Source organism: Cryptomeria japonica, chromosome 4, assembly GCF_030272615.1.
Source record: "Cryptomeria japonica chromosome 4, Sugi_1.0, whole genome shotgun sequence".
NCBI classification, from domain to species: Eukaryota; Viridiplantae; Streptophyta; class Pinopsida; order Cupressales; family Cupressaceae; genus Cryptomeria; species Cryptomeria japonica.
The window spans coordinates 617,636,697-617,925,054 of record NC_081408.1 but is presented as its reverse complement, the minus strand read 5'-3'; positions in this window follow the sequence as shown (position 1 = coordinate 617,925,054).

Here is a 288,358-nt window from a genome sequence, read left to right as displayed (position 1 = left end):
GCATTCCTCCAAAATGAAACTATCAGAAGAAATACATAGGCTGGATGCATAGGAGGGTAATTCTGGCAAAATTTTGCCAGCATAACCCCTATGATTTAAATTTGAAAACAAAACATTTTATCATAAACAAAATCAAAACCCAACCAGAAATTGGAAACATAGCCTATTCTATTTATTCTTTTCCAAATACACAAAAAACTACAGAGAGAGGAAGAACATTTGAGCTAATATTCTATTTATTCTTTTACAAAATCACCAGAAAACTACATAGAGAGGAAGAATATTTGAGCTAATATTAAAACAAAAATAAACACGCAAAAGCTATCCAACCTTGGAAGCTTTCCTGGAAGATCTTGAGGAAGAGCTCATCCAACCAGCTATCCACGCCAATCCTTCCTTCCAAATCCTTATTTCTCCCACATGCATCCAAGAAAAAAATTAAAATTTTCTTCCCACAGACTGTCGCCTCCTTCCGGTGAACTCCAGGAATTAAAAATTAGAAGAATATGTGCAACCTAAACTTTTTTTAGGTTTTCCCACCCAAAAATATTTTCCAAAATAAAATATTTAATAATAACAACATTTATTTTTCAAATTAGAAAAAAAAAAAATGCTTTTCTCTCCCTCATGTAATTTCTAATTTTTTTCTAATTAACACAACTTAACATTTTCTTTATTTCAAAATTATATGAGGGTAAAATATTTTATTATTATTTTTAATTAAAATAAAATCCCAATTATTTTATTTTTTTCTTAAAACTATATCCAACATTTTAATCTCACTTTTCTAATTAAGTTGGTTTTTTTAATTAATTAAAATCAACCTTTCTATTTTTAAAAGGCAAAGAGATTTAATTATATTTCAAATTAATTTAAATATTTCCTTTCCAAAAACATAACTAAATAAATTAATCAATTAAAATTAACCATTTAATTAAACTAGCTACAAATTTAAATTGAGCAATTCTAAATAATGACTAATCACATAAAGGGAACCTATTTAATTTAGTCCCTTAATTTTTAATGCAAAAGCACAACTTAATCAAATAAAATACAAAGGATTAATTTCTCAATTTAACCACACACACACAAAACCCGCAATCCAAGAAAGCCAAACAAACAGACGACCTGCATACCCAGCCAAAGGAATACTGACTGACGACTGACGACTGAGGACACTCACTTGAGCATGACTAGGGTCACATGAGGGTCTCCCGACCACCTAATCCAATTTTGTAAGGGTTAATGAGAAGCACTCAAACCTGTGAATCAAAGTGAAGATGAACCTCGCACCCATGCAGTATTGTACCTACAATCTCCTGCAACCCTGAATCATATTTGCATCTTTATATATATATATATATATATATATATATATATATAATAAAAGTGTTAGCCTGAGATAAATAACACAATTCAGGAGAAATAATAAACTTACATATGAATTGATGTGACAACCACATTAACAGGTATGCATATTAATTAAAACACCTGACTATAACTTGATTACATTATAACTAACCAAGATTAAAATCTGATTAGGTTAGGGGTACTACAAATTAAATTATTAATTAAATTCCTAGGGAAGTCCTATAATGCATAATGCAATGATACACATTAAGTGAGTCTCAACTAAGTGTAGAATTGGAGAACCTAATTAAGGGTGTATAATTTATGAAGCTACAATGTTGTAGGCAGATGTAATGGTTATAATCATTTGATGATTACAATTGCGTTATAGTGCTTGATGACTATATGTGTTTGGCTTTTTCTATGTATATTCTAAATTTGTGTTTTGGATCCATTTCCATCTGCCACCAAAATTATGCATGACCCTTTGATGGTTCTTCTCCATGCCTCATACTTTTTTTATAGACATAGATACCCTACACCTAGTTTGTATCCTATAGTAGGGTCATAGCAGTGGGACTCCATTCCATTAGCATGGTGCCCAAAATTATCTAGGATCACAAAAGAGGGATGTGACACTTAAATATAGATTTGATCGTTTTCATTCAGTTTTTTGGATTTTAATTTGGTTTGAAATATTAAGGGAGAGGATTTGAAAATTATTCTATCTAATAATTCTTTAATCACTAGCCATAGTCTAAAAATAAAGCATTTAGTTCTTTATTTCTTTATAATTGGTTGTTTTCATTTTACTCCCATAATCTTTGGTTAAATTTTCTTATGGTATCATCTTTCCTTTTAATTATTTATTTTATCTTACTCAAGCTTTTTAGTGAAACCTCTAGACATTGAAGGATGTTCAAATTATTCTTTTCCTAATTAGACCATTCTTTGTTCTATCTTGATTTTGTATTCATATTGTTTTGAACTTTTAAATTATATGTAAATTATATATTTATTGGTGGGAATATTGTGTGTTGCATCCTTCTTGTTGAAAATTTAGAGCAAAAAAAAATTCACTTAATCATTGAAACCCAAAAGTGTGGTATAATGGAGACTAATGGTTAAAATCTAAAAGGGGACAAAATCATATAATTAATATATCACATCTCTACATAGAATATGAATAGTTAGAGTTATTTCATATATAACTTGAAAAGGCTAGGATTGAGTAGATAAGGGTGGTCAGATTCACAATTTATCAATACTTAATAGATGTTCATGATGATAGAATGACCAATATAAATAAATATACATATATACATATTTTTAAGTCGTCATTTCATATGATTCATATATAGAAATTCTTACATAATCTCCTTTTGAGAATAAAGGTAAATTTCAAAATTTATATCATATGTATTTATCATGAATGCTCCAAGAACAAATCACAAAGAAAAATATTGAGAAATGAGATCCTCTTCATACCATGTAATTATTTTCCTTCATCATAAGAAATTACAAAGTAATGTATTTTTGCATCCTCCATAGTTACAAAATGATAGAGGGTTTCATCCTTATCCATGAAGAAAACTAACAAAATTAAAACAAGTATAGAGGTTTTCATCCATATCCATGAAGAAACTAACAAAATTAAATTTGGAAAATATTGAATTATCATATTTGACAAGGGTCATTTCTCTACACAAGATGGATAAAGGAAAAAAAAAGAATATTTCGACAACACATATGAAACCTTATCCAAAAAATACATATGGAAATGATAAAGAGAGGTAGCACACTAATTCCATATATCTCAAGAATATTTTCTAATTTTTTTATATTTTATTAAGATGAATTTCACTTACTTGAGGTTACAAAACACATAATTAGGATAAATGTGAATTAATAAATGAGGAACTAATCATTTTTTGATCTTTGTCTCTCTCTCCATGTTATGTGTTGGCATGTGTGTACATTAATATGCATATATACATTCATATGTCATGCATATATGTATCTATATGTTCATACATGTAATAAGTGTGTGTATCATATCTATACCGACACGTGTGTATAGGTATGATACACACACATATATGGATACATATATTTTTGTGTTTATATATATGTACATGCATGCATGCATATGTATAGTTACACACACACATTTGTGTATGTATATGTGTATATATATGTGTGTATGTGTATGTATGTGTGTGTGTGTGTGTGTGTGTGTGTGTGTGTGTGTGTGTGTACGTATGCATATGCATATACATATACATATACTTATATATGTATATGTATATGTATATGTACATGTATATGTATATTTATGTATGTATGTATGTATGTATGTATACACATATATACATAGATATAAATACTATATATATACATGTATATATTCACACACACACACACACACATGCACATGCACATGTACATTTTTGTATGTATGTATTCATATAATTACAATAAAAAAATATTACATGTAGATGAGGTTTAATTTTTTCACTTTAATCCTATTAAATAAAATTAACGAATAATTATATACTTGGTGAAATAGAATTTAAAAACACTTCACCCCACACCTCAATATTTGTTGTGTTTGTTCACAAATGCATTTTGTAAAATACTTGGATTAACTAATCCTTGGTATATAAAACCTAGAAACATATGTCTACATTTTTATATGTTTATAACATATACATACTATCTATAAGGGTGATTTGAATCATTACACTAGTTACAAGTAACTTTATTTTTAAGATTAAAAGTTATCACTTAAACATAAATTTTATTCTTAATTAATCATACTCACTCATATTACATGTGTATATGTATGCATGATCTTCTATATAACATTTATGATTATTTGTATTCACGATCCTATTTAAAAATAACATTAAAAATGTCATTATACGTGCTCTATTATGTGTATCTTAATGACCTTATAATATCACATAATATTAATTATATATTCTATGAGATTTTGCCAAGATCAAGGGCACAATGAAAAGCATAAAAGAGAGACAAAAGAATGACAAGAACAAACTGTATTCTCATGAATATGCAAATGATCAACTGGATTAACCAATACCATGAATATGGGCCTTCTTATATAGGCAAGGCCATATGGATATACAAGCACACAATCATGACATGTGGCTCAATGAGAAACAAGGGTAGGTGAGAAATACTAGGGGTAGGTAGGAGAAATAATACAATATTCCACAAGAGGTGGATGACCCACCGAATGTGGAGTGTAATAGCAAAATAAGACCATAAAAGGTGGAATTTCTCCTACAAGCTATATCCCTACATGCACACTTCCCTAAGTGTCTCAAATCCAAACTACGAAGAGATGCATTATCCTAAGGTAACTTAAGTAAAGTGTAATAATATCCATAATGAATATTTAATTACACCAACACCCCCCCTTAAGTGCAACTTAGGGGAATGAAGACTCAAGTCAACAATGCAAGATGGGTCCCGACTACTAGGCCATGATAGGTATCCATGTACAATATGCAAATGCAAGCAAAACTATGCAATGCAATCTCTCACATATGGAGAAAGAGAGAAAACCCAGTGGGAAAAAACTCCCCCCCAAAAGAGAGATGAATGTACAAAATAACTCTCAAAGAAGAAGGACAAAACCTCAAAGAGGAAAAAGTCCACCCCATAAGAGAGGAAGGAGAAGTCAGCTGACCCCCCCTAATGAGACATCCTGCACCCCCAAGAGAGATCACAATGACTGGAAATTACTCTTGGTGAAAGGTTTGGTGAATATGTCTGCAACCTACTCCACTGTAGGACAATATTGCAAATCAATGATCTACTCCTAAATCATCTCTTGGATGTAGTGCATATGGATCTTGATGTGTTTGGTCCATTGGTGCTGGACCAGGTTCTTCAAGATTGCAATAGCACTCTGATTGTCGCAATGTAGAACTATCAGTCATGGAGTGGTGAATCCAAACTCTGTGAGAATCTGTTGAAGCCAAATGGTCTCAGTTGCTGCGTTAACAACTCCTTGATACTCAGCCTCAGTCGAAGAGAGAGAAATAGCATGTTGCTTCTTGCTCTGAAAATAAATGGGGCCTGAACCAAGGTGAAAATTGTAACTTGAAGTAGACTTACGATCATCAAGATCGCTAGCCCAATCGGAGTTTGTGTAACCAACCAAGCGAAGTCCTATGACTGCTACATAGTGAATCCCATAGTGATGTGTACCCTGGATGTAATGAAGGAGGCGTTTGGTGGATTTCCAATGAAGCTCATGTGGTTCCTACATGAAGTGAGAAACCATGCCAACCGCAAATGAAATATCAGGGCGTGTATGAGTCAAGTAGATGAGACTACCCACAAGCTGACGATATAATGTGGCATCAACTAGTGGAGAAGAACACTGAGCCTAGAGCTTGACTCCTATAAGAAAGGGAGTCGGTGCAGGCTTACAATCAGCCATATGAAAGCATGCAAGTAGATCAAGAGCATACTTAGGTTGCGATAGTGTAATCCTGGAAGGTGACTATGAAATCTCTATCCCAAGAAAGTAGTGCAAAAGACCCAAGCCAGTCATAGCAAATCTGTCATGCAAAGCAGATTTGACCCTGCTAATGATGGATGTAGTGCTCCTTGTAATGATCAAATCATCAACATAGAGCACAAGTATCAAGTATGAGTCATCATGTCACAAAATGTAGACATTCGGATCAGAATGACACCTGGTGAACCCTGCTGAGAGAAGAAAGGAATCCATCTTGGCGTACCAAGCCCTGGGGGTCTGCTTAAGGCCATAGAGAGATTTCCTTAGTCTACAAACCAAGGAAGTATCCTGGATGAAACCCTATGGCTGCTCCATATAAATCTCCTCATCAAGGTCACCATGAAGAAAAGCACTCTTCACATCCATCTGATGTACAACCCAACCATGAGCTGCAGCAATAGCAAGTGTCAAGCGAATGGAGTTCATCTTTGCTATGGTCACAAAGGTCTCAATATAGTCAACACTTGGAATCTGAGAGAAACCTTTCGCAACAAGCCGAGCCTTATACTTATCCACACTACCATCCACTACAAACTTGGTTTGATAGATCCACTTACATCAAACCATCTTTCTCCCCTTAGGGAGATGGACTAAATCCCATGTGTTGTTCCTCATCAAGGAACTATACTCTTCCTCCATAGCTTGGTCCCACTCAGGAACCCTTGATGCTTCCTGAAATGTCTATGGCTCAGAAACGGTAGAAATGGATGCATGTGGAAGATCCTAATGCTATGATTGAGTCCCCCGTGTATCTGAAGGATCCCCAACAAGGGAACCCACAAACTCAAGTGTCTGTCGAGCCCAACGAGGTCTAGGTGGAGGTGTAGAACGAGGCTCCTCAACTGCAAGTGGACCCTGTGGAGGTGTAACCCTGCCAATCAAAGTTGAAGGAGTGTCATCATCTGAATCACTAGCATCACTATCCACAATGGAGGAAGGTGGAGATGGTATAGAGGCTAAGCTAGGAGAGCTATCCTCAAAAGAAACACTCCTCTCAATAAACACCTCATGTGTCTTAGGATCCATCAATCTATATGCCTTAACACCCTCAAGATATCCAACAAAAATGAAAGGCCGACTTTGAGGTTCCAAAGCATTGCATTTCTGCTAAGGTATGCGAGCCCATGCTGGACACCCAAAGACTCTAAAATGCCTCACAATCAATTTCCTACTAGCCCAAGCTTCAAAAGGAGTAATATCTTACAAACCTTTGTGAGGAACCTGATTCTGGATGTGTGTGGCACAACTGATAGCCTTTGCCCAAAAGGTGGGATCAAGAGAACATGCATGTATCATACATCTAGCCATTTCTTTGAGAGTTCTATTCTTGCATTCTGCAACTTCGTTCTACTGTGGAGTGTATGCAACAGAATGTTGAAGATCAATCCCCTCAAATGTACAAAAATCCTCAAGTCTTTTGTTCACGTATTCCCTTCCATTATCGGTACAAAGAATCTTGACCACTTTCCCGGATTGCTTCTCCACATGAGTCTCGAAGTCCTGAAATCTGTCAAATACTTCACTCTTATCAATGAGAAAGTAGACCCAAGTGAAGCGGGAGTAGTCATCAATGAAGGTAAGGACATAGCGGGCCTTACTAAATGAAGGTGCTAGAAATGGACCTGCTATATTATTGTGAACAAGTTGAAGAACTTCCAAATCTCTCCAATCTTTCCCCTTATCAAAATTCTCCTCGGGATGCTTGCCCATGGAACAACCTAAACATACACCCTCTGAAAACCTGATTCGAGGTAGAACTATGACCATGTCTTTAGTACTGAGCTATTGAAGATAGCGGTAGTTGAGGTGACCAAACCACTCATGCCATATCTTACTTTCTAAATTTGAATGAGTAAGCAAGGCCCTAGAAGGAGAACTTGGTACAAAGTGGCAGAATGAATAAAGCCTTGATTTGTCATTGACTTGTCCCACTGCTACGAAGGCATCATCATCAAGTTCCTTTACCACAACTGAATTAGGTGTAAACTCAACCTTTTTCCCATTCTCATAGTGAGTGATTTGGTAGATAGAGAGAAGGTTGGTAGACAAGCTAGGAACATAAAGAACATTCTCAAATGTTCCATCATCCATGTCAACTGATCCTTTCCCTTCAACCTCAACTTGTGAATCATCACCTATGTAAATGTGAGGTACCTTAGATTGCTCCAATGAAGAAAACTGCTCCTTTGTAGAACCCACATGATACGAGGCACCCAAGTCAAGTATCCACTACTGTGAAGCACCTGGTGTAGCCACAAATGCTTTCCCTTTTCCCTTAGACTATGAGGAAGAGGAAGGAGATGAATCCTTCTTTGTGTAGGCAGATGGCAAGTTGACGTTGTTTTTCTTAAGAAGATTTGTCAACTCATCAACTTGCTTGGTGTGGCATCCATGCTCATCATGACCATACTTCATACAATATGCACAAGTTGGTTTATCCTTCTTAGGTGGAGTCCCCTTCTTGGAAGAGGATGAAAAATCGCCTTGTGATGGAGAGGATGATTTCCCTTTTTCCTATTGTGGCTTTGACTTAGATTGCTTCTTCTTCTTCTTGGAATCTTTGTCTTGACTCCCTTGACTCCCTTGATTAGCCACCAAAGCCTTTGACTTTGAAGACTTGAGAAGCCCCATGTTCAACAACTTAGATTGTTCCAATATTAACATTTCTATGAAAGCATCAAATGAAGGCATGATGTAGGAACTCCCCACTGTCAAACAATGAATTTGGAAGCTAGACACAAACGCTGCATATTCTGGTGCAAGCTTGTCCAACAAGTTGAATATCAACTGAGCATCCTTTTTGTCAATTCCACAATCCTTAAGCTTTTCTCTTAGCTTATTTGCTTTGGTGACATAATCTTGGATTGTATCAAAACTCTTGGGATCCAAGTTGGTGAGCTCATTGTGAATCTTTTAACCTCTAATTTCATCAACTTGACCATACAATTTCTAAAACATATCCCAATCCTCTTTGATTGTTGTACACTTCTCAATGTGAAAAATAAGGTCATCTGATACATACTTACGGAAAGTTCCAAGAGCCATGCAATTCTTAGTGAGCCATTCTAACTAAGCATTAGGATCATCCTTAGGATCAGGTGGTGCTTCTATAGTTCCATCTATGTAATGCATGAGACTTTTTTCCATTAATTTGCTCCATACTTTAATTTTTCATGATGCATAATTATGTGGAGTTAAAGGTGGAAATTTATGAGGACTCATTGCAACAAAAATGAAAGAGCACAAGGAAAGAGAGGCACAATCACACAACACACCCCCAAAATTCACTCAATCAAAGAACCCCCCCCCAAAAAAGATGATTTGACACTTTATACTTAGTGCGTGTACAATGGGCCACTTGCAAAAAATGGCAAAGAGGATTTCTGATTTCAAATTTACAACTATCTCAATAAGGCCAAAAGAGACTCAAACTAATAATGCAAGAGATCTAAACTAAGATCCAATCAATTTACAAGTACCAAACAGGCCAAATAACACCAATATCTGAAAGTACAATTTCCACTCAAAATCTCTGAAATCTGATAATAGATTATGAAAGTAGATGAAAAAATATGCACTTTCAAAAAAAATGACACCTAAAAAGGAGGTCGTATGAGCTCAAACGAAGCCTTTGAAGTTGCAAAATTGAAGATTGGATAGGTACAACAGAGAGAATCCGAAATTAGAGAAAAACATGTGCACCAAAATCAGAAAATAACCATACCATTGCGCATGAAACATTAGCCCAAATAAAAAAAAATTGCACCCAAAAAGGAGCAAAATTGAGAAAGTTATGGGCCTCCAAAGTTGACCCAAAAATCTAAACTGCTCAACGGAGAGGGGTCTAATTTTTTTTCAAAAAATGCTGACTAGGCGCTGACAGGGCAGAAGGTATGGACCAGCAAAAAATTTATTTATTTATTTTTTTCAAAACTAGAAAAAAAATTTCAGATTTCGTTTTTTGAGATCCAAAAATTTTGTACCATACCGCCCGAATTGGGCAAAAAATTCCTCCAACACCCAAAATTCAATTTTTGCCAAAATAGGTCGAGTTTATACTCGATTTTTATAGAAATGGCCTCTCGAATGCAATGGTGAGGTCGAAAATGCTCTAAGATGCCTCCAAAAAGTGTTGTTCTTCAGATCCGAAAATAGAAGCCTTCCAAGATGTCTCCAAAAACCAATCAATGAAGCCCCAATGGCTCTAATACCAATAATGAAAAGCATAAAAGAGAGACAAAAGAATGACAAGAACAAACTGTATTCTCATCAATATGCAAATGATCAACTGGATTAACCAATACAATGAAATGGGCCTGCTTATATAGGCAAGGCCATATGGATATACGAGCACACAATCATGACATGTGGCTCAATGAGAAACAAGGGTAGGTGGATGAACCACTGAATGTGGAGTGTAACAACAAAATAAGACCATTAAAGGTGGAATTTCTCCTACAAATATATCCCTATGTTCACACTTCCCTAAGTGTCTCAAATCCAAACTATGAAGAGATGCATTATCCTAAGTTAACTTAAGTGAAGTGTAATAATATCCATAATGAATATTTATTTACACCAACATATTCTTATATAACTATGAATCTTTGAAAAATTATATATATAGATTACCGTTTCATGACTTTATGTAACAACAATTATTTTTTTATTTTTATTTTTGATCAGTAAAAGGCCGAAGCCAGAGAGATTTTATTAATTAAAAAAGATAATTACAACTCCATTCAGTGTGGGCACCAATAGAAAAGAATGGAGGGAAGAAAAAATCTGGTCTAGCCCAGATCCATTAATGGATCAGAAAATTAATGCTATAGAAAGCTAATAATAAAGAACAAGATACATGAATCCTTGGATAATTCACATCTAGGTAAATCTATTTGAAAGAATACTTAAAGATTGTCCATAATTTCCTTTGCGTTGTGATTCGGCCCTTCCCTGATAATGATGTCCTCGATAATGATGATCAAACACCACTCTAACCTGAATTCTTATCTTGCCAGATTTGGATCAAACCATTCCACTATTCTACATAAGAACCTTATCGAACCTTATAGCCAAGATTGACATTAGAATGTTTACAATTAATACATTTAATAAAAATTGGCAACAACTTGAAACATTACTTCTTATTTGATTATTAATGTCAACATCCCTTAGATGGTATCGAACCCTTAATCTTGTCGAGACAATACCTGCAAGAAACTCTCATCCCTGCCATACAGCAGAATACTACAAAAAATGTTAGCCGATAAATAAACCCCCATCTATAATGCCCTACCTATACCAAAACAACTGCTAAAGGACAATAGCTTTAGAATTGAAATAACTAACTTCACATCCAATATACTGACTACACTTTTAACATAATCTATCACCAGGAGGATAAAAAATCACCTCACTCCTAGTAGAGATCCTGATGGATATGAAAATCAGAGACAAAACCCTTTAAGAAGACTGGTCAGACAATTATTTCTAGACAACCCACCAATTTAAAATACTAAAAGGAATAAACAGAGAGAATCCTTCCAACCTTTTCAGATCTAATTTAGAAAAGTGAGACTAGGAGCGGTCCTCCTTCTTATTTTGGAAAACCTTCCTTTCATAAGATAAAAAACATCTTTGCTTATTAAATCTTTCCAATAGTGATGTGAATACAAGAAGATGACCATATATATATATATATATATATAGCTTGACCGAGAACAAGATAATGAGATGGGTTTGGTGGGAGCCTACTTCACAAGCTGATAAATTGGAGGAGGGCTAGCCCCCTACAATAATCTACCTCCAAGTTATTCTAGCGTATTTTATATATATATATATATATATATATATATATATATATATATATATATATATATATATATATATATATATATATATATATATATATATATATATATATATATATATATATATATATATATATATATATATATATATATATATATATTTACACACACACGCACACACACACACACACACACACACACACACATATATAGATATAAGAATAAAATAAAGAGAATAAAAGCAGAGAGCAGAGCTTCATTGTATCTAGCCAAGAGCTAAAAGAGTTTCATGATGAGCATACTCTTTCATCAAAAGGCTCTAAAAAACACCTCACTCCTTACAGAGATACCTAATTTAAAATGCTAAAGAGAGATTTTGTAAACATTCCCTTTAGAAGAAATAACATCTATGCTTAAGAATAAAATATTTCTAATAGAAGTTCATATGTAGGAAGATAGCTATATATATAGATATATATATACATATATATATATATATGTTTATAAATATATATATCTATATATATGTATATTTATATACATACTGCTAGAGCCAATTTAACCATAAATTAAGAGAGCAGAATAAATGTGAGCATACAATTACGAGAGCAGTAAATATGTATATATATATATGTATATATATGTTTATATGTGTGTGTGTGTGTGTGTGTGTGTGTGTGTGTGTGTGTGTGTGTGTGTGTGTGTGTTTGTATATATATACATAGGACATTAAGAGAGTAGTGCTTTATCAAAAAAACTTCATGAGGTTGAGATGATAAACATAATCAGCTAAACCCATAAGCAGAAATCAGTGAGCTAAAGAGAGAAAATCATAACTAAGGCTAGAGCATATATTGATTAAGCATCCATAAGTGTTTAAAATATAAGTCTGAAATAGGATGAAAGTTAGAAAAAACTCTTGAGAGTCAAAAAGGTGACAAGAGGGAAAACCCACGACAAACACTCAACTTTCAATCCATCATATCCTTGCCCACTGCTCTGATAGACAAAAAGGAACCAGAAATGAAAGACCCCCCCCCCTGTAGTAGAAGCCTCATCCTTTCCTTCCCTGCCCTTGAGGGTCCATGGTTCCTGAGCTCTCTGGCTTGACTGAAGAGGGGGAGGTAGGAGAGGGAGGAATTGACATCTCGTCCGAGATCACTGTAATGTTCTCCACTTTGAGATACAATCCCTCCCCAAGGTTTTCATAACAACTCTGATAACCAGGGGTTTTAGGTGAACCAGAATGCCCTTCAATCTCTCCTCTTTGATTTCCCCTACAAAGGCCATCTGTCATTTGAGCCCTAGAAGTCTTAGCGGGGTATCCATCTGAGCTAAATGGAAAATAAGCTGGGACCTCAACCATATGAACTAAATAAAGCAAGAGCTTTAATGCTTCATGAAAAATAGCTCATCTTATCATAGATGAATTCAAAATATAGGTAGATGATTGGTATTGGATGCAAATGGAGTGATCTCAAAGATCTAAGTAATAATTACCGCCGCCTTAAAGCATACAAGCAAAGTATAATTATGCCTTCAATCTTAGGAGTGTCACATCATCATTACTAGAGTATCGTCACATTGGTACTAATTGAGGGGGAGTTGCTGACAAAGGATATCCAAAAAGGAAAGAAACTCCCACTAAAATAGGGCTAAAGCTTAAGATAAATAGTCTATAATGTGACTAAATGGCTAGAAAAGAAGAAAATGTGGACTCTAAAGGGACTCATAATATTTTATTCCTTTTAGTATACAATGTCTATGTAAATATTAATACCTATATATCCATGCATATATATTTCAGTTGTAATGATATATATGAATGCATGTCTATGTACATATGCATATTCCTATATACAATTGCATACTACTAGTCATAAAATCTTATAAGGCACGAGGCAATAATCGGAGAAAGGGTTCCATAATTAATTTATAGACTGACCATCTGCTCCTGCATTAGCCAGTGCATCCACTCTAGAGTTACCTTCTTGATAGATATGGTTGAAAGACAATTTTTGTAAAACTTTTAGGAGACAAAGAGCTCTGGCCAAGAGAGCATTAAGCTTCCAATCAGAAAGGGAGCCTTTTCTAAGGCCATTGATGATTATGGCCGAGTCTCCTTCAATAGCCAATTTGCGGATGCCTTTGTTTTGGCATAGAAGAAGACCTTCAATGAGGGCTAAAATTTCAGCCCCCTATTGTTAGATGCAAGCCCTATGGGTTTAGCTGCCCTAGCCAATTCCTTGCCTTCTTCGTCATGCAAACAACACCCAATCCCTGTAGTTCCCAGATTACCACAAGATACTCCCTCAAAGTTTAACTTAAACAACCCCCTTTTAGGGGCTATCCACTTACAAGAATTCCTCAATTTTTTATTTTTGGAACTACCAATACCAACAAAGGGAGGGATCTTCAAGCCAAACCATCTCCCTCTTGTCTTTGCATCCCAATAGGTCATCTCAAAGAGAGTGTTGGGGAATTTAGAGATTTTTCTATTTAAAATCTCTACTATTGAATCTTCTATTTTGATTACTAAGAGGGACTAATTCATCTTCTTGTCCTTAAAGAGCCTCCTATTGCTTTCCTTCCAAAGCTCCCAGATAGCCAACAAAGGAGCTAAGATCCATAGGCCTCCATAAAGGTAGTTCTTAGAAAGGATTGGCCAAGTTTGAAACATTCCTAAGATGGAGTGAGGTAAGGCAGAGGACCATCCTAATTTATTGCACAACCATAGCCAGCATTTGGATGCATAGTTGCAATTTAGAAGGATGTGATCCATATCTTTATCTACCCCTTCACACAAAGGGCATCTCCTTGGACTATCGTAGCCCATCTTTATAAACTTATCTATTGTGAGAATCTTGCCCTAGAGGGCCAGCCAAGAGAAGACCCTAGCCTTGGGCAGACACATCTTGTCCCAACACAAGGCTATAGGGATTGTGGTGGTCGAAGAAAGGTGTTTCTTAAGGAGAGAATTATAACCATATTTGGAGGAGTATTCCCCTGATTTTGAACCATCCCAGATCAAAGAATCATGCCCTAAATTGAAAGTGACCATCCTTTTCTCTAGAATATCCTGGAGCAAATTTTTTTCCTTAGTCAGGATATTAACCTAATCGAGGGATCTCCAAGACCAACCCTTAGCTAAGTCACCCTCAAAGGGAGAACTACAGTTGCTAACATACCTACCCCAAGTTGATATAATCAATTCTTTGGAAGACTCCAAATTGGCCTGATTTGAAGGACTGGAAAACCCCCCGAAGAGTTTGACCAAAAGAGAGCTTTATCACCCTTACCCAGATTCCAAGTCAGTTTGTCCAAGATGATATTCCTACAATCCATCATAAAGTTCCAAATATGAGAACCTCTCGGCGGAGAGGGATCTCTAAAGAGGCTCAAATGGTTTATACCTTGAAGATACTTGTGCAAGAGGATTTGGGCCCATTTTAGATGAGGAGATTTAAACATTTTCCATACTAACTTAGCTCCTAATGCCCTGCTTTAAACTTTAATATCCTTAAGCCCCAAACCCCCTGCATACTTAGGCCTACAAATCTTGTCCCAGGTCAGTAGGGAGATACATTTCTTAGCTTCCATCCCTTGCCAAAAGAAGGATCTAAGATGTCTATTTAACGCTTCTTTAATAGAATGAGGTATGCTAAAACATGATAACTGATAGATTGGAATGGCTACTAGAACTGATTTAACCAATGTTGCTCTGCTCGTAGAGGATAGCCATCTGCCTTTCCAGCTTGCTATCCTACTTTTGATCTTATCTACTAATCTAGGCAATAAATTAGAAGATCCTGAACCCTTATCCAAGGGTAGTCCAAGATATTTACAAGGGAGGCTTCCTAGATTAAAATTCAGTATACCACATATGCTAGTTTGAATGCTAGCTTGAGTATTAAAAAAGAAGACAAAAAACTAGTTTGAATGCTAGCTTGAGTATTAAAAAAGAAGACAAAAAACTTAGTCGAATTGATTTCCTGACATAAGGCTTTATAGTAAGAATCCAAGATAAGCTTGAAGGCCTGGGTCTCACTAAGATTTCTACATCCATAGAGCATAGTATCATGAACAAATTGTTGATGCATTATAAGATCTAGGTTGCTAGTAATTATAATCCTTGACAACAGACTAGCCTCCCTATCTCTGGAGACTGATCTACCTAATGCTTCAACCATAATAATAAAGAGAAAAGGGGAGAGGGTATCACCCTAACTCAAACCCCTAGAAGAGCTGAAAAAACCCTCCGGGGTACCATTGACCAAAATAGAGAATTTAGACATAGATATACATTCAAAACTCAAATTGATCCATGAAGTTGGAAAGCCAAAGGATTCTAAGCATCTACATAGAAATATCCAGTTCACTTTATCATAAGCTTTTCTGATATCTAATTTTAGGAGCATACTAGGGTTCCCATTTTTCTAGACCGAGTGGATAGCTTCCTGAGCTATAATGACCCCATCATGAATGGATCACCTAGGGACAAAGCTCGTCTGCTCCTCACTGATCAATAAGGGGAGGAGTTTCTGAAGCCTATTAGCTAAAGTTTTGGTGAAAATTTTATAAATAGTATTGCAAAGGGCTATAGGTCGGAATTAATCAAAACACTCTAGTTTATCATTTTTAGGGATAAGGGCCAGAAAGGTGTTGTTGATTTCTTTGAGGATATTGCCTGAGTTTCTCATCCCTTCTAGAGTTGTCCTAACTTCCTCACTGAGAAAGGGCCAACATACTTGGAAGAAGCTAGTAGGAAAGCCATCCAGCCCAGGGGATTTATCTGGGTTCATCTACTTAAGAGCAGCTTCGACTTCTGCCAACGAAAATTTGGCATTAAGAACATCAGAATGTTCTTTGTTCAAAAGCCTAGGGATACTCTTGATAAACATGTCTTGGTTTGAGTTGTGAGGGCTCTGGTTTGAAGTTAGGATAAGGGAAAAGAAATCAACAACTTCTTTCACAATGGTAATAGGATTATCCACCTCAGATCCATTACTAACCTTAATTCTCAAGATATGGTTTCTTACTCTTCTCAGCCTTACACCATTGTGAAAAATTTTGGTATTCTTATCACCCACCTCCAACCAGGACTCTCTAGATTTTTGTTTCCAGAAGACTTATTCTTTGGCAAGAATAGATTCATGGTTCGCCATAAGTTTCTTCTCTTTGAGAAACAAAGACTCATCCATCCCAAATCTAATCACTTTCTCATTAACTTCAGCCAGCTCAACTTCCACCTGAGCTTTGTTATCGAAGATATTGCCTAAGTGCTTCCTATTCCATTGAATGAGATTTTGTTTGATAATATTAAGTTTGTTAACAACCTTAAAATTCCCAGACCCAGAGATCATGGCCCCATTCCACCATTCTTTTAGGAGCTCTAAGATATGATCATCTTTAAGCCATATATTTTCAAACTTAAAAGGACATCTCTTAGGGCTAAATTCCCCTTGAAAATCTAGCAAAATGGGGAAGTGGTCCGATCCTGAAAAAGGTAAAATTGAGGCTTCTAGGGTGAAGGGGAAGTTGATGAGACTTCCCAAAACAAAGAACCTGTCCAGTTTCTCTGCAATGTTGCTTAATCCTAGCCTACAGTTATTCCAAGTGAAGGCATCCTTGACCATATTGATCTCTAACATACCACTCCTATGGATCCAATCAACGAAATCTAGAGAGGCCTTAACATTAATACCTAAGCCTCCCTGCTTCTCATGATGATGCAAAATTGCATTAAAATCCCCTCCTATAAAACATACCTGACTGAGGAAGTTCTTGAAATTCTCAATTTTCTCCCATACTCTTTTTTTGTCATCATTAAGGATCAGCCCATACACATTTACAATAATAATGTCTAAATTATTCTTGAGACAAGTTACTCTCCCACTTGTCCAGTTAAGATTAGATGCCAGGGGAGAAAACAAGATGCTTCGAGGATCCCAGATAATATCTAGACCTTCGAAGGCCCCAATGCCTAGGGTTCTTGAAATTTTCCTAAAGCCTAAATGATTGCCAAAGGAAGCTAAGTCTACATCTCCCACATTAGTCTCTTGAAGCATGACTAATTCAATGTTAAAAGAGGATAGACAACATTTGACTAACCTCTGCTTGTTAGGGGCATTTAAGCCCCTAACATTCCATGAAATGTTCTTCATGAGCCCTTGGGAAGGACCTTCCCCTTCCCAGCATAAAACATGTCTGTGAGTTTAACTTGACCTTCCATAGAGCCATCATTGGCTCAAAGCTCTGATAGGGATTTCCTACCCCTCTTTTTGAAGATCTTAGCATAGTCCGGGGTATATTTATCTATTGCCCATAGCTCGATGCCTAAAGTTTCATTTTCCTTATTATTCAGATCTACAAGAAGTTCTTCTATATCCGAGACTACCAAGGGAGGGGAGGAGGCTATAATTTCTTTACCTAACAATTTTTTTTGAAGATCCAGCTCATCCTTATCAATTATTTCATCTAGCATTTTATCCATGATATCCTCAGTGACTAAATCATAGAGATAGTTAATAATACAATTGACTTCATCCTCTTTGCAAGCAAGATCCTTATCTTGCACTGACTGGACTACCCACTCCATATTAGTAGAGAAAGCCTTCCTAAAGGGAGAGCCTATGGGGTTGATGCGATCCTCCACTCTTATGGCCTGATTAGAGAGAGGAGGGAGATCATCCAATTCCCCATCCTTCTACTCCTTCGATGCAGGTTGAGGATTTTCCTTCAAGATACAGGGAGTCCTCAATTCGGTAGATGCTCCTGGAGAGTCCATCAGGGGCTCTACCCGAATGCTAGGGGAGGAAGGGGTCGCCCGATCTTCCTATCCCTTGTTAATGATAAATTCACCTTCTTCAAATCCTCAACATCCTTAGGTTCCTTATTATGCCTAGATATCAAAGGGCTTTCTTCCACCACAAACCCTCCCTTTTCTAGATTGAAACTAATATCGACCCCAGGGAGCCTGTTGGATCTCAGTTAAGAAGGCAGGACTGGGGTTGATGCAGGGTCTAGGTTGAGAATCCCTTTAAAGAATTCTGGATAGATAAGGAAGGAAGCTGCCCCTGATTTAATCTTAATAGGTTTTAAGGTTTTAATACTAATGTCCATATTAATTATTATCACACAATTCACATACTTCCTATATTTATCATTGATTTCTACAAATTTTCTTATGTGATTACCAATTTTCCTAATAATTTCTATATCCATTAATTCGACTAGGAGGTTAGGTATCAATATCGGTCTATTTATCTTTAGAGATTGCATATTATTAGGGTTAAGATCTGGAGTCCAATCTAAAAAATAAAAATAAAAACCTCTGAAAGTAGGGGATTTACCTATTAAGAATTCCTCCTTGTATTTTGAATTACCACAATCTATATACAAAAAACCCTCAGATAGGATAGCAATACTTACTATCCAATTGAAAGTCGATAAGAACCAATCTGCAAGAGCCTCCGATAAAATTTTGAGTCCATGCCATCTCGCAAAAACTCCAAAGGCCTTGCAAGATTATTGAATCTGCTTAACCAGATTCTCATTAATCTCTAAAACATTAGCCATATCTAAGTTAGGAACCCTAATTGAACCCAATACTATCTTTGAGGGTTTAGGAGGCAACACCACAACCTTGTCCTTAAAAGTAGCTCTAAGTGTGGATTGAGACTCTATCTGCCTCCTAGGGCTTTTAATTATATTTCTTTTGTTATTTTCTAAAGAACGGCCAACCCGGGGATCTAGTTTTAAATAACCTTCCTCAAGATTTCACAACTAATTGAACCTATTGGAAGAAGTCATCTTGGAAAAACCTTGGCCAGGTTCCTTGCCGTTCACAGTCCTTGGAAGGTTAGACATGGCTGCCCTGCAAGCCTTCCTTGGTTTCACCACATGCCATTCCATCATATCCTAAGATAGTGGAGCCCTAATCCCCGGGATGCCAAGATTGAGTGCATATTTCATCCTATCAAAAAACCACTAGTGGTGGAGAAGGTCAGGTGATTTCCTTAGAGGAAATGGAAAAATCGCTTGATGCCTGCCCTGCTGTTTTCACGAGTTTTCGCACATTTTCGCTGATTAATTATCTTCACATATGTAACAACAATTATTACTATTAAACTATTCCATATTTATTTATGCAAAATTTATCAATGAATTCTCTTAGACGATACCAAACAAATGATTCCCAAAGATATTATTATATCCACATTTTTTATTACAATTTAACAACATCACAAAAATATATTTAATCATCATTATTCTCATTAAAAGTTCATTATGATTCTCCAAAATATACTTACACCAACTTTTCTCATTATAAACATAAATACACATCAAAAGTATATGTTTAATCATAGATTGATAGAATTCAACTAATCAAAATCTCATTATAGTTCTTGTCTTCTAAACCTAATAATCAACTTGAACACCAGAAACTAAGTTGAAAACAATTTCATTAACCGTACTGAAAATTTAAATGCATCTACCCACAATAGTTTTCATTGTGAATAGTTGTCAATGAAGCATTCTCACCGTACTGAAAAATTTGAATCCATCCACTCACAATAGTTTTCAATGTGAATATATTTGTCTTAGTTTACGCGTACAAATCCCACATGATACACGGTGATATTGTGTCACGGTGACACTTTTAGTAATTTCAATCATATACTACTGAAGAGGGTGTGTACTTGTGTTCTTCCTAGTTGGTCCCCCACTTCTTGGCTTAATTGCAAATGGAATTGCAGATTTAACTCCAAGTTTTGGAACAAGTTGAGTGCCCAAGTCTAAAAATCTATAGCTTATTTTAATACTTAAGTGTTGGCCTAGAAAATATTACATTGCAAACTACCTATTGGGGATAGGTTGAAATGTATTATGGTTCAACCAACTAATTGCTCAATTTGTCGGGTCCTGAAAATATGAGACACATTTTTGGGATTGTCCCTATGCTAGAAAACAGTGGTTTGTCGTGTCAAGAAATTTCTTTCTATAATTAGTCATGACTTGAGTTGGAAAGAAGCCATTTTGGGTGTTGGATTGCATAACAACTTGATTGTTGATTCTATTAGATATATAATTCTTAAGCATATTTGGCATAATAGATGTAATGCTATGTTTTCTAAGAATTTTTACCATCAGATTGATGTTCCAAGGATTTACTCTAACATATTTCTTTAGGTGGCTTTTCTTTCTTCGCAGCTCTGTGTAGGTTTGGCAAGAAGGACACTAAGTTTTTGGAGCAGGTTCAACATATCAACCAATATATTTTACAGTTTCAACATGAGAATAAGTCTATGCAATGTAATTTTGTTATACAATAGATTTTATAGTTTCAACATGAGCATAAGTCTATGTAATGCTATTTTGTTATACAATACATGTGTTCTCATATAGATGGTTATTCTCTTTGTTTACTATTAGCGATATTGTACCTTTGCTAGTGGTATTATATGTGCTCTTGTTACCAATTTTGTAAGTATTAAATAATTTATTTAATTATTTTCAGAAACCCGTTGGTTGCTTACTCTATGTAATTATTTCAGCTTGGTTCAATATAAAAAAAAGAACTCATTAACCTTGTTCTTTTAATGATTCTTTACAAGTTATCGATTTTAGGTTTTCCTATTATAGATGGGGTTCTTACTTTTAAAACTATTGTTTAAATGGAGTTTCTAAATATTTAGAAGTGGAGTTCTTTCCAAATTCTTTATTTATTTATTTATTTTTAAAATGTTGGGTCTATTTTATTATGTATTAATGTTGAGATATATGCATTTATAATGAATGAGATAATAACAAATCACAAAGAATAATATGGAGAAATGAGGTACTCTCCACTACCTCCCAATATATTTAAAGAGAAAAATCTATGTTATAATTATTTTTCTTGATTATAAGAAAATAAAAAGTAAGATGTTTCCCATCTTCCATAAGTACAAAGGTATAAAGGTTTCATCCTCATCCACCAAAGGAAAACAACAAATTTTAAATTATCATATTTTTCAAAGGTCATTTCTCTATACAAGTTGTAAAGAAAAATTGAAAGAATAATTCAACAACACATATAAAACCAAATCCAAACATAAACGAGGAATTGATAAAGAGGGGTGATACACTAATTTCATATATCTCAAGTATATTGATGAAATTCACTTGAAGGTTACAAACCACACAATTAATATAATGATAAATTAATAAATGATGATCTAATCATTGATCGAATTTAAATCTCTTTGTGTGTGTGTGTGTGTGTGTGTGTGTGTGGGTACATATATGAGTGAATATACATATGCATGCATGCATGTATGTATGTATGCATATGTGCATACACATGTATATTTATATTTATACATATTCATATATGCATACCTATAATTATATGAATATTTATGTATGTATGTATTCATATGATTACACAACATTTTTTATTGCATGTAGATGAAGGGTTCTAATTTGTTCACCTTAATCCTATTAAATAATTAGAGAGAAATTATATACTTGATAAAATGGTATTCTAAAACACTCCATCCCACACCTCAATATTTATTTTTTTTGTTCACAAATATAGTTTGAAAAATAGTTGTATTTTCTTGTCCTTAGGTTACATACACAACTTTTTGCATTCATAAAAGTAGAAAAAAATGGAAGTGCAAATTTAACTCCAAGTTTTGGAACAAGTTGAGTGCCCTAGTCTGAAAATCTATGGCTGAGTTTAATACTCAAGTGTTGGCCTAGAAAATATTACATTGCAAAATACCTATTGGGGAAATGCCCAATTTGTTAGGTCCTGAAAAATATGACACATTTTTGGGGATTGTCCCTATGCTAGAAAACAATGGTTTGCCAGGTCAGGAAATTTCTTGCTATATTTAATCATCAATTGAATTGGAAAGAAGCCATTTTGAGTGTTGGATTGCATAACAACTTGATAGTATTGTTAGTATAATGATAGTTGACTTCAAGTTTTAGTTCTTTTAATGGGCTATCTAGTTATAAATGTGTTGAAAACTAGATTCTATTTTTCAGAGTTGGCCTTGGGCTTGTAGATCCCAAAATTCAAGGAATTTGTCTTGTTGTTAAATGGATTACTAGAGATGCTAATGGAGATGAACCTTGGAAAATCTTAGTTAGTTATTAGGTTACAGAGGCTTCAATCAAAAAGAAGTGTGAAGGTGTAAATTAGTTAGATAAATTAATATTGTCTCCCTTGTTTAAAATCAAGAGTTCATTTTCTTTATGCTCAATATGACAAGCTTGACAAAAATGTTTGCAAGTTTTTGAGTTGGAATGCTTTTTCTTTGAAGCATGGTTTTAGTTTTTCTTCTACTTCAATATGGTGGAATAAACTCATCACATATCATAATCAACCACTTTCTCTAAGATTTGCAAGAGATGCTTTTTATTGATATAGAAAACATGTCCAAAATCTTAAAGATTTATGGGATTGTAATGCTTTTAATTCGGCCCCATGGGAGGTTATCAAAGCATATTATGGGTTGAGCAATAAGTACAAGAAGTTTGTTATTTTTATTCAGTCCCTAGTGCCTATTGAACTATCTATGAAGTTATGCACTCCAAAGAATTTTTTTTTAAAGATTGGAGATGGTTGTCTTTTAGCCATTTCAATCGTATTCCCTTGAAGAGGGTGTATACTTGTATTCTTCCTAGTTGGTCCCCCACTCCTCGGCTTAATTGAAAATAGAGGTACATATTTAACTCCAAGTTTTGTGACAAGTTGAGTGCCCAAGTCTGAAAAATCGATAGCTGATTTTAATACTTTGGTGTTGGCCTAGAAAATTTTACATCACAAACTACCTATTGGGGATAGGTTTAAATGTATTATGGTTCAACCAGCTAATTGTCCATTTTGTCAGGGTCTTGAAATATGAGACACATTTTTTGGGATTGTCCCTACGCTAGAAAATAGTGGTTTGTTGTGTCAAGAAATTTTTTGCTATATTTAATCATGACTTGAATTGGAAAGAATCCATTTTGGGTGTTTGATTGCATGACAACTTGATTGTTGATTCTATCAGATAGATAATTCTTCTAAGTATATTTGGCATAATAGATGTAATGCTATGTTTTGTAGAAATTATCGCCATGGGATTGATGTTCCAATGCTTTACTCTAACATACTTCTATAGGTGTATTTTCCTTCTTCGCAGTCTTGTAAGTTTGGCAAGAAGGACACTAAGTTTTTGGAGCAGCTTCAACATATCAACCAATAGATTTTACAATTTCAGCATGAGCATAAGTCTATGCAATGTAATTTTGTAACACAATAGATTTTATAGTTTTAGCTTGAGCATAAGTCTATGCAATGTAATTTTGTTATACAATACATGCGTTCTCATATAGATGGTTATTCTCTTTGTTGTTACTAGCGATATTGTACCTTTGCTAGTAGTATTATATGTGCTCTTGTTACTAGTTTTGTAATTGATAAATGATTTGTTTTATTATTTTAGCAACCTATTGGTTGCTAACTCTATGTAATTATTTCAGCTTGGTTTAATATAAAAAAAGAAGTCATTAAGCTTGTGCTTTTAAGGATTCTTTACAAGTTACTGATTTTTTCTTGTTATAAATGGGGTTCTTACTTTTAAAACTATTGTTTAAATGGGATTTCCAAATATTTAGAAGTGGGGTTCTTTTCAAATTCTTTTATTTTAAAAATTCGAGTAAGGAATTTATTTTGAAAATGTTGATATTTATTTATTTTTAAAATGTTGGTTCTATTTTATTATGGATGAATGTTGAGATATATGGATTTATAACAAATGACTCAATAACAAATCACAAAGAATAACATGTTGAAATGAGGTCCACTCCATTACCTCCCAATATATTTAAAGAGAAAAAACTACGTTATAATTATTTTTCTTCATTATAAGAAAAAAAAAAGTAAGATGTTTCCCACCTCCATAAGTACAAAGGTATAGAAGGTTTCATCCTCCTCCGCCAAAGGAAAATAACAAATATTAAATTATCATGTTTTTCAAAGGTCATTTCTCTACACAAATAGTAAAGGAAAATTAAAAGAATGTTTCAATAACACATATGAAACCTAATCTAAAAATACATGAGGAGTTGATAAAGAGGGGTAACACACCGATTCCGTATATCTCAAGTATATTATCTAAAAGTTTAATATCTTATCAATGAAAATCACTTGAAGGTTACAAGCTACACAATTAAGATAAATATAAATTAATAAATGATGAACTAATCATTGGATGAATTTAAATTTATTTTCTTGTTTGCTCCCTCTCTCTCTCTCTCGCTATCTATCTTTGTTTCTCTCTTTGTGTGTGTGTGTGTGTGTGGGCATATATATGTGTCAATATACATATACATGCATGTATGTAAGTATGTATGTATGTATGCATTTACACATCCATGCATATGTGCATACACATGCATATTTATTTTTATACATATTCATATATGTATACATATAATTATATGAATATTAATGTATGAATGTATTCATATGATTAAACAACATTTTTCATTACATGTAGATGAAGGGTTATAATTTGTTCACCTTAATCCTATTAAATAATTAGATAAAAAATATATACTTGATGAAATAGTATTTTAAAACACTCCATCCCACATCTCAATATTTATTATTTTTGTTCACAAATCTAGTTTAAAAAATAGTTGGATTTTCTTGTCCTCGGGTTGTCTATACACACAATTTTTTGCATTCACCAAAGTAGAATAAATGTTAATTAATTGAATAATTAACAATTAAATGATGCAGGAGCATCCAACAATATAAGAAATTTCGCACCATCCAAATTTATTTACTTAATTTAGTTAATTTTGGTGAATAATTCTATTTTCAATAAGGGATAAATGCAAACTATAGTAAGTCTCCATATACCTTGGAAAATGTATAAAGGGACATAGGGAATTAAATAATTAAATATTTGTGGCCTTTGTCAAATGGAAATTGTAATTTCCATCAAGGGACACATTTAAGCATTAATTATAAAAAAACTGGATAAATTGTTCATCTTGGTACACCACTTGGGGAAGGGGAAAATGAAGCTTTCTTGGTAAACCACTTGGGGAAGGGCAAAACTAAAGCTTACACATGTATTGGGTGGTTATACAGAGAATGGGAAAGATCACCTCTTTAGATGCCCAATTTGGAAAATTGAAGAGACACCACCTCAAGCTCCTATTTGAGAAACTTCAAGAGGCATCTATTGGATATAGCTAAAATTGAGAAGAGGAAAGAGATTGTAGTAGAGGCAAAAGTTGCAAAGGCTTGAAAATATTAACAATAGAAGAGTAAGGTGAAGAAAGAGTTGCAATAATAGTAGAAGTTGCATGACTTGCATCAAATGAAGATAAAGGAGCATGTCTTTGGGAAGGCATGAAAGAAGAAAAGAAAGAGATTGTAGTTGTGAGTGTTGTTGCATAAAAGATGGATAAATATGAAGACACATTAGAATTTGTGAAATATCATTTGGAGGGGATGAGGATGTTGAAGAGAATGTAACAAAAAAGTATATAGAGATTAATTTTATATATTGAAAGTGAGGATGTTGGAGAGGCGTATGTTGAGGTGGTGAGTGTAGAGGAGATTGTAGAGTGCATTTCGTAGAGGTGGCTATAGGTGTGTTAAAACACATAAAGAAGAGAGAATATTGAGTGGTGATATGAGAAGAAATTATGAGTGTAGCAACCATTATAAGAGGAGATCAAATCATGATGGAGATGATTCAACAATGAGAAAGAAGAGTAGAGAGCATAGTTGTTAGATGATAATAATGCTTATTTTAAATAGGTGTTGAAAGAGGAGAAATAAATAGTTTGAGGTACCTATTGCAATGATGTAGTTCATTGAATATTGTTTAGAACCTGAAAGAATGACTCTACCATCCAACTCCTTTTTGTGAGACCAAGATCACAAAAATTTACTACCTTGTGTGTCTAATGCATGAGCATCTAGGGGTGTAAGATCAATCTTGTATCATTCAAAAAATATATTTATTTAATCTAGTTAGGCTAGTTGAATAATTATATTTTTTAATCTAACACTTAAATCCATAGTATAGTAGGTCTCCATGTACCTCAAAAAGTGTTCAAGGAGACATAGGGAGATAAAATAATTAAATGTTTGTAGCCTATGTCAAACGGAAATTGTATATTCCATGAAGGGATACATTTTAGCATTAATTATAAGGTAAAATGGAGAAATCTTCCATCTTGTAATTCACTTGGGGGGGACGAAAAATTCAAGCTTACACATGTATTGGATGTTAGGAATCGGGAAGGACAACTGAGAGGGGGGTGAATTAGTTGTGAACCAGTTGTCAATAAATTATAATCCAAAGCAAATTAATCCAATAGAAGGCCCTTTCCTTTTAAAATTCCCAATGCTTCTCTTAAATCATTGTTATCCTAGGTGAAATGTGCAATTTTCTCATATTTCTCCTTAACCTTGGCCTGATTGAATAGAGCAATATTCACATTTAACTCTTCTATATCACTAGTAGAAATATCCTTAAGCCTATAAACCATAAATTGACCCATGATTTCATTTGGTTCACTAATCAATTTTGGCCTTTTACCTTCAGGATACAAACACCAAGTTGAAAAAATTTTGTTTTAGGGCCTCAACTTTGAACAAAAATAGAGCTTATCATATCCTTCATCAGAAAGATCATAATAAAATTTCTGGTTACTCCTTAAATTATCAAATACAATGCTAGATGATATATCCATTCCTATAATAATTAAAGAACCAAACTCTTTCAACAATTCTTTTCCTCTTTCTCGTGTCATGTGCTTGAATTCCTCCTTTAGCCCTTCATAAAACTTCATATTATATTCATCTCATTGTTCATTAGAAATTTCTAGTTGCCATCCAACTAGTTATCTTCCCTTCCATTTGTACATAAACAACCTAAACTCCTAGGAGTGTATAAAATCATCATCAGACAAGAAATTTTATGAATCCTTCCTTATTACATCCTCAATCAAATAACTACTTATCTGGATTAGGCCATCATTGTTCTCATTAGGTGGGATGTAAGGCTGGAACCTCACTTCTTGATTCAAATCCATTTCCTCCTGCTGATCACCTCTTTCATCAACCTCCTATGATAGTGCAATATTTAAAGATGGAGTTGGGGACATTCATGTTAATGGGGGTGCTTCCACTTATCCTTCCATGACATAAATTGATGGAGTTGGGGAGGGAGGTGGAGGAATAGAAAAATTGGCCAGAAGGATAGGTGCATCATGGATGATCATTTCCATTCTTTATACTCTATTAAACTCATCTAGAAAGATACCCTGATAGGAAGGGTCCTCTAGTCTCCTACTTTGAGATTTTTTCACTTTGAAATAGCTCAACCTCTTTGCTTTAACCTCCTCATAAGAATTGCAATTCCTCATCAACTCCTCCCTCAGTTCAAATTCATGCTCAACCTTCCCCAATGTTACTACCCTTTTCATAGAAGTATAATACCCCTCTGGGTCAAATTCTCTAGCTTTAAGCCCCACTCAAAAATGAAGAGACTTTTTAAATTCAATAGCTTTCTCAAAACCATAGTTTGAGTTTATCTCAAAGTCACCTATTTCAAGATATGATGGGAGAAAAGACCCCTTTTGACTAGTCATGAAGGGACTCAAGGCTTCAAACATTTTCCATACTATTTCCAGAGAAGCTAATTAGTTTGGTATAATAAATGGAAAATTATGTGGCATTCCACGGAATCCATAAATCCTGATGTATGTGTACTCTACATCCATGTACCAATCAACCCAATTATGATCAATGCTCACTTTGAGTTCATCTTCTTTTCCTTTTGGCCTCAAGAGATTAATGACTTGCTTTGTTAATCAAGGAAACTATATTCCACATGCAATATAAATCCTTCTGACAAAGTGTTGCTCAAATATGACAGCCTATGAGTGTTCATATCTATTATCCCAAATAGAGGTCCACATTTTAATTGGCACCTTAATGCCTTTCTAGACGTGTCTAACATGGAGGGATGGACTCCACACTTTATAGTTTTGTCCTTGGAACAATAACATGCGCATCGACAATGAATACCATTTGAATATTACTTTGGTACCACCCTAGTGAATTCTCACAAGTGAATTATGAATTGCATCTGCAACAAACTGAGGGCAATCATACATCCTATAGTCGGTCTCAATTTGGGCATCACAAGTGAGAAACATTGTCTCTTCAGGCATAAAAGGGTCTCCACTATACCGCAACAAGTTACCCTTATACCTTGATTTGTGCACAAGTAACCATTTTCTTCTGAAAAGACCCTTCGTGGCATCATATTCTGCTTTCAAACCTTCCAAATCAATAGCTATGGTACAATATCTACAATCTTTTAAATCAAATACTTCCAGTATTTTATCTCTATTGATGTCTAACAGTCTCCCATTTACAGCTCCAATGTACTGACCTTCAAGGTTATAATACTTTTCTAGGGCTTTGATCAAGTCCACATTTACAAAAACATTTGAGACAACTAGCCTAGCTAGACCTAATCTCCAAGAGCTACACTCTGAAATTGCAGACTCTGATTTCATAAAGAAAAAATCAAAGATATGATGTCCTCTAACATTGAAATAACTCTATTTACAATCAAATTGCTTGTTAAATAACGTCGAGACACCAACTCCTATCTTAGGTCTTGTGTAGAGGAAAAAGTGAGACTAAGTATGGAAACCCTAATCCCACTCTCATACACACTCATGGAATACGAAAGTCAGTTACTTCTTATGAGAAAGAGAGAGTAGTGGATTAACTCTTAGGTTTTCTATTCCTTTATTGTAAATAAGAGAGAGGAATGATGCAAAATGCAATCTAACCTAGAAAGCAAGTAAGCAAGAAAATCCTAATCTGAGAATGCAAATCGAAGAAAAAATGATACACTGCTGAAAAGTACAGATCAAAAGGAAAAATTAGAGGTGCACCTATGTCTAAAATATGAGCAGAAATGTGTGAGACTAGGGTGCCATGCCACTGTCCTAATTCTGCAATTCTGGAGCTGCAACTGAGAGGAAGGATTCTGAGATCTGTAAGTTGTTGTTCTGCCAAGTCTTGTTGACAGAGGGAAAGACCAAGGCACCATGCCCCTGTCCTTGACAAATTTTTGCACTTCTAAAGTTTTTGGGTGGTGTAGATGCCTATTCTAGACCTGTACTTGCTTCCAAATTCTTGTTTCTGTACCTACAACTTAAAAGGGAAGGTTTAGGGTGGCTATATAGGTTTTTTCCATAGTCAAACCCCCATGTTAGTGATTTCCACCTCCATGAAGAGCCAATAATAGACTAAAAATGTGTGTGCAAGAACCTTGTGTATATGCAAGATCCTAAGAATGAAAGTAAACAACCTAGAGCAACCCTAAAGAGTAAACCCTAATTTCTTATAATTGACAAAGTAAATGCTCTAAATCCATAATGTAAAGTGATCTAAAGCATGAATATCAATCAAATTGAATCTTATGCAAAGATCAACATGAAACTATACCCAACCCCAAGGGAGAGGTACAAGCCAATCATCAATCGATGATCTCTTATTGCTCTTCTACATCTTCAAAAGCCCCCAATTGATTAAATTATTCTTGATGAATGTTTGATGGATGAATGTTGAATGTTGTTGAAGACTCCAAAGATCTACTCTTTCATTGTAAAGAAGGCTCTAATACTCCAAAAACCTACTCTTAGATTCTTAGAAGAAGACCCTTTTCAAATGAAGAAAGAGAGCTCTTAAGTATGAAACCCTAGATCTCAATTTCATGTTTAGGCTGACCTAGGATTTGAATTTCCCACTGATATTTTGGGGTTAAGCATTATCATATCATAGGATTGTGCTCCCAAAAATTTGGGAAAAAAACCATGGACCATGTGCATTCCTACCACGGTCCGACCAACTTTTCACCAAATTTTTAGGGTCATTAGATTTGATGATTTTAGAGTGCATCCCAGAGTTACAACTGATTTTGAGATGTTTTGATATGTGAAATCGAGCCTAAACAGTCAAAATAAGACATAATTAGGGTTTATGATTAAATTATTCATTGGAGAAACAATATGAAAAGGGGCACACTTAGGGTAAAGGGCCCAACTTTGTAATGTGTAAAGTGATGAGACAAGACCTTAGATTTGTATGCGGGAAAAGTGGGCGAATAAAACTTAAATATGTGAAAATATTGTTAAAAACTTGTCCACACACACACACAGGACTTCTTGATGCAAGCTATGGAGTAATGAAGTATTACTTAGCTTATACGTCTACAAGATTTAATTAAATTAATTATTTAAATTCTTAGAGGGGAATGAGAAATGTAAGATGCAAAACACACTAAAGCGGGTGCTAACCTAAGTGTGAAATTGTACCACCCTAGAAAGGGTGTAGAATTTACGACACTACATTTAGCCCCAACTGTAGCATTCATATGAAACTATGTGCATATGCAAGCTAAAGTACATAAAAGTAAACATCATTTGAAAAAGGATATCCATAAGTTGTCGAATGAAGCCCCCAGCAGTATCTGCAGTACACAATTAGGAACTACACCCTACAAAACCATGTGTTAGATGAACAAATCACCTAATGCTTACTAAGGAAGGTGATGAAATTCATGGGTAGCTATATGCCCCCCTATTTCGACTTTCTTATTAGTGAGGTGAAACATGGTATCATGTTTTCCACAACAAATTGATAAAGATCGTGATGATGCAAGTTCACAACAAGGCTTGATTACTCATCCAAGCGTATTATAGAACTAATGCAAAGAAAGAGGGAAAACTCACAATTACAATGCTATTGACGGTGCGAGAATCAAAGCTTACTAGATAAAGATATGATAGATTGAAGAAAAAGTGCAGAAATTGGGGTTTTAACTTAAAAACATAAAGTCAAAAAGTGCATAATACATAAATATGAAAGTGACACCTTCATTTGTCACTTTCTAACTTTTTGTCACTATTCACTGCATAGGAGCCTACATACAAGTCATCATGCCTCGATGCCAACTTGAGTGACCTATGCAGATGGAGATCCTGTGCTAGTCCATACTTGTTGGCCGATCACTCGATTAGGTGAGTTGACTTTCTATTGATTGCATTTGACTTTGTGATGTTTTCATATTTTTTATAAGTGATGATGTCATTTCCTAGTTCGGGCTAGGGCCCACCCTTTGGACACCTAGGGGTCCCAGGGCCCAAGGCATGCTGGTCCTCCTAGGGCACCATGGTCCCCTCTAGGAATCATGGTCCCCTCTGGGCACCATGGTCCCCTCTAAGAATCATGGTCCCCTTTGGGCGCCATGGTCCCCTATGGGCGCCATGGTCCCAGTAGGGCACTGTAGTCCATACAGGGTGCCTTGGTCCCTGTTCAAGGTGACCAATGATGACACTAGATCAGGTGATGAATATTATGAATGATATAATGATTTCTTTGATTAGATGATGATAGATGATTGATCAATTATTGATGATAGATTTATTTGCATTTTGTAGACATTGTCATATATTCATGAGCATACCGCCGATCTCACCTTGTAGAGCCTTCAGGAGCAGATCCCAAGATTGGCAATAGGGGAGAGGTATTTTCTACATGTAGTGGGTTTGTGGGATACTATGATCATGTCAACCATTCGATTCCATTCTGGTATGTTGATGACACTGATGGAGAGATGGGATGCAAATACCTCAACATTGTCACTATCATTGGGGGAGATGACGGTCACCCTAGAGGATGTATAGCACATTCTATGCCTACCTAGTAGAGGAGAGACTGTTAGATATCGACCTGACCATAGAAAGGAGGATTACAAGAGAGAGAAGGTATATGTTTTGGGGAGAGTGATATGCAGCGAGACGACGGGTCGCTTATGATCAGTTGGCTCCTTCACCCTACACACGAGGTTCCCTTGGTGAGAAGACTTATGATTGTGACCCTTGCATTAGTTGTGTGCCCCAATGGATGCAAAACACATATGCATAGAGGAATCATCTACACCATATGAGCCATGGAGAGACACAAGAGAGTATACTCTTGGGGTCAGAGCATGCTTGTGCATCTCTATCATGACCTTGGAGAGTATGTATCCAGATGGAGATGCAGCCTTATGACATGCACACTACTACATGTGTGGATATCTGAGTATATCACATGTACTAGACTTGGTGGATCCCCCATAGAGCTAGTCCCAGAGTAGCCTAGCGTATATGCTTATCCTCTTATTTATGAGTGGCGATTCGGTGATCTCCTGCATTGGAGATTGAGCATGGATAGATTGACAGTGGGCGAGATCATATGGAGACCCTACCTTAGGATGTCCATGTGGGTAGGGCTATGTAGAAAAATGTTTAGCATGCAGAGGAACCATCTACTAGAGGGACGGTGTAGCCACATAGTGTGTGTGAAAAAATGAAAAGAAGTTGGATAGCTGCAGGAACAACACTTCAATTAAGTCATTACATATATGGTTAGTAAATCAATAATCAATAAATAATAAACCATAACAAAGCGAATAATTTCCTTCTAAAAGATGCGAGTATAAGATTGCTCTTAGATTAGTATAAGTAATACCAATGACTAGACTACACTAGGACGAAGGATTTTAATCTATATGAGCATGATATTAAGCTATATGGATGGAAGATGGATGAATAATTCAAGCAATAATGATTCAAGCAATATGGATTCAGGCAATAATGAATAAACTAAATATGCAACAAGATAAACTAAGATGCAATAATCTCAAAAAAAGCAAGCACAATATCTTCAATGACTGCAAAGAAAAATCAACATAATAATAATCTCCAAGGTGTTTCTCAAGTATCTCTAGGGTGGTTTGAATGAGAGTTGAAGGCTGAATTTATAGAAATTCACAAGAGAGATCATCAAAAAGACAATTTAGAATTAATTGAAATAATTGAGAAATCAGGTTCAGTTAACCTTGAGATAGATTCCAATTATAGTTTAACTGAAATGCATTCAAATAAGAAGATCAAGTTGCATTGGAAATAAGAATTAATTAATTCCATGCACTTGTGATAAAAATAGAAGGAAAGAGGGGAGCCTCGGTCTCCCCTCGAGAGCAATGAAAATTATATCTTGGAATGTTAGGGGCTTAAATGCCCCTAACAAGAGGCGCTTAATTAAGTCCCAGATGGACTTAGTTAAGTGTGATATTTTCATGTTGCAAGAGACAAAATTGTCAAAGGAGTCTGCTGATTTGGTTTTTTCTTCTTGGAGAAAGTGGGAATTCCTCTCCTCTCCAGCTTGTGGTGTGTTAGGGGGTTTGGCATTGCTTTGGAATAACTATAACATTGAGGTTAAGCTAGTTGCTTCTACTGTAAACTGGACATTGGCCTTAGTTAAAAGCAAGCTTTCAAAGGTTAATTTTTGGCTTTTTAACATTTATGCTCCTTTTGGTATTCAAAGGAAGACTAAATTATGGGGAGATCTTAAGAGAATTTCCTCCCCTTTAAGGCATGGTCCCATTATAATATTTGAGGGGGATTTTAATGCTATCACTGACTTGGGAGAAAAGAAAGGAGTTATTCTTCCTAATAAAAAAATTATGGAAGACTTTGGGATGTTCATTAAGGACATGGGTCTTTTTGATTGTCAGTTTCAGAATGGGATTTTCACATGGACAAATATGCGAAGAGATTTTTCTCAGATTGTGGAAAGGTTAGACCGGTTTTTGTTATCAGATGTTTGGATTGATTCAGAGTTCAAATTTATTTCCTCTATTCTTCCAGTTTCGAGGTCAGATCATTTTCCAATTTCCCTATCAATTCTGGAAGATAAAGCTCCTTTTAAGTCACCCTTTAAATTTGAACCTATGTGGTTTAGAGATTCTTCCTTTTTGCCTTTGCTCAAAAAATGGTGGAGTTCTACTCTTTATTGCTTTGGATCCCGAATGTTTCAGATTGCTAAGAAGTTAAGATTTTTGAAATTTAATATTAGAGAATGGAATATCTTGCATTTTAAGAACATCTTTCAGGAAAAATAGAGGATTCAAGATATGAGTGAATGTCTTAATTCACATGTGATTCAACATGGTATGGTGCCTCTTGTTTTTGATGAACTAAAATTGCTAAAAGTAGAGCTTGAAGAAGTTTTGTCCAGAGAAGAAATCTATTGGAGACAAAAATCGAGGGAGATCTAGCTTTCAGATGGTGATAGAAATACAAAATAATTTCACTCTTCAACAAAAATTAAGAGAAGTAAAAATAGGATATCTTGTATTGAGTGTCCAAATGGAAGACTTTTAACAGAACAGGAGGATATTGCTTCAGAGGCAGCTGGGTTTTTTAAGTCACTATTGTCTTCGGAGCATGGAGATCTTCATAATAACATTTCTTCTAATATTCTTTCTTTGGTATCTTTGGAAGATAATAAAATGTTGATGTCTCCTTTTTCTTTGGATGAAGTTAAGAATGTTGTTTTTTCAATGAACCTTGATAAGGCTCCAGGACCGGATGGCTTTACTCCTTTATTTTTTCAAAAATGCTGGGATTTTGTGGGAAATGATGTTTTATTGGCCCTTGAGGAAGCTAGAAGGAATAGGTCTATTTTGAAAGAGCTTAATAATACAATGATTGCAATTATTCCTAAAATAGAGTTTACCAAGATATTTTCTGATTTTCACCCTATTGCTTTATGTAATACTTTGTACAAGATTTTTACCAAGGCTATTTCTTTAAGGTTGGCTAAAATTTTACCTAAGATCATTTCTTTAGAACAAGGTGGTTTTGTTCCAAGAAGGGAGATGACAGAGGGAGCTATAGTGGCACATGAGGTTCTGCATTCTATTTCTACTCAGAGAATCCTGGCCATGATCCTCAAATTAGATATGATGAAAGCATATGATAGAGTAGAATGGGGGGCGTTGTGTGTTGTTCTACTTAAATTGGGTTTTCCAAGGCATGGGTCAAATGGATTGGTGCTTGTATTTCTTCTGCAAGGTTCTCGGTTATAATTAATGGCTCCCCTTGTGGTTTTTTCTCCTCTTCTAGGGGTTTGAGGCAGGGGGATCCCCTATCTCCTTTCTTGTTCATTCTTCTAGCTGAAACGTTCAATTGGGCTATAAGAGCCGCTAAGCTGGGAGGGCTTTGGAAGGGAATTAGGATTCAGAATGTTCCACAAAGCATTTCACATTGCTTGTTTGTAGATGATACCTTGTTTTTTGGTTAGACCTCTTTGGGTGAGGCAAGAGTGATAAAGGGGATAATACAGAATTATGCATCCTTTTCTGGTCAGAGAATCAATGTTGATAAGTCAAAGATTTTTTTCCTTCATGCTTCACAATTCGTTCAGGATAGATTGAAGATTTTTTGGGGATTTGCATTTGGAAATCTTCCTTGTTCTTATCTTGGTATACCTTTCTTCATTAAGTAGGATAGAGTTGAGTTTTGGGATAAGATCATTTCAGTTATCTCTAGAAGGATCCTATCCTGGAATCATAGATGGTTGTCTTTGGCTGGTAAGATTGTTCTTATTAAGTTTGTCCTAAATGTTGTTCCTATTTATCTCGTGTCTATTTTGCAGTCTCTGAAAGCGGCTCTTGTTAGTTTGCAAGATACTCTTAGGTCCTTCCTTTGGAGTAATAATAAAGATGGTAAGAAGAAACTCCCTCTAGTAGCATGGGATAAAGTTTGTTTGCCTAAAAACCTTGGGGGCACAAGCATTAGGAGTCTGGAAAGTCAAAATTTAGCCTTAGGTGCTAAGTTGGTTTGGAAATTATATGAGAGACCATTCTCCTTCTGGACACAAACTATGTTTGCTAAATATCTAAATAACGGACCAAGAGAATATGTTTTTCTAGTTTCTAATTTATAGTCTGGTTTAGCTATTTGGAATTTTCTATGTAAATGTAGATCAGTGATTTTGCCTCATCTCTCATGGATTATTCATAATGGTAGAAAAGTCAAGTTTTGGGAGGAAGTTTGGAATGGACATCCCCCTCTGGTGAACTCAAGGGATTGGTCTCCTTTAATTTCCACTCTTTCTTCCCTTTGGGTTGTCTTTGTGGCTGATTATTTTGAAATTGAGTATAATGGGAATCTTCAGGTGGCCAAATGGAAATCAATTGAGTTTTTAGATATTGATCAAAATGTGAAATTGGAATATGAAAAGATGTTGGCAGAGAGAGTAATAATTCTTTCTGATGCTGATATGAGCTTATCTGGACAAGGAATATCTCTGGTAAGTACACAATTAAGGATGGCTATAATTCTCTCTTGGTTGCTAAAGATTTATCTACTTGGCCATGCAAGCTCTTTTGGCATATGGCTTGCCTCCTAAAGGTTGGTTCTTTTGCTTGGTTAGCAGTGTAGGACAGGGTCCTTACAGGAATGAGGTTGGACAGGTTGGGTATTACTGCAGTATTTTCTTGTGTCTTTTGTAATAAAAATTTAGAATCCTCTGCACAGTTGTTTCTTCATTGTGATTTTGCCTATGCTTGCTAGCAGTGGTTGTTTGAAAAGCTTAATCTTTCCTTTGTTATTGGTAAGGATCTCCTTTCCCACTTTAGAGCCTAGCCTCTCCTGTTTGCCTCATCTTTCTATGCATGTCTTTGGATTATTTCTCCATCTATTGTGATTTGGAATATTTGGTTAGAACGTAATAATAGGATTTTCAAACAAACAAGTTCTTCCTTGGTTGAGGTTTTATTGAGGATTGAATCTTCCATCTCTGAAGTTGCTTTGTCTTTTATCTATAAGAATTTGGAAACCCTTACCTCTTTTTCTCATTGGGATGGTAGGGTAACTTGAGTTTGGAGAATGTTATCAATCTTACCTTCTCATGGATATATTTTAAATAAGACTAGTGCTAAAAGTGAGAGAAATTTTTCTTCTTGGAAACCTCCTCTGCAAGGGCACTTTAAATTGAATTTTGATGGTGCTTCTTGTGGGAACCCTAGCCTAGTAGGGGCAGGTATGGTAATTTATGATCATAAGGTAAGATTTATTCAGGCTCATTGTCATGCAATTGGTTTCAAGTCTAACAATTGTGTACAATTCTTTGCTTTGTCCTTTGGTTTGGATATAGCTATATCTTTGGGAATTAAGGACTTGATAATTGAGGGTGATTCTATGGTTATTATTCAAAGTGTCATGAAAAAGAAGTCGAATTGTTGGCAATTACAATATATACTTGATCATATTTTGCAAAAATTAGACTTTTTTTATTCCTTCTTGATTTCCCACTGTTATAGGGAAGTGAATAAGATTGCAGATTTCTTGGCTAATTTAGCCATTGACAGTGATGCTAATATGCGGGAGGTAAGTGTGGATGAGACCCCTTCCTCGGTTTTAGAATTTTTGAAGTAAAGAAGGGCATATTTTTTGTCTTCATCTACCTCCTTATTTGTTGTCGCTTTTCTTTGGGGTGGGTTCTGTTATGCTAGATAACAATGTTTGTTTTGATAGGGTGTTTGATTATGGTTTCATTTCTGCTATGTGGTATCATTCTAACTAGTGGTTGGAGAATTGTGTTTCATAGATAGGGGTGGTTTAGACTAGTGTTTTTTGGCAGCAATGGATATGCATCCTTTAGTGATCATACTTTAATCTTCCTTCTATATGCTTCTATTAGCGGCTTCCTTTATATCTAATGCGACTTATGTAATTGGGATGGGTTTTTCGATGGACTATGCCAATGGGCATTTGGTATTGGGTAGAATAGGCTTGTGTTACTTAAGCAATACTAAAGGATTTTCTTACTGGTTCTTTCCCTTCAGTGCTTTTTGAACCAGACACTGTAAAAAAAAAATTTAAAATTTAATATAGTTCAGTGGTTCTATCCACTTTTATCAAAAAAAAAAAAAAGGTAATTCTTTGATTTAATCAAGAAAAGAGTCTTTTCAATGCAACTGAACTTCTTTTTCTCAAAAGCTGTGAGTTCCAATTTTAGAGAAAGCAATTAATAATTCAATTTAATTGCTTTTCTGATTTCAAGTTCTCAATTTAATTCTTTTATTCTATTTTCAATTTAACTCTTGCTTTGTGATTAATTCCTCTTTTGTAATAAATTAATTCTTTTTTTATGATTAAATGGCAAATTTATTAATTAATTAAATATGCTAGGATATTTAATAAACTAAATAGGATAATTGATCAAAATGATATTCTTGGAATGATTCAATTAATTAAATAAATATCTAATTAATATTGAGTAATTCACTTGCCATGTGACATTTGATGATTGAAGAATTAATTAATATGCTCAAGATTGATTTAATTGCCTTTGGTTAGGACCTTGGTGATGTTGTCAAGATTAGGGGCCCATGGTTTAGGTGACCAATTTTAGGGTATTACATTTTCCCCTCTTTGAATTAATGTGTGACCAGTGTGTTGGTTCAAAGAATAGTTGACGTCTAGGAGATGCTAGTTTTGAACTTGATTGATCATGAACCAAATGAAGAGCAAGGTGTTTAGCTTGATTTGAAGCAATGAAGTTGAACAAAGTTGATTAAAGTGATACCAATCCCAAACTTTATTGAGCTAGGAATGATAGAGAGCAAAGATACCAAACTTGAACTTGATTGATTGAGAAGTGGATCTTACTGATCTAGAACTTGATTGAACTAGACATAGTGAACGAAGATAAAATCGATCTTGAACTTGATGGATCAAGATACAATGAGTGAAGATAAACTGTCCAACTTGATTTGGTGCGATGAAACTGAACACCTTCTTAGATTGAGTGTTTGATTGAAGATACTCTTTAAAACCTTGATTGAGTTTAAACGAATAATCAGCTTGATGAAAAGTGATGAAACTAATTAACATTAAGAGACTGATTCAGATGAAGACAATATCAACTTGATTTGAAGCAATGAAACTGATATGCCCCTAACGATTGATTCAATTCAGATGATTGAGAGATCTCAACTTGATGTGAAGCGATGAAGTTGAGATGCCCCTTAGCAATAATAATTTGATTTTCTTTAGTTGAAAAGATTTTTTGCTCGACTTTGATGAAGATTTGAAAATTTTCTCAACATTGAAGATGTGAGGTCATTAGGTCATGAGTATGCCCCCTCTGGAGCGAAATCGAAAGATAGTGAGGGTACATGATGGTTGGGCAATTGTTTATCGATGATAATTATTTGAGCACAAATTGATTCAGAGGAATTTTTGAAAATTTGGCGTTGAGCGATGAGAAATTGAGTGCAAATTGAAGCGAGAATGAGCATCTGATGAAAAATCGCTAAGTGGTCCAAATTGTGAAATTGACTAGAAAAATGATCTCGTATTTCGATTTTGATCCCAAAAATGGAATCAGAATGGGCAAATTAGCTAAGTGTACAATTTTCATGTCCATTGGAGCAAGTTGAAAAATTAGGGTTTTGGCTATATAAGGAGTAAAAGTGTCATTTTCAAATCATTTTAACCCTCCCAAGTTTAAAAATTCAAAAAGCCTTCTACAAAGAAAATGGTGGTTCCCATCTAGGAGCATCAATTTGAGCACTAGAGATGACATAATCGACCTCAGAACTATGAGACAGTGGTAAGTGATCGATCTTAAGCCTGTTAATCATGTCAATTTTGAATTTTTTTGTTGAATTTTTTAATTTTTGGGCATGTAGAAGTTGGACTTTCTCATTTTGTTGTGCGAGATAGGATCCTGTCTCATACGACAAACTGATTAAGTTTGATTTATCATTTCAGTCCACTAGTTTTGTCGTACTATGCCTACCTTTATGTCATATGAGAACCTTCAAAATAGCCCATTTTGTCGTCCTAGAGCTAATCTCATGTCGTATCAAAGTCTTTTGTCATATTAAGCCTATTCCTAACTCATACAAGTTTCTAATTACTCTATGTTATGTCATTTGAAAAACAGTGAGCATTTTTAAAGATACAAACTTGAAATTTTGATTTTGCAATTGATGTAGTTGGATTTGCGAGATGTTTTGCTTCGCTTATAGACTAATTTGAAATGTTTCCTGATGGTCTGTTGTTTGATTTTTTTGTAGGTTCAATTGCCCCATGTGTTATTCCAATATGTATATACATCAACCATGACATTAGTTCATGAGTTATCTGATATAGATAGGGCACATATTGATTTGTGCAAATTGACTCACCTTTTACAATTGCCTGATATCCATGTGAATCACGGTATGCTCGTGGCATTAGTTGAGAGGTTTCATTTAGAGCATAACACATTCCATTTGCCAGTTGGGGAGATGACGATCACTCCCGAGGATGTATACAAGATTCTTCGTATCCCTTTTGCTGGGGTAAGGTTAATTATGATGCAGCGTATCTTCCTGGGTTACTAGCTGTTAGACAGGTTTTTCAGGGATCTTGATATTCTGACACATTCTATCAGTTGGGATGTGATGATGACTAGGTATAGTGAGGAATTTCCACTGGCTTGCATCTTGGTAGGTTTTATTGACTGCTTTCTGATGCTGGACAGGGAACAACAAGGGTTTTTGTGTGGATGGGGTAGGATGTTGGACAAACTTATTGAGCACCCCCAGAGATTAGGTTGAGGTTTGTGTATTATGGCACACATGTATTGCGAGATGCATGAGATCATCTACTAGGAAGGGAAGAGTATGGCTATAGGACTTTCGATGAGGGCAAGGATCCATAGTAGCCCATTAACTCAGCCCCATCTAGGAAAGATGGATTATTGGAGACGACAGCTGGATGACTCGATAGCCTTGATATGGAGGTCTGGAGCCTTGAAATGATTGGAGAGTTGTACACAGAGACCTCTTCATTACACGGCCTCTCATAGGAAGATCACAGACAGTTATCGAGTTTTTTGTGTTACTCAAGTGATGAGGTAGTATGGTAGACCTTAGGGGATCTCGCAAGAGTTTACTACATATGCGCATTATGCAGATGAGAAGCGACGGGGATGGGGGCCTAGGATATCATACTCCTTAGGCATGCATGAGCTAACTGGATTATAGCGACTCAGATACGGGGGTATTTCCTAGGAGCTATATGGATGATGTTGTAGATATGGGGGTATTGCCCCAGTACAGGGATTGGTTTCAGCAGCATCCATTTCTGAGATTTATAGATCCAACAGAGCAAGCACCTCACATAGAGGAGGTTAAGGATGATGCCCCTATGCAGGGACAGGGATAGAGAGTTGAGGCTCTGAGGCGGGCAGGTGGCGATCCTGGTGCTAGCAGCAATAGGGTACTAGTTGGAGGTAGGTAGTAGAGAGGAGAGGGTGGATCCCTAGGGGCTGTTTGTGTTAGACTGAGTGGAGCTAGGATACCTGAGGGTGGAGGTGAGGAGGAGCGAGTAGCTTCGAGATAGGTTAGGTAGAGACGGGAGGATCAGGGTGGAGCCGAAGGTGGAGATGGAGGCAGAGAGCCTACGAGAGATGAGGGGGCTGATACAGTGCGATCGATAAGAGCACGCCTAGTGAGTTTATAGTCACAACTGACAGTGGCATAGACATAGCTAGCAGAGTGAGACCGACAGTTAGTAGAGCTTAGAACAGAGAGAGATTGTCAAGTCACAGAGATGAGAGCAGAGAGGAGGGTAGAGATAGATGCTTTGCGGTGGGAGGTACTTCATCAGATGAGTCAAGCAGCCTATTACATTGCGGCTTACAGTGTAGCAGTTCCAGTAGCGCAATAGGTTGTACCTTATTCTTAGTATATGGCTCAATTTGAGGGAGCTTGGGCAGCTTGTCAGGATCTGGGCTAGCAGGCTCCACCTCCTCCACCAGGTGATGAGGGAGAGGCTGAGAGCTAGATATTCTTTTTGTAGCTCTAAGATTTTTTGTAGACACACCCATTTTTTGTAGCCCTTACGATTCTTGCTCTGATGGGAGTTTGTACATGTCAGTTGACATTATTTGTACCCCGAGACATTGATGATTATATATATACGCGATCTGATTGGACTTCATAGTACTTGTGTCGATTGATTATGAGATGTCTTCTATATGCTTTATTCTATATGTATGCATTTTATTTTTTTTAGTATGGATGTATGTAAATGCAAATGAATATGAATGTTTGTTTTTGTTTCTTTTCATATGCAAATAAATGATGAAAATGAGTAATGAGTAATGCAAATTTTTATATTTTCTTTTTTCTATGCAATAAGATGAATGCGAATGAGTGACAATGAAATGTATGAATCTATATAAGATGCTTATGTATGAAACTAACATATCAATACACAAGTACTTGATTGGAGAAATGATGAAAAAGAGACGGCTTAGCTAAGAAATGATGATGCATCCAACTCTCATTCAGAAGATAAAGAGATTATTACCATTTCAAAATCACTCTAAACTCACAAAATACAAAATGAGATGCAAAATGAGATGCAAAACGAGATGCAAGATGAGATGCAACCTAAACCTAGTCACTAGATTTAAAATGCTTAAGTTTCATCACTGAGTGTTAACAAACATAGCACACAGATTAGAGTTCCTTTCTTTTCATGTGTAATATTTAATTATCTTGTCCGCAATGACCATTTTTTAGTTCATATCCTTGGACAGATTACGCAAGGACTCGGATTGCATGATAAAGAAATTCCCTCAAAATAGACAAAGAAATGATGGGAACCTCCCTATAGCATACAAATAGTTGGAGTTGAGGTATGTGTGGTGATTTCACCTTGTTGTGAAGGCTCTTATCACAGATACCCAGCTTATTAGATGTTTCTAGATCATCATAATCATTCCTACAAGCAGAAAACAAAGAAAATATTATGCCCCCAATCCTTGCTTCTCTTAGTCAAGATAGACTTCCTTGAGTTACTTAGAGGGATAATAATTAAAAACCGATATCAAAGACAACATACAAAGGAAATTTTTCATGCATAGCTCAAACTGTTTAGTGATTGTTTTACTTGTGTACTCAGTGATAAAACTCTTTGGTAGTTAGGAGATAGGTGACTGACTTAGAGTGGATGACCAGGTTTCACTGACAGAAAGATGACTTGGTTGATATTGCTTAGGACACATAAATTGATTACTTGATTACCCTAAGACTAGGACATTAATCAGTTTCAAGCTGTGGGGGTTCTAAAAGAACAAGGATGTCACAAAAGTGACTGAAATATATGTATAAGTGAAAGCATAGATGCAACACTTCAGTACAAGAGACAAGATGAAATTGGATAAAATCCAGCAGCCATACTCATTGATGTCATTTTTTTTATTTGGTGATCATTTATAGGAATGTCTAGTTTCAAAGAGTAAGTACCCCGTATAAGACCTATTTGTCCGGTTTCGAGTGTACTCTTCTTTGTATAAGACATGTTGATGTTTGATAGAGTTTGATAGATTGGTTAACAACACATGAGATAAGTTTGATTGCAGACTTTGAGAGTTTTTCTATGGTTGATTTGGTTTGAAGGATAGTCTATGCTTTCTTGCTTTGATTTTTGTTTAGTTTTTTTTTTTTTTTTTTGATTTGGTGAGTTTTTTATTTTTAGGATTTTGTTCAAGACATTTTATGATTTTTAGGAGTTTGTTCAGAACATTTTATGATTTTTAGGATTTTTTCTCAGCTATGCCCCCAGTATACAGACCTATATGACATGATGATCTATAGAATGCATATGGAGACAATGATTTTTGATATGACCTATGTTAATGCAATATGCATGATGAAGATGCATTTCCTATTACAACAAGGATAATCATGTTTATTTAGCACTTTGTAATACACCAATTGAATTGGAGGTACAAAACATTTCATAGATAAGCGGTCAATCAATCCTTAAGGTCCCTTGGAACATCCAAATTAACACACTTAGTGACTAGGATTTACAAATGGAGATGCAGAAAACTTCCCCATTGGTTCTTGAAACTTTGATCTTCTTTTGCCCATGTGAGTGCAAATGAGTTAATTATCACTCTTGTGTTCACTAAAGATCCTTAGCATCCTATATGACTAGCTACGTGGATTATTCTAACTTCAAAAGCATCCCAAATAGAGCCTCATTGCTAGCAAGCCTTGAGAGCTCTGACAAGCTTATAAACTGTAATTTCTCGAATATTGCTACATTGACAATAGGTGTCCATAGCCCTAATGGAGTTACTCACATGTTCCCATAGTCAATCTTTTTTTGTCACACTTTGTATGCATGATATTTCAGTTATATATCATTGCTTTTCTTTGCCTTGCGATGAATATTTGGCATAGCACCTTTTCTCTCTCTCTCTTTTTTTTTTTCCTTGACTTGTAAGTAATGAAACCTACTTGGGTGTGACAATTACAATGGTGCTGAAGTAGAATTTTAGATTTTTCACCAGTCATATGATCAACTAGGTGTCTAGAATGAATTAGAGATTTTGTTAATGTGTTTGAGATATAGCAATTGATAGATTCTGGGTTAACAAGTCTCAAATAGTGAAATCACTACCCAACCATAAGTAAAGCGTCATCACAGGGTAATGTTGAAAATGAATGACCTTATGACCTCAAGGACTTCATGTCTGAATATCTAAGAAAGGAGATGACCCTTGTTTGTCTTGAATGCAAACAAATGATAAAATTGGACAATTGCCTTGTTTTATTGATGCTGCTATATGATAATGTAGAAATTGTGCATTTGAAAAAGAAACTATATGTGATGGAGTGCTTTGAATAAAATAATATGCAATGCAGAAAGCAAAACCTGAACTAACCCATCCCTTAGATATGATATTGTTGAATGTGCATGTTGTTCATAGGGTCATGGATTTTTGTGTTGGTAGTTCATTGGTCTAGCATAAAGATGTCTTTCCAAGAAGGACTCGGCTAACTATACATGTCCAGCATCTCCAATGTTGAATTCCTTTTTTTTTTGGATTTTGTGATGAAACTAGGGTAAAGTCTTATGCAAAGGATTGGATAAGGGGTATGGAAGGATGAAAAAGATGTGTTGGATAATGGATCAGATATTGAAAGTTTGGTGCACGAGTGAATGGAAATGTTAGCATGATCATCATTGGCACACATCTTGAGGGATGGTGGATTGATGGAGGAAAAGTGGATCTCAGATTTTGAGATTTGGATAGAGGAACAATTAGGGATTTTGGGACATAAGGTTCCAAAATAGATGAAGGAGGTGATGGAGAAATATATTTGGAAAGTTTGGATGGAGGAACAACAATCTTGGCTATGGATTTGGATTTTTCTTTAGACAGTTGTGCTTCAAGGAGACACTTAGGGATCCACATGGTTTTTGATTTTTCATACTTTTGTAGTTTCTTGGAATGCATTGCTTCTACCAGTGCCTTAGGAACCCATACAGATTTTGATTTTTATTTATTTTTCTCAGTGGGCTTTTGTGTCCTTTTAGATGAAGGTAAGGTCTTCACAAATGTATTCCTTTGTTGATCTTGCACAAGGGATGGAGGAATATAGGGTCTTAAAATGGATGAAAGAGATGAAGGGGAAGGCATGTACCTAGATTTTGGTTTAGTAGGGATACCACCATCTTGAGGAATGTCACTGAGACCATGACCCTTAATAATTTCTTTAACAAGGAGGGATTCTTGCTTGTGAAGGTCTACCCCTTTGCGTTTATAAATATTTTGACTTGTAGGATCATGAGAGGGTTTTGCAGGCATGATAGATCCTTGAGTTGAACGTGGATGATTATGACAAAGAGATGAAGAGATAATTTGATCTTGGCATCCAAGAGGACCATTGGATAGAGTAGGAAGGGTGTTTGACTCTTCATTTTAAATAGGATCTTTTGAAAAGGTCGAAGAGGCATCATGATCTTTCTTAGGAAGTATGTTTTGCTCTTGAGATGGAAGGGGATCATCTTGGAAGAAATGGAAAGGTATAATGGGATCCTCATGGGATTCTATGGAGATAGGATCTTTTTCAACCATTGGATGGGATTGAGGAGTTTTGGTGTCTTGATCTTGATTTATGATAGGACTCATTTATTCATTCTTCAAATTATCCTCCTGGCATGGAACCACTTCTAAGGAAGGAATAGGATTTTGTATAGGCATAGGGGATTCTTGGAAGGTCTCCATATTTTGGCATGATGGGGAAGCATTTTGAGTGGGATTCTCTGGAGTGGGAATGTTTGGAATTGGACTGCATGATGGCATAGGATCTCGGATTTTTAAACCATGTGAGGAACTTATATCAAGATTGAGATTAGCTTGGATTTCCATAGGAGATAAACCTTGAAGGTCAACTTGAAAAGTTTCATCATTAGGTTCATTTTTTGAAGGAGATGGTATGGATTGTTGCTGAGAAGCTTCAGGAGATGAAGGCATCATGGAAGAGATGGAGGCCACATATGGAGCCTTGCTAGACACAGGTTCACAATTTTGATCAGGCTTGGAGGTAGTTCCTTTTCTTTCTTTAGGTGAGTCATTAGGATCTTCAGTTTCAATGACACCATTATCAATGAGATCTTGAATCTTATGTTTTAATTCCATGCATTTTGAAGTCTTATGTTCATTTTGTCTATGATATGCACAATACTTACTCGCAAATTCACATCCCCATGTGGTCTTTTTAGGCAATATGATAAGATTATGCTCAAGAAGCTCTTTCAAAGTCAACTCAATAGATTCCCCCAAAGGTGTAAAGTATCTATCTAGGGGATAGATGTCTTTTTGTCTTGGTGAAGGTGTCTTGTGATTTTGTATGAGATTTGGCTTTTGATTTTCAATTACTTTCTGTTCCATCTTATGTAATTGTTTTAGCATTTCTTGAAGTCTAGTGTTCTTAATATCATGAATTTTCATCTCAAGATGAGTCATTGAATCTTTTCATTGAGATTGAATGTCATATATTTCTCTCTTGAGAACTTGAATTTGTTGAGCCAAGGTAGTCATGGGCTTCTTACTTTTGTTAGAATTTTTAGAAGAGCTTTTGGTTTGAATAGGCATTTAAGATTGATAGGACCGAGAGTTGGATGTGTTGCAGCAGTCAAGATCAAATTCAAAGCTAGTTGTTCAATTAATGTATTGATTGAGAGAAGCAACTAAGATTTAGTCTAGTTTTAGGAAAGATCTATCCTGTGTAAGACATTTATCAAAGTTGATTCGAGAGAAGTGACTAAGATTCAGTCTAGTTTTAGGAACGATCTATCTTGTATAAGACATTATCTAAGTGACTTAAGTTTGATAAGTAGTTGATTGAACTAGATGAAATATGATCAACCAATTCATGCAATGCAAATGATAGAGGTACACTATTTTGATTTGTTTATGCTCAGGATGATGGTAACCAGTTTTATGCTCATTTTATACTATTTTAGGCAAGTTTGACTATTTTGGACTGACAAAATTAGAGATTTGTACGACAGGTTTCGCAGGACTAGATGAAAATTCAGTAGTTTCAAGATGACAACAACAGTGTTTCGTACGAGTTGCTGCCTAGTAGTTTCAGGATGACAACAACAGTAGTTGTGCCAAGGGTTTATTACATTTGGTTCCATGATTATATGCTTTGAGCACTACCTTGTCATACTAGAGGCTTTCTTTGAGTGCTCATTGTATTCTTTTTTAAGCTTTGAATAGTGACTGTGATGTAGCATGGAGTGTTGCTCTTACATTCTACTTATGCCCTTTATGATAATGATCCCTTTTTGCATTGATGATTTTTTTTCTCAAATATTTGGATTCTTCATTGCTCATTTACTTTAGTGACTATAGCTTCTTATTGATGGACTATGTATTGATAGTGATCATACACCATTATTAATGATTGTGATATTGGTGCTGAAGCTTAAGGAGGTTCATTATTTTGTCCATGAATGGCTATTATTAGATCCTTTCTTCAATGTGATCAGGCATCAATGGTCATTGAAAACATTTGTAGTTGTAGCTTTTGATCCTTACATTAGAATTCACATATAAATATGAACCAGGATGATAAATAAGAAGACTTGTATGACTGTTTAATGGACAGAGGCAAAATTCTAAGTTTTCAATGACTGAGTATGACCAGATTTGAGATGGACTGAGTTTTGATTGTTGACTAATGATGAGCAGTTTAGAGCTGGATTAATTTTTTGACAGCTAAGGTATACTAGTTTGTGACACAGACAAACTTTTGACTAGGATAGACTAGTTTTGGATAGAGTTTCAATTGGGATAAACTAGTTTTGGACATGGATAGAGTTTCGACTTAGGATAGACTAGTTTTGGACAGAGTTTTTGACTAGGATAGACTATTTTTGGACACGGACAGAGTTTCAACTTAGGATAGACTAGTGTTGGACATAGTTTTTGACTGGGATAGACTAGTTTTGTACATAGTTTTTGATCACTAGGTTGTTTCTTGTTTTCTCCAGTTTTGGTATTTTAGTTTCAGTTTCAGGGATGAAAACATAGAAAACATGTAATATGAATAATAACTCCAATCACAAAATGCAAACCCTATGGAAATTGGTGAGAGAAGAAAACATTTGCTTGTAGACTCAGGTACACACCCAATAGCTAATCAGAATACGACTGCTGAGTCTCACACAATGGATTCTCAATGTCATATTAGCTGACTCCAAATGCTAATGGGGGAATGAAATGACAAGTATCTTGGGAGAGTTACTATCTCTCTTGCACAAAGATTATCCCCCCTTTCGGAGGTGAACCAGATAGCTTCTAATTTGAATTGGAACTAGTAAGGGGTCCGTTTGGCGTGTCGAGGTATAAACCCAATTAAGAGGTCTCCTAGCCTTGAAAACCAAGGTTTAATATACCCAAAGGTATCGAGGAGAGCTATTCCCAAGCACTCTCATTGACTTGATTTTCATCAAATCATGTTTATTTTATAGTGGGTTGGAGTACTTGGTGTTTAGCCATTCTCGCTTGGGTCATTCCCCTCTCACTGGCTATAATGGCTAAAGAGTTATTAGCTCCTCGGGAGGGCAGGCCCACTAAAGATGTACAAATCTCAAACTTAAAGAAAATGCCTCAAGGATCTGGATTTCTGATTGTCTATATAGGCAAGAGCATACTCTCCTACCTCTCAAAATTTACTTACAACATGAAAAAAAAAATTGTTCTTTAACCAAATAGCAAGTTAGGTGCCTAAAAATGAATTTAAATAATAGACGATGTTTGGTCAATTCTTCTTAGGCAACCTGCAAAGACAACGAATTAGTAGTCATATTTTCTTTATGCGATAAGAATATTCTTCAACAAGCATTCTGCAAAAACTAATTAGGCTGTGAAAACTTCTTAGATAAACAGATAACTAGCCAGGGTCAGCGTCAGTATAATCAATTTGGATAGAAAACTGAAAGAATGAAAATTTCTTTTTAACCAGGAAAATACAAAATTGTACGACAATTCTTACCAAATTGTATGATAAACCATACCAAATCATACTACACCTACAGTTTATCGCTCAGGCATATGGGAAATGTTGTACGACAATTCGCAGAATTCAAAAAAACATAAAAATAAACAATTAGTCTTGGAGGCCGAAAAAAACTAGTCTTCTGCCCCACGGTGGGTGCCAGAAATGTGTGTGAAAAAGTGAAAAGAAGTCTGATAGCTGCAGGCACAACACTTCAATTAATTCATTACATGTATGTTTAGTAAATCAATAATCAATAAATAATAAACCATAACAAAGCGACTAATTGCCTTCTAAAAGATGTGAGTATAAGATTGCTCTCAGATTTGTATAAGCAATACCAGTGACTAGACTACACCAAGACAAAGGATTTAATCTATATGAGCATGATATTAAGCTATATGGATGCAAGATGGATGAATAATTCAAGAAATAATGATTCAAGCAATATGGATTCAGGCAATAATGAATAAACTAAATATGCAACAAGCTAAACTAAGATGCAATAATCTCAAAAAAAGCAAGCACAATATCTTCAATGACTCCAGAGAAAATCAACATAATAATAATCTCCAAGGTGTTTCTCAAGTATCTCTGGGGTGGTTTGAAGGAGAGCTAAAGGTTGAATTTATAAAAATTCACAAGAGAGATCAAGAAAAAGCACAATTTAGAATTAATTAAAATAATTGAGAAATCAAGTTCAGTTAACCTTGAGATAGATTCCAATTATAGTTTAATTGAAATGCATTCAAAGAAGAAGTTCAAGTTGCATTGGAAATAAGAATTAATTAATTCCATGCACTTGTGATAAAAATAGGTAATTCTTTGATTTATTCAAGAGTCTTTTCAATGCAATTGAACTTCTTTTTCTTAAAAGTTGTGAGTTCCAATTTTAGAGAAAGCAATTAATAATTCAATTTAATTACTTTTCTGATTTCAAGTTCTCAATTTAATTCTTTTATTCTATTTTCAATTTAACTCTTGCTTTGTGATTAATTCCTCTTTTGTAATAAATTAATTTCTTTTTTATGATTAAATGGCAAATTTATTAATTAATTAAATATGTCAGGATATTTAATTAATTAAATAGGATAATTGATCAAAATGATATTTTTGGAATGATTCAATTAATTAAATAAATATTTAATTAATATTGAGTAATTCACTTGTCATGTGACATTTGATGATTGAATAATTAATTAATGTGCTCAAGATTGATTTAATTGCCTTTCGTTAGGACCTTGGTGATGTTGTCGAGATTAGGTGACCAATTTTAGGGTATTACACATAGTTGTTCCTTTCTACTTTGACTGAGTTTAACGATAGTTTGGGTTCAAGCAGTGTGTTCCTACTGACGTGCCTATATATATCCAACACTCACAAGTGATGTCAAGGCTAGGAGTCATTCTTAGGCCTACGAGTGATGAGAGCGACATCATAGATTTAGATTGGTCAGATTAGGACATAGCGACAAATTATAGGGATGATTCAGGCGCACACCGAGGATACATCACATGGTGGAGGAGGACATACCCTAGAGCCATTTTCCCAGTAGACTTCGCTAGAGGGAACCCTAGACCATGGAGACAGTTAGACGACAGAGAGGGATCCAATGCTTTCGAGGTGGATTAAGATGATAAGGGTGATGACATAGAGGAGTAGGAGGCAGGTGGAGATAGAGGTGATCTTGATACCAGAGGGGGAGATTAGGATGGAGATAATGATGAGGATGAGGATGAGGACAAGGATGAGGAGGAGGAGGACAAGGAGGGGGAGGAGGACAAGGATGAGGACAAGGATGAGGAGGATGAGGACGAGGACAAGGACAAGTTAGGTACATTTCATCACTCCAGATAGGATACCAGAGCCCTAGAGACAGAGGTGATCTTGATACCAGAGGGGGAGATTAGGATGGAGATAATGATGAGGATGAGGATGAGGACAAGGATGAGGAGGAGGAGGACAAGGAGGGGGAGGAGGACAAGGATGAGGACAAGGATGAGGAGGATGAGGACAAGGACAAGGACAAGTTAGGTACATTTCATCACTCCAGATAGGATACCAGAGCCCTAGAGATAGAGGTGATCTTGATACCAGAGGGGGAGATTAGGATGGAGATAATGATGAGGATGAGGATGAGGACAAGGATGAGGAGGAGGAGGACAAGGATGAGGACAAGGATGAGGAGGATGAGGACGAGGACAAGGACAAGTTAGGTACATTTCATCACTCCAGATAGGATACCAGAGCCCTAGATCCACCAAGTCTCTCATGGCAGGTAGAGAGGGGTCCCATAAGGGGTCCTGATCCTGATCCTCATTGGCCCACACCGACTATACATAGACAGTACGAGTGGGGAGAGCATAACAGGTCCCAGTCTCAAGCAGTCACTATCCATGATCCTTACTGGTGAGAGGGAGATCTAGGTAATGTGCCTTGTTATTGATTAACACATACATCCTACCTATTTCAGATTTGATGATATATAATTTTACTAATGAAAATTTTTTCTCTATCTTGCAGCTAGCATCCAGGAGTGGCGTTCTCTAATTTAGAGTGCAGTGGCAGACCTTATTGTGACTGCACATGTTCTTTGTTCCACACAGATACTGCACAAACCCCAGAGGAGTGCAGGATGACATGAGGACCTTTTCTCCCCTATTTGGATAGAGGTGGAGGTCCTACAAGATAGATTATGACAGACAAAGTGTGACCTAGTGGCAGTGTAGACAGAGGCAGCCACATATCCAGGGATCAAGATAGAGAGATATTGCAGGAGCTCCTCGCGGAGTCACTCACAGTCTGTATCATGATACACCCCCATGGGGCCACGCACACCTCCAGATCAGGAGGGGGCATCTAGTCACCATCCTCCTACTACTAGTCCTAGGGTTAGGATATGATTTTGATGTATTGATGTATAATGATACTCATAATTATGTTATTTATAATGTTTAAATAATGTACACATTGCTTATATTAGAAGTAACATATTGAGTAATGAACATGCATATCTGATTTAATTTCCATGTGATTGATTTCTCAATACTTCATGATTAAATTGATACATGTGTGATTTAATTAAATAACTAAGTATTTAATCAAATGCTACTGTGATGATGTAAAAGAAGAATGTATTAAGCATGAGAACTATATGACTAATGTGATTTAATTAACTCTAATTAAATACATGATATAATTCTACTTAACACATAAGAAATTGTATAACATGCTAGCACATATGAAAATGTAAATCCATTACAATTTACATAAAAATAATCCAAGACAAACAATATAGTAATGAAACATGCTTGTTAAGAATGAAGTAATGTAGACCAAACAATATAACATTATTTAATCTTACATACTGTAATGAAGACATGCTAACATATTGCCCAATTTTGAAGAAAAAGACATAAAGAGAGAACAGAAAGAAGACTAGAAAGAGAGAGAGAGAGAGAGAGAGAGAGAGAGAGAGAGAGAGAGAGAGAGAGAGAGAGAGAGAGAGAGAGAGAGAGAGAGAGAGAGAGAATATAACTAGGCATAGTATCTACAAAGGTGCATAACACTTATGGGTTCCTTGAGAGGTGTACCTTCCACATCTGCTATCCTATAAGTACCTGATCCATAGACCTCCACAACAATGTATGGTCCAAGCCAATTGGGACTAAACTTTCCTTTCTCCTTAGGTAAGGCATTCACATTGCGCTGATTCTCATAAAGGACTAAGTCCCCTACCAAGAAGGAACATTGAATAACCTTATCATTGTAACTTTGTTGCAAAGTTTTATGATACGCTTGAATATGCTCGAGCACATTGATACCTCATTCATTCAGCATCTCAAGTTGTTGAAGTCTTTTCTCTCTATAGGAATCATCATCCACTATAACCCTAAGAGAGACTCTCAAAGAAGGAATTTCTAACTCCAAAGGCATAATGGCATCAACACCATAAACAAGACTATAAGGAGTACAACCCATAGAAAAATGTACACTTCTATGATAGGCCCACAAAGCATAGATTAATTGAGTATGCCAATCCTTACCATGTTTTTTTATAATCTTTCAAAGAATTTGTTCAATTATCCTATTAGAAGACTTAGCTTGATCATTTGATTGAGGATAATAAGGTGTAGAAAATTTATGTTGCATATGATATTTCTTGAGAAACTTCTTCACATCCTTATTTTTGAATGACGTTCCATTATCTGAAAGTAAGGCGGAAGGTATCTCGGATCAAGAAATGATGTTTTTCAAAATAAATTGAAAAATTACTTCAGCGGTAGTGGATCTAAGAGGAATGGATTCCACCCACTTCATAAAGTAATCAGTGGCGGTTATAATGAAAACATGTACTTAAGATGAGGGAGGAGATATTTTACCAACGAGATCCAAACCCCATGTGGAAAATGGCCAAGCTGCTACCTATGATCGAAGCTCTTGGGTGGGGGCATGGATCAAATTGCTATGTTGCTAACACTAATGACATCATTTAACAAACGCAAAGGAATCATTTTGCATGGTTTGCCAATAATATCTCATTTGGAGCAATCTTTGAACTAAAGACCTACCCACAAAATGTCCCCCGCAAGCACCTAAATGCACTTCTTCGAGAGTGATAGGGACCTTAGCCTTATTTAAGTATTGAAGAAGAAGACCATTATAACCCCACCTATAAAGAACATTAGAAAGGATAATGTATCTAGCAGACAATTTGCGAGCCCTAGCCCTAGTATTCTTATTCATAGAATCAGGAAAGGTACCATCACTCAAATATCTTACGACATGCGAGTACCATTCATTAGAATCTATAATGAAACAATATGCCACATCACTAGGGTTATCAACAATAGCTTGGGAAGTAAGGTTTTGAATAGTGAATTGAAGATCCACCATGGGGTCCTCTAGAGACACAAGAGAGGCAACACATGCCATCACATCAGGATGTTGATTATTTGAGGAATGGGCTCCATGGTGTAAGAATCAAATTTTTGTAACAAGGATAAAGATAGATCTTTATATTGTGATAGTTTGTCTTGTTTAGCTTGATAAACTCCTATCACTTGTCTTATGATTAGTTGAGAATTTCCATAAATATGTAGATTCTTCATACTCAATGCCAAGGCTGCTTTAATTCCAACTATAAGAGCTTCATATTCAACAATGTTGTCGGTACATAAGAAATTGAGATGATGTGATAAAGGAATAGGCTTCTTTTTAGGAGAAATTAAGACCACCCCTACCCTCGATCCTATACAACACTTAGAGCTGTTGAAGTACAATTCCTAAGTCTCATCAACCAAAATGGAAAGAATATATTCATCGGGAAAAGACTCTGGATTAGGTAGGGTGAAGGAGCGTCAACTAAATGATGAGTCAATGATTGACCCTTTATTGCCTTTTGTGAGACAAACTTAAGGTCAAAATCGGTCAACATCATAACCCACTTAGCTAAGCGTCCAAAAAGATCAGTTTTGGAGAAAAGATTTTTAAGAGGATCAAATTTAATGATAACATGAATCTCAACATTCAAGAGATAATGCCTCAACTTTTCGGTTGCAAAAACTAAAGAAAGGCATTGTCTTTCTATCGTACAATATTGGACTTCATAATCGAGAAGAGTGTAGCTTATGTAATAAATTAGGCGTTATCTACCATCTTTATCACATTGTGCCAATAAGGTTGCAAGAGCTTGAGGGGAAGTAGTGATGTATAGAAGGAAAAGCCTGGTAGGATCAGTAGGTTGAAGACCAAATAAGTTTTTAGGTTTTCAAATGCTTGATGATAATCTTCATTCCATTGGAAAGTGATATTATTTTTAAGCAATTGTGTGAAATGAAAGGTATGATCTGCAAGCTGAGAGACAAACCTACGAATAGGTTAGATATTTCCTTGCAGACTTTTTAGTTGAGAAACATTCTTAGGAGGTGGAATGTTAACAATAGAATCTATCTTTTACGTATCCACCTCAACACCACGATGTGAAACTATGAATCCTAATAGCTTTCCACTATCTACACCAAAAATGCATTTTTGGGGGTTCAAACTCATGTTATACTTTCAAATTCTCTCAAAGATTTGATAAAGAATCTTAACATGATCTGTACGAAGGACAGATTTGTCTAAGATATCATCAATGTAATCTTCTAGGGTCTTATGCATATAGTCATGAAAAATGAGAGTAATAGAACGCTTATAGGTTGCGTCTATGTTTTTCAATCCAAAAGGCATCACAATCCAACAAAACATACCCCAAGGAGTTGTGAAAGTGGTTTTATATTGATCTTGGGGATTGGTGAAAATTTTATTATATCTTGGGAAACCATCCATAAAGGATAGTAAAGAATGTCATGCTACTGAATCCACAATCATATCAATATTCGGGAGGGGAAAATCATCTCTTAAAGAGGCCTTGTTCAAATCATGAAAATTAGTACACTTCCTAATATTGTTTTCAGCTTTAGCCACCACCACAATGTTTGAAATCCATGGGGAATAATCAATAGGATGAATTAATCTAGCATCCAACAATTTTTCAATCTCAGCTTTAACAAGTAATGCCACTTTAGAGTGAATCTTTCGAATCCTTTGCTTCACAAGTTTGGCATCAGGAATTAGGACAATATTATGAGTGACAATCTTAGGATCTACGCCAGGCATGTTAGAATATATCTAAGAAAAGATCTTAGGAAATTCATGTAACAACTAAGAATATTATTTTTGTTCTTCTTCATCAATACATTTCCCTATCTTGATGATCTTATCTTCAACACAAGGATCCATCTTGATATCAATGGTGCCATTTATTAGGAGATTGCTTTGTTGAAGAGCATCCCTTAATTGAGGAAATTCTTTAACTGTCTCATCATTATTTATTTCCTTCCCAAAGTAAGCATCCACATTTAAACAATAGGGAAAACTATGATTATGGTGATAACGAGGAAGGTTGTCATAAGCTCCCAAGAATTCAGCTAGGGAATCATCGGTAGAAAAAATATACAAAGCAAAGACACAAGAAGGGTCACGGTCAATATATTCTGGATATTTTAATGAAAGAGAAGTAGATATGACATTAACACTAATAAATGGTCTCTTAGAGGCTTTAGTATGCTTGAAAGGATCATAACCAAGCCCAAATATCATATCACAAATATTTTTTTCCAAGGGAGCTTTAATCCCTTGTTCTTGAGCACCACATCCATTTCCATTATATCCACACCTAGCTAGGATGTGAAAACTAGGACCATAAAGGTTAGTCATTTCTGAAGAAGAAGGAGGATTTTTCAAAAGTGAAGGATCAAAATCCTCTAAACTAGAAAATAAGGGAGACAAAATTTGAGAAGCCACCACAAAGTTATTACTCAATGGCCTGGATAGAGTAGATTACTTTTTAGGTTCTTCTTCTTCTTTCTTCTTTTTAACCTTAGGTTCCCAAGGGGGAATTTTGTAATCCACTACAAAAGTAGGATTGAAATCAAGGGATCCCCAATCATATTTTGTAAGAATCTATCCAGGAGAGAAAGTATTCTCAATTGTAGAGTCAGGCAGAGAAGATTCTTACTCAAGAACCTTAGATCCACTTGAGAAAGTATCAGGGATTGATCCAAATATAGGAGATAGGTTTGATGAACTAGTCACACTAATCAGAGTAGAATCTTTAGAGGAATTGTCTAAGATAGTTGGGGAATAATTGATTGAAGAGGATTTATAACTTGATGTTTGTAAACAAGCTTGAAATCTTGTGTCTCCTAACAAGGTATATGTTGTATTGTTGTGAATGAATTTGATTTGCCTATGCAATGTAGAGGGAACAATTTACATGCTATGAATCCAAGGTCTTCCTAGAAACAACTTGCATGTCAACTCTCCATACATAACATGGATAGGAGTAGGTAAAGTAATAGGACCTACCTTAACAGGCAAGGTGTTGATACCTAGTGAAGATTTAGCAACATTCTCAAAGCCACAAATAGTGAGAGAATCAGGCTTAATAAGAGATGTATCAACATTGATCTTATGCAATAATTTAATGCTACAGACATTAATGCCAAAACCATTATTCACTAATGTTTGTCTTATCACACTATCATTTATGATAACCACAATCATTAAGGGATCATATTGTTGTTGAATTTCACTAGAAGGCAGCTCATCTTGTGTAAACACAATTTGAGCCTTAGGTGATGTAATAGAGTGAATCAAGGAAGCCATATTATTAGATGTCACTGTGGGTGGTATATTTAATGTTTTCAAGACATCTTGTAGCATTCCATGATGAGTTGAGGAATTTTGAAGCAAATCCCAAAGTAATATCTTGGCAGGAGTAGCTTTAAGTTGTTCAACAAGATCATATTCCTTACCAAGGGTTTGTGAAATATGAGGTTCTTGAGGAAGAATGAGTTGAGGATCAGGTAGAGGAGTTGGAAAAAATAGAGGAGGGTTAGGTTGCCTATTGTTTCTTGTGTTATAGGTATGGGCAACTACATTATAACTCTCCTTAGTAAGTTGTCTAGCATAGCTATAAGGACTCTTAGTGGGATTCCTTCCTTGAACCATAATGATAGGTTTGTTTGGAATGCTAAAGGAATCATGACCATATCCACTTTGAACCATGAAAAGAGGTTGATTAGGAAGAGGTGAAGTTGGAGAAGGAAAAGAACCTTGAACAACAAAAAGTGGTTTGCTATGTTCATTCACATTGATCATGTTGATTAACTTTTTAGATGCATTATTCTTGTTTGAAAATTTAGGTAAAGACATAAAGTCATCAAGGGCATCATCCAATAAAGCATGAACATAGTGATTGAAAGGCTTATCTTTGAATTAAAAAGGAGACATAACATCATAGAGGGAATCATGGGAATCAACTATGTTGCTAGATCTAGTGGAGGAGTTGATAGGAATATACCCATCAGAGGGATCATTCAACTTATCTTTCTCATCATCACCAAATGGCATAGTAACAAGGTTGATTAAATTTTGATAAACTAGAGGTTTAGAAGGATTAGGGTTCAAAAACTCATCTAGAGTTTCATCTAATTCATCCTTACTAAAATCATAATCAGGAAAATTGCATACATCATCAAAAGCATGAACTTCTTGCAAATAGAAATCTGACATTTTGAAATGTAAATTGCATGAAACTTAAACACACAATGCAAGGAAAATGAATACTAAGTGAATTGCAGTGAATTTGGAAAGTATTAGGAAAGTAAATTGACCCTCTTTTGTAATAGACTAGTTGATTTAAGAAAATTGAGACTAAGTGAAGAAATGACAAAGAAACGATTGGAATTAGCAGTATAATGTTGAGAAGAAGCTTCCCTACAAATCTGAGCAAAAGTTGTAGGGACCATGCATACATTATGCATGGTCCTCCAAAAAATCTGCATGCCAAAAAGGGTTTTTCCGTCTCTGAAAATGAAGTCTAAACCTGCAATTATTGCCATGCACCTACAACCTACACACAAAAAAGAGAGAATTTTTTTTGGGATTGGGGGTTTGCCTTCAAATCAAAACCCATTTTGGAATTAACCAAGTGGTTGTAAAATGATGCAAAATGAAAGGAAATGTCAGGAGTAGAATCCACCTCAAGAAGGGGATGTAATTGAAATGCTGATACCTTTGTAGACGAATTTTGTTCAATGGATATGTGAAATAGGATGTCTTGAATGTTTATAGAAATATCCTCTTTAATGGTTGAATCCTTGTCTTGAATGCAACACCTAGCCTTGAAAGGAGACTTGAAATGCTTAATTCTTGAATGTTTGATGTTTGATGATAATGTCGCCTTGTAATTTTGCCTTATGATACACTTATCTTTGCTTATTTTCACTTATTTTTGCTTGTACTTCATTTTGGTTATGCAAATAGGAGGGGAAGTGCTCCTTATATACTTGCCAATAAGGGGTGTTTAGATAATTTCCCATCTTAGGATAACATAGGAAGAAATTTTCCACTCAATAATTGACAATCCCAATGCAAGGGGGAATGAAAGGGGACCCAAAATAAGGCCAGGATAGGGGCGTCATGCCCTTATGCTGAGATGTCCCTATGCTGCCCTAACTCAGGATAGGTAGCAGGAAAAAGACATTGCAAAATGATGAAAAATTAAAGTTATTGATGTCTTGAGAATGTTTTGAGTCTTTGATAAGGATTAGGGATTTGTCCACTAATGTAAAGACCCAAATGTAGTCAAAAATTGCAAGGGTTGCAATTTTATAATGCTACATTTAGCCCCCACTTTAGTGGGAGTATAAGTGTATACCAATACTATTGGTGAAGTACAAGGAGACAAGATTGAAAGAATTATACCACATCAAGGAGGCAAGATGCACTAAGCCCCCAGTGGACTAAGGATCTTACGACTTAGATTGACAAAGTAAAAGTGAAGATCGGGAGGGAGAACGATGACTGCAAGTAGTAAAGTTCCTCTCACTATGAGTCATGAAAAAAAAGGATACCAAAAATTACAAAGCAAAGCCGAAGTCCACTAAATAACTCCAAGTACCAAGAAAGAAAATATGAGCGAAGTGTATGCCCCCACATTAAAGCAATCATGCATGCCTTATTAGGAGAGATTTCTTTAAGTTAGGATACACCTAAGAGAGAGAAAAAGAGGGCACACATTATCGCAAGGATTTAGCCCCCAATCGAGGAATAAACCCAAGGATAATTAACACAAAACACAAAGAATGAGGTGCCTTCACTTTCCTCGGGGTCAATATGTTGTATGATAACTCATGTATATCATATATATATATGCAGAAAATAGTCCTTATTCCCCAAAGAAATGAACCACCTTGGAAGAAAGGGAATACATGTGTCTTTTGAGTCAACATGAAATAGATCAAAGAGATCTCAATGCTTTGCATCATCCTCAAGTATACATCACTACGGACAATAAATAGAAGAATAGAGATACATATAGAAGAATGGTGACAAAAGAACAAGAAAGGAGAGAGGTAGAGGATCTACGCTACTAATGCAACTAGTCTAGCATGACATCCACCTCTTGATCTTGTTGATCATTATTTTGTGAAGGAGGGAAACATGCCAGAGGAGAGACATCAAGCATAGTAGATGGAGCTATTACAAGATCCAAACAAGGACTATTCTCATGTGCTAAGTCACTTTGTTTGTTTCTAGGAGCTAGGATTAAGGCTTTTGAAAATTCTGCAGATAAATGATTGTCAACATCAACATATTCATATTCACTATTAGAAGCATTAGGAGTTGTATTGTCATGATGAATAACATTTTCACCTATTTCTTCATCAAAAATTATAAAAAGAGGAGCTCTAACATGAATAAAAGTAAAACCATCACATGTTTTCTGCAACTTATGATTTGGAGATTAAGGTTTAAAATATTGCTTAGGAGAAAATGGAATCATGTCAATTGTTGATGTTTTGGGAGATTTAATAGTTTGAGAAACAACTTTATGAGATCTAGCATGATGTTTTCTTTGGTGTTCTCTCACACAATGATTATGTCTAGTCTTAGTGGAAGGCTAAGAAGACTGAGGTATATTTGTTGAAGGAGGAATGTTCTCATCTTTGGCAATTGGATGTTTAGGTTGAGATATTTTAGGGTGGACAAGAGGAGAGGAATGTCTCTTCTCTCTATAAGAGGAAGGAAGTGGAACTACACCATATAAAGGAGGAATGTTTGGTTTAGGAAGGAGACTAGGTCCATTATTAGGAGGAGGTATAGGTCTAACCTTAAGAGGAATATTATTGTTCTTCTTGGGAGAAGGCATACTCTCATCTATAGGAATAGGTCAGGAATCTTCCTTAGGAGGAAGATTAGTTATATTCTTTAGGGGAAGAACTTCATCTTCAAGAGTGATGGGAATATCAAGTGCTAGAGTTCTAGGTTGGCTTAAGGATAAAATAATATATTTCTTCCATTTTTGATAAGATTGAAAGAGAGCATCGCTTCTTGGTGGAAGAGATTTAAATTGTTGAGACCATATACAAGCAAAAATAAGAGAAAACAAGAAAGGATAAGTGGATCATAAGGCAAAATTACAAGGTGACATTATCATCAAACATCAAACATTCAAGCATTGAGCATTTCAAGTCTCCTTTCAAGCCTAGGTGTTGCATTCAAGACAAGGATTCAACCATTGAAGATGATATTTATATAAACATTCAAGACATCCTATTTCACATATCCATTCAAGAAAATTCATCTACAGAGGTATCAACATTTCAATTACATCCCCTTCTTGAGGTGGATTCTACTTTCGACATTTCCTTTCATTTTGCATCATTTTACAACCACTTGGTTCATTCCAAAATGGGGTTTGATTAGAAGGAAAACCCCCAATCCCCAAAAAAATTCTCTCTCTTTGCTATGTGTAGGTTGCAGGTGCATGGCAGTAATTGTAGGTTTAGAATTCATTTTCAGAGATGAAAAAATTCTTCTTGGCGCGCTGATTTTTTGGAGGACCGTGCATAACTTACGCACGGTCCCTGCAACTTTTGCTCAGATTTGTAGGCAAGCTTCATCTTGACATTCTACTACTAATTCTAGGTGCACAACTTCATCCCACATCCCTATCTCAAGATATAATCATTTCTTTGTCATTTTTGCACTTAGTCTCAACTTGTTTAGATCAACTAGTCTATTACAAAAGAGGGTCAATTTATATTCCTAATACTTTCCAAATTCAATGCAATTCACTTAGTATTCAATCTCTTACCATTGGGGATTGGATCTAGTGAATTCAACCCCTCTTTTGAATGTAATGTGTGAAAAATTGAAGGGAATCCTTTGTGAAACTTTCATTCGCCTTTTGAGGGGAGTAAAGCTTTCCACTTGATCTCCCCTCACTATTTTTCACCATATTACAAATATGCTGATGCAGAGTAATGGGTTTTGAGATACTTATCTCTAGTTGATTCAGTATGAGTTTTAGTGTTCCAGAAGGTGATTTGATCGAGTTATGTGATCCAACATGGTGACTAGTTTTTCTGTTTGTTTTGTATTACAAAGTTGTGATTGATAGTTTGAATTGCTTTGGAATTGATTATTTATGTTGTGTGGATTTTGGAGAGTGCTCAAGACATTCATGTATGTCCTCAGTTCATGTGGTTCATGATTTGGAACTTCACAAGCGTATCTTTCAGTTTGTCAATTGGTGTTCTTGAGTCCCAAAGAGAAATGATGATGATTATGGTTATATGAGTCGTTGTGGTTATTGCAGAGGAATTCACATTTCTTGTTGATGTTCTTCAATCATGTTCTATTCATTTTGGTGGTCTGTATTGATCATGGTGTCCGTTATTGAAGATTTAATTGGTCTAGTGGTATACTTTGTGTTATACAAATTTCTGATCGACCTGATGGTTCTTGCATGTTGCGGATGATCTTGGCAAGATATTTGATGGTGTTGCATGTTTGAGGATTTGATTTAGGTCCATGCTATTTCCTTGGTGACATTTTATTGGACCACATATGGATTTATGTATCATGTGATGTAATTGTGTAATTAGGTCTTATGTGTTGAAGACTACCTTGAAATATAGGTTGATGAATTATATAAATACATGTAATATTCATTTGTGACATACATCTACATGTGCAAATATTGTTTTGATCCTTTAGTAGTAGAGGAGTAAAGTGAAGAAGTATGAAAGTGTGTGCAAAATTGTTTAGAGCAGAATTTGAGTATATGTGCTTAACCAAAACTATAATTAGGCATTTGGAGTTGTTATTCTTTCAGTTCATGTAATATGTCTTGTTGCCCGATCTTTGTAAGGAAGTGAGCCTTTCTAGGGTTTATCCATTTATTTCTTTTGAGTAGTGAGCTCTAGGCAATGTGCCTAAATGCATGTGCATTCCCCATTGTAATATTTACACATATTACTGCAGAGTATTATCATATTGTGGGCAGGTTCCCACCATGGTTTTTCCCTTGCCTAGGTTTTCCACATCAAAAATCTATGTGTTCTGTTTGTTGTTGATGTGGTGTTTATTTTTGCTATTGTTGTTCTTGATCAGATTTGAAGTTGAGGTTAATTTGTTTAAGTTTGGTGAAAATTGATTCCCCTCCCCGTCCTCTTAGTTTTCCTACTTTGTTGTTGCCAACATAGACAAATGTAATGAAAGACTAAAGTAAAGTACTTTCATTTTGAGGGAAAGACTAAATATAAAACTTAATGCTTGAGACCACAGTGTTTACCTTGATGAAGTTTTATTTGTCCTCACATAAAATTTTTAGGGTTTCATGTAGGATGTCTTCATTAAACATTGATCATGAATGCCATCTTCAATGCTTGAACTTGACTTCACTTCTGCTTCAATGCTTGATGAATGGTTGATTTCTTGCTCACTTGAATTTACTAGAGATCTTAATTTTGATTCTGATTTGGGACCAGGGAATGGTACATCTTGGTCTTGGAAATAAAGACTCCAAATTGGGGGTACAACTGGAAACTCAATGAAAATGCAGAATAGATGGGTGGTGTGAATGAAATCAGCATTACAATTAGGCCTTGGAAACTGAAATGCCAAAGTGAGGCCTAGGTGAGGACAAAATTATAGGCAAGTACCATTTAGGATGCTACAAAAATTATTTGAATTTAGTTTTTGTAAAATTAAAACTATAATTTAGTTATTGACAAAATACTAAAAAAGAGAGGTTATGTAGAACCTTGATTTTATATAATATTTTTTTATCCTTTAACTTATTTTACATTTATGAATTTTTATTTTTTTAAATATTAAAAAGATATATTCATTGAAATGGAGAAAAAACATTACAAATACTAAAATTTCAAAATATAATTTATTACTTTACATAACTCATGTCAATTATTAGTTTCAAAATCATGTAAACTAATAATTTATTAGTTTATCTTTTTATTTAATTTTAAAATTTGTGTGCACTAAAATATTATTTCAATGGGACATCACATGTCTTACCTAGTTATCTAAACAAGCTAAAAAATATATCACATATTCACATATAATATTTTCTCAAGTGTGTCATATTTTTTAATAAAATTAAGTATTTTTTCTTCACAAGAGAATCAATCTTATATTTTTATATTAAGGACATAATTTGTGTAATAAATAAAAGATTAAAATAATAATTAAATTATTAAATGATTGAGGAATACAAATAATTGAATTTGATGGAAAGATGTGGGAGGATGAAGCAAGAACTGGGGTTTCAAAGGGATGGTAGATTTTGACTAGTATGGAAATACATGGGCCATAGGATTGAAGGTTATCGAAACAATGTTTCGAGGCCGTGTAATAAGGGTTTCTCCCATGGAAGTGAATAAGGATGAAATTGTTGGCCATTTGGTGGAATTGATTATGTGTTGCATTGATGTTTTGTCATTGATGTCAACACTAGTTGTTTGGATGCTTTATTGACACCCTTCTAGTCCCGGTAGGTTTAAGTCGTTTCTAGTTAACTTGGATCTGGCATGATCCAATAGGCTCTGCTATAATCTAGTGATGGAATTGGATTGTTCGTGATACTTATACTCATATTTGATCAGTTGGTTTTGGTCTAGTGATTGGATGCTATCCTTCTTGCTTAGAAGATTGGTTTCTCATTTCACCGAGGGTTTTACCAGCAGAGCTTTTAGTGGAGATCTTTGATGAATTGCATAAGTGGTGTTGGTGCAACTTTTGATGGAGTTTCAGGATGTTGTTGGTGATCATGTTCGAGACTTGGTGGTTGGAGATCCTTGTTGAAGTGTGTGGACCTATACTTGGTCCCGGTTGATCTAGGTTATGGACCGGATTTAATGTAATGTGTGGATAGGACCTATTGATTTATTTTCGAGATGTCTTATGTATTGGTATTATTTGTTTGGTCTAAGACCAACATGGTTTGTAATTATATAATCAGTTTATTGTCTAGTGGCCAACCTGATTGTTTATGGTCAAGGGTTTGTATAAATAGATGTAAGATCTAATTTAAGATCATCATGTTTAATGTAAGAGGTCATGGTCAAGGAATGTAATATGAGAATAATGTAATATCACTCAGGTAGAGGAGTTGGTCGATCATTGGAGATCGAATTGGGCTTATGTAAGAGGATTTATTCCTTCGGTATTGAGCTTAACTGAAACTATACTCGGGCATATGAGATACTATTCTTTGTAGTTCAACACTTCTCTAGATTATAGCCTAGATTTATATGTAGTTAGTGAGGCTCCTTTTGTGATGAGCACTGTGCTCTAGGCTATTGGTCTTCCTGCAAGTGTAGGCCCCATCATTGTAATTCACATACTACAGAAGTATTATCTGACTGTGGGTAGGCTTCTCACCATGGTTTTTCCCTTTACCAGGTTTTCCATGTACAAATCTTGGTGTTGTGTGGATGGATTTTATTTTGTGATTATTGTTTATGCTAAATTGGATTAATTGCTATTTTGGTATTATTGTTTTTGGGTTCCAGTATTAAATTTTTAATTGCTAATGCTTCCTATAATCTGTGACAACTGATTCACCCCACCTCTCAGTTGTCTTCTGGTTATCTAAACTTCCTAACAATTGGTATCAGAGCTTTGTTCCTCTCTGCAGAAAGCTTAACTGCTTGAGGGAGATCCAATGGTGACTAATAGTTCAAGTTCATCCAGTTCTTCTTGAGCTATCTTTTGAAGGGATATTCTAAGGCTTGAAAGAATGAATTACATAGTATAGAAGATTAGGATGAAGACTCATCTATTATATCTTGGCAAGGAAATTGGGGAGATCATGCAGAATGGTGTCACACCCTTTAATCTGGGATTTGGAAATCCTCCTCCAACAAACCTAGACATGGAGCTTGAGAATGATTGTAGAGCAAGAGAATCCCTCTTGTGTGCACTGTCTGATCAGCAAATAATGGGATTAATAGACAAGTCATCTGGAAAGGCTATATGGGATAAGTTGGAGACTCTTAATGAAGGTGACTCTATAGTGAATATTACTAAACTTGATGGTTACCGGGGAAGATATGAAAACCTAAAGATGGAAGAATATGAAAGGATTACTACATTCATGGAAAGGGTAAATGAGATTGTTATGGGAATTGAATGTTGTGGTGGAACTCTGAGCGAAGATGAAATTATTTCTAAAGTCCTAAGAGCCCTACCACTAGATTACAAAATGAAGGCTACTTCTATTAAGGAGTTGAGAACAATGGCTAATACATCTGTCAATGGGGATACTTTAGTTGGGAAACTATCTGCTTTTGAGCTTGAGGAATTTGGACCTTTTGGAGCTGTGAAGACTGAACCTGCTTTTCATGCATCTACATTTGCAACCAGTAAGCAAGACTAGAAAGCTTTATATGCAAAGGAGTTAGAAGATATGAAGAGAGAAGATGATGAGTATGAGCAACTTGAAGCACTATTTGCTAGAAGAGTATCGGAAGGACTAGTAGGAAGTAAGTATGAAGGAAAAACACCTTTTAAATGTTTTGCATGTAATAAGATTGATCATTTTGCATCTAGATATCCTGAAAGGAATTCAAGATTTGAAGAAAGAGTTAAAAGATCATTTAAGCCTAACCTTGGATATCAGAACAAGTATAAATACAAGAAAAATAGAGACAAATCATGCTACATAGCAGATGAAGAAGGCATTACTAATTCAGATGATGAACCGACATAAGACTCTACTAGTGGATCTGGCAATGTGAAGGAATGGGTATTCTTGGCTATCAAGGAAGATGATTCAGCATTGGAAGAGAATGTACCTGAAGAGAAGGCACTTGCTGCTAAAACTAAGGACAAGGATGAATGGTTAATTGATAGTGGTTGTTCACATCATATGATTGGAGATAAAGAGAAGTTTCTATCTTTGCAAGAATTTGATGGTGGACTAGTTATATTTAGAGATGACAAGGCATGTATGATCAAAGGAAAAGGAACTATATCATTGGATGGCAAGAACAATACTGATAATATTTATTATGTTGAAGGTTTGAAGCATAATCTTTTGAGTTGAGGACAATTGGTAGATAAGGGATTTCAATTATAGTTCAAGGATGGAAAATGCAAAATCATTAATATGTATGGCTTGGAGGTTGCAACCGGTACATAGACAAAAGGTAATATATTTCATTTGAACTCTAGTGAGAAGACATGTTTGCTTACACAAATCTATGAGAGTTGGCTATGGCATAAAAGGCTATGTCATGTGAATTATGATTGCATTGTGAAGATTAGTTCAACTAAGGTAGTTATGGATATACCTAAGATTATGAAGCCCTATAATCCAGTATGTAAGGAATGTCAAATGGGTAAACATGTCAGAACCTCTTTTAAGGAGTATACAAGATAAATCAAATGATGTTCTTGATCTTATTCATACTTATTTATGTGGCCCTGGTAGAGTTAAAAAATTTCATGGTGATAGATATTTCATGCTAATCATTGATGAATATTCTAGAATGATGGTTAATTTTTTGAGAGAAAACTATGAAGCATTTGAAAATTTTAAAATCTTTGAGGATAAAGTGGAAACTGAGATAGGATTGAAGATTAAATGTTTGAGATTAGATCATGGTGGAGAATTCACATCTGGCGAGTTTAATAACTTTTGTGAAAAGCATGGTATAAGAAGACAATTTTCTACTCCCCAGACACCTCAACAAAATGGAGTTGTGGAAAGGAAGAACATAACTATCTTGGATGTTGCCAGAACAATGATGATGGAAGCTAATCTACCTCATATCTACTGAAGAGAGGTAGTTAGTACAGCAGTTTATACATTCAACAAAGTACATATCAAAGGAGAAACTGATAAGACACCTTATGAATTATGATTTGGCAATACACCTACAGTTAAGTATTTCAGAATTTTTGGTAGTAAATGTTATATCAGGAGAGATGATACTAATGGGAAATTTGATCCTAGATGTGATGAAGGCATATTTCTTGGTTATTCTAATGAAAGAAAAGAATATAGATGTTATAACAAGATATTGCAGAGAATTATGGAGAGTGCTAATGTCAAAGTAGATGAGATAAACAAAAATCAAATTAGAGTTTATGAGAAGGAATCGATAGTGGAAATGATTATATCTGAACTGGTAGAGCCTTTATCGGAATAGAGAGTTGAACTAGTTACTCTAGAAACATCAAAAAATTCTACAGTAACTGAAGAACAGGGAAGAGGAACATAAAGTCAAAAGACTCCTAGGTATGTGAGATTGAATCATTCTAAAGATCAAATCATTAGGGATAAGAGCAAATGGATTAACAACAAGAATAAGACTAGCAACTAATTAGGTATGTTTAATTTCATAAGTTGAACCGGTATCAATAATTGAGGTATGTAAAGATGAACATTTGTTAAAAGCTATGGAAGAAAAATTAGATCAGATGGAGAAAAATAACACATGGACTTTGGTTCCCCGGCCTAAAAATAAAAATGTTATTGGAACTAAATGGGTTTTTAGGATTAAATTGAATGAGGATGGAAAATTTATAAGGAATAAGGCTTGTTTGGTTTGTAAAGGATATTCTCAAAAGGAAGGAATTGATTATGGAGAAACTTTTGCACCTATAGCTAGGATTGAAATGATAAGATTATTTCTTGCCTATGCTGCTTATAAAACCTACAAGGTTTATCAGATGGATGTTAAATGTGTATTCTTGAATGGGGATCTTGATGAGGAAGTTTATATTGAAAAACCTGATGATTTTTCACTATCAAATGATACAGATATGGTTTGTACGTTAAGGAAAGCTTTATATGGATTGAAACAAGCACCTAGAGCTTGGTATGCAAGGTTGGATAAATATCTTTTGAAGCTTGGTTTTACTAAGGGTGGTGCTGACAGTAATTTATATTATAAAATCACTAATGATGATATACTGATTGTTGAAGTATTTGTTGATGACAGTATTTTTCGAGGTGAGGATAAATTATGCATAGAATTTTCTAAGAAAATGGAGAAAGAATTTGAGATGTCTATGATTGGTGAGATGAAATTTTTCTTAGGTTTGCATATTACTTAACCTAAAAAGGGTATTTTCATCTATCAAACTAAATATGCTAAGTAATTGTTGAAGATATTTGGTATGGGAGATTCTAAACCGGTAAGTACATCTATGGTTACAAGTGAGAAATTGACATGAAAAGATGTCTCTACACCGGTAAATCCTACTTGATACAAATCTATGATTGGAGGTCTTCTTTATTTGACTCAGACTAGGCTTGACATTATGAATATTGTTTGTATTGTTTCAAGATTTTAGAGCGATCCTAGAGAAAATATTGAGATGGCGGTGAAAAGGATTTTTAGATATTTGCAAGGTACATCAGAATATGACTTGTGGTACCCTAAGGATGATAACTTCACTTTATGTGCATATACAAATGTTGATTGAGCTAGAGATGTTGATGACCGAAAAAGTACTTCTGGTGGAGCTTTCTTTCTTGGGAAGAAATTGGTTTTATGGATCAACAAGAAACAATCATGTACTTCTCTATCTATTGTTGAAGCTGAGTATGTTGTTGCTGCTACTAACTGTATACAAGTTTTATGGATGAAGCAAATGTCAAAGGATATAAAGGTGGATTGTGATACACCAGTAGTTATTCACTGTGATAACTCTGCTGCTATTGACATATCAAAGAATTTGGTATTTCATTCTAAGACAAAGCAAATATCTATGAAGTATAACTTTTTGAAGGAGAAGGTGGAAGCAAATGAAGTTAGACTGATTTATATGAATACTAAAGATCAAATTGTAGATATTTTCACTAAACCTTTATTCAAGGAATCATTTGAGTACCTAAGAGATAGATTGGAGGTTTCTGCCCCTCTGGCAGAGACTTGATTGATGTGGTGTTGCATTAGTCGGACATACATTATCTGAGATACTATTCATTCTGGCACTAATGTGGGATGTTACTACTCAGGGGGAGTAGTCATCTTTGAGATTCAAAGACTTATGTTTTGCTTTGATATTTTTGTCACATTTTTTGCATTGATGTCAAAGGGGGGTGATATTGATGTGAAAAAGTAAAAGTCAAAGGGCAAGAGATATTGGTATTCAGAGCTATATGCAGGTGATTGTTGGATGTCTTCCACAGGAGGAGACATGTTTGGCATTTCTTGGTACTTAGATGTTTTTCACATCTAGTGTTGCCATCAATGCCAAAGGGGGAGATTGTTGGCCATTTGGTGGAATTGATTATGTGTTGCATTGATGTTTTATCATTGATGTCAACACTATTGGTATTATGGATGTGTTGCATTAGTTTTTTCATTGATGTCAACATTTTTCTTCTAGAGATATTTGGTTATGTTGAACCGGCACATTATGTTCACAGGCATGTTCAGTGACTTATGCACAGTCACTGGTATACTATTCACCAGCAGGTTATATTGTTCACCAGCACTAAGGATGACTTGTTATCATGTGGAGATCACTTGTTTATGTTAAAGACATGGTTTGGATACTTTTTTTTGGTGTTGTGATTATTGGTCTAATCGGGTTGACATATTTGTTGTTACCAACAAATAGGTCTAGGTTATGGATCGGTATGCATTATCGATTCCAAATCAGCACGACACGTTATGGAGATGATTTAATTGATTGGATATTGTTGTAAATGTATTGAGCCAACATGATGCATTGCATCTTGACTTATTTGTATTGTAATATTCTTAGTTAGCCAACCTACACATTTGGTCCTAGGTTTTGGTATATATGTAAGATATCATTTGTGAGATGACATGAGATGGTATATGGTTATGGTATTATAACATGGTATGTGTGAATATTGAAGATCACATGAGAAGACCATAGAGAAGTTTCATGGAAGGTTTGAAGGTGATTATCAGAGCTTAACTGGTACTGAATCCAGCATTGGAGATGCTAATTTGAAGCAGTACATTATCATTGGATTTAATCATCCAATTGTAGTCAGTGTGACTCCTATTTTGTGATTGAGCAGTGACCTCTAGGAAGTTGGCCTTTCTACATGTGCAGACCCCATTTGTATACACATACTATCTATAGTAGTATCATCTGATTGTGGGTAAGGTTTCCCACTGTAGTTTTTCCCCTTACAGGGTTTCCACGTACAAATCTCTATGTTATGTGTTGTGGATGTTGTTTCTCTTTTTGTTTTATGCATTAAGTTTCACCAGTATTAATATTTACTACTAATCTATCTACCGACTGGTATTAAGTATCAAGTTTGATTAATTTATATTTGGGTTGAAATTAATAGACAACTTATTCAGCCCCCCCTCTCAGTTGCCTCTAGGTCCTAACAATTGGTATCAGAGCTAAGTCCTCTTTTTGCAGAAGTTTAATAGCTTGAGGAGATTCTATGGCAACTAACTTTTTCAGGTCGGACAGTCTGAAACTTGATGGAACTAACTATGGTATATGGAAGATTAGAATGGAGACACATCTGAATTGCATTGGTAGAGACATATGGGATGTTACAAAGAATGGCTATGTTTCTCCTTTACCGAATCAACCTCATCCACCAACATTGGCTAAGGATTAGGAAAATGATTGCAAAGCAAGAGAAGCACTTGAGTGCCTTGTCAAATCAGCAAATCATGGGATTATTAGACCGATCTACTGCTAAAGCTATTTGGGATAAATTGGAGACATTGAATGAAGGAGATACCACTGTCAAAATTGCAAAACTGGAATGCTTCCGGGTCAGGTATGAAAATGTGAAAATGGAAGAAGATGAAATAATTTTTTCTTTTATGGAAAGGGTAAATGAAATTGTTTTGGGAATACAATGTTGTGGAGGATCCTTAAGTGAAGATGAAATTGTTTCTAAAGATTTAAGAGAATTGCCACTGGCATACAAAATGAAAGTAACTACTATTAATGAGTTGAGAACAATGCCTAACACATCAGTATCTAGAGATACCTTGGTTGGAAATCTTTCAGCATTTGAGATTGAGAAATTTGGTCTTGTTGCTACAATTAAAATAGATTTAGCCTTCAAAGAATCATCATCTGACAAATCTGATTGGAAAGCACTTTATGCAAGAGAACTTGAAAATATCAGGAAGGAAAATGAAGAATTGGAAGAACTTGAAGCACTATTTGCAAGGAAAATGCCTAAAGGTCCTATTGGAAGTAAGTATGAAGGTAAAGCACCATTTAAATGTTTTAACTACAATAAAGTTGGTCATATGGCATCTAGATGTCCTGATAGACATGCAAGATTGAGAGAAGAAGCTAAAAGAACATATAAGCCTAACCCTGAATATCAGAGATACAGATTTAAGAAGAATAGAGACAAATCATGTTACTATGCTGATGAAGGAGTTACTAATGATTTTGATGAAGAATCAATAGACAATGAATGGGATTTTGTTGCAATAAAATAAGATCAATCGATGCCTACTATTCCATCGGTAGAGCAGACCCTGGAAGCTAAAATAGAAGAAAAGGATGAATGGATTATAGATTTTGGATGTTCACATCATATGACTGGTGATAAAAGTAAATTCTTATCTTTTCAGGAATACAATGGAGGTCTAGTAAGATTTGGCAATGATAAAGCTTGTTTGATCATAGGAAAAGGCACTATATCTTTTGATGGTAAGAACAATACTCACAACGTTTATTATGTTGAAGGTTTGAAGCATAATCTTTTGAGTGTTGGTCAATTAGTTGAAAAGGGATTTCAATTACAGTTCAAGAATGGTAAATGAAAAATCGTGAATAGAACTGGTTTCAAGATTGCAACTGGTAATCAGACTAGAGGTTATATTTTTCATTTGAACAACAATGAAAAGACATGCTTGATTGCACATATTGATGAAAGTTGGTTATGGCATAAAAGGCTTTGTCATGTGAATTTTGATTGCATTATAAAGATCAGTTCATCTAAGGCGGTAAGGGATTTACCTAATATTGTAAAACCTCATAATCTGGTATGTAAGGAATGTCAAATAGGAAATCAAGTTAGAACAACTTTTAAAAGTATTTCTAAGAAATCCAATAATGTTCTTGATTTAATCCATACTAACTTGTGTGGTCCGACAAGAACAAGAAGTCTACAGGGAGATAGATACTTTATGCTAATCATTGATGACTATTCTAGAATGTGTTGGGTTACTTTTCTTAGGGAGAAATTAGAAGCTTTTGGGAAATTCAAATTATTCAAGGCAATGGTAGAGAATGAAACCGGTAAGAAAATAAAATGTTTAAGATTAGATCAAGGAGGTGAATTTCATCTAAGGATTTTAATACATTCTATGAAGTGAATGGAATAAGAAGACAACTATCAACACCCTGAACATCTCAACAGAATGGAGTTGTAGAAAGGAAGAACATAACTATTTTGGATGCATCTAGAAGCATGGTATTAGAAGTAAATCTACCTCATATGTACTAGAGAGAAGCAGTGAATACAACATTTTACACTTTTAGCAGAGTTCACATCAAGGGTGAAACCGGTAAGACCCCTTATGAACTATGGTTTGGCAATACTCCTACTCTTAAATACTTCAGAATATTTGGAAGCAAATGCTATATTAGGAGAGATGAGTATATTGGTAAATTTTATCCTAGAAGTGATGAAGGAATATTTCTTGGTTATTCATCTAAGAGCAAGGCATATAGATGTTTTAATAAAAGATTGCAGAAAATCATTGAGAGTGCAAATGTGAAGATAGATGAACAATTCAAAGGAAATTCAAGATCTATGGATTCTGAACTGATAGTTGAGATGATCATAATGAACCTATATAGAGTGCACCAGTACAAAATGTGGATCCAGTCACACTGGCATCATCAGAGAATTCCAAAGTGACTGAAGAACAACAACAAGTGAACACACCCAGGTATGTAAGACTAAATCACTCTGAAAGTTAGATAATTGGGAATAAGTATCAAGGTGTTATGACAAGAGGAAGACTGGCAAATGAAGAGGTATGTTTAATTTCTCAAATTGAATCAGCATCTGTTATTGAGGCATGTGAAGATAAACATTGGATGAAAGCTATGGAAGATGAATTAGAACAAATTGAAAAGAACAATACATGGACATTGGTTCCCGGCCTAAAGACAAAAATGTAATTGGAACTAAATGGGTATTCAGAAATAAAATTAATGAAGATGGTAAGGTAATCAAGAATAAAGAAAGATTAGTGTGTAAAGGATATTCACAGAAAGAGGGAATTGATTACAATGAAACCTTTGTACCGGTAGCTAGAATTGAGGCAGTCATATTATTTCTTGCATTTGCAGCTGACAATAACTATAAAGTATATCAAATGGATGTAAAATGTGCATTTTTGAATGGTGATCTTGAAGAGGAAGTTTACATTGAACAACCTGATGGATTTTCATTGACAAATGATAAAGATATGGTTTGCAGATTAAGGAAAGCTTGGTATGCTAGATTGGACAAATATATTTTGAAGCTTGGTTACACTAAAGGTAAGGCTGACAACAACTTGTATTTCAAAGTGACTAATGAAGACATCTTGGTTATTGAAGGTTTTTTTGATGATATCATTTTTGGAGGAGAAGATGGATTGTGTAAAGACTTTGCTAATAAGATGCAGGAAGAATTTGAAATGTCTATGATTGGGGAGATAAAATTCTTTTTAGGATTGCAGATTTCATAGATTGATAAAGGTATATTCATATGTCAAACAAAGTAATTGAAGGAACTATTGAATAAATTTGGTATGGAAAATTCTAAACCGGTAAGTACTCCTATGACTACAATTGATAAATTGACATTAAATGATGATTCATCTCCTGTTAATCTGAAAAGATATAAATCTATGATTGGAGGTTTTCTTTATTTGACACAAACAAGACCTGATACAATGAATGCATTTTGTATTGTTTCAAGATTTCAGAGTAATCCTAGAGAAAATCATGAACCAACCGTGAAAATGACTTTTTGGTATTTACAAGGCACAACAAATCTTGGTTTATGGTATCCTAAAGATGAAAATTTTAATTTATGTGCATACACCAATGCAAATTGGGCAGGAGATGTAGATGACAGAAAGAGAACCACCGGTGGGGCATTCTTTCTTGGTAGAAGATTGATTTCATGGTTGAGCAAGAAATGAAGTTGTACATCATTATCAACAACAGAATCAGAATATATTGCAGTAGCAACTAATTGTACTCAGGTATTATGGATTAAGAAAATGTTGAAGGACATAAAGGTAAAATGCAAAGAACCTATAATCATTTATTGTGATAATTTAGCAACAATTGATAAATCTAAGAATCCAGTATTTCACTCTAAGACTAGACATGTTTCTATCAAATATAATTTTCTGAAAGAGAATGTTGAAGCAAAAGAAGTGAGATTGGTTTATGTGAATACTAAAGAGTAGATTGCAGATATCTTTACTAAGCCTTTGCCTAAGAAAACTTTTGAATATCTCAGAGAGCAACTTAAAGTTATACCCTCACCAGTAGAGACTTAGATAGTTGATGATTGGCATCAAACCGACAGAATTAACTGAGAAATTTTTTTCCAGCTTTGATGAAGGAGAGCTACTTCTCAGGGGGAGTAGTTGGTTATAACAATTGATTATTGTAATTGGTTCTATGAATTGATTGTATGATCTGGTATTTGTATTGCTTTGGCATTTGATGTCAAAGGGGGAGAGATATATATGAAAAAACATTATCCTTTGGGGAGAGATTATTCATTGGGGGAAAGATATATACTCTTTGCATTTATATTTTAATTTCTGGTATTGATCTATTCTGGAGATTGTTGGTTTTTGGTTTTTGGCATTCTATTTTACAATTTAGATGTTTTTCCATCTTGTGTTGCCATCAATGCAAAAGGGGGAGACAGATGGTATTATGGATGTGTTGCATTAGTTTTGTCATTGATGTCAACACTTATCTTCTGGAGATCTTTGGTTATGTTGAACCAGCACATTATGTTCACTGCCATGTTCGGTGACTTATCTACAGTCATCGGTATACTGTTCACCGATAGGTTATATTGTTCACCGACACTAAGGATGACTTGTTATCATCTAGAGATCACTTGTTTATGTCAAAGACATGGTTTGGATACTTTGTTTTGGTGTTGTGATTATTGGTCTAATCAGGTTGACATATTTGTTGTTACCGACAAATTGGTCTAGGTTATGGACCGATATGCATTATCTATTCTAGATCAACACGACATGTTATGGAAATGATTTAATTGATTGGATATTGTTGTAAATGTATTGAGCCGACATGATGCATTGCATCTTGACTTATTTGTATTGTAATATTCTTAGTTAGCCGACCTACACATTTGGTCCTAGGTTTTGGTATATATGTAAGATCTCATTTGTGAGATGACATGAGATAGCATATGGTTATGGTATTGTAACATGGTATGTGTGAATATTGAAGATCACATGAGTAGACCATAGAGAAGGTTCAAGGAAGGTTTGAAGGTGATTATCAGAGCTTAACCAATATTGAATCCAGCATTGGAGATGCTACAACACTACATATCATTGGATTTAATCATCCAATTGTAGTCAGTGTGACTCCTATTTTGTGATTGTGCAGTGAGCTCTAGGTGGTTGGCCTTTCTGCATGTCAAGATCCCATTTGTATACACATACTATCTGCAGTAGTATCATCTAATTGTGGGTAAGGTTTCCCATTGTGGTTTTTTCCTTTACAGGGTTTCCACATACAAATCTTTGTGTTATGTGTTGTGGATGTTGTTTCTCTTTCTGTTCTATTCATTAAGTTTCATTGGTATTAATATTTACTACTAATCTATCTACTGATATTAAGTTTTGTTTGCCGGTATTAAGTATCAAGTTTGATTAAGTTATATTTGGGTTGAAATTAATAGACAACTGATTCACCCCCCCCCCTCTCAGTTGCCTTCAGGTCCTAACAAACACTAGCATTTTGGATGCTTTATCGGCACCCTTCTAGTCCTAGTAGGTTAAGTAGTTTCTATTTAACTTGGATTTGGTATAATCTGGTGATGGAATTGGCTTGTTCATGATACTTATACTCATATTTGGTCAGTTGGTTTTGGTCTAGTGATTGGATGATATCTTGCTTTCTTAGAAGATTGGTTTCTAGTTACATAAGTGGTGTTGGTGCAGCTTCTGATGGAGTTTCAGGATGTTGTTGGTGATCATGTTCGAGACATGGCAGTTGGAGATCATTGTTGAAGCATGTGGACCTATACTTGGTCCTGGTTGATCTAGGTTATGGACCAACGTTAATGTAACGTGTGGATAGGACCTATTGATGTATTTTTGGGATGTCTTATGTATTGGTATTATTCATTTGGTCTAAGGCCCACATGGTTTGTAATTATGTAATCTGTTTATTGTCTAGTGGCTGACCTGATTGTTTATGGTCAAGGGTTTGTATAAATAGATGTAAGGTCTCATTGTAGATTGTCATGTTTAATGTAAGAGGTCATGGTCAAGGAATATAATGTGTGAATAATGTAATATCATTCAGGCAAAGGATTTGGTCGATCATTGGAGATCGAATTGGGTTTATGTAAGAGGATTTAGTCCTCCAGTATTGAGCTTAACTAGAACTGTACTTAGGCATAGGAGATGTTATCCTTTGTAGTCTAGATTTATATGTAGTCAATGAGGCTCCTTTTGGGATGAGCAGTGTGCTCTAGGTTGTTGGCCTTCCTGCAAGTGCAGGCCCCTTCATTGTAATTCACATACTTGCTATAGAAGTTTTATCTAACTACGGGTAGGCTTCCCACTGTGGTTTTTCCCTGTACCAAGTTTTCCACGTACAAATCTCGGTGTTGTGTGGATGGATTTTATTTTGTGATTATTATTTATGCTTAATTGGATTAATTGCTATTCCAGTATTATTGGTTTGGGTTCTGATATTATAGTTTTGAGTGCTAATGCTTCTGGTAATCTGTGACAACTGATTCACCCCCCCCCCCACTCTCAGTTGTCTTCTGATTATCGAAACTGTCTAACAAAAATAAATGGGGATATGGAATGATCCACTCTAGCCCTAGAGTCAATTTTAAAACCATTGAGAAGAAATTTTGGAAGCCCAAATAATTGGAAGTGGAATCGTGGACAAAGAAGGTATGTACGGGTTTTGACTATTCCCGTGTTATTTCTCTATTCATAAACAATAATGAATGGAAAGATTTGGTTCATATGTTTTAAAAAATGGTTTTTTTATGAAATGGAATGGGGATTGGCCTACATTTCCAAGGGTTCGAAGTTGGTATGATGAAAATTATTGGGGAACGGATTGCATTCTAAAAACACTTCTAAATGGTTTTTACCTTGTTATATGCCCTTGTGAAAAGGACGAAGAATGGATTTTGAATAGTGGACCTTTTCTTATGGGGGGGAAATGTTTTTATATATAGGATTAGATCCCAAATTTTGACCCAAAGAAGGTAGAGATTGAAGATGTTCTAGTATGGATTAGGTTGTACAACCTTCCTCATGAATACTAGGATGTTGAAACCCTCAAGATTATTGGAAAAAAGCTAGGAGTGTTTTTAAAGGTGGATGAATCTCTTGACTCAAAAGAATATAGCATTTATGCTTGTATATGCATTTTGTGGCAAACTATTCACCCTCTTCCATGAATAGTAGAACTAAAATCTAGGGAAGGGACTTGGAGATAAGCAATTGAAGTAGAGGACTTGTTGGAAGTATTCCCAATGTGTTAATAAGGAGGGAATACAAGAGGGAAATGCTCAAAGGATCCAAAAGGTAAGGGATTGTCACAAAACACTTTACAAGATTTGTCACTCAATATAAGTGAAGGGGTAAGAGAGGAGAATGATGAAGAGATAGGAACTTCTTTAAAACAAAGAGCTTCACCTAATAAAAATTTAATCCATGAGATAGTTATTAATATTATAGAGCAGGGTGGGATGCAAGAAGATTACAACATGCAGGGGCAAATGTGACTGGCTCGAAAAGAATGTATGCTCGTATATGAATTTTGTGGCAAATTGTTCACCCTCTTCCATAGATAATAGAACTGAAATATGGGGAAGGGACTTGGAGACAAGAAATTGAAGTAGAGGACTTGTTGGAAGTATGCCTAGTGTGTAAAGAATGAGGGCATACAAGAGGGAAATTCTCAAAGGATCCAAAAGGTAAAGGATTGTCACAAAATACTTTACAAGTTTTTCTTCTTAGGATAAATGAAGGGGTAAGAGAGGAGAATGATCAGGAGACAGGGACTTCTTTGAAGTAAAGATCTTCACTTGATAAAAATTTAACCCATGAGATATTTATTAATATTAGAGAGCGGGGTGGGATGTAGGAAGATTACAACATGTAGTTGAAAATGTGATTGTCTCAGAAAGCATGTATGCTCGTATATGCATTTTGTGGCAAATTGTTCACCCTCTTCCATAGACAATAGAACTAAAATATGGGGAAGGGACTTGGAGACAAGAAATTGAAGTAGAGGACTTGTTGGAAGTATGCCCTGTGTGTAAATAATGAGGGCATAGAAGAGGGGAATGCTCAAAGGATCCAAAAGGTAAAGGATTGTCACAAAGCACTTTACAAGATATGTTGCTCAGGATAAGTGAACGGGTAAGAGAGGAGAATGATCAGGAGACAGGAACTTATTTGATACAAAGACCTTCACCTAATAAAAATTTAACCCATGAGATAGTTATTAATATTGGAGAGAAGGGAAGGACATAGGAAGTTTACAACAAGTATGTAGGGGAAAATGTGACTAGCTCAAAAATTCAACATTATAATGAAAATTTTATTGTCAGTATGGATGATATATTGAAAGATGGATCTAAGAAAGACAATCAAAGATTGGAGAAAATGAATTGTGAAATACCCTCCCAAGATGTTGATATAGATTGTCAAGCAAGGAAGAGGGTAGTTGATGGAATAGTGAATGGTTGGAGAAGTCCTTTTAAAAAGACTAACACCAAGGACATATTTTGGAAGCTTGTAATTGTTGAATTGGCAAGAGTTGGGGATGAGCAGTTGAACATAGAGTTTGAAGGTGAGTACTTAGACTTTTTATATGATGGTTTGTTTAAAGACATTCATATTTCCCCCGTTAGAACTCTTGATTTTATGGAAGAATAAATGAAGAATTTGGATACTCCTAGAATGGAAAATTTAGGGCCTCATGATGCTAGGGAGGAGGGAAAGGAGCTAGATGATTTGGATATTCAAGCTAAAGTAGGGATTATAGAGAAGTGGTCTTTAAATCAGATAGATTCTAATTAGGAGAAGGTGAAGATTGGTGAAAAGAAACAAAAAATACCAAACCCTAATTGGGTCTGCCTTGAGATTGCAGGGAGTGCCAAAAGGCAGACAAAATTGAGATTGAAAAAGGCTTTTCCTTTTCTTGGAAGCAATGAAGCTCCTTTCATAGAATAATAGGGGTTGCAATGCCCCTGACAAATGGTGACTGATCAAGAGATGTATTGATCAGTTGCACTCAGATATTCTTCTATTGCAAGAAGCTAAGATAAAAGGTGAATATATTATCTCTTTTCAAACAAGATTTTTCCTTTGGGGGAGTTTTTCAATGGAGGAGAAATGTGCTTCAGGGGATCTAGGTATCCTTTGGAATGAATCTATAGTTAGTGTGCATATGATCAGGCAAGAGAAAAACTGGAAATGGTTGGAGGTCTTTTCAAAAACCTTACATAATTTTTTTAGGTTGTTCAATATTTATGGGCCTAAAAATACAATATGCAAAAGGAATATGGCATCAAATTTCTGGTTTGTTGGAAAATTTGGATGGGGAAGTGTGTGTGTGTTGGAAGGTGATTTTAATGACACTCTAAGTCTAGCAAAGCAAAGAGCTGGTGCAAATTGGGTTGGACAAAGAGACGTCTAGGTTTCTCAAACATTGAGGAAAGATTAGACCATTTTTTCCTGGCTAGTGATTAGGCAGAGCAATCATGGGTTTTTGAGGTTGATATTTTGACACTACATGTGTTTGATCATTATCCAATTAGTCTCATAGTACAGGATAATTTTGCACCATCCCAGTGTCCCTTTAAGTTTAAAATGATGTGAATGAGGGAAGAAGGTTTTAAAGACTTGATAGATAGGTGGTGGAAGACAACTCCAATAAGATCTGGGAATCAGGATTTTATTTTTTCAAGAAGCTTCAATATCTTAAAGAATGCCTTAAAAAAAGGAGCAAAGAATATTTTAAATATATTTTCATGGAAAATATATACTAGAATAGAAGTTGGAGGTCCTCCATAATAGTCATACAAAAGGGAATGTTTGATGTTGATTTAGAAGAGGAGAGAAGTTTAAATCAAGTATACAATGAATTTTTATCTAGAGAGGAAACTTTTTGGAGACATAAATCCTGAGAAACATTGCTGAAAGAAGGGGATAGGAACACAAAATTCTTCCACAAATTAGTGAAAGGAAGAATATCCAATAACAAAATATTCTATATTAAAAATTAGAATGGTTTGTTGGTGATAGATTAGAGAGGTATACAAGAGGAGTCTATAAGGTTTTTTCAGAATCTCTTGACTAACAAGGGGCTCAATGTGGCAAATAAAGCTATTTTTTGGAATGTAATTCCAAAATTATGTTTTGCAAGCCCAAAATGATATGTTGATGAAGGTTGTTACCATGGAGGAAGTGAAAATTTTCCTTTTTGCTTTAGGTGGAGACAAAGCACCTGGTCTAGATGGTTTCCCAGCTGTTTTCTTTTAAAAAAATTGGGATATATTTGTTAATGATTTATGGAAAGTGGTAGAAGAATCTCCAAGTGGTGGTTTTATGTTAAAAGATTCAAATAATACTTTCATTGCCCTCATCCCAAAGAAAAAAGAGGTAGAATATTTTGAAGACTTTAGGCCCATTTCCTTGTGCAATTCAATTTACAAGGTAGTCTCAAAAGTAATAGCAAATAGATTAAAAGTTACCCTTGCTTTAATAATCTCTGAAGAGAAAAGTGGGTTTTCTCCTAATAGGTCAATAATGGAAGGAATTAGTATAGCTCATGAGGCTATTTATTTGGTCAAGATTGTAAGTATGGAAAGGATGATTGTCAAATTAGACATTAAAAAGGCTTATGATAAAGTCATTTGTGATTTTTTGTTCAAAGTTTTGCAGAAATTTGGATACTATCATAGGTGGATCGAATGGGTCAAGGGATGCATTTGTACTATGATTTTTAGTATTGGTAAATGGTAGTCCCCTATGCTTCTTTGAATCCTCTAGAGGGATAATACAAGGGGATCCAGTATCCCCTTTTTTATTTATCATAATGGCAGAAGCTTTAGGGAGGATGATTTCAAAAATAATGGAAGATGTATAGAAAGGTATAAAGGTGGCCTAGGGTCTAAGAGCCATATCTCATTTATAGTTTGTTGATGATACTTTTCTACTTGGAGAAGCCTCATTTAGGGAAGCTTGTACAATGAAAAACATGATTGACATTTATAGTAGATTGTCAAGTCAAATGGTAAATTGGAGGAAGTCTGAGGTTTTTTTCTTCAACACTTTAGTTTTAAAGCAAAGGAAATATCCAAAATTTTAGAAATGAAAATTGGTAGCCTACTTGGGAAATATCTTGGTATCCCTATTTTTTGAGGGTAAAGTCATTCAAATTTATAGAGAAACTTGGTTGATTGTTTCCTGAATTGGATGGATGGATGGAAAAGTAAATGGCTTACATCGACTAAAAGGATATTGATGCAAAATTTTGTGATCCCGACCATTCCTCTATATTCCATGATGTGTATGAAGATTCCTTTTAAAGTCTTAAGAGTTATCGAGAAAAATATGCAGAAGTTATTTTGGAATGGTGCAAAGGAGGAAGACAAAATACTACTTTTATTATGGGCTAAAATTGGTCGATCAAAGTAAGCTAGCAGTGTAGGTTTGAGAAATTGGCTGATTATGAATGAAGCAATAGGAGAAAAACTTGTTTGGATCATTTATAAAAATCTAAATCAATTAGGGCTGAAAATTTTTAAGGTGAAATACTAGGATAGTCAGGAGGATCAATATATTTTTACTATTGGGAATCCCCCAAGAGGATCAACTATATGGAGTTTACTAGTTTCTTGTAGAAGGATCATTACAGAGCATACTTCATGGCAAATTGGAGATGGGAGACAAGCTAATTTTTGGATGGATCTTTGGGATGGTTTGGAGACCTTGGGAGACAATTGAAATCTAGAAGAGGTGAAGCACACTCTTTGTATGTAGTGGGGACTAAAAGTCAAAGATTATATGGAAACAATACTGGTAGATGGGAACTTGGAGTGGGTTTGGAAATTGGTGGAGAATGTTCTAGTGAATGATCACCAGTAAAGATTAATTGAGGATATTTTTAGTAGAAGGAAGGCTTTTTTATTAGATAGAGAGGACAAAGTTGTGTGGTGCAAAGCAAAATATGGTAAATGTTGACTATTTTTGTGTCAACTTAGCTGTAGATCAAGCTTGAGAAATATTTTCCCATAACCTATGTGTTATGTGCACTGTGTTAGTTGCATCATGTTATGTGCATCTGTGTCTAACATTTCATGTTAGTCATCACAGTGGAGGAGTGCCAGGAAGGAGTATTTTCATCTATTTAGGATCTAGGATTTTATTTTTGAGTTGACTGACTTGGGTGGTCAACTCACTTAAAGTTTCAACTGGTTGAAGGGTCTTTAGTCATTTATAGGTTGGTTCCCCCCACTTCCCCTTACCGACCATGAGGGTTTTCTTCCAAGGGTTAAGCCCTGTTAACCTGCAAGTTTTTAAGGACACATGAATAATTATTATGGGCTAGCGAGATAATAGATCCGACTAGGGATCAAGTTTCCCCGCATGCAAAAGATAGAGGCAAAGATGACAATGTGGGGTAAGAAAAGTAAGCGGTTTGATCACCCCACCACCTTGCGACATATTTTGAAGAGGCAAAGTGATCTTGCAGGGAAGAAAACACATACTACATATGGCATTCCTTACTATCCTGTGAGAGGGGTCAAGGCCAAAAAAGGATAGATGTGGGTAAGAAAGAAAAGTGAACAAAGGCTTCCCCACCATCCGGAAAGGGATTCTGAGAAAGCGGTTAGGCCCTGCAGTGTAAGAAAACATAGAGAGAATAGTGTTCCCCCTCATCCCGTGCCCAAGATACAACAATGATATACAAAGTGAGCCCAACTCACCAAGTGGCATGTGTGCAGCCATGTATTTTCACTTAGTGGCCTAATCAGACGACCATATTTAAAGTTTCATTAAGCCTTTTGGAGTGCTACATGGAGAGATCTTGCACATCCATCTTCATGTGAATCTCTCCAATCAATGACCAATTTGCAAACTTATAGGGGCCATTGGCATTTAAAACTTTGTGTAGTGTGGTTGTCAACCCGATGGTTGAGGAACCTTTTCTACCCAGTCGATGCCTGATTTTGAATCAAATTTCGTCCAACCACCGGATTCTTTCAGCATTACTCTAGACATGACTCCTATAGCCAATTTCAGACACCACCCATGCATCTTCAAGGTATTCTGTAGACTTTTGTGCCTGCAGACTATTAGAATAATTGGTGGACAACTGACAGGGGGGTGACTCAATTGTCAATAGATTATATTAATCAAACCACTTTATAACCTTTAACCAGAGCACATAAACATTGAATACCAGAATAGCAAAAATAGATATCGGTAAGCAATAAAACTTAAGAATGAAAAAAAGAATTAACACAATGCAACCATACCACATACCACCATGATTTATACAAGGAAAACCCAGTGAAGGGAAAAACCATGGTCGGAAGCCTACCCACAATCAGATGATACTTCTGTAGAAAGTATGTGATACAATAAGGGACTTGCACATGCAGGAAGGCACACTGCCTAGAGCGTACTGCTCATCACAAAGGAGTCTTACTGAATATAGAGAGGTTATAACCACCTAAATACAATTGGACAATAATCCAGAAGAATGAACTGCCAGAGATAGCATCTACCATGCCTGATTACAGTCCCAGTTAAGCTCAATACCAGAGGCCTTTGACCTCTTAAACCCAATTCGATCACCTATGATCGACCAAGTCTCCTTCGCATATGATATTTCATTCCACAACCATGAACATATATTTCATTCCCATACCCATAATCTACAATGAGATCTTACATCAATTTATACAAGCCCTAAGGCCTAAACCAATTAGGTTGGCCACCTAAAAGATATTACAATAAGATCATTATATACATATATATTACAATGATATGCCATGTCGACTTTAGACCAAAACAACATTAACCAATCCATAAATCATCTCGGTAATGTGTAGAGAACATGTTAACATGATACCGGTCCATAACCTAGATAGGTACCAGACCTAATCTGGGTCCACCATGCCAAAGTGATGTCTCCAACTAGTCGAGCCATGATCAAGGATCACCTTTTGATGCTGAATTCCATCTGTAAACTGTCAAAGTTTCTCAGTAAAAGCTTTGTTGGTAAAACCTTAAACCCTTACCGGTAACACAAGATCTTCAACCGGTAACCAAAATAGCTAGTGTTGACATCAATGCAACACATAATCAATTCCTCCATATTGCTAGCAATCTCCCCCTTTAGCATTGATGGAAACACTAGATGTGAAAAAGAAACATCTAAGTGCCAAGAAGTGCCAAACATTTCTCATAGAAGATATAACAATTAAAAACTAAAAAAATCCCAGCAACTCCCCCTGAGGAGTGCAGTCCAATCTGAAACTGATCTATATCTCTCTCCCATAAACATTATTTTTTACATATAACTCTCCCCCTTTGATATCAATGCTAGAGATATGACATAGATACTAAAATTTTGTGAATCTCAAAGCTTACTACTCCCCCTAAGTAGTAGCACCTCTACATCAACCCAGAGAAAAGGATAAAGATGATGATGCATACCAAACTGATGGTCTGCTCCATCAATTAAGTTTTTACCAGAGGGGTAGATACCCCTAACCTATCTCTCAAATACTCAAATGATTCCTTAGACAAAATTTTAGTGAATATATTTGCAATCTGTTCTTTAGTGTTCACATAAACCAGTTTGAATTCCTTTTCTTCCACCTTGTCCTTCAGAAAGTTATATTTTATTGATATGTGCTTATTCTTAGAGTGAAATATCAGATTCTTAGACATGTTAATAGCTGCATAGTTATCATTATAGATAACTACTAGTTCACTACAATTTACCTTGATATCCTTCAACATTTGCTTCATCCACAAGAATTGAGTGCAATTAGTTGATGCTACAACATATTCATCTTCTGCAGTAGATAAAGAAATGCATGACTATTTTTGGCTAATCCATGAAACCAATTTCTTTCCAAGAAATAAAGCTCCACCAAAAGTGTTTTTCCTAACATCAGTATCTCCTGTCCAATCTGAATCTATATATGCACATAAAGTGAAGTTATCTTTCTTTAGGATTACTTTGATATCTTGAAACAATACTTACTGCATTCATAATATCTGGTCTAGTTTGAGTTAGATATAATAAGCCACCAATCATAGACTTATACCTTGTCGAATTTACTAGTACAGATGTGTCTTTCATAGATAATTTTTCACTTCTCACCATAGGAGTACTTACCGGTTTGGAATTATCCATACCAAACTTCTTCAACAGTTCCCTTAGATACTTACTTTGACAAATAAAGATGCCTTTGTCAGTTTGAGTAATCTGCAAACCTAAGAAAAATCTCATCTCACCAATCATTGACATTTCAAATTCATTCTTCATATTATTAGATAATTTCATGCACAATTTATCTTCACCTCCAAAAATGATATCATTAAAAAATACTTCAATAATCAGAATATCATCATCAATGATCTTATAATATAAATTACTATCAACACTGCCTTTAGTAAAACCAAGCTTCAAAAGATATTTATCCAACCTTGCATACCAAGCTCTAGGAGCTTGTTTCAATCCATATAAATCTTTCCTTAACTTGCAAACCATATCTTTATCATCTGTCAGTGAAAATCCATCAAGTTGCTCAATGTATACCTCTTCCTCAAGTTCACCATTCAAGAATGCACATTTAACATCCATTTGAGAGACCTGATAGTTTTTATAAGCTGCATAGGAAAGATATTTATCCAACCTTGCATACCAAGCTCTAGGAGCTTGTTTCAATCCATATAAATCTTTCCTTAACTTGCAAACCATATCTTTATCATCTATCAATGAAAATCCATCAGTTTTCTCAATGTATACCTCTTCCTCAAGTTCACCATTCAAAAATGCACATTTAACATCCATTTGATAGACCTGATAGTTTTTATAAGCTACATAGGAAAGAAATAGACTAACAGCTTCAATTCTAGCTATAGATACAAATGTCTCACCATAATCAATTCCTTCCATTCCAAAATATCCTTTACAAACCAATTTAGCCTTGTTTCTTACAACTTGACCATCCTCATTTATTTTATTTCTAAAAACCCATTTAGTTCAAATAACATTCTTATTTTTAGGTAGGGGAACTAAAGTCCAAGTCTCATTCTTCTCTTTATGATCTAATTCATCTTCCATAGCCTTTAACCAATATTTATCTTTACAAGCTTCAATAACAGATGCCAGTTCAATTTGAGAAATAAGAAATACCTCTTCATTTGCCAATATTTTTCTTGTCATAACTCCCTTGTTCCTATCTCCAATGATTTGATCTTCAGAATGATTTAACCTTACATACCTTGTTGTCTTTTGAACTTCAGGTTCACTATTTTGATCATCAGTCACAGTTGAATTTTTTGATTGTACCAGTGTAACTTGTGAGACTCTGCGAGAAGCGAGAATGGAGCCAAGATCTGATGTCGGTCGTAGATCACATGCAACTCCTCACGCAACAGATGATCAAAGATCAAAATAGCTTAATGAAGATAATTTTGATATGAGAGAGAAATAGAGACAAAGAAGAGAATTTGGAGAAGACTCTCACCGAGCTATCACTTCACCTACTTGACTAGTGAAGGTGAGAGTATAGTGCTTATTATATAGAAAAATATAAGCATATACATCCAAGGGGTGCATTAACTCCTATTCCCCATAAAAAGTGGGAGGTTTTACCTTCATGGTAAATGCCAAAACATGTGGCATAACCTCCTTACATGAAGACAAAAAAGGAGTTGAGAAAGTTGGCACATAAGGCCAAAAGAGGGTGTGAAACCCAACTACCCCATAACCCACTTAGGAAATGACAAAATAGTGGTTATGAGAGGTGGCACAACAAGCCAAAAGAGGGTGTGTAACTCAACTACCCATGTGAGGTGGAGAGTTACACATGTAGCTGAAGTATTTCACCATGTGTCCTCATATAAACCACTCCTATTAACCTAAGCAAGCTTAAATAATATGTGTAGGAAAAAATAAATATCCCCTAACATAAGGAAAATAAAAAACCTACACTAACACCCCCCCTTAAGCGTAGCTTAGGTGGGTGAAAATATGGGTCCCGACAAATGCAACCATGTTAGGTACCCATGTACATAGATAGCCCCCCCAAAAGAAGAAGCCCCCCCATAAGAGGAATAGCCCCCTCCCTAAATAAGGAGAGAAAGAAAGGAGGACTAAGAAGTCCCTCCTATAGTAGACACCTGTTGTATCCCAAGCAGAGATCACAAATGAAGGAACTTGCTTTCGGTGAAGGGTTTGGTGAAGATGTCTGCAATTTGCTCCATTGTAGAACAATACTTAAGATCAATGATGTCTTCCTGAATGAGCTCTCAAATATAGTGCATATGTATCTCAATGTGTTTCATCCTCTGGTGATGAACTGGATTTCTTGAGATCTATATAGCACTTTGATTATCACAAAAGATGATAGTAGGCTTCCTAACTGGAATACCAAACTCAGTGAGAATATTCTGAAGCCAAATAGCCTCAGTGGTGGCATTAACTGCCCCTCGATACTCAGCCTCTATTGTTGAAAGAGCAATTGCAAACTGCTTCTTACTCGACCAACAAACTGGACCAGAACCAAGTGAGAAGCAATACCCTAAAGTGGATTTGCGATCCTGAGAATCACCCGCCCAATCTGAATCCGTATATCCCACCAAGTCAATATCCATGCTTGCTGCATACTGAATTCCATAATTGTGAGTACCCTGAATGTAGTGGAGAATCTGCTTAGCTGCTTTCCAATGCAACTCATGTGGCTCCTGCATGAATCTAGAGACCATGCCCACCACATATGAAATGTCAGGTCTCGTATGAGTCAAGTAGAGGAGGCTCCCAACAATTTGTCGATATAAAGTGCTATCAACCAAGGGTGAAGAGCACTTAGCCTCAAGTTTGACCCTAGACAAAAAAGGAGTAGGTGCAGGCTTACAGTCGGCCATGTGAAATCTAGAGAGCATATCGAGTGCATACTTGGGTTGTCCAAGAAAGATGCCTGAAGAAGATTGAGTAATCTTAATTCCCAAGAAGTAATGTAGAAGACCCAAGTCTGACATCAGAAATCTATCATGTAGAGCAGTTTTCACTACCTTGATGGTGGATGAATGACTCCCTGTGATCAACAAGTCATCAACATAGAGAATGAGAAATGTGAGAGTATCATCCTGGTGCAAAATGTAGATGTTCGGATCAGAATGGCATCGAGTATAACCAATTGTTAGAAGGAAGGAGTCCATCTTGGCATACCAAGCTCGAGGAGCTTGTTTGAGGCCATAGAGATACTTTCAAAGTCGACACACAAGTGAAGGATCTTGAACAAACCCTTGTGGCTGCTCCATGTAGATTTCCTCTTGAAGGTCACCATGAAGAAATGCACTCTTGACATCCATCTGATGAACTTCCCAATGATGGGTTGCAGCAATAGCAAGGACAAGCTGGATGGAATTCATCTTAGCAACTGGAGCAAAAGTCTCAGAGTAATCAACCCCTGGAACTTGGGAAAAGCCTTTTGCTACCAAGCGAGCCTTATACTTATCGACCAACCCATCTGCTGCAAATTTTGTTCAATAGATCCACTTGCATCAACAAGTTTCCTTCCCTTAGGAAGAGGAACTAAATCCCATTTGTGATTCCTTTCTAAGGAATTAAACTCTTCTTGCAATACAACATCCCATTCGGGAACACCTATAGCTTCTCGAAAAGACTGTGGATCAGAAGCTAAAGCAATGAAGAGATGTGGAGCTTGCTGATATTGTGACCTAGTTCTTCTAGAATCTGATGGATCACCAAGCCAATCTCCTGCTGACTCAAAAGTTTGTCGAGCCCAAAGAGGCACTGAAGCTGGAGAGTCTGGGGGAGAATCATCAACCTCTGAAGGATGACTATGAGAAGAATGTGAATCCTCACCATCACTGTCACCATCTCAAGTGGAGGAAGAAGACTCCTAAACATGATTAGGAGGATTAAGATCCTCAAAAGAACTGTCAACATCATGCAATGTCTCCAATGTGATAGTGGATGGAAAAGTGGTATGAGAAGAAATAGAAGAACTCTCCTCAAAATGAACACTCCTCTCAATGAACAACTCATGTGTAGAGGGATGGAGAAGTCTATACCCTTTGACATCATCTAGATACCCAACAAATATGCAAGGCTTGCTCTACGGATCCATAGCCTTGCATTTCTCTGCTAGAATGTGGGCCCATGCAAGAGAACCAAACACTCTGAAATGCTTAACTGTAGGTTTCTGACCGGTCCAAGCTTGGAAAGGAGTTACCCCATTCACAGCTTTATGAGGAACTCAATTCTGGATGTAACATGCACAATTGATGGCCTCTGCCCAATACTAAGGTGCCAAAGACTTGGAGTGAATCATACAATTTTCCATCTCCTTCAAGGACCTATTCTTCCATTCTGCGACACCATTTTGTTGAGGACTGTATGGAACTGTGTGTTGCATGTTGATACCTTTTGAAGAACAAAATTGTTCAAATTGATTATTAACATATTCACCCACATTATCTGTACGCAGAATCTTGATGAGCTTCCCAGATTGTTTCTCTGCAAAAGCTTTGAAATCTAGAAAATTCTCAAATACCTCAGACTTTTGTTTGAGAAAGTAAACCCATGTAAATCTGGAAAAGTCATCAATAAATGTTAAGATATATCTAGCCCTATTGAAAGATGGTTGTGGAAATGGTCCTGCCAAGTCACTATGTACCAACTCCAATAGCTGTGGAGCTCACTATGCTTTGCCTTTATCATACTTCTCCTCAGGATGCTTACCAAGAATACATCCCTGGAAAACTCCATTAGAAAATCGAATAGAAGGCAACCCTAAAACCATGTCTTATTTACTGAGTTGTTGCAAGTAACGATAGTTCAAGTGGCCAAATCATTGATGCCACAAACAACTAATCTCATCTGCATGAGTGAGTAAAACTGTCGAAGGAGAGTTAGGAACAAAGTGAGAAAACTGATATAATCTGGATTGATGATCTGCTTTTCCCACATCAATAGTAGACCCATTATGCATTTCACTGATTACCACTATATCTGGCATGAACTCAACTCGCTTGCTAGAACCAGTGTGAGTGATCTGATAAACAGATAGGAGATTAGTTGATAAAGATGGAACACAAAGGACATCCTTAAATGTTCGTTCACCCACATCAACAGACCCTCTCCCATGCACTTCAACAAGACTGTCATCACCCATTAGTATGGAAGGCATAGAACATGGCTCTAAAGAGGTGAAATCATCTTTTGAAGAAGCCATGTGGTGTGAAGCACCCGAGTCAATTATCCAAGAATTGGGTTGTGAAGCAACAGCAACTAGGGCCTTACCCTTTCCTTTCCCTTTACTCTTATTTGTATCCTTAGAAGATCCTTTTGATGAACTCTGTTTGACTGAATCAGGCACCTTGATATTATTCTTTTCAAGAAGATTTGAAAGGTGATCAATTTGTTTCTTTAAACACTTATGTTCATCATGACTAGGCCTCTTACAATAAGAACACTTGACCTTCTCCTTCTTAGGTTGTTCACCTCTTGATGAAGAGGTTTGATTATCTTCTTTTGAAGTAGCAGATTTCTGATCTTTTTTCTTCTCTCCTTGGTTCTTTTGTTTCTTATCTTGCTTACTAGACCCTTTTTGTTCTTTTTTGCCTTGATTTACAACTAAGGCATGTGACTTAGAGGGTTTTATTGTACCCATTTGAACCAATTTGTCTTGCTCCCTAGTGAGTTCTACAGCAAATTCATCCAGAGAAGGCATTTTGAATGTGGTACCTAGGGCACATTTTGTAGCATAGAATGTAGAAACAAACACTGAATAGTTAGGACCAAGCTTAGAAAGAATACTTAAGATCAGTTGCTTATCATCTTTCTTAGTTCCACACCGTTCCAACTGCAATCTTACAGACTTAAGTTTAGTGAAGAAGTCTTGTATAATATCAATATTGGTTGGATTCAACCCTATGAGTTCATTCTCTAACTGATGACCTCTTAGCTCATCCTGCTTACAAAAGAGGTTTTCCAAAGTGGTCCACACTGCATTTGGTGTAGTGGTAGATTCAATGTGAAAAAGAAGGTCTGGAGAGACCGACATACATAGAGTACCAAAAGCTTCATCACATTTATTAAACCATTTAATCTTTTCTGCACCATCTTAAGGTTCAGTTTCAAGTCCCATAGTAACACGATGATATCCATGTCTTTTCAGATATATTATCATCTTAGATTTCCATTCAAAGTAATTATATGGTGTTAAAAGTGGAACTATAGATGCATCCATGATAGTAGAAAAGAAGATTGCAAAGAATCAGGAAAAGTGCAAGAAAGAAGGCATAAAAGACACCCCCCCTTTTCACTAGTCTTAGAAATCACCACCCCCCCAAATATTACAAGGTTGGCACTTTATAATTAGTGCATTTATAAGGCTTTTTATCAAATTACAATTCTTTAAGAAACCAATAGAGATTTCAAATACAAATAATTTGAGACAAGATCTGAAACAAATCAGCCTTATAACTGCTTAATTTATCTCAATACCTTTCCAACAACTATTAGTTTTTGAAAAATAGAGTTGTGAGGAGAAAGATATGACCAGTTGAAGAGAAAAAGAAGCAGCTGATACAACCTTTAATATCTGATAGAAAAAGGCAAAAAATTTCAATTAGACCTGCAATAATGGAGAGTGCTCATTTCCAGCTTTCCGTCAAGTATTTGTTTGCAAAAATCTGACACCCGAGGCAAAAGTTGTGCAACTTTTAAGAAATGTTGTTGAATTTCCCTGATAGAAAAAATGGATTAGGCCCTATTCAAGCTTGATTTTTGCAAAATTTATTCATTTTCTGGAAATTCCATCCAAAACCTAGAATTTTTTCGATGCTGAGAAGAAAACCCAGAAATCGTTTTTTGTGACAGTGAACAGAAGTTGAAACACTAAAGCCGAAATGAAAACAGCTCCAGTAAAAAAAAATTACTCTGATTTTTTACTGTGTCCTCCAAACTCTGATTTTGGTGAAGTAAAAGTCACTTTTGACTTTGTCAAGCCTTATGGACACTCTGGAAATTCTTATTAAGCTTCCAATATTACCACAAAGCTGCAATCACCCAGATCTTACAAGGACACATACATGTAAACTAGATTTAACTAGAAGCTATTTTCCTTTAAACTGTTCTGATTCTCCATATCACATGAGAATGCAGGAGAAGAGTATACTTAGTTTTAAGGAAACTATTAGCTATATAAAAGTCTCAAATCCCTCAAATAAATTAAGAAAAACAATGAGCTATACTAGACAATAAGCTCTGATACCATGTGAGATTCTGCGAGAAGCGAGAACCAAGCCAAGATCTGATGTCGGTCGTAGATCACATGCAACTCCTCATGCAACAGATGATCAAAGATCAAAATAGTTGAATGAAGATAATTTTGATATGAGAGAGAAATAGAGACAAATAAGAGAATTTGGAGAAGACTCTCACCAAGCTATCACTTCACCTGCTTGACTAGTGAAGGTGAGAGTATAGTGCTTATTATATAGAAAAATATAAGCATTTACATCCAAGGGGTGCATTAAATCCTATTCCCCATAAAAAGTGGGAGGTTTTACCTTCTTGGTAAATGCCAAAACATGTGGCATAACCCCCTTACATGAAGACAAAAAATGAGTCGAGAAAGTTGGCACATAAGGCCAAAAGAGGGTGTGAAACCCAACTACCCCATAACCCACTTAGGAAATGACAAAATAGTGGTTATGAGAGGTGGCACAACAAGCCAAAAGAGGGTGTGTAACTCAACTACCCATGTGAGGTGGAGAGTTACACATGTAGCTGAAGTATTTCACCACGTGTCCTCATATAAACCACTCCTATTAACCTAAGAAAGCTTAAATAATATATGTGTAGGGAAAAATAAATATCCCCTAACATAAGGAAAATAAAAAACCTACACTAACATAACTATCTCAATGGCTTGGATTAGTTGAGGCATTGTTAGTTCAGTTATGATCATTTCCACTGTCAGTTCCCTATCATATGATATAGATTGATTTATGTATTTCTCATCCACTTTCACATTTGCGCTCTCCACAATTTTCTGCAATCTTTTGTTATAACATATATATTCTTTGAATTGAATTGAGTATCCAAGAAATATCCCTTCATCACATCTAGGATCAAACTTTCCAATTGAATCATCCCTTTTGATATAACATTTACTTCCAAAAATTCTGAAATATTTAACAGTAGGTGTATGTCCAAACTATAATTCATAAGGGGTCTTACCAGTTTCACCTTTGATGTGAACTCTGTTGAATGTGTAGGTTGTTGTACTCACTGCTTCTCTACAATAGATGTGAGGCAATTTGGCTTCCATCATCATGGTTCTTGCTGCATCAAAAATGGTTCTATTCTTCCTTTCCACTACTCCATTTTGTTGAGGAGTCTGGGGTGTAGATATTTGTCTCCTAATTCCATTTGTCTCATAATAACCATTGAATTCATGAGAAGTGAACTCACTGCCTTGATCTGATCTTAGACATTTGATTTTCAATCTAGTTTCTATTTCCACCTTTGCTTTATAGATCTTGAATTTCTCAAAGGCTTCAGATTTCTCTCTTAGAAAAGTCACCCACATAATTCTAGAATAATCATCAATTATCAGCATGAAATACCTATCACCTTGAAAACTTCTAGTCCTTGTTGGACCACATAAGTCAATATGAATTAAATCAAGCACTTCATTAGATTTATCATATATGCTCTTAAAAAAAGTTCTAACTTTCTTTCCCAATTGGTATTCCTTACATAACAGGTTATGAGGCTTTATAATCTTAGGTATATCTCTAATTGCCTTTGTTGAACTGATCTTAATAATACAGTCAAAATTAACATGATACAACCTCTTATACCATAACCAACTCTCATCAATATGGGAAATTAAACATGTCTTATTACCAATGTTCAAGTGAAATATATTACCTCCAGTATGAGTACTAGTTGCAATCTCCAAACCAGTTTTGTTAATGATTTTGCATTTTATATCTTTAAACTGATGTTGGAATCCCTTGTCCACCAATTGACCAATACTTAAAAGATTATGCTTTAAACCTTCTACATAATAGAAATTTTCAGTATTATGCTTGCCATCCAAAGAAATAATACCTCTACCTGTGATCATACATGCTTTGTTATCCCCAAATCTGACTTGACCACCATTGTATTCTTATAGGGACATAAATTTTCTTTTATCTTTAGTCATATGATGCAAGCATCCACTATCAATTACCCATTCATCCTTGCCTTCAACTTTTGGTGCCAGGGCCTTTTCTTCATTCTTGATAGCCAGTTCTAGTTCATCTTCCTTTAAAGCATAGAACACCCATTCCTTTCCATTGTCGGATCCACTAGTAGAGTATGTTGTCAGTTCATCCTCAAAGTCATCACTTACTCCTTCCTCATCCGCTCTGTAGCATTGTTTATTTTTCTTGAATATATATCTGTTCTGATTAGGCTTAAATGATTTCTTAACTCTTTCTTCAAATCTTGCATTCCTTTCAGGACATCTAGATGCAAAATGACCAATCTTATTACATGCAAAAAATTTAAAAGGTTTTTTTCCTTCATACTTACTTCCTGTCGGTCCTTTAGGTACTCTTCTAGAAAATAAGGCTTCAAGTTGCTCATATTCCTCATCCTCTTTCCTCATATCTTCCAATTCCTTTGCATACAAGGATTTCCAATCACTTTTGTCAGTAGATGATGATGCATGACAAGCAGGTTCAGACTTTGTAGCTCCAGATGGTCCAAATTCTTCAAGCTCAAAAGAAGATAATTTTCCAATCAGAATGTCTTTGTTAACTAAATTGTTTTCCATTGTTCTCAATTCATTAAATGTAGTTGCCTTCATCTTGTAAGTCGGTGGAAGGGCTCTCAAGACTTTGGAAACTATTTCATCTTCACTCAGAGATCCTCCACAACATTTAATTCCCATGACAATCTCATTTACTCTTTCCATAAATGTAGCAATTCTTCCATTATCTTCCATCTTCAAGTTCTCATATCTTACTTGGTAATGATCAAGTTTAGCAATTTTGACAGTAGGGTCACCTTCATTCAGAGTTTTCAATTTATCCCACATAACCTTTGCTGATGATTTATTAGTCAATCCCATGATTTGTTGATCAGTATGTGCACACAAGAGGGATTCTCTACCTATGCAATCATTTTCAATATTCGCATCCAAGTCTGTAGGAGTAGGATTTCCGGATGCCAGATCATAAGGTGTATATCCTTTCTTAGTGATCTCCCAAATATCCTTGCCAAGACATCTAAGATGAGTCTATATTCAGATTTTCCATATCCCATAATTTTTTCCATCAAGCTTAGGGATTTCTCTTCTGAAAATAGTTGCTGGTGGATTTGAAGTATTAGTTGCCATAGGATCTACCTCAAGTGGTTAAGCTTTTGCAAAAGAGGACCAAATCTCTGATACCAATTGTTAGGATAACCACTGGAAACTAAGAGGGGGGGTGAATCAGTGTCAATATATTATATTAATCAAACCACTTTATAACCTTTAACCAGAGCACATAAACACTAAATAATGGAATAGCAGAAATAGATACCAGTAAGCAATAAAACTTAAGAATGAAACCGTACCACATAACACCATGATTTGTACGTGGAAAAACCAGTAAAGGGAAACACCACAGTGGGAAGCCTACCCACAGTCAGATGATACTTCTGCAAAAAGTATGTGATACAATAAGGGGCCTACACATGTAGGAAGGCACACTGCCTAGAGCATACTTCTCATTATAAAGGAGTCTCACTGGCCCCAAAGAGGTTATAACCACCTCAATACAATTGGACAACAATCCAGAAAAATGAACTGCCAGAGATAAAATCTACCATGCTTGATTACAGTCTCGATTAAGCTAAATACTGGAGGCCTTTAATCTCTTACTTAAACCTAATTTGATCACCTATTATCAGCCAAGTCTCCTTTGCATATGATATTTCATTCCACGACCACGAACATATATTTCATTCCCACACCCATGATCTACAATGATATCTTACATCAATTTATACAAACCCTAAGGCCTAAACCAATTAGGTCGGCCACCTAAAAGATATTATAATAAGATCATTACATACATCCATATTACAATGATATGCCATGTTGGCTTTAGACCAAAACAACATTAACCAATCCATAAATCATCCCGGTAATGTGTAGAGAACACGTTAACATGATACCGGTCCATAACCTAGATAGGCATCTAACCTAATCTAGGTCCACCACACCAAAGTGATGTCTCCAATCAATTGAACCATAATCAAGGATCACCTTCTACATCCTGAATTCCATCTAGAAGCTGCACCAACACCACTTGTGCATTCTGTCAAAGTTTCTCAGTAAAAGCTTTGTCGGTAAAACCTTGAACCCTTAACGGTAGCACAAGATCTTCTATCGGTAACCAAAACTTGGCCACTAGTAACCAACCAAAAGAGCTAGTGTTGACATCAATGACAAAACATCAATGTAACACATAATCAATAACTCCTCCATATTGCCAACACAGACGCAATCCCAATGCATTCAATTGTAGAGATTTGCTCCTTTTGTAGGGATTTTGTTTTTCTAGAGACAGAGGATGCTCTCAAAGCTGAATTCAGTATGTCATCAGATCATCCTTCATCTAATCTTCCTCCTCTTGGATATTGTGTAACCTAATCTTGGCTAGGGCTAGGGTTTCTTAACTCCAACTCAATCTGAGTTATGCTTGAGATTTAAAGGAAATTTTGTAGCCCTACTTAAGGGTCCTTATTTTCTCTCTTATTAAATTTCATGTTTTCTGTAACTATAAATATTGTCTTGCCTTTGCATTAATAAAATTATCTTCCTTCCCTCTTTTTTATTTAGATAATCTATGTAGTGTGTTCTACCTCTTTATTTGAATGCATCTCTTTCTAGTTCTTTAGTTTATCTGATTTTGTTGATCCCTCTATGTATGTTGATTGTGAATTACTTTAATTCATCTCTTCGTCCTATAGAATTCTAACCTTCACTTATTCTTATGAAGCTAATTTAGATAGAATCTTGTGCATACCTAAGGTAGTTTTATTGATGTATTTTGGAGTCATGGGAAAAGAGGATAAAACTTCTATCTAGGTGCAAACCTTATTTCCCCTCTTTCAAGAATCCCTTCTTTCTCCCTTTTCCCACTAAAAACTAGTTGAATAGATATTTTGGTGTTGGGTTAGTCCAACACTCGCAATCAGATTGGAAAGAAAATTGGCCTTCTCTAGGGACTCAACCTCACTTTTGCAAGTCCCACACTTGGGAGGTTGTTTCTATGTTGTACAAGGTTGATGATCAAGGTTGTTCATTAAGCGGATACACTTTTATGACAATAGTTTTTGGCATGCCCGGTGGGATAAATCTTTTCAATCTTTGCAAGTGATTCAATGTTTCTCCAAGAAATCCAAACTTTGGAGGAAATCAATCAAGCACCTGGTGACTCTAAGGAATAGATTTAGACTCTCAGTGATTACCAGTGCAACTTATATGCCAAGAAGACAAACTAGGTCATCTTCAAAAGGTAATTTTCAATTCACTTATCTTCCTTATTCAGGTTATATGAGAACTAGTGCTACACATTGTTTATCACAGGTTAGGGGAACTCAAGAAGAAGCACCCACACCCATAAGGTCCCATTCTACCCCTCCTATTACAAGATTATCACAGCCTCAAGGTGTTGCACATTGTTGTTGCTAGGATATGTTGTTGTCATTGATATTAACATATTCCTTCTTTGGTGATTGTAGACTAGTTTATTGGGCTTATTGTATGGTGCATGGAGTATCTTTAGTATCATTATATTCTTTTGTACTGGTATTGGTTATCCAAGAAGCTTAATTGATCATATCAGATGATCCAATTTTGTAGTTTATTTATTTGATCAATGCTTTGCAGAGTTCAGTATTTCATCTAAAATATTCTCGTGTGATTAGATCTTGATCTAATATTTTGGGATATTGTTTGGGATTGTCTTGTGTATCTTCATTTAAGATGGTTTGTAATTTGGTTCTCCACAAGTTATCTTTTCTTCATGGTAGTTGTTGTTGGTTGAGTGTTCTTGAGTTTCAGATGTTGATCAATGAATATTTGATAAGTGGTGTTGGTGCAACTGTTGTTGATGATTACAACATTCTTGCTAGTGTTTCCTAATTGTGTCCTATTTGTTTTGATGATCTGCATTGATCGTTGTGTAAGTTCTTGGTGATTTTGCTGAACCGATGATGTTCTTCATATTATGTGATTTTCCTGGTGATGTAGCATGTTGTAGTTGATCTTGGCATGATTTTCAGTGGTGTTGCATGTTTGGAGATTTGATTTAGGTCCATATTATGTCATGTAAATCATTATATTGGTCTAGTGGTCGATCTTTGTATCGTTTGATGTTATTTTGCAATTTTGAGTTGAGGGTTTAGCCGACCTTGTAGTCAAGGTTGATGAATTGTATAAATAGGTGATATAGATATGTTAATTAGGTATCATGGTTATGTCTTCATTATCAGAGAGTGGTGTATGTGAGATCAAGTGATTCATCCTTTGGCATTATGATTGAGAAGATATTTGTGTTGCGGAGCAAACAATTGTGCTTGATCGGAAATGTAATCAGGCATTTGGAGATGTTATACTTTCAGTTCATTTCTTTCAGATTGTAGTTTGAATCTTGTTGTAAGTTAGTGAGACTTCCCTGAGGGTTGTAGCCTTCTAGGTCATTATCTTTTGAGCAGTGATCTCTAGGTAGTGTGAATGAATGCATATGCTTTTCCCATTGTAATATTTTCACATACTAATGCAGAGTATCATCTTATTGTAGGTAGGTTCCCACCATGGTTTTTCCCGTAACTGAGTTTTCCACATCAAAATATATTGGCATTGCACACTCTAATGAGAATTGAAGGTGATTGAAGGTGTTGTCATTGATGGCAACTTACCGACAACATTGTGGATATCTTCAGGCACCGACACTAGCAAACTCTACATCGATAGACACTTCACCGACAACGACAATAATGTTTACCGACATCTCAGCCAACAGGATTTTGATTATTATATTTTGTATTTAATTGTAATATCTTTTTGTAAGCCGACATGGCATATTGTAATAAGACTCATATATAAGTATGAGATCTTGTAGATCATTTTGTAATACAACATAGAGGATAGATATGATGGATATGTAGAGAGAATATTAAGGCAAATTTTGTAGAAGGGTTTATGGTTATTGTATGAGCTTAAACCGGTACTGAATTTGGCATTACAGATGTTGTTTTGTAGCAGTACACTACTTTGGATTCTTATAATTCATTTTGTAAGTCAGCGAGACTTCCTTTTATAATTGAGCAGTGAGCTCTAGGCAGTTGGCCTTCCTACATGTGCAGGCCCCTCTTGTAAGTAATATCCATTCATTGGCTAGTGAGTGAATATTGTGGGTCACAAATCCCACCGAGGTTTTTCCCACACTGGGTTTCCTCGTTAAACATCTTGTGTTATGGTGTTCTTTCTATGTTGTATTTACTGCATTAATTCTTGTTTATCAGTACACTTTTCTGGAATGCAAAATACTTAATAAGGTCAACTATTTTGTTAACCGGTTAGATACTAATTCACCCCCCCCCCCCCCTCTCAGTATCTTTGGGACTATCATCAATCCTAACAATTGGTATCAGAGTCTGGTCATCTATTTTCAAAAGTCTAATAGCTTGAGGAAGATTCTGACACCAATAAAGATGGAAAACTTGAGAAAGCAATTAGAAGGAGCTCTTGCAGACTTTGATGCAGAAAAGTTGAAGAATATCAAACTTGAAGATGATCTGAGGACTGCACAAGAATTCATTCAAGGACTTCAAGAGAATCTTCCTATTTCTAGAAATAAAAGAAGAGAACTTCATGAGAAGATACAAAATGATGATGATGAAAATGAAACTCTTAATGAGCTTGTAAGCAAGATGAGGCAAGAAAACATGACCTTGAGGAATGAAATGCAAGACATGTCTATGAGATTTTGTAAAGACATTGAAAACAGAAAAAAGAATGAAGATGACTTGACTAGGAGACTAAATGATGCTGGAAATGAAAATCTAAGCCTCAGTCATGAAAATGATATGTTGAAGACAGATCTGATTCACATGGAACATGATAAAACTAAACTTATGAGACAAGGAATTTTTGGAAAATGAGTTGGCTACTGCAAATCAACATAAAGAGAAATTCAAGAAAAGTTCAGAAGAACTTGATGGTATGCTCAAAAGTCAGAAACCAAATGGAGACACTAATGGACTTGGATTTGAAGTTGGTGAAAGCTCTGGTACTACAAACAATCATGATCACAACAAACCAGTAAGACAACCTAATGCCTACAAATTTAATGGGAAATGCTTTAACTGTAACAAGTATGGTCATAGAGAAAATTAGTGTAGATCTAGAAACTATTAGAACACTAATGCACCCATCGGTTAATGTTCCAAATGCAACAAAATTGGTCATAATTTAGAAAATTACAGAATTAATGTAAGATGTTATGTTTGTGGAAGAATTGGACACTTATCTAATCAATGCAGAACACAATTCGACAGGATATGGAAAGGCTATTCAGAAAAACAATGTGACTTGTTATGCTTGTAACAAGATTGGACATATTGCAAAATTTTGTAGAAGCAAGACTTCATCGGCAAATAATAAAGGACCCAGTTTGAAAGGCAAAGAGAAGGTAGATGAGGTAAAGAAAGAATTTTCAAGACAATGGATTAGAAAGAGAGATCAGAATGTTGATGAGACTATTCCTTCGCCAGTAGAATAGAGTATTACTCCATCGGCAGGAGATTCTTCATCCAACTGAAAAGAAACCCTTGGGGGTATTGCAACAAATTGAAAATCATGCAAGTTTACCCTCAATTGATGGTAAGAAGTTGAACTTCTTCTTTACCGACAGATGTGTTAAGTTTCACTTAACCAACGAGCATTTATTGTGGTTGTTGAAGGAAAAGACATTATAAATTAGTGTTTTTACCTCTTTTTTCATTCACTGATCATTCAAAATTTCAAAGAGGATGAAAAACTTGAGTGAAGGCATCCAAAGCGAGAAGTGAAGCAAGTTATTTCAAGCATCCAAACCTATCAGGCAGATTAAGGTATTTATCAATGGCTTCCTCCTCTGCTCCAGAATTCATTGCAAATCCTACTATTATAGAAGTAATTAAATGCCCTAGGCCCGTTTTCAAGATTATCCCCGAAGTAGCAAAACATGATGATACCCTAGGTGCTTTTTCAAAAACCCCTAAAGGATTTGCATATGCAAAAGACCCTAAAATTTACATACATTGCCACATTGAGGAATTAGGTTATGAGGAAATCATGAAAACGTACAAAAAATGTTATCTGTGATGAAAATGGAATTGTGAAACCTGAACATAAGGTTATTGAGACCATAGGTTTTGTGGAAATCCTTGACATCCCAAAATTTCCTAAGGAAGTTGTAAGGATTGTGCTTAGCATATTTCATGGTGAATTATTTTGGCTAGACGATTCATAAAATCACTAGAGAAGCAGCTAGGGCAGTGACTGGCTTACCATCCACCGGTAGTAGGCCAGATAAAACTAAGAAATTTTCAAATAACACAGTGATGACTTTAACAAGTGTAACCTATGACAATAGATCCCTAAGAGTTAATGATGTAAAGGATGAGAATGTTAGATTCATTAGCATGATATTAGGATACAAAACCACACATGCTAACCGACTGAACTCAGTTTGAAGTCTATGTATTAAAAGTGCATATGATATGGTTAACAATGATGCTAAGATAGATATATGTGAATGGTTGAAAGATGAGTTGATTGACAATTTGAAGAAAATAAAAGGAGATAAGAAAGGTACTTTCCATTTTGGTAATCTTCTTGTATGCTTAATGTTGTATCTTACAAAAGAGGTTCCTAGTATAGGAAATAAAGACTTTGGTTATGACATACTAGTAGGAAAAAAACTGCTAGATATATTCACCGGTATGGGGACAGACAAGGACAACAATATCACAGAGTATTTCCAAGCATTTAAAGTAAAAATGAAAACAAGGGAAAGGTTACCACAAAGCATTGTAGACAAGTATCAAAAAGAAATTTGTTTTGTAATTAAGAAAGATGAGATCTGGATGGAGGTAGTTCTTCCTAGAATTGTTTGGGTGACAGAAATGGGATATGAGGCTGATGTGAACATAATTGAAACATATGCCAAAGCCCTACTTGAAGCCCCTAGAGAACCAAAAGAAAAGATTTTCGGTAGTGCAGAAACAATAGAGAGTGGTGTACAAACTTTGTTGAGAAAGAGAAACAAGAAGAACTGAATAGGCCTAAAACATTCAAGGTATACCAAAAGGATTGAGACAAGGGAAAAGGAAAGGTAGGTGGACTACCTAATATAAAAGTGATAGATAATTTACCACCACCTTCAGTTACTCCACTAATACTAGCTAACAATACACGGGCTACTGAGAATGTGGAAACACCACATGAGGATATAAACCCTGAGTCTAAAATCTTGTATACTATGAACATAGATACTTAGGAGGTAAATATTGTAGTTGACAAAGAAAGCACCGAGGAAAAGAAAAATGTTGTTGCTACTGAGCAACTAGCTGATAATGTTGAGATTGGATCATAGAGAGAACACATTGAGATTGGGGTTAGTAAAATGGTTACTGACAATACTGTCAATGCAAGTACTGAAAAACCAATAGAGATAGAGTTACCGGCTACTGAGAATACAGAGAAACCAATTGAGATACTAGTAGAGACTTAGACAGTTGATGATTGTCATCAACCGACAGAATTAATAGAGAAATCTTTTTTTCAGGCTTTGATGAAGGAGAGCTATTTCTCAGGGGGAGTACACCACAAGAGAAAATGCATCATCTCATTGGTACTATTTAGAGAATAGAAGCAACATTGAATGATAGCAACAGGTTTATTCTAAGTTTGAACTTGGTGTTGGCATTTTGATGATTATGTTCTGATTCTCATTGATGGATACACACTTGCTTTGAGATCACTTTTTGTATGTATGAGTTAAAGCTCAACCAATATTTGTTCCAACTGGTATGATGTATTATAGTCTTCAGACTATCAAGGTTTTGCAGAAAGTGTTTACCAGTCTCAAGCGGTATGAAGACCCCAAGCGGCTCGAGGGTCTCAAGCAGTACAAAGGAACAAAGTGGCACAACTCATATTTCCCAGTCTTCATTTTGTCAAATCGGCAACTGATATTTTGCTTAAACTGGTATTTTGTTTAAACTAGTAATACTTTGTGATGAGTTACCAACCAGCATATTGTGATGAGTTACCATCCACCGATTGCTTGGCGGTACCGACACTTTGATGGTGCATTTGTGTCATGTTACCAAAACTGTCCAGATGCATTGAACCTAGAAAATTGTATTATAATCCTATTGCACCGACATGAAATTAGATTCCTTTTTAAGGACATCATGTCTAGGGTTTTAGTGGGTTGTTGCTAGGGTTTAAGGTGGTTGATGAGTTTTTGTAAGTGCGATCATAGAAGAGAAGTTCAGGTCTGTGAGAGAAGGTAGAGTGTGAATGTGTTGAAGACTACAGTAATGTTGGAATGCATTAGGAATGAGCTATCAAGGATCTAACCAAGCAATCTGTGCTATTTGCTAGATCACTCACTTGTTGATTACTCACATATTCGACAAGTCTAAAGCCCTTAACCGGGTAGTCCCAAAAAGCCTTTTGTAAATCCTCTAACAAGGTGGTTCACATCTGTGGATCTAAAATCCTCTAGCAAGGTAGTCTTTAATCAGACTTATCTCCTAACAGAGATTGAGATTCCTAACAGGATCTGTTCTAGTAAAGAACATTGTATGACCTTAACCAATTTGACCTTAACTAGTCTAGTTCCTATTCTACAGATAGTTACTTGTGAGTTTCATCTCACCATGGTTTTTCCCATTTGGGTTTCCACGTCAAATATCTTGTGTTATGGTGTTATTTCTCTTGTGGGTGAATGCCTTATTTTCTATTTGGTTTGCATGTGTGTTAACCGATTTGTTTGTTAAACTGTTTTACCAGTTTACTGCTAGACTGTTAAGGTGTTTAAGTACAGTAATTTTTGGTATACTAATTCACCCCCCCTCTTAGTATTCATCAATTAGTATGAGAGCCAACCTTTCTATAAGTTTAACCACTTGGAAAGAGATATGGTGGAATACATTGTGAGGGAACTTACTTATCGGCTCACTCAGTCTAAGCAAGCCTATGATGAAGTTATGGTCAAATATAAGGCCTCTCAGGCAAAAAGGAGAGAACATGCTGAAAAACTAATGGAGCTAACTGAAAATAGTTCCTTTGATGAAGCGGACATGGAAGCCCTAATTCAAGAAATAGAAAAGATGAATGAATCCAATTCCAACCTAAGAAAGGAGTTGGAAGGACTGACTATCTGAATGTGTCAAGAGCTTGAGAAGCGAAGGAAAGTTGAAGATCTTGTAAAAGACAGAGATCATGAGATCTCCAAGTTAAAACAAGAAATCAGTGCCCTAATCACTCAACTCCATGCGAGCAAAGTGGAAAAGGAAGACATGCAAGGAGAACTGAACATACCCATCTCCGAGAATGAAAACTTGATGGAAACAAATGCTGCTATTTCCAAAGAACTCTCTGAGTCAAAGGGAATACTTGCTAAGTTCAACAAGAATACTATTAAGCTAGAGAAAAAGATTGAATCGGCCAAACCTATCAAGAATACTGATGGACTTGGTTACTCTGGTCATGAGGAAGGTGAGACCTCTGGTGCAAATGCTGAAGCATCAAAGAAGCAACTGACATTCAAAGGTAAAGGTAAGCAAAATTTCAAACCTGTTTGCTTTAACTTTCTTAAAGAAGGACATACTGCTAGTGTGTGTAGGAGAAAAGCCTACAATAATTTTCCTTACTTTATGAACAATGTACCTAGATCCAATAAGTTCAATGGTAATTGTTATGCATGCAACAAGTTTGGGCATAGAGCATCTGAATGTAGGTATGTTATGAACAACACTGGAAGATATCCTTAGAGGACTCAAGGAGTTGGTCTGAAACCTTTTGTGAACCGGAATCCCAACCGGTTTAATACCTTTAATCATCAGTCAGGTAGTGATGGCTATCAAGCAACAACCAGATGGAGAGCAAATTGTTTGATTTGTCATTGTCATGGTCACACTACTGCAACATGCAGGAGGAAGAATGGTAACATGAATAATGGACCATGGAGAGCACTTGGAATGGTCTGCTATCATTGCAAAAAACTGGGTCACATTGCCAGATTCTGTAAAACAAGAAAGAACATATCAGATGACATACCGGTCACTCCAGAAGGAAAGATTAATGTTGAAACTATTCAAGTGGATATGAACAAAACCTAGAAAAAGAAACCAAGAGTGTTGCAAGAAGAACTGGTTTCTGCACCTAGTGTGGAAATTTCAGAACCGACAAACTAAGCTACAAAAAGCTTAGGGGGAGCAAACAGTGAAATATCTCAAACCCCCGATTGGTACCGATAAAAGACCTTAACTAGTATGAGATACCTGTTAGTCGGCAGAAGACCGGAAATGGTAAAAGGCAAATTAGGGTTTACACCTTAATAGTGGAGCATTTATTATGGTAGGTGGAGAACCTGTTTAAAAGGAATTTTCAAATCATTTCTCACTTATCATTTTTCAAGCAAAGAAGTTTTTCAAGTGCAGAGCGAAGAAAAACGATTTGCATTGCGATTTAAAGAATTTATCAAAATCCTAAAGAAGAATCTGAGGCAATCATCTGTTGGAGAAGTGTAGAATGCAAAGCGGTATTTCTACAACCAAAGAAGTGTGTGGCGAAGTTCAAGTTGCAAAGCCCTAAATCTTGATTTATGAAGGTATTTTTCAAAATTCTTTGTTTATCATGGCTTCTGCATCACATGCTAGTTCTAGTGCACCTGTTGATTCTATAGATTTCATCAAACGAAAGGCAAAATACAATGCTCTATCCCTAGTACCCGCTGGAGTTATAGTGGAGGAAGGCATTTCCAGTTACATAGACTATAAAATTGAAGACCTAGGGTCTCTTGTAATCCATTCCTAGTTGAGTTTGTTCTATAGGAAGGATAAGAAGATTAAACCAAAATTTAGCATTTTGGAAAAGAAGAAACTTCATAATGCAGTTTACTTTCTTGAAGAATTTTTGAATGATCACATTTGCATTATTCTAAGCAGGGTACATGGTGATAAGATGTACTTAGAGTGGACGCATGATATCACACTAGGAGCGATTCATGTTGTCACCAGTTTTTGTAACATAGGGGAAGTACCAGCCCTAAGGAAGGTTAGTAAGACTGAAATGTTCAAGCTCACCAGTTCAGTGAGCAACTCATGTGGAATGACCATCAACTCAATCAAGGATGATCTATTCAAGTATGCCTACATGGTGATAGGCTACCAAACATTCTCTTTTAGCAGAATTAATTTTGTCTCTGCTACAGCGGTAAATGTCGCTTACAGGATGATCAAGGAAGATGCATCATTTGATCTGTGCACTTGTATGCAAAGACAACTTCTGTTGAATCTTAATTCGATCAAATGGGACAATGCACTAAGATTTAAGTTTGGAAAACTACTAGTTGGGTTGTTCTTTTACTTCCAAGGCTATTTTCCAGGAGTAGGTGACATTCAGTGGTCTGCTGACCAACTAGTGACAAAGCAAATCAAGGAAAGTCTATAAGCAGTAGGAACTGGCTATTTGGAAGTACTGAACAAGTACTTTGATAAGTTCAGAAGCAAGATGAGCCTAAGGATGAGGATATCCAGTGACATTGTCAAGAAATATGAAGAGGACATCCGCTTTATCATCAAAGTGCATGAATGCATAATGGAGGCTGTTGAGCCTAGACAAGAAGAAGTGGAGCCTATGGGCTATGAGGTAATGTATGATATGTTGGACATGTATGCTTCTACCCTAATTGCCTCACCACTTGATCCTAAGGAAAAGAGAACCGACACCTATTTGGAAAGGGTTACACCGGCTATAGAACCCTTAGTAAAGAAAGGAAAGGCAGTGCCTTCAGCATCAGCACTGGTTATTGCAGCCAGTCCCAAAGTGACCAAGTGGTCACCAGCTAAGAAGAAACCAAAAGTGGAACCTGCCAAAGTCTTTGAGAGGAAGTGGAAGACAAAAAACAATACACTGGACTTAGAATAAACTGTGTCAGAAGAATCGCCTAAGAAGACCAGGCAAACGAGGAAAAAGACAAAGAATGAACCGGCAACATTTGCATTGGTAAATATTGATATTTCTTCTTATAAACCTTTGTCACATTGTCAAAGGATAATCAAGAATGTTAGAAGAAAGTTTCTTGGTGATTTGAAAGAATACTTTGACGATTTCAATGACAATGAGCAAGAGGAAGTAGAACAGGAAGTTATTCAATATTTATGTGTTAATGACTGGTCGCCATCAGAAATTAGGTCTAAGGCACCTGATTCTTTGTATAATTCTTTAGATAACAAATGGTGCATTGCCATAGAGAAGGAATAGGACAGGAGAAGCAGGCAGAAGAAGAAAAGAAGCAATAGGAAGTAGAAAAGAAGAAATAGGCAGATGAAGAGGAAAATAAGAAACAAGAGGAAGAGAAGAAGCAGAAGGAAGGGGAGAAGCAGAAAGAGGAAGAGAAGAAAAAGGAAGAGGAGAAGAGGAAGAAGGAAGAGGAGAAGAAGAAGGATGAAGAAGAGAAGAAGCAGAAAGATGAAAAGAAGAGACAAGAAGAAGCGAAAAGAAAGAAAGAAGAAGAGGAGCAGAGGAAGGCTCAAGAAGATAAGAAAAAAGCCAAGGACAAGGAAGCAGCGAAAAAGAGCACATAGGTAGACACCCCAATGGAAACTGGTAGTCAGGCTAAACCAACTGATATTTCTAGTCCCATTGACCTCCAATCTATAAATGAAATAGAGTTTCTCCAAAGCATTAAGGTTGCTCAAGAACGCCTGGAAGTTACAAGGAGGAAAAAGGAGCAAGATGTGATCCAAGTTGCGGTGGACACTCTTACCGATTTGATACCCTGTACAAACATTCCCAGTACTGATTCCTCACTTGCACAATTGAAGCTCCTATGCATAGTTGTAGAAGACCAGGTGCAAACCTTGGAAGAGGTTGCAAAAGCAATTGCCAAGAAGGAACATCAAAAGGTTCTGAACACTGCCTTGGTGAGAAAGTTCATAGAGCTCCAATCTGATCTTTAGAAGGCATAGAAGGACATTAGAGATGCAATGAATGAGAGAAATCTACTACTCAGCAAGATTTTTCAACCTCATTTATTCTGCGATGATGTGCTCACTCAGAAGGACAAACTGCAAACTGATATGCTGTCATTTATTAGCACCTTCAAGATGCCATATGACTCCTTCTCCACATATGGACAAACTGCTCACCGGTTTCAACTTCAGTCTGCAAGAATAGAGGCAAATATAAGCAACCAGACACGTAATTTGCAGGAATTTCAACTGGTCCTACTACCAAGATTGCAAATTCTTGAGAAATGCTACCTCAATATAGATGCCCTAACGGTTACTCAAGAGATGAGTACCATGGATGCCATGGAGGAGCAGGTTTATTAGATGCAAATGGAGCATGAAGTTGATACTTCATTGCTTGAATCATGGTCTTTATCCATGAAGACATTTATGCAGGACTTTAAATCAGTTTTTGACAAGTTTCACTCTTTATTGTCATAAACTCTTTAAATCAGTTATTAATGTTAACGGACCAGGAGTTATTCAGCTATACTTTGTCATTGTTGGCAAAGGGGGAGAAGTATTTTGGTATTTAAAATTTTGATGCATACTATGTATACTTTCATATTATTTCTATTAAAGAGTAGTATACATTGTATTTTCTACAAAAGGGATAGTGTATATGCTTAGGAGGAGTAATTTTGATTTTGGCATATTTTTGTTGTAAAACACTTAGATGTCAAAAATTTTCTAAGTGTTGCCATCAATGCCAAAGGGGGAGATTATTGGCATTTTGATGATAATGTTGTGATTGTCATTGATTGACACACACTTGCTTTGAGATCACTTTTTGTATGTATGAGTTAAAGCTCAACCGGTATTTGTTCCAACTGGTATGATGTATTATAGTCTTTAGACTATCGGGGTTTTGTAGAAAGTGTTTACCAGTCTCAAGCAGTATGAAGACCCCAAGCGGTACGAAGGAATGAAGCGGCACAACTCATATTTCCCATTCTTCATTTTGTCAAACTGGCAACTAGTATTTTGCTTAAACTGGTATTTTGTTTAAACTAGTAATACTCTGTGATGAGTTACCATCCACTAATTGTTTGGCGGTGTTGACACTTTGACGGTGCATTTGTGTTGTGTTACCAAAAGTGTCCAGATGCATTCAACCTAGAAAATTGTATTGTAATCCTATTGGACTGACATGAAATCAGATTCCTTTTTAAGGACATCATGTATAGGGTTTTAGTGGGTTGTTGCTAGGGTTTAAAGTGGTTGATAAGTTTTTGTAAGTGCGATCATAGAAGAGAAGTTCAAGTCTACAAGAGAAGGCAGAGTGTGAATGTGTTGTAGACTGAAGTAATGCTGGAATGCATTAGGAATGAGCTATCAAAGATCTAACCAAGCAATCTATGATATTTGCTAGATCACTCGTTGATTACTCACATCTTCGACAAGTCTGAAGCCCTTAACTGGGTAGGCCCAAAAAGACTTTTGTAAATCCTCTAACAAGGTGGTTCACATCTATGGATCTAAAATCCTCTAGCAAGGTAGTCTTTAATCAAACTTGTCTCCTAACAAAGATTGAGATTCCTAACAGGATCTGTTCTGGTAAAGAACATTGTATGACCTTAACCGGTCTAGTTCCTATTCTGCAGATAGTTACTTGTGAGTTTCATCTCACCATGTTTTTTCCCATTTGGGTTTCCATGTCAAATATCTTGTGTTATGGTGTTATTTCTCCTGTGGGTGAATGACTTATTTTCTATTTGGTTTGTGTGCGTGTTAACCGATTTGTTTGTTAAACTATTTTACCGGTTTACTGCTAGTCTGCTAAGGTGTTTAAGTACAGTAATTTTGGGTATACTAATTCACCCCCCCTCTTAGTATTCATTAGAGTACACCACAAGAGAAAATGAATCATCTCACCAATACTATTCAGAGAATAGAAGCAACATTGAATGATAGCAACAGGTTTACTCTGAGTTTGAACTTGGTGTTAGCAGACTTATTCCAGATTGTAACCAACCGGTTACAAGGTTCTAGCTAAAACCTGCACTCATTTGACAATTTTGACAACCTTTGTCATTGATGTCAAAGGGGGAGTAGTAGGACAGAGAAAAATGGTCATCAGAAGAGATCATCTGCTCAGGGGGAGCACACATTTTTGGTAAGATTTTTGGACTTCAATTTTGGGGACAATTTTTTTGTATTTTTCTCATGAGTGTTGCCATCAATGCTAAAGGGGGGGATTGTTGGCATTGCACACTCCAATGAGAATTGAAGGTGATTGAAGGTGTTGTCATAGATGGTAACTTACCAGAAACATTGTGGATATCTTCAGGCACTGGCACAAACAGACTCTACACTAATAGAAACTTCACCAGCAGCGACAATAATGTTTATCGACATCTCAGCCGATGGGATTTTGATTATTATATTTTATATTTAATTGGAATATCTTTTTGTAAGCCGACATGGCATATTGTAATAAGACTCATATATAAGTATGAGATCTTGTATATTATTTTGCGATACAACATAGAGGATAGATATGATGGGTATGTAGAGCAAATATTAAGGTAGATTTTGTAGAAGGGTTTATGGTTATTGTATGAGCTTAAACCAGTACTGAATCTAGCATTGCAAGTGTTGTTTTGTAGCAGTACACTATATTGGATTCTTATAATCCATTTTTTAAGTCAGTGAGACTTCCTTTTGTAATTGAGGAGTGAGCTCTAGGCAGTTGGCCTTCCTACATATGCAGGACCCTCTTGTAAGTAATATCCATTCATTGGCCAGTGAGTGAATATTGTGGGTCACAAATCCCACCGAGGTTTTTCCCACACCAGGTTTCCTCGTTAAACATCTTGTGTTATGGTGTGCTTTCTATGTTGTCTTTATTGTTCATATTTACTGCATTAATTCTTGTTTATTGGTACACTATTTTGGAATGCAAAATACTTAATAAGGTCAAATATTATGTTAACCGGTTAGATACTAATTCACCCCCCCCTCTCAATATCTTTGGGACTATCATCAATCCTAACAAAATATTCGTGTTGTGTGTTGTGTTATCAATTTTCTTATGTTTTGTTATTGTTATAGTTTATCAGATCTATTTTTTGTGGTTAAGTTTGTGAATCCGGTGAAAAATGATTCACCCCCCTCTCAATCTTCCTCCATTGTTGCTGCTAAGAATTGGTATCAGAGCTAGATCCTCTAGGAGAAGATTAACTACTTGAGGAGATCTGTGATGGAAACTAGAACTGGTGTTATCTTTAAGAAGGAGGGAAAGAGATTTGATGGTAGTAACTATGCTATATGGAAGAACTAGATGGAAGTGCACTTGAGATGTCTTGGAGAAGATTACTAGAAGATTACAAATAATGCCTATTTTTTCCTCTGAATGGACTAGTTACTACCGTTGAGATCAAGGAAGATAAATATAACATTAGAGTGAAGGAAGCATTGTTGAGTGCCCTGACTGATTCAAAGATGACCAATGTAATGGGACTTCAAACAACACATGAGATCTGGGAGAAGCTTGAGACCCTTCATGAAGGAGATAAACAAGTCAAAGTTGCTATGTTACAAAGTTTGAAAGGGAAATATGAGATGTTGAAGATGAGAGAAGATGATAACATAAATATGTTTATGGACAAGGTGAATGATCTTGTCCTAGGTATCATATGTGTCAGTGGAACCCTTGAAGAAGATGAAGTTGTTGCTAAGGTGCTGAGATATTTGACTCCTTACAAACATAAAGTAGCTGCTATAGATGAGATCCGAAGTAGAACTACTATGACAAGAGATATGTTGGTTGGAAATATTGTTGCATTTGAGTTGAGTGAATTTGGTGAATCAGATGGAAAATATGAGACATCATTTAGAGCATCTGTAGCTAGTAAATAGAAGTCTGAACCTGAAGAATGCAAAATATACAAATATGAAAGAGAAAGGAGAGATTTGGAAGAGAAAGAAAGAGAACTAGATGAGCTTGAAGCATTTATTACTAAGAGATTGCCTAAGGGAGCCAATAAGTATGATGGAAAATTGCCTTTCAAATGTTTCTCTTGCAATAAGGTAGGACATTTTGCTTCTAGGTTCCCGGAGATAATGGCTAAGTATAACAGGCATGATAAGTTTGATAAGCATGATAGTAATGATAGATATGAGAAGCATGAGAAGTATGATAGACCTTAAAAGTCTAACATGAAGTATAGGAATTAGAAGAACTACTATTATGTTTCTGATGAAGGTGTTACATATGAAGAATCAGAAGGAGATGATGTTGTGTTTCTTTCCATTAGGGAAGATGGACCAGTACTCATTGATCTCACTATTGAGGACAAATATTTAGTTGCTAAAGTTGAAGAAAAAGATGAATGGGTAATAGACAGTGGTTTCTCGCACCATATGACCAGTGATAAAAGAAAATTTGTGAGTATGGAAAAGTATGATGGTGGAATAGTGAGATTTAGAGATGACAAAGCCTATGTGATCTGTGGTAGAGGTTATATTTCTTTTGATAATAAGCATAATATGTTGGAAACTAAGAACACTAAGAGGGGGGTTTAATCAGTGTTCTACCAGAATGGAGAAATTTAACCTTATTAATACAACAACTCAACAAGCGGCAAACACAAAATCATATAGCAATAAGCAACAGTGCAACCACAAAGATGAACACCATAACACCATATATTTATATGTGGAAAATCTCAAGGAGGAAAAACCATGGTGGGATTGGAGACCCACAATATCTATTCACTGATCAGATGAATAAATATTACGATAAGGGGCTTGCACATGTAGGAAGGAACACTACCTAGAGCGAACTTCTCATTACAATGGAGTCTCACTGACTATAAAAGAGGTTAACCACCTCAAAATATTTGGACAACAATCCGAAAAGAAGAACTGCCTATGATAGCATCAAACATGCCAGATTATAGTTCCGGTTAAGCTCACTACCGAAGGTCTAAAACCTCTTACACAAACCTAGCTTGAACACCTATGATTGACCAAATCCTCTACCCAAATCTTTATTACATTATTCGCTCCTTACCCATACATGCAAGATCTACAATGAGATCTTACATCACTTTTATACCAACCCGGGACCTAACCAATTAGGTCGGCCATCCAAATGATAAATATATCCATTACATAATCCTTTAATAAAATTATAAAACATGTCGACCTAAGGCCAAACAAACATCATCCAATCAATAAAACATCCTAGAAGCGCATCGAAGGATCTAACAACACGTTACATGAAAACCGGTCCATAACCTAGATAGCACAAGACCTAAATTTGATCCACACATGCTAAAGCAATGACACCAATAACTCAAGGCACAAACACAATCACCATTAGCATCCTAAATCCCTTCTAGAAGCTACACCAACACCACTTATACATTACATCAATGATCTTTAATAAAGCTCTGCTAGTGAAACCCTTACCAGACCTATAAAGCAGGCTTACTAGAACATAAGATAGCATCTGATCATCAAGTCAATACCAACTGACTGAAACATACTTCAAAAGCATATGAACCATTCATACAAACTTATTCCATCATCCAGATCATACCAGTGACAATCAACTAATAATCTTCCCGATTCAATCCTTCTATCGAAAGCTGTTAAAAAACCATAACAGCTAGTGTTGACATCAATGACAAAACATCAATGCAACACAATCAATTCCCTCATATTTCCAATAATCTCCCCCTTTAGCATTGATGGAAACACTAGATGTGAAAAACATCTAAGTGCCAAGAAATGCCAAACAAGTCTCCCCCTATGGAAGATGGCCAACAATCTCCCATAAAATGATATAGCAATGAAGCTCTAAACCAAATATCTATGTACTAATTAACCATCTATAGATCTGAACAAAAACTCCCCCAATGGGATACAACCAATCTGAAATTGTTTTTCTCTTCCTTGTGCTAACAATCTTCCCCTTAGAAGAATATCTTGTTAAGCTCTATTTTTCAAATATATATCTTCCCCTTTGACATCAATGCCAAAAATCTAACACAAACACCAAAGAAAAATCATAGGGCCTCTAAACCATATAGCTGATTACTCCACCTAAGTAGTAGCATTAGTTCATCAATCTGGAGCAAAAGAGAACTCTAATAATGCATACCGGATTGATACACATCTGCATCTTTTAAGTCTCTACTGGAGGGGAAGAAACCCAGAATCTATCTCTCAAATACTCAAATGGTTGTTGGGACAAAGGTTTAGTGAAGATTGTTGGACAAAATGGATCACTGAGAGGGGGTTGAATCAGTGATTTAAACTCTTTCTCTAACAAAAAGATATCGGTAAAGTAGATGAGAAGTTGAATGCTGATTGGTAACTTAAACAATGTAGGTACAGTGTATGAAAGGACTAGCTAAAATATTAACATCACGTAACACCAGATATATATGAGGAAAACCAAATATGGGAAAAATCTCAGTGTGAATAGCTGCTGGAGATATTCTGCTCCAATCCAGCCTCACAATGAAACTCTGCTTACAATATTTAGGGTACCAACCCCTGATTTATGAGCACCAACTCAAAGGAGCACCAACCCTTGCACAATTTATAGGCTACAACCTAAAGGAGCTACAACCCCTGCACTAAGCTACAACTCAGTGACAACAATATGAATCTCAGATATACAAATAAAATCACTATTGGAAATGAAGTTTTGCAACCTTACAATATTCTCCTATGTCAGTTTCTCCCTTACCAGGCCATATTCTTTCCACTCACTCTACAACTTGACTTTTCTGATAACTTTTCTAACTCCCCTCTCACAATATCTGTTCACCTTCAACTCACACTTGATCACTCTTAATCAGGCACAACCTCTACCGGTTTTTCACCTTTGTGATCAATGCACACTCTATGGGTTGTTCCCTACACCGGTTTATACTACTTCTCTTTTATCAGTCAAATCTTCATTCATAAACACTTGAAGTGTTTATCTCTTTGGCTTTCACACAACAAATTTACACTTGTATTCACCCTGCAATAGCATTAACAATAGTCTCAAGTCATCATATTTAAACTTGAGCTTTCCCACCAAGAAACAATTCAAACTTGAAGAGGTTAGGGTTTCCTTTACCCGACATAATCTGCAAGAGATTCGATCCAATCTGTCTTGGATCGATCACCTGTACTCTAAGAATGCATTTGTACATGTTTTCCATTATCCAATACATGCTAAAGATAGCAATCTTGTACATGATTTTCTACCTTGAGATCTGTCGGCTCTTAAAAAGCTCAGTTGTTTCCTTCTTGAGATCTTCTTGCAATCTGATTCCTTTTCTTTGATCTAGGCACCAACTACTCCCTAATCTTCCTCTGTCATTCTTTCTTCCTTAAGTCACATCAGTCAGCTACAATCCTTTGATTTTTGGTTTTTTCATTAATATCGACTAGCTGTTTCAACAACCATGTCGATGGAGGTTTCATCGAACTCTGCATATTTGCCACCTTAGTACCACATGGCATCACAATGGTCAAACACTTAGCTCACCAAAACATAGTTAGTTCATACTTGAACATTGAGAAAACCCATAACGGTATACACCTTCATCAGTGAAACCTTCCCCTCTTGCTAACCGGTCGTGCACACTACACCGGTAGCACATCTTCACCTCCAATGTTTTGTGATTACTTTAACATTCTACCTCTTCATCATAAATAGGTAGCCAAACTCCAGACCGGTTTAAGATCTTCCAGTTATCACTCAATCATGCCAACACACAAATGCATCTCACCTCATACTAATGAAGTCACTGATAGTCTCAATAACTACTTGTCTTCGACCATACCAATTCACTCTCCTTCAAATCGAAATACATACCTCTATCAGTAGCCTGCCTGCAATACCGGTTGACATCAATGACAACCCAATGCCAACAATCTCCCCCTTTGGCATTGATGTCAACATTGTCTTTTCCGATTTCTCTCCTCCTTTGATAGCAATGACAAAGGTAACCTTAGTCTGACACTAATAATCTCTCCTTGGATAGCATCCAGTTAGGACACACTCTCCCCCTGTGTCCATGCTTCATTATTCAAGAGTCATAAGATAGTAGCAATGGTTGACTCCCCTTGAATCATGTAAACTCTTATGCATTCAAGTGTTGCCAGATGGTGGGACAACTCCCATCTTTTGTATCAAATACTCAAATGGGCCCAGAGGAAGTGGCTTGGTAAATATGTTAGCAATCTTCTCATCAGTGGGAACATACTCTACCATGACCTCCTTGTCTGCTACCTTCTCCTTTAAGAAGTGATACTTGATTGCAATATGTGGTGTTCTCAAGTATATTATTGGATTCTTGGAGATGTTGATTGCACTTGAGTTATCACATAGGATTAGAATGGGTTCTGGTATCTCCACCTGTATATCTTTCAGTGTCTGCTTCATCCATAGAACTTGTGAACAACATGTAGCAACTGCTATGTACTCTCCCTCAGTAGTAGATAGTGACACTAAATCTTGCTTCTTACTGTGCCATGATACTAACTAGTCTCCTAAGTAGAAAGCACCTCCACTTGTGCTTTTCAGGTCATCAATACTTCCTGCCCAGTCCACATTAGTATAAGCCTGTAAAGAGAAGGCTGCTTTCTTTGGATACCACAGACCATAGATGATAATTCATTGTAGATACCTGAAGATTCTTCTGAATGCATTTAAGTGAGACTGTTTAGGAGCAACTTAGAATCTTGCAACCATGCAAACATCTTGTACAATATCCGGTCTAGATATTGTTAAATACAATAGACTACCAATCATAGACCTATACGGTGTTTGCTCAACTTCCGGCGATTCATCTAGTTTTCTCAACTTACAATTGGTAACCATGGGAGTACTTACTAGTTTGTTGTCCTCTATTTGAAATTTCTTCAGCATGTCTTCCACATACTTGGTTTGGGAGATGAAAATTCCTTTCTCCTTCTGTGAGATCTACAAACCAAGAAAATAGGACAACTCACCCAACATGGACATCTCAAACTTTGTTTTCATCTAATCTGTAAATTCTTTGCACATGATGTCCTTATCTCCACCAAAAATAATATAATCCACATATACAACAACTATAATCATGTGATCTCCATTTACCTTGACAAACAAGTTGTTGTCTAAATTCCTTTTCTAGAATCCTTTCTCCTTCAAGTATTTGTCTAACTTGGAATACCATGCTCTGGAATCCTGCTTCAACCCATATAGGGATTTCTTCAACCGACATACAAAATTCTCATCTTCATACAACAAGTACCCTTCTGGCTATTCCATATACACTCTTCTTCAAGATTGTCATTGAGAAAGGTAGATTTTACATCCATCTGATATACTTTGTATCCCTTGTAGGTTGAGAAAGCTACAAACATTCTTATTTCCTCTAACCTAGCAACCGATGCAAAGGTTTCTTCAAATTCAATACCTTCAACTTGAGCATACCCTTTGAAAACTAGCATTTTTTTATACCAGACTATCTTACCTTCTTCATTCATCTTGTTTTAGTAGACCCATTTGGTACCTATGACATTCTTGTCTGCTGGTCTAGGAACAAGTTCCCAAGTCTAATTTTTCTCAATTTCTCTCTGTTCTTCATCCATGGCCTCTACGCACTTCTCTCTTTTTCTAGCATCTTCAAAAAATTTGGGCTCTACTTCAGTCATGAGACAGAAATTTCATGTTCACCTTCCGGGGCTAATCTCCTTCTGGTCTACACACCTTCATTCCTATCTCCTATTATTTGTTCTTTCGAATGATTATTTTGCACATACTGGTTGGGAATCTTGTTTGGTACATCTTCTACAGGTCCATTTTCAGATTTCTCTTCATATTCCACATCTAACTCATTAATGTAGGGTGCAAGTGTAGATTGTCCTCTATGTGAGTCTTCATCTATTCTCACATGTACACTCTCAACCATTCTTCTCAATCTCTTGTTGTAGCATTTGTAGGCCTTACTGTTGGCTAAGTATCCCAAGAAAATTCCTTCATCACTTTGGGAATCAAAACTTCCCAAACCATCAGCATCTTTCTTGATGAAGCACTTACTTCCAAATAGTTTGAAGTGTTTGAGTAATGGTTTCCTTTCATTCCATAACTCATAAGGTGTCATTCTATTGTTCACGCTTAAATGAACCCGATTTAAAGTGTAGACAATAGGTTGAACTGCTTCCTTCCAGTATATATCCGATATGTTGACCTCATTCAACATTGTCTTGGCCATCTCCTTCACTGTCCTATTTTTCCTCTTTACCACCCCATTTTACTGAGGTGTCCTTGCAACTGAATACTATCTTTGAATTCCATGTTTCTCACAGTAGTCAAAAAATTCATTTGATGAAAATTCTCCACCCTGGTTAGATCTTAAGCATTTTAACCGGTGTCCACTTTCATTTTGCACCATCTTCCTAAAAAAATTTGAATCTCTCAAATGTTTGTGACTTGTCATGCAGGAAGGTTACCCAAGTCATTCTTGAGTAATCATCTATGAACAACATGAAATACCTTTCCCTAGCCAATTCTCTTGTCCTCATTGGCCCACATAAGTCTATATGTATCAACTCCAAAGGTCTTGAGGTGTTATATTTGTTTGTTTTAAAGTTGGACTTTTCTTGCTTACCTCTAACACAATCATCACAGAATGTACTTGTCGGTTTTATGATCTGAGGTATGTTTCTCACATACCGGTTCTTGCTTATCTTAACCAGATTGTCAAAATTCAAATGGCCTAGTCTCTGGTGCCACAGCCAACTTTCATCAACCTATCCCATCATGCATTGGGACTCATAGCATTCCTTTAGATTGTAGACATTACCCTCTATTCTCTTTCCTTTTGCTACCACCTAACCGATACTCTGCTTTCTTAGCTAGCAACCAGTAGAGTCAAATGAGAACTTGTACCCTTTGTCACACATCTGACTTACACTAAGAAAGTTATGCTTCAAACCTTCCACATATTACATATCATGAGCCTTGATCTTCCATCAATATTCAGTGTACCCTGACCTTTGATCTTGATGGAGGAGTTGTCACCGAATCGGACTGAACCACCATTCCAATCATCAAGCTTGATGAACTTTTTCTTATCTTCAGTCATGTGATTTCAAAAACCACTATAAACTACCCCTAAATTCCTCCTTTCAGCATGTAGGGAAGTCTGCATAATCAGGCTGGACTCTATCTTGTTTTTCTCCTTCTCTACCCAAATCAGTTTCTCTTCTTTCTTTTCCTCTTCTATCACTTTGTGTTCTAGTTTTGTTTCCAACTTCTCATCTAACACAATTCTTTTTTGCTTATCAATTCTCAGCTGACAATACCTTGCTATGTGACCAAAATTCTAACGCTTATAGCATTTCACATTGGCACTATAAGATGTACTCAATGCATTCTTGTAGGACATTTGCAAATTACTCCTACATTCATAACTCTTGTTACCAAACTCATTGCAATTATAACATGTGACATTTGAACTTTGTAATGCATAAAATGAGTTTCTATTCTTAAAATTAGGTTTGACACTCATTTTCCTATAGTCTTCTATTCTATGACTGAACTTATTACACCAGTGACAATAACCATGAAAATTTGGAACATACCAATTAGGTTATCTTGAACCCACAAATGGCTGCCTCGTTGGGGGTCTTCCTTTCATGTTACTCACCCTTGTGAATCCTTTGTGATCAATACTTGCATTTCTCCTTGGATCTGCATGTCGGTGTATTGAGTATGATCTTTGGTTCATTGATTGAGCATACCGGTTTGTGTGGCGATTCTAGCAGCATCTGCATATGTCTTCTTGTCGGTATCCTTTCCTACTGTGAATGTCTTCTTCTCTTCACCTTTATTTGAGGAAGTGAACTGTATCTCCTTATCAAATGTGTCTTTGTTGTTTGAGCTTTGACCTTCTTGAAAACTTGTCATCGGTATTTTTAGATTGCTTATGTTTTCTCAGCATTTTATCTAGGGCTTTTGTGTTGCCTTCAAATTTGCTTCTCACTTTTATTTCTTCCTGACTTTGATCTAAGTCCTTCTGAAGTTTCATTATTTCTGCTTCCAGATTCTGATGTTCCTTTTCCTTTTCACTCAAACCGGTACTTGTGAATTCACACATCCTCTTGGCCTCTTCCAATTGGATTTTTAGATCTGCAACAGTTCTCTTGGACTCTTTAAGAGATTGCTCCAGCAATTCTTGTTCTTCAGCTGCAGCCCTCTTTACCTTCTTTAAGTATCTTCTTGTTTTCTTTAGCTCATCTAGGGCACTAATGAGTTCTACTTCAAGGTCTACTTCTCCATATTTCTCTTATTCTTGTTTTTCTTTAGGTACCAGTACCTCTTGAGCAATAAAAATATTTTCTCTAACTTCATCTCCACTGTAGAAGTCATCTGAGGCACTTTCCTCATATGTGGTATCATCTTCATGTGTGCAAAGACTACTCTACTTCTGGTAGCCTTTTCTACCATGTTGGTAGACATTTTTCTTCCTATCCTTTCTAAATGATCTTCTACCATTTGATTGATCATCTTCATTCTTATCACCATAAGGACGTTTAGCAGCAAAATGTCCAATCTTTTTGCAATTGAAACATTTCAAAGGTAGCTTGCCTTTATATTTTCCTGAAACTGTCTCGAGTCTTTTGACAAAGTTTGTCATGATGTCATCAGAGTCTTCACTAGATGCATCATGAGAAGATTCTTCTTTTCCTTTTCTTGAAGTCTTGAGAGAAGCTTCTTTCTTCATAGCATCAGTACTAATAGTCCTCATCTCATAAGCAGTCAAGGAGCCATACAACTCATCCATTGTAGATACTTTCAGATCTTTTTCTTATTCTATTGCTGAGACTTTTGTTTCATACTTATATGTAAGAGATCTAAATACTTACTTCACTACCACCTCATCTTTTATTTCTTCTCCAAGCCCTCTAATGGTATTTGTTGTTTCATCAACCCTTTGGAGATAGTCGATTATCTTCTCTTCATCTTTCATCTTCAAAACCTCAAGCTATGATCTCAAGGTTTGCAACTTAGCTTCCTAGACTTTAGCATCACCTTCAAATATCTTCTGCAACTTATCCCAAGTCTCCTTAGTAGAAGAGCAGTGCATAACTTTGACAAACTCATTATCAGACAACCCACTAAGAATGGCATTCTTAGCTTTAGAATTGTTCTCATATTCCCTCTTAGCATCTGGATCAGCAGGGGGATTATTAGGGACTGTATACCCATTCACAACCGACATCCATACGTCAAAACCTAGAGATGACAAATAGGTTTCCATTCTTCTACTCCAAAAGGCATAGTTGACACCATCAAACATTGGGGATTTTGAGGAGGCAGATTCATTTCTTGCCATTGTGAACACTTGACAAGATCTACCCAAGCTAGAGAACACTTTTGACAAAATAGGATACCTTGTCTCTAATACCAATTGTTGGACATAGTGGATCACTGAGAGGGGGGTGAATCAGTGATTTAAACTCTTTTTCTCTAACAGGGAGATACTGATAAAGTAGAGGAAAAGCTGGATGCTAACCGTTAACTTAAACAATTCAAGTAGATTGTTTGAAAGGACTAGCTAAAAAATTAACATCACATAACACTAGATATATACGAGGAAAACCTAATGTGGGATAAACCTCAATGAGAATAGCTGCTAGAGATCTTCTTGTTCGATCCAGCTTCACAATGAAACTCTAATTACAATATTTAGGGCACCAACCCAAGGAGAACCAACCCCTGATTTATGAGAACCAACTCAAAGGAACACCAACCCCTACACAATTTATAGGCTACAACCTAAAGGAGCTACAACTCAGTGACAACAATATAAATTTCAGATATACAAATGAAATCACTTTTGCAAATGAAGTTTTGCAACCTTACAATATTCTCCTTTGTTGGTTTCTCCCTTACCGGTCTGTATTCTTTCCACCCACTCTGTAACTTGACTTTGTTGATAAATTTTCTAACTTCCCTCTCATAATTTCCTTTCACCTTCAACTTACACTTGATCACTCTTAATCAGGCATAACATCTACTATTTTTTCACCTTTGTGATCAATGCACACTCTACCGGTTGATCCCTACACTAGTTTATACTGCTTCTCTTTTATCAGTTAGATCTTCATTCATAAACACTTGAAGTGTTTATCTCTTCTTCTTTCACACAACAAATTTACACTTGTCTTCACTCTGCAACAACATTAACAACAGTATCAAGTCATCATACTTAAACTTGACCTTTCCCGCCAAGAAACAGTTCAAACTCGAAGTAGTTAGGGTTTCCTTTACCCCACACAATCTGCATGAGATCCGATCCAATCTATCTTGGATCAATCACCTATACTCCAGGAATGCATCTGTACATGTTTTCCATTATCTAATGCATACTTGCTAAAGATAGCAATCTTGTACATGATTTTCTACCTTGAAATCTGTCAGCTCTTAAAAAGTTCAGTTTTTTCCTTCTTGAGATCTTCTTGCAATCTGATTCATTTGCTTTGATCCAGGTGCCAACTACTCCCTGGTCTTCCTCTATTATTCTTTCTTCCTCGAGCCACATCAATCAACTACAATCCCATGATTTTTGGCTATTTCATTAATGTTGACTAGTTGTTTCAACAACCTCCACATGTTTGCCACCTCAGCACCACATGGCATCACAATGGTCAAATTCTTAGCTCACTAACACATAGTCAGGTCATACTTGAACATTCAGAAAACCCATACTGGTACACACCTTTACCAGTGAAACCTTCCCCTCCTGCTAACCAGCAGTGCACACTACACCAGTAGCACATCTTCACCTCTGGTGGTTTGTGATTACTTTAACATTCTGCCTCTTCATCATAAACAGGTATCCAAACTCTGGACCAGTTTAATCTCTACCGGTTATCACTCAATCATGCCAACACACACATGCATCTCACTTAATATTGGTGAAGTCACTGATAGTCTCAATAACTACTTGTCTTCCACCATACTGGTTCACTCTCCTTCATACTGAAAGACATACCTATGTCGATAGCCTACCTACAATACCGCTTGACATCAATGACAACTCAATGCCAACAAAGATGTTTGCTATATGTTCTTTAGTGTACACATAAACCAATTTGACTTCTTTTGCTTCTACCTTTTCCTTCAAAAAGTTATACTTGATTGATATGTGCTTATTTTTGGAGTGAAATGACGGATTCTTGGATATGTCAATAGCTGCAGAGTTATCACAATGAATAAAAACTAGTACATTACAACTCACTTGTATATCCTTCAACATCTGCTTTATCCATAGAACTTGAGTTCAATTAGTTGTGGCTACAACATATTCAGCTTCAGCAATAAATAAAGAAATGCATGACTGCTTCTTGCTGATCTAGGAAACCAACTTCTTCCCAAGAAAGAATTCTCCACCGGATGTGCCTACCTGGCTATCAACATCCAAATATGCTCATAGTGTAAAGTACTCATAAACCAAAAAACATACTAGAAAAACCTTGAAAATATCTGAAAATCTTAGCTACCAGAGCAAGGATTCAACATAATCAATTCCTTCCTTATGAAAGTATCCTTTGTAAACCAATCAAGCCTAGTTCCAAAAACATCCAAGTCCATGTATTGTCCTTTTCTATCTGATCCAATTATTCTTCCAAAGTTTATGTCCAACATTTATCTTTACAAGTTTCAATTACTGATGTCAGTTCAACTTGATAAATTAAACATACCTCATCAGCTACCAACCATCTTCTTGTCCAATTATTTGATCTTCTAAATGATTCAACCTTACAAACCTAGGAGTCTTATAACTTTCTATTTCACTGCTCTGATCTTCTATTATAGTTGAGTTTTCTCATGATGTTGGGGTAACTGGTTCAGCATTATGTTCCGGTATAGGTGTTATTGGTTCTTTTATGATCATCTCCACTGTCGATTCTCTGTCATAAGATTTAGCTTGGTCTTTGTGCTGCTCATCCACTTTCACGTTGGTGCTCTCCACAATTCTCTGCAATCTTTTGTTATAACATCTATATGCTTTTCTTTTAGTTGAATAACCAAAAAATATTCCTTCATCACATCTAGGGTCAAACTTTCCAATTCACTATCAAGGATTCTAAAATACTTGATTGTAGTTGTATGAACAAATCATAACTCATAAAGTGAATTACTGGTAAACCAAACTAGATCCAAGATCCAACAAATCTTCGTCATTTAACCTTCAAATTGATTTCTCCAAAGATCTGAAACAAGCTTTCAGACCACTACCAAGGTAAATGCAAGATCTGTAATCAATTTTCCTCCCCTTAAGGTGAATGTCTTAGTTACCAAATGAGTTTCCTATCGGTGCAGGAACATTCTGCTCTTTCGGTTGAGTAATCGGGGTATATCCTTCAGCCAAATGAACATCTGGGGCAATTGATTATGTGGGTTGAGCCTCAGACTTCATAACCCACCTCTTCTCATGCTCCTTTTGAATGTCATCAATCTTCTTCTTTCCTTTTTCATCAGATTTATCACTTCCTATCAGTAGGTTCTTTCTTCTGCAAAATTTAGCAATATGTCCTACTTAATTGCATGCATAACAAGTGATATTATTTTTTTGAATTGCCTTACTATAACCTTGACCATTATTTGACCTGCATTAATTAGCCATATGTCCAAACTTTCCACATGCATGACATTTCACATACATTCTACAATCTTCATCCTTGTGATCATACCTTCTACAATTTGAACATTGACCAAGAACTGCATTGTTATTCTGACTTACTCTATATCTATAATGTCTTTTCATATGACCAAACTTATTGCAAACAAAACATCTACCTTTCACTTTGTGTGCATTGGGTTGCCTTACTAGTGACCTCTAATTCTTGTTGACCTTCTAATCATTCTATATATCAAATGTCTGATCTTTATTTGCAGTACTGGAGCTCTGACCTTGTTCAAATCCAAGTCCTCTAGTATCTCCCTTGCGCCTTTGATCCTTCAATAGCTCATGAAGTTTAGCAGAACTAACCTTGAGCTTATATTTGAATTCATTTGCAGCATCAAGATCTCCTCTAAGGATTATTGTCATTCTTTCCAACTCTTGCTTATTGTTCTGTGATTACACTAATTCAGTTTTTAACATATCATTCTCATGAAACAACCTAATGCATTCCTCAAATCTATCTTTCAGAGATATAGAAAGATTATCTTCATTCTTCCTCTGTTCTTCAATATCCTTGCACATCCTCATAGTTATGGCTTTCATTTCATTCTTCATAACTTCATTTTCTTGATTCATCTTCTGACATAGGTTCTTCAGATTATCCTTTTCTTCATCATTTTTATCTAGCAATTGTTCCCGCAGTTCCTCCCTTTTGGCTTGACCATTAGATAGTTTTTCTTGTAGAGTGATAATGAATTCTTTTATAGATCTAAATTCATCTTCCATCTTTATGTTCTTAAATTTTTTCAGCTTCAAAATCTTCAAGAGAAACTTCAAGCTAATGCCTCAAACACATCTCCATGGATTCTGGTTTCAGGATCTTACTCAAGCTTTTAGTCTTCTACAAAAAGAGGACTACACTCTAGTACCAATTATTGGAAACCAGGAACACTGAGAGGGGGGGTGAATCAATGTTCTAATGGAATGGAGAAATTTAACCTTATTAATACAACTCAACAATCGATAAACATAAAAGCATATAACAATAAGCAACAATACAAGAACAAATATGAACACCATAACACCATATATTTATATGTAGAAAACCTCAAGGAGGAAAAACCACAGTGGGATTGGAGACCCACAATATCTATCCACTGATCAGATGAATAAATATTACAATAAGGGGCATGCACATGCAGGAAGGCTGGTGCAGGGCACCTCTACTTTTCATAGTGTTTTCATGACTTAGGGGTGTCTAGTAATTGTCTTGTGTTTACTTGTGTTACAATAATGGGTTGGATCTCAAAGATCACCCTGGATGTAATAAAATGCCTTTTGTGTGGTCAATAACCTCTTAGGTGAACATATAAGCCTAGAGGTCTATTAGGCCATGTGGACTTGAATTATGAATTTTTGTGTTTTATGGTCCTAGAATGTTGTCTTAGGTGTTTTGAAGGCTAAATGATGACCTTGGATGTGTTTGACAAGGTTTAGGTGTTTAGGGATTAAAGTTGCAAAAGTTGCAAAATTATTGTCATTGTTGTCAAGCAACTTTTCAAAAGTTGCCGGTTGGAATGTAACTTTTCCCCAATGGTCATAACCATTTCAAAGTTGTTTGTAGCCATTGAGAGGAATCTATACATTCTTGCACAACCAAAGAAGAAAGATTTTTTATTTTGGTTGAATATTTGGAGAAGTTTGGTGGAGTGTTTGGAATAAACAAATCTGATTTTACCAGAACTGTGTTATATTTTTGTACTGTTCATACAAGGCATTGAATGGTTTTGTGAAATTTTGTCTTGGTAAGAAAGAGCATTGAGTTACATTTCAAATGAACCTAGTCTAACCTCTTGAAGTGGTGTTTGAAGGAAGATATTGACATTTTACCCTCTGCATGTTTGAAACCCTCCATTTTCATAGGGTGTTGCATAGATGATGCCCTAACTTACAATCTAGCCATTGGTTTTCAATGACCATTGGTAGAATTAAGTTTAGGAGGGTTTATTATGAGGTTCCAAAGGGGTGAGACCAGAGGAGTCGGTTTGGTATTTTTACCACCAAGCCATAGTCTAAACTTTGTGAGGGTTTAGATTAGAACAGTCAAATATTGATTGATTGCAAGATGCATAATAGTGGGAAAAGGAGTTAGATGATTGAATTGGTGTATTTAGACATCATACAAGCCTCCAGAAGAATTGGATCTTCCTTGTTATCCCATTCCCATACACTCCCTTTGCAACCCAAGTGGGTGCCTAGGAGTGCTAGAGTAGGTTGGAGGTCTGATTCTTTGGAGTTTGGAAGAGGTTCAAAAAGGGTATTTGAAACTAAAACTTGTTTGGGGCCTTCTTTGACACTTTTTAGAGTAAATACCTAAACAACAGGAAAATAGGGCTACTAGTTGGGTAGATGTGACTAGGGGTAAAAGAGAAAAGTCATTACTCTTGTGAAGCAAGAAAGTTGTGAAAGGTCTTCTCAAGACCTAAGAACATTGGAAAGGTGTGTTCCAACCCTTGTGAGGGGTAGAATCTCAAATTTGGGTTTGGTGTGAGTTGAATCCTTCAAAGGTTTGAGATTGGAAGACTGAAATGTGAGTGTGAGTGGGGTTTTACCATCCTATTGTTGTTCAACTAGGTCTGTGACCCAAGTGGGTACCTAGGAGTACTGGAGCAGGTTGGAGGTCTGATTCTTTGAAGTTTGGAAGAGGTTCAAAAAGGGTATTTGAAACTAAAAAAATTTTGGGGTCTTGTTTAATACTTTTTAGAGTAAAGACCTAAACAACAGGAAAATAGGGCTACTAGCTGGGTAGATGTGACTAGGGGTAAAAGAGAAAAGTCATTACTCTTGTGAAGAAAGAAAGTTGTGAAAGGTCTTGTCAGGACCTAAGAACATTTGAAAGGTGTGTTCCAACCCTTTTGAGGGGTAGAAGCTCAAATTTGGGTTTGGTGTGAGTTGAAGCCTTCAAAGGCTTGAGATTGGAAGAGTAAAACGTGAGTGTGAGTGGGGATTTACCATCCTACTATTGTTGTCATCTTCATCAAGTGGTATCAGAGCCCTAGAATAACCTTGGGAAGAGTTTAAACCATGGGAGATAGGACAAAGGGACAAATTGAAGAGGAGATACCCTCTAAAGTCACCAATGTAGAATTGGCTAGGATAGTGAGGAAGAAAATAGCCAAGAACAGAAAGATGGAAGCAGAAATATCAAATTTGAAGAAGGATCAGGCTGGGAAAGATGTTGTCTCAGATTCTGAGGAAGAAGAAGAAGGAGGATAACAAGGAGAGAACCCAGTTGTACCTACAAATCAAAGGCAATTGATTGAAGCCATTAAAAGAGTAGGTGGAAGAGACACTAAGGCAGAATTACCCATGTTTCAAGGGAAGATGAATCCAGAGGAGTGCATGGATTGGATTGAGGCTTTAGAAAACTATTTTGAATATGAGGATGTGGTAGACAACCAAAGAGTGAAGGTGGCTAATTCAAAATTGAAGGGTCCTGCCCTTAGTTGGTGGAATGTCCTACAAAGGGAAAGAGTGGTGGAAGGTAAGAACTCCATCACTTCATGGAAGAAGATGGTGGCATAAGTTAAGAAGCAATTTGTCCTTAAGGATTATGAGATAATCCTACATTAGAAACTAAAAATTTAAGGCAAAAAGATTTGGATGTTAGTGCTTACACCAAGGAGTTCCACCGAATGACAATTAAAGAAAAGATACCAGAGAGTGAGACACAAAGTCTAGCAAGGTAAATGAATGGCTTTAAGTTCAACAATCAAGATGAACTAAGTTTGTTTAATCCCGAATCAGTGCACAAGTGTTACCAAATGGCACTTAGAATTGAGAAGAATCAAAAGAGGAGAGGAGAACACCATAATAGAGGAAGGGGTACAAATTTTAGAGTTAAGGGAAGATTCAATGGTAGAGGATCATATCCTAAACCCCAAGGAGAAACAAGCAGTCAGGAACATTATGGAGAATCAGGGAACAAAGGTAGTTTTAGAGGAAGAAGAGAAAGTGGTAGAGGAAGGTTTTGTGGAAGAGGACCTAGTGTTTTCACCCATAGATGTTTCTCTTGTAACCAGGTTGGACATCAATCCTTTAGGTGTCCAGAGAAGAAAGGAAATGGTAGTCAAGGGGGTGAAAGAAGAGCACATTTGATTCAAGAGGAAGATAGTCAAAGTATGGCCTCCTACCACACATCAACATCAAGACCTCCAGACCTGAATCAAGGAGAGATCTTGATGATCAAGAGGACACTCTTGAAGGAGCCTATCAGCAAAGAACCACCTCAGAGAAAATCTCTTTTCAGAACCACCTACAAGGTACAAGGTAAGATTTGTAGAGTCATTGTAGATTCTAGATCCACAGACAATATAGATTATGTTGAAATGGTCACCAAGCTTAACCTGCAAAGACTACCTCATCCCTATCCCTATAAAGTATCTTGATTAAACAAAGGACAACAAGTGTTGATTAGTGAACAAGTTTGGGTAGACTTTTCAATTGGTGAATACAAGGATAGAGTGTTGTGTGATGTCATAGAAATGGATGCTTGTCATTTGTTACCTGGTAGGCCTTGGTAATATGATGTAGATGCTAGGCATGAAGGTAGGAAAAATGTCTATACCCTCACCAAAAATGGAGAGAACTTCACCATGACCCCTCTCCCGGATGACAGTAAGGATAAGCATTTTGTGACTAGTGTCATGGTAGTAGATGAGAAGGAGTTCATGAAAGATTTGAAGGAGAAAGATACTCCTTTCTTCGCAATAATTGTCAAGCCTAAGGATGAACCTAAAAAGAAGCCTAAGAGTCAAGAGGTAAGGAGGAAATTAGGTCCTAAGGAGGTTCAAGATCTGCTAGATAAGTATAAGAGAATAGTTGCAGACCATACCACAAATACTTTACCTCCTCAAAGGGAAATCGGTCATTGTATTGACCTTATACCAGGTGTAGACACTTAAAAATAATTATTTTAATTATTTTTTAATTCCTCACATAATTAATTAATTAATTATGTTAATTAAAATTCTTCTCAATATTAATTAAATATAATTAATATTGTCACTATAGCATATGATTGATTTATTCCCTTTCTTTATTCTTCTAAAAAATCAAATCCTCACAAATCTTCCTCTTAGCTAATTAATTTCAATTAATTAGTTAACCTACATGATTCCTACAAATCATCTTCTTAATTCATCATTAACCTAATAAATTCTTCTAGAAACTCCCAAACTCACTTAACATTATTCTTTTAGTCAAATTCTCCTACAAATATAAATCCCACCTAACATTTCCTCTAATTCCCCTCTTAATGAGTCGTTAATGGCTAATCATCATGATTAGCCACAAAGTCAACTCTTTGTCCTTTCATCTAGCCACTAGCTTTAAATGCTATTTTTCTAGATGAATGTAAGATTTTCAAAATCTTACATTCCTCTAGGCATTTCCCTCTCCCAAGGAATTTTTAATTCCTTTTTATTCTTCTAATCCCCATAATATCCATTTTTGGAGAATTTTTAATTCCTCCAATGCATCTTGTAGAGTGTGGAGATACGAAATGCCTTTAAGGCATATTTCTTGGTCTCCACACCCTCTTTTGGACCTTGTGTGACCTTACAAGTAAATCTTAGCCCTTCATCTCGAATTCATCCTAGCCATCCGTTTTCCTCTCCTCTTCCTATAAAATAGGGTTCCATCCCTTCATTCAAAACATCTTGAAATTCAGTAAGCTTATGCTGCCCTTTTGAGCCCAAGAAATCATCTTGGCAACTTGATCATCTCATCCTTATCATTCATCCTTATCATTTGTGCACAATATTAGAGAGCCATCCACATCCAGCAATCAAAGGAGCACGTCAAGTGGAGCATTATCAAGTGGCGCCTTCACTTCATCAAGCTCAATCTGAAGGAGAAGGTAAAATAGCAAGGTGAAATGGTCTTTTTATGATATTTTAACATTCTGCATGTTTATTTCATTATGTTTTGATCAGTTTACCTTTCAAATCTATTTTTCCCTCTTCATTTTGACACGCCCAGTGGGACTCACGTCCCTGAGAACTAATGTTATTATTTTTTTTTAAGGTTTTTGTGAGTTGTGAGACGCAGGTTCCAGAATAGCGCGACTGCAGAAAAAATAAAATAAATAAATAAATAAATATATATATATATATATATATATATATATATATATATCTTTTTTGCAGGTTCCAGAATCGTGGCTCTGCATTTCTGCGCGATAGCTCCTCCTTATTATGTTCTGTTTCTTTCTTCTTCTTTTTTGTTTCTGTTGCAGCAAGACAACTCTGTTATCTGATTTGTTATTTGATTTGTTGTCTATTCTATTTTAGTATAATCTGTGCAAAAGTAGGAGAGTATGCTCTTGTCTATATAGACAATCAGAAATCCAGACTTTTCACTTTTCTATTGTGTTTAGCACGACTGTATGCTCTGATCGCAGGAAAGTGTGAAAATGGGAGAGTATGCTCTTGTCTATCTAGACAATTAGAAATCTGGACCTTTGACACTTTTCTATCTGTGTAGTGCTACTGTCTGCTTTGTTAATCTGTCTGAAAATTGTAGGCGCTAACTGTAGTCTGCATTTTATTTATTTATTTCCTGTTATCTGCTCTGTTTAAATATAATCTATCCACCCGCAGGAAAGTGTGAAAGTAGGAGAGTATGCTCTTGTCTATCTGGACAATCAGAAATCCGGACCTTTGACATTTTTATTCTATTCTGTTTAGTGCGACAATTTGCTCTATTAAATCTAGAGTTTCTGTCTGCTCTGTTAAATCTAGGGTTTCTGTTTTGTTAAATTTAGGGTTTCTACTCTATTAAATCTAGGGTTTCTTTCTGCTCTGTTAAATCTAGGGTTTCTGTTTTGTTAAATTTAGGGTTTCTGTTCTGTTAAATTTAGGGTTTCTATTCTGTTAAATCTAGGGTTAAATAATAATATTAAAAATAAAAATAAAAAATTAATAATAAGTAAATATTTTTCTATTTTTTCGCCATATCTTCTTTATCTTGACTCCATTTCCCTTCAAACTTCACCATATTCTCTACATTGCCATTTTTCACATTTTCTTCCTTGGAGGCCTTATCTCAAAAATCCACTTTTTGAAGCCCAAAATCTCATATTTCTCTATTTTTAAGGTTTGCCATAACTTCTTCCCTTTTCATCCAATCACCTCCAAATTTTTCCCATATTATCCATCTTCAACTTTTGCTTCTTTGTCCCTCTTGGACAAATTTTCCCATTCCTTCATCTTTCCTCCAAAATCCCCATTTTTTTCACTTGCATATCCCTCAGAAAGTGGTAAAAACCTAGTCAAACCCCATTTACCCATCAAAGCTTTCTTCAAATCCACATTTGTCATTAGTAAAAAAGTTTTTATTCATGTTTTTCTATTTATTCCCAAAAAATTAAAAAAATTAATATTTTTGTCATTTTGTTGATTTTTTGCAAGACGCTTGTTGAAGGCTATTTTTCCAAACTACTAATCAAGTGGTTTTGCAGGTTGCCTAGCTGATTCAACCAAATATTGTGCATTTATTTAAATTAGGCACCTAGATATTAATTAAAATGGAATGAACTATTGTCTTATGTGTCTTTAAGAAAAGCGTAAAGGTAGGAAAGTATGCTCTCGTCTTATTAGACGTTCAGAAATCCAGACCCTCCAACCTTTTCTTGTTTGATTGTGTGTTTATCTCTAGCGGGCCTGCCCTCCCAACTTTCTCTTTGAGAAGGTAAGAGGGGAACGACCCAAGTGAGTACACCCAGACCTGGGGTTCCCAACTCACTATAATAAATAGGCCATTGACTACGAAAGGGTTAATGGTTGAGGCTATATGAGAGTTCACTCTCACATTGGGTGCTTAGTAGGATCCTAGAGATCTCAATCATGCTTGCGTGACTACTAAGTTCTTGGTGCTTCGTTGGGCTATAGGCCTCAATTGCGCTTGCACAACTTCGAAGGGTAGATCCTAATGGGAAGACTTACTAAACACCTTGTTCATAGTGGCCAAAAACCCTCTAGTCATTGGGCAGGAGGTCGGACCTCTGAAGCGGCCCATATTCTTACGACCCTTAGTAGAGACATAAAGTTTGCCATGAGGAGTTTTCATGGGAATTGATGCTTGGCTACCCCGAGAAGTGAGTGCCATGGAGGGGAGCCAGTGGGGTCAAGCATCTAAGTGTCCGCTCTGGGTAAGCGTAGATGGGAAACCAATTGGGATTCAATGACTATTATCCTTGCTAGCCTTAAGAATGTTGTATATGAGCATGAGTGTCTTTGAGATAATATGCATTTAATCATTGTGTTTGCTTTGTTTGATACATACTTGCCAAGAGTAGACTAAAAACACATCACTATCCCCAAAAAACTTTGCAAAAATATTTGTTAAGACACAAACAAATTGTCCAAGTTATTACCCACACCAAGTTCAAAATTGCATCAAAACTCCGTCCGTCCCATTTTTCATAAGCCTAAGAGAGAAGCTAAGAGTTTATCCTCTACGTCAACATTCAAGTTTGTCCCTTGAAACACCTACTATCATTCAAATCAGGGTGGTCATATCCCTTCATACAACTTGTCATTTAAATAGATCCTTCATGTTCATGCCAAAGACAACCTAGTCATCAAGTTTTCTTCTAAACCATCACTACCATACCTTCTTCATCAATCATTCTCAAATTTCTTAAGTCCTTTCATCCTCAAATTTCTTAAGTCCTTTCATCCTCAAATTTCTTAAGTCCTTTCATCCTCAAATTTCTTAAGTTCTTCCATCCTCAAATTTCTTAAGTCCTTTCATCACAAATTTCTTAAGTTCTTTCATCACAAGTTTCTTAAGTCCTTTCATCCACAAATTTCTTAAGTCCTTTCATCCTCAAATTTCTTAAGTCCTTTCATCCTCAAATTTCTTAAGTTCTTTCATCCACAAATTTTTTAAGTCCTTTCATCCTCAAATTTCTTAAGTCCTTTCATCACAAATTTCTTAAGTTCTTTCATCACAAATTTCTTAATTCTTTTCATCCTCAAATTTCTTAAGTCCTTTCATCACAAATTTCTTAAGTCCTTTCATCCTCAAATTTCTTAAGTCCTTTCATTCTCAAATTTCTTAAGTCCTTTCATCACAAGTTTCTAAAATCCTTCCATCACAAATTTTCTAAGTCATTTCATCACATTTTTCCTAAGTCTTTTCATCACAAATATCGTGTATGGTCGCAACTCGATCCCAAAAGAAAAAGATGGCCGATCAACAATATGGCATGCCAAACATTGGTGTCCTATATGAAGATCCCACGCAAGATCATACACAAAGTGGGCAACCAAGCGATCAAGATCAAAGCCAAAATCTTGACATGGTTAACCAAGATGAACTTTGTCTGGAAGTGCAAACTTTCCTAGCGGATTCTTATAACCAAGAGATGATAGAAAAGTTTATTAAACACAATCCTACTGCACTTCTGAAAACTCTTCTTGAACATGGAGCTCAACTTCCACCTGAATTTAATAGATTTGCTCTTGTCCAACAACCACAAGGAGACCTCGCTCCCACACAAAGTGTTGCACCTACTATTCAAACTCAATCAATTGCAGCCCCATCAATCATCCAAGCCCAATCAATGCCACTCACGACACCTCCCACCATGATCTCCATCCCACCTTCTTCCTCCTTACCATCCATACCACTATCAAATCCAATCTCATCCATTCTCCAACAAACTTCTATACCACCTCCTTCTATTCAACCACATATTTCTATTCCACAAACTTCCCTTTCTCCCAACAATATCGCAAATTTTATCCAGACCGCATTCAATCCCGTCACAACAGTTGGTGGATCACAACCAACTATCACACGAACCCTAGCAACATCGGTCATCACATCCCATGTTCCCACTTCCTCATCATATCAATATATTGGTGGTGGTGCACCTTCTTTAGTTCATCCAATGCTTGGGGCAGATACAATTCATCAATATCAAAGTCCACAACAAGACCTCATCAAGGAAATTCAAGACATGAAGAATATCATCAAAAACATGAAAGAAAAGACTAATAAAAGGAAAGCTTACTCATTCGAAGAGTTTTTCCCTTGTCCTTATGACCCATCTATATCAATTGCACCATATCCCCTGGGATTTGAGATCCCTAAATTCACCAAGTATGAAGGCAAAGGAGACCCCCGCGACCATGTCCGTGAATTCCACATCTTATGCCAAGAAGTCTCCTATAGTGACCTTTATCTTCGTAGACTCTTTCCTAAGAGTCTCACGAGAGACGCCCTGGCATGGTTCTCATCTTTACCATGAGGTTCCATTGTCTCTTTTCCAGACTTGGTAGAAAAATTTGTGGCCCACTATGCATACAACATGGGTAATGATGTTTCTATGATGGACCTATGTAATACAAAACAAAGGCCTGGAGAAACCTTCACCAATTTTCTACAAAGATGGCGACATCTTATCAAAAAATTCTAGTGGGACATGCCAGAACAACATCAAATTGAACTATTTCAAAAGAAACTTGGTGCCTAAACTTTCAAGACCTTTAATATCTCAATGTATCAAATCCTTCCAAAAATTGACCGATAAGGGCCTCGCCCTCGAATGTGTCTTATTGGAGGAAGGAACCTTGAAACATTACTAGAAGTCATCACAAAGTTCTTCCTCTTATCATAACGACAAGCCAAAATTCTGGGCTAAAAATAAAAACATGGTCAATGATGGTGTAACTGATGTGAAGTGGGTCCAAACCGTGGCCACTCCCCCAAAATCCACCACCAATATTTATCAATTCAACAATCAAAATAATTCAAATCAATCTCAAAAACCTCACAACAATGTCTCAATCCAAGGACGACCACCCCGATCAAATAACAGGACTCCAAGAGATTTCACTCCTCTTGCTGAGCCTATTGAAGTGGTGTTTCAAAAACTTGTCCAAGCAGGTATAGTGGCTTTTCCAATCACTCGCCCGTTTGATCCCAATCAACCAAAACCAAGATGGTATAATGAAAATGAGTACTGTGAATACCATCGTATCAAGGGACATGATACACAAAAGTGTATGAAACTGAAGATCTACATACAAGATCTCATTGATAGAGGTGAGATTGAGGTAGCAAATGCAAAACCTGGTAATAACAATGACAAACTCAAAATGTACCAAGAACCCTTCCCAAAGCATGATAAAGGAAAAGGCTCATCATCTAACATAATGGATTATGACTATGCTAATCACGTAACCGGTTTTGATTTTTTAGTAAGTCGCATTGAACTTGTAGACAATCATGTCAATGTCATAACCATCCAAGGAGTTAATCCTCCTTCTTCCCAAAGCAGACCAAACCCAGCTAGAATAGTCATTCAAGGTGCCACACCTTCCACCTCCCATTTCTAGAATGACTGTAATGCAACTAGAAGCCGAGGAAAAGTCACCATCCAAGGAGTTCCTCCCCCACCAAACCCTCCACCCATGTCTTCCACCCGCCGATATGACCTCCTTGATCAACTTGGGAAGACACCCTCGCAGATCTCCATTTTGGAACTTCTCAAGACTTCTCCAGTCCATAAAGAAATTTTGGAACAAGCCCTTCTCCAATCACGTGTTCCTGATAATATCAATGCCACCCAATTTCAAACCCTCATTGGAAACCTTGTTGCCTAGCAACACATTGTATTTAACTCCAAAGATGCTCCCACAGATGAGGACCATAACAAACCTTTGCACATCGAAGCTCTCATCCACAAGCACAAGGTCAAACGAATCTTGATAGATGGTGGATCTGGGCTTAATTTGTGTACCTACAAATTGATAAAACAATTGGGACTTTCTGAGGATCTGATAGACATATCAGGAAGGATCACAATAAAGGCATATGATGATGCAGAAAGAATTTCAAAGGGCGTGATCACCTTACCTCTTCAAGTGGGCCCCATTACAATTGAAACCCCTTGCCAAGTACTAGATCTTGATCTCCCCTACAACATTCTCCTCAGGAGGCCATGGATTCATTCCTTGCAAGCCGTACCCTCCACCTATCACCAATGCATCAAATTCCCCTATAATGGAAGAGTGATCACTATCAAAGGTGATCCCCAACCTTTTCAATATTGCAAACTCTTAGAGGGGAAGCATCCGTATCATTGCCCACTAAATAGACCTTCACCAACGCTTCCATCTGACACATCAAATGTTGCCTCCACATCATCCCAACCAAATAATCAAATCAAGATCTTGGATAATGGTTGTGGAGAATACAAATTGGAGGATGTCTTATTAATAGGAAACCTCCCTCTCTCTCCTAAGTCATTTGGCAAACCAAAAGAGCTAAAAAAGGACTTGAAACCAGTCATGCAATGCCAAAGCACCACCTTCCAGCAATGGGGCCCACTTGATAATGAGAACCTCGAAGCAGATATCTCTTCATGGCTGTACCGGGAAGAGGATGATGATCCAACAAGAATATCCAAAGAAATGTATCCAAAAGCATTTGCCATAGTTGAAAAAATGGGTTACAAAGGACATGGTCTGGGACCAGAGGAGAAGAAGAAAAGCACCCATAAATCCTATCTCCTATAGATACAACAGAGGCTTGGGGTACACCCCGATGCCTAAGATTACTATCACTGGTGCCCCTTCTAGTCCTTCTTTGGATATCGAAAGCCCTGACGAAGAGGAATTCCATGAAATGCCTTATGAATACGAGAAAGATACCTTCTTCGATGCTTACATCAATACCATCACCCCCGTAACCCCTCCCACTTCACATGAGCTACATCTTGTCAATCCTGAACTCATTAACTGGGGCCAATGAGACAAACCCAATTTAGATATTTGCGTCGACGATAATGCTCTCATTGCTCTCCTAACAACGCAAAATATGGAAGATGGTAATAGAATTGAGGGTATTCAACTACACGAAAAGGGATACTTTGGTAGTCAAGTCAATGCCCTTATCCACAAAAAAGATAATAAAAGAAAAAGATATGATTTCCTAGGTGAAAACCCCCTTGAGGTGCCTTTGGATGAACAAGAAATAAAAACAAAGGGCATATCTGAAAGTAAAAACCTGGAAAAGGCACTTGATGATGAGGGATTTGACCTCCCTACCATTGGTTATCTTCCACAGGACAAATCAAATTTGTTGATAGAAGAAACAGACAGTATCAATATGGGCACTGAAGTCATTCCAAAAAATGTGCTCATTGCCAAATCCCTCACCGAAATCGAGAAACAAGACTTCATCAACTTCCTTACAGAGGTTAAAATCAATTTTGCATGGTCCTATTCTGATATGCCAGGGTTGGATTCTGCCTTGGTGGTTCACAATCTCACCGTCCGCCCAGATGCAAAACCTATAAAACAAAAACTCCGCAAAATGCACCCGCATATTGCTCTCTTGGTCAAGGCAGAACTTCAAAAGTTGTTAGACGCAGAATTTATCAAACCCATAGACTACGCTGAATGGGTCTCCAACATTGTGCCTGTCGGCAAACCTGCTAGGGGCATCCGCATTTGCACAGATTTCCGAGATCTAAATATAGCTTTTCCTAAAGACATTTTCCCACTCCCAAACATAGATATGATTGTGGATCTTACAACAGGACATGAAATGCTATCGCTAATGGATGGGTTTTCTGGATACAACCAAATCAGGATAGCAAATGAGGATCAGCATAAAACCGCATTCACAACACCATGGGGTACTTTCTGTTACCGGGTCATGCCTTTTGGCCTTAAAAATGCTGGAGCTACATATCAACGGGAAATGACAACAATTTTTCATGACCTCTTGCACAAAATTATGGAGGACTATGTGGATGATCTGCTAGGCAAATCCAAGACAAGACAAGAGCACATCCCTATTCTAAAACAGATCTTCAAAAGATTGGAAAAATACAAGCTGCGCCTAAATCCTAAAAAGTGTGTGTTTGGCGTCACATCGGGAAAACTACTAGGATTCATTGTTTCTCGCAGAGGCATTGAGGTTGATCCTGCAAAATTAAAAGCTATTATGGAAATGCCTCCGCCAAAAACTCTCAAACAACTACGCAGTCTCTAGGGAAAACTCCAGTCTGTTAGGCGTTTCATTTCACAGCTAGCCGACAAGTGCCATCCATTTGCACATTTGTTATGTAAAGACACAAAATTCAAATGGGATTGCCTCTGTCAAAAGGCCTTTGAAAAATTAAAAGAATATCTAGCATCACCTCCAGTTTTGATGCCACCTACCCCTGGAAAACCCCTCATTTTGTACATATGTGCTACTACAGTGGCATTGGGGGCATTGTTGGCGCAAACAGATGATCAAGGGAAGGAACACGCCATTTACTACATCAGTCGGACGCTAGTAGGATATGAACTCAACTACACCCCCATTGAAAGAGCATGTTTGGCATTATTATTCAGCACACAGAAACTACAACACTATATGCTAAACAACAAGACAAAATTAATTGCTAAAATTGATCCACTTAAATATCTCCTGTCAAAAGCTGCTCTCATTGGCAGAATGGCTAAATGGGTCATGCTCTTAAGCGAGTTTGACATTGAATATGTGGACAGAAAGGCAATCAAGGGACAAGTCATTGCAGATCAACTGGTTGAAGCTCCACTTCCAGGCAACCATCCTCTTCTCACAGAATTACCAGATGAGTTCATTATGACTGTTACCACATCCTCCACATGGAAATTGTATTTTGATGGCTCCTACACTCAAAATGGATCGAGGGCAGGAATATTATTGGTCACACCTCAAGGAGATGGCATTCCCAAATCATACAAGATAGCCTTTGCATGTACTAATAACATAGCAGAATACGAGGCCCTCATCACAGGTTTACGCTTGGCTATCCATTGGAAAATAAAGGAATTACAAGTCTATGGCGATTCCCAGCTCGTCATAAAACAAGTCAATGATGAATACCAGAAAAAAGATGATAAACTCCTTCCCTACCATACCATGGTTGAAGATCTTAAGCAACATTTCATGGCAATCAAGTTTGATCAAATCCCACGAACAAACAATAGGGCTGCAGATGCAATGGCCACCATTGGCTCCCTCCTTCAAATGCCAGCACACAGTCAGAAGTGTGAGTTCTTGGTTGAGCAATTGTTTATACCAGCATATGACCTACCAGAATCTGAAATGGTGTGTGTTCTCGTTGGTCCAGAGTCCCCTTGGTACCAAGAAAGCTTCGCTTTCCTCAAAGACAACACCATTCCCCCACATCTCACCAAAACCCAACAACAAACTTTCATCCGCCGATGCACCCGTTACACCATCCTTGCAGACACCTTGTTCAGAAGGCATTTTGATGGTTCCCTCCTAAGGTGTTTAGATAAACAAGAAGCCGAATGGTCATTACACGAAGTACATGAGGGCATCTGTGGGGCACACTCAAGTGGACTCACATTGGCTAAAAATTTTTTGAGAACAGAATACTATTGGCCTAAAATGGAAGAAGATGCATACAACTATGTGAAGAAATGCATCCCTTGCCAGCAACATGGTGACAAGATTCATGCACCATCACAAGAATTGCAGCCATTCATTACACCATGGCCCTTCTCGCAGTGGGGGCTCGATCTCATTGGGAAAATCCACCCTTCATCTTCCAAAGGAATTCATTATCACTGCCACCGAATACTTCACCAAGTGGGTAGAGGCTATCCCTCTTAGTTTCACCACCGGCAAGCAAATATCCAAATTCATCTTGAACTACCTAATCTGTCGATATGGCATCCCAAAAGTTATCATCACAGATAATGGTAAACAATTTAAAAACTAGGATGTCAAAGAACTCTGCCAAAAATTCAACATCCAACGCCGCTTCTCCACTCCATATTATCCCCAAGGCAATGGCCAAGATGAGGCTTCTGATAAAACCCTAATAAAAATCCTCAAAAAGATAGTCAATGAAGCGGGCCATGATTGGCACCTCCAGATCCATCCTGCATTGTGGGCCTATCGCACCTCCATCCGCACCCCCACAGTCACCACTCCTTATTCCCTAGTATTTGGTTCTGAAGCTATCCTTCCCCTTGAGATCGAGATCCCCTCTCTAAGGGTATCGCTGCAAAACATCCTACCAGAGGAAGAATATAGAATTGCCCGCTTACAAGAGCTAGAATTGTTAGATGAAAGGTGCCTCAAAGCCTTGAATCATCTCCGGGTATATCAAAACCATCTACGCATGAGTTATCATAAAAAAGTCAGAACCTGAGAATTCCAAGTTGGTGATCTTGTCCTCATGGAGAATCAGAAAAATCTACAAGAACGAGAAAAGAAAGGCAAGTTCAAGCCTAACTGGCTTGGACCATATGTAATCACAGCAAAATATGGATCAGGAGCTTATCAGTTGGCTACTCCTGAAGGCGATCCTTTGGATGATCCGATGAATATCATGCACCTCAAAAGGTTTTATGCTTAGTCCTCAGAAAGTCTTAAATTGTCAAAAAAAATAAAAAAATGGAAAAAAAAAGATCCTGAAAAAAATTGTCACTTTGGTGCAAACCTGGCAAACAGGCACCTTATGATACAAAAAAAAAATTAATTAAAGAAGAAAAAAATCAAAAAAAAAAAAAGAAAGAAAAACAATTCATGGCGCTATGGGCAAGTATCTTGGTGAAAACCTTTGTGCGGGTGCCAAGGTAAATAACCGGATCCACTGTCTATCAGGTCGATACTACAAATCATCTGCCATCTAGCCCACCCATGCACAACATTCCTTCTTTTCCGCCTCCCAATAAAACATGCATATGATGATGAGTCTTTGCCTAAGTCATGAACAAGAAATGTCCTAGTGAAACTGAGCTTTCATGCCTCTATATAAGCTTCAAGAAGTCTTGAGAAACAATCCCAAGTCCATCCTAGTTCTACTCTTGGCAAGAGGTATCATTTGGTCACAAGGAAGAGACTTGTTAGATTTTGTTAGATTTTTTTTTCATATAGGCTTGCATCTTTTGGCCTACAAATGCCACTATTTATGACTGCCTAGGTCCTTCCATATCCAGGTATGTTATGATAGGTGCATACTGGGGCATATTTCATAGTATGGCATGTTTTGGATCCTTCTTGTATAAACCGGTGACCTGGTACTAGTGTTTATCAACACTTACCTTCTCATATACAAGAGGTATTGGTGTGTTTGAGGGTTTCCTTGCACAAACCCACAACTTTGTATTAGTGTTTCTTAACACTTGCATTGTTGTGTGCAAGAAATTCCCGTTTGTCTACAGAGTCAGTCCATGCCCTGGGTTTCTCATGGCATCCTGATTTCTATAAGCAGTGGTGCAAGTCACTCAGGGCAACATCAAACTAGGTTGGCTCTCCACATTTGTTGTGCACGAAATCTCACCATCATTCCATCAAATCCTAAACTCAATAATCTCATGGAGTTCTCAATTGCCCCCATTTTCCTCTGCGGTCTCACATCTCTTATTCTTCTTTCCAAATACCTCATGGCTACTTCATATATCTTCCTCATTTATCCCTTCCACCCTAATTTTTCTTCCTCTATTTTTTTTTTTTTCCTCACATAATCAATTCTGATTCTAATCATGTCTTATACAGGATGAATCCTTCCTGAAACCAGATGTTGTGATCTGATCATGTCTTATATAGGATGAATCCTTCCTGAAACCAGACGTTGTGATCTGATCATGTCTTATATAGGATGAATCCTTCCTGAAACCAGACATTGTGATCTGATCATGTCTTATACAAGATGAATCCTTCCTAAAACCAGACGTTGTGATCTGATCATGTCTTATATAGGATGAATCCTTCCTAAAACCAGACGAGCTGATCATGTCTTATACAGGATGAATCCTTCCTGAAACCAGACGCTCTGATCATGTCTTATATAGGATGAATCCTTCCTGAAACCAAACATTTGTTGTGATCGATCATGTCTTATACAGGATGAATCCTTCCTGAAACCAGACGTTGTGATCAATCATGTCTTATACAGGATGAATCCTTCCTGAAACAAGATGCTCTTATCATGTCTTATACAGGATGAATCCTTTCTGAAACCAGACATTGTGATCAATCATGTCTTATACAGGATGAATCCTTCCTGAAACCAGACACTTTCATCATCTTTGTCTTATACAGGATGAATTCATCTTGAAACCAGACTGAATCTAGATCTTATCAATCGAATCAAATCAAATCTATCGGGATATCAATTTTGCAAAACTCCAAAGATCAAATACCTCAATCGATCTCCCGAGGGGGCATCACCATACTGTAATTTATAAATCAAGAGCCGGGGCATCCTATCAAACCAATATCAACATCAAAACAAGATTATTCTTTGAATCAATGCATCATCACACCTCGCTTCAAAGAGGGGCAAAATGTAGACACTTAAAAATAATTATGTTAATTAAAATTCTTCTCAATATTAATTAAATATAATTAATATTGTCACTATAGCATATGATTGATTTATTCCCTTTCTTTATTCTTCTAAAAAATCAAATCCTCACAAATCTTCCTCTTAGCTAATTAATTTCAATTAATTAGTTAACCTACATGATTCCTACAAATCATCTTCTTAATTCATCATTAACCTAATAAATTCTTCTAGAAACTCCCTAAACTCACTTAACATTATTCTTTTAGTCAAATTCTCCTACAAATATAAATCCCACCTAACATTTCCTCTAATTCCCCTCTTAATGAGTCGTTAATGGCTAATCATCATGATTAGCCACAAAGTCAACTCTTTGTCCTTTCATCTAGCCACTAGCTTTAAATGCTCTTTTTCTAGATGAATGTAAGATTTTCAAAATCTTACATTCCTCTAGGCATTTCCCTCTCCCAAGGAATTTTTAATTCCTTTTTATTCATCTAATCCCCATAATATCCATTTTTGGAGAATTTTTAATTCCTCCAATGCATCTTGTAGAGTGTGGAGATACGAAATGCCTTTAAAGCATATTTCTTGGTCTCCACACCCTCTTTTGGACCTTGTGTGACTTCACAAGTAAATCTTAGCCCTTCATCTCGAATTAATCCTAGCCATTTTTCCTCTCCTCTTCCTATAAAATAGGGTTCCATCCCTTCATTCAAAACATCTTGAAATTCAGTAAGCTTATGCTGCCCTTTTGAGCCCAGGAAATCATCTTGGCAACTTGATCATCTCATCCTTATCATTCATCCTTATCATTTGTGCACAATATTGGAGAGCCATCCACATCCAGCAATCAAAGGAGCACATCAAGTGGAGCATTATCAAGTGGTGCCTTCACTTCATCAAGCTCAATCCAAAGGAGAAGGTAAAATAGCAAGGTGAAATGGTCTTTTTATGATATTTTAGCATTCTGCATGTTTATTTCGTTATGTTTTGATCAGTTTACCTTTCAAATCTATTTTTCCCTCTTCACCAGGTGCTACATTACCTAATAAGGTAGCCTACAAACTGACCCCTGAGCAAAATGTAGAAGTTGCAAGACAGATCCAAGAATTGCTAGAGAAAGGGTTCATTAGAAAGAGTATAAGTCCATGTGCAGTCCTGACACTACTAGGTCAGAAGAAAGAAGGAACATGGTGGTTGTGTAGAGATTCTAGGGCCATTAATAGGATAACAATAAGATATAGATTCCCAATGCCAAGAATAGAGAATTTGATGGATTGTCTAGGAGGGGCCAAGTATTACTCCAAAATAGACTTGAAAAGTGGTTATCACCAAATTAGGATCAGAGATGGAGACCAATGGAAGACAATATTTAAAACTAATGAAGGCTTATTTGAATGGATGGTGATGTCATTTGGGCTTTCCAATTCCCCTAGTACATTTATGAGGTTAATGAATGAGGTTCTTAAGCCCTTTATCAATCATTTTGTGGTAGTATACTTGAATGACATCCTGATTTTTAGTAAGAATAGAAATGAACATCTTATGCACTTGGATTTGGTGTTGAAAAGGTTGCATGAGGAGAAACTGAAGATCAACTTAGACAAATATGTTTTCTTGCGGGAAGAACTAGTGTTTCCTGGATTTGTTGTTTCCAAAGGTAATTTGAGAATGGATCCATTCTCAATTGGCCAATATCTAGGTTTGCAAGTGAGGTAAAAAGTTTCCATGGCTTAGATAGCTTTTATAGAAAGTTTATTAAGAACTTCAGTGGGGTTAGTGCACCTATGATAGATACCATTAAGGGTGAAAGAAAGTGTCAATTTGCTTGGAATTGTGAAGCTAATAAGTCTTTTGAGCTCTTGAAGACAAAAATTGTAGAGCAGCCCATCTTAATCCTCCTTGATTTTCATAAGGTTTTTACTATTGAATGTGATGTATCCAAGAAGGCTATAGGAGGAGTTTTGAGTCAGGAGGGTAGACCTGTGGCATTTTTTAGTGAGAAGTTAAATGAAGAAAAACAAAAATATTCAACCTATGATCTAGAGATGTATGCTTTGGTGAAATCTCTTAGGAAGTGGAGGCATTATCTATTGCCTATGGAATTTGTTGTATTTACCGATAACCATGCTCTAAGCCTTTTGAACATGCAAGAGAAACTCAATCACAAGCACATGAAGTGGATGGAGTACCTTAAAGCTTTCATATTTACTATTAAGCAGAAAGAAAGGAGTGACAAATAAAGTTGTAGGTGCTCTTAGTAGGAGGAACTTGGTAATCCAAGAGATTCAATTGGAAAGCATGTGGATCAATGCTATGAAAGATATGTACCAAGAAGATGTAGATTTCAAGGAGGCTTATGAGTTTTGTCAAGCTATGAATGAAAGGTATCATACTTATTTTTCTGAGTATATGCTTCAAGAAGGTTTACTTTTCAAAGGTAGTCAACTTTGTATTCGTAATTACTCAATGAGGGAGAATATTGTCAAAGAAAAGCATTATGGGAGTTTATCAGGAAATTTTGGACTTGATAAGACACTTGAGTTAGTTAGAAGGTTCTATTTTTGGCCAAGAATGCAATCAGATGTAAGGAAATTTTTTTCAGAATGTGTTGTGTGTCAAAGGGCTAAAGGTACAAGTTCAAATTTAGGTCTCTATACTCCTTTACCAATCCCTACGAAACCTTGGGATTCAGTTAGTATGGATTTTGTCTTAGGCCTTCCTCAGACTAAATTAGGGTATGACAGTGTATATGTTGTGGTGGACTGGTTTTCAAAGATGGAACACCTTTTTCCATGCAAGGTTATACATGATGCTTCTAATATTGTAGGTTTATTCTTCAAGTAAATTGTAAGACTTCATGGGTTACCCTTAAGCATTGTCTCAAACAGGGATCCTAAGTTTTTAGGACATTTTTGGAGAACCTTGTAGCATAAGTTAGGGACTAACTTGTCTTTCTCTTTTTCTTATCATCCTAAATCTGATGGGAAGACTAAGGTAATAAATAGGTCCCTTGGAAACATGTGAAGATGCTTGACCAAGGATCATGGAAATACTTGGGATACCATTCTTCCACAGGCAAAATTTTTCTATAATGACTCTGTGAATAGAAGTACAGGGCTAAGTCCTTTTCAAATTGTGTATGGCACACATCCCAGGAGTATTCTTGAACTTAGAGATGTGAATAATCTTGATAGAAGAAGTACTCAGGTAGATGAATTTGCTAAAGTCATGAAGGATATACACCAACAAGTCAGAGATAAGTTGATTCACATCTTTGAGAAATACAAACAAGTAATAGATCTAAAAAGAAGAGATGTTCAATTTAAGGTGGGAGACAGGGTGATGACTCACCTCAACAAAGAAAGACTCCCTAAGGAGAAATACACCAAGATTCTCATGAAGAAGATAGGTCCTTTCAAATTCCTCAAAAGATGTGGAAACAATGCATACAAAATAGATCTACCCCCAGATGTAGGACTATCACCTATATTCAATGTTTTTGATGTATATGCATATAGGGGTGTTGTTGATGATGTTTGTGATGCAATTTAGTCTGATTTATCTATTGCAAACATGATGGAAGGACTTCCCACACACATCAAACCTAAGATTGAATGTATTTTGGATCAAAGGGTCAGCAAGAAAACAAGGAGGAAGACTTATTCGGAATACTTAGTCAAATGGAGGAATAAATCTTTAGAAGATGCTACATGCATGACTTCTAAGGCCATTGAGAAGATAGGAGTTAAAATTATAGAAATTCCAACTCAAGGGGACTTGAGTTTCTTTGGCCCGGGGAGTATGGTGCAGGGTACCTTTACTTTTCACAATGTTTTCATGACCTAGGGGTGTCTAGTGATTGTCTTATGTTTACTTGTGTTACAATAATGGGTTCGATCTCAAAGATCACCCTGGATGTAATAAAATTCCTTTTGTGTAGTCAATAACTATTGAAATATGGCGACTAATCAGCAAAGTACTGTACACTCAGCACGTATCCTCGCCGGGGTCCGGGGCCGGGCAGGGGTTCGGGGGCGGCAGCCCACGAGAAAATTTTTTTTGCCATTTTTTGTTGATGAAAACCGACATTGTAATAAAACCCTAAAAAAGGCCGACTTTGTTTTGTTGCCCTAAAAATGCATGTTATAAGCGGCTGGGATGCTTAAGGCATTGTAAGGTTGATGTACTATTTTTGCTGGATAATAAGAAAGATTGGAGGGCTGTGTATGGTGGACATAACCCATTCTGGTTGAACCACGTTAAATATCTGTGTTATCTGTGTCCTGATTTTTATTTCTTTATCTTTTGTATTTAAATTTGCATATAATTGTTAGTTCATATTTGCTTCGGATCTGCTTGAAACCCTAACAATTGGTATCAGAGCGAGGTTTTCTGTAAATTGGCAGGACTTTCAGATTTGAGTGGGAGCAATGGAGGATTCCAAATTCAAGGTCGAAAAGTTTAACGACCAGAATTATCAGTTATGGAAAATGCAGATGGAGGATTACCTGTATCAAAAGGATTTGTGGCAGCCATTGGAAGGAAAGGAAAAGAAACCGACCACAATATCAGATGAAGAGTGGGACATTTTAGATAGAAAGGCACTAGGATCCATTCGATTGTGCCTTGCGACGTCTATAGCATTCAATATAATAGAAGCAAAAATGACTATAGATTTGATGGCAACATTGGCTAAGCTGTATGAGAAACCCTCGGCTTCGAATAAGGTATTTCTTATGAAGCTTTTGTTTAATTTGAAAATGAGTGAGGGAGGATCTGTAGCGGAGCACTTAAATGAATTTAATACAATTACCAGTCAATTGTCTTCGGTAAAAATTACCTTTGCAGAAGAGGTTAGGGCTCTCTTGATTTTATGTTCTTTGCCAGAAAGCTGGAATAGCTTGGTTATGGCTGTAAGTAACTTTGTCTCTAGTAAAAATACTTTGGTATTTGATGATATTGTTGGTGTTATCCTAAGCGAGGAAATGCGAAGGAAAAGCACAGGTGAGACTCCAACATCATCAGGTAGTGTTTTGAATGTGGAGAATAGAGGAAGATCAAAGGAAAGAGGAAAAGGCCCTGGGAATGAGAAGTCACGAGGGAAGTCAAAGAAAGGACGCTCTCAATCTAGAGGAAAGAAAGATTGTTGGTACTGCGGAAAGCCTGGTCATCTAAAGAAAGACTGTTGGTCTCGAAAAAACAAAGAAGGAGACAAAAATGAAAATGACAGTAAGGAAGCTAATATTGCAAGTAATACTTTACAAGATGCTTTAATCTTATGTTTGGATAATGTTAATGATTCCTGGGTAATAGATTCTGGGGCTTCATTTCATGCTACACCCCATAGAAAATATTTTCTAGATTATGTTCAAGGTGATTTTGGACAGGTATATTTGGGTGATGATGAGCCTTGTCAAATTGTTGGAAAAGGAAAGATAAAGATCAAGTTGCAGAATGGTAATGACTGGTTTCTGCAGGAGGTAAGACATGTTCCTAATTTAAGAAGAAATTTAATTTCTGCAGGGCAACTAGGTAGTGAAGGTTGCATAGTTACCTTCTCAGATAGTATGTGGAAGGTCACTAAAGGATCATTAGTAGTAGCTAAAGGTGCAAAGGTAGGCACATTATATCTATGTACTGGTAACACTTACTCTACCTTGGCTGCTACAGATAAAGTTACTGCAGGGACAACAATAATAAATGTTGCAAGAACAGATTCGATAATGTGGCACCATAGGCTTGGGCACATGAGTGAGAAAGGGATGAAAATCCTTCACTCCAAAAATCTATTGCCAGGACTAAAGAAGATTGATTTAGAGTTATGTGAAAACTGTGTTTATGGTAAACATAAAAGAGTCAGATTTCTCAAGGTTGGGAAAGAGAAGAGTGAGAAGTTAGAGCTTGTACATTCAGATGTATGGGGACCGGCTTAGGTATCATCTCTTGGTGGCTCTTGTTATTATGTTATTTTTATTGATGACTCAACCAGAAAAACATGGGTATATTTCCTAAAACAAAAATCAGATGTTTTTGAAACTTTTAAGAAATGGAAAGCTTTGGTTGAGAATGAGACAGGAAAAAAGTTGAAGTGTCTCAGATCGGATAATGGAGGTGAGTATTGCAGCAAAGCATTTGAAGATTACTGTTTCTTAAATGGGATTCGAAAGCAGAAGACAGTTCCAGGAACTCCACAGGAAAATGGTGTGTCAGAGAGAATGAATAGGACCATCATGGAACGTGCAAGGAGCATGAGATTGCATGCTGGATTGCCCTTACATTTTTGGGCAGATGTTGTACATACTGTTGTCTATTTGATAAATAGAGGACCTTCAACCCCTTTGGATGGTGGTATTCCAGAGGAGGCATGGACTGGTAAAAAGGTAAATTATTCTTTTCTAAAAACTTTTGGTTGCGAAGCTTTTGTCCATGTTGATAAAGAAAACAGAACCAAGCTTGATGCTAAATCTTAGAAATGTACCTTCATTGGATATGGGATAGATGAATATGGCTATTGGTTATGGGATTTTGAAAATAAGAAAATAATTATAAGTAGAGATGTTATATTCAATGAGAAGGTTATGTATAAAGAACAGATGTAGGAAAAGAAGCATGAACAGGACAAACAAGAATATGTGGTGTTGGACGAGATTCCTGAAAATGAAATGCCATAGGTACCTGATGCTCAGCAACAACAGATTGTCCCACAAACTCTTGCAAGTGTTAGACATTCTACGAGGACAAGTAGACCCCCTGAAAGATTTTCTTCTTCTTTGTATTCTATTTTATTAACAGATTCTGGTGAACCAGAAGAATATGAAGAAGTAATGCAGGTGGATGCCAAACAACAGTGGCAGCTAGGCATGAAAGAGGAGATGGACTCCCTGATGAAAAATAAGACTTGGGACTTAGTTCCTTTACCTGCAGAAAAAAGAGCCTTGCCTAACAATTGGTATGATCTGGTGGGTGATATTGATTCACGGAGGAGTACTACAGGGTATGTTTTTTACTATAGGGGGAACTGCAGTCAGTTGGATTTCTAGGTTGCAAAAGGTTGTTGCACTTTCAACCACTGAAGCTGAGTATGTTGCTGCTACAGAAGCCAGCAAAGAGATGATTTGGTTGCAATGTTTTCTGAAGGAATTGGGTCAGACACAAGAGGATAGCCCATTGTATACTGATAGCCAAAGTGCCATTCATCTTGCGAAGAACTCTATTTTTCATTCAAGGACAAAGCACATTCAGCTCAGGTACCACTTCATCCAGACTATTTTGGAGGAGGGTCAGTTATGGCTTGAGAAGATTCACACAAGTGAGAATCCTGCCGATATGTTCACAAAGGCAGTTCCACAGGAGAAGCTGATTTCTTCATCAGTTTCTGTTGGTCTTCTTGATTGATAATTGTGGAATTTATACCAGTCAAGTCCTAGTGTTTTATCCAGCGGATGTTACATGTACAGTGGTGTCATGTAGTTTCAATCTCCAAGTGGGAGATTGTTCGGTGTGGAGCCTGATCAGTCTCCAAGTGGGAAATTGTTGAAATATGGCGACTAATCAGCAAAGTATTGTACACTCAGCACGTATCCTCGTCATTTTTTGTTGATGAAAACTGACATTGTAATAAAACCCTAAAAAAGGTCGACTTTGTTTTGTTGCCCTAAAAACGCATGTTATAAGCAGCTGGGATGCTTAAGGCATTGTAAGGTTGATGTATTGCTTTTGCTGGATAATAAGAAAGATTGGACAGCTATGTATGGTGGACGTAACCCATTTTGGGTGAACCATGTTAAATATCTGTGTTATTTGTGTCCTGGTTTTTATTTCTTTATCTTTTGTATTTAAATTTGCATATAATTGTTAGTCATATTTGCTTCGGATCTGCTTGAAACCCTAACAATAACCTCTCAAGTGCACATATAAGCCTAGAGGTCTATTAGGCCATGTGGACTTGAATTATGAATTTTTGTGTTTTATGGTCCTAGAATGTTGTCTTAGGTGTTTTCAAGGCTAAATGATAACCTTGGATGTGTGTGACAAGGTTTAGGTGTTTAGGGATTAAAGTTGCAAAAGTTACAAAATTGTTGTCATTGTTGTCAAGCAACTTTTCAAAAGTTGCCAGTTGGAATGTAACTTGTCCCCAACAGTCATAACTATTTGAAAGTTGGTTGTAGCCATTTAGAGGAGTCTATACATGCTTGCACAATTGAATAAGAAAGGTTGTTGATAGTGGTTGAATATTTGGAGAAGTCTGGTGGAGTGTTTGGAATAAACAAATCGGATTTTGCTAGAATGTACTATCCATATAGGGCCTTAAATGGTTTTGTGAAATTTTGGCTTGGTAAGAAAGATCACTGAATTACCTTTCAATTGAACCTATTCTGACCTCTTGAAGTGGTGTTTGAAGGAAGATATTGATAATTTACCCTCTACAGGTCCAAAACCCTCCATTTTCCTAGGGTATTGCATAGATGATGCCCTAAGTTGCAATCTAGCCATTAGTTTTCAATGGCCATTGCTAGAATTAAATTTAGGAGGGTGTATTATGAGGTTCCTATTGGCATTCTACACTCTTATGAGAATAGTTGATGTTTTCATTGATGGCAACCATCTGGCAACCAACTGGCAACTCACCAACAATTGGTTTCTACATGCCCAACATCACAAACTTCATACACCGACAGACACTAGCATCAGCAAGAACTTCACCGGCATTCGCATTACATTGGAAACAAAGCATATCGACACTCTAGCCAAAATGGGATAAAGTTTTCTTTATATAAATTGTTTTTTAATATAATTATCTTTTGTAAGCTGACATGGTATATTGTAAAAGACTCATATATGTATGAGATCTTATAAAGAAAAAATAAAAAAAATATAGGCAAATATTGTATAGGCGATATAGTTGACAGCAAAAGTTTTGGTTATTGACTGAGCTTAAACCAGTACTGAACCTGACATGAAAGATGTTGTTTTGAGCAATACATTGCATTGGATTTGATAATCCATTTTGTAGTCAATGTGACTCTTTATTGAGCAGTGAGCTCTAGGCTATTGGCCTCCCTGCATGTGCACGCCCCTCATTGTAAGTAGTATTTATTCATTGGCCAGTGAGTAAATATTATGTGTCACAAATCCCACTGAGGTTTTTTCCACACCAGGTTTCCTCGTTAAATATCTTGTGTTATGGTGTGTTTCTATGTTGTCTCTATTATTTCTATTTACTACATTAATTCTTATTTACCAGTACACTATTTTGAGATACAAAGTTATAAATAAGTTTAATTATTCTGTAAACCGTTTAGACACTAATTCACCCCCCCCTCTCAGTGTCTTTGGGACTATCATTGAATCTAACAATTGGTATCAGAGCCTGGTCCTCTATTTTCAAAAGCCTAACAACTTGAGGAAGATTCTGACACTGGTATAGATGGAGAGCTTAAGAAAATAGTTGGAAGGAGCTCTTGAAGATTTTGATACAGAAAAATTGAAGAATATCAAACTTGAAGATGATCTAAGGATTGCATAGGAATTTATTAAAGGACTCCAGGAGAACTTTTCTATAGCACAAAATAAAAGAAAAGAACTTCATGAGAAGATATAGAATGATGATGATAAAAAAGAGACTCTTAGAGACATTGCAAATAAGTTGAGACAAGAGAACGATAATATGAAGAATAAAATGCAAGATATGACTATGAGGTTATGTAAGGATATTGAAGACAGGAAGAAGAATGAAGAAGACTTGACTAGGAGACTTAATGATGTTGGAAATGAAAATCTAAGACTTGGTCATGAAAATGATATGCTAAAGACATATCTGATTCACATGCAACATGATAAAGATGAGCTTGTCAGACAAGTTGGAATTCTGGAAAATGAGTTGGCTACTGCAAATAAACATAAAGGCAAATTCAAGAAAAGTTCAAAAGAACTTGATGACATGCTTAAAAGACAGAAACCTGATGGAGATACTAATGGACTTGGATTTGAACATGGAGAAAGTTTCAGTACTGCAAACAATTAAGATTAGAACAAATCGGTAAGACAACCTAATGCTTATAAATTTAATGGGAAATGTTTTAATTGCAACAAGTATGGTCACAAAGAAAATCAGTGTAGATTCAAAAAAATCAGAATACAAACTCACCCACTGATCAATGTTCCAAATGCAACAAAGTTGGTCATAATTTAGAAAATTGCATAATGAATGTGAAATGCTATGTTTGTGGAAGATTTGGGCATTTATCAAATCAATGCAGATCACAAACCGGTCAAGGATATGGAAAGGCTATTCAGAGGAATAATGTAACTTGTTATGTATGTAACAAGATTGGACATATTGCTAAATTATGTAGAAGCAAGAATGCACTAGCAAGCAACAAAGGATCTAGTCTGAAGGGCAAAGAAAAGGTAGATGAAGTAAAACAAGAATTTTCAAAATAATGGATTAAGAAGAGTGATCAGAGAACCGATGAAACTATATCTTCACCAATAGAACAGAGTAATCCTCCACCGACAAGAGGTTCTTCATCTAACTAGGGAATAATCCTTAGGGGGTATTGCAGCAAGTTGAAAATCATGCATTCTACCCTCGGTTGATGGTGAGAAGATACATTTCTCTTTTATCAGCAATAATTTAATGCAGTTTTAAGAACCTTTTTTTGCTATAAAGCATCCGGAAACCCTCATTTCGAACTCACCGAGCATTCAAATGATCAAAGAGAGCAAAATTGAGCAAGGCATTCTAAGGTGAAGCTACGAAGTGATTTTCAAGCATTCAGAATTTTGATTTAGAGGTATTTATCTTTGAAATGGCTTCCTCATCTTTTGTTCTAAAGTTTATGGAGTCCATGGAGAATTCATGTGGTTAGAGTTAGTTTGCAAAATAAGAAAGGATGCAATTAAGGTAGTTACTAGTTTACCTTCAAGCGATAGTATACCTGATAAAACCAAGAAGATACCTAACATAGGAGTAATGGATTTAATCGGAGCAACATTTGATAATAGGTCACTTAGAGTGAATGATGTTAAGGATATAAATGTAAGATATGTGGGTATGGTACTAGGTTACAAAGCTACTCATGCAAATAGATTAAATTTTGTTTCAAGTCTATGTATTCATAGTGCATATGAGATGGTAAACAATAATGTTAAAATTGATGTGTGTGAATGGCTTAAGGATGAACTAATTGACAACCTGAAGAAGATTAAGCAAGACAAGAAAGGTACTTTCCATTTTGGAAACCTTCTGGTATGTTTGATGCTATACTTTACCAAGGAGATACCCAGCATAGGTCACAAGGATTTTGGTTATGACATTCTGGTAGGAAGACAGATACAAGATGCTTTCACCGGTATGGGCACCAATAGTATTAAGAACATTATAGACTATTTCAAGACATTCCAATCTAAGATGAGAGGGAGGGAGAGACTACCACAGAGAATAGTTGATAAATATGACAAGGAAATTTGTTTTGTGATTAAGAGAGATGAAACTTGGATGGAAGCAGCAAGACCTAGAACTATTTGGGTTACGAAGATGGATTATGAGGTAGATCTACATGTTTTGGAAACATATGCTAAATCTCTACTTGATGCACCAAGGGAGTTGTCTAAGGAATTCCCTGGAAATGAAGAAACCATAGAGAGTAATGTATCTATGCAGAAAAGGACTAAGAGAAGAGAAAAATTTATGAGAGATGCCTCAAAGAAGGTAAAGGAAATCAAAGAAAATGTCATGAACATCAGTGGTATATTGGCAAGTGAACTTGAAGGACTACAACCTGAAGCACATGTTTCACTGATTGTAACATCTTCTGACACTAATAGTGGTAAGGCTATTGAGTTTAAAAGAGTAGAAAGGAATAGAAAACCCTCATCGACACCCTCTCCTTCACCTAAGAAAACTAGGACACCAAGGAAGAAACAACAACCATTTAGGGAACTGAAGAAGAAACTTACACCTAAGAAGAAATAGACACTGGTTACCCCCACATTGAATGATTTATTGAATGAGATAAAAGAGGAAGGTAATTTGTCTAATGTAAGCAAATGGTATAATTCTTTTAATTATTCTGACAAAAACACCATTGAGGAAAGCATTGTTCTACACTTGGATATATACAAGAAAGTTTTGATAGAAGTGATTGATGAGCTACTAAATGATCTATACATGAGATTAGAAGCAAAAAGGCTATCAGTGATGGAATTGGATGAGAAATTGAAAGTTGAAGCCCTCTTGGTTGTTCATCTAGTAAATTCCAAGGAAGAAATAGATGAACTTATCTCTGAAGCTAACTGGTCTGTATTTGTTAGTGGATGCGGGCAAGTAAGCCTGATGGCTGGAAGAGTTAAGGAGATTGCAGATGAGACTGCAGACAAAAGGGATATATTCTTTGTAGAAAAGGAAAAGTAAGAGGAAAAGAGAAGACCTAAAAAGACATTCAAAGTATATTAGAAAGACAAGGACAAGGGTAAAGACAAAGCTGGTGGTATTCCAAATGTAAAGGTTACAGATAATCTTCCACCGCCTCCTTTGGATACACCACCGATACACATAGAAGATCCACTGGTTACTAATACTGAAGGTATAACACATGACAATACTAATCCAGAGTCTAAGATACTCTTTAAAATGAATGTGGATACTCAAGAGGTAAACATTGTTGTGGATAAGGAAACTTCAGAAGTCAAGACAAATAATGTTGATAATAGAAAGATTTCAGAGAAACTGGCACAAACTGTTGACTCTCAGGGAACTGAGATACTGACTCAAACAGAGAAACCGACAGAGACTGAAAACCTACAGAAGACAAAGGTACTAGCACAGGGCCATCAGAGACTAAAAAACTGACAATTACAGAGACACTGAAACAATTTGAGAAACCATTAAAGGTTGAGGTGCAAACACAGACAGATCCATTAGAGGAAAATAAAAGAAAAATTGATACATTTGATAGAAATAAAGAGGAGATATTGAAGGTGATTGATCAGACATCTGTTGAGATGAAATCTACAATTGAACCAAGTACATCTATAGGTGAATTCAGACCTACCAATATCACAAAGGTACTTTTGGATTCTATAAAAAGGATACCTGATTGCAATACATTGTCTTTTAAGGCAATTGATAACACTTTACCTATTCTAAAGATAATTGCACCAAATTGTCAGATAGATCACATTAAGGATTCTTTAGGTAAATTGGACACATTGTCCAAATTCATTTCTAATAATGTTATAACTATAGACAAGGTGAATGAGGAAATCATAAAGGAGAGAGTTGAAAAAGAGAAAAACACATTCTTTGAAAACACCATAAATAATTGTACCAATCATGTGGATACACTTTAAAAAGAGATATATAGGGAAGCATGTAAACTACGTTATTTGATTGAGGATATTGATAAGGAGATCAAGAAGACACAGAAAGAAATTGATGACATTGCGGATAATATTATAGGTTCATCCGAACTCATATCATTTTTTGAGCAGGAAATGGTAGTTTTTGAGGAGAAATTAGAAAAACTTGAGAAAGAGAAGGAAAGGATAAGGTCTAATGCCTGGGAACTAAAAGATAAACTTGGTCTGAGGCTGGATAATCTGATTACTTAGAGAACTGAATTGTCTAAGGCAACAGTACAAGGAGAATGATCATCAGAGCAACAGATGCACTATCTCACCGGTATGATCCAGTAGACTGAGGCAACTTTAGATGACAACAACAAATTTATGCAAAGTCTGAATATGATTTTGGCGAACATCTTTCAGATTGTAACCAACCATTTACAAACCTTGAGGTAGCATTTTTGTACTCTTTTTATTATTCATGACATCCTTTGTCATTGATGTCAAAGGGGGACTAGTGGAGATAAAAATGCATGTACAAGGGAGATCACTTGCTCAGGGGGAGCACATCTTTTTGGATTTCAGTTTTTGGATAACAGTTTTGGATTTTTCTCATGAGTGTTTCCATCAATGCCAAAGGGGGAGATTGTTGGTATTCTACACTCTTATGAGAATAGTTGATGTTGTCATTGATGGCAACCATCTGGCAACCAACTGGAAACTCACTGACAATTGGTTTCTACATGCTCAACATCACAAACTTCATACACCGGCAGACACTGGCATCAACAGGCACTTCACCAACATTACGATTATATCGGCAATAAAGCATACCGGCACTCCAGCCGACATGGGATAAAGTTTTCTTTATATGAATTGTTTTGTAATATAACTATCTTTTGTAAGCTGACATGGTATATTGTAAAAGACTCATATATGTATGAGATCTTATAAAGAAAAAATAGAAAAAAATATAGGCGAATATTGTATAAGTGATATAGTTGACAGCGAAGGTTTTGGTTATTGACTAAGCTTAAACTGGTACTGAACCTGGTATGAAAGATGTTTTGAGTAGTACATTGTATTGGATTTGATAATCCATTTTGTAGTCAGTGTGACTCTTTATTGAGTAGTGAGCTCTAGGTTGTTGGCCTCCCTGCATGTGCAAGCCCCTCATTGTAAGTAGTATTTATTCATTGGCCAGTGAGTAAATATTATGGATCACAAATCCCACTTAGGGTTTTCCCACACCGGGTTTTCTCATTAAATATCTTGTGTTATGGTGTGTTTCTATGTTGTCTCTATTATTTCTATTTAATGCATTAATTCTTATCTACCGGTACATTGTTTTGAGATACAAAGTTATAAATAAGTTTAATTATTCTGGAAACTGGCTAGACATTGATTCACCCCCCCCCCTCTCTCAATGTCTTTGGGACCACCACTGAATCTAAGGGGGTAATTGTTGGCATTCTACACTCTTATGAGAATATTTGATGTTGTCATTGATGGAAAACATCTAGCAACCATCTGGAAACCAACTGGCAACTCACTGACAATTGGTTTCTACATGCCCGACATCACAAACTTCATACATCGGCAAACATCGGCACCGACAAGCACTTCATCGGCATTCGGATTACATCGGCAACATAGCATACCGGCACTCCAGCTGACATGGGATATAGTTTTGTTTATATGAATTATTTTGTAATATAATTATCTTTTGTAAGCCAACATGGTATATTGTAAAAGGCTCATATATGTATGAGATCTTATAAAGAAAAAATAAAAAAAATATAGGCGAATATTGTAAAGGTGATATAGTTGACAGCATTGGTTTTAGTTATTGATTGAGCTTAAACTGGTACTGAACCTAGCATGAAAGATGTTGTTTTGATCAGTACATTGTATTGGATTTGATAATCCATTTTGTAGTCAGTGTGACTCTTTATTGAGCAGTGAGCTCTAGGTTGTTGGCCTCCCTGCATGTGCAGGCCCCTCATTGTAAGTAGCATTTATTCATTGGCCAGTGAGTAAATATTATGGGTCATAAATCCCACTGAGGTTTTTCCCACACTAGGTTTCCTCATTAAATTTCTTATGTGATGGTGTGTTTCTATGTTGTCTCTGTTATTTTTGTTTACTACATTAATTCTTATTTATCAGTACACTATTTTGAGATACAAAGTTATAAATAAGTTTAATTATTCTGCAAACTAGTTAGACACTGATTCACCCCCCCTCTCAGTGTCTTTGGGAATATCATTGAATCTAACAATTCTAAAGGGGTGAGATCAGAGGAGTTGGTTTCGTATTTTTACAACCAAGCCCTAATCTAAACTTTGTGAGGGTTTAGATTAGAACAGTCAAAAATTGATTGATTACAAGACGTATAATAGTGGGAAAAGGAGTTAGATGATTTAATTGGTGTATTTAGACATCAGACAATCCCCCTCAAGCATTAGATAGTCCTTGTGATCTCATTCCCATACACTCCCTTTGTAACCCAGGCCTAATTTGATCAACTAGGTCTGTGACCCAAGTGGGTGCCTAAGAGGGCTAGAGCAGGTTGGAGGTCTGATTCTTTGGATTTTGGAAGAGGTTCAAAAGGGGTATTTGAAACTAAAAAATTTTTGGGGCCTTGTTTGGCACTTTTTAGAGTAAAGACCTAAAAAGAAGGAAAATAAGGCTAGTAGCCAAGTAGATGTGACTAGGGGTAAAAGAGAAAAGTCATTACTCTTGTGAAGCAATAAAGTTGTGAAAGGTATTGTGAGGACCTAAGAACATTGGAAAGGCATGTTACAACCCTTGTGAGGGGTAGAAGCTCAAATTTGGGTTTGGTGTGAGTTGAAGCCTTCAAAGGCTTGAGATTGGAAGAGTGAAAGGTGAGTGTGAGTGGGGGTTTACCATCCTACTGTTGTTGTCCTCTGCATCAAAGGCACACTTCCTAGAGAACACTGCTCATCACAATGGAGTCTCACTGACTAAAAAAGAGGTTAACCACCTCAAAATATTCGGACAACAATCCAAAAATAAGAACTACCTATGATAGCATCAAACATGTTAGATTATAGTTCCGGTTAAGCTCAATACCAAAGGTCTAAAACCTCTTACATAAACCCAACTCGATCACCTATGATTGACCAAATCCTCTGCACATATTATTATTCTTTCCTTGACCATACATGCATGATCTACAATGAGATCTTACATCACTTTTATACCAACCCGAGACCTAATTGTTGATGATTGTTTTTGACACACCCGGCAACAGTCAAGTAGCCAATGTGAACACTCACCACCTCTCCTAAAAATCAATAAGTTTAGAAAAACTCACTACTCCAAGGTCTTTATAGTCAGGTCATGATGGTGATGGGCAGCCCAATGGTCGATGTAGTTGTACCTGTTAAGGCGCCTACTGGTTAAAACTAATCCTGTTGGTTATTAATGGCTTAACTTCCTTCCCTTTTATAAAAAAAAAATTAAGATTATCTGGAAAATAAACTGCAAAAGATAGATCAGGGAAATAAGAAAATAACAATGGAACCAATACAATAATAACTTAATGAACTACTCAATTAGTTCTCTGCAATCCAAGAAACCATCAAATATTACCCAAGTTAGCATTCAGGAACGGACCTCCAGTAAACCTGCAAAATCATCAAATTCACACACTTATGGAAATAAAAATCATCAACAATATAGCCTATCACAATAATCCTCATACACCACTTACATGCACAATATGATTCATAAAGAAATAAATGGAAGATCAAATGACGTTTCTAACTCCAAATAATAGACATTACCAAATTACACAGAATAATTGTGTAGAATATGAACGTAGATCATGCAATCTACAAGTTGCTTCTTGTATTTATTTCAAAGAATAAAGAATAAATGAAAAACAAGTATCATAATCTGAAAGAATAATCTAAGAAACCTTCTAAGTGGGACACAAATCATCAATTTGGGCCCCTTAATAGGTACATCTACATCAACCATTGGGATGCCCATCACCATCGTGACCCGACTATAGAGACCTTGGAGTAGTGAGTTTTTCTAAACTTATTGCTTTTTAGGAGAGGTGGTGAGTGTTCACATTGGCTACCTGAATGTTGGCGGGTGTGTCAAAAACAATCATCAATAGAAACTAGTGCTAGAAGGAGGGACTTATACTAGTTCCCTCATTGGTTAACCACATATGGTACTTCTAGGAGATGGACGTTTGCCCTTTACCCAACCTAATATCAACTACGAGCAAGATGACATTCTCACTCAATTATACGGTCTTGCTTGGGATAGTACAAGAGATTATATTGATTGGTTATGAGTACAACAAGTCTTGGACAATGAAAGACAAAAGGCTATAATTATAGAAGAGGAGGCACAAAGACAACTTCACCCATAGGAAAATCAATAGGAAAACCCACAAGAAAATCTACAACCACCACCACAATCAGAAAATTAAGGCATTAAGTTGGATCATATATCATCTTTCTCTCCTAAGAGATTCCATAGAATCCTTAGGAGACATTCTTCACCATCTGACTTAGTAGAGTTAGGATCAGTAACTAAGAGAAAGAGGAACAAAGCTAAGTGACAACCTTCAACATCTTCACCAATGCGGTCATCTGTACCCAACGTAGAAGATTGACTGATTCCTAGTCCTCGGCCTATCGTCGCACCTTTTGTGACTCAACTTCCATCGTCACCACCTTCAATAGCCTACTTTAACCAAGAACAATCACCATTAGGAACTATACCTAGAAACCCAAATAAATTTTGTAGAAAATTCTATTATTTGGGGGGCAGGATGGCTGATGAGCATATTGAAGCATTCAAAGATGCAGTTGTTCATAATAACATCAAACACCAAGATGTAGTATGTACACTCTTCCCATATTCACTTGGGGAGAATGAGTATAATTGGTATTTAACCCTACCTACAAATTCAATCACTATTTGAGATGTCTTGGAGAAAGCTTTCATCGATCAATTCTGAGTGTACATAGATCCTAGAACACTATACCATCAGTTCACCTCTCTTAAGAAGTCACCAAATGAGCCCTTGAAAACTTTTAATACTAACTTTCAAAGGGCATTCAAGAGGTTACAAGCTCCTTACCAGGTTGCACTGAATGTAGCAATTAACTCCTATCTTAGAGATATTGACCCTTGGACTTCTATGTTTATCAAGAAGAGTGTTCCTCAAGATCAAAGGGACACCTTGGCAAAGGTCTACACGTTAGCCATCAACATGAATCATGAATTGAATCAAACCCCAAGAGGAATTGGATATAATTTTCCCATAGGGGTGAATCAAGTCAACTACAAACAACTCCCTGGCGTACCCTCGCCTCTACCGGTAGGAGCCCCAACAATGAACTTGATGCCAATCTATACATCCCAACCTCAGGATAATCAACAATTTGATACTCAAGCTTTGACTTGGCAGAACAATACCAATACCGCCCCTACTCAAACGCAATATGTTGGTCAAGTGCAAGGGGGAAATCAACAATTTGGTAATACTCACATAGAAAACCAACCCCTGATTACAACACCTGAGAGTCAAGGATCTCATATATCTTCTAAAGTAGAAGCATTAAAGAAAAAGATCTCACAAGTTACTTCAGACTTGAGCCAGCTAAAGATGAATCCTCTGAGAGGGTATAACCAATCCCAACCATATAATAATCAGAAAAACTACAACAACCAAAACCAAAATTAAAGATATAATAACAAACCTTATAATAGGCAGTGGAACATGGATCCAAATAACAATGGGGTGAACCATGATCACCCTGATGCACTAGATAACCCAAACAACACACAAAGTGTTAACCTTGCTGATATGAATTTGCTGACTAATTGGGGTAGGTTGCATGATACAGCTGTGCATTTTGAGGTTAATTGTGCCCAATTCAAAAAGATCATAAGGATTGCTCAGGCTAATTCCCAACAAAAAGATTGCTCCAATGACGAACCTGATAAAGTTAATACCGTTGTTGGTTGACACATTCCTATGCAAAGAATTTCAAGCTGAAGTTGAAGGTGAAACATGTGTCTACGATTCTTAGGCCTTTCAGACCAGAAACAACTACAATCTTAGGAGTCAAGGAAAGGCTCCATTAACAGAGCCACCTCCCCCAAAGGGTGGATTTGTACCTCGTGATGTGAATGCAAGTAACAATCCACACTCTCCTCAAGCTTTTCAGGGAGCACGCCCTAGCTCAAGGAAAAGAATATGTTTTGAAAGGATCATTCGATGTTACCAAGGAGATGGAAAGGACTACCACCACTATGTCCTTGATGGAAGTACTGAGATATTGCCTTAAACAAAAGAAGGCTCTCCTTAGAAAGTTGGAACTATTAGAGTCACAGAGAAATGAGGTTAAGATGGATGACCTTAATGAAGTCAATGCCAACATCATTAGTGATGCAATTGAGAACCCACAATTTTTACTGAGTTTGAGGATATGTGGAAAGAATATACATAACTATTTGGTAGATTTAGGTGCTTTAGGAAATGTAATGCCCTACTCTATATGTTAGAAGCTCGGTCTCAACCTAGTGCATGCAAACAGTAAGGTGGTACAACTAGACAAGACTGGGGTTAATGTAATTGGAGAATTAAAAGATGTATACATCCAATTGGGTGTTGATCCCTGCATATCCCGTTACATCGACATTCAAGTAGTAGATATACTAGAGGTATATGGGATGCTCCTTAGTAGGGATTGGTCAAAAACCTTGGGAGGATATTTCTCAACCTATTTTACATACTTATGGCTTCCATGGAAGGGGGTGAGCAACCAGATCCGAATTGATAGTGAACCCAAGTTGAAGAAGTTAGTCATAGATTATGGAGCTCCCAATGAGGTGGAATATGTTGAAGTGAGTCCAGAAGTCTATAGAGTGAATGAAAACCTCACCTTTTCTACACCTTTCTTTCCCCAGTTATATCAAGCTGATATGACCGCATATAGAGGGTGTGTCAAAGGTTTTGTTATAGCAATAAAACAAGGGATGAATTTGTTGTGGGATACTATGAAAATACAAGATTTCCTGCTTCCAAAATGGTGTCGGATACACCATAAGGAGAACTTAGAGATGTCATGTATCCCATGTCAAAATGAGATTACAAAGTTAATGAGCCCAATCCCATGTGAGGACATTGATCATGTCATCAACATGGAAGAAATTCAAGTCCCAAGTTGCGATATAGTAATACCTCAAACAATGGACCTTATAAACAAAGATACCCAGTTAGGACAATGTAACAGGGATATATTCATGATTGAGATTGCCAAACAAGAGAAGGAGAATATTCTACCTAAGCCGGAGAAAGAGAAAACTCAATCGCAAGTGTAGCCTCAAGTGGAACAGATTATTTTTAACACTCCTGAAGTGTTCTTGCAACTAGTAATTGAACAACCTCAATTATTGCAAGACCTTGAAATAGAGAGACAACAATCCCCTCTGGAAGCTAATCTGATCGCTGACCCTAAGGTGTAAAGAGACCAAAAGATGAAATATGGTTTTAAAATTTTGATGGGTCAAGATCCAATCAAGGCAGTGGGGTAGGCGTAGAGTTAACAAACCCAAAAGGGAAAACCTTTCTAGCCTCTTATGGACTACAATTCCCTTCTACTAATAACATGATGGAGTATGAAGCCCTAACTAGAGGATTACTATTCGCTCACAAGAAAGGAGCTAAATGCTTGAAAGTGCAGGGGGATTCTGAGCTGGTGGTCAAACAAGTGCGAAGCCAATATGCATGTCACGATAAAAGGTTAGCAGCATATAGGAATAGAGTATGGGATTTGATTGAGGATTTTGATGCTTTCGATATTCAACTGGTACCTAGGAAAGTAAATGGAATACCGGATGCATTGGCCATAGCTGCGAGTACATTAGAACTAGTGAGCCAATCCCCTTTGAAGAATTTTTCCATAGAGTTAATCTACACACCTGATGTACCTAATAATATCAAACACTTTCAAGTTTTCTAGGATGATGCCCACATTCTAGCCTTTCTTGCCAATTCATGGGCTTTTGAAGAACAAATCATTGATGAGAAAGATAAATTAGATGATCTTGATGTTGGGAATGATGTTGATATTATTGATTTACCAATTAACGTTATTCCTAAAGGCATGGTCACCTTAGAGAGACTTTTTGACTCTGATCCCAGAGTAAAAGAAAGATTAACAACGGATTCAGATGTTGATAAGTACGAGCCACATAATATTGGTCCAGAAGGCCAAGAGAAGATTGTCTATATTGGGAAGATTTGCACTCAAAATGAAAGAGAAATTTTTTTACAAATCTTGAAAGAGTTCATTGACGTCATAGCATGGGGGTACGAAGATTTAAAAATGTTCGATACCTCGATCATCACCCATGTTATCCCCCTAAACCTAACATAAAGCCATTTAGGTAGAAGCAACGACCAGTTAATTCACTAATAGAACCCTTGATTTTCAGGGAAGTACAAAAGTTGCTCTCTACCAAGATTATTTTCCTGGTACGTCATTCTACTTGGGTCACCAATCTGGTACTAGTAAGGAAAAAGAATGGAGAAATATGGATTTGTGTGGACTTTCACAACCTCAACAAGGCATTTGAAAAAGATAATTATCCGCTTCCTTCTTTGGATGAGGTACTACAAATAGTAAATGGTTCACAAATGATGTCATTTTTAGATGGTTATTCTGGATATAACCAAGTTTTGGTGAACTATGAGGATCATATGAAAATAGCATTTACGATGAAGTGGGGAAGATATGCATACATAAGGATGCCATTTGGGTTAATTAATGTTGGGGTGACCTTCCAAAGAGAAATGGATACAGCCTTCAAAGATCTGATTGGAAAATGTATTATTATATACATGGATGACCTGACTATATTTACCAAGGTTAGAGAAGATCACCCGGGCCACCTACAAAAAGTACTGTAAAGATGTCGAAGATATGGGATTTCCCTTAACCCCAAGAAATGTGTATTTGGAGTGGCTGAAGGAAATTTACTCAGCCACATAATCTCTGAGAGGGGGATATCTATAGACCCAGATCGAGTAGAAGCATTGTTGAAGTTACAAATGCCTGGCAGTAAAAAGGAGATGAGATCTTTCTTTGGGAAGATCAATTTTGTCAGAAATTTTATCACTAGGTTTGTGGAGATAGTCAAGCCATTAAATGAAATGATGAAGAAGGATGCTAAGATTGAATTGACACATGAAGCAAAAGAGGCCTTCGCTCAAATTAAGAAATCCATTGCTGAAGCTCCCGTGTTAACTAGCCCTGACTATACTCTACCATTCTACATATATGCTTTTGCTTCACTACACTCAAGAGCAGTTGTTTTGATGCAAAGGCAAGTTGGAGACGAGAAAACCATTGCATTTATGAGCTCTCCTTTTAAGAATGTTGAGGTCAAATATTCTACTCTTGAAAAATAGGCTTTCACATTAGTAAGAGCAGTCAAAAAATTCAGGCATTATATCCTTAGGAGTAAAATCTACACGATTGTCCCTGATCAAGTGATGAAGTCACTACTCATGCAGTCCGAGCTAGGAGAAGGTCAAGAGAAATGGATGGCAATTTTACAATAATTTAACCTAGAGATGCATCCAATGAATTTAGTCTGAGGCCAAGGATTGTCCCAACCTATGGTGACTGACATCCCTCAAATCCAGTTCTAACAATATACATTGGAGTCATTCACTTAGGATCCATGGTACATGGATTTGGTTTTTATATTGCTAAATAATAGGTGTCCTGAGGGGTTGACAACTATGCAAAGATGAGATTTAAGGCTCAAAAGTGCCAATTATATGATCAAGGATTTGACACTTTATAGAAAGAATTATGAAGGTTTTTACCTTCGATGTCTTGATCAACAAGAAGCCCGCAACATGATTAAGGAATTTCACAGGAAATATGGTACAAGTCATTGGTCAGTGGATGCCATTGCACATCAAATCTTGAAGGCTGAATATTACTAGCCTAGTATATTTAAGGATACTCATGAGCATGTTCATCACTGTCATACATGCCAAACCGCCACTTCCAGAGAGGAATCCCGCCATGCCTCTCCTACTAGTGTTTGTGGTAAGACCTTTCATTGAATGGGCATTGGATTTTGTAGGTGTCATTAACCCTAACTTGTCTGCAAGACATAAATTTATTCTTACCACGATGGATTACTGCACCCGGTGGACGGAAGCCATTGCATGCCGAAATGCTACTGCTGAGGTAGTCTTGAAATTCATTGAAGAGCACATTGTCACTAGGTTTGGTATGTCATTCGCTATGGTATGTGACAATGGCCCTTCTTTTACTTCTGCACAATTGATGCAATGGTCATATGAATATAAGGTGATATTAAAATTTTCGTCCAATTATTATCCATAAGGTAACTAAGTAGCTAAATCTACAAACAAGAACATCCTAGATGTCATTAAAAAGCTACTTGAGAAAAATCCCAGGGACTGGCATAATCAGTTAAGATATGCCTTATCAGTTGATTGAACTAGAGTAAAAGCCACCCTAGGAACTTCTCTGTATTACCTTGTTTACAGCCAAACCCCTATTTTCCCAATCAATTTGCAAATACTGGTCCTCCAATTAATGAAAGAAATTGAAATTGAGGATCAGGTAGAAGTTTGCCTCTTGAATCTATTAAAATTGGATGAAAAAAGGATTAATACTCTACAACACTTTGCCAAGCATCAAGCCATTGTTAAACGATGGTTTGACAAAAGGGCCAAGGTGAAAGCTTTTTGGATCTCTGACTTGGTCTTGTTATGACACAAGGCCAAGGAGAAGAAAGGTGATCGCCACAAGTTTGAAAGGTTGTGGTTAGGTCCTTACCAAATAGCTGAAATTTTAGGGGAGAACACCTTTAGGTTAAGTTCTTTGATTGGAGAATCTATACCATTGCCCGTCAATGGTTAGTTCCTCAAACATTACTTCAATTAACCCCCAGTCAAGCTTGACCTCTTGTATATAGTAGATTAGTTGTTTTTGTTTTGTTTCTTTTGCTTCATTGTTTGTTTGAGTTTCAACATGTTTGTTGTGTTGCCGCTTTGTTGCATGCTTGTTTCCCTTCTATTTTATTTGTTTGTTTCATTTCATTCATTTTCTTTTTGTTGTGTTGGGATATACATATTTGTTCTCAAAGATTCTAAAAGGAAGGTGTCCTTTGCATTATATATTGCCAAATTTAGAGATACTTTGACTCTCTACTATTTACAACTTCATTGTCATTTGGTTAATTTTGAGACCTTTGTCTATACTTGTTTAAGGTGGTATATAATGGTTTAAGTATGATTTGAGTTTTTGACTTTCAATTGGAAAAGGATAGCTTGATAAACTCAGAACTACTGTCACATTAAGATACATCAAAAAGTTTTGTAAGATATCGGATAAACTGGTTTTCAAGTGAAAAATCCAAAGTTAGGATGTTTCACGTTATCCACCGTGGTTCCCAACCCAATAATCAGACTTCAATGTTTGAAAAGTTTCTTAAAAGGTTATGAAAAAAATAAGTCATTCAGTGTTCTATAATGTTTCCAAAGAAAAAAAAAAGAGAGAAAAGAAATAATCCTCTTAAAGCAACTCAAATGAGTGTTTCAAGTAACCTCCACCGGGGCTATGGACGTCTGGCTAGCAGTGGAGCACTGCTTGATGGGAACCAGAGGTATCTCTATCAAGGCTATAGACACCTGACTGGAAGCAGAGCTATGCCTAGGATGACCTTGCATGAAACACATTGATTGACTTCACCTACGAAGCTTGGGCCCAATTTTCTCTATTTATCTTCATTATTGAAGTGATGGAGTAATAAAACATATGCACACACTTAAGAGTTAATCATGTTTAGTTCTAGACTTAATTGTTTGTTCATTGGTTCACTCATCTTTTTCTCTCATACACCCTTTTGAATAAAAATAGCCTTAGGTGTCGGGTTAACTAGAGATTTTGAAGTTCTAAATTGCCTAGAGTCATTTTTCCCAGATAGTCACCATTTGTTATGCCTTCCATATCTATCCCCCATTAGTTTCCTTGTGTTGAAATATGGGTCCCCTCTTTCTACTTTGTGTTGCTTTGTTCTTTTGGTTTTTGTTTCTTTCACCTCAGAACTCTGGAGTCCCGGAATCCTGAGGTCTCTTTCCTTTTTGTTTCTTTGCTTTGTCAACCTCAGAACTCCGGAGTCTCGAGGTTGGTCTTTTATCCTTGTTTTGTGTTTCTTTACCCCAAAACTCCAGAGTCTCAAGGTGTGTTGTGTTTTCTCAACCCTGGAACTCTGGAGCCCCAAAGTCTTGAGGTTGAGTATTCGTTTGCTTGTTTTGTTGATCCACCCCGAAACCCCGAAGTCTCGAGGTTGATCCTTGTGTTCTTGCTTTTCTTTTCTTCACCCTGGAACCTTGGAAACCCAGAGTCCTAAGGTGAACTATTTTCCTTTTTGGTTTTGTCATCGAGCTCAAAACCTTGGGACCCCAAAGTCCTGAGGTCTTCTTTAGGGTGTTCATAGGGATGAGTTTGGGGGGGTATAAATATGGATAATGAGCTTTTTATGCTCATTTGTGCATTCAACCTTTAGAGTTCTTTCTTCCTTGCCTCCCAAATACGACCTTCCGAACCTCTAAGCTTCCTTTGCATTCTTAGGCATTTCGTTTCACTAGGTCGGTGATTTTCCTTGCCCTCTTTGTCGTTTCTAGGTTAGATCTTTTTCCTTTGGAGTTTCGGGTTCACTGCTTTATACCTAGCCCGGAACCCCAAAATCTCAGAGTTTTGAAGTTTTACTGAGCCTACCTTTAATAAGCCTGGAACCCTGGAATCCCAAAGTTCCAAAGTTTCCCTTTCAAGGAATTACTAACACTTACCCCAAAACCCCGAAATCCTGGAGTTCCAAGGTCCACCTTTATAAATCCTTTTTTTCTAATCCTATTGGGTATCCTTTATTTGGCTCGGGATCCCGAAGTCTCGAGATGAGCCTAAACTTCCTAGCTTGGAACCCCAGAGTTCCAGACTCATTGGTTATCTATGAAGCCTGGAACCCCAGAACCCCAGAGTTCCAGACTTCATCCATGCAAATCTAGCTCAGAACCCCAGAATTTTGGACCCTGTTTTAAAAAGAAAACTTCCTATCCTGGGATTTTGGAACCCCAAAGTCTCGAGGTGAATGAAATTTTAATGTTTTTGATAAGAAACTAATCCTCACTTTCTTATTGTAGATTCAAGTAGTTAAATGGACACATCTTCTAGCAAGAGAGGCAAGGATATCGATCGACTTCAAGCAACCATGAAATACCAGTATCAGGGACAATTTTATGCCTCAAAATTGGACAATCAAATTTGGTGGGTCACTGATATTGAAATTGGCCATATTGAGATCGAGGATATCAGAACCCAGTTCGATAAGCCAAGATTGGAGGTCCCACAGAGGAGAATCAAAAGATCGGGACTAGTAGAGGTAACCATCTTTCCACAATCGGTAAAAGCACCTAAGTTCATAATGACAATTGCCTAGTTCTAGGACCTGGATACTAGAAAGTTCACTGATGCACAAGGAAAAATAGTTATAGACTTGTCCCCTGACATGCTGGGATTCGTGTTTAGCATCTCAACAAGAGATGAGATATTCCTCTTGACCGAGTAGGAAGCCTTAAAGGAATGGAATGATAAAGTCACTGTAAAAAAAGGCATATGAATGAGAACTGGTTGGAGGAAGAAAGGAAAACATGTTTGTTACCCCTATATTTTTGCTCGTGCCTAAAGCCTCATGATCAGCTAAAAATCAGCTATTGATAATGTTTTAATGTTGAAGTTTTTATGGCCAAACCCCATGTCAGCTAGGAGATTTTAATTGTTTTATTTTTTGGTTACCCATATACCCAAACAAATAAATTTAAGTCTTATGTGTTGTATGCAAAAATTATTTTTGGGTTATGCTCTAATAGGCCCATTTATTCTATAGTTAAAATTTAATAAGAAATAGAACCCTCAGTAAAATGTTATGCAGGTTTTTCTATACAGCCCAAAAGAACAATTGTCATTGAACTTGAACCTTGAACCTATAATGTAGGAATCTGGAAATCATCAAAGCAAATAAATATTAATCTAGCTCAATCATGAAAGCTCAAATGCAATGATCAATCCTAATTACATCCAATAGAGACATGAAAACAAAACATTCAAGATTTGAAAATTAAGCAAACCAAATGCAGATTTGAATGTCTCCTTCATGTGGCTCCATTGTCCTTCTTTCTCCTTCAAATAGCTTTGTTGTGGCTCTCACCTACTAGTGCATAAACCTAATATGAAAGAAAGTAGACAAGATGATAGCGCAAGAATACTTGAAGCATGATTGATTCGGGGATTGATTCGAAAAGTGATTAGATTAGGATTGAAGAAATTCATCCAATTTATAGACAAATTGGAGAAAAGATCAAATTAGCATGAAGAGATTCGAATGGAAATTGCAAATCAAGAATGTCAATTATCACAAATTATGACAAATTTGCACTTTCTATGCAAAATTGATTCATTGATAATTCATGACAAAATTATGACAAATTTCTATGTCAAAATTGATTGATTGTCAATTATGACAAATTATGACAAATTGAAATGTCATTCCCATGAAATTAGGAGAAAAATAGGAGGAAATTGAATTAGAAATTAGGAAAATTAGAAAATTGGAAAATAGGAATTAGGAAATTAGAAAATGAGGAAAATAGGAATTTAGTGAATTTAATTAATAATTCTTCATTTATTAATTAATTCACAAAGAGAGGAATTTAGAAATTGATGAAAAATTAGGAAATTAGGAATTAGGAGAAATTAGGTAAATCAATTAATAATTTGTCATTTATTAACTAATTCACAAAAAGAGAAATAATTAGTTAGCCAATTAAATTAAACATTTAATCGTGACACGAAGACCTAGGATAAATAAATAAATTATTTAACCTAGAGGGAGAAATGACAAAAAGGGTTAAATGAATAAAATCATGAAACCCTAAAAGATGAATTAGAAATGCAAGGATGACAATTAGGTCTTGACAAAAGATAATTGATATCAATTCGATTTGATCATGATTCTAACTTGATAAAAGACCAATGCTGATGAATGATGTGATTGATAAATGCACCAATTGACGAGGAACAATGACTAATTGATCCAAATTGACATGATTAAAAAAAAGACAACGATCGATGACAAATCAATCGCAAAATGACAAAATTGACAAGAAGACAAGGATCGATGACAAAATAGATTGCAAAATGACAAGATTGAAAATGACCACGATCGATGACAAATCGATCGCAAGACAACAAGATTGAAAACAACAACGATCGATGACAAATCGATCGCATGATGACAAGATTGATAAGAGGACAAAACTCTAATTAGGATTGATGATGTCCAAAATGATGACAAATGAATACGCACATTGATGCAACAGGATAAGATCGACCAAAATCATGACTGAAGATTGTTATCGACAAGACCAAATTCAAAAGCGAGACAACTGAAGAATGCAGAAGAAGGACTCAATGCTCGCAAATGTGCGTGACATAGGAGAAATGTTAATGCGACACAAAAACCCTAAAATAAGGCAATGCACAAACGTTAAAATATGATTCCACAAGCATTGACCAGTTTTAGACGTCTACATTTTGCCCCTCTTTGAGACAATGTGATTTTAAGCATTGTTTCACAGAACAATAATGAAAATGCCCCAGACAATAATAATGACATATGAAAATTCCCCAAATAATAACAATGACATATGCATGCCCCCTCGAGGAATTGGCCAGAAACATGCAGAAAAGAGGCCAATTGATCCATAAGAATGATAGAACATGATAGGAACAAACAGACTGACAATCGGAGACCGCATGCACGAAGGACAAGAAATTGAAGGTGCAAAAGACCATGACCAACATGAGATGGAGAGAGTGCATGTCCATTTATGCATTGACAAAGATCTATAAATGAGACAAAGAGAGTGAAAATTGCTCATTTGCACTAGCCAAAGAGGAGAATTTGTTGCTCTGGAAAAGGACACCTGTAGAGAGATGGCAAACATCCCAATGGCAGATCACCTCAGAGAACATGTATGCATGTACAGACGACCGGATGACGTGGGAGCAGTGGTATGTATCTCAAAAACCCATATTTTCAAATTTATGAATTTGCCTTGCTTGCGGGACATTGCGGGGCCCATAGAAAATGCAAAAACTGACTTATGCGCTTGTGTAGGGCGAATCCTGCACTTGTGTAATGTCTTCTATGCTTGTGTAGGGGGACACAGGTGCAGGACTCATCACATAGGCGCAATTGTGCAGTGTAAACCCTAATTTGGTCAAAAAACAGCGTGCAAATGATCCACAAAGGGGGGATAAGAAGATGATAGATCAAAATAGATGAAAAACACCCTGATGTAGACATGAAATGAAGAAATGCAACCTGTAGGAGCAAACCCCAAAAATGACAAAATGTGCCCCAATTGTGATGCAGAGTCAACAGTATCCATTGATCATGCGAGAGAACCGACTAGACTGCTTCATGTTACGACATAGACTCAAGAGCACAGATAGAGATACACTAGCAGGACTTGGGATATACTATATCACATTCATGCCCGAGATTAGGGCAAACACAGGACTGCTTACCGCATTGGCAGAGCGATGGCATTTGGAGACTTCCTCTTTCCATCTGGCGACTGGAGAGGCGACGGTGACAATAGAGGATGTATGGCGTATCCTCCACATTCCAATTCATGGAGAGATGATAGAGTATGACCAAGTGATAGGGAGAGACGCTTTGTGCAGATTATTTGAGTGTGACGCAGATGATCTAGATATTGTAGAGAGGGAGATTGGCTGGGAGACCATGGCATCAGAGTATGATCGGCGATATGTAATGATAGCATGCCTACTAGTAGGGGACAGACGAGGACAGGGATTCCCTATTGGATCGGGAAGAGTGTTAGAGTAGATGGCGACAGAGGGTATGGTGCATGCATGGGAACCATGTGTACTGGCTATGCTGTATTTTCAATTGCATCAGATAGCATATTAGGGAGTGCAGACTTTGAGCTATGGAGTCACACTGTTACAGGTATGGGCATTTGAGCACATAGCCATATGTCGATCGATTGCAGAGAGATAGGTATTACCACATCGACCATATGTGTATTGCTATGGGGGAGCACTGAGACACGGTCCGTTTGGATACATATTGTATTGGCGACATGAGCTAGACAGACTGAGAGAATTCACATGGAGGCCATATCGTGATTGCCCTGGATGGGCAGATGATAGTGATGAGCTACCGTATTGTAGATGGGAGAGGTACCTGATTGGGTGACTAGTGAATCACCAGAGAGTGATTGAGATGTACTTGCTAGAGAGAGTCAGACGATAGTTTGGAGAGACACAGAATGTACCCAGGAGGACTGCACACTTTGCCCGATCTCACAAAGAGACGAGTCAGTGGGGGAGTATGATTCAGCCACACATAGCATATGCTAACTTCACACAGCTACAACAGAGACAGTGGGATTAGAGATCAGATGTGGAGGACGTCGGGATGATAGAGGAGTATGAGAGATGGTTTGCACGACAATGACCATTGCCATTGACAGATCCAGACATTCCAGTACCTAGGAGATAGGAGGACTTCCTACTCGCTGGAGAGGAGGAGGGAGATGATGAGGATGAGGAGGATGAGGGTAGTAATGAGGATGAGGAGGATGATGAGGACAGAGATGAGGATGGGGATGACGAGGATGAGCCAGATTCAGGCGAGCAGGAGGCATTGTAGGCTATACCCATAGAGCTGGAGACAGTTAGCATAGAGGAGATGGAGATGTGCAGGGCTACCATAGCAAGTCAGCATGATCACATTGTGACATTAGAGAGATAGAATGCCATCTTGAGGATAGAGCAGGATCAGTTTAGAGTGGAGATAGCCAAACTTACAGCGGTTCGAGATACAGCAATAGCATAGGCATAGCGAGAAGAACAGAGAGTCACTGAGTATATTGGGTCGATTAGGGATGCCAGTGCATGGGAGATGGTACAGATGTTGGTAGAGACCAGAGAGGAGATACGCCATTGGAGAACACTATATGAGAGTGCAGTCCCGCCAAAGCAGAGAGCAGCTTCATATTAGGCACGATCGAGGACAGAGAGCAGGGCACGCTCTCGGAGGTCATTGAGCAGCATGGGGGTGAGTGGACCTATGATACCACCACAACCAGGACTAGGAGGGACATCATCCTTGAGACATGGTAGGGATGAGGAGGACAAAGAGGCACCCAGTGATAGAGGCACATGCTCCGTATGATGGACAGTGGACATTATGTAATTTGACATTTTATAGTCAGCCTGCAAGCCATACTTAGGATAGACAGTCCAATTTTGCACTCCGATATTATTGTGACATATGATATGATATGCATCGATATGATGGGATGCAATATGTTATGACTGATGTTATTTTCCATGTATGGATGACTTATGCACTGTTGATGTATGATTGTGGAACATGTAGGAATACATTTTTAATGTGTTTTTGATGCATTTATAATATGAAATGGATAAAATGCTTGATATGATGCTCGATGTGATATTTGATATAATGCAAATGTACTAACCAAATTGATGCAGGATGCAACATATGTTTTTGGAGATCGGAGCACTAGACTGAACTGACTATCTGATTGGACAGAAGAAATGTTAGTAAGAAGAAAAATGAGACGGAGGACAATTAGAGACGAAGAAAAACTTGCTTTCAGTAATGCACTTTGTAGGTGAGAACCTTTATTTTAATATAGCAAAATGGATGCGTAGCATCATGGTATTGAAGGCCAGAGCTGAAATGCAACCCTTTTTGCTAAAGACAGACACATCGCAGGCAAACAGCAATCACAAAAAAGAAAGGGACCATGAACCATCCCGGTCACTCTAAATCACTCAGTGACATCATCGAGCAACATAGGAACATGATCGAAGATAAATCAATAAATGATAAGACTCGCTAATTCAAAACAAGTCAAACAAACCTCTTGATCTTCATTGTCAAAAGTTGAAAGTGTTGATAGGACGATCATGTTGTCTGGTTTCAGGACATGCGGTACCCCATCTAAGACAGGACACAGTCTAGTTTTGAGTATACCACACCCTGTATAAGACCCATGATAGTGTGCCAAGGATGAATCATATTGATACTGACGTTGGATTGAGAAGACAATTGTGATTAGTTTGAATGTCTGGTTTGATTGAAAAAGTTCATCTATTAACGCATGATTTTATTAAAGCGCAGTGTTGGATTGCGAGTCGTTGGATGTATAGTCAATGAGCTGTCTATGCACAGAGGGGTTATTTATGTTTTGTTTTTGTTTTTTTCAGGACTTTATTTGACTTTTTAGGGATTTTCTCAGAACATTTTTCAATTTTTAATAGATTTTTTCAGGACATTATTTGATTTTTTTTTTAGATTATTTCAAGACATTTTTTAATTTTTTTGGATTATTTCAGGACATTAATTGATTTTTTTGGATTATTTCAGGACATTTTTCAATTTTTTTGGATTATTTCAGGACATTATTTGATTTTTTTGGATTATTTCTGGACATTTTCAATTTTTTTGGATTATTTCAGGACATTTTTCAATTTTTTTGGATTATTTCAGGACATTTTTCAATTTTTTTGGATTATTTCAGGACATTTTTCAATTTTTTTTGAATTATTTCAGTGATTAATCATGACAAGGGGAACACACCCAATGCACATTTGAAAGTCATATGTACAAGGAACCGGAGTATGCAAGACAATGATATTGACCAATCATAGGCCTGGAATAGAACATTGGGTCAAGACAAAGACAGACATGATAAACCGGCCGAGAGAAAGCATAGCTAGAGGTCATGATAGATGACGGAGCAATGATCTCGTTACACATGGTGCCTGATTGCCAAGTTTTCACCATGGTACTTGCCCAAAGCGCCTGTTTGCCAGGTTTTCACCATGGTACTTGCCCAAAGTGCCTGTTTGCCAGGTTTTCACTAGAGGGCGAATCATTTTTCTTTAATTTTTTTGCTCTCTTTCTCTTTTGTTTTCTTTTTTCACTTTTTTTGTATTTTTTTGCTTTTTGATTTTTTTGTATTTTTTTGCTTTTTGATTTTTTTGTATTTTTTTGGGATCATACTTGAAGAAGTGCTGATAGAAAATTATGCCCAGTACTTGTGAAGGTGCATGCTATTGATAGGATCAGACAAAGGTTCACCTTCTGGAGTGGCAAGCTTATATGCCCCCGAGCCATAGGCTGCAGTCACTATGAAAGGCCCAACCCAATTAGGTTCAAACTTACCTTTGATGATGCCAGTAGATTGTGCATTCTTAGGGTTTGCCTTTAAAACCAGATCTCCCACTTCGAAGTGTCGCCCTTTGACCTTCTTATTATAAGAGCGACGAAGACGGTTTTGATATGCTTGCAAATGTGTCAGGGCCGTCTGACATTTCTCATCTAACATCTCAAGCTGATGCAATCGAGAGACTTTGTACGTTTCATCATCAATCAGATGTTGCAAGGAAACACACAAGGAAGGAATCTCCACTTCCAAGGGTAAAATGGCTTCCGCACCATACACCAAGGAATAAGGTGTTGCGCCAGTAGGTGTGCGGATAGAAGCACGATAGGCCCATAGTGTTGGATTCAACTGTACATGCCAATCTCGACCAGCGTCATTCACAATATTTTCATAGAGTGATTTAACATATAGTGTCAGAGCTTTTGTGTTGCAAATACCACTGCTAAGCATGCCCGTTCAATAGTTGAATAATTCACCTCATAGCCTACTAGTGTTCGGCTGATATAATAAATAGCTCACTCTTTGCCGTTCTCATCCTATTGGGCTAAGAGAACTCCTAGTGCTATTTTAGTTGTAGAAATATACAATATAAATGGCTTTCCTTCTATAGGAGGCATTAGAATAGGCGGCGATAGCAAATAGTCTTTGAGAGCTTGAAAGGCTGATTGACATTGCTCAGTCCATTTAAAAGCGACACCTTTATGCAATAGATGCTGGAATGAATGACATTTGTTGGCCAACTAAGCTATACACTGGCAGATTGATAGGAGCTTTCCTTGCACACTGCATAGCTGACGGAGATTAGAAGGAGGAGGCATATCCATTATTGCTTTAACCTTGGCAGGGTCGACTTCAATGCCTCTGTGAGAAACAATGTACCCTAGTAATTTGCTAGCTGTGACACCAAAGACACATTTCTTTTGATTGAGTCTGAGCTTGCAGGTTTCCATTCGGTCAAAGATTGGGCCCAGGATGGCTAAAGGACTGTCTCTTATGACAGATTTGCATACTAAGTCATCAACATAGTCCTCCATCAAAGCATGCATGAAATCATGGAAAATTGTCGTCATCACTCTTTGATATGTTGCGCCTGCATTTTTAAGACCAAAGGGCATCACATTCCAATAGTAGGTACCCCAAGCACATGTGAATGTGGTCTTATGTTGGTTTTTCAGGAGCAATGCGAATTTGGTTATAGCCAGAGAAACCATCCATTAATGAGAGCATCTCATATCCAGCAGTCATGTCAACTATGATGTCGATATTTGGCAGTGGAAAATCATCTTTAGGGCATGCTTTTATTGAGATCCCTAAAATCCGTACAGATTTTGATGCCCCTCATTACTTTGCTAACTGGTACCAAATTTGAAATCCAGTCTACATAATTGATGGGTCTGATAAAGCCCACATCCAGTAGTTTTTTTCAGTTCTACCTTGACCAAAAGAGCCACCTGGGGATGCATCTTTCTAAGTTTCTATTTGACAGGCTTGCCATCTGCTTTTAATGGCAAATGATGAAGGACTAATTCTGGATCGAGGCCAGGCATATCTACATAGGACCATGCAAAGCTGATCTTCTTCTCAAGAAAGAAATTGACAAAATCCATCTTTTCCTGTTTTGATAGAGAAGAGGCAAAATGAATGACCCTAGGGTTGTCAGGTGTGCCCAAATTGATTTCTTTGGTCATTTCCACAAGCAATGTTGATTTATCCTGACTTGATAGGGGTATGTCCACTCTTCCACCTTTGGGCACCTCAGAGAGGTTTCCACCCGTAGGTACGTCTTTTATTTGTACTTTTGCATCATCAGAGTGTGCCTTATGGTTTTCACTCAAAGATCTATTCTTTTGATTTTTTACTTTTTCTTTTCTTTTTTCATTTTGATGACTGCAAGATGGAGTTGACTCCCCAAAATATGTTGTGGAATCCAAGTCAATAGCAAATCCTACCTTATGATCACCTTGTGGTATGCCTTCCCGTAGTCCAAGGAATTCTGCGATTACTTTGTCATTTTCAAAATAGTCCAATGTGAGTGGTTCTTGTTGGTCATGTTGGATAAGCTAGGGATAGACAAGGGGTATGTCATCATTGGTTTTCAGGAGAGAGAGGACTGAGATGGTAAAGATGTAAACATCTGTGGTATCACTATCTGAACTACTTATATCTGATTCGGAGCTTGGATCCTAGAATGACTCTATCCAAGCATTAGGACATGTTTTAGGAAGAGGAGTTATTTCATGTTTGTCTTCCATAGGCAAATTATCAGGGTCAAGGAAAATATTGTCAAGGGCATAGGAGCTAGAAGAAAAAGAACTCCACTCCCATTCATTGGAATCAGTTTCAGGTCGGGTATCCTCAGGTGTTATTTCATCATTAGAGTCATGCCCTTTTCCACACGTGGTCACTTTTGTAGATGAGGATCCAATTCACAATGGTACAAAACCTAACCCTAAAGTTGGAGGTCGCTTCTTGGGTATAACAGGTTCTAGCCTTCCATTGTTGTTCAGGCCTAAACCACTGCAGCCATCATATCCTTTCTTTTGCAGCACAATAAATCCTTTGTCATACAATTTCACTAGCAACCTGACAGGTGGGGTCTTAGTTGGATCCTTATAAAGCCAATCTATGACATCATCATCTAAAGTTTCTTTGTCAAGTTCACCCCATCTTGTAAATGTAGTGGGAGGTTGATATTGAATAACCACCTTAGGTTCCTTTTGCAACAAATATGGTTTGCCATATGATTTTGGAGATATTGGTAAATTCCCAATGAGGAATGTTTGATCCATTGAATGTTCTCTACATCCTTGGTCCTGTATCTTCAATTTTTCTTTGACAGCATCTAACTGTAAAGCGGAAAATTGCGATCGAACCCTAGTTGCTCTCCCCTCTTCCAACTCCGAGGAGAGAGAAGGGAGATTCACTAGGGTCGATGGTTTTCACTTAGGGGAGGTTTTACATTCAAAAGAGGGGTTGAAACCCACAAGATCCAATCCCACGCAATGCAAGATTGGATTCTATATGAGTTTCAAGGGTTGTCATAGCAAGGATACCCTCTTTCGTAAAGAATGTGCATAGAAGAATTAAGCTAGGAATGCATAGAAAGTGACAAAGATTCGCTTATAAATTGAGATAGGGATATAGGATGAAGCTGCGGACCTGGAATTAGCAGTAAAATGTTGATACGGCGCTTTCCTACAAATTTGAGCGAAAGTTGTCGGGACGATGGCGCCCGGTGCCACGGTTCTCCGAAAAATCCGCGAAACGAAGGGGGATCTATTCGTCTCTGCACAAGGATTCCAGATCTTCAATTTCAGCCGCGTACCTGCAACCTACACACAGAAAAGAGAAGATGATTGGGGGGTTAGGGATTAGGGGTTTGCCTTTAGGTCAAACCCCGGTTTTGGAATTAACCAAGAAATGAGCAATGCTGTAAATGTAAATGTCTGTAATGTAAAACAAGTACTAATACCTTGTTGTAAGGATGTTTGTATCCTTATGTGCAAAGGTATAGATGTTGTATGTTGTATGTTGTAGTAGTATGTTGTAAGTGATCTCCTCTTCAATGGTTGAATCCTTGTCTTGAATGCAACACTTAGCCTTGAATGGAGACTCGGAATGATCAATTGCTTGAAGGAATGCTTGAATGCTTGAATGCTTGAGTATAGTTTCCATGCCTTTTCCATCATATCGAATGAAAGAGGAAAATGTAGTTTATATACTTGTCAATTAGGGCTAATAAACTGATTTTCCCAACCATAGGCCGACCAGGAAAGATAATTTTCCAATTTGCAAACATAAAGACCCGAAGTCCAAAAGAGACCGGGCCCAAAATAGGACCCAGGGACCAGGGCGCTGGGCGCCCTAGTCCTGAAGGACCAGGGCGCTGGGCGCTCTGGTCCCACCTCCCGGGACAGTAAGGTGCAAAGGAGGTTCAGGCCAGGGTGCAAGAAAATGCATTTTTTGGTGTCATGAGCAAGTTTTGGGGTCTCCATTCAAGTTGCGTGTTGCGTCGCCATCGTGAAGACCGAAATGCAGTCGAAATTGCAAGTGTCACAATTTTAGGATGCTACATTTAGCCCCCACTTTAGCGGGAGTATAGGTGTATGCTCATACTTCCGGTAAAGTACAAGGAAACAATATTGAAAGACTTTCACCACGTCTAGGAGGCAAGAGACACCAAGCCCCCAGTGGACTAAGGATCTTACGACTTCGATTGACAAAGTAAAAGGGAAGATCACGAGGGAGAACCATGACTATCAGTAGCAAGGTTCCCTCACTATGAGTCATACAAGAAAGATATCAAAAAATTTCAAGGCAAAGCTAAATTTGTCAAGAAATTTTCAAGTATCTTGAAAAGATATGAACTGGATGTATGCCCCCCTACGTTAAAGCGATCGCACACGCCTCACCGGGGGTGATTGCATTAAGGTAGTGATACATATAAGAAAATGAAAAAGGGAAAGGAGCACGTTATCACAAGGATTTAGCCCCCAAGTGTGAGATAAGCCCAAGGATAATAGACACAAAACACAAAGCACGAGGTGACTTCGCTTTCCTCGGGGTCAGTATGTTGTATGATAATTCATGTATATATATCATATGTATGTATGCATAATTGTTCTTCATTCCCCAATCAAGGAAGGTCACCTAGAAGAAGGGAACACATGTGTCTTTTGAGTCAACATGACAGAGATCGAGAGATCTCAATGCTTTGCATCGTCCTCAAGTAGACAACACTAAGGACAACAAATAGAAGAATGAGAATAATGTATAGAAGAAGTAACAAAAGAGAGGAGGAGAGAATCTGCTATGCTAATGAACTAGTCTAGCACATCATCTACCCCCCGATCTTGCTGATCAATGTTTCGGGAAGGCAGGGAACACGCTAGAGGAGGAACATCCAACACAGCAGATGGAGCTATCACAAGATCCAAGCAAGGGCTATGTTCATATCCCAAGCCGCAGTGTTCTTGTCTAGGAGCTAGGATAAGTGCTTTAGAAAATTCGTTAGATAAATGGTTATCAATATCAACAAGTTCATATTCACTATCAGAATAAACAGGAGAAACATTTGTATCATGAATAACATTTTCATCTATATCATCATCAAGATTTATAAAGATAGGGTCTTTAACTCGCACAGGATCAAGACCATCATGCATCTTATGTTTAGGAGATTTAGGCTCAATTTCCAGCTGAGGAGAAAATGGAATAATGCTTGTTGAAGGTGTTTTTGGAGATTGCAAAGTTTGAGAAGCAGCTGCTTGAGCCCTAAGACGACGCTTTCATCGGCGTTCATGTGTAGAACGATTTCGTCTAGTCTTAGTAGGAAGTGAAGAAGATTGAGGAGGAGGAATGTTCTCATCCTTATCACTTGGGTGTTTAGGTTGTGGTCTCTTAGGCTGGATAATAGGAGAAGAAGAAGGTCTCTTCTCTCTATAAAAAGAAGGAGGAGGAACTGCTCCATATAAAGGAGGAATTTTTGGTTTAGGAAGGAGACCAAGTCCATCATGACGAGGAGGGATAGGTCTACTTTTAGGAAGTTTATTAGGTATAGACATAGTCACATCCATAGGGATGGATTGGGAATCTTCTTGAGGAAAGACATTAGTTTTATCTTTCAAAGGAAGAACTTCCTTCTCAAGAATGATAGGAATGTCAAGTTTGGGTGTTCTAGGTTCACTTAGAGATAGGATCATATCTGTTTTCCACTTTTGATAAGATTTAAAAAGATGATCACTTTGCGGAGGAAGAGACTGGAATTGTTTAGGCCAAAAGTAATCAATAGGAACGCTAGAAGTTCTTTCAGCTGGTTTAAAGAGACTATGATTGATCGTAACAACTTCACCATTATGGGGAAATTTCAAACACTTATGAATAGGAGAAGCAATAGCTTTCATGGAAGATAGCCAAGGATAGCCAAGCTTCACACGAAATTGTTCGGAAGATGGAATAATAGAAAAGTTCACATCAAGGGATTTGTTATGAACTTCAATAGGTAATGTAATAGAACCAATTGCAGGAGAAGAAAATGCATCAAATAGTTTCACAATCACATCTATTTTGTCATAAATCACTTGATTCAATTGCAAAGTAAAAAGAAATTCTACAGTAATAACATTAATCATGCACGAAGGATCAATAAGCACTCCACGGCAAGGTGTATTCTTGACTTTTGCAACTATGTATAAAGGACCATCAGGTGCCCTAATGGTTTCACTGGAATCAAATGTGATGGAAGGTTCTTTAGGGTTTTCTTGCTGCTCTACAAAGTTAATCACATTCGGAGTCATAGACACAAGACCATTAGATGAAAAAGAGGAATCATTAGTCTCAATCGCATTATAAGTATGAGAAGGTAATGGATCAGTGAAAATCTGAAGATTTTGATTAGGAGGAGCTATAGATGTATTGCCTTTATCATTCACTCTAGAAACAGAAATAGTATTATTATCAATCAAATCTTGAATTTTACCCTTTAAAGAAAAACATTTTTCAGTATCATGCCCAGGCTGACGATGAAATTGACAAAAAGCTTTGTTATCAAAATAAGGTGAAGTAATCTTTGCAGGATCAATTTGTCTTATAGGAGGAAGAGTAAGCACATTTTGTTCCAATAACTTATTCATAATACTATGCAATGATTCATTCAAAGGAGTATACTTTCTTTCTTTCTTGAAAAATTTAGAAATAGGAGGCACACCTGATGCTGCATTCACATTGTTGTTGATGATGTTTTCATTGAATTTGATGGAATCTCTGTTCGGTTTAAACTTCCCAAATGGTTGTTGACTGCTATCACCCTTATCACTCGGAGCCATAGGATGTGATTGTTCCATTTGACTCACAGTCAGTTGATAATTGTGAAGAGTTGCACACAACTATTCGAAAGAAGTAAACTCAGAAAACAGGAGTTTGTCTCGAATATCTTTTTGTAAATTAGAAATAAAGATTCTTTGAATATCATTGTCAGGCACTGGAAAAGAAATTTGAGCATACAAATTCTTATATCTACCAATGAAATCAGTCACTTTCTCTTTAACACCTTGTTTACAATGCATTAAATCAATCAAAGTAACTTTAGGACTTATATTGTTTTGAAATTGTTGAATGAAATCATTTGCAAGTTGTTCGAAAGAAGTAATAGAATAAGAAGGCAACGAGCAATACCATTGTAGGGCTTTGTCTCTTAATGTTCTAGTGAACAGTTTTGCAAGCAACCTTTGGTCATAAGCAAAATCAGTACATATTGTTTGAAAAGTCTTAACATGTGTTAGAGGATCACCCTTACCATTATAAAGCTCCAAATGTGGAATTTCAACATGTTTAGGGGGAATAGCTCGGACAATGTCAAGAGAAAGTGGGCTCACAACATCAAATGTGGGCACACTAAACTTAGATTGATTCATAGAGGCAATTTGTTGCTGTAAAGAGGAGACAGTTTGTGCAAGATTGTTAATGGTTGCTTCAGTCGAAGAGTTCATATTAGATGTGTTAGATTGAGATGGAGGTGTTATGTTATTGAAAGAAGGTAGAGAGTAAGGTGGTGGGACCCTATGATAATTAGTCATAGGAGATGATTGGACAAGAGGAACACTACAAGGAGGAATGGAATGATTGAATGAATTGCCCCCTTGCGTCATGTTCATTTGCGGAGATGTAATAGGAACACTCATTGAAGGAATGAATGAAGAAGTTGGATTGAATGAAGGAAGAGGGTTAATTGAAGAAGAGGGATTGCCCCCATGAATAGTGATCATAGGAGGAGTATCTTGTATTGAAGTAGTCATTATGTTTGATGTAAAAGTAGGTATACTAGCAATAGGAGTCATCAAAGGAATAGAATGATTGACTTGAGTAGGAGGTTGTGTATAACCCAAATTTTCAGCACAACTCTTCATAGGCATCACATTTGAATCCACAATGTGTGCAATACCACACAAAATATCAATTCCATTCTTATCACTTTGAAGCATATGTTTTAGACCCTCAATTAAAGGAAGAGCTTGACTATCAGGGTATTCTTGAGACATCCATTGTCGAAAATCGTCAAATTGGTTATCCAATTTCGAAAGTTGTTCTTCAGAAACCTCATGGAGAGCTTCTTCATCATTAGGAGGATTAGAGGAATTACCCACATCCTCGTTAAAAAGACCATTCAAATTAGGTTCCATCTCCTCAGTAATTAAACCTTGGAAAGACTTAATTCTAAGGCTTCGTCTAACGGGAATAGTATAAGTAGGGCTTATTGTTGTAAAACTCATGCACTAGAGAGAGAGAGAGAAAGTTTTGAATTTTAGAGGTAGCAATTTTCAATAAAATCAGCCAATCTTCTAGATTTAAGCTGTTAAATGCAATCATGACAGTCTCCCAAAATTTCAGAAAAAATGTCAGGGACCGTGGCGCTTCGGAGTGCACACGGTCCTGGCAATTTTTTTCGAAATTTGTAGGGATGAAAGTTATGATGATTTTGGAGCTAATCTGAAAAAAATTGAGTGGTTTTACGATCTGTAGATAGGCCAAATTAAAGTTGCAATCTCGAAATTAAACCCTACCAAGATTGTCGAAAAATGCAAAATTTTGAATTTTGAAAAAGAGAGGGAAACTGGAATTTTGAATTTTATGATTTTAGAGGGAATGCCAAAAGCAATGCAAGTTTTGAAATCCAAAAATTGACTCAATTTAACGCAAAATTCAATTTTGAAAGCGGAAATTGAAGTTGTTGTAATTAGGCACTTAATTTCAAAAGTCACAAATTGCAAGAATTTAAATAAAGCACTGAAATTTTTAATGAATGCAAACACACTTTTCAGATTTAGGATAGTAAGAACACAATTTTGACACGAAATTTCAGTTTCAATGATTTTTGAATGTTTAGAAGCCTTAATCCAAGCAATCACAAGACCAACTTTGACTGTAATTTTGAAAGTGTTAGATTTGATAAAATCAGCCAAAATTCTGGATTTTAGCAGGAAAATACAGTAAGATCTAGCTCCCGAAATTTCGGAAAAAATGTCAGGGACGATGGCGCTCGGAGTGCACACGGTCCTCGCAACTTTTTTCCAAATTTTCAGGGATGAAAGATATTGTGATTTTATTGCGGAATCCAAAGTTACAACTGATTTGGAAATGTTTTGATTAGTGAAATTATCAGTCAAAGGTTGAATCAAGAGGGTTTCAAAAATTAGGGTTTTGACACTTAACCACCTAATTTTCAAAATCAAAGCACAAATATGAATTGATAATTTGTAATAGAAGGGCAGATCTGAAACAAGCATTAACATTTAGACATTTTGCAAGTTCAATTACTTAAAAAGAAAATTTAGGGTTTTTATGCAATTAACCTCTTAAATTTTGTAAAAGATCAAACATGGAAATGCAATCAAGGAATCCAATTTTTAGATCTAATTATGAATAATCAGAAAGGATGTTCACGTCAGGTTCACCAAAATGTAAAGCGGAAAATCGCGATCGAACCCTAGTTGCTCTCCCCTCTTCCAACTCTGAGGAGAGAGAAGGGAGATTCACTAGGGTCGATGGTTTTCACTTAGGGGAGGCTTTACATTCAAAAGAGGGGTTGAAACCCACAAGATCCAATCCCATGCAATGCAAGATTGGATTCTATATGAGTTTCAAGGGTTGTGATAGCAAGGATACCCTCTTTCGTAAAGAATGTGCATAGAAGAATTAAGCTAGGAATGCATAGAAAGTGACAAAGATTCGCTTATAAACTGAGATAGGGATATAGGATGAAGCTGCGGACCTGGAATTAGTAGTAAAATGTTGATACGGTGCTGTCCTACAAATTTGAGCGAAAGTTGTCGGGACGATGGCGCCCGGCGCCACGGTCCTCCGAAAAATCCGCGAAACGAAGGGGGATCTATTCGTCTCTGCACAAGGATTCCAGATCTTCAATTTCAGCCGCGTACCTGCAACCTACACACAGAAAAGAGAAGATGATTGGGGGGTTAGGGATTAGGGGTTTGCCTTTAGGTCAAACCCCGGTTTTGGAATTAACCAAGAAATGAGCAATGCTGTAAATGTAAATGTTTGTAATGTAAAACAAGTACTAATACCTTGTTGTAAGGATGTTTGTATCCTTATGTGCAAAGGTATAGATTTTGTATGTTGTATGTTGTAGTAGTATGTTGTAAGTGATCTCCTCTTCAATGGTTGAATCCTTGTCTTGAATGCAACACTTAGCCTTGAATGGAGACTCGGAATGATCAATTGCTTGAAGGAATGCTTGAATGCTTGAATGCTTGAGTATAGTTTCCACGCCTTTTCCATCATATCGAATGAAAGAGGAAAATGTAGTTTATATACTTGTCAATTAGGGCTAATAAACTGATTTTCCCGACCTTAGGCCGACCAGTAAAGATAATTTTCCAATTTGCAAACATAAAGACCCGAAGTCCAAAAGAGACCGGGCCCAAAATAGGACCCAGGGACCAGGGCGCTGGACGCCCTAGTCCCACCTCCCGGGACAGCAGGGTGCAAAGGAGGTTCAAGCCAGGGTGCAAGAAAATGCAGTTTTTGGTGTCATGAGCAAGTTTCGGGGTCTCCATTCAGGTTGCGTGTTGCGTCACCATCGTGAAGACCGAAATGCAGTCGAAATTGCAAGTGTCGCAATTTTAGGATGCTACACTAACAATTCATTAGGATCCACATAACTATGTGATTTGGCCTCTCTATTGACTGGGACTTGCTGCTGAGGGGAATCCTTTAGGGCAACATAGAATTGAAATGGATTAGGATGTCCTAGAATTGTTATCTCTGTTCCATTGTAAGGATATTTTAAACATTGATGATAGGTGGATGGAACTACTTTCATTGCATGGATCCATGGACGGCCAAGAATCATATTGTAAGGGAGATCAAGGTCTAAGACCTGCAAGAAAGTGTTTTCAATTACTCGACCGACTCTGATAGGTAATGTAATTATCCCTTTAGATGGGTGCTCAGCATCATCATATGCTTTGATTATTATTCTTCTGGAAGCATCAATGCCCATTTTCTGTATATCCAAGGCCAATGACCACTCTCAAGGTAAAAATATTAAGACCCGCTTCGCCATCTATCAAGACTCGTCAGATTTTGCAATTATGGACAAAGACTTCAAGGTGTAAAGGATCATTATGAGGGAGCTTATCAGGTGAGATATCATTATCAGAAAATGCAACATTTTTGGAAACAACTAGATGTCCAATTCGGGCTTGAAATTGGTCAACATTAATGTCTGTTGGGACAGTGGACTCAATTAAAGCCATATCTAGGACTGCACGATGCATGGGGGACATTTTCAACAACTCAAGGATTGATATTTGTGCAGATTTCTTTCCTAGATGATCCAAGAGATTATACTGACTTGCAGGAGTTGGTTTGGGAGGAGCTACAGGAGGTCCTTTCAGGACTATTTTGGATCGACAAGTGGTGACTGCGCAAGAAGGATCTTGTTTCTTTATTCTTATGGTAGAAACATACTCATTTGATGCTCGGAAACAATTGATGACATTGTTATAACTAGTACTTGCATAATTTGTTGTTCGGGTAGAGTTTGAAGAAGACGCTTTACCCTTGTAATGATCAAGCAAAGGAGTTTTGAAAATGGTATGATCAGTGTTAGAGGTCGCGTTGGGTGGATCTACCTCAATTACTCCTTGCTCTAACAAGTTTGGGATCATATGTTTCAATTGAAAACATGACGCAGTTTTATGTAATTTTGACTGATGGTACTCATAGTATGCATTATCATTCCACCAATGTGGTTTTACCACTGGTTCTGCTTTGATATCTAGAAGCTTAATAAATTTTGCTTGTATTAATTGTTTCATTATTGATTCAATAGGCTCTCACAATGGCATAAATTATTGAGGAGCCCCATCCCTTTATCGGAAAGGTTTGCGCTGCTGGCTTTTGTTACTGGCCTTGTTGTTGATTATATTGTTGAGTGTATTGTTGACTATGCTATTGGTATTGCGGTTGTTGAGTAACATTGCTCACTGGTGTTTGATTTTGTTCCATAGTTGACATATTAGGAACACACAATTTCTTGATTATGAACGGGGGTTGATTTGCATTTACCGCTCTTGCATCAACAACTCCATCATTAGTGACATTCTTTTTCTTATACCAAAATCTATTTATGTCGCCTACATTGTTTGTGTTGTCACTGTCTTTCTTAATCTTAATGATTCCCTTGGCTACAAGAGCAATTTCAATGTTCATCCCTTTCTTAATGAGTTTCTCTATAATACTGGGACTTTTCAATTTGAGTTCATACATCATTTCTGGGACCAAATTTTGGATAAATAAATTCACTTGTTGTTCTTCAGGTATATCTAGGGAAGAATGACTATACAAGCTTCGCCATCGTTGCAAGAAAGTCACTAATGGCTCACCTTGCTTTTGCTTGGTGTTGCATAAATCTGACATGGTCACGTCACTATCGATGTTGAATGCGAAGTGAGATATAAACTTTTGAGCCAATTCAGACCAAGTCTTTATATTTCCTGGCAAATGCAAATACCAATCCATGGCTTGTCCAGTGAGGCTTTGTGCAAATAAGTGCATTAAATATGTTTCCTCATAACTCACTTCAGTACATGCCACGAAAAATGCTCAAATGTGATCTTTTGGATTGCCATTCCCTTTATATTTCTCAAAATTAGCTACCTCAAAATGTTTAGGGAATGGAGGCATGTATAAGGTCTTATCAAATGGATTAGGACATAAATCCTGATCTGTATACAACTTCTTTGTTCCTTTAGTTTCTAATGCATCAACTTGTTGTTGCAACTTCTCAAGCTATTGCGCAACTGTATCAGATTTTGGAGGCCCATCATTAATCCTAGTGGGTACTCTTTGTCGATACATCATGTTTCCAATCAGTTGTTGATGCTCTGAAATGGCCATTTTTGGTGTCTCCGGCATATAATGTTCTTGGTATATCTCTTGTTGTTGTGGTTGTGCCATGCCTTGATATTGACCTTGTTGTTGTGCTTCTTGTAGCCTAGGTTGATATTGCAATTGAGGGTGTTGTTTATATTGCACAGGTGCCAATTGCGGTTGTGAAGTATGATAGCTTGTTTGTCTTGGCACATATTGAGGCACATGTTGTTGTTGATGCTGACGAATCAGAATTTGTTGACTTTGTGCCAATTGTTGTTGCGGTGTATATCCCATCATTTGCAAAAAACTTTTTTTAGGTGGTTTTTGTTGTTTCTCCTTAAGATGGGGTATGGCACTTGCATTAACTTGCTGTGTTGTTTGTCCAATTCATTGTGATGGTTGCAAGTTTGCATTAACTTGTAATGAGGCAGAAGGCAGTGCAATTTGTTGTCGAATGCGATATTGTTGTTGTTGTACATTGCTTGTTTGCACATTTGATTGTACCTTTTGTGTATTACTCAATTGTTCCAACAATTGTTGTTGGTACAAACGACTATCCATAGTTCTTTGTGTCACCATTATCGAAGGATCTATTGCAATAGTGTTTGGCAAATATATTGAGCTTAATAGGATATAAGAACTTTGTTGCATCGTGGAATTGTTTTGGACATTGGTGATATCAGGCATTCCAGTCATGAAGCTTTCTTGCATCTCAGATTTTGATCCAATTTTATGCATGTAAGGAACCACTTCTTGTTGAGGGATAGTTGTCAATATTTGCATGGTCTTCATTTGATCTTGTGTTATAGGTGTTGTGTTGAATAATGGATTATTTATTGTCTCAAATGGTGACTTTTGAGGAATAGTCATTGTCAATGCCTTTGAAGCACGTTAACTTATCAAGGTAGGTTGAGTTTCTTGTTTCATATTTTCTTCATTGGGATGTGGAGAGAAACTTAATAGTTCATTGCCTTGTTGTTTTTGCACATTGATTTGCTCACTTGAGGAGGTCACATTACTCATTATGTTAAGATATTTTTATGGGAACATTTTAAAGACCTTGTTCCAAAATTTATCCATCCTTTTTGTCAGCTTTGGATCTTGAAGGAACATATCAACATCATCAGAAGCATCAGAATCTGATGAAGAATCTCGTTGGACATTTGGATTCATTTCTTGTTAAATGCATTGATCTAAACCAAATCCTTGTGAAAGAGTTTGTTCCTCATGTAATGTTTGAATTTAATGTTGCAGGTTTGGTTGATTCCAATTGAAAGGTGCATTTCCTCTTGGAGTTGGTGGAACACTCCCATGTCCTGGTTTCAGAGGTACAAACACTAGATCATACAATGCAGGTGGTCTAAGTTGAACCATTCCATATGGTGGTAGTGATGTGTTTGATAAACCTTCAATTTGTACTGTTTGACTAGTTTGAAATTGTGAATTTGATATGATGTCAATGGGTTGATACGCTGGTTCACCCATCTTTTTAGATTTTGATCTTGTTTCAACAGGCATGTCACTTATGCAAATGCAATATTTTTGGAAATTTTCAAGGACAATATATGATATGCAACTAAATGCAAACTAAATGAATGAGAATGCAACCTATATTTTTGGTTGTTTTTGAAGATTTTGACAAACTTTTTGAAATGCAAATCTAAAAGAGACCCTTAGGAAATTGAAATGATGTCTAGACCTCAAAGGACAAAAGGACCAAGTGACAAAAGGACAAAATGACAATGTCTCCCCTATATGCTTGGATACTAATCTAGGTTTCACCAAATGACAATAACGACAAAAAGAGAAAAGGTTTGATAAGGTCTAGACCTCCTAACAATGACTTGGGGTTTATCAAAGATTTGGATTACTCAAGTATGACAAAACCTAGTTTTGGCACTATATGCAAAGGGACAATTAGTATGCAAATGACCCTAATATGATATGATAATGACCTAAGCTTGATGAAGAGACCTAGGGTATGCAAATGCAAATGCATGACAATGGTATTACTCTAATGCAAGAGGACACATGCAAACGGATCACCCTTATTGATATGCAAAGGAGTATGACCTAGGTGAAACCTAACCTTGGTACTTGACAATGAACTTTGCAAAATGCAAACCTAGGATGAACCTAAATCTAAGTGACATGAATGTTGGGACAAGATTTTGAACAATGTTTGACAACCATGTTTGAAGGTGTTTTGAACTTTTTTGGATGAAATGTTCTTGTGTTTAACCTTGTTTTGAATCAATTTGTCCTATTTTTGAAATGAGATGCAATTCAACTTTTGACAAGCAAAGAAGACAAGATATTTCAACTTAGACTCAAGACAATCATGCTCATTCACACATTTCTTATGGTAGGTAAGGATAGTACATACTTGAGAGGTAAACTCGTTATGAGATTCAAGGAGAATACATAGATGCTTGACCCCACGGGCTCCCCTCCATGGAACTCACTTCTCAGGGCAGCCAAGCATCAGTCCCCATGGAAATCTCCCCATGGTGAACTTAGTATCTCTTCCAAGTATCCGAACTTGTCCTTCTCAAGTAAATAGAATGATTTTTTGGCCTCTAAATACAAGGTGTTTAGTAAGGATTTCTGTTAAGCGTTACTCCTTGATGTCACACAAGCATGATTGAGACATTAAGCCCACCAAGATACCAAACAGATGTAGTCATGCAAGTACGATTTAGACCGTGAGGCCCTACTTAGATGTTGATATGAGAAAGAGTTCAAGGGTCATCACTTCCCAAGTAACTGCAATTCCCACGTAACCCTTCCTTCAAAGCTTTCTCCCATCAAGTATTTGTTTATAGTGAGTTAGAATGCCAAGGTATTCTAGCCGTACTCACTTTGGGTCGTTCCCTTCTCATGATTATCACTTGTTTGCAAAAGCAAATGGTCGGGAAGGCAGGCCCTCTAAAGGTGACACACAATCAAAAACATGAGCATGGTATCGAAGATCTAGATTTCTGATCACCCTAAGAAGGATGAGAGCATACTCTCCTACTCCAATGTCAAACTCAACAATCAAGGCAAACATAAATTCATTCCATCCTATTTAGAAATCACTAGGTGCCTAAATATTAATTGCAAACACAAAGTTTAGTTGTAGTCCAAGGCAACCTGTAAAACCCAAGTCAGAAGTTTGATATGTTTAGTCTTTGACTATCGAACTTACATAAAATGTGTTAGTAGTTTCATTTGTTGTCTTTGTCATGCATATGCCAAGGTTCTGCACAGAGAATCAGTACCAAAAAAAAAAAAAAAGGAAGAAACGGAATGGAAAAGAAAACAATTTGCAAGTGAAAAACATTGTCTTTTACCTCTGTTTCTGGCCCTACACAGGCGCAGAAGTCTTGACACAGGTGCAGATTGCCCTTGACATAGGCGCAGAATGCTTAACATGGGCGCATAATGCTTGACACAGGCGCAGAAGTTCCCAGAAAGCCCTGCATTACCCTGTTTCTTGGGTTTTTAACCTACAAATCAACTCAAAAGCACTCAAAAGCATGGTTAAATGGTTAGTTCACGTCGGGTTCACCAATTAATGTAATGTAGGAATCTGGAAATCATCAAAGCAAATCAATATTAATCTAGCTCAATCACAAAAGCTCAAATGCAATGATCAATCCTAATTACATCCAATAGAGACATGAAAACAAAACATTCAAGATTTGAAAATTAAGCAAACCAAATGCAGATTTGAATGTCTCCTTCATGTGGCTCCATTGTCCTTCTTTCTCCTTCAAATAGCTTTGTTGTGGATCTCACCTACTAGTGCATAAACCTAATATGAAAGCAAGTAGACAAGATGATAGCGCAAGAATACTTGAAGCGTGATTGATTCGGGGATCGATTCGAAAAGTGATTAGATTAGGATTGAAGAAATTCATCCAATTTATAGACAAATTGGAGAAAAGATCAAATTAGCATGAAGAGATTCAAATGGAAATTGCAAATCAAGAATGTCAATTATCACAAATTATGACAAATTTGCACTTTCTATGCAAAATTGATTCATTGATAATTCATGACAAAATTATGACAAATTTCTATGTCAAAATTGATTGATTGTCAATTATGACAAATTATGACAAATTGAAATGTCATTCCCATGAAATTAGGAGAAAAATAGGAGGAAATTGAATTAGAAATTAGGAAAATTAGAAAATTGGAAAATAGGAATTAGGAAATTAGAAAATGAGGAAAATAGGAATTTAGTGAATTTAATTAATAATTCTTCATTTATTAATTAATTCACAAAGAGAGGAATTTAGAAATTGATGAAAAATTAGGAAATTAGGAATTAGGAGAAATTAGGTAAATCAATTAATAATTTGTCATTTATTAACTAATTCACAAAAAGAGAAATAATTAGTTAGCCAATTAAATTAAACATTTAATCATGACACGAAGACCTAGGATAAATAAATAAATAATTTAACCTAGAGGGAGAAATGACAAACAGGGTTAAATGAATAAAATCATGAAACCCTAAAAGATGAATTAGAAATGCAAGGATGACAATTAGGTCTTGACAAAAGATAATTGATATCAATTCGATTTGATCATGATTTTGACTTGATAAAAGACCAATGCTGATGAATGATGTGATTGATAAATGCACCAATTGACGAGGAACAATGACTAATTGATCCAAATTGACATGATTGAAAAAAAGACAACGATCGATGACAAATCAATCGCAAAATGACAAAATTGACAAGAAGACAAGGATCGATGACAAAATAGATTGCAAAATGACAAGATTGAAAATGACCACGATCGATGACAAATCGATCGCAAGACGACAAGATTGAAAACAACAACGATCGATGACAAATCGATCGCATGATGACAAGATTGATAAGAGGACAAAACCCTAATTAGGATTGATGATGTCCAAAATGATGACAAATGAATACGCACATTGATGCGACAGGATAAGATCGACCAAAATCATGATTGAAGATTGTTATCGACAAGACCAAATTCAAAAGCGAGACAACTGAAGAATGCAGAAGAAGGACTCAATGCTCACAAATGTGCGTGACATAGGAGAAATGTTAATGCAACACAAAAACCCTAAAATAAGGCAAGGAGCAAAAGTTAAAGTATGATTCCGCAAGCATTGACCAGTTTTAGACGTCTACATTTTGCCCCTCTTTGAGACAATGTGATTTTAAGCATTGTTTCAAAGAACAATAATGAAAATGCCCCAGACAATAATAATGACATATGAAAATTCCCCAAATAATAACAATGACATATGCATGCCCCCTCGAGGAATTGGCCGGAAACATGCAGAAAAGAGGCCAATTGATCGATAAGAATGATAGAACATGATAGGAACAAACAGACTGATAATTGGAGACCGGATGCACGAAGGACAAGAAATTGAAGGTGCAAAAGACTACAACCAACATGAGATGGAGAGAGTGCATGTCCATTTATGCACTGACAAAGATCTATAAATGAGACAAAGAGAGTGAAAATTGCTCATTTGCACTAGCCAAAGAGGAGAATTTGTTGCTCTAGAAAAGGACACCTGGAGAGAGATGGTGAACATCCCAATGGCAGATCACCTCAGAGAACATGTACACATGTACAGATGACCGGATGATGTAGGAGCAACGATATGTATCTCAAAAACCCATATTTTCAAATTTATGAATTTGGCTTGCTTACGAGACATTGTGGGGCCCACAGAAAATGCAGAAACTGACTTCTGCACTTGTGTAGGGCGAATCTTGCACTTGTGTAATGTCTTCTGCACTTGTGTAGGGGTACACAGGTGAAGGACTCATCACACAGGTGCAATTGTGTAGTGTAAACCCTAATTTGGTCAAAAAATAGTGTGCAAATGATCCACAAAGGGGGGATAAGAAGAGGATAGGTCAAAATAGATGAAAAACACCCTGATGTAGACATGAAATGAAGAAATACAACCCATAGGAGCAAATCCTAAAACTGACAAAATGTGCCCCAATTGTGATTCAGAGTCGACAGTATCCATTGATCATGCAGGAGAACCGACCAGACTGCTTCATGTTACGACATAGACTCAGGAGCACGGATAGAGATACACTAGCAGGACTTGGGATATACTATATCACATTCATACCCGAGATTAGGGCAAACATAGGACTGCTTACTGCATTGGCAGAGCGATGGCATTCAGAGACTTCCTCTTTCCATCTGGTGACTTGAGAGGTGACGGTGACACTAGAGGATGTATGGTGTATCCTCCACATTCCAATTCATAGAGAGATGATAGAGTATGACCTAGTGACAGGGAGAGATGCTTTGTGCAAATTATTTAAGTGTGACGCAGATGATCTAGATATCTTAGAGAGGGAGATTGGCTGGGAGACCATGGCATCAGAGTATGATCGGTGATATGTGGTGATAGCATGCCTACTAGCAGGGAACAAATGAGGATAGGTATTCCCTATTGGATGGGGAAGAGTGTTAGAGTGGATGGCGATAGAGGGTACGGTGTATGCATGGGGACCATCTGTACTGGCTATGTTGTATTTTCAGTTGCATCAGATAGCATATCAGGGAGTGCAGACTTTGAGCTGTGGAGTCACACTGTTACAAGTATGGGCATTTGAGCACATAGCCATGTGTCGACCGATTGCAGAGAGATAGGTATTACCACACTGACCATATGTGTATTGCTATGGGGGAGCACTGAGACAGGGTCTGTTTGGATACATATTGTATTGGCGACATGAGCTAGATAACCTAAGAGAGTTCACATGTAGGCCATATCGTGATTGCCCTGGATGGGCAGATGATAGTGATGAGCTACCATATTGTAGACAGGAGAGGTACCTGATTGGGTGACCAGTGAATCGCCAGAGAGTGATTGAGATGTACCTGCCAGAGAGAGTTAGACAACAGTTTGGAGAGACGCAGGATGTACCCAGGAGGACTGCACAATTTGCCCGATCTCATATAGAGACGAGTTAGTGGGGGAGTATGATTCAGCTACACATAGCATATGCTGACTTCACATAGCTACAGCAGAGATAGTGGGATTAGAGATCAGATGTGGAGGATGTCAGGATGACAGAGGAGTATGAGAGATGGTTTGCACGATGACAGCCGGTGCCATTGACAGATCCAGACATTCCAGTACTTAAGAGACAGGAGGACTTCCCACTCGCTGGAGAGGAGGAGGGAGATGATGAGGATGAGGAGGATGAGGGTGGTGATGAGGATGAGGGTGGTGATGAGGATGAGGAGGATGATGAGGATGGAGATGAGGATGGGGATGACGAGGATGAGCCAGATTCAGGCGAGCAGGAGGCATTGCAGGATATACCCATAGAGCCGGAGACAGCTAGCATAGAGGAGATGGAGATGTGCAGGGCTACCATAGCGAGTCAGCATGATCACATTGTGACATTAGAGAGACAGAATGCCATCTTGAGGATAGAGCAGGATTAGTTTAGAGCAGAGATAGCCAGACTTACAGCGGCTCGAGATACAGCAATAGCGCAGGCACAATGAGAAGAACAGAGAGTCACTGAGTATATTGGGTCGATTAAGGATGCCAGTGCATGGGAGATGGCACAGATGTTGGTAGAGACTAGAGAGTAGATACGCCATTGGAGGACACTATATGAGAGTGTAGTCCGACCAAAGTAGAGAGCAGCTTCATATCAGGCATGATCGAGGACAGAGAGCGGGGCACGCTCTCGGAGGTCATTGAGTAGCATGGGGGTGAGTGGACCTATGAGACCACCATAGCTAGGACCAGGAGGGACATCATCCTTGAGAAATGGTAGGGATGAGGAGGAGAGACAAAGCACCCAGTGATAGAGGCACATGCTCCGTATGACGGACAATGGACATTATGTAATTTGACATTTTGTAATTAGCCTGCGGGCCATACTTAGGACAGACAGTCCAAGTTTGTACTGCGATATTATTGTGACATATGATATGATATGCATCGATATGATGGGATGCAATATGTTATGACTGATGTTATTTTCCATGTATGGATGACTTATGCACTGTTGATGTATGATTGTGGAACATGTAGGAATACATTTTTTATGTGTTTTTGATGCATTTATAATATGAAATGGATAAAATGCTTGATATGATGCTCGATGTGATATTTGATATAATGCAAATGTACTAACCAAATGGATGCAGGATGCAACATATGTTTTCGGAAATCGGAGTGCTAGACAAAACTGACTATCCAATTGGACAGAAGAAATGTTAGTAAGAAGAGAGACGAAGAAAAACTTGCTTTCAGTAATGCACTTTGTAGGTGAGAACCTTTATTTTAATATAGCAAAATGGATGCGTAGCATCATGGCATTGAAGGCTAGAGCTGAAATGCAACCCTTTTTGCAAAAGATAGACACATCACAAACAAATAGCAATCACAAAAAAGAAAGGGACCATGAACCATCCCGGTCACTCTAAATCACTCAGTGACATCATCGAGCAACATAGGAACATGATCGAAGATAAATCAATAAATGATAAGACTCGCTAATTCAAAACAAGTCAAACAAACATCTTGATCTTCATTGTCAAAAGTTGAAAGTGTTGATAGGATGATCATGTTGTCTAGTTTCAGGACATGTGGTACCCCGTCTAAGACGGGACACAGTCTGGTTTTGAGTATACCACACCCTGTATAAGACCCATGATAGTGTGCCAAGGACAAATCATATTGATACTAACGTTCGATTGAGAAGACAATTGTGATCAATTTGAATGTCTGGTTTGATTGAAAAAGTTCATCTGTTAACGCATAATTTTATTAAAGCGTAGCATTGGATTGCGAGTCGTTGGATGTATACTTAGTGAGCTGTCTATGCACAGAGGGGTTATTTATGTTTTTTTTTTGTTTTTTCAAGACTTTATTTGATTTTTTAGGGATTTTCTCAGAACATTTTTCAATTTTTAAGAGATTTTTTAAGGACATTATTTGATTTTTTTTTTGGATTATTTCAGGACATTTTTCAAATTTTTTGGATTATTTCAGGACATTATTTGATTTTTTTGGATTATTTCAGGACATTTTTCAATTTTTTGGATTATTTTAGGAAATTATTTGATTTTTTTGGATTATTTCAGGACATTTTTCAATTTTTTTGGATTATTTCAAGACATTTTTCAATTTTTTTGGATTATTTTAGGACATTTTTCAATTTTTTTGGATTATTTCAGGACATTTTTCAATTTTTTTTGAATTATTTCAGTGATTGATCATGACAAGGGGAATGCACCCAATGCACATTTGAAAGTCATATGTACAAGGAACCAGAGTATGCAAGACAATGATACTGACCAATCACAGGCCTGGAATAGAACATTGGGTCAAGACAAAGATAGACATGATAAACCGACCGAGAGAAAGCATAGCTAGAGGTCATGACAGATGATAGAGCAATGATCTCGTTACACATGGCGCCTGATTGCTAGGTTTTCACCATGGTACTTGCCCAAAGTGCCTGTTTGCCAGGTTTTCACTAGAGGGCGAACCATTTTTCTTTACTTTTTTTGCTCTTTTTCTCTTTTGTTTTCTTTTTTCACTTTTTTTGTTTTTTATTTTTTTATTTTTTTTGTATTTTTTTGCTTTTTGATTTTTTTGTATTTTTTTGCTTTTTGATTTTTTTGTATTTTTTTGCTTTTTGATTTTTTTGTATTTTTTTGGGATCATACTTGAAGAAGTACTAATAGAAAATTATAACCAGTACTTGCGAAGGTGCATGCTATTGACAGGATTAGAGAAAGGTTCACCTTCTGGAGTGGCAAGCCGATATGCCCCCGAGCCATAGGCTGCAGTCACTATGAAAGGCCCAACCCAATTAGGTTCAAACTTACCTTTGATGATGCCAGTAGATTGTGCATTCTTAGGGTTTTCTTTTAAAACCAGATCTCCCACTTCGAAGTGTCGCCCTTTGACCTTCTTATTATAAGAGCGACGAAGACAGTTTTGATATGCTTGCAAATGTGTCAGGGCCGTCTGACGTTTCTCATATAACATCTCAAGCTGATGCAACCGAGAGACTCTATGTGTTTCAACATCAATCAAATGTTGCAAGCAAACACGCAAGGAAGGAATCTCCACTTCCAAGGGTAAAATGGCTTCCGCACCATACACCAAGGAATAAGGTGTTGCGCCAGTAGGTGTGCGGATAGAAGTGCGATAGGCCCATAGTGCTGGATTCAACTGTACATGCCAATCTCGACCAGCGTCATTGACAACCTTTTTCAAGATCTTGATAATGGTTTTATTTGATGCTTCGGCTTGACCATTCCCCTGTGGATAGTATGGACCGGAGAAACGGTGTTGGATATGAAACTTTTCACAGAGTTCCTTGACATCTTTATTCTTGAAGGGATGACCATTATCTGTGACTATGGAAAGGGGAACCCCATATCTGCATATGATATAATTCAATAGGAATTTTGAAATTTGCACACCAGTGATATAGGTCATGGGGATAGCCTCGATCCATTTTGTAAAATACTCTGTGGCTGTACTTATAAACTTGTGTCCATTTGTAGATGTCGGGTGAATCTTGCCAATAAGATCCAATCCCCATTGAGAAAAGGGCCACGGAGATACGACAGAATGAAGCTCTTGGGCTGGTGCATGAATGTAGTTTCCATGGATCTGGCATTTGTAGCATTTCTTAACAAAATCATGAACATCTTTTTCCAGAGTGGGCCAATAATACCCAACATGAATCAACTTTTTGGCTAAGCTCAGACCATTGAAATGGCCCCCACATATACCATCATGAACCTTGTGTAAAGTCATTTGTGCTTTGTCAGAATCCAAACACTTGAGGAGGGTATTGTCAAATGAACGACGGTAAAGGGTGTCGGCAATGATGACATATTTGGCTGTCTGTCAGATGAAGGCTCGGCGTTGGTTAGCGGAAAGATTAGGTGGTAAGATTTGGGATTTCAAATAATGATATACATCATTGTACCATGGGGAGTTAGGACCAACAAGAACGCACATCACATCTGTTGTTGGAATGTCAAAAGAAGGAACCAGCAATTGTTCGACTAAAAATTCACATTTATCCATATTGTGGGGCATATTCAACATGGAAGCAATCATAGCCATCGCATCTGCCGACTTGTTTTGCATTCTTGGAACTTGACTGAAATGGATAGCCGTGAATTTTGTCTTGAAGAAATCGACCATATGCTTATAGGGAATAAGCTTTTCATCTTTTGTTTCGTAGTCATCATTCACTTGTCGGATGACTAATTGAAAATCTCCATAGACTTGCAAATGCGTGATGTTCCAGTGGACCGCTACTCAGAGTCCTATGACTAATGCTTCATACTCTCCAATGTTATTGGTACAATGAAAAGTTATTCTGTAGGACTTGGGAATAGCATCACCTTGAGGGGTGACAAACAAGATGCCTGCTCCGGACCTGAACTTGGTATGGGATCCATCAAAGTATAACTTCCATTCATTAGAAGATGTGAGAGCAAAGATTGATTCATCTGGAAAATCAGTCAACATGGGATGATCATCATAAATAGGAGCCTCTGCAAGTTGATCTGCTATGACTTGTCCTTTTATCGCCTTTCGCTCCATATACTCAATATCAAATTCACTGAGGATCATAACCCACTTTGCTAGGTGACCCGTCAAAGCTGCTCTGTGAAGCAAGTATTTTAGGGGATCAATTTTTGCAACCAGCAATGTTTGGTGATTTAACATATAGTGTCGGAGCTTTTGTGTTGCAAATACCACAGCTAAGCATGCCCATTCAATAGTTGAATAATTCAGCTCATAGCCTACTAATGTCTGGCTGATATAATAAATAGCTCGCTCTTTGCCGTTCTCATCCTGTTGGGCCAAGAGAACTCCTAGTGCCGTTTCAATTGCAGAAATATACAATATAAATGGCTTTCCTTCTATAGGAGGCATTAGAATAGGCGGCGACAACAAATAGTCTTTGAGAGCTTGAAAGGCTGATTGACATTGCTCAGTCCATTTAAAAGCGACACCTTTATGCAATAGATGCTGGAATGGATGACATTTGTCGGCCAACTGAGCTATAAACCGGTGGATTGACTGGAGCTTTCCTTGTAGACTGCGTAGCTGACAGAGATTAGAAGGAGGAGGCATATCCATTATTGCTTTAACCTTGGCAGGGTCGACTTCAATGCCTTTGTGAGAAACAATGTACCCCAGTAATTTGTCAGCTGTGACACCAAAAACACATTTCTTTGGATTGAGTCTAAGCTTGTAGGTCTCCATTCGGTCAAAGATTGGGCCCAGGATGGCTAAATGACTATCTCTTGTGACAGATTTGCATACTAAGTCATCAACATAGTCCTCCATCAAAGTATGCATGAAATCATGGAAAATTGTCATCATCGCTCTTTGATATGTTGCGCCTGCATTTTTAAGACCAAAGGGCATCACATTCCAACAGTAGGTACCCCAAGCACATGTGAATGCGGTCTTATGTTGGTCTTCAGGAGCAATGCGAATTTGGTTATAGCCGGAGAAACCATCGATTAATGAGAGCATCTCATATCCAACAGTCATGTCAACTAGGATGTCGATATTTGGCAGTGGAAAATCATCTTTAGGGCATGCTTTATTGAGATCCCTAAAATCCATACAGATTCTGATGCCCCTAGTTACTTTGCTAACTGGTACCAAATTTGAAATCCAGTCTGCATAATCGATGGGTCTGATAAAGCCCACATCCAATAGTTTTTTTCAGTTCTACCTTGACCAAAAGAGCCACCTAGGGATGCATCTTTCTAAGTTTCTGTTTGACAGGCTTTCCATCTACTTTTAATGGCAAATGATGAAGGACTAATTCTGGATCGAGGCCAGGCATATCTGCATAGGACCATGCAAAGCTAATCTTCTTCTCAAGAAACAAATTGACAAAATCTATCTTTTCCTGTTTTGATAGAGAAGCAGCAAAATGAATGACCTTAGGGTTGTCAGGTGTGGCCAAATTAATTTCTTTGGTCATTTCCACAAGCAATGTTGATTTATCTTGACTTGATAGGGGTATGTCCACTCTTCCACCTTTGGGCACCTTAGAGAGGTTTTCACCCACAGGTACATCTTTTATTTTTTGCTTTTGCATGTTCAGAGAGTGCCTTATGGTTTTCACTCAAAGATCTATTCTTTTGATTTTTTACTTTTTCTTTTCTTTTTTCATTTTGATGACTGCAAGATGGAGTTGACTCCCCAAAATATGTTGTGGAATCTAGGTCAATAGCAAATCCTGCCTTATGGTCACCTTGTGGTATGCCTTCCTATAGTCCAAGGAATTCTGCAATTGCTTCGTCATTTTGAAAATAGTCCAATGTGAGTGGTTCTTGTTGGTCATGTTGGATAAGCTGGGGATAGACAAGGGTTATGTCATCATCGGTTTTCAGGAGAGAGAGGACTGAGATGGTAAAGATGTAAACATCTATGGTATCACTGTCTGAACAACTTGTATCTGATTCAAAGCTTGGATCCTAGAATGACTCTATCCAAGCATTAGGACATGTTTTAGGAAGAGGAGTTATTTCATGTTTGTCTTCCATAGGCAAATTATCAGGGTCAAGGAAAATATTGTCAAGGGCATAGGAGCTAGAAGAAAAAGAACTCCACTCCCATTCATTGGAATCAGTTTCAGGTTGGGTATCCTTAGGTGTTATTTCATCATCAGAGTCACGCCCTTTTCCACATGTGGTCACTTTGGTAGATGAGGATCCAATTCACAATGGTAGAAAACCTAACCCTAAAGTTGGAGGTCGCATCTTGGGTATAATAGGTTCTAGCCTTCCATTATTGTTCAGGCCTAAGCCACTGTAGCCGTCATATCCTTTCTTTTGCAGCATAGTAAATCCTTTGCCATACCATTCCACTAGCAACCTAACAAGTGGGGTCTCAGTTGGATCCTTATAAGGCTAATCTATGACATCATCATCTAAATTTTCTTTGTCAAGTTCACCCCATCTTGTAAATGTAGTGGGAGGCTGATATTGAATAACCACCCTAGGTTCCTTTTGCAACAAATGTGGTTTGCCATATGATTTTGTAGATATTGGTAAATTCCTGATGAGGAATGTTTGATCCATTGAATATTCTTCGCATCCTTGGTCCTGTATCTTCAATTTTCCTTTGACAACATCTAACAATTCATTAGGATCCACATAACTATGTGATTTGGCCTCTCTATTGACTGGGACTTGCTGCTGAGGGGAATGCTTTAGGGTAGCACAAAATTGAAATGGATTAGGATCTCCTGGAATTGTTATCTAAGTTCCATGTTAAGGATATTTTAAACATTGGTGATAGGTGGATGGAACTGCTTTCATTGCATTGATCCATGGACGGCCAAGAATCATATTGTAAGGGAGATCAAGGTCTAAGACTTGCAAGAAAGTGTTTTCTGTCACTGGACCGACTTTGATAGGTAATGTAATTATCCTTTTAGATGGGCACTCAACATCATCATATGCTTTGATTGTTATTCTTCTGGAAGCATCAATGTCATTTTTTGTATATCCAAGGCCAATGACCACTCTCAAGGTACAAATATTAAAACCCGCTCCGCCATCTATCAAGACTCATCGGATTTTGCAATTATGGACAAAGACTTCAAGGTGTAAAGGATCATTATGAGGGAGTTTATCAAGTGAGATATCATTATCAGAAAATGCAACATTTTTGGAAATAGCTAGATGTCCAATTCAAGCTTGATACTGGTCAACATCAATATCTGTCGGGACAGTGGACTCAATTAAAGCCTTATCTAGGACTCCACGATGCATGGGGGACATTTTCAACAACTCAAGGATTGATATTTGTGCAGGTGTCTTTCCTAGATGATCCAAGAGATTATACTGACTTGTAGGAAATGGTTTGGGAGGAGCTATAGGAGCTCCTTTCAGGACTATTTTGGATTGATGAGTGGTGACCATGCAAGAAGGATCTTGTTCCTTTATTCTTATGCTAGAAACATAATCATTTGATGCTCGGAAACAATTGATGACATTTTTATAACCAGTACTTGCATAATTTGCTGTTCGGGTAGAGTTTGAAGAAGACGCTTTACCCTTGTCATGATCAAGCAAAGGAGTTTTGAAAATGGTATGATCAGTGTTATAGGTCGTGTTGGGTGGATCTACCTCAATTACTCCTTGCTCTAACAAGTCTTGGATCATATGTTTCAATTGAAAACATGATGCGGTTTTATGTCCTTTTGACTGATGGTACTCATAGTATGCATTATCATTCCACCAATGTGGTTTTACCACTGGTTCTGCTTTGATATATGGTAGCTTAATAAATTTTGCTTGTAATAATTGTTTCATTACTGATTCAATAGGCTCTCCAAATGGCATAAATTGTCAAGGAGGCCCATCTGTTGATCAAAAAGGTTTGCGTTGCTAGCTTTTGTTGCTGGCCTTGTTGTTGATTATATTGTTGAGTGTATTGTTGAGTATGCTATTGGTATTGCGACTGTTGAGTAACATTGTTCACTGGTGTTTTATTTTGTTCCATAGTCGACATATTAGGAACACTCAATTTCTTTATTGTGAACGGGTGTTGATTTGCATTCACCGCTCTTGCATCAACAACTCCATCATTACTGACATTCATTTTCTTATACCAAAATCTATTTCTATCACCTGCATTGTTCGTGTTGTCACTGTCTTTGTTAAGCTTAATGATTCCCTTGGCTACAAGAGCAGTTTCAATGTTCATCCCTTTCTTAATGAGTTTCTCTATAGTACTGGGACTTTTCAATTTGAGTTCATACATCATTTCTGGGACCAAATTTTGGATAAATAAATTCACTTGTTGTTCTTCAGGTATATCTAGGGAAGATCGACTATACAAGCTTCACCATCGTTGCAAGAAAGTCACTAACGGCTCACCTTGCTTTTGCTTGGTGTTGCATAAATCTAACATGGTCACGTCACTATCGATGTTGAATGCAAAGTGAGATATAAACTTTTGAGACAATTCAAACCAAGTCTTTATATTTCCTGGAAAATGCGAATACCAATCCATGGCTTGTCCAGTGAGACTTCATGCAAATAAGCACATTAAATATGTTTCCTCATAACTCACTTCAGTACATGCCGTGAAAAATGCTCAAATGTGATCTTTTGGATTGCCATTCCCTTTATATTTCTCAAAATTAGGTGCCTCAAAATGTTTAGGGAATGGAGGCATGTATAAGCTCTTATCAAATGGATTACGACATAAATCCTGATCTGTATACAACTTCTTTGTTCCTTTAGTTTCTAATGTGTCAACTTGTCGTTGCAACTTCTCAAGCTATTGCGCAATTGTATCAGATTTTGGAGGCCCATCATTAATCTCGATGGGTACTCTTTGTTGATACATCATGTTTCCAATTGGTTGTTGATGCTCTGAAATGGTCATTTTTGGTGTCTTCGGCATATAATGTTCTTGGTATATCTCTTGTTGTTGTGGTTGTGCCATGCCTTGATATTGACCTTGTTGTTGTGCTTCTTGTAGCCTAGGTTGATATTGCAATTGAGGGTGTTGTTGATATTGCACAGATGCCAATAGCGGTTGTGAAGTATGATAGCTTGTTTGTCTTGGCACATATTGAGGCACATCTTGTTGTTGATGCTGACGAATCAGAATTTGTTGACTTCGTGCCAATTGTTGTCGTGGTGTATATCCCATCATTTGCAAAAAACTTTGTTTAGGTGGTTTTTGTTGTTTCTCCTTAAGATGGGGTATGGCACTTGCATTAACTTGATGTCTTTTTGTCCAATCCATTGTGATGGTTGCAAGTTTGCATTAACTTGTAATGAGGCAGAAGGTGCTGCAATTTGTTGTTGAATGCGAAATTGTTGTTGTTGTACATTGCTTGTTTGCACATTCGATTGTAACTTTTGTGTATTACTCAATTGTTGCAACAATTGTTGCTGGTGCAAACCACTATCCGTAGTTCTTTGTGTCACCATTATCGAAGGATCTGTTGCAATAGTGTTTGGCAAATATATTGAGCTTAACGGGACAGAAGAACTTTGTTGCATTGTGGAATTGTTCCGAACATTGGTGATATTAGGCATTCCAGTCGTGAAGCTTTCTTGCATCTTAGATTTTGATCCAATTTTATGCATGTAAGGAACCACTTCTTATTGAGGGATAGTTGTCAATATTTGTGTGGTGTTCATTTGATCTTGTGTTACAGGTGTTGTGTTGAATAATGGATTATTTATTGTCTCAAATGGTGACTTTTGAGGAATAGTCACTATCAATGCCTTTGAAGCACGTTTACTCATCAAGGTAGGTTGAGTTTCTTGTTGCATATTTTCTTCATTTGGATGCAAAGAGAAACTTAATAGCTCACCACCTTGTTGTTTTTGCACATTGATTTGCTCACTTGAGGAGGTCACATTACTCATCATGTTAAGATATTTTTGTGGGAACATTTTAAAGACCTTGTTCAAGAATTTATCCATCTTTTTTGTCAACTTTGGATCCTGAAGGAACATATCAACATCATCAGAAGCATCGGAATCTGATGAAGAATCTGGTTCGACATTTGGATTCATTTCTTGTTGAATACCTTGATTTGAACCAAATCCTTGTGAAAGAGTTTGTTCCTCATGTAATGTTTGAATTTCATGTTGCAGGTTTGGTTGATTCCAATTGAAAGGTGCATTTCCTCTTGGAGTTGGTGGAACACTCCCATGTCCTTGTTTCATAGGTACAAACATTGGTTCATACAATGGAGGTGGTCCAAGTTGAACCATTCCATATGGTGGTAGTGATGTGTTTGATAAACCTTCAATTTGTACTGTTTGACTAGTTTGAAATTGTGGATTTGATATGTTGTCAATGGGTTCATACGCTGGTTCACCCATGTTTTTAGATTTTGATCTTGTTTCAACAGGCATGTCACTTATGCAAATGCAATATTTTTGGAAATTTTCAAGGACAATATATGATATGCAACTAAATGCAAACTAAATGAATGAGAATGCAACCAATGGGAAGAATGCAGCCTATATTTTTGGTTGTTTTTGAATATTTTGACAAACTTTTTGAAATGCAAATCTAAAAGAGACCCTTAGGAAATTGAAATGATGTCTAGACCTCAAAGGACAAAAGGACCAAGTGACAAAAGGACAAAATGACAATGTCTCCCCTATATGCTTGGATACTAAGCTAGGTTTCACCAAATGACAATAACGACAAAAAGAGAAAAGTTTTGATAAGGTCTAGACCTCTTAATAATGAGTTAGGGTTTATCAAAGATTTGGATTACTCAAGTATGACAAAACCTAGTTTTGGCACTATATGCAAAGGGACAATTAGTATGCAAATGACCCTAATATGATATGATAATGACCTAAGCTTGATGAAGAGACCTAGGGTATGCAAATGCAAATGTATGACAATGGTATTACTCTAATGCAAGAGGACACATGCAAACGGATCACCCTTATTGATATGCAAAGGAGTATGACCTAGGTGAAACCTAACCTTGGTACTTGACAATGAACTTTGCAAAATGCAAACCTAGGATGAACCTAAATCTAAGTGACATGAATGTTGGGACAAGATTTTGAACAATGTTTGACAACCATGTTTGAAGGTGTTTTGAACTTTGTTGGATGAAATGTTCTTGTGTTTAACCTTGTTTTGAATCAATTTGTCCTGTTTTTGAAATGAGATGCAATTCAAATTTTGACAAGCAAAGAAGACAAGATATTTCAACTTAGACTCAAGACAATCATGCTCATTCACACATTTCTTATGGTAGGTAAGGACAGTAGGTATTTGAGAGGTAAACTTGTTATGAGATTCAAGGAGAATACATAGATGCTTGACCCCATGGGCTCCCCTCCATGAAACTCACTTCTCAGGGCAGCCAAGCATCAGTCCCCATGGAAATCTCCCCATGGTGAACTTAGTATCTGTTCCAATTATCCGAACTTGTCCTTCTCAAGTAACTAGAAGGATTTTTTGGCCTCTAAATACAAGGTGTTTAGTAAGGATTTCTGTTAAGCATTACTCCTTGATGTCACACAAGCATGATTGAGACATTAAGCCCACCAAGATACCAAACAGATGTAGTCACGTAAGCATGATTTAGACCGTGAGGCCCTACTTAGATGTTGATATGAGAAAGAGTTCAAGGGTCATCACTTCCCAAGTAACTGCAATTCCCATGTAACCCCTCCTTCAAATCTTTCACCCATCAGGTATTTTTTTATAGTGAGTTAGAATGCCAAGGTATTCTAGCCATACTCACTTTGGGTCGTTCCCTTCTCACGATTATCACTTGCTTGCAAAAGAAAATGGTCGGGAAGGTAGGCCCTCTAAAGGTGACACACAATCAAAAACATGAGCATGGTATCGAAGATCTGGATTTCTGATCACCCTAAGAAGGATGAGAGCATACTCTCCTACTCCAATGTCAAACTCAACAATCAAGGAAAACATAAATTCATTCCATCCTATTTAGAAATCACTAGGTGCCTAAATATTAATTGCAAACACAAAGTTTAGTTGTAGTCCAAGGCAACCTGCAAAACCCAAGTCAGAAGTTTGATATGTTTAGTCTTTGACTATCGAACCTACATAAAATGTGTTAGTAGTTTCATTTATTGTCTTTGTCATGCGTATGCCAAGGTTCTGCATAGAGAATCAGTACCAAAAAACCAAAAAAAAGTAGAAATAGAATGCAAAAGAAAACAATTTGCAAGTGAAAAGCATTGTCTTTTACCTCTGTTTCTGGCCCTACACAGGCGCAGAAGTCTTGACACAGGCACAGAATGCTTGACACAAGTGCAGATTGTCCTTGACACAGGCGCATAATGCTTAACATGGGCGCAGAATGCTTGACACAGGCGCAGAAGTTCCCAGAAAGCCCTGCATTACCCTGTTTCTTGGGTTTTTAACCTACAAATCAACTCAAAAGCACTCAAAAGCATGGTTAAATGGTTAGTTCACATCGGGTTCACTAATTAATGTAATGTAGGAATCTAGAAATCATCAAAGAAAATCAATATTAATCTAGCTCAATCACAAAAGCTCAAATGCAATGATCAATCCTAATTACACCCAATAGAGACATGAAAACAAAACATTCAAGATTTGAAAATTAAGCAAACCAGATGCAGATTTGATTGTCTCCTTCATGTGGCTCCATTGTCCTTCTTTCTCCTTCAAATAGCTTTGTTGTGGATCTCACCTACTAGTGCATAAACCTAATATGAAAGCAAGTAGACAAGATGATAGCGCAAGAATACTTGAAGCGTGATTGATTTGGGGATCGATTCGAAAAGTGATTAGATTAGGATTGAAGAAATTAATCCAATTTATAGACAAATTGGAGAAAAGATCAAATTAGCATGAAGAGATTCGAATGGAAATTGCAAATCAAGAATGTCAATTATCACAAATTATGACAAATTTGCACTTTCTATGCAAAATTGATTCATTGATAATTCATGACAAAATTATGACAAATTTCTATGTCAAAATTGATTGATTGTCAATTATGACAAATTATGACAAATTGAAATGTCATTCCCATGAAATTAGGAGAAAAATAGGAGGAAATTGAATAAGAAATTAGGAAAATTAGAAAATTGGAAATAGGAATTAGGAAATTAGAAAATGAGGAAAATAGGAATTTAGTGAATTTAATTAATAATTCTTCATTTATTTATTAATTCACAAAGAGAGGAATTTAGAAATTGATGAAAAATTAGGAAATTAGGAATTAGGAGAAATTAGGTAAATCAATTAATAATTTGTCATTTATTAACTAATTCACAAAAAGATGAATAATTAGTTAGCCAATTAAATTAAACATTTAATCGTGACACGAAGACCTAGGATAAATACATAAATTATTTAACCTAGAGGGAGAAATGACAAATAGGGTTAAATGAATAAAATCATGAAACCCTAAAAGATGAATTAGAAATGTAAGGATGACAATTAGGTCTTGACAAAAGATAATTGATATCGATTCGATTTGATCATGATTCTAACTTGATAAAAGACCAATGCTGATGAATGATGTGATTGATAAATGCACCAATTGACGAGGAACAATGACTAATTGATCCCAATTGACATGATTGAAAAAAAGACAATGATCGATGACAAATCGATCGCAAAATGACAAAATTGACAAGAAGACAAGGATCGATGACAAAATAGATTGCAAAATGACAAGATTGAAAATGACCTCGATCGATGACAAATCAATCGCAAGATGACTAGATTGAAAATAACAATGACCGATGACAAATTGATCGCGTGATGACAAGATTGATAAGAGGACAAAACCCTAATTAGGATTGATGATGTCCAAAATGATGACAAATGAATATGCACATTGATGCGACAGGATAAGATCGACCAAAATCATGACTGAAGATTGTTATCGACAAGACCAAATTTGAAAGCGAGATAACTGAAGAATGTAGAAGAAGGACTCGATGCTCGCAAATGATAAAGCCCAAGTGCGTGACATAGAAGAAATGTTAATGCGACGCAAAAACCCTAAAATAAGGCAATGCGCAAATGTTAAAGTATGATTCCGCAAGCGTTGACCAGTTTTAGATGTCTACAGAACCTTTTCAAAAAGTTCAAAGTTCGGGTTCAAGTTCAAAATTCAAATTTAACTGGAATGGGCTTTGTAATTTTTGTTCATTGAACTTGAACTTTGAACCTTTTTGTTCAAGGTTCAACGCACAACCAAAATGGAAAGGCAAAGCAATCAATGAAGCATATGGGTGCAGTTTGTGTTTTCGAACCTCGCAGGTTCAAGGTTCAAGGTGCAAGGTTCAAGCTCTCCAAGTTCAAAGTTCAACAGTTGCAATTGGTTCAGTGAGGTTTACCAAGTTCAACCAGTTCAAGAAGTTCAACAGGTATGATAGAGTTTAAGCAGTTCAACTATTCCACTAGGTACAGATGGTTCAACAGGGCCAAGTTCAAAAGTTGTCACGATAAGACAAATCAAATACTTTAGATAGATTTAAATCCCATATGAATTCTCATTTCTCATCTCAGCTATATCTATAATGATCAGAATCTATAGAAGGTGGATTCTAATTTCAAAGAAATCAGTGTTTATACACAACATTGGAGTTGTAAACAAAAATGGTTGCAATAGCTCTTGTTTTGGCTCTTAATCAACTAACACATCTTCGACTAGTTATCAACTATGTTAAGTAGTTTTATTTCAAGAAGTTGTTGGAAAGTCATCATAACCAGAACATGGGTGGTACTTACTACAATCATTTAGAAATCCTAAGGAAATCACCATGAGCATATCTAGATGTCGCGCATGCAGAGAGAGAGAATGCACATAATCTACAAAAAAAATGTTTGTGACATTGGACAAAAATAATGATGAACGCGTTACTCCAGATACAACCTGATAAGGAAGTTATGGTGTGGTGTGTTTAAAAGAACAAGATGTAAAAATCACTAAGAACATTATTTTGACAAGTCTGATTTTATGGTAGTCATATAGACCCGCACACAGTAGCACATATATTTCGACTCAGATATTAGTTTTGAAATCCCTCCAATCAAAGTGCAGAAAACTAGATTTTGGCCAACATATTCAAAATTTAGAATGATCTAACAGTGCAAACAATAGTTATAACCCCCACACTGAGATAGATTTTGACTGTCACAAACATTTTCAGTCTGCCCAGCATAAAGAATATTTTCATTTTGGGATAAAATATTCAAGTGCCACCTGTCCAAATATTCTTATAAACTTTAGAGAATTATATTTCTAATGTTTATAAATATTTGATGCTATAAATAAGAGTAATGGGGAAAGTGAAAAGCATAAGTTAAAAGGTTTTTCAAGATTCAGTTATAAAATTGAATAAAGATCTCATGTAGCTATTTATTGCAAAAGGATTGAAGGAGGCAGGGTTATTTTTCTTTTCTTTTCTTCTAGCAGCCTGTGGGGGAGAGGGGGTGTTTTTTTTAATTTGTAAGGGAGGAGTTGAAGCTTTTCTAAGCAATTTTTTGTATAGAAAATATCAATCTTTGAGTTGATTTTTCAGACATGAATAGAATGCAGATGATATCTTCAATCTTTGTGTTGCTGATATTATTCTCATGACTGTAGCTGGACTTTGAGCCTTTGTAGTTATTTATTAATGTCTTTTATGCTATAATCAATTCTGTATATGGATTTATTACAAGAGTATGTGCTTGAAAGTAAGCCATATTGGAGCAACAACATTCGCTGTTAGTTTTTAGTCCAAATGTTATCCATAAGTGCAGACAATTAAACTTCGATTTAATGGTCTTCATTTATATATGTTTTGTAAATCTTTGGCATTCATTTTCATGGCTATGGATGAATGTTATTTTCCTTTATTGCTTTCTGGTTAAAAGCATATCAACAATTTAATTCATTGTAAATCTTCTACGAGGGAGCTATACCTCTCAATTCAGAGGAAGATTATCACTTCAATGATAATCTATCCAACTGTTAGTGCTTTTTGTCCTTTATTCTGGGCATTTTGAGTTTATTTGTATAGTTATTTTAGAAGGACAAATCTGTTAACTAACAGATTTTTGGTGACTCTATTGGGGACTCGGAATCAAATATTAGTGCATTTTGTTTCCTCAGATTTTTTAGATTTATCTTTGTGCAGGAGATTGGCGACTCTGTATATAAACATCATGCTCAGGGCAAGAGCAATGAGAAAAGGGAAAAGACCAGATCATTCGATCTTGGAAATTATTGCAATAGATGATAAAGTACTGGATGACTTCTTGGAGCATTACAAAGAAAGCATTTCTCATGTTGTTAGAAATAATATAAGTATGGAAGATGATCATGCATCCACTCTTCTATGGAGAATTCTTTGCATTAGATTTCACAAATTAAAAGAATTGAAAGAAAAGACAAGAGTTTTGCAAGTTTATGCAAGGGAAATATTGCAGCTGGAAGAGGAGTTAAGGGATAATGATGATGAAGAAGATCCTGTTGCCCAAAAGTCATTCCATTCGCAAAATTGCATAGTCTTGAAAGATCAAGAAATCCAAGCAAGAGAGAAATTGAGAAAGAAACCTACTGTTGAAGAAATAATGGCTAAAAATGACCCAATGCTGCAATACCTTTGGAATACTTATAAGCAAAGTATCTGTGAAGCTGAAAAGAGTAAAGTAGAACCTGCTAAAGATCACAAATCCGCCTTGCTGCTAAAAAGTGTGTATTAGAGGTATCACAGCCTTAATAATCATGAGCAAAATAATATATCTGCTATAGAAAGATTAAAAGAAAAATCAGAAAATGAAGAGTCAATTTGTTATATCTTCTCGGTTTTTGGAGAAAGAGATCTTGAGCCAACCTTGGTCAAGCCGTCAAAGGCTTGGAATCATAATCAATAGCAAAGAGAAAGGTTACATCAAGCTGAAAGTGAAAAGTATGAAATTTCTTTGTCAAGTATCTGTAATGGGGAAAAAGAATCATCATGCACACCCGTTACGAAGCAAGGTTTAACAGACAAAGATGATCAAGAAAACAATAGAGAAGTTGTGAGCCTAGAAGGTGAAGATATGTTGGAATCTTTTTCTTCACCAGAAATGGAGACTTTCAATTTTGAGGCCAGTGAAAGTGGACTTGTCCCAAAAAATTGTAAAGATGAAGATTTTCAAATTAGTTTGCAGCCAGAATATACAACTTCAGTTTTGCACAAGAAAGCGGTAAGAATGATTCTTCACATTCAGAAGTTCTAAATGAATGTATGTTAGAATCATTTCATTTTGATTTATCAGTTTAAGCTTGTAACGAAGATAAAGAAAGATCATGCTTGGTTAAAGAATTGTCAGAATCTGAAAATGAGGGTATAACAGAAATATTTGATGTAAATGTGGGACAAAATGATGGTCGAATCGATAGAATATTGCAGCCTCAAGGATTGTTGAATGGTTTGGTTGACACTTCTTTTTGTGAATAAATCATAGATCAATTTTTATCCTCCCTTGAGCAAGAAGACTTCGCTATAAAAGACTCAAGTATAAATTATTGCTATACTTCTTTCAAACTTATGTTGATCCTATGCTTGATGAAGTTTCCCTTTATACCAAAGGTGATGTAAATGTTGAAATTCCCTTTGAGTATGATGGTTTTCACATTGAGAGTTGTAAGAATAATGCAGCCATTTCTTTAGAAGTTTCTCAACATTTTAATGTACAATCAAAGGTGGAGCATTTCTTGAATAGTGTTATACAAGGTAGCCGAGAGAACTCAAAAATTTATGATGAAAGGTGGCTTTTTGGTGATGGGCATTTGCATAGGTTATTCCTGCACACTATTAGTTTGGCTGTTGGAAATTCTTTTAAGAATGATGGTCTTAGCAATGCAAATTTTAAAGAAGATTCCCCCATTTTTCTAGAAAATCTTGGCCATTATTTTTATCAATTAGAAGGAGAAAATTGCTTGAGTAATACTATGCAACGATCTCTGGATGATTGAACAATTTTTGATGATAAGTGGTTATTTGGATCTGAGTATGCCTACATGCTATAATTGCACTCCATAAATCTGAGGTTCAACATTAAGAGAGTCGCGGAATGGCAGGTATCTCTAGCTGCATCAAATGGCCACAATCCATTATTTTGGAAAGGTACCTTTTTCTCACAACCCGTTAATGGATTTGCATGATTAGTCTTGTACATATTCTGATAGGGTCATGTGACCATGTACATATTTAGTCTTTTTGTTGTGTCGTAGGCTTAGATGTTTTGGCTTGTGGGTTTGCCCTTCTCCCCTTCGCCCTCTCCAAGAAGCTCTTTGTGCTTTGTTTTTCTCAACTCTATTGCCCAATGCCTAGGCACTGATCTCTCCCAGAGACATTCTAGATTCTCCTAGTTCTTAACAGTCTCAATCACCAATCAAAGCCCCTATATTTTTTCTTGTGCCTAAAGCCTCATAATCAGCTAAAAATCAGCTTTTGTTAATGTTTTAATGTTGAAGTTTTTATGGCCAAACTCCATGTCGGCTAGGAGATTTTAATTGTTTTATTTTTGGGTTACCCATATACCCAAACAATTAAATCTCAAGTCATATGTGTCCTATGCAAAAAATATTTCTATGTTATTCTCTACAGTTAAAATTTTATAAGAAACAAAGCCCTCAGTAAAAAGTTATGCAGGTTTTTCTATGGCAGCCCAAAAGAACAATTGTCATTGAACTTGAACCTTGAACCTTTTCAAAAAGTTCAAAGTTCAAGTTCAAGTTCAAAGTTCGAATTTGACTAGAATGGGATTTGTAATTTTTGGTCATTGAACTTGAACTTTGAACCTTTTTGTTCAAGGTTCAATGCGCAACCAAAATGGAAAGGCAAAGCAATCAATGAAGCATATGGGTGCAGTTGGTGTTTTTGAACCTCACACGTTCAAGGTTCAAGTTCTGCTAGTTCAAAGTTCAACAGGTTCAATTGGTTCAGTGAGGTTTACCAAGTTCAACTAGTTCAAGAAGTTCAACACATATGATAGAGTTTAAGTAGTTCAACTGTTCCACCAGGTACAGATGGTTCGACAGGGCCAAGTTCAAAAGTTGTCATGATAAGACAACTCAAATACTTTAGATGGATTTAAATCCCATATGAATTATCATTTTTCATCTCGTCTATATATATAATGATCAAAATCTATAGAAGGTCAATTCTAATTTCAAAGAAATCAGTGTTTATACACAACATTGGAGTTGTAAACAAAAATGGTTGCAATAGCTCTTGTTTTGGCTCTTAATCAACTAACACGTATTCGACTAGTTATCAACTGTGTTAAGTAGTTTTATTTCAGGAAGTGGTTGGAAAGTCATCATAACCAGAACATGGGCGGCACTTACTGCAATCATTTAGAAATCCTAAGGAAAGCACCATGAGCATATCTGGATGTTGCGCATGCAAAGAGAAAGAATGCACATAATCTACAAAACAAATGTTTGTCACATTGGGAAAAAATAATGATGAACATGTTACTCCACATACAACTTGATAAGGAAGTTATGGTGTAGTGTGTTTGAGAGTAGAAGATGTGAAAATCACTGAGAACATTATTTTGACAAGTTTGATTTTATGGCAGTCATATAGACCTGTGCACAGTAGCACATATATTTCGACTCAGCTATTAGTTTTAAAATCTCTCTGGTCAAAATGCAAAAAACTAGGTTTTGGCCAACATATTAAAAATTTAGAATGATCTAACAATGAAAATAATAGTTACGGCCCCCGCACCGAGATAGATTTGACTGTCACAAACATTTTTAGTCCACCCAGCATAAAGAATATTTTCATTTTGGGATAAAATATTCAAGTGCCACCTATCCAAATATTCTTATAAACTTTAGAGAATTATATTTCTAATGTTTATAAATATTTGATGCTATAAATAAGAGTAATGGGGAAAGTGAAAAGCATAAGTTAAAAGGTTTTTCAAGATTCAGTTATAAAACTGAATAAAGATCTCATGTAGCTATTTATTGCGAAAGGATTGAAGGAGGTAGGGTTCTTTTTCTTTTCTTTTCTTCTAGCAGCCTGTGGGGGAAAGGGAGTGTTTTTTTTAATTTGTAAGGGAGGAGTTGAAGCTTTTCTAAGCAATTTTTTGTATAGAAAATATCAATCTTTGAGTTGATTTTTCAAACATGAATAGAATGCAGATGATATCTTCAATCTTTGTGTTGTTGATATTATTCTCATGATTGTAGCTAGACTTTGAGCCTTTGCAGTTGTTTATTAATGTCTTTTCTACTATAATCGATTGTGTATACGGATTTATTACAAGACTGTGTACTTGAAAGTAAGCCATATTGGAGCAACAACATTCTCTGTTAGTTTTTAGTCCAAATATTATCCATAAGTGCAGAGAATTAAACTTTGATTTAATGGTCTTGATTTATATTTGTTTTGTAAATCTTTGGCATTCATTTTCATGGCTATGGATGAATGTTATTTTCCTTTATTTCTTTCAGGTTAAAAGCGTATCAGTGATTTAATTCATTGTAAATCTTCTAAGAGGGAGTTGTACCTCTCAATTCAAAGGAAAATTATCACTTCAATGATAATTTATCCAACTGTTAGTTCTTTTTGTCCTTTATTCTGGGCATTTTGAGTTTATTTGTATAGTGATTTTAGAAGGACAAATCTGTTAACTAACAATGTCTAAAGGCAATAGAGATCCTAAGATCAAACTTAAAGGAGCCTCAAAGGGACTTGATTATTATGTTAAGCGGGGCCTTTGGCAAGCTTGATTGTAAACACTTCCATCCATGGATGTTCCAATGCATGACTACTATCATGGTGGGAAAGAAATATTTTTATTGGCCACATATCCTCTCCGACAACATCTACAAACAAATGAAGGAGCTCCACCAGACTAAGAAATTCTTCTTCACATCTTATGTCATCTGAGTGGCCGCCAGAGCTAGAAAATTCCTGGGATTATAGGTGGAGGGTCAGTTAGGGGACGAGGAAGGATAAAAGAAGATATGGAAATATTATTCCCAACTCCCCCTAGTCAATGCAAAGGCTCATTTCAAAAGGATTAATGATGCCTTCATTTTTCCTATAATATTCAAAATAACAGGAGATACAGGATACCAAATTAGCCCGGAGGCTATGGCTATTATCTGAGAATGGGCATGTTGGTTTATTCAAAACCCATGCTCCACTTACATCAAGGTGAGTAGATTCACAGGAAACCCAATATTGCTTCTTAGGTATTGTAATGACAGGATAGTTTTGTTAGAATATACCAGGCAACTACTAGGCCTCTAGTCCCTCGTGTCATCTAAGCACAAAACAAGCATTGATTTTTCAATATCTATTGGATACTTCTCATTCTCTAAGATATAGGTGGTAAAATTAGCAAATCTCAAGCTTTAGGATTTGAACCTAAAAGAATTTGATTATGATAGGGAGATCTATGATCTGTACGGGAAGCTCAAACAAGATATGCCTAAGGCTAATGAGGGACACAAGCCTAGACTGGATGATTTTCAGGCCAGCCTCCAGGACAATTTTGAAGTAAGAGAGAAAAATTATAACAAGTTATTAGTGCCACAAATAAGAGATTTTTGAATTGAGACCAATCTCCCTAAAGACCTCAGGGACAATGGAGATCTGCTTGATGCTACTTACAAACGGCAATAAATTGATTAAAAATCCCTCTCCCCAATAAGGTAGTCCACGAATGAGGACGTGAATGTAGAAAATATTTACGAAGTGGTCATCAATAGGACCAAACAATGGCTAAGTCAAAGGGTCAAGCCAAGTGCCTCAAAGGGAAAGCAAAAGGAGTCCACCTCAGGGGTACCCCAATCAAGAGGTCATAAAGAGTATGGTTGCAAAACAAGATCGAGCTCTAGGAAGAATACATCTATTGACCCTAATAAAGAGGTGATGCCTCAAGAGAGCACTGAGGACCTAATGAAGAAACTCCAGGAGAAAATGAGGGAGTTTGAGTTGTTGAAGAAGGCAACAGACCTCAGAGTAATAGATGGATTGGGAGCAGTACCACTAGCCAAAGTCCTTCCACCAAGGACAACTATAGGGAAGACTACAGGAGAGGGTGCCCAAGAGCACAAGGAAGGAATAGAAATAGATGAAGATATACCTGCTCAACCTCCTCCAACAGGTGTTGCACAAGTTCCAGTTACTAGCGCCCCTGTACCAACCTTAGTTAATGTAACCATCGGGTAGTTGGAGATACAAGGATTCATGTCCAGCACTGAAGAGGTGATTATTAGAAATGTAGAATCGGATATAGATCAGGAAGAAGATTAGCCCGAGCAACATCAAACACTTAGAGGGGAGAAAGAATGAGTTGAAGCAAAAAATCTACTAAATGAGAGATTAGTATTAACTCCTCAAGACCAGGAAGACCTCCTTAAGGACATAGCTGTCAGGCAAGGTGAAATAGAGGAAGATGAGGAAGAGATGACATTCAATGAAGAGGTCAGTGGAAAATTGGGAGAGTTACACAAGCAACACACTCTCCAAATTAATCTAGCCCACCAAGTTGCTTCACCTCACGATCTCGGACAAACAGAGGAGAAAGAAAGAGATGAAGTAGAGGAATAGGCAGAGGTTCACATTGTAACTGTAGATATAGTGTCACATCAAGGTGACAAAGATCAAGACATACCACAGTGGCTTGAATTTACTTTCAAGAAGAAGAAGAGAAAGGCGAAGACTTAAGATAACATTGCAATAGGTGATCACGAAGGAGCCCCCAAAGGTTAAGAAGCTAAAAATTGTACATCACTTATCTAGAACAGGTTCTGGTGAAGTAGTTGCAAATGTGGTAGTTCCACTTCAGGTTGAGCGATGAGCTTCTCCTAAATATCAAGTATCCTAGGTAAATTTGGGTAAACAAACAAAGTGGGGAGAGCTGGATACTCTGGAATTAGCCACAAGTGTTGTCAGGGGGCACATGGAGAAGGAACATACTTCAAACATGGAGCTCAAAGCGCAACTGGGGCAATATAAGCAACTGCTGATCGAGATGAGAAAACCTCTAGACTCTTGTAGGGTGAACAACCTACCTTCAACCTCATCATCACTAGAGGGAGAAGTAAAGGCACTAGTGGAGGTGAGATGGTAGCCTTTGCAGCAAAATCATGGGCCCAAATAAATGCAACTAAAATGAGATTATTTCTGTAGGATACCATGAGAGTATACTGTGAGGCAGTCCAAGCAGGTGGAACATTAGCTTCTTGTTCTTCATAATGGGAATGAAAACTAAACATTTTTAATAAACAGTTCCAAATTTTGAATAAGGTTTTACAGTTAAGGGAAGAGGTAATAATGGAGGAGGACCTCTTAGGAGGAGATAGATGTAAAAACTTGCAATCTTATGCATACATTTTGGAATTGAAGATTGAAATGCTTCAACAGTATTTAAAGGATATGGTGGAGATTTGGGTCCCTCTCCTCAGGGAAATTTTGAAATACGAGAATTTTGTAAAGCATATGCTCAGAGCCTTTGGGTTAGGATTAACCAGTGCTGGGATAATGGAGCAAGAGAAAGTTTTGAATCAATGGGTTGCATACGAGGCCCAACATTTAGGACCTCCAGCTTAGTTAGATGTCGCCCTCATGGACAGGTACACATACGTGATCACCTAATGTCAAGAGGTGGCAGAGACAATAGGGGAGTTGGAGAAAGGAAAGGAGCATGCAGAGGAATTTTTGAAGAAATACAAATTTAGAATTAAACACGTAATTGATCCTCCTATTCAAGCAGTTGCATGTATTATCGATAATTATAGAGCTTTCATTAAAAAGTGAAATATGAACACACAGTTGCTAAAGATAGCACGCTTTTTGCATGACTCCCAATTTTGTATTATCAGCTGCAACTCCAACTTAAGTTCCAATTTTGGGCAAAAATATGCATGACTAAGAAAGCTTGGCTCACCCAGCATGGTCTTCGTAGTGTTCATGCAACCCCATTTCGTAGTAGTTAACTAGAATATAAAGGCAGAAACTTGCAAGTTAACTGCAACTCCTCGTTTTGAGTTCTTAATTTAGATTAGGGTTATTTCCTAGATGGTAGGGAAGAAAGACTTCTATAAATTGAGAATTTAGATTAGTTTGTAAGGGTCCCAAATTGATGATTTGTGGCCCACTTAGAAGAATTCTTAGATTATTCTTTCGGATTAAGATACTTTTTATTCAATTATTCTTTATTCTTTGAAATAAATACAAGCAGCTTGTAGATTGCTTGATATACGTTCATATTCTATGAAATTATTCTGTGTAATCTGGTAATGTCTATTATTTGGAGTTAGCAATGTGGTTTGATCTTCTGTTTATTGATTTATGAATTTCATATTGCGCACATAAGTGGTGTATGAGGATTATTGTGATAGGCTATATTGTTGATGATTTTTATTTCCATAAGTTTGTGAAGTTGATGATTTTGTAGGTTTACTAGAGGTCTGTTCTTGAATGCTAACTTGGGTATATTTAATGGTTTCTTGGATTGCATAGAACCAACTAAGTAGTTCATTAATTTGTTGTTGTATTGGTTTCATTGTTATTTTCTTGTTTCCTTGATCTATCTTTTGCAGTTTATTTTCTAGAGAATCTTAATTTTTAAAATAAAACAAAAAGGGAAGGAAGTTAAGCTATTAATAACCAACGGGATTAGTTTTAACCAGTAGGCCCCTTAATAGGTATAGCTACATCAACCATTGGGCTACCCATCACCATCGTGACCGACTATAAAGAACTTGGAGTAGTGAATTTTTCTAAACTTATTGCTTTTCAGGAGAGGCAGTGAGTGTTCACATTGGCTACCTGACTGTTGGTGGGTGTGTCAAAAACATTCATCAATAGATGATTTATGGCCCACTTAGAAGATTTCTTAGATTATTCTTTTGGATTATGATACTTTTTTTTCAGTTATTATTTATTCTTTGAAATAAATACAAGCAGCTTATAGATTGCCTGATCTGCGTTCATATTCTACGAAATTATTCCATGTAGTCTGGTAATATCTATTATTTGGAGTTTGAAATGTGGTTTGATCTTCCATTTATTTCTTTATGAATCATATTGCACATGTAAGTGGTGTATGAGGATTATTATGATAGGCTATATCGTTGATGATTTTTATTTCCATAAGTCTGTGAAGTTGATGATTTTGAAGGTTTACTGGAGGTCCATTCTTGAATGCTAACTTGGGTAATATTTGATGGTTTCTTGGATTGCAGAAAACTAATTGAGTAGTTGATTAAGTTGTTACTGTATTGGTTTCATTGTTATTTTCTTGTTTCCCTGATCTACCTTTTGCCATTTATTTTCCAGAGAATCTTTTTAAAAAATATTAAAAAAAGGGAAGGAAGTTAAGCTATTAACAACCAATAGAATTAGTTTTAACTAGCAGGCCCCTTAACAGGTACAACTACATCAACCATTGGGCTGCCCGTCACCATCATGACCCGACTATAGAGACCTTGGAGTAGTGATTTTTTCTAAACTTATTTCTTTTTAGGAGAGGTGGTGAGTGTTCACATTGGCTACCTGACTGTTGGTGGGTGTGTCAAAAATAGTCATCAACACTAACCAATCAGGTCAGCCACCCAAATGATAATTCAATAGATCCATTACATAATCCTAAAATAAATCAAAAAACTTGTTGGCCTAAGGCCAAACAAACATCATCCAATCAATAAAACATCTTGAAAGCACATCGAAGGATCCACCAACACATTACATGAAAACCGGTCCATAACCTAGATAGCACTAGACCTAAATTAGATCCACACACACCAAAGAAATGACACCAATCAGTCGAGGCACAAACACAATCACCATCAAAATCGTGAATCCCTTCTAGAAGCTACACCAACACCACTTATGCATTACATCAATGATCTTCAATAAATATCTACCAGTGAAACCCTTACCGAACCTATAAAGCAGGCTTACTAGAACATAAGATAGCATCCGATCATCAATTCAATACCAACTAACTGAAACATACTTCAGAAGCATATGAACCATTCATACAAACTTATTCCATCATCCAAATCATACCGGTGACAATCAATTGATAATCTTCCCAATCCAATCCTTTTACCTGAAGTCGGTAAACAACTATAACAGCTAGTGTTGACATCAATGACAAAACATCAATGCAACACATAATCAATTCCTTCATATTACCAACATAATATTGATGATGTCTTATATATTGAAGGTTTGAAGCATAATCTTTTGAGTGTTGGATACATGGTTGACAAAGGTTATGATTTACGATTCAATAATGACAAATGCAAAATCCTAAATGCCTTTGGTATAGAGATTGCATTTGGAACTAAGACTAGAGGTAATATTTTTCATTTGAGTGTTGGTGAGAAAAGTTGTTTGATTGCTCAAATTGATCAAAGTTGGTTGTGGCATAGGAGAATGTGTCATATTAATTTTGATTTTATGATTAAGATTGGTTCTACTCAAGCTATTAGAGATCTGCCTAAGATTGTTAAGCCTACTAATTCCGTATGTAAGGAATGTCAATTGGGTAAGCAAACAATAATTTCTTTTAAGAGAAAGCAGCATACATCTGATGGATTACTAGATGTTGTGCATACTTACCTGTGTGGACCTACAAATGTTAGAAGTGTGCAGGGAGATATATATTTTATGTTGCTAATTGATGATTATTCGAGGATGATGTGGGTTGTCTTTTTTAAGGAAAAATTTGAAGCATTACACAAATTCAAGATATTCAAAGAAAAGGTTAAGATTGAGTCAGGATTGAAGGTAAAATAGCTTAGATCTAACAGAGGTGGATAATTATGTTCGGGTGAGTTTGATTCATTCTGTGAGAAGCATGGGATTGGAAGACAACTATCTTCTCCTAGAACCCCTCAGTAGAATGAAGTTGTTGAAAGAAATAACAGGACTATTTTGAATGCTGCAAGGACTATGCTGATTGAAGGAAATGTCCTGAAGATCTATTGGAGAGAAGCTATTAGAACTATTGTTTACACATTCAACCTAGTTCATATCAAAGGTGATACCGTTAAGACTCCTTATGAGTTATGGTTTGGTCATGTTCCTACTATGAAATATTTTAGAGTATTTGGTAGAAAATGTTATATCAAGAGAGATGATGACATAGGAAAGTTTGATGCAAGAAGTGATGAAGGAATTTTATTGGGATACTCAACAAAGAGGAAAGCCTATCGATTCTACAATAAGAGACTGAGAAAGATAGTGGAAAGTGCAAATCTGAAAGAGAACCTTGGTAAAGAGATCAGAGCTTGAAGATATGATGATTTTCAGCATATTATTCTGAATCATATTCAGACTAAAGAATCAAAGAATAATGATTCGATAGAAACTATTAATCCAAATGTTGTTGTCGGGGGAGGGGTGTAAGAACCTGAAAATCAGAACAATCAGAAGAATCTAAGGTATGTAAGACTGAATCATTTATAAAATTAAAATATTGGTGATAAAAATAAAGGTGTGATGACTAGAACACAGATAGTTGCTAAAGAGGTATGTCTTATTTCTAAAGTTAAACCTAAAGATGTTGTTGAAGCTTGCAAAGATGAAAAATTGGATGAGATCTATGGAAGAATAATTAGATCAAATTGAAAATAATAACACATGGGAGCTTGTGCCTAGACCCAAAGATAAGAATGTGATTGGTACTGAATGGGTATTCAAGAATAAAATGAATGAAGTCTGTGAAGTTGTCATAAATAAAGAAAGACTCTAGTATGCAAAGGATATTCATAGAAAGAAGAAATTGATTATGAGGAGATTTTTGCTCTGGTGGCTAGACTTGAAGTTGTTAGATTGTTGCTTGCATATGTTTCTTATAAATATTTCAAGGAGTATTAGATGGATGTCAAATTTTCCTTTTTGAATGGTGGTCTTGAGGAAGAAGTCTACATTGAGAAAATTGATTGATTTTCATTATCAGATGATGGAGACATGGTATGTAAGCTAAAGAAAGATCTTTATATTTGAAACAAGCCCCTAGAGCTTGGTATGCTAGATTGGATAAGTATTTGTTGAAATTGGGATTTAATAAAGGGACTGCAGATAGTAATCTATACTTTAATATTGAAAAATGATAACATCTTGATTGTTGAAGTCTTTGTTGATGATATTGTCTTTGGAGGTGATGATTACTTGAGCATGAAGTTTGTCAGTGATATGCAGAAGGAATTTAAGATGTCTATGATAGGTGAGATGAAATTTTCTTAGGTTTGCATATTTCATAGACTAGAAAAAGTATTTTTATATCTCAAACTAAATATGTGAAGGAATTGCTAAAGAAATTTGGGTTAGATTTTGGTTGGAACTCCTATGGTGACTGGTTGCAAATTATCTAAGAGTGATGATTCTCTGAAAGCAAATAAGATTTTGTATAGGGCTATGGTTGGTGGACTACTATATCTTACTCAGACTAGGCCAAACATTATGCATGTTGTGTGCATGTATGCTAGATATCAAGTTGATCCGAAAGATAGTCATGTCACTATTGTGAAGAGAATATTCAGATACTTGAAGGGAACTATGGATTATGGTTTGTGGTATCTGAGGAATGATGATTTCATGTTATGTTGGCATAGTCAAGGTAGGGAGATCCAATGAAGGATAGACCAACCTTGCAGCTTAACACATAAACCATGCACAACATACCAATAACCGGTAACAAGATGCCATAAATAGTAGAAAGAACAACAGGTAACAAGACAAAACACATAATCGATAAACAATGTGAATAAATATTATTACAATCTAAAGGATTATACATGTCACATGCTGGATTGCAGTCCAAGATACAAATAACACTTACAAAACAATTACAAAATCCATAGATCATCCTCATATCAAATTGGCTTCCAGGAACAATCTGTTTGTTCAACCCTAATCTGGACCTTAGCCTTCCGGCTTCAGTCCATCTGGATCAGAATCTCACCGGATCTACATCTTCACTCAATCTATAAACTTTGTCTTCTATCTTCTAGCTTCTATCTATCCAAATGATTTGCAAACCTTCATATATGTACCACCCACAAATAATTACAACTTAATCAAGTTGGCCCAAAGACCAACTGGTTCATGAAATGTGCAATAGTAACATGTCGGCTCAAATTACTAAGAACAATTCCAATGCATAAAACAATGCGCAGACCTCTAGAAATATCAGCCAAGGCCCACAGAAACATCTTCAATGATCCTGAATTCATGGAGATCAACCGCAACCCGAAATCATCTTCGCTCAACACACTACCAGATTAACTGGTAAGAACATATTAACCGAGATAATACCAGAATCAACATCTCACTGGAAACAAAGCCAAATTCTATAAAACTTGAACACGGTAATGATCATGAACATAAGGGAATAAACCAAAAACCACAATCCTAAACACTTAAACAAGAATAAATGCCACACTCTCAAGCAATTCCATTGAAAATTGCTCAATTGGTAAGAACTAGACTGGTGCTCCTGCATCAGACTCTCAGGGTTAATTAAAAAGTGAGTCCCATCACTTGATCTGGTTCGGTGATCGATCAGTAGGTACTTGCAACTACCTTGGGGAGGTCAACGATCTAACTACAGCTTCTGGTTGCCTCTCCATGGTGATCCACCGGTCCAAACTGCAACCTACCTCAATCGACAATCTACTCAAGTCTCCACCCACTAACTTCCTCAAGCTCAAGCTCTAGGATCTGAAGTCTAACTACAAACCTTTCTTTGCCTCACGTTCAATACTCTGAACAAGTCCACAAGTTGCCGCAATCTTCTCTCCAACCAACCGGTGCACAAACACCACTCTATCCAACAACAGGTTCACAAACTATCTTTGATACCATTTGATGCAATCAAGGCAGGGAGATCCAATGAAGGACAACCCAAGCTTGCAGCTTAACACATAAACCATGCACAACATATCAGTAATCAGTAACAAGATGCCAAAAATAGTAGAAAGAACAACCAATAACAAGACAAAACACATAATCGATAAACAATGTAAATGAATCTTATTACAATTTGAAGGATTACACATGCCACATGTTGAATCACAGTCCAAGATACAAATAATGCTTACAACACAATTACAAGATCTGCAGATCATCCTCATATCAAATTGGCTTCCAGGAATAGTCTGTCGGTTCAGCCCAAATTTGGACCTCAGCCTTCCAGCTTCAATCCATTTGGATTAGAATCTCGTCGGATCTACATCTTTGCTCAATATCTAAACTTTGTCTTCTATCTTCTAACTTCTATCTATCTAAATAATTTTCAAACCTCCATATATATATTGCCCACAAATAATTACAACCTAATCAAGTCAGCCCAAAGACCAACCGGCTCATGAAACATGCAACAATAACATGTCGGCTCAATTTACTAAGAACAACTCCAAAGCATAAAATGATGTGCAGACCTCCGAAAATACTAGCCAAGGCCCACAGAAACATCTCCAGTGATTTGCAAGTCATGAAGATTAATTGCAACCCAAAATCATCTTCACTCAATACACTACTAGACTAACCGGTAAGAACATATTAACCAGGACAATACTGGAATCCACATCTCACCGGAAACAAAGCCAAATGTTATGAAAATAGAACATGGTAAAGATCATGAACACAAGGGAATAAACCCAAAACCACAATGCTAAACACACAAAGCAGAAGAAATGCCACACTCTCAAGCAATTCCACTGACAATTGCTCAACTAGTAAGAACTAAACCGGTGCTCCTACATCATATGTGCTTACACTAATGTTGATTGAGCTAGTGATGTTGATGACCAAAAGAGTACATCCGATGGTGCTTTCTTTTTGGGTAAGAAATTGGTTTCATGGGCTAGTAAGAAACAGGATTCAATGTCCTTATCTATTGTTGAAGCTGAGTACATCATTGTTATTGGTAGTTGCACTCAAGTAGTTTGGATGAAGCAAATGTTGAAGCATATTAGAGTTATTTATGATGAGTCTATTGTTATATACTATGCTAATTCCAATGTTATTAACATGTCAAAGAATCTGGTGCAACATTAAAAAAATAAACATGTGTCAATCAAATATCATTAATTGAGAGAAAAATTCAGTGAAGAGGAAGTTAAGTTGGAATATGAATCTACAAAGGAAAAAAGTGCTGATATTTTCATTAATCCTTTTCCTATAGATACATTTATCTATATGAGAGACAAGTTAGGGGTATCTATCCCTCCTGATGAGAACTAAATGCATTGAGTTTCATTAATCCAGTGGACTTCATCGTCTTATCTATTTATCTAGATTGATGATTTGGTGTTTCTCCTCTGATCGAGTAGTCTGGTTATATGTTTTAGGGGGAGAGATTCATGAGGATGAGTTTTGGGGAGAGAAGCATCATCTATATTTTGTCTTTGGCATTGTTGTCAAAGGGGGAGAGAAGCATGTGAAAAATTGTTTTAACGGCTTGATCTTAGGGGGAGTTTGTTGGAGATGTTTCTTTCTTTGCATTGATTGTTTTTCACATTCATATGTTTCCATCAATGCCAAATAGGGAGCTTATTGGACATTCCTACTACTAGGATATGTTGTTGTCATTAATGTCAACATATTTCTTCTCTAGTGACTACAAATTGGTTTATTGGGCTTATGGTATGGTGTATGGAGTATCTTTAGTGTCATTATATTCTTCTGTACTGGTGTTGGTGATTCGGGAAGCTTAATTGATCATATTAGATTATTTGGTTTTGCAGTTTGTTTATCTGATATGTGCTTTGCAGAGTTCAGTATTTCCTCCGGTATATTCTGGTGTGATCGGATCTTGATTTGAGATTTTGGGATATTGTTTGGGATGGTCTTGATGGTATGATGAAAGAATAAGGATCCACTCAACTACTGAGAGGGGGAGGTGAATAAGTAGATAGAAAATTGATATAAAATTTCACCAAACTTAGAATCAACCTCTCAAAGCAAACTCTAAACTGATAACTTAAACCACTGAACTACAAATGCAATATCACTATCAAGTTAAACCGATTGACTGTTATAACAGACTAACAGTAAAACAACTTGAAACTCACAAACATCCAAACACTTTACTGACATAAGTAAAACCTCATTTTAGATTGATATCGGTTAACATAACATATCAAAGTGGATTAAGCAGTTAAGCAATTCAATCATAGTAAACATAACCACAAAAACATTCACCACTTGAAATAATATTTTTGATGTGGAAACCCAAATGGGAAAAAACCACGGTGGGGATGAATACCCACAAGTATTTTGTGCTCTTCTGAATTTTTCCCTGTTAGGAGCCAATCTTGTTAAAGCTTTACAAAAAGTCCTATTAAGAACAAATCCTATTAGGGACCACCTGGTTAAGGGATTGACTATAATGCCCTATTAGAAGCAATACCCTATGAGGAGTAACCTTGGTAGAGGATTTAAAATCCAAGCTAATGGACCACCTGGTTAGAGGATTTGAATAACACTAAGCTTGTTAGAGCTTACCTGGTTAGGGGATTTTACTGTTGTAATTGTTAGAAAACAATAGGGGTTTGCTGATCTGTTTGAATAGCACTACACTTTCTTGTTCGGATCCTTTTCATGCTCCTATCTGCCTTTACACAAACTGTAGATACATCATCCAGTTCAGCAACCACACTCTCAACTACAAATTTGCCAACTCTAAAACAAAACAACACAACGACCTTATAAATAAATCATCAGGTCGGTAACACAACATAAACATAATTCTCTCATAGAGATTACAAATAAATTCGTTCAAGTATGACCGTTGGATTACATAATAATCTCTGTACATCATTCAAGATAGCCCGACCACTCCTTGATCACCGCTTCATCAAACTTAGTAACTTATCACGCGGTTTGCATTATGTGTAATGTACTTGCTCATTCCCAAGATAAAAACTATTATCTCAATGCACCAAAAACACTTTGAAACTCTTCTCATACAACATACATTTGTGTCAAAATCATTACCGCTCATCATCAGATCATAAACTAGTACAACCAACTCACCAAACTTAATCGGTTAGGGTTTATCAAATCAATAGGTAGGGTTTACTAGTTCAACTCTCTATTACTTAGAAATACCGGTTCACTCCACAAACTCACCTACCAGTTACAATTCCCTTCACTATCTCTTCCTACTAGTTATAGAATACCATTATAACAATATCATTACCGGTTAATTGATATCAATGAAAACATAACATTTCATTAATGCAATCTTCATGCAAATTCCAACAGGTCTTGTGTGTCTTCATTTTAGATGGTTCATGATTTGGTGCTTCGCAAGTTATCTTTTCTTCATGATAGTTGTTGTTGTTTGAGTGTTCTTGAGTTTCAAATATTGATCGATGAATATTTGATAAGTGGTGTTGGTGTAGTTGTTCATGATTTTAGTGAGCTTGCTATTGTTTTTTTATTATTTCCTATTTGTTTTGATGATCTGGATTGATCATTGTGTGAGTTCTTGGTGATTTTGTTGAACCGGTGATATTCTTCATGTTATGTGATTTTCCTAGTGATGTAGCGTGTTGTGGTTGATCTTGGTGTGATTTCTGGTGGTGTTGCACGTTGGGATATTTGATTTAGGTCCATGATATGTCATGTATATCACTATATTGGTTCGGTGGTCAATCTTTGTATCATTTGATGTAATTTTGTAATTGTGAGTTGAGGGTTTAGCTGGCCTTGTTGTCAAGGTTGATGAATTGTATAAATAGTTGATATAGTCATGTAAATTAGGTATCCTAGTTGTGTATGCATTATCAAAGAGTGATGTATGTGTGATAAAGTGATTCATCCTTTGGCATTGTGATTGAGCAGAGATTGGTGTTGCAAAGAAGACAATTATGCTTAACTGGAACTATAATCAGGCATTTGGAGATGTTATTCTTTTAGTTCATTTCTTCCAGACTGGAGTCTGAATCTTGTTGTAAGTCATTGAGACTTCCTTGAGGGTTGTAGCCTTCTGGTTCATTATCTTTTGAGTAGTGAGCTATTGGCAGTATTCTCGAATGCATGTGCATTCCCCATTGTAATATTTTCACATACTACTATAGAGTATCATCTTATTGTGAGTAGGTTCCCATCGTGGTTTTTCCCTTAGCCGGGTTTTCTACGTCAAAATCTTGGTGTTGTGTGTTGTGTTATCAATTTTCTTATCTTTTATTATTTTTACACTTTATCAGATCTACTTTTGTGATTAAGTTTATGAATCTGGTGAAAACTTATTCACCCCCCTCTCAATTTTCCTCCATTATTGCTGCTAACAAAAAGCCCTTTCATTTGTATCAATAGGCCACTATTTTCCATGGTAGTGCCAAGAGAACATACATTTGTCACCTTTATTGGTGGCAGCCCTTTAGTTTTAGCCCAAAATAAAGGCATCCCAATTGCAACCCATTCTTTACCATGAAAACCTTTGTCACCCCTGAGGAACACATTCAAGATGTGCCGAGCATCTACTCGGTGTTTTATGTCACATAGGACAATGTTGTAGTGAGGCTTCTTATCTCTTAATTCAAGGGAAAATCCCTCCAATGGTATAGAGGATTAACTCCTAGCTCCATTCACAACTGGGATGAATTGGGAGAAAAGTTGTGCAAGCACTTCAAGAACAAAAGTGACCACTTGTCACTAGTTGAGCAGATAACAACCATCAAGAGAGCACCCCATGAGTTCATGGTAGACTTCACCTACATTTTTTAGAAGACTTGGGATAGGATCCTAGCATTGGTAAACCCCTCTTCCAATCATGCTTTCTTATATTTTCTTAGGGCTTTGAATAATGATATAGCTACAATAATTCAATCAATGGGAGGAGATAACTTTCCAAGGGCTTATGATATTGCTATTAGGGCATAGAATTGTTTAATTCAAGCAAGGAAGATGTCTCCTAGGCCTCTAGTGTCCTTGTTCCTAGAAGATCCTACACAACAACCTACTTTGGCACCAATATTAATGACATCAACAAGTCAATTTCTCACACCTGCGCCCATCCCACCATCTTCCAAAATTCAAGAGATCAAGTTAGAAATCAAGACCATGATGCAGGGATTCAGTAATGAATTGGTTATAATAAAGAGATAGTAGTCTCAGACCAGCGTGCCTTATCAGTGACAAAATCAGAATTACGAGTAGAATAGGTCAAACTTTCAAGGGAAAAACCAATAGAGCAATCATAGGCCCTTAAATAGTTTGCATTTTCTCATCTGCAAGCACCTCAAAAGCACTAGTGCCAACCCAGAACGATCTTGCTTAGGAACAATATTGTTGTGCCCCATGCAATCGGCCACATAATCAAGATGCATGCCAGAATGGTGAGTTCTCTCAGGCCTTAGTAGCACAAAATGAACCAATAAAATCAAGGCAACATTAATTTGGTGATTTCTCTAATCACCCATAAGGAGATTCATCTTTCATGAATTGGCAGGAGACTTATTTTTGTGGGATAAATCAGACAAGTGGGGACAATGTGGCTAGCAATATAAGATCCAAGAAAAGGGCCATACACCCTAGTGATACTTCTACCATAGCAGTCTAAGCTCCACAAGATATGATGAAGTCCCCAATGCCAAAGATCCCTGATAAGGTGGTTTCTCTAAATATAGAGCAATAATTGACTCAAAATTTCACACAAGGGGAGTACCCAAAGGTTCCTACAATATCAAAGCTCGATATTGTTGGTACAAAGGTTTCTACTAAGGTTGTCATTCCTTTCAGCATAGTAGAACAAATGAAAAGGGTCATCCTTAATGTTTCCATGTGGGATGCCCTTTCTATCCCATCTCTGAGGGATCTACTTCAGGAGGCCCTAAAAGATATCAATGTTGCAGAGGTTCCAAGAAAAGGTAGCAGATCTTCCACTCCTATAAGCTCAGTGTAGGCTTTGGAAGTAGAAAATAAAAATAAAATCATAAGCATCCCCCCTTTTATCTGTGTAATGGTGGGAAAATGATGAGTGATGGATCAAGAGGAAAACAACCCTTTCCCTCAAAGAGAGATGAGATTTTCACTATTGATTATCCTTCAAGCACTTTTCACCATTACATTAGGAAAATAAGGGATGGGATAATTTACTAGATTTAATCTCCACACAAAGATGATAGATTAAATTCTGAATGAATTCAGAATGTTAGGATGATCCCTTCTTCCTTATTTGATTTGGAAAGGAAAATTATTAAATTATGTAGTGCAAAAGTGACAAAGAATCAATTATAACTGGAGATCAGAATATGGGATGAAGTTGTGCACCCGGATTTTGCAGTAAAATGTCGAGACAAAGTTGATGAATACTAAGAGGGGGGGGTGTGTGAATTAGTATGCCAAAACTTTTCACACTTAAACACTTTGCAAGACAAACAGTAAACTGGTAAAATAGTTTAGCAGACAAACCGTTTAGCACACATGCAAACCAAATAGCAAATAGTGCATTTACCCACAGAAGCACAAACACCATAACACAAAGAATTTTGATGTGGAAACCCAAATGGGAAAAACCATGGTGAGATGGAACTCACAAGTAACTATCTGCAGAATAGGAACTAGACCGGTTAAGGTCTTACAATGTTCTTTACCAGAACAGATCCTGTTAGGAATCTCAATCTCTGTTAGGAGATAAGTCTGATTAAAGACTACCTTTCTAGAGGATTTTAGATCCACAGATGTGAACCACCTTGTTAGAGGATTTACAAAAGGCTTTTGGGCCTACCCGGTTAAGGGCTACAGACTTGTCAAAGATGTGAGTAATCAACAAGTATATGATCTATCAGATAGCATAACTTGCTTGGTTAGATCCTTGATAGCTCACTTCTAATGCATTCCAGCATTACTTCAGTCTTCTACACATTCAGACTCTCTCTATCTCATCAATCACCTTAAACCCTAGCAACAACATTGACCACAACGACTATATCACAATAACCTCAACTACCTAAAACCCTAGACATGATGTCCTTATAAAGGAATCTGATTTCATGTCGGTCCAATAGGATTACAATACAATTTCCTAGGTTCAATGCATCTAGACATATTCTTGTAACACAACACAAAAAGCACCGTTTAAGTGTCGGCACCGTCAAACAAACGGTGGATGGTAACTCATCACAAAATGTCGGTTGGTAACTCATCACAGAGTTTTGCTGATTCATACAAAATACCGGTTGCCAGTTTGTCAATAATGAAGACTGGTAAAAATGTGTTATGCCACTTTGATTTCTCATACCACTTGGGATCCATGAACCGATTGGGGTCATCATGCTGCTTCAGACTGGGAAACACATTCTGCAAAACATTAATAGTCTAAAGACTGTAATACAACATACTAGTTGGAACAAATACCGGTTGTGCTCTAACTCATACATATAAAGGAGATCTCAATGCAAGTGTGTGTCCATCAATGAAAATCACAACATAATCATCAAAAATGCCAACAAAAGTCACCCTGCGAAGTCGACAAAAAGTTGTCTAGACCATGGCGGGAATGTACACGGTCCTCTGAAAAATCCATGAAATGAAAAGGGTTTTTCTATCTTTGCAAATGAAGCCCAAATCCAAAAGTAGAGTTGCGCACCTACAACTAACATGCAAAAAAGAGAGGGAAATGTGTTGGGATTGGGGGTTTGCCTTTAGGTCAAACCCCAGTTTGGAATTAACCAAGTAATGAAAGAAAGTACTTGCAACTAAATGTAAATGAAAGACTGAATTGTAAATCACCTCAAGGGAGGTTGTAGTAGCAATGTTGATAGAAATGTTTTTGTAGAATTTAATGTTGAAAGGGATCTCCTCTTCAGTGGTTGAATCCTTGACTTGAATGCAACACCTATCCTTGAAGGGAGACTTGAGAATGCTCAATGCTGGAAAAGAATGCTTGAATGCTTGATCGCTTATGCAACTTTCACTTATACAAATGAGAGGATGAATACCCCTTGAATACATGTTGGTGGATTTGAATTTCATCATGAGCCGACATCGAGGAGGTTTCCTGCCTAATGCACAACCCACAAGGCATGTTCTAGGAAGGGTCCTGCCCAAAAATAGGGCAAGGACAAGAGCGCCATGCCCCTGTCCTGGGAGGACAAGGGTGACATTCCCCTATCTAAGGGAGGATAGTGGTGCCATGCCCCTATCCTACCCCTTTCTACAAGGCAGAATATGGTCAGGGTGATGCAGAGGCCAAGGAAGAAGCTATTTTTGCAAGCCGAGCACTCTCTCGTCTCCGATCAGGCTAGAGGATTTGAGTTCGCATGCATGAGGACCCTAATGCAGTCAAAAATTTCTAGGGTCACAATTTCTAGGATAGTACATTTAGCCCCCACTTTAACGGGAGTATAAGCATATGCCAATACTATCGGTAAAGTACAAGGAAACAAAATTGAAAGACTTTTACCACATCAAGGAGGCAAGATGTTCCAAGCCCCCAGTGAACTTAGGATATTATGACTTTGATTGACAAAGTAAAAGGGAAGATCAAGAAGGGGAGAACCATGACTGTGTTGGGACTCATAAAATTTGACTATTTTGAGAGGCCCATTTCAAAATTTTGCTCTGCACTTTCAAAGGACCACCTAATGAGTCAACCTGATAGGCCTATTTTGAAGAAGTGCAAAATGGAGCAAGTTGATTATTAAGTGGTAAAGCCTTGGAATCTTACTGTACATCTTTCATTTGGCCTATGAAGTGTTCTACAACTTTCAAATTTCAGTTTGGATCAGTTTATCAAGTACCCATTTCAAGCGGTGGACTGAAAGTTGTTTTGTGCACATATTCAGATTTTATTAAGTGGCCTACTTTGAGCGCCTATAACTTTTGACCAGTACATTGTCATGTTGAAATTCAAAGTGCATTGAATTCTATGCATATAGGTGAGTCCACATGCCAAGTTTCAAGTCATAGCCAATCTGTTTGATTAGTTTGCCAAGAGGGTTTCTTGAGCCATTTTATTGAGTTTTATGCACTTTCATTGTTGCATCTTTTTAAGTTGCCATTTTCATGAGCTCACCATTTGCACCCAGTCAGCCTTTTGGTCAAACTAAACATTCCACGGTCTTACTTGTACTTCAAAGTATCTATGCCCCAGATTTGGGGATCTACGGAGACCATTTGATATTTTTAATGTGTGCACTTTGAGGTCCCTGCACATTGATTTTATCAGGTTCATAGTGCTGACAGAGCCATTTCATCATCTTTGACCATTAATATTTGTTCACCTGGGATTCATCTTGAGAAATGGTTTCACAGAGTGAATGCCCATATATCAGAGTACATGCCTATCAGTTTGTGAAGTCCGGGAAGGTGTTCTGACTAGTTTTAAAATTGCATCTTTGGGTTTAAATGTGAAAATGTGACACATTTGTCTGACAGTCGCAGATTGAGTTTTAATGATCAATAAACTGTGCCAATCAATTCCAGAGGCATGTTCGAGGTACCTGAGGCATTTCAAGGGTCAGTTGAATGAAAACGAAAAAAAAATTAGTCAGACCCACTTTGGGGCCCAACCTGGCTCATATAAGTGTTGATTTCATGGCGAAATTGTCTTAATTCATAGAAATGCATATTAATACCAACTCAACTGCAATTTGCCAATGCGACAGTGAGAGGCGACTTCATTTTTACTTGTCATCTATGGATTGATGGACATATATCTGAAATGAAAATGTATAAGCCATTAAAAAAAAAGGTGTTTGATGAACTGGAAGTTGCTGGCCATATTTCTAATGAGATGCCACATTGCCCAATAATGCATGGACTTGTCGGGCTAGGTAAAGTAGAAGAGGCCAGAAAGGTATTTAATGAAATGAAGACATTGGGAATTTGGAACCTCCAAACAAATGCAATTGGCAAATTTAATGCCAAATCCCCCTTTGTCATGGCTAGTGAAAAGGCTACAGATGGCTGAAAGGTGTTTGAAACTTTTAGTAAATGTATGTTACTAGGTGTGAAACCAAGCTCCACGATCCTTGTTGGCCTCCTCCCTGCGTGCATGGGTAAAGGGCATTGAAGCTTCAAGCAAATGTCATTGGCTAGTGTAAAGCCCAAATTCTACAACCTTTACCAGTCCTCCATGTGTGGCATGAGATGGGTAAAGGCATTAAAACCTCAAGAAAATGTAGATTAGTGGGTTTAAAACCAAATTCCCCTCTACGTGGTGTTTGGAGGAGCATTTAGAAACCTCCAGCAAAGGCGTTGGCAGGTGCAGAACCAAATCCATGACCTCTGCCAGCATTTTCCACTGTTGTGTGGACTTTGAAGTGGAGGTGCATGAGGCATGAACATTAGAAACTTTCAAACCAAAGCAATCTATAGGTGTAAACGAATTTCTCCCTGCTAATCCCCTTGCCATGAGATGGAGGCGTTGAAAAAACTAAACTTTAGAAAGTTTTAGGTAGATACGAATGAATAGACTAGGAGAATATGCAAAGACATTTATCCCACATTCACAGTGAGAGGGAAATATTTGATATTTAAATACAAGCCCACACACATCTACTGTGTCAAAGCTTAAAGGCTTTTGGCAAGAGGTAGCTGGCGATCCGATGGACCCCACGCGTGTGCATGAATCTCGAGGCAACCAAATTTTGCAGTGGAAAGGTGAATTAACAAGTGAGCAAGTTGCACATGATCTAGTGGCCATCGCTATACTGCAGTGGAAATGCATCCGAACTTTAATCCCTATGACTTGGAGACTAAATGGTGGGCCTGACAGATGAGAAAATTAGGTGTAAAAGGTCGAGCAGGTCCGAGGAAGATCCAATGATTGTCATTATACCACAACAAAAAGATGTGCGATAGTTAACCCCTGCGACATGGTGACTGGTGAGGTGGTGATCTAGTGGCAGGCTAGGTAGCACCCAAGTGTATCCATGGGCGAATCAGATTGTGACATGTGGCAGTCCAACCGTGCACAAGTGGCAGATGAGGTGTCATCCTAGAGGACTCATGAGAAAATCGTATGGTGCCACGTGGTGGAGCGCAGGTTGAAAATTGGGCAAAAATCAAAGTTAATTAATATAGTCCCAGGTATAGTGTAAAATTCAAAAATTTAAATGACTAGTTGTGGAGAGGTGCATCCGAGATTAATTCACTAGAGGAGTATTTTTGCTCAAATATAGACATATTATATGTCGTTGGAAAGATCTTGGAATGAGGAATTTATTTTTGCTATCAGTTTCAATAGATCTCAGATATTTTGAGAGCAGTTTTCATGGGAATGATGAAAATATTTATTTTTTAGTTGGGGAAAGAGGACACTTGGCAAATGGTGATGCAGATCTGATCTTTTCCCTCCTCTTTATATTCTCAGTTCTTCTCATTTGTGAGGGTTCTAATTTTTGAGAAACTCTCTAAGGGAGATTTCCAAGAGGGGTTCTAGTCTTATGCATTTTAATTTTCTGGGTTGTAATTGTTGATGTTCTCATTCTTCTATCATTGAATAGATACAATTAGCTGTAAATTCTTAGTTGTAGGTCATATATATGTAGGTCATATACATTTCCATCGAATTGTCTTCAGGCATTTTTCAATTTCAATAAATTCAATCCTCAAGGGAGTTTGAATTTATCCTCTCCAAGGGAGAGTGTAATTCTTGTTCTTAGGCATCTTTTACATAAGGGATTTAAATTCTATGAGCAGAAATTATGAAACTGAATTAATGTTTGGATATGTATGATCTTTTGATTTGAAGTTTAGAATGTATTAATGTCAAGCATTAATACAGGGATACCTTTCAGTGAATCTGATATGCAGCTTGGATTTCATTTGTGGCCATTTCTGTTGACTCTATTCCCAGATGAAGGCATTGATCTATTACAATTAGAAGTTATTTGCAAAAAAAATTAAAATCCAAAATCAGAATATCTTTTGTTTTCTATTCTGTGGTAGTGTTCAATCCATCTCATGATTCAAACATTGTTGAGTTCTCAATGTAGATTTAGCCTATCTATAGTACCCTCCTTGTTTTTGAACCTTTAATGAGATCTATCTACTTTTGTTGATGCTTTATGTCTTGTGTGTAGAGGGTCTAATCTTATGCATCAAAGGTACACCCACCTGGGTTTTGTAGAGCCTAAAGAGTAGAAGGATTTGTATCCTTGTTATGTTGTTCAAGCCCTGAAGTATTTCATAGATCGAAACTGTCTATTTCATAGATAAATTGCAGGTGAACTTGGGTTAACCAGTTTTGGTGAACAACAGACTACAAGTAGAAAAGTTCCCTTCACTATGAGTCATGCGAGCAAGGATACAAATATTAAAAAGCAAAAAAAAGTTCACTAAGTAATTCTAAGTATCACAAGGAAAATATGAGTGGAGTCTATGCCCCCACATTAAAGAGATTGTACTCACCTTATTGGGAGCGATTTCTTTAAGATGGGATACACCCAAGAGAAAGAGAAGGAGGGAGCATTTTATCACAAGGATTTAGCCCCCAATCGAGGTATAAACCCAAGGAAAATTAACACAAAACATGAGTTAGTGTCACTTTCCTCGGGGTTAGTATGTTGTATGATAACTCATGTATATCATGTATGTACATGCATACAATAATCTTCATTCCCCAAAGAAGGACACTACCTTAGAAGAAAGGGAAGAGAGGATGTCTTCTGAGTCAACATGAAAGAGACCAAGAAAAAGATCTCAATGCTTTGCATTGTCCTCAATTAGGCATTAAGAGAATAATAGAAGAACAGGGATACACATAGAAGAATAGTCACAAATAGAGAAAGAAAGGAGAGAGAGAGAGAGAGAGAGAGAGAGAGAGAGATACAGTGCTAGTAATGCTAATCTAGCATGACATACGCCTCCCAATCTTGTTGATCACTATTTTAGGAAGGCAAGAAACATGCCAGAGGAGCGATATTGAGCACAATAGATGGAGTTATCACAAGATCAAAACAAGGACTATGCTCATGTTGTAAGTCACTTTGTGAGATTCTAGGAGCTAGGATTAGGGTTTGTGAAAACATTGTTGATAAATGTGTGTTCACATCAACATACTCATACTTGCTATCAGAAGCATTAAGAGTTTTACTACCATTATGAATAACATTTTCACCTATTTCTTCATCAAAGTTTAGAGAAAGAGGAGAAAGAATATGAATAGGAATAAAACTGTAGACACCTAAAAAGGTCAACGCTTGCGGAGTCATACTTTAACATTTTCCCATTGCCTCATTTTAGGTTTTTGTGTCGCATTAACATTTCTCCTATGATTCGTACTTGGTTTTTATCATTTGCGAACATCGAGTCATTCTTCTACATTCTTCATTTATCTCGCTCTCGAATTTGGTCTTGTCGACAACACTATCCAGTCATGATTTTAATCGATCTTATCCTATTGCATCAATGTGCGTGCTTATTTGTCATCATTTTGGACATCGTCAATCCTAATTAGGGTTTTGTCCTCCTGTCAATCTTTCGATCAATTTGTCATCAATCTTTGTCCTCTTATCAATCTTGTCATCTGGTGATCGATTTATCATCAATCCTTCAATCTTGTCGTTTAACGATCGATTTGTCATTAGTCGTTGTCATGTTTGATCTTGTCATTTTGCGATCAATTCGTCATTGATCATGGTCATTTTCAATCCTGTCATTTTGCAATCTATTTATCATCAACTCTTGTCATCTTGTTCGATCTTGTCATTTTATGATTGATTTGTCATCGATCGTTGTCTGTCTCAAATATGTCAATTTGGATCAATTTGTCATTGTTCCTCATCAATTGGTGCATTTTCTCAATCAAATCATTTATCACATTGGTCATTTATCAATCCAAAATCAAATCATGATCGAGTCAATTATCTTTCATCAAGACCTAATTCATCTTCTAGGGTTTCGTGATTTAATCATTTAACCTTGTGTGTGTCATTTCTTCCTTTAGGATTAATAAATGTTTTATTTATCCTAAGTCTTCTCATTGCAATTAAATGTTCATTTAATTGGCTAATTATTCCTCTGTGAATTAATTAATAAATGACAAATTATTAATTAATTTACCTAATTTCTAATTTCCATCAATTTCCTAATTTCTTAATTTTCTAATTCCTAATTTCAATTTCCTCCTATTTCTCTCCTAAATTCATGGAAATGACATGTCAATTTGTAATAAATTTTTCATAATTGATAATCAATCAATTTTGACATAGAAGTTGTCATAATTTGTCATAAATTATCAATCAACAAATTTTGCATAGAAAGTGCATAATTTGTCATAATTTGTCATAATTGACATAATTGATTTGCAATTTCCATTTGAATTGAATCATGCTAATCTTGTCATCTCTCCAATTCTTCTATAAATTGGATGATCTTCATCAATCAAAGATAATTGGTAATCAGACTATCAAATTTCTAGTACTCTTGATCAATAATCTTGTCTACTTGCTTTCAATCATGTATGTGCACTTGTAGGTGAGATCCACAACCAAACTATTTGAAGAGGAAAGAAGAACAATGGAGCCGCATGAAGGAGCATTCAAATCATACCTTTGGTTTGCTTAATTTGTAGTTTTTGAATGTTTTTATTTCATGTCTCTATTGAATGTGTTTAGGATAGATCATTGCAATTGAGCTAATGATTAGCATGTTGATATTTGCTTGTGATGATTTCCTATTTCCTATGCGACATTAATTGGTTAACCCGACATGAACACTAACCTTCTAATCCCTTTATTGTGTTTTTGAGTGCTTTTGAGTTGATTTGCAGGCCAAAAACCCAAAAACAGGGTCGTGCAGAGTTTTCTGGAGACTTCTGCGCCCATGTCCTGCATCCTGCGCCTGTGTTAAGCATTATGCACTTGTGTTAGAGACATTTTGCGCTTGTGTTATGAGTTATGTGCCTGTGTCATGGGTTCTGCGCCTGTGTAAAGTCTAGAACAAGGGTAAAAATGCAGTGTTTTATTTGAAATTTGTTTAGTTTTTGCATTCTATTTTCTGTGCTTTGGATTTTGGTACTAATTATCTGTGCAGAATCTTGGCATACGCATGGCAAAGACAATAAATCAAACTACTAACATGTGTTATGCAGAATCGATAGTCAAAGACAAGAAATCAAACTTCTAACTTGGGTTTTGCAGGTTGCCTTGGAGAAACAATAAAACTTGGTGTTTGTCTTTAAATGTTTTAGGCACCTAGTGATTTCTAATAGGTTGGAATGAACATGTTTTTGCTTTGATTGTTGAGTGTGACATTGGGGTAGGAGAGTATGCTCTCATCCTTTTAGGGTGATCAGAAATCCAGATCTTCGATACCATGCTTTTGTCTTTGATTGTGTGTCTCCTTTAGAGGGCCTGCCTTTCCGACCACTTTGCTTTTGCAAGCAAGTGATAATCGTGAGAAGGGAACGACCCAAAGTGAGTATGGCTAGAATTCCTTGGCATTCTAACTCACTATAAAAAAAATACCCGATGAGCAAAAGTTTTGAAGGAAGTGTTACATGGGAATTGCAGTTACTTGGGAAGTGATGACCCTTGAACTCTTTCTCATATCAACATCTAAGTAGGGCCTCTTGGTCTAAATCATGCTTGCGCGACTACATTTGTTTGGTATCTTGATGGGCTTAATGTCTCAATCACGCTTGCGTGACATCAAGGAGTAACGCTTAACAGAAATCCTTACTACACACCTTGATTTTAGAGGCCAAAAACCCTTCTAGTTGCTTGAGAAGGACAAATTCGGATACTTGGAAGAAATACTAAGTTCGCCATGGGGAGATTTCCATGGGGACTGATGCTTGGCTGCCCTGAGAAGTGAGTGCCGTGGAGGGGAGCCCGTGGGGTCAAGCATCTATGTATTCTCCTTGAATCTCATAATGAGTCTACCTCTCAAGTACCTAATGTCCTTGCCTACCATAAGAAATGTGTGAATGAGCATGATTTTCTTGAGTCTAAGTTGAAATATCTTGTCTTCTTTGTTTGTCAAAAGTTGAATTGCATCTCATTTCAAAAACAAGATAAATTGATTCAAAACAAGGTTAAACACAAGAGACATTCATCCAACAAAAGTTCAACAAGATTCAAAACTCATCTTCAAACATGGTTAGCAAACATTGTTCAAAATCTTGTCTCAACATTCATGTCACTTACATTTAGGTTCATCCTAGGTTGCATTTTGCAAAGTTCATTGTCAAGTACCAAGGTTAGGTTTTCACCTAAGTCATATTCCTTTGCATATTAATAAGGGTCATCCATTTGCATGTGTCCTCTTGCATTAGAGTAATACCATTTTCATACATTGCATACCCTAGGTCTCTTCATCAAGCTTAGGTCATTATCATATCATATTAGGGTTATTTGCATAGTAATTGTCCCTTTGCATATAGTGTCAAAACTAGGTTTTGTCATACTTGAGTAATCCAAATCTTTGATAAACCCTAAGTTATTGTTAAGAAGTCTAGACCTTATCAAACTTTTGTCTTTTTGTCATCAATATCATTTGGTCAAACCTAGCTTAGTATCCAAGCATAGTAGGGGAGACATTGTCATTTTGTCCTTTTGTCACTTGATCCTTTTGTCCTTTGAGGTCTTGGCTTCATTTCAACTTCCCAAGGTTGAGTCTTTAGGTTTGCATTCCAAAAAGTTTGTCAAAATATTCAAAAACAAACAAAAACATAGGTTGCATTCTTGCCATAGATTGCATTTTCATTCATTTAGTTCGCATTTAGTTGCATATCATATATTATCCTTGAAAAATTCCAAAAATATTGCATTTGCATAGTGACATGTCTATTGAAACAAGGTTCCAAGCACCAATGATGCAACAAAGTTTGACATATCAACCGACAATGCAATCACAATTCTATCCAACCCAACAACAAGGCAATATTGATCAAACTTTTTATGATGAAACAAGTCTCCAAATACAAAAACTAGAGGAGAAACTAGCTCAAGAAAATGAGATTTTGGAACAAAGAGTGAAAAACATTGCGAAGAATAGATCACAAATGTCCAAAATGTTTCGAAAACTTCCAGGTCAAAATCCAAATATTGAGCCAATTGATGTAAGGTCTCTTATCGAATGATCAGACATACCAGCTCTCCTCTCCCAAATAGAGATCATGAAACAATTTCAAGAAAAGAGACAACATCAATTTCAACATTATGTGCCTCCACAACAAGAACAAGAAGGTGTTTACTATCAATCAGATTTTCAACCATCACAACCAATTGTCCAACATATGCAACCAACACAATCAATCTTCCAATTTCAACAATATGTCCAACCAACTATACAATGTCAACAAATGGTTCAACCAATGGTGGAATATCAATGTCGACAACAACAACCAAACATTCAAAAACAAAGGTTGCAGCACACATGAACCCAAGTTTCAAACATGACAGAACAATTGAACCAAGTCCAATATCAAAACATGACATCAAACCAAAAACAAGTTCAAATTCCAGATCCAATCATGTCAAAACCTCGAAAGAAAGGTGGCTTTATTGCAATGATCTTAAGGAAACTACCAAGTGAATTCTTTGAAGAAGATCAAGATAATACACTTATGTCTAGCAATGCCTCATCTCCCCGCAAACAAATTGACTCTCTAGTGGAATCTATCCCTACACCTTTAGAAGTTTTACAAGAACCTTCTATATTGTCCTCATCAAACAATACACCCAAGGACACAATTACCCAAGGGCTATCCATAATTGATTGCCAAGATAATCCAATTCATGATGCACATCCTTGTCATGTTTCAGAAATACAAGACCCAATGCCACCATGCACTTTATTGCCATTACCTGTTTTAGAGGACCCCATTCAAAGTCCCTCTTCCTCATGTTCAAGCATTGATTCCTTGCCAAAATCCATCACAAATGTTCAAAGTGCATCCCCTTCATGCCAAAACATTGATTCCTTATCAGAATCCTCCATGCATATCCAAAGTCCAACCTCATGTCAAGAGGATAATTTAGAGCATGAAGAAATGAGTCCTAAAGAAAATCAAGATCAAGATCCCGAAACCTTATCATCCCATCCAATTGTTGACGAAGATCCCATCTTCCCAGACACTCATGACAATTCCCCTATTCTTGTCCATCCTATCCAAAGTCCTATTGACACTCCATTCCCTGGGCAAGATCAAGATATCCCAGTTCATCAAATCCCAAAGGATCCCCTTCCATTTCATGAACATAATGTCCTTTCAAATCCCATTGACATTCCAGATATCCCTTCCATCCTTTCCGATGATCCCATTAAAATTCAAGAGCAAAGCACCTTTAAAGAGGATTCCAATGATCTTCCTCCTTGTCAAGATCAAATTATTCCTTCAGATCCTCCACAAGATCCACTTGTTCCTCCATCTCCTTGTCCTAATGCTCCATATACACTCCAAGATTGCATTTCTTTTGATGATCCCATTATTTCTCCCATTCCATCTCTTGAAGAGCTTGTTATTGAACCATGTCCACTACACAATCCTAGTCACCCTCATGATCCTAATCCCCCTCATGATTCTAACATGTCAGTGCAAGATGTTCATGAACCCTCGACATGCACAATGGGTTCTTCCACTTTGGTGCAATCCGATCCACTCCAAGATCTCATTATTTCTCTCATATCATATCCACCTCATAATGGACTCGCGTCTTCTTCCCAAAGAAAAGAGTATCCTACAAGTCAAGATATCCATAAAGGAAAAGGAGTAGACCTTCATGAGAAAGAATCCCTCCATATCAAAGAATATCTTAAGGGTCATGTCTACACAACTCACTCTCAAGACGTTGGTATCCCTCCATCAAAATCAAAACATACACCTTCCGCTTCATATCTTCCATCCATCTTAGGTCCTTATATCCCTTCCTCCTTTATGCAAGGTCAGCAAAGGCACACATCCTTGAGTAAATTTCATCAATCCAAAATAACTCCATTTCATTCATATCCATCCATGCATTCCTTTCCCCCTCCAAGCAATTTGGATGCCAAGTGTAAACGTCATAAGTCTAGCAATCCACATGTATTCAAGGATCAACATGTCCAATATAATTGACATGTCAAAACAAAGAACAATATGATCTATAAAGAAAAAGAAATATCCAAAAGGCCACAAAGGCCCACTGAGCAAAATAAAGCAAAGTCAAAATATATATGGGTTCCTAAATCCCTTGTGCAAGCAATGCACTCCAAGGAACCACAAGAAAAATCAAAAACCATCTGGATCCCTAAGCGGCTCCTTGAAGCACAGAAGCCTAGAGAAACATCCAACTTGGCATCCAAAGTTGCTATTCCTCCATCCAAACCTCTCAAATTTGTTCCTCCACTGCCTTCTTCATCCATTTTGGGCCCTTATGTCCCAAAATCCCAAGCTATTCCTCCATCCAAATCTCACAATCTAAAATCCATTTTTCCTCCATCAGTCCATCACCCCTCAAGGTGTGTGCCAATGTCGATCTTGCCAACATTTCTATCCACTCAAGCCTAATTCTTCCAATACCCTATCCATTATCCAATGCATATTTTCCATCCTTCCATCCCTTTGGTCCCATCCTTTGCATAAATCCTCGCCTTAGTTTCATCTCATTTTCCATGTCCTTATCCTACCAACGTCTTTGAGCATACTTTTAAAGGTCATGGTCCATTTATTTCAAGGCTACTATCCAAACAAAAAGATGCTTGAGTCCTTCTTCCATCCCCTATCATGTGTCCATCTTCTATTGAAAAAATCAAAAAAAAAAAAAAAGAGAAAAAAAAGAAAGAAAAAAGTAAAGCAAAAATAATTCGTCCACTGGTGAAAACCTGGCAAACAGGCATCATGCATAATTTATGAACTTCTTGCACACCACACTTGGGGGCAGGTTTTATCCTATCATATCCTTTTGTCCTTCATTGTTCCATTATCCTATCAAACCCCTGTCATTACCCTTCATATCCTATTGTCCCTAATGTCCATTTTCCCTTTCCACCTTTGATCTTGACAAGGCTGAGGATCATCATGAGCATCATGCATCTTGTTTGTAGCTTTTAGTCCATCATAGCTTTTGGTCATTTATCCATTTGCTTATTATAACTTTTCATCCATATTCCCTATCTTATTGCAACTTTCTACCACTATCCCTTAGCCTATCCCGACCTTCAGTCCATGTCCCTTATCCATTCTTGGTCTTGCTTATCCTATCCATATCTTATCACTATCCATACACTCTTTCTATCCCTTGATCTTGATCTGACATAAAGACGTGAAATGCAAAACCTATTTTCAAAAACCTCTTGACATGTCCCTCATGCCATCTTCCTGCTTTACATTGTCATATCCAGTCTCTTGTCCCATCACGTAATAGCCCTTGGAAATTGCATATGTATTGTCTCCATGATAGAAGGTCTTTGTCTTCCCTCTATCCATCATTTCAGCAAGCCTATTTATTCACCTGTCATATTCCTTGCCTTGCTAGACACTGGGGGCAAAATCTCATAAAAATTGAAAAATGTCCTGGAAAAAGATCATAAAAAAATTGAAAAATGTCCTGAAAAAATATCTTAAAAAAAACTGAAAAATGAAAATCCCTAAAAATCATAAAAAGTCCTGAAAAAAATGAACAAAAATATTTTCAAAACATTAAAATCCAAAAACAAGCATTTTGCAATAAAGGATCCCCTTTGTGCATAGACAGATCACTGAGCATACATCCAATGACACGCAATTGCACACTGTGCTTTAATGAAATCATGCATTAATAGATAAACTTTTTCCATCAAACCAGACATTCAAACTGATCAAAATTGTCATATCAATAGAATGTTACCATCAATATCATTTGTCTTTGTCACTAATATCATGGGTCTTGTACAGGGTGTGGTATACTCGAAACCAGACTATGTCCTGTCTTAGACGGGGTACCACATTCCCTGAAACCAGACAGCATGATCGTCCTATCCGCACTTTCAACTTTTGACAATGACGATCAAGATGTTTGTTTGATTTGTTGGAATTTGTGCATCTTATCTTTTTATTGATTTATCTTTGGCTTCGGTCATGTTCCTATGTTGCTTGATGATGTCACTGAGTGATTTAGAGTGACCGAGATGGATCATGGTCCTTTTCTTTTCTTGATTGTGATTGTTGTTTGTTTGTGATGTGTCTGTCTTTTGCAAAAAGGGTTGCATTTCAGCTTTGGCCTTCAATGCCATGATGCTACGCATCCATTTTGCTATATCAAAATAAAGGTTCTCACCTACAAAGTACATTACTGAAAGCAAGTTTTCTTCATCTTTAACTATCTTTTGTCTCATTTTCTTCTTACTAACATTTCTTTCGTCAGTTTGGATAGTCAGTTCAGTTTAGTGCTCTGATTTCCCTGCACACATATGCTGCATCCTGCATCCATTTGGTTAGTACATTCGCATTACATTCGCATCATATCAAGCATCTTATCCATTTCATATTATAAATGCATCAAAAATGCATAAGCAAAAAAATATATACATCCATACATATTCCAAAAAGGTACATAAATAGTGCATAAGTCCTCCATACAGGGAAAATCACATAAGTCATTTGCATCTCATCATATCGATGCATATCATATCATATGTCACACTAATATTGGAGTATAAAATCAGACTGTTTGTCCTAAGTATGGCCCGCAGGCTGACTACAAAATGTCAAAATACATAATGTCCACTATCTGTCTAAGGAGCACGTGCCTCTGTCATTGGGTGCTCCCTCTGTCCTCCTCATCCTTGCAAGGTCTTGCAGATGATGTCCCTCCTGGTCCTGGCTATGGTGGTCTCATAGGTCCACTCACCTCCATGCTACTCAATGACCTCTGAGAGCGTGCCCTGCTCTCTGTCCTTGATCGTGCCCGATATGAAGGTGCTCTTTGCTCTGGTGGAACTACACTCTCATATAGTGTCCTCTAATGGCGTATCTCCTCTCCGGTCTCTACCAACATTTGTCCTAGCTCCCGTACACTGGCATCCTGAATCAACCCAATATACTCAGTGACTCTCTATTCCTCTCGCTGTGCCTGAGCCATCACTACATCTCGAGCCGCTGTGAGTCTAGCTATCTCCACTCTGAACTGATCATGCTCTCTCTCTAAAGTCGTAATGTGATCCTGTTGACTCGCTATGGTAGCCCTGAATATCTCCATCTCCTTTGTCCTAGCTGTCTCTATGGGTATGTCCTGTAATGCCTCCTGCTCCCCATCCTCATCTTTGTCCTCATCATCCCCGCCATCCTCATCTCTATCCTCATCCCCTCCATCATCCTCATCCCCATCCTCATCCTCCTCATCCTCATCATCTCCCTCCTCCTCTCTTGTGAGTGGGAAGTCCTCCTATCGCCTCAGTACTGGAATATCCGGATCTGTCAATGGCACTGGCCGCCATCGTGCAAACCATCTATCATACTCATCTGTCGTCCTGGCGTCTGCCACATCTGATCTCCAATCCCACTGTCTCTACTATAGCTGTGAGAAGTCCGCATATGCTATGTGTGGCTGAATCATACTCCCCCACTGACTTGTCTCTCTGTGAGATCGAGCAAAGTGTGCAGTCCTCCTAGGTACATCCTGCCTCTCTCCAAACTATCGTCTGACTCTCTCTGGCAGGTACAACTCAATCACTCTCTGGCGATTCACTGGTTGCCCAATCAGGTACCTCTCCTATCTACAATATGGTAACTCCTCACTGTCATTTGACCATCCCGAGCAATCACGATATGGCCTCCATATGAACTCTCTCAATCTGTCTAGCTCATGTCGCCAATACAATATATATCCAAAAGGACCCTGTCTCAATGCTCCCCCATAGCAATACACATATGGTCGGTGTGGTACTACCTATCTATCTGTAATCGGTCGACATATGGATATGTGCTCAAATGCCCATACCTGTAGCAATGTGACTCCACAGCTCAACATCTGCACTCCCTGATATGTTATCTGATGCAACTAAAAATACAGCATAGCCAGTACACATGGTCCCCATGCATAGACTATCCCCTCTGTCGCCATCCGCTCTAGCACTCTTCCCCATCCAATAGGGAATCCATGTCCTTGTCTGTCTCCTGCTAGTAGACATGCTATCACCATGGCTATAACCACATATCGTCGATCATACTCTGATGCCATAGTCTCCCAGCCAATCTCCCTCTCGACGATATCCAACTCATCTGCGTTGCACTCAAACAATCTGCACAGTGTGTCTCTCCCTATCACTGGGTCATACTCTATCATCTCTCCATGAATCGGAATGTGGAGGATATGCCATACATCCTCCAGTGTCACCGTCGCCTCTCCAGTCGCCAGATGGAAGGAGGAAGTCTCTGAATGCCATTGCTCTGCCAATGCGGTAAGCAGTCCTGTGTTTGCCCTAATCTCGGGCATGAATGTGACATAGTATATCCCAAGTCCTACTAAGGTATCTCTCTCTATGCTCCTGAGTCTATGTCGTAGCATAAAGCAACCTGGTTGGTTTTCCCATGTGATCAACGGATACTGTCGACTCTGCATCACAATTGGGGCAAATTTTGTTAGTTTTAGGGTTTGCTCCTACGAGTTGCATTTCCTCATTTTCATGTCTAATCAGGGTGTTTTTCATCTAATTTGACCTATTCTAACCTTGTCCCCTTTTTCCGGATCATTGGCATATCATTTTGACCAAAATTAGGGTTTGCATTGCACAATTGCGCCTGTGTAAGGTAACCTGCACCTGTGTTAGGTAACCTGCAACTGTGTCTCCCTACACAAGTGCAGAAGACCCTACACAAGCACAGGATTCGCCCTACACAAGCACAAGAGTCCTTTTCTGTATCCCCTGTGGGCCCCGCAATGTCCCGCAAGCAATCACAATTCATGAAATTGAAAACATGGGTATTTGCGATCCATACCGCTACTCCTGCGTCGTTCGGTTGTCTGAATGTGTGTACACATTCCCCGAGGTGATCCGCCATTGTAATGTTCACCATCTCTCTGCAAGTGTTCTTGTCCAGAGCAACAAATTCTCCTCCTTGGCTAGTACAAATGAGCACTTTTTCACTCTCTTGGCCTCATTTATAGATCTTTGTCAGTGCATAGATGGATATGCACTCTCTTCATCTGATGTGGGTCGCGGTCTTTTGCATCTTCAATTGCTTGTCCTTCATGCATCCGGTATCCGATTGTCAGTCCATTCGATCCTATCCTTTTTATCGATCAATTGGCCTATTTTCTACATGTTTCCGGCCAATTCCTCGAGGGGGCATGCATATATCATTATTATTGTCTGGGGCAGTTTCATTATTGTCCTTTTAAACAATGCTTAAAATCACATTGTCTCAAAGAGGGGCAAAATGTAGACACCTAAAAATGGTCAACGCTTGCGGAGTCATACTTTAACATTTGCGCATTGCCTCATTTTAGGTTTTTGCGTCACATTAACATTTCTCCTATGATTCGTACTTGGTTTTTATCATTTGCAAACATTGAGTCATTCTTCTACATTCTTCATTTATCTCGCTCTCGAATTTGGTCTTGTCGACAACACTATCCAGTCATGATTTTAATCGATCTTATCCTATTGCATCAATGTGCGTGCTTATTTGTCATCATTTTGGACATCATCAATCCTATGTAGGGTTTTGTCCTCCTATCGATCTTGCGATCAATTTGTCATCGATCATTTTCCTCTTATCAATCTTGTCATCTGGCGATCGATTTATCATCAATCCTTCAATCTTGTCGTTTAACGATCGATTTGTCATCGGTCGTTGTCATGTTCGATCTTGTCATTTTGTGATCAATTCGTCATTGATCATGGTCATTTTCAATCCTGTCATTTTGCAATCTATTTATCATCAACTCTTGTCATCTTGTTCGATCTTGTCATTTTGCGATCGATTTGTCATCGATCGTTGTTTGTCTCAAATATGTCAATTTGGATCAATTTGTAATTGTTCCTCGTCAATTGGCGCATTTTCTTAATCAAATCATTTATCACATTGGTCATTTATCAATCCAAAATCAAATCATGATCAAGTCAATTATCTTTCATCAAGACCTAATTCATCTTCTAGGGTTTCATGATTTAATCATTTAACCTTGTGTGTGTCATTTCTTCCTTTAGGATTAATAAATTGTTTATTTATCCTAAGTCTTCTCATGGCAATTAAATGTTCATTTAATTGGCTAGTTATTCCTCTTTGTGAATTAATTAATAAATGACAAATTATTAATTAATTTACCTAATTTCAATTTCCTCCTATTTCTCTCCTAAATTCATGGAAATGACATGTCAATTTGTCATAAATTTGTCATAATTGACAATCAATCAATTTTGACATAGAAGTTGTCATAATTTGTCATAAATTATCAATCAACAAATTTTGCATAGAAAGTGCATAATTTGTCATAATTTGTCATAATTGACATAATTGATTTGCAATTTCCATTTGAATTGAATCATGCTAATCTTGTCATCTCTCCAATTCTTCTATAAATTGGATGATCTTCATCAATCAAAGATAATTGGTAATCAGACTACCGAATTTCTAGTACTCTTGATCAATAATCTTGTCTACTTGCTTTCAATCATGTATGTGCACTTGTAGGTGAGATCCACAACCAAACTATTTGAAGAGGAAAGAAGAACAATGGAGCCGCATGAAGGAGCATTCAAATCATACCTTTGGTTTGCTTAATTTCTAGTTTTTGAATGTTTTTATTTCATGTCTCTATTGAATGTGTTTAGGATAGATCATTGCAATTGAGCTAATGATTAGTATGTTGATATTTGCTTGTGATGATTTCCTATTTCCTATGCGACAAAAACCATCACATGTTTTATGAAAATTATGATTTGGAGATGTCGATTGAACATCTTGATTAGGAGAAAAGGGAATCATGTCAACTATTGGAGTCTAAGGATATTGAGTATTTTGAGCGATAGCTTCACAAGCTTGAACATGACATCTTCATCGGTATTCTCTCACACAATGATTCCATCAAGTCATAGTGGAAGGCTAGGAAGGAGGAGGAACACTTGAAAAATTAGGAACGTTTATCTCCTTGATAGTTGAAGGTTTAGGTTGAGGTCTGTTTGGTTGAAGAATAGGAGAAGCAGGACTCTTCTCTCGATAAGAGGAAAGAGGTGGAACTGCACCATAGAAAGGAGGAATATTAGGTGTAGGAAGGAGACCAAGTCCATCATGAGGAGGAGGTATAGGTCTAACCTTAGGAGGAATATTGTTGTTCACCTTAAGAGAAGGTAAAGTCACATCCATAGGAGCAGGTTGACAATTTGCCTTAGGAGGGAGATTAGTTATGTCCGAGAGAGGAAGAAGCTCATCTTGAAGAATAATAGGAATGTCAAGCATTGGTGATCTAGGTTGACTTAAGGATAATATCATATCATTCTTCCATTTTTTATAAGATTGAAAAAGGGCATCGCTCCTTGATGGAAGAGATTGAAATTATTTTGGCAAAAAGAGATCAATAGGAACACCAAGTCTTCTTTCAGATGGACGAAATAAGATATGGTTCACGTTTATGATTTCTCCATTGATAGGAAATTTAACACACTTGTGGATTGGAGAAGAAATAGCCTTCATAGAAGATAGCCAAGGATAGCCCAACTTCACACAGAATTGCTTAGAAGAAGGTATGATAACAAAGTCAACATCCAAGGATTTATTATGAATTTCAATAGGAAGGGTGATAGAACCAATGGTAGGACAAGAGAAACCATCAAATAACTTCACAACTACATTAGAAGCATCATATAGTGGTTTATGCAATTGTAAAGTGAAAAGATACTCTTTATTTATGACATTAACCATGCAAGAGGGATCAATCAGGGCACCATGGCAATGGATATCCTTAACCTTTGCAACTATGTATAAAGGGTCATTGGGTGCTCTAATGGTCTCACTAGGGTAAAATGTAATACAAGGAACCTTAGGCATGTCTTGTGTTTCTACCATATTAACCAAGTTTGGAGCCATAGAGGTGAATTCTTCAGAAGTGAGAGAATTAGGTACAATCTCAATAACATTAGAGGTATGAGCTGGCAAGGGATCAGTGAAAATCTTAAGATTTTGATTAGGAGGAGCTATTTTTTTTATTCCCTTTATCATTCACACCTGCCACAGATATAGTATTATTATCAATCAAGTCTTGAACCTTATTTTTCAATGCAAAACATTTCTCAGTATCATGACCAGGTTGATGATGAAATTGGCAAAAGGAATTGTTATCAAAATAAGGAGATGCAAGTTTGGAAGGATCGACTTGTTTTATAGGAGGAAGTTTGATAACATTTTTATGCAATAACTGAGACATAATACTATGCAGAGATTCATTCAAAGGAGTAAATTGTCTTTCTCTTTGGAAAACTTTAGAAATAGGAGGCACAACTATTGTAGCATTCACATGGTTGTTGTTGATTGGATCCTTGAACTTGATGAAGCTTTTTGTTGGTTTGAACTTCGCAAACAATTGTTGAACACTCTCCCCCTTATCACTCAAAGCCATAGGAGTGGATTGCTCCATTTGACTCATGACCAATTGATAATTGTGGAGTGTTGCACACAACTGTAGAAAAGAAGTAAACTTAGACAAAAGAAGCTTTTCCCTTATACCTTTTTGTAAATTAGAAATAAAAAATTCTTTGAATGTCATTATCAAGAACATGAAAAGAAATTTGAGAACACAAATTCTTATATCTACCAATGAAATCAATATATTTTTCTTTAACACCTTGTTTACAATGCATTAAATCAGTCAAAGTGATTCTAGGACCAATGTTGTTTCGAAACTATTGGATGAAAGCATTTTCCAGTTGTTGAAAGGAAGTGATAGAATAAGAAGGCAAAGAGCAATACCATTGCAAGGCCTTATCTCTTAGTGTTCTTGTAAATAGTTTTGCAAGAAATCATAGATCATAAGCAAAATTAGTACAAAAGGTTTGAAATGTTTTGGCATGCGTAAGAGGATCACCAGGGCTTCTTTTAGATGGACGAAATAAGATATGGTTCACGTTTATGATTTCTCCATTGTGAGGAAATTTAGGACACTTGTGGATTGGATAAGAAATAGCCTTCATGGAATATAGCCAAGGATAGCCCAACTTCACACGGAATTGCTTAGAAGGTATGATAACAAAGTCAACATCCAAGGATTTATTATGAATTTCAATAGGAAGGGTGATAGAACCAATGGTAGGACAAGAGAAACAATCAAATAACTTCACAACTACATTAGAAGCATAATATAGTGGTCTATGGAATTGTAAAGTGAAAAGATACTCTTTATTTATGCCATTAACCATGCAAGAGGGATCAATCGGGGCACCATGGCAAGGGATATCCTTAAACTTTGCAACTATGTATAAAGGGCCATCGGGTGCTCTAATGGTCTCACTAGGGTCAAATGTAATACAAGGATCCTTAGGCATATCTTGTGTTTCTACAATATTAACCAAGTTTGGAGCCATAGAGGTGAATTCTTCAGAAGTGAGAGAATTAGGTACAATCTCAATAACGTTAGAGGTATGAGATGGCAACGGATTAGTGAAAATATTAAGATTTTGATTAGGAGGAGCTATTTTTTTTATTCCCTTTATCATTCACACCTACCACAGATATAGTATTATTATCAATCAAGTCTTGAACCTTATTTTTCAATGCAAAACATTTCTCAGTATCATGACCAGGTTGATGATGAAATTGGAAAAAGGAATTGTTATCAAAATAAGGAGATGCAAGTTTGGAAGGATCGACTTGTTTTATAGGAGGAAGTTTGATAACATTTCTATGCAATAACTGAGACATAATACTATGCAGAGATTCATTCAAAGGAGTAAATTGTCTTTCTCTTTGGAAAAATTTAGAAATAGGAGGCACACCTGTTGTAGCATTCACATGGTTGTTGTTGATTGGATCATTGAACTTGATGAAGCTTTTTGTTGGTTTGAACTTTGCAAACGGTTGTTGAACACTCTCCCCCTTATCACTCGGCGCCATAGGAGTGGATTGCTCCATTTGACTCGTGACCAGTTGATAATTGTGGTGTTGCATACAACTACAGAAAGGAAGTAAACTCAGACAAAAGAAGCTTTTCCCTTATATCTTTTTGTAAATTAGAAATAAAAAATTATTTGAATATCATTATCAGGAACATGAAAAGAAATTTGAGCACACAAATGCTTATATCTACCAATGAAATCAATATCTTTTTCTTCAACACCTTGTTTATAATGCATTAAATCAGTCAAAGTGATTTTAGGACCAATGTTGTTTTGAAATTATTGGATGAAATCATTTTCTAGTTGTTGAAAGGAAGTGATAGAATAAGAAGGCAGAGAGAAATACAATTGTAACACCTTATCTCTTAGTGTTCTTGTAACTAGTTTTGCAAGCAATCATTGATCATAAGCAAAATCAGTACAAAAGGTTTGAAATGTTTTGGCATGCATAAGAGGATTACCTATTCCATTATATAGTTCCAATTGAAGGATATCCACATGTTTAAGTGGCACAACTTTAACAATATCAAGAGAAAGTAGGCTCACAACATCAAAGGTGGACACACTAAACTTGGATTGACTCATGGAAGCAATTTGTTGTTGTAAAGAAGACATAGTTTGAGAAAGATTGTTAATTGTCATTTCGGTAGAAGAATTCATGTTAGACATAGGTGATTGAAAAGGTGGTGTAATGTTATTGAGAGAAGGAATGTACTAAGAATAAGGTGATGGGACACTATGATAAGTAGGAATTGGTGATGATTGGGTAGGAAAAGGGACACTTAAAGGAGGAATAAAGTTGTTGAAGGAATTTCCCCCTTGTGTCACACAGATTGGTTGAGGAATAATAGGAATACTCATGGAAGACATAGGTATCGATGAAGGATTAAATGAAGAAGAGTGATTTCCCCCATGACCTATGGTTGTAGGAATGACATTTTGAGTTGAAGTAGTCATAATGTTAGATGTGAAAGTAGGAATACTAGTCATAGGATTTGTCAAAGGAATAGAGGAATTGACTTGTGTTGAAGGTTGTGAATAACCTAGGGTTTTGGTACAACTCTTGGTAGGCATGACATTAGAATCAATAATATGTGCAATGCCACACAATATATCAATTCCATTCTTATCACTCTGAAGCATGTGCTTAAGACCTTAAATTAATAGAAGAGATTCACTATTAGGATATTCTTGGCACATCCATTGTTGAAAGTTATCAAATTGATTATCCAATGTAGAAAGTTGATCTAAAGAAACCCTAGTTAAAGCTTCTTCTTCATCATGAGATCCAACAATGGACACATGATTAGGATGAGAAGAATTAGCATGATCCTCATTAAAGAAGTTACCCAAATGAGGCTCCATCTCCTTGGTAATTAAAACTTGGGAAGCCTTAATTCTAATGCTTTGTATAATAGGGATAGGATAGGTAGGACTAATAGTGGTAAAATGCATGCACTAGAGGGAAAATTTTAATTTTGAATTGTGGAGCAAAGCTTACAAAATTGGGTGATGCAAAATTCAAGAAAATAATGATTACACAATTTGAACTATGTTGGAGGAAGAAGATGACACAATTTCCAAAAATGAAAGGAAATTGGAATTTTAAAATTAGGGCCAAGGGAATACCACTTAATTTTAAAATTAGAATCTTTAAAATCAAGGCAGACTATAATTAACCTCTTAATTTTAAAAATTTTCTTGAAAGTTGCAATGTTGAATTTTGAAGGTATTTTTGAATCTAGAGGGATCAAAAATCGATACAATTGGCCAATCTTTGGTATTTAGGCTATTAAATATAGTCATAACAGTCTCCCAAAATTTAGGGAAAAAAGCCAAGGACCATGGCGAGAATGCACAAGGTCTAACCAACTTTTTTTGAATTTTTTAGGGATGGATATTATGATGATTTTAAAGCTAACCCCAAAAAATTAGCGAATTTTACAATCTCTAGATGGGCCAAATGAAGGCACAAAGGTCAAAATAGGACCCTATTAGGGTTTTGAAGAAACAAAGGGATTGAATCACAATTTTGAAAGGGGTCAAACCTAATTGATAGGGACACCTTGAAAAATGTTCATTAGTCTGAATGTAACTAAAATTGATTTGAAATTCACACAAAATCCAATTAATTTTTAAAATTAGGGTTTAATGACCTAACCACTTAATTTTGAAATTTGAATTTTGAGAAAAAGAGAGGAAATTGAAAATTTTGAATTGTAGGATTGAAGACAAATTTGAGAACAAGCAGAAATCTGAAAATTAAATTGAAATCCAATTTTTTGCAGAAGTTCAATATGATATTTGAAAATTAGGGTTTTAACAAGTAACCTCTTAATTTTATAAATTTTAATTATAGATTGAACAAGACAAAGAGGAAATTGAATTTGACAAACAAAACAACTTTCAGATCTAAGATAACCACAAGCAATTTTTTACAAATCACAAGTTCAATTTTAATTTAAAAACTAGGGTTTTTAAAGAATTAACCACTAAGTTTGCAGAAAGTTGAAACTTGTAACTAAAAAATATGCAATATTATTCAAAGGAAAGCATGCAAGATGTCGGGTTCACCAAAATGTAATGGTGGGAAAATGATGAGTGATGGATCAAGAGGAAAACAACCCTTTCACTCAAAGAGAGATGAGAGTTTCACTATTGATTATCCTTCAAGCACTTTTCACCATTACATTAGGAAGATAAGGGATGAGATAATTCACTAGATTCAATCTCCACACAAAGTTGATGGATTAAATTTTGAATGAATTGAGAATGTTAGGGTGATCCCTTCTTCCTTGTTTGATTTGGAAAGGAAAATGATTAAATTATGTAGTGAAAAAGTGACAAAGAATCGATTATAACTTGAGATCAGAATATGGGATGAAATTGTGCACCTGGATTTTGCAGTAAAATGTCGAGACAAAGTTACCTTGTGAATTTAACGAAAACTTGTCCAAACCGTGGCGAGAATATACATGGTCCTCTGAAAAATCCGCAAAATGAAAAATGGTTTTTCTGCCTCTACAAATGAAGCCCGAATCCAAAAGTATAGTTGCACACCTGCAACCTACACACAAAAAAGAGAGGGAAATGTGTTCAGATTGGGGGTTTACCTTTAGGTCAAACCCCAGTTTTGGAATTAACCAAGTAATGAAAGAAACTACTTGCATGTAGATTTAAATGAAAGACTGAATTGTAAATCACCTCAAGGGAGGTTGTAGTAGTAATGTTGATAGAAATTCTTGTGTGGAATTGAATATTGAAAGAGATCTCCTCTTCAATGGTTGAATCCTTGACTTGAATGCAATACCTAGCCTTGAAGAGAGACTTGAGAATGCTCAATGCTAGAAAAGAATGCTTGAATGCCTGATCGCTTATGCAACTTGAATCTCTCCAACTTCGACCTATACAACTTATGAAACTTCCACTTATGCAAATGAGAGGACGAATTCCCCTTAAATACATGTTGGTGGATTTGAATTTTATCACACGCCGACATCGAGGTTTCCCACCCGAGGCACAACCCAAAAGGCATGCTCGAGGAAGGATCTTGCCCAAAAATAGGGTCGAAATAGGGGTGCCACACCCCTATCCTGGGAGGAAAAGGGCACCATGCCCCTATCCAAGGAGGGACAGTGGCATCACCCCCCTATCCTACCCCTCTCTCTAGGGCACAATGCAGTTGGGGTGATGCAGAGGCCAAGGAAGAAGTTGTTTTTGCAAGCCGAGCACTCTCTAGTCTTTGATTAGGCTAGAGGATTTGAGTTCGCATGCGTGAGGACCCTATTGCAGTTCAAAAATGATAGGCTCACAATTTTATGACACTACAATCTGTCATTAATCATAGGAGATAAAAATTTTCATAATTGCATGATAGATAGTGGGGCTAGTAGTTCAGTTATGCCTAAGGGAGTGACTAAATGTCTACGTATCAAGTATGAGCCTATAAAAAGAGGGGTGGTGCAACTTGATGGCATATCAGTTTAGACTATGGGGGTCATTAGGGATTTAAATCTAACATTGCATTCCTGGTTGGGTTGTAATGTATTGAAAGACATCTTAGTGATTGAACTCCCTGCTCACTTTTCTATTTTCTTATCTAGGGAATTCATTGCAAAGATAGGTGGCTACCTATCTTGTGATTGGTCTCACATGTTGTTTAGGACAAGATATGGCACCAAAGTAACCATTAGGGTTGAGCCTATAGTCAATGATCATATAGAGCCCTATACCCCAAGACCTATTAAGATGAATTGTACCCTCCATGAAGAGAAAGAAGGAATTTTAGTAAGAGAACTTGCAACTCAATTGGAGGAAGTCCTTGATTGCCTACTTGATGAGTGGGAAAATTTATTTCAGTTTAATTCCATAGAGAAGGCCAATGAGAGAGGCCTTGGTACATATTGCATCCATGAAGAGGAAGACCCTATTCCCAATCTATCCAAAGAGAGAAGTGACATGCATGGACTATGGGATATGTTCTTTGATGGCTCAAGGAACAAGAATGGTGCAGGGGTGAGTGTACTTCTTATTTCGTCAAGAGGGGAAAAATATTAATTTTCATTCAGACTTCATTTTTGTTGCACTAATAATATAGCCAGGTATGAAGCTTTAATTTTGGGTCTCCAAACAAAACAAAGAAGAGGGATCAAATCCCTAATGGTGCATGGAAAAAGGGAGTTGGTTGTAAATCAGGTCAGAGATTAGAGAACCACAAAGAACAACCCTCTCAAGTCCTACAAGCATAGAGCATGGGATCTAATTGAAGGATCTGAGGCCTTCAATATTTCTAGTATCCCCAGAAATCATATCAAGAACCCTAATAGATTAGTAGCAATTGGTGAAGAGGGGAAAAAGTTTTGGAAGGATAATAAGATGGTTGGATTGCAAATAGACAAGCAATAAAGCATGAAACACAAACAATGCAATAAAACCCAATTATACCTTGCTTTTACCTTCTTCCTTAATAGAGCTTGGATGAAGTTGAAGTGCACCCAAATGCCTCAAATGTGATGTTGATTTGCTCCTAGATTGCTTGATGTGGTTGCTCTCCTCTACTCAACAAGACTAATGGATTTGATAGGATTTTGATAGGATTATTGGATTGGTTTTGGATGGATAAGATGAATTGGATTAGATGATTGAAGGATTATGAGGGCATGATGAGAAGAAGATAGAAGAGAAATGAACAACATGACAACATATGAGAAGTGGATATATTGTGAGGAGAATAGGCTCCAATTTATGGATTGGAGAAGGCCAATGGAGGGTCAAGATTTATTTCCTTATGGAGGGTTGAGATTGATTTGAGATAGAAGGCATGGATCAAGGGTGCCTTGGGAAAATAAATAGGAATATAAAATTCCTTGGAAAAAAGGGGGGAGAAATTTGAATTTCAAACTTGAGGAATTAAAAATTCCAAAATAAGGATGCATTGAGGGATTCAAAGAAATTTGAATTTCTTTGAGAGGCTCAATGTTGATGTGACATGAGTAGGAATTAAAAAATGAGGGATAATGATAAGCATGATTATGAGAGATTCTAGAAGAATTAATTAGGTTGAGTGGGATTAGGAAAAGTGATTTGTAGGAATCACATGACTAAATTAATTAAAATGAATTAACTGAGTGGGTTTAGAGGAAATAATTATTGGAGGGACTTTAGAAGAATAGAGGAGTAATTAATTTATTTGATAAATTAATTATTGGACAATATTGATATAATTAATTAAATTAGATTTAATTAATACTGAGAAGAATAAGGATAACACAATTAAGTCAATTAATTATGGTGGGAGGCTTAAATTAATTAAATATTAATTTTAGGTGTCAACATTTTGCCCCTCTTTGATATTTTGTCATGAAATGATGTTATATCAAAGAAGAATAAACATAGTGGAAGAAAAGGATAAGGATTGGTAGCATGATGCCCTAGTCATGAGATGAGGAAGACATGCGAGTTCGAAGAACATGGGTGTGTTCTCGAAATGGAATTAGAAGAATGAGTGATGAAAGGATGAAGATAATGAAAGAGGGAAATAGGATGGATTGGAGTGTTGTGAATGAAATGAGACAAAGAAATGATAATTGGACTAGATTTCTTGTTGAGCAAGTATAGAGACAAAACCTAGATTTGATATTGCCATGGATAGTCTACACCACTGATTACAAGAACCAGGATGATATGAAGATCTAATGCATGGACTGACGCTCAATCAAATAGGAATGCCTTGCACACAATCATGCAAGTATTGATAAACATTAATGTAGGGTTGTCAGTTCATACAAGGAAGACCTTCAAACATACCATGCCATGAAAACTATGCCCCATTATACACCAGCCAAGACATACCAAGATATAGGATGATCAAGGCGGTCCTGAACAAGTATAGTCCTAGGACACAAGATGAAAACAAAATAAAAAAGCTCAAGCATGCAAAAGAAATGCACATGACCAACTGACATCTATTTCCAAGATTAGGACTTGGATTTGGATAAACTGTCGGACTAGGGAAGGATACATCTGATGGGCAGGTGATGGATTTGGATGAACTGCCAGACATGAGAAGGATTCATCCTGATGGGCAGTGTGGATAGATTGATGGATGACAAAATACAAATTGGATGTGCAAGATCTATAGATGAGAGGATTGCCACTTGGATTTTATTAGAAAAGTATGGATGGGTGCTTGGATTAGGAACAAGTCAGTGCAAGCTCAGTTTGATGGATTGGATAGGATTGGAAGAAGGATAAATGATTAGATAGGATGAAAAGGGGGATGGATGATTGAATAGGATTGGATTAGGGATGGGATTAATAATTGAATTGGAAGAGATGGAGAATATGATTAGATAAGATAGGATTAGATTAGATATTGGATTGGATGGGGTGGATTGGTGGATAGAATTTGATTGAATGGAACCAATGACAAGGAGGAGAACCAAGGATTGGTAAGAGGATGGACAAATGGAAGGAGGGAGTTATTGTTTGGATAGATGGATCAAGTGGATGGAAGGTAAGATGGTGGAGACCCAAGGACTATGTTGCAAATGAGTGCAATGCCCCACACTAGAGGTAGTGGAATTAAAGATGCAAGGATGGTGGATAAAGATGTATGAGGTGGAAGGATAATGTGTAATGCATATGGATGGTAGAGGATTAAGGCTTGTGTTTTGCAAACCGTGCCTGCATATACATTATTTTACCTCTATATGATCAAGATGAAGGATAGGGATGGGCGATTCATTTTCATAGGATGAGGGATATGAGATGGAGGATATGGATAGGATGTTCAAGATCAAAGATATGAAAGGAGAATGGACTTAGATACGATGTAGATGGATGGGAGGATTGCATGGATGAAGCTTGCCCCCAATTGTAGAGTGCAGGGGGATGAGGGGATTATGCATGATGCTTGTTTGATAAGTTTACATCATGGTACTTACCCAAGGCACCACAAGGAGTGGTTTTCACCATTGGATGAAATGATTTTTCTTTACTTTTTTTTTGAATTTTTTTTTTGTATTTTTTTTTGTTTGATTTTTTATTTTGAATTTTTGGAATAGTTTGCATGGATAAGGATGAGGATGAGTAGATGTGGAAGATAATGGATGCATGAAAGAGGAAGGTAGGACTTGTTATCACTATTTTAAATTTTTGGATAATATTGTTCTCTGGCTCTTTAAGGTGTGAAATGGTATACATATACCCTTCATGTTGCCTCTGGGTTTTAGGTTCGAGGGTTTAAGAAGTTGCCTTATCCCCTTTTTAATTTCCCGCATTCTATTTACTTTTTCCACTTAAGTGGAAGGGTCACTCTATCATGAAAGTGTCCCCCCCTTTAGGTTTTCCCTAGGCGGGTTTTAAATATATTTTCAATTTTTACGCCTTTGCCTATGTCTTGTCTTAATCTTGGTCAAGCTTCTTAACAATCATGCAAGTCACAGTTGATCCTACAGTGTGTGTTGTTTCGCTGGAAGAAGATGCCTATAGTTTAGCATTCGCAAAGTGGCGAAAAGGGTAAGCAGGGCTGGCCAAAGGATTGTTTGTCAGCTAAAAGGAATGCATCTTGTATTGGATCCAATGGCTCATGTTGCTTTGCTAGCCCAAGATGCATGTTATTTATCCTCTACGAAATAGCGAAAGAGTTGGCAGGTCCCAGAGGTAAGCAGTTCCTTTGGTTAAAGGATGATCAGTGTGGAGTTGATCCAATGGTGTGCATAGATTCGCAGCCGAAAGATGTTCGTGTTTTACCTTTCACGAAGTAGCGAAAAGGTGGAGGGCCCGGGCAAGGTGGTTATGAAGAGGTTAATAGACAAGCAGTTTCCAAAGATCTAACGAGTGTCATTGCTTCATGAAGAAGAGTTGCCTGAGGTTTAAAGTCTATGAAGTAGCGAAAGGGTTGGTAGGCCCAAAGGATAAGCGGCTCATGGTTTTAAAGACCGATCAAGTGGTAATTGATCGGATGGTTCGCGTTAATTCGCAGCGTCAAATCAAATGAAGATTACTGTTCATGAAGTAGCAAAATGATGTGGCCGTCACATGATGGATGACATGGCAGGACAGATGGGTTGCTCCGTTGGGAGAAGTGGTGAGTTGTTAGATGCACGTGGCTCCAAAGGATTGTTGAGGGCCCACTTTGATTTAACCGGTAGTTGTGTTAAAAAATGGTAAAGTAAAATATGTGGTGGCCCTAGAATGGAGCCCGATGGAGTTATCTGAGTCAATAGTCGACTGACACATAACATTCATTCATTGGTGATGAAACAAAGCAAGTGGTTTCCAAGCCGAGGGACCACTTTAAAGGTTTGAGTACGTTAAATGGTGTACATCTCGAGGTGGATCCAACGATGGGTGTTGTTTCGCAGACCGAAGATGCAAGGTGGTTAGCATTCACGAAGTGGCGAAAACCGCTAGCAGTGATGGTTGTGTGCGGTTAGTAGAGAATATTGGTGGTCACCATCAGCTGTAAAGATTGAGTGAGTGGTAATTGATCGAACGGATAGCGTTGTTTCGCATGATCGAAGTGCACAAGGTTTACCTTTCATGAAGTAGCGAAAGGAAGGTGGGGCCAGTTACTAACACAGAAGGACCAGGGGAAGTAAAGGTAGTGCAAGTTTCCAAGGATCCGATGAATGGAATTGCTTCACAAAGGAAAGGTGTGAGGGTTTTAAACTCTACAAAATGGCGAAAAAATGAAACAAGGAAATACTCGAAAAACTTGTGATCCATTGGAGCCCATTTTTGAATTCAATTTGCGAATTCAATTCTGAGTTGATGGCAGAAGCATGCGGGATTAATGTCTCAATTCAATGACAAGTTTCTATATTAAGGTCCACATCAAATGAATATTGGCACCAATTCGATGAGTTTGTTGCAGAGGAGCTGGTGAAGAGCGAATTTCTTTGGGCAAATAATAGGTTTTTTATTTCTTGCTTGCTAGTTATAGTTTGAAAATCGGTACTTTCTCTATGCTTGCCTTATCAGAATTTTGTTTGAATGTCAATCGATATAATTGCATTAATGGGATGGCACCAAGAAGGGATTTCACAAGGAAGGTAATTTATCAAGATAGAAACATGTGATGATTTCCTGGAACAATTGACCATGTCCACGAATGTTGCAGCCAAAATCAAAGAATTGGTTCCTAAGGCCCCTTGTCTAAGGATTGGAGATGGTTTGTATGACAAAGGTAGATGGTTAAGGGATTCACAAATAAGGATTTTAGGGCTGGGTCTTTTTAAAGTGGGATTCGGTCAGAGACATGCCAGTGCCCCAATGAATAGCATATGGGAACTAGATGTGGGGAAGCTCATAGTCCCTAGGGTTTTTATGGATGTAGACTTACTAAACCAGATCGCACACAATTATGATCATGTTGCTAGATGTGTGAGGAATGTCAATGGAGGAGCCCTGATACAGATGAATGATGATGAGTTCAGGAATGTTTTTAAGCTAAGTGAGGCATCAAATTTATTAGAGCCTATTGATTTTGAAACATTGGCCCAGGTTTATAATGTGCAGAGAGAGCACCTTAGGAGTGGCCCTTTGAAGGATTTTTTTGTTAAAATAGGAGGGTTAACTGTAGTGGGCCCTAGCACCATGGAACCCTTCTCCTTGAATTTGGTCACTTTAAGGGCCAAAGGTATGTATTGGTCACTATGTCAAATCCTTGGGGAAGATGTTGAAACAACCATGCCAACCCATTATATGTTAATGATGGCACCAATTTTGAACCCCTCTCTAGCAGTAACATTTGATTATGCACCTTACCTCACTGATGCAATTCATACAGGGCTGGTAGGGATATAAAAAGGTAAGGTGGATAGGACTTTTGGATGGTATTCTCTTCTAATGTACATATTCTTGTTCAAAGGAGCTGATTATTTTGCTAAGGAAATGGACTTGGTCAAAGAAAAGGAAGGTGAGGAGATGCCTGTGCAACTATGGAGCACAATTTTGTCTTGGGATGGAGAGGATGCTAGTTACTTGAAGTTTGATACATGCTTTTCATCTAGGCTTAGGATTCTTTTATGCCCATAGAACCTTAGGATCCCAAAGGCTCTTTTGGAGTTCCTCGGGCCTAAGGAGTTTGCTGAAGGTATTAAGATTGTCCAGAATTAGGGTGATATGTATTTGTACCCTGTTTCTATAGTTTTCAGAGTTTATGGTTTCAGAGGAACTCCATATTTATTGCCTTATCAAGTCCCACTGAAGATAGGAATTGCAGAGGTCCTAAGGTAAATTGGAGGTGTGCAAGAGGCAAAGCTAACAAATAGGGGTAAAGGGACTATATTCCCAACTGCTACCATGGCCCATCAATTCGTGATCACCAAAGGTGGTTGGAAATTCTTTGATGACTTTTTTCAACCATATAGGTTGTCTACTGCAGTAACCAGGTTTGCTGACCCTGAGGATTTTTTCAATGACATGTTCAGGAAGAGAGCAGTATGCAAAGGTAGGCCACACCAATTTCATTTCCCTGAGGACCTAATGAGGAATGAATTCAGTTTGGATGAGCAAGAATTGATGAAAGAAAAGTGGGTGGGATACAAAAAGGGTCTGGATTTGCTAAAGCCATCCCTCCCGGTGATTATGTCATGCCTAAAAAGCCAAGATATAGTGTATTGATGCCAGTAACAAGTGAGCCCTCCACTTCAAGAGGGAAGAGAATAATTGAAGATTTCATTGACATCCAAGAATCCCCTAAATGGCAAAGGGTGGGGAAAGAAGTGCAAATAGGTTAACCTCTGTACTCTCCATCTAATTCCCCTATCCATATAGGAGATGAACAAGTAGTAGCAGAACAATTGTTGTAGTTAGGAAGCCCTGGAGAGATTGCTTACACCTATGAAGAGATGCAAGAGGGAATGCCAGAAGAGCCACCTAGTGCTGAGATGAACTTAACTGAAGATGAGTTCAAAGGGAAAGAGTTAGACCCGACTATCAAGCAATCTAGTGAAGAGTTCCTAGCTGACAACAATTTTGTCACAACAGGGGCCTTCATGCAATTTGTATGGAAACAAAACATTAGACAATTCAAGGTAAGGTGTGAAAAGAGAATGAGTGAGTAGCCTCACAAAGAGACAACCTTAGTGGAGGAAGAAATTAAAAAAGAAATGATGGCTGAATTTAAAGCCATCACTCCTAAAGAAGGAAGGGAAATAGTGTCAAAGGTTTGTGTTCTACTCCTCCTTGAATGGGATATAGTAGATGCCTTGGTACTTGAAGCAGTCAGGAAAGAGACCAAGCCTATGGAGGGAGTGACATTCAGAAAAGATAATGTTGCTCTGGTCATATGGTCCCTAAAGAGGGATGAAAGTAGAAGAAGGAAGGATACCTCAGGATTTAGTTTTCTAGGAGGCATGATAGTAAAAAGAGTTCAAGATATAGGGGTGGTAGAGGCTGCTAGCACAGTTTTAGAAACTACAAAATTTAGTGTAGCAGTGGCAGAAAAGGAAGCAAAGGAGAAATCTAATCTCGACCTGAAATTAGAAATAATCTTGAAGGCTTATAATAAGGCCAAAGAAGGAATAGCTAACCGAGATAACATCATTGCTGAATTGAAGCGTCAATTGGTAGGACAGTACAATTAAGGTGAGTCCTCTACTCTAATGACAGCTTCTTCTCTTGCACAACCTCCATCCACTAGTCCCATCATCAAATTTCCCCCTTCTCCTATGCCTTCTAGTTTTCAACCAGTTGAGACCATTCAGCATGAATTGGAGAAGTTAAAACGGGCTCAAGTCCTATTTGCAAATAAATATGAGGAAAAGGTAAAGGCCACAATTTTGAGCTTTGCTGTCACAATAGGATCTTCCATGGTGCACAATAGCATGAAGAAGATTATTGATATTTGGAATGAGTTGAATGAAGACAAGGCTATTCTGGAGCCAATTTTGTATAAGTGGATGCCTAGGGAAGTGGATCTAGATCCTATGTGTGCATCCTATGATGAGGTAGGATCGGATGCCATTATTAAATCCACTTGTGAAATGGAAAAAGGAATGACAAAGCTGATAGAAGGAATAGTTGGTATAGAGAGGAAAATCAACTTGTATAAGAAAGAATATACTGAGCACAAGTTTGAATTATTTCCTGGGGTTTTTGTTAATCCAAATCAGCTAAAAGACAAACAAGCATGGCTTGATGAATTAGGAGCTCACTTGTCTCTAAGGGTGAATGGAATCATTAATACAGATGACACATCCCTATTTGTCAAGACAGTTGAAGAAATAGAAAAGATAAAGTCACACTATGGCTTTTTGAATTCAGAGGTTAATAAAGTGATAAACTCTTGGAAAAGGTTAGTTAAGTTGAAGGAAAAAATTGTTAGCTTCTCATGGCCTACTGATGACATGTTCCAAGAGTGGACCAAGAAGTATGCGGTGCAAGAAGAAGGAATCCCAGAGTAGTTAGAAGATGCTATAGAGGAGCAACAAACTGAAGAGGTCGTTGATACTGAAAAGGACTTGTAATTGTTTCTTGGAGGACATTGTGGTTTGTAACAAACTTTTATTAGGAATGTCTGAAGCTTGTATGCATCCATAATGTTATAAATGGATACCAGGAATAATAGAAAAAGGATCACAAGAATTTTTGTAAAGAAACTTTGAAGAAATATATCTGTGTTTTTTCTAGCTATTACAGAGAATACTCTGAGTCATGTAAAATTATTTTTTCAAAATGAATATAAAGATACAGATCAATACTTTTCAGGCCTAAATCTGTGTTGTCTTCTGGTGTGCACTCATTAATTTGTTGGTTTCATTTGAATAGTCTAGGGTTATTTGATTGAACATGGATTGGGAGGATGTCATATGGATATGTTTCTACCTTTTCTCTTCAAGGAAGAGGAATTAAATATGCGTGAAATATCTCTATCAATAAATCAATTGTTTGCTCATTTTGAATATGATGAACGGTTTTAGTTTTATGAAGATAAAACTCATGTATATGTAAGGCATGTGTGGGGTTAACTAGGGCTAAGGTGGTGAAATGTATGAGATTGTTTAGTTTTGGAACTCTAATTTGATTTGGGTGACTCTGTAGCCTGAATAAGGCACTGGTATCCAATCGTGGGATTCTTTCTATATTTCTTTCAATGTTTTAGTTTCATTGAGGTGATGAAATCCATGGGTTTTTAGCACTGGTTTATTATGGATTTCAATCTTAAACTGTGAAAATATTCACAGAAGGTATACCCACCAGAACTTTGGATAGGTTCAAAGTGTAGAAGGTTTTGAAACCTTGTTATATGTTATTCTTGAGTTCTATTTTCCTGATCTCTTCATATGCAAATAGAGTTAGTTAATTTCTTACAGGAGGGATAGAAGGGGAATCAAAATTTGAGAAAAACAAAAGTGGCAACTTTGCTGGATCGATTCATAGTGTGTATCTATGTTACAGTTTGGTGCTTGAACTAGTTCAGAATTTTGTCTGGATATCTGTGTGTGTGTGGCAGATTATATTATCTCTCATTTGTTCTATCCTTTTCTCTGGAAATCCTCCTGATTTTTTTTAAAGTCTTTGCAAGATATTTGTCAAAACTTGTTTTCTTATTTCCCTACAATTTGTGTGGGTGACGACTCTGACAAGTATAACCAGTCCTTTTAAATAAGTATAACTCTTTTAAGAAAAACAAGTATAATGTAGAGAAGAAGGAACACCAGGTCTTTCATGAGGAAGCATCCTCAAGAGACGTTGCAAGAGGGATTACCTGAATAGGCACAGAGAGGCCAAAAAAGATCAGTAGTACATGAGCCATCTCATGCTGCCTGGGTACAAAACAGTATTAATATGAGTAAGTCATCTGAAAGACCCATATATGCAAATTCAAATTCTTCTTCCCGCGAATCTGAGTAGGACATTCTGGGTTTCCATTCTGGTTTGTTTGGTAATATTGAAGATGTCCCAGTTTTAAATCGGAGGATCTCTCATGCTAGTTCATCTGGGAAGGATGGGAATAGTTCAAATATTAAGATAGATTCTGTACCTAGAACAGTTGATGGAAACATTAGTTTAATTGATATCGACCAAGTCAATGTGTCAGATTCTGAAGAATGTTCCCTGATGAAGATAAGGTATCCCAAGAAATTGAAACCCTCAATAGAAGAGTCCATCACTTAATTTCCTTAAGAGCACAAAAAGAAGAAAATAAAGAAAAGGAAGTGAAAGCTCACTTAATTGAGAGGGATAGGCTCCTAAGATAGATTGTTGATCTTGAGTTATTCACCCAAGAGAAGGCTAAGAGTGAGGAAGAAGGTCTAGTCATTAGAGAAATTCTAGTTTCCAAGACCAACCCTGCATACAAATCTGTTGTGCAACTGAATAGGGAAGTCCTTAGTGACCCACAACCTGTTAGAAATAATGTTGAAAAAGGGAAATAGAAGTGCGTGGAAGATGGGTCTGAATCTAAGACTACAGCGGAAATCTCTCATATGCTATCTACACATGAGAGAGAGATAGATAGGATGAGGAAAGAGAAGGAAGATCTGCAAAGGGAGTTGGAAAAGGCTGAATTAGAAGAAGCCAATCAAGAGATTAAAAGGAAGATTAATTATCTAAAGGCTCCTCCTATCAATTTTCCTTCAGCAGACCCAAATTAACTTGTTCCTCATCAAGCCTCACTCCCTTCAATCAAAATTCAGTCAACCTTGCCTATGAGCACTACCCTAGTTAATCAAGCCCCTGTTACTAACCAAGGTAACCAAATCCCTTTGACTCATGGCCCTAATGTAAGAATGAACATGGGAAATAACCTTGTTGCTAATCAATTTCAGCGAAGACCCATTAACTTGGAGTTATACAGACAACTCTTCTTTGATGGAATCCCAGGGTATCCTAACCATGTTCCTACTGAATTAAGGGATAGACTCCACAAATTTGCTGGTAATAATGTAGTTAGTGCAGAAGAGCACCTTAAATCTTTTGGTGACTTGATAAATGATTATGAAATTGTAGATGAAGATGTCATCATGAAATTGTTTGTACAGTCCTTAGTAGACGATGCAAGGGATTGGTATAGAGGTCTCCCTGTAAATAATATTGGGTCTTGGGAAGATTTTAAGAACTGCTTTCAAGAACAATATGGTGACAAAACAAATGTGAGCTTCATGCTCAATGAGTTCAATAATATTAGAAAGTCTGATAATGAAATTGTCATAGACTTCAATGCTAGATTTCAGAAAGCAATGCCCAAGCTCTATCAAGTAATGAGGTTAGATGATAATATGTGTCCAAATACTTATTACAATGCTTTTGATTCTAAAATGGTCTATATTCTAAGGGATTAAAATCCACATAGTCTGAGGGATGCATTTAGGATTGCCATTAATGTGGAGAGTAATAGGAAAGCATCTAGGAAAGTAGGAAGGAGAACTGATGGAAGGTTGTGGCAAGAATCAAAATAGCAACCTAATAAAGTTGCTAAAGAAGATGACAAAATAGAGAAATTAGTGATTTCCATGAAAGATCTTACTACCAAGGTGAGTAAAAATGATAAGCCTCATTACAATTAGCAAGATAGGCCTCCTAGATTGCATGACATGCCTTACAATAAAACCTGGAAAGATGGAAAACCTCAAAATGAGAAGCCAAAAAACACTCAGAACCAAGATACCCCAGATCCTTTGAAAGGAGGAAATGTTCATAATATGGAGAATACTCCTTGGTGCATGGCTTGTGATGGACCACATTCTCCTCATCAATGTGTTGTAGCTCAAGCCCTCGAAGAATCCATGAGAAAAGAGGCTAAACCTGATATTAATATGTTTGAAACTATTATTGAAAGTGATGATGAGTCATTACAAAGTGAATTTAGTGAATGTGATGTACTAAATAGTAATAGATCTTATCAAGGACAGTTGACACTTGATTGGCATCCTACTTTGAATGTGGTAACAATTGAAGATGAAGAAGTTCATCTCTGAAGACCCAGTGATGAAGAAGTAAGAAATCTTACTAAGGCTGCCATAGCCAAAGACAAGCATAATGACAATTTGAGAAGTAGTAAGAAGGATGGGGATCAAGGTGAACCTGGCTCAATGTTCATAAAAGAAGTATCCCAGAAGAAAGCAGCAAGTAATGCCACCTTGCCTCAAGATGGTCAAGAAAAGAATAACCAAATTAAACATGTGGCCAAAGGTATGAATAATAATGCTACTGGTGATATACAATGAACTACCACAATGAAGAAGGAAAGTCAGCCTAAGATAGAGAAAGTTAAGACTAATACTGAGTTGATCAATAATTCCACTTTTGATATGACTCAGGCTCTTACCCAGATGAAGGTCACAGTCCCATTGATAGAATTATTGAAAATAAAGGAACATAGAGAAGCTGCTTTATCTTTATTTTCAAAGATATCTGATAGTAGCACAAGTTTTCCTTCAGGTTCAATCAAGGATGAAAAGGATCATGAGCTGCAAACCTCAAAGGTATATGTTGGAACTACTATTACACAAGAGCCTTCGCAAGTTGATCCTTTCTATGTTACTTTGTTAGTAAATAACTGGTTAATTAAGAACTATATGATAGATTCTGGTGCAGCTGCAAATGTGATGCCATACGGTGTCATGAAAGAATTAGGGTTGTCAGTAAGTACAGTGTATGGGAAGTGTTATGCTATGGACAACAAAGAAGTGCCAGTGATAGGTACAATAAAAGATGTGGAAGTAAAAATAGCAGCATTCCCTGAAGCAACATGTAAGATGGATGTCATAGTAATTGATACAAAACCTCACTATGGCATGTTGTTATCTAGACAATGGGCTGCAGCAGTAGGTGGAAATGTTCAGTTGGATCTATCATATGCTACTATCCAAACCAATGGAAGCTGGGTTAACTTGTATAGAGAACCACGTACCCCTAGAGTAATTGAGAAAATAGACCCTAGTATGCTAAATTGTATGATTGATGTGGATCTTGACAGTTTTAGAATACAACCAATTTTACCTTAGTTGAAGAATACTGATTCTATTGTGACTGAATTGGAATCTCAACAACATGATTTGTGGCACATGTATTTTGATGGAGCTTTCTCTAAAGAAGGATCTGCAGCAGGAGTTCTTTTTGTATCCCCATCAGGTATAACCTTCAAATATTCCTTTTTGCTAGCCTTTCAATGTACAAACAACACTGTCGAATATGAAGCCTTGTTACTAGGGCTTGAAGTTGCAAAAAGGCATGGGATTCAGTTGTTAAGAGTGCTAGGAGATTCAAAGTTGGTTGTTTCTTAGGTTAGATCTAAGTATGAATCTAAAAATGATCATTTGAAAAGATATAAGCATGCAGTGTGGGATGTGATTAAACATTTTAGTGCATTCTCTATTAATTGGATAGAAAGGTCAAAGAATATAATGGCTCATTTCTTAGCAAATGTTGCATTAAAAAATGATGATATAACACTAATCAGTGTATCCACGGTTGAGATAAAAGGTAGGCCCGCTATTCCTGATAATGTATATAATTGGCAAGTGTTTGCAGATGATGAAGACATTCCCAGATTCATACAATGCATTGATGACTATGATGGACAAAAAATTGATTGCAATGCATTGGTAGAAGTGGTGGAAGATAGGGGAATTGCGTTTGGGAATGACATGGTTCAACTGGAAACTAATGAAATACCTAAAGGATTAGTAGAATTGGAGGGTATGTTTAGTTACAATGACAGTCATTTGCATCAGCAGTCAACCACCAAGTTAGATGAATTGGAAGAAGTAAACTTGGGGACAGAATCATCCCCTAAGTTGGTTTATATTGGAAAAAAATTGTCTCCTCATGTCAGAGTTAACCTTATTAACTTGTTGAAAAGATATAAGCATGTTTTTTCCTAGTCTTATGAAGATCTGAAGGCGTATAGACAAGACCTATTTCAGCATGAAGTCCCCTTGCTCCCAGATGCTAAGCCTTTCAGATAGAAACAAAGACCTATCAACCCCCTGTTGGAATCTAAAATGCAACAAGAGTTAACCAAGCTGAGGGAAGGGGGAATCATTAAGCCTATAAGGCATTCATCATGGGTGTCTAATTTGGTCCCAGTTAGGAAGAAGAATGGGGACATAAGGCTCTGTGTTGATTTTAGGAACCTGAATGTTGCTTCTTTAAAAGATAATTATTCTTCTCCCAATATGGAAGCAATGTTGCAGAGAGTAACTGGTTGTGACCTGTTGTCTATGATGGATGGGTTCTCAGGATATAACCAGGTGTTAGTGAAAGAATCTGAACAATTCAAGATTGCTTTTACCACCCCTTGGGGAACATATGTATATGTAAGAATGCCTTTTGGTTTGAAAAATGCTGGAGCTACTTTTCAGAGAGCAATGGATGTAGCTTTCAAGGAATTCATTAACATTATCATGGTAGTGTATCAAGATGATTTAACATGTTTCTCCAAAAGGGTGGATGTCCACTGTGGGCACTTGGAAAAGGTTTTCAATAAAGCTTTGGAATTGGGTGTCTCCTTAAATCCAAAAAAGTGTCATTTTGCTATCACTGAAGGGAAGCTACTTGGGCATATTGTCTCCGAGGAAGGGGTTAGAATAGACCCTAAAAGAATTGAAGCCATAAAAAATGTACCTGAGCCAAAAAGTGTTAAAGGTATCCAGTCTTTCTTGGGTAAGGTAAATTTTGTTAGAAGGTTTATCGCTAATTTTGCAGAAATAGTTAAACCCATTGTTAGATTGCTTAAGGGATACAAAGTTTTGTTGGGATGAGGAAGCTTCAAAGGCTTTCGGTGAAATTAAAAGGGCTATCTAGGAGGCACCAGTGTTGAAGTCCCCTGACTACAATAAGCCTTTCTCTTTGTTTTCTTTTGCTTCATATCATACAGTGGCTACAGTTCTTCTACAAAAGGATAATTAAGGATATGAACATCCTATAGCTTTTTATAGCAAATCTTTACAAGCTGCAGAGCTAAAATATGAAATCATTAAGAAACAAGCATATGCTTTGGTTAAGGATGTGAAAGCATTTAGGCCATATCTTGTAAATGCACAAGTAATTTCTTATGTCCCACATGCGGCAGTCAAGGACATTTTGTCTCAGTCCAAGGTCACTGGTAAAAGATGCAGATGGATAACCAAAATTCAGGAGTTTGATTTAGAGATTAAAATTACTAAATTGGTAAGAGGCTTAGGTCTTGCTAAGCTAATGGCTGAATCAAACCTTTTTGATGTTGAGGTGAATAATGTTGAAGTTAAGGACATCCTGGTCACAAGTATTGAGACAAATCCCTAGTATTCAGAGATAGTACATTTTTTAAGGGATGCAACATATTCAGAAGAAAATGACTCACAATTAGAGAAGAACATTGAAGTTGAAGTCTCAGAAGTATGTTCTTATTTAGGGTGATCTATATTGGTGAAACAAAGATGGGGCATTGTTGATGTGTTTAGACAAATCCCAAGCTAAAAGGATGTTAACTGAAATGCATGATGGAGTATGTGGAGGTCACTATTCTGCCAAAACAATAGCTGGTAAGATAGTCCGGGCTGGATATTATTGGCCCACTTTGTTTAAAGATGCCCATGAACATGTTCGGAGATGTGGCCCATGCCAAAACTTTTAATCTAAATTCAAGTATGAGGGATCCTTACCCCTCAACCTAGTCATAGTAGAAGCCCCTTTTGTCCAATGGGGCATTGATTTTATTGGAGAAATAGTTGAGAAATCAGGAAGAGGTCATAGGTGGATTATAGTGGCTATTGATTATTTCACTAAGTGGATTGAAGCTATACCCACTAGAAGAGCCACAATCAAGGTTGTTATTGACTTCTTGATGGATAATGTTATAACCAGATTCGGTGTTCCTGTGAAACTGGTAATGGATAATGCCATGAGCTTCAGATCAGAGAAGTTCATTGAATTTTGCACCAGTCATGGAATAATTATGTCCTATTCTTCACCATATCATCCTCAGGGTAATGGGCAAGCTGAATCCAACAATAAGAGCCTTCTGAACATTATTAAGAAAATCCTTGAGGAGAACAAAAGGTCTTGGGACCAGAAGTTGAAGTTGGCCCTATGGGCAGACAGGGTTACTGTCAAGAAAGCAATTGGGGTTTCACCTTTTTAATTGGTCTATGGCACACAATCTAGGGTGCCAGTCAATAATCTTCTTCCAGTATACAAGTTCCTGCAAGCTGAAGACATGGAGTTATCTGAACCTATGGAAGACAGAATGATTCAGATGGTGGAGGTGGAGGAAATCAGATCTTTGGCCCATAAGAGGAATTTGAAGATCCAGTTGCAATCCAAATACTTGTTTGATAAAACAACCACACTGAGGAAGTTTCAAATTGGTGACCTAGTTCTTCAATGGAATGCAAGAGGGCAAGATAAAGGGAAACATAAGAAATTTGAATCATTATGGGTAGGCCCTTCTATTGTTGGTGATATGAATGGAAAAGATTCATATTTTTTGCAAATAATGAATGGTGAGGTATAGGAATTTCCAGTGCATGGACAATTCCTGAAACATTACTTCTCTTAAATCCATGCACAATAGGTCTTAGTTTGTATATACTTAGGTTTGTTTTTGTTGGTTGTTTTTGGGCTTGTGTTTGGTCTATTCTCCAGCATTTCTGAATTCTTGTGTTGATCTTGCAATCAACCATCCCCATTCAGAGCCATTGTTATCAGTGTTTTAAATTTTTGGATAACTTTGTTCTCTGGCTCTTTAAGGTGTGAAATGGTATGCTTAAACCCTTCATGTTGCCTCTGGGTTTTAGGTCCAAGGGTTTACAAAGTTGCTTTTTCCCCTTTTTAATTTCCTATGTTCTATTTCTACATTACTTTTTCCACTTAAATGGAAGGGTCGCTCTGTCATGAAAGTGTCCCCCCCTTTAGGTTTTCCCTAAGTGGGTTTTAAATATATTTTCAATTTTTACGCCTTTGCCTGTGTCTTGTTTTAATCTTGGTCGAGCTTCTTAACAATCATGCAAGTCACAGTTGATCTCGCAGTGTCCGTTGTTTTGCTGGAAGAAGATGCCTACAGTTTAGCATTCGTGAAGTGGCGAAAAGGGTAAGCGGGCCCAACCAAAGGATTGTTCGTCAGCTAAAAGGAATGCATCTTGTATTGGAACCAATGGCTCGTGTTGCTTCGCTAGCCCAAGATGCATGTGATTTATCCTCTGCAAAATAGAAAAAGAATTGGTGGGTCCCAGAGGTAAGCGGTTCCTTTGGTTAAAGGACAATTAGTGTGGAGTTGATCCAACTGTGTGCGTAGATTCACAGCTGAAAGATGTCTGTGTTTTACCTTTCGCGAAGTAGCGAAAAGGTGGAGGGGTCGGGCAAGGTGGTTACAAAGAGGTTAATAGATGAGCAGTTTCTAAAGATCTAATGAGTGTCATTGCTTCGTGAAGAAGAAGCGGGTCATGGTTTTAAAGACTGATCAAGTGGTAATTGATTGGATGGTCCGCATTAATTTGTAGTGTCGAATCAAATGAAGATTACCGTTCCCGAAGTAGCGAAATGATGTGGCCGTCACATGGTGGATGACATGGTAGGATAGATGGGTTGCTCCATTGAGAGAAATGGTGATTTGTCAGATGCACGTGGCTCCAAAGGATTGTTGAGGGCCCGCTTTGATTTAACCGGCAGTTGTGTTAAAAAATGGTAAAGTAAAACATGTGGCAGCCCTAGAATGGAGCCCGATGGAGTTATCTGAGTGAATAGTCGACCGACACGTAACATTCATTCGCTAAAAGAAATTAGTTTCCAAGCCAAGGGCCCACTTTAAAGGTTTGAGTATGTTAAATGGTGTACATCTCAAGGTGGATCCAATGATGGGCGTTGTTTCGCAGCCTGAAGATGCAAGGTGGTTAGCCTTCGCGAAGTGGCGAAAACAGCTAGCAGTGATGGTTGTACATGGTTAGTAGAGAAGACTGGTGGTCACCGTCAGCTATAAAGATCGAATGAGTGGTAATTGATTGGATGGCCAGCGTTGTTTTGTACGATCGAAGTGCACAAGGTTTCCCTTTCATGAAGTAGCAAAAGGAAGGTGGGGCCCGTTACTAACACTGAAGGACCAGGAGAAGTAAAGGCAGTGCAAGTTACCAAGGATCCGATGAATGTTGTTGCTTAGAGAAGGAAAGGTGTGAGCGTTTTAAACTCGACGAAATAGCGAAACAACAAAACAGGGAAATACTCAAAAAACTTGTGATCCGTTGGAGCCCATTTTTGAATTCAATTTGCGAATTCAATTCTGAGTTGATGGTTGAAACATGCGGGATTAATGTCTCAATTCAATGCCAAGTTGTCGTATTAAGGTCCAGATCAATTGAATATTTGCACCAATTCGACGAGTTTGTTATAGAGGAGCTGGTGCAAAGCGAATTTCTTCAGGCAAATAACAAGTTTTTTGTGTCTTCCTTGCTAGTTACAGTTTAAAAATCAATACTTTCTCTGTGCTTGCCTTATCAGAATTTTGTTTGAATGTCAATTGATATAATTGCATTAACAGCATGGCAACAAGAAGGGATTTTACAAGGAAGGTAAATTATCAAGATAGAAACATATGTGATGATTTCCTAGAACAATTGACCATGTCCACAAATGTTGCAGCCAAAATCAAAGAACTGGTTCCTAAAGCCCCCTCTCTAAGGATTGGAGATGGTTTGTATGACAAAGGTAGATGGTTAAGGGATTCACAAATAGGGATTTCAGGTCTAGGTCTTTTTAAAGTAGGATTCAGTCAGAGACATTCCAGTGCCCCAATGAATAGTATATGGGAACTAGATGTGGGGAAACTCATAGTCCCGGGGGTTTTTATGGATGTAGACTTACTAACCCAGATCGCACACAATTATGATCATGTTGCTAGATGTGTGAGGAATGTCAATGGAGGAGCCCTGATAGAGATGAATGATGATGAATTCATGAATTTTTTTAAGCTCAGTGAGGAATCAAATTTTTTAGAGCCTATTGATTTTGAAACACTGGCCCAGGTTTATAATGTGCAGAGAGAGCGCCTTAGGAGTGGCCCTTTGAAGGAGTTTTTTGTTAAAATAGGAGGGTTAACTGTAGTGGGCCCTAGCACCATGGAACCCTTCTCCCTGAATTTGTTCACTTTAAGGGCCAAAGGCATGTATTGGTCACTATGTCAAATCCTTGGGGAAGATGCTGAAACAACCATGCCAACCCATTATATGTTAATGATGGCACCAATTTTGAACCCCTCTCTAGCAGTAACATTTGATTATGCACCTCACCTCACTGATCCAATTCATACAGGGCTGGTAGGGATAAAAAATGGTAAGGTGGATAGGCCTTTTGGATGGTATTCTCCTCTAATGCACATATTCTTGTTCAAAGGAGCTGATTATTTTTCTAAGGAAATGGACTTGGTCAAAGAAAAGGAAGGTGAGGAGATGCCTATGCAACTGTGGAGCATAATTTTGTCTTGGGATAGTGAGGATGTCAGTTACTTGAAGTTTGATAGATGCTTTGCATCTAGGCTTAGGATTCTTTTATGCCCATAGAACCTTAGGATCCCAAAGGCTCTTTTGGAGTTCCTCAGGCCTAAGGAGTTTGTTGAAGGTATTAACATTGTCCAGAATTGGGGTGATATGTATTTTTACCTTGTTTCTATAGTTTTCAGAGTTTTTGGTTTCAAAGGGACTCCATATTTATTGCCTTATCAAGTCCTATTGAAGATAGGAATTGCAGAGGTCCTAAGGCAAATTGGAGGTGTGCAAGAGGCAGAGCTGACAAATAGGGGTAAAGGGACTATATTCCCAACTGCTACCATGGCCCATCAATTTGTGATCACCAAAGGTGGCTGGAAATTCTTTGATGACTTTTTTCAACCATATAGGTTGTCTACTGCAGTAACCAGGTTTGCTGACCCTGAGGATTTTTTCAACGGCATGTCTAGGAAGAGAGCCGTATGTAAAGTTAGGCCACACCAATTTCATTTCCCTGAGGACCTAATGAGGAATGAATTCAGTTCGGATGAGCAATAATTTAGGAAAGAAAAGTGGGTGGCATACAAAAAGGGTCTGGATTAGCTAAAGCCATCCCTCCTGGTGATTATGTCATGCATAAAAAGTAAAAATATAGTGTATTGATGCTAGTAACAAGTGAGTCCTCCACTTCAAGAGGGAAGAGAAAAATTGATATCATTGACATCCAAGAATCCCCTAAATGGAAAAGGGTGGGGAAAGAAGTGCAAATAGGTGAACCTCTGTACTCTCCATCTCAATCCCCTATCCATATAGGAGATGAAATGGCAGTAGCAGAACAATTGTTGCAGTTAGGAAGCCTTAGAGAGATTGCTTACACCTATGAAGAGATGCAAGAGGGAATGACAGAAGAGCCACCTATTGTCAAGATGAACTTAACTGAAGATGAGTTCAAAGGGAAAGAGTTAGACCCGACTATCAAGCAAGCTAGTGAAGAGTTCCTAGTTGACAACAATTTTGTCACAACAGGGGCCTCCATGCAATTTGTATGGAAACAAAACATTGAAAAATTCAAGGCAAGGTGTGAAAAGAGAATGAGTGAGCAACCTCACAAAGATAAAACCTTAGTGGAGGAAGAAGTTAAAAAAGAAATGATGGCAGAATTCAACGCCATCACTCCTGAAGCAGGAAGGGAAATGGTGTCAAAAGATGGTGTTCTACTCTTCCTTGAATGGGATATAGCAGATATCTTGGTACTTGAAGCAATTAGGAAAGAGACCAAGCCTATGGAGGGGGTGACATTCAGCAAAGATAATGTTGCTCTGGTCATTTGGCCCCTAAAGAGGGATGAAAGTAGAAGAAGGAAGGATACCTCAGGATCTAGTTTTCTAGGAGGCATGATAGTAAAAAGAGTTTAGGATACATGGGTGGTAGAGGCTGCTAGCATAGTTTTAGAAACTGCAAAATTTTTTGTAGCAGTGGTAGAAAAGGAGGCAAAGGAGAAAGCTAATCTCGAGTTGAAATTAGAAACAATCTTGGATTCTTATAATGAGGCCAAAGATGGAATAGCTAACCGAGATAACATCATTGCTGAATTGAAGCATCAATTGGCAGGACAGTACCATCAAGGTGAGTCCTCTACTCTAATGATAGCTTCTTCTCCTGCATGACCTCCATCCACTAGTCCCATCATCGAATTTCCCCCTTCTCCTATGCCTTCTGGTTTTCAATCAATTGAGACCATTTAGCATGAATTGGAGAAGTTAAAATAGGCTCAAGTCCTATTTGCAAATAAATATGAGGAAAAGGTAAAGGCCACAATTTTGAGCTTTGCTATCACAATAGGATCTTCCATGGTGCACAATAGCATGAAGAAGATTTTTGATATTTGGAATGATTTGAATGAAGACAAGGCTATTCTAGAGCCAATTTTGGATAAGTGGATGCCTAGGGAAGTGGATCTAGAACTTATGTGTGCATCCTATGATGAAGTAGGATCCGATGCCATTATTAAATCCACTTGTGAAATGGAAAAAGGAATGACAAAGCTGACAGAAGGAAGAGCTGGTATAGAGAGGAAAATCAACTTGTATAGGAAAGAATATATTGAGCACAAGTTTGAATTATTTCCTGGGGGTTTTGTTAATCCAAATCAGCTAAAAGACAAACAAGCATGGCTTGATGAATTAGGAGCTCACTTGTCTCTAAGGGTGAATGGAATCATTAATACAGATGACACATCCCTATTTGTCAAGACAGTTGAAGAAATAGAAAAGATAAAGTCACACTATGGCTTTTTGAATTTAGAGGTTAATAAAGTGATAAACTCTTGGAAAAGGTTAGTTAAGTTGAAGGAAAAAATTGTTAGCTTCTCATGGCCTATTGATGATATGTTCCAAGAGTGGACCAAGAAGTATGTGGTGCAAGAAGAAGGAATCCTAGAGTAGTTAGAATATGCTACAGAGGAGCAACAAACTGAAGAGGTCGTTGATACTAAAAAGTGTAATTGTTTCTTGGAGGACATTGTGGTTTGTAACAAACTTTTATTAGGAATGTCTGAAGCTTGTATGCATCCATAATGTTATAAATGGATACCAGGAATAATAGAAAAAGGATCACAAGAATTTTTGTAAAGAAACTCTGCAGAAATATATTTGTGTTTTTTCTAGCTATTACAGAGAATACTCTGAGTCATGTAAAATTATTTTTTCAAAATGAATATAAAGATACAGATCAATACTTTTCAGGCCTAAATCTGTGTTGTCTTCTGGTGTGCACTCGTTAATTTGTTGGTTTCATTTGAATAGTCTAGGGTTATTTGATTGAACATGGATTGTGAGGCAGTCATATGGATATGTTTCTATCTTTTCTCTTCAAGGAAGAGGAATTAAATATGCGTGAAATATCTCTATCAATAAATCAATTATTTGCTCATTTTGAATTTGATGAACGGTTTTAGTTTTAAGAAGATAAAACTCATGTATATGTAAGGCATGTATGGGGTTAACTAAGGCTAAGGTGGTGAAATGTATGAGATTGTTTAGTTTTGGAACTCTAATTTGATTTGGGTGACTCTATAGCCCGAATAAGGCACTGGTATCCAATTGTGGGATTATTTCTATATTTCTTGAAGATCAATACTGAAAATGAACACGAGTTTTTCTTTCAATCTTTCAGTTTCATTGAGGTGATGAAATCCATGGGTTTTTAGCACTGGTTTACTATGGATTTCAATCTTAAACTGTGAAAATATTCACAGAAAGTATACCCACTAGAACTTTGGATAAGTTCAAAGTGTACAAGGTTTTGAAACCTTGTTATATGTTATTCTTGAGTTCTATTTTTCTGATCTCTTCATATGGAAACAAAGTTACTTAATTTCTTACAGGAGGGATAGAAGGGGAATCAAAATTTGAAAAAAATAGGACTAAAGAATCTAGTTCCATAGATGGTATCCCATAGTATTGCTTTGAACTGGAGGTATGCTCATAGATGTTGGTAATAATAATTGGGGAGATGAAATAGATAAGGGATGGAAGATAAGGATTTGGAAAGGATTGGACTAATAGAATGGGATTGTGAAAATTGGATGGTGGATAATGGATGGTTTTTTGAAGAATTTATGGAAAATCAACATTGGCACACACCTTGAATGGTGGCGGAGTAGTGGAGGAGAGTGTTTTGAATTAAATAGGGGATAAAGTGTGGATTTTGGGAAATGAGGACCCAAAATAGAAGGAGTTGGGATGGTGGATTTTGGGACATAAGTACCCAAAATGGATTTTGAAGATGGAGGATTGAAGGATTTATGAATGGATGGAGCTTTTGTATTAGCAAGTTTGGATGTCGATTTTGATTTTACTTTGGGATGCATTGCTTCTTTGGGAATCCACATAGTTTTTTATTTTTTCTTTTGGGGCCTTTGTGGCCTTTTTTAGTTTTCTTTCTTTCAAATCATATTTTTGTTGTCAGCATATCATTTTGAGGGGACATGTTGATCCTTTGATTTTTATGGATTTTGAGCTTTATGCTTTTTAGATTGGGCATCCAAATTGCTTCCAATAGCAATGGTATGGGTGCATGAGGATGAATGAATTAAGGATTTTATGGATGGTGGAATGATGGAAGGAGCATGTTGGGAGACATTCAATGATGTGTGCCTTTGTTGATCTTTCTTTAAGATTATTTGAGGTGCTAGGGTGGCGGATGGAGGGATGTAAGGACCCAAAATGGATGGAAGGAATGGAGGATTTAGTTTTGGAATATAGGGTCCCAAAATGGATGTGGATGACGGGGATAATAGGATTTTGATTTGTATGAAGGAAATTTGGATTTAAGAGGAATAGAGGATGTACCAACACCTTGAGCGTTAGCTTGAGGAACCCTTATTATTTTGGAAATGAGATGCAAGTCCATTTTAAGGGAGATGAGATGTGGAAGGAAGATTAGGACTATGACATGGAGATGAAGGGATACTTTGATCTTGACTAGGGAGGGTATCATGAGATGGAATGGGAGGGGTGATTGGATCATGAGATGGATGAGGATCATGCGATAGAGGGAAAGGTTGTGATAGAGGAATCATATGATCATGAGAGGAAGTGGAGGGGAGGGGATGGGATCATTAGATGGAATGGAGGTAAATACGTCATTAGATGGAGAGGATTCTATGCTAGCATGCTTTGGAACAAGATTTTGGCATGTTTGGAGTTGTAGGGATTATGTGATGGAGGAAGATATGGAAGATTTGATGTAAGTACATGGGGAAATGGGGGTATCATGAAGTGTTGGGGATTGGGATTTGTTTTGAGGTGGAGTTGATTGGGGTAGATGGAGGACTTGAGGAGACTTGGCTACTTTGCTTCAACATGGGGATTTTGTCTCCTTTGCTAGCATTTCTTGGATAAGATTATGGATGATGGACTTGGAGGATGTGGATAATATAGATTTTGGAGGATTAGGATTAAATGGAGAATTGGGATTAGATGGGGGATTGGGATTGGGATTGGATGGAGGATTAGGATAATGGATTGGGGAATTAAGGTTAATGCTCAGAGAAATATGGAGTAAGGGATTTGGATGGGGAGTAGAGGTAATGAATGTGTTGTGAAAGGATGGGGATTGAGATATGGATGGGAGGGGAGATGAAGGTATACATATCGGATTAGAGGAGTATGTGGATGAGGGATAATATGGATATATGGATGGGGAATAAGATGGATTTCCCTTTTCGAAGATAGATGAAGGATAAGATATATGGTATAAATTGGGATCAGGTGCAATGTGTTGAGGTGAGATGGATGAGGGTATGATAGGTTGATGAGAGATTATGGGATTGACTTGGTAGGTAGGTTTGTGAACTTCCATGAGCATCTTCTCATACCAAGCCTTGAAATTTTGGGTAGTCATGTTGAGAGTGAAGGATTAGATTGGTATTGGATGAATATGTTTTGGAGGAGAAAGATTATGAAGATGATGTTAAATGAAGATGAGGATTAGGACTTGTCTTG